This window comes from Podarcis raffonei, chromosome 1 (genome assembly GCF_027172205.1).
Source record: "Podarcis raffonei isolate rPodRaf1 chromosome 1, rPodRaf1.pri, whole genome shotgun sequence".
In the NCBI taxonomy this organism is placed as follows: domain Eukaryota; kingdom Metazoa; phylum Chordata; class Lepidosauria; order Squamata; family Lacertidae; genus Podarcis; species Podarcis raffonei.
Genome location: NC_070602.1, coordinates 23,009,829 through 23,230,458, shown reverse-complemented (window position 1 = coordinate 23,230,458; position 220,630 = coordinate 23,009,829). Strand labels below are relative to the sequence as shown.

Sequence of the window (220,630 nt, the reverse complement as noted above, 5' to 3'; positions counted from 1 at the left end):
CCACATGGTCACTGGAGGTGGCCCCATCATGCAAACATGACTATCCACACAGGGACCATCTATTTTTGTTTTTTTCTGATACTGGATTTTAAGTTACAGATACATCTTTTAAAACAGCTGTCAGTATATCACACTGTATTCCACTTGCCTTCCAAAGGAACATGTGGCTCTCCCCACATAGCGGGTTAGGTTGAGACTGCTGATCCAAAGTGATCAGTAATTTTTACGGTAATTACAATCCTGCTTTCCCTTGTACCAGCTTACCTTGACTTTGGTAAGGCCTTTGAAAAGGTCCCCCATGATATTATTGCAAAACAACTAGTAAAATGTGGGCCAGACAAAGCTACTGTTAGGTGGATTTGTAATTGGTTGACGGGCTGAACCCAAAGATTGCTCATCAGTGGCTCACCTTCATCCTGGAAAAAAATGACTATTGGGGTTCCACAAGGTTCTGTCCTGGGCCTGGTGCTATTCAATATTTTTATAAATGATTTGGATGATGGAATAGAGGGCGTGCTAATCAAATTTGCAAATGACTGCAAACTGGGAGGAGTTGCTAATACACAAGAGGACAGGGTCAGAATTCAAAATGACCTGAATAGCCTAGAGAGCTGGGCCAAAACCAACAATATGGAGTTCAATAGGGAGAAATGTAAGGTACTACACCTGGATAGAAAAAATGAAATGCACAGGTGGGGGACACTTGGCTTGACAACAGTACCAGTGAAAGGGATCTGGGAGTCTTAGTCGACCACAAGCTGAATATGAGTCAACAGTGTGATGTGGCAGCTAAGAACGCCAATGCAATTCCGGGCTGCATCAATAGGAGTATAGTGTCTAGATCAAGTGAAGGAATGCTACCACACTATTCTGGTTGGTCAGACCACACCTGAAATACTGTGTCCAGTTGAAGAAGGATATTGTCAAGCTGGAACATGTCCAGAGGAGGGTGACCAAAATGTAAAAGGTCTGGAATCCAAGCCCTATGAGGAGAGAATTAGGGAGCTGGATTTGTTTAATCTAGAGAAGAGAAGATTAAGGAGTGACATGATAGCCATGTTTAAATATTTGAAGGGATGTCATGTTGAAGAGGGAGCAAGATTGTTTTCTGCTGTTCTAGAGACTAGGATGCAGAATAATGGATTCAAACTATGGGAAAAGAGATTCCACCTGGGCGCGGTAATCCAGTCAGGGAAAAAGGGAGGCATACTATGTTTAGGGCACTGTTTCCAGCCCCTTCCCCTTTTCGGGGTGAGCATAGTGGATCCTAAAAGGGGCTGCTCAGTCATGGATACAGCTGCTGAGCTGCTCAACTGCCTCATTCCTTGAGTCAGAACACCTGACCGCCCATGTGCCGGTTCATGACTAGGGGCTTCACATTCCTGCCCCCGTAGCCATTTAGTGATCGCCATGGGGGGAGGGTTTGGGGGGGTTGGGTTGGGTTTTTGGAAGATGCCTGTGCGTGAATTTGTTTTATGTGTGTAGATCAGTGTACACTGACCAACGCACAGTCTTCGCAGTAGGGCTCTGTTCTGATGGCATGAGTAGTCACGACGAACTGGTGGATCCTATCTGCTGCAGCCTTCATCTGCCTTCACAGCCGTTGTAACACACTGCTTGTTATCACCCGTCTGTTCTGCCGTTGAGGACTTCTTGGATCATTCTTTGTGTAGCTCCTTCCCTGTTATGTACTAAGCTTGGATCCTAGAACAATAGGCAAGTAGGATCCTAGAATGCAAGAACTGATTGGCTTGCAGGAAAAGACCAATCAGGCTCCAGGAGGGAAGCAGAATCAGCCAGTCAGACGGGACTCATTGTGTAAATAATGTATATAAAAGCCTGAGGTTTTGGGGAAAATTCAGTCACTTTTTTACAAGCTGCAATAAAGAGCATGAAATCACTACAGGACTCTGAGCGTATTTAATTTTCTTTGACCTTACCACCTTGGGTGACCCTGCTGGGAGTACGAGATTCCCAACGGCTTCGCTCACAAGGGTCATAGGAATGTGCAAGCCCACTCACCATGACAAGTGAGAGAACTGAGATAGATTGCACTGAGCCCTGGTCTCATTAGACAAAGTGTTCCACCAAAAAGGCTCTGGCTCTGGTTGAGGACAGCTGGATATGTTTTGGGCCAGGGACCACCAGTAGGTTGTTGTTAGATGAGCGTCACACTCATGGGGGTGTATTGGAAGATAATTCCCACAGATAAGAAAGGTCACAGACTGTTTAGGGCTTTAAAGATTAGCACCAAAACATTGAACCTGATTTGATACTCCAGCTGGAGCCAATCCAGCTGATGAACAACCAACTGAATGTGGGCTCTCCACAAAGTCCAAGTAAGAACTCATGCATCTGCATTTTAGACCATTTGGAGTTTCTGGAGCAGTCTCAAGGGTAGCCCTGCATATCTCTCTCTCTCTCTCTCTCTCTCTCTCTCTCTCTCTCTCACACACACACACACACACACACACACATTTATACCCTGCACTCCCCGGCTCAAGTGTACAGCAAGTTAAAGTAGTCTAGTAGAGTGGTGCCTCGCAAGATGAAATTAATTTGTTCCGCGAGTTTTGTCGTCTTGCGATTTTTTTCGTCTTGCGAAGCACGGTGTCGGAAAAGTTTTGGAAAAGCTTCAAAAATCACCAAAGTCTTCAAAAACCTCAAAAAAGGCTACCACACCGCGTGCTACGAGTTGCTCCTTGAAGTCAAGTCGCAACTGTATTAACGGTGTTAAGAAAAAGGAAACAAACTTGCAAGACGTTTCCGTCTTGCGAAGCAAGCCCATAGGGAAAATTGTCTTGCGAAGCAGCTCAAAAAACCAAAAACCCTTTCGTCTTCCGAGTTTTCCGTCTTGCGAGGCATTCGTCTTGCGAGGTACCACTGTATGCAGGTGACTACTGCATGGATCACCATGGCTAGGTTGGAAAGGGACAGGTACGGTACCGATTGCCTAACCTGACATAGATTCAAAAATTCCAGTTTGGCTACATTTGTGACCAATGCCTCCATAGAGACAGAAGCATCCAGGATCACACCGGGACTCCTGATGGCAGCTACAGGTGACTATTGCGCCCCATGAAGAGCTGGGAGCTGGCAAACCAAACTGAAATTATTCTGGCCCAGCCATTGGACGCCCATCTTTAAAGGATAGAGATTCAGCCGACTACGTTTCCTCCATCCCAGCACACCCACCTAAAAATTGGCCAATATATCCAGGGTAGCATCTGGCCAGGGCCATGAAGCAGTAGATCCATGATGTTTGTGGTCAGATCTGTGGTTATGTACAAGATATGTGCATAAACGGTGAATTTGGGGTTCCCCAATGCAAAAAGTGTGATGATCCATGAGGATCCGTGCTTCAAAACCATGTTTTTGAGCCATGGAGTGGCCAGGAAGCCATGGATCCGTGATTTTTGTGGTGCAGGCTGTGCCCCTGGCCATGATGTGTGATTTGATGGTGAGTTTGGGCTGATCTAATGCAAAAAGCGTGAGGATCCATGAGGATCCGTGCTTCAAAACCACCTTTTTTGGTCCACGATATGGCCAGGAAGCCGTGGATCTGAGTTTTTTGTTGTGCAGGCTGTGCCCCTGGACATGATGTGTGATTTGACAGTGAGTTTGGGGTGGCCCAAAGCAAAAAGCATGAGGATCCAAGAGCATCCGTGCTTCAAAACCACGTTTTTGGGCCACGGTGTGGCCAGGAAGCCGTGGATCCGTGATTTTTGTGGTGGATGTTGTGCCCCTGGCCATGATGTTTGATCTGATGGTGACTTTGGGCTGATCTAGTGCAAAAATCATGAGGATCCATGAGGATCCGTGCTTCGAAACCATGTTTTTGGTCCATGGCGTTGCCAGATAACCGTGGATCCGAGTTTTTTGTTGTGTAGGCTGTGCCCCTGGATATGATGTGTGATTTGCCGTTGAGTTTTGGTTGGCCCAATGAAAAAAGCGTTAGGATCCGTGAGGATCCGACCTTCAAAAACACGTTTTTTGGCCATGGCGTTGCCAGATAACTGTGGATCCTAGTCTTTTGTGGTGCAGACTGTACCCCTGGACATGATGTGTGATTTGATGGTGAGTTTGGGGTGGCCCAATCCAAAAAGCGTTAGGATCCATGAGGATCCGTCCTTCAAAACCATGTTTTTGGGCCCTGGTGTTGCCAGGAAGCCGTGGATCTGAGTTTTTTTGTTGTGCAGGCTGTGCCCCTGGCCATGATGTGTGATCTGACGGTGAGTTTGGGTTGGCCCAATGTGAAAAGCATAAGGATCCATGAGGATCCGTCCTTCAAAACCACGTTTTTCGGCTATGGTGTTGCCAGGAAGCCGTGGATCCGAGTTTTTGTGGTGCAGGCTGTGCCCCTGGCCATGATGTGTGATTTGACAGTGAGTTTGGGGTGGCCCAATGTGAAAAGCATAAGGATCCATGAGGATCCGTGCTTCAAAACCACGTTTTTGGGCCACAATATGGCCAGGAAGCCGTGGATCCGAGTTTTTCATGGTGCAGGTTGTGCCACTGGGAATGATGTGTGATTTGACAGTGAGTTTGGGTTGTCCCAATGCAAAAAGTGTGAGGATCCGTGAGGATCCGTGCTTCGAAACCACGTTTTTGGGCCATGGTGTGGCCAGGAAGCCGTGGATCTCAGTTTTTTGTAGTGCAGGCTGTGCCCCTGGCCATGATGTGTGATTTGACAGTGAATTTGGGCTGATCTAGTGCAAAAAGCGTGAGGATCCGTGAGGATCCGTGCTTCAAAACCACGTTTTTGGTGCATGGTGTTGCCAGGAAACCGTGGATCTGAGTTTTCTGTGGTGCAGGCTGTGCCCCTGGACATGTTGTGTGATTTGACAGTGAGTTTCGGTTGGCCCAATACGAAAAGTGTGAGGATCCATGAGGATCCATGCTTCAAAACCACGTTTTTGGGCCGTGGTATGACCAGGAAGCCGTGGATCCGTGTTTTTTGTGGTGGATGTTGTGCCCCTGGCCATGATGTTTGATCTGATGGTGACTTTGGGCTGATCTAGTGCAAAAATAATGAGGATCCATGAGGATCCATGCTTCAAAACCACGCTTTTGGGCCATGCCGTTGCCAGATGACCGTGGATCTGAGTTTTCTGTGGTGCAGGCTGTGCCCCTGGACATGATGTGTGACATGACAGTGAGTTTTGGGTAGCTCAATGCAAAAAGCGTGAGGATCCATGAGGATCCGTGCTTCAAAACCACGTTTTCGGGCCATGGATTTACCAGGAAGTCGTGGGTCCATGATTTTTGTGGTGCAGTCTGTGCTCCTGGCTATGATGTGTGATTTGACAGTGTGTTTGGGGTGGCCCAATGCAAAAAGCATGAAGATCCATGAGGATCCGTGGTCCGGAACCACGTTTTTGGGCCACGGTATGGCCAGGAAGCCGTGGATCCGTGATTTTTGTGGTGGATGCTGTGCCCCTGGCCATGATATTTGATCTGATGGTGACTTTGGGCTGGTCTTGTGCAAAAATCATGAGGATCCATGAGGATCCATGCTTCAAAACCACGTTTTTGGGCCACGGTATGACCAGGAAACCATGGATCCATGATTTTTGTGGTGTAGGCTGTGCCCCTGACTATGATATGTGATTTGACAGTGGGTTTGGGTTGGCCCAATGCAAAAATCATGAGGATCCATGAGGATCCGTGCTTCAAAACCACGTTTTTGGGCCACGGTATGGCCAGGAAGCCGTGGATCCGTTATTTTTGTGGTGGATGCTGTGCCCATGGCCATGATGTTTGATCTGATGATGACTTTGGGCTGATCTTGTGCAAAACTCATGAGGATCCATGAGGATCCGTGCTTCAAAACCACATTTTTGGGCCACGGTATGGCCAGGCAGGCGTGGATCCGAGTTTTTTGTGGTGTAGGCTGTGCCCCTGGCTATGATATGTGATTTGACAGTGGGTTTGGGTTGGCCCAATGGAAAAAGCGTGAGGATCCATGAGGATCCGTGCTTCAAAACCACGTTTTTGGGCCACGGTATGGCCAGGAAGCCATGGATCCGTGATTTTTGTGGTGGATGCTGTGCCCCTGGCCATGATGATTGATCTGATGGTGAGTTTGGGCTGATCTAGTGGAAAAATCATGAGGATCCATGCTTCGGTACCACGTTTTTGAGCCACGGTATGGCCCGGCAGGCGTGGATCCGAGTTTTTTGTGGTGTAGGCTGTGCGTCCGGACATCTTGTGTGATTTGACGGTGAGTTTGGGTTGGCCCAATGCAAAAAGTGTGAGGATCCATGAGGATCCGTGCTTCGAAACCACGTTTTTGGGCCACGGTATGGCCAGGAAGCCGTGATTTTTGTGGTGGATGCTGTGCCCATGGCCATAATGTTTGATCTGATGATGACTTTGGGCTGATCTTGTGCAAAAATCATGAGGATCCATGCTTCGGTACCACGTTTTTGAGCCACGGTATGGCCCGGCAGGCGTGGATCCGAGTTTTTTGTGGTGTAGGCTGTGCGTCCGGACATCTTGTGTGATTTGACGGTGAGTTTGGGTTGGCCCAATGCAAAAAGTGTGAGGATCCATGAGGATCCGTGCTTCAAAACCACGTTTTTGAGCCATGGAGTGGCCAGGAAGCCGAGGATCCGTAATTTTTGTGGTGCAGGTTGTGCCCCTGGGAATGATGTGTGATTTGACGGTGAGTTTGGGTTGGCCCGATGCAAAAAGCGTGTGGATCCATGAAGATCCGTGCTTCAAAACCACGTTTTTGGGCCACGGTTTCGCCAGGAAGCCGTGGATCCGTGATTTTTGTGGTGGATGCTGTGCCCATGGCCATGATCTTTGATCTGATGGTGAGTTTGGGCTGATCTAGTGGAAAAATCATGAGGATCCATGAGGATCCGTGTTTTTTAACCATGTTTTTGCGCCCCTGCGCCCCCCCGAAACCGTGGATGCGTGATTTTTTTGATGCTTTCTACAGAGTAAGACATGGTCTACAGTATCATGGTGGTTTTATTTAATTTGAATGAAAAAATCATATGAATTCATGAGGATCCGTGTAGATCCGCCTTTTACGTTTTTCCCATATCCTCCAGCATTTCTCAGATGAATGAATGGTTTATTATTACTGCTAAACAGCCAGCATAGCATTTCTCAGATGTAAATAGGAACATCTTATTCTATTATTATTGTGAGTGCTTCTTTTCTTAAAAAAATGATTAGGGGTACTCTCATTTTCCTACTCATATTGAAATACTGCCCTTGAATGAGGCCAAACTTAGATTCACAAAATGTGAATCGTAGCAAAGAAAAAGCACTGATTAATAATAATACCCCACCCATCTGACTGGGTTGCCCCAGCCCCTCTGAGTGCCTTCCAACATATGTAAAAACAATTAAACATTAAACAACTTCCCTACGCAGGGGTGTCTTCTAAAGGTTATAGAGCTGCTTATCTCCTTGGTTCAGGGGGTTGCCTAACTCCATACCCTCCCAACATTTCTCCGATGAAAATAGGGACATCCTAAGGAAAAGCGGGACATTCCGGGATGAAATCAGAAACCGGAACGGCTTCTGTAAATCCGGGAACTGTCCCTGGAAAATAGGGGCACCTGGAGGGTTTGTAATGATCACCAGTCTTCCCTTCCTTCCCACGTTACTCTCATTTTTTCCCCAGAGGGGTAGCTGGGGGGAGTTGAGTCAGCTGGTTGCAGCATCAGAACAAGAGGTTCTCTGGCCAGCTTAAAAGGCTGAAGGTACAAGCCTCAAAGCACCCACCAGAACTGCCCTCGCCCGCCTGATGCCTTCCAGATGCTTGTGGCCACAACCCTCACCCTTATTGGCTGTTGCTGATGCGAGTTGTCGTGCTTTGAAAGGTGGCTTGCTGGTGAAGGCTGCAGTGCAGTAGCCACTGACCTGAGGTCACAGGGACTTACTTAGAAATCATAGAATTATAAAGTTGGAAGGGACCCCAAGGGTCATCTAGTCCAACCCCCTGCAATGCAGAAATATCAGCTAAAGTATCCATGGCAGGTGGTCATCCAGCCTCTGCTTAAAAACCTCAAAAGGAGGAGAGTCCACAACCTCCTGAGGGAGACTGTGTCCCTGTTGAACAGCTCTTACTGTCAGAAAGTTCTTCCTGGTCTCCTTTCTTGCAACTTTAATCCATTGATTTGGGTCCTACTCTCCAGAGCAGGAGAAAAGAAGCTTGCTCCATCTTCCATGTGGACGCCCTTGAGATATTGGAAGATGGTTATCATATCTCCTCTCAGTTTCCTCTTTTTCAGGCTAAACATACCCAGCTTCCTCAACCGTTCCTCATAAGGCTTGATTCCAGACCCTTGATCATCTTGGTTGCCCTCCTCGGTACACGTTTTAACTTGTCAACATCCTCCTTAAATTGTGGTGCCCAGAATTGGACACAGTATACCATATAGGGTAGATACACATGCTGCCTACAGTGGTGTTGCATTAAGGAGAATTCTGGCCTTTACAAACCCAATTTTGAATTGGACTGGTATTACACATCCAATAAAAACAAAAACTTGAATGACAAACACTCTGAACTGGTGCTAGCCACAAAACCCCATGCAATGGAAAGGGACAGTTATCGTGTCAGGTCATAGTCATGCTGTGGCAGAAACAGAGTCCATAAGGTAAAGATTGTACTTCTGGCATAAAACTAATTTTGTTTGCTTGTTTATATATAAACACAATATCCAGGCAATGCCTTCATGGTGGTATAAAATAGTAACAAAACATCCAAAATCTGCTGCCTGAGGCCTGCATGAGAGTGCCTGGCCACCAAGCTAGATGACCTTAAGAGAACAAATGCATGGAGGAGAGAGCTATCAGAGGCTATTAACCATCATGTCTATGCTCTGTCTCCACAGCTGGAGGCAGCAATGCTTCTGAATAGGAGTTGCTGGAAACCCCAGGAGAGGGGAGTGCTCTGGTGCTTGAATCCTGCTTTTGGGTTTCCCACAGCCATCTGGTTGGCCACCAAAGGATATTGGACTAGATAGGCTATTGGCCTGATTTAGGAGGCTCTGCTTATGTTCTATTTTGTTTTTAACCACAAGGGCATGTTCCCAAGCCCTGGGCAATGTGAGCATGCAGGGGCAGGAGGTTACCCTGTCCCTTTAATGGTTATGTATATAAGGATTTCCAACAAATGTAGGGTATTTTTTAATACAAAGAAAGCCCCTTTGTATTCCATATTGAGCTACTTTGCCAGAAGGAAGTGGTTGAGAAATATATACCTAATAAGTTCTTAGTAAGGACGTGGGTGGCGCTGTGGGTTAAACCACAGAGCCTAGGACTTACTGATCAGAAGGTTGGCGGTTCGAATCCCCGTGACGGGGTGAGCTCCCGTTGCTCGGTCCCAGCCCCCTGCCAACCTAGCAGTTCGAAAGCACATCAAAAGTGCAAGTAGGTAAATAGGTACCGCTTTGGCGGGAAGGTAAACGGCATTTCCGTGCGCTGCTCTGGTTTGCCAGAAGCGGCTTAGTCATGCTGGCCACATGACACGGAAGCTGTATGCCAGCTCCCTTGGCCAATAAAGCGAGATGAGCGCCGCAACCCCAGAGTCAGTCACGACTGGACCTGATGGTCAGGGGTCCCTTTACCTTACCTAAGTTCTTAGTAAGTCTAGCACAGGCATAGGCAAACTTGGCCCTCCAGATGTTTTGGGACTACAACTCCAATCATTCCTAACTAACAGGACCAGTGGTCAGTGATGATGGAAATTGTAGTCTCAAAACATCTGAAGGGCCGAGTTTGCCTATGCCTGGTCTAGCAGAAGTCTAGTTCAAAAGCAACGATCAGTAATAGGGTGGAGGGTTCTACCCATTCTCCGAAGAAACGAAGCATTTAAGAGAGGCATCACTTTTCTGCAACACTACCCTACTCTACTTCCAGTTCACACTGAAATTGGGATCCAAAGCTGCAAAATCGTGTGTACACATATCTCTCAAAGACTGCCCTGTGCATGCACAATTGCCTTGATGTTGTGTTCTGTCTGCTGTCTTCTGAGTAAGAACTTTGTTTTTCAGTTTTACTGCAGTTTGTTCCTCTAGTCCCTGCAAAAGGAAAATGAAAGAGCCACTCGTGATAAACAGAGAATATTACTGCAATGATCCCTCTGCTTGTCATATGGATTTAGTTGTGTACAGACATCCAGAGTGGACAACCCGTGGCCCTTCAGATGGTTGTCTCCAGCAGCGTAGTTAATGGTGAGGGGTGAGGGGAGCTGAAGTCTAGTAATATATGGAGAGCCACAAGCTCCCCAGCCCTGGGGTATGTAGTACAGATGTGTAAAGCTGCTCAGATTGCATGTGTGCTGCACCAAAATCCCACTTCTGCGTAGAATGCAAATGAATAAAAGTTCAAATCAGAAGTGTATCCATTCAAAACCAGAAGCCACTGAAAATAAGGAAGCCAGTGGCGTAGCGTGGGTTGTCAGCACCCAGGGCAAGGCAAGTAATTTGCGCCCCCTAACCCGGGAGGGGCAGAGAGCTGCGAGTGCACCCCCCCAGATGTTGCGCCCGGCCCCCCCTGCACCCCCCACACTACGCCACTGAAGGAAGCATAGCTATATTAGCAGTAAGCACCCCATGTGCAACGGGTCGTGCTCTCTTGTGTTTAGGATTGCAGTCTTACCAACTAATGTTCCTTGCATTTTCTTGGGCTGCAGAAAATATTTGTCCTGTGGTGTGTGTGTGTGTGTTGCTACAGGATTTGTGGGGGGTGTCATCTGGATGATATCTATGCTCAAACCAGTTCCCCTGTTAATGACTTTATGGTTAACTCTTTAAGATACTGATGAGGTCAGCTAAAGAGATGGGTTGCGATGTGATGGTGCTTTCTAGGAGCTGGTAGGCATTTCCCAACCCACCTCATCTGACTATATGCCACTGTCAACCTAGGAAATAGAAGCTGGGGGGAAGGGCAAAACCTCTCTAGTGTGTGGGATCCAAAGCTATGTTTGTGGGCCTTCCCTGGAAACCTATTCAGGAGACAAGATCTGTTGGGATGCTGTGAGTCCTCTCATTCTATGCTCAGTTAGTATATATGTGTAAATAAAAGCATTTATCTTAAAGAAACCATAGTCTCCATTGACCTGCCATCCTAGGAAACCAAACCCTAGGTTAGAGCTGGAACCACTGGAGACTGGGTTACTAAATTTACACAGATGATGAGGTAGGCTTAAGCCCATTAAGAGGGTAGTTTATGAACTTATGAAATTGGTGATCCTCTATACATAGTGAGACAACAATCCTTCCGACTCTTGGGAGCGAGCGTACATTTGTAGTATTAACATTTCCACGATTCTTTCCAGGGCGGGCCCACCAAAGAGTCAAGGTGAGGCGATTGCCTCAGGTGGCAGGATGCATAGGGGCAGCAGATCCCAATGTATGTATTCCCTCTCTGTTCCTGATTATTCACTTACCTCTTCTTCCCTGGTGGGGAAAGAAGGTACCATTTTGCGGTTCACCTCAGGTGCCATAAGGTCTTGGGCTGGCACTGACGTTTCCCTATTTATATATTCCTCAGGTCACAGAAGACATTGTGCATGTACGAGGGTGTGTGTGTATGGCTCAAACACTCTGTGTAGAGGATCTTCCTTGTTATGCCTGTGAACTTGGCCCCAAAGTATCTTGCTGAATATTTACAGAAGTATGTACAGCCCCAAGATAACCTGTAAAAATTGGATATTACCTGTGCTACGACTGAAGATAATATTTTTTAGCCAGTACATTAAATAAAGCAAGCACTCTGAAACACTTTTACTGTCGTTCTCTTCGCAGAAGATGTACAGCAAGCTGCTATCTAAAGCAAACATTTGTAACTGGCTGCTTACCAAGGTGGAGTTATAGCCTTTCTGAGCACTAGGTCAGTTCAAAACAAAACACATTCCAGATTGTTAGTGGGAAAGAAATTCAATCTTTAAAGAAGAGGTAATACGTATAATATTGGGGGGGGGGGACACACACAAAAAGATGCTTCAGGTCCAAAAGCTTTCCCCAAAAGAAAGATTTTGAGACTTAAGAAAACAGAATACAACGCAGTACATGGATAAGAAATGAGAAGCACCATTATGCTGCTGTATGAGGAGCATAATTCTGATTTCAACAAAACTGTAATAAAAATACAAGAGATTGAGCTTGGGGGGAGGGGGAAGTGCAGGTGAGAAGTAACCTTTACTTGGTTAAGACTGGACTTAAACAACAACAAAAATCACCCATAAGAGATTTAAAGGAATTTTTAAACAAAATTACTAATTGCATGGTGTAGAGCAGTATTCTTCACTTTTCAGACCCAGGACGCACTTTTCACCTCTAAATTTGGGGACCCATTCCACAGGGTTCTGTCTTGGGCCCGGTCTTATTCAACATCTTTATCAACGACTTGGATGATGGACTCAAGGGCATCCTGATCAAATTTGCAGATGACACCAAACTGGGAGGGGTGGCTAACACCCCAGAGGACAGGATCACACTTCAAAACGACCTTGACAGATTGGAGAACTGGGCCAAAACAAGATGAATTTTAACAGGGAGAAATGTAAAGTATTGCACTTGGGCAAAAAAAATGAGAGGCACAAATACAAGATGGGTGACACCTGGCTTGAGAGCAGTACATGTGAAAAGGATCTAGGAGTCTTGGTTGACCACAAACTTGACATGAGCCAACAGTGACGCGGCAGCTAAAAAAGCCAATGCAATTCTGGGCTGCATCAATAGGAGTATAGCATCTAGATCAAGGGAAGTAATAGTGCCACTGTACTCTGCTCTGGTCAGACCTCACCTGGAGTACTGTGTCCAGTTCTGGGCACCACAGTTCAAGAAGGACACTGAGAAACTGGAACGTGTCCAGAGGAGGGCAACCAAAATGGTCAAAGGCCTGGAAACGATGCCTTATGAGGAACGGCTAAGGGAGCTGGGCATGTTTAGCCTGGAGAAGAGGAGGTTAAGGGGTGATATGATAGCCATGTTCAAATATATAAAAGGATGTCACATAGAGGAGGGAGAAAGGTTGTTTTCTGCTGCTCCAGAGAAGCGGACACAGAGCAATGGATCCAAACTACAAGAAAGAAGATTCCACCTAAACATTAGGAAGAACTTCCTGACAGTAAGAGCTGTTCGACAGTGGAATTTGCTGCCAAGGAGTGTGGTGGAGTCTCCTTCTTTGGAGGTCTTTAAGCAGAGGCTTGACAACCATATGTCAGGAGTGCTCTGATGGTGTTTCCTGCTTGGCAGGGGGTTGGACTCGATGGCCCTTGTGGTCTCTTCCAACTCTATGATTCTATGATTAATCCTTTTCCATATGTGTACATGGTGGTAGTGCTCCTGTTGATACCCACCTTGGATCAGCCTGTGACTCACTAGTGCATGGGTAGGCAAACTAAGGCCCGGGGGCCGGATCCGGCCCAATCATCTTCTAAATCCGGTCTGGGAATCAGAGTGTTTTTACATGAGCAGAATGTGTGCTTTTATTTAAAATGCATCTCTGGGTTATTTGTGGGGCCTGCCTGGTGTTTTTACATGAGTAGAGTGTGTGCTTTTATTTAAAATGCATTTGTGGGGCATAGGAATTCATTCAACCACCCCCCCCAAAATATAGTCCAGCCCCCCACAAGGTCTGAGGGATAGTGGACCGGCCCCCTGCTGAAGAAGTTTGCTGACCCCTGTACTAGTGGGTCCTAACCCAAAAGCCGAAAGCCAATGGTATGGAGCTTGTTTTCATCTTCTTCAGCTGCAGTCATAAATAAGAAGCAAAAAAAGTCTCCTGGCACCTAAAGACCAACAGAAGTTACCCCTAATGAAATAGATCCTCAAACGCCTTTGAATGCCAGCCCCTTTGCCAATGTATAGCAAACACACATCAAAAACTGCAGCACAGGGAAAAGAAGCTGTGGCAGGGAGTGGAAGAGTTAAAAACTCCTTTCTTGCATGACATCACCCTTCTTGTTATACTCTAGTTCTTCAGCCAAGACACAAATTTCTAGACTTAAGTCTCCACCCACTATCAATGTATCGCCAAGGAACGGTAGGAGGGGCAGACCACAATGTTGGTTTCACTCAGTGGTATATCACTGATGAAACCGCTTTGCTCCTGAGTCCCTCTGCTAGCAGCACAACTTCATCCAGAGGGACTCAGAAATGCAGCACCAGCGATATACCGTTGAGTGAAACAGACATGGCGGTCTGCCCTCCTATGGCGCAGAGGGAGAATCAAGCTCCAATAGTAGAGGAGTGGATACACCTTTTTCTTCCCTCTGCATCTTTAAATTGCACAGTTGAGGACCACCCAGTTGCCGCTCCCTTCAGCCAAGCATTTAGCCCAGTCTGGCACTGGCTTGCCCAAGCCGGCAGTGGGGTGGGGACTCCGCAAAACTGCCCCCACCATGTGAGTGACCACGGTGCCTCAGGAGCATTGGATCAGCTGGGGTGGGGGGAGGCTTCTTCTACGGCACAGCTGAGCAAAACCTGATGCTGCAGAGGTCTTGGGGCTAGCCCAGCTGGGGTTGGGGGAGCCCTCCTGCCCTCCAGCTGAGCAGCAGCCTGGGCCAGCTGCCTTGGCCCTAGCCTGCAAGGCACTGGGGTGAAAGGGCCCTAGCTCCAGCAGTGATGAAAATCTAACATTTTCCACCCCCAACATCTGGTTCTTAGTTTTAGAAGTGTAACAAACACTAGTATTTCAGCAAAGTGTACACTACAAAGAATACATTGTTGATAAATAAACAAATAAACTGATGACACATGTAGTACTTTGTACACAGACAAGTTTATTTTTTGAGGGTAGAACAAATATATTTGAACATATACACAGTTATGAAATTGTAATAAGCCCTTACTGCTTTTAAAATTTAAATCCACACATAAAACATTTCAGCAAACTTCAAGACTTTTTTTTTGACAAATGCAAGTTTCAACTTTGTTGCTTTTTGAAGTTGATACAACTCATTCAAGACTTGCCAAATAAAGGGAGACCAAATTAAAGACATGTAAAAAGCATGCATCTTTGTTAACATTTACACAAATACTTGTCAACACTGACAATTAAAAGTAAATAGTATAAAATCCTTTAATTTGTGTACAGTATTTAGAAACTGTTGAATGGCAGTATCGACTGTAACAGTAATAAAGAATCCAAGAAAGATTAACACAGCTTAATGTGTGATATATATGTAACCCTGGGGATTGGGATGCTGGAGGAGGAAAAACACATAAATTCTTCTTTCATCAAAATAATTCTAAAGGAGCCTATGTTCCACTGTACACAGTAAGTTAGCAAGTTCTAGCCCAGCTAGAATGAAACAATCCCAACATTTTAAAACTACTGTTAATTGTTTGCATATAAACCATATAAATATTACACTTTGGGAAGATGTCTGAATAAAAGCCTTTATTGTATATATTATATTTGCATGAAAAAAGAAAAAACCTATTATATATCTAATAAGAACCTGTAAATTAATAATTAAAATTAAAATTCTATCATGGTACAAAGTTTGCATATTTAAAAAAAGATATTCTATGGATAGATATGTTTCTATCATAGTTCCCAAAATGTTATATATTAACAACTTCACAAATAGAGATAACGTACGAAGGAAATATACATTTAAAATATCAGTAGAGTGTTAAAGTTTACAAAACAAGCAGGTTCTTTGTGAAAACCACAAAGATCTTGCTTATTTGATCTACAGTTAAATGTTTAAAAATAGTTATCTCCTTAAGCAAAGCAAAAGCTTGTGCTTCACAATGCAATCCTCGTGTCAACAGCTTCCAGCTTACTCAGTACTTCAGATGCACCTTGTTCTATTTTCTTCCCTTTTCCTGATGTGTTTTCCAATATATAGTCACATCCATCAGTTGTACCCACAGTAGCCTCAGCATATGAGAAATTAGTCTCAAGTTTAACACACACCATTAAACACACTTACAGTGCAACCCTAGCCATGCCTACTCAGAAGTAAATCCTACTGAACTCAATGGGGCTTTCTAATAGGTAATTTAGATTAGGATTGCAGACTTCTATAATAGTACTTATATACTGCTTTTCAGGGCAAAGCCCTCCCAAGGCAGCTTACAAAATATAGTTAAGACTGTAAAACAAATGTCCAAGATACAAATAAAGCAATCCAATTACAAAAGCTAAAAACAGCAGTGGTTTAAAGCAGTCAGATGCCCTACTCAGACTGACATAGAAGACTAGTGGAATGCACTTGCTGAATTACCAGAACTCCCATACGCCCCTTTCCTGATGCGACAGAGCATTCATAAAGTTACATGAGCACATCTGATCATTTTGAAAGGCCAACAGCAAAGGGAAAAATTATTCTTATACCCTGATCCTAGAAACTATCCAACCATGATGATCAAATAGGTCTTCATGCCAAAGCTGCTTTTGTACTCAAAATGGGCAGAGCTGGTTATGGGGAGGAAGCAGCCTGACAATCCCTTTTCCATGTTTCCACAGCATTTTATCGAATTAGGATACCGTATATTGATTTCTTCCTAAATTTAAGGCAGGCATAGTCTATGCATGCTAATCATCTGCCAAGCAGGTGAATCATGGGTCTACCAACTCAGTCCAGGTTCCCATTTCCTCCAGGTTATTGGTGCTAGAGGTGTCCATGTTTTTTTTAGTTGCTTCACCTTGGCTTCAGACCTTTACAGTCAAGGATTAATTCAGGTGCCTCTTATCAAGCTAATCTGCTACATAAGGACTACAATCCTGTCACTGGATCAGGGTGTGGGAAGGACCCACACTGATTTCCATGTGACACATATACTTTGACTCTACATATGTTTTAATAGGAGATAAGAAGATCGTTCATTTACAGGAAAAACCCCACTATTTATCCTACACTGCTTCATTACATTTACCACAATACACTTGGAAATGTGTTGTGGGTTTCAACTGTACATTATACTTAAATACAGATACAATAAATAATACACTATCTCCTAGAACAACACAAATAGCATTTGTTAATAAAGGATATTTGGAGAACTCTGACTAATGTTGTGGTAACTATTAGGGAGTTATATCCAAGTGCTTTCAGAAATAAAGGAGTAACAATGCAAAGGAAAGGAAATAAAATTGTTAAGAAACCCATTCATTTTAGAATAAAGAGGGGGGGAATTATATTCAAGAGTACATACCAAAATTGTGCCTCATGTTACAAATGTAAAAAGAAGTTATTTAGAAGTGTCATTATTCTTGGGTGTAACCTTTAAAAATGAAATGTCATAATTTAAGAGACAAGCTCTCTCTCTTATAGTATTAGTTTTCCTTTCAATTCTTATTTTTCTGATTTACCAAATCTATAAAATCTATAAAACCATTATGGAACACTATTTACCCTGATCTGCTACACAAGCCAAGTAGGTTAACTGTAGCACATACTCTGAAGAAAGTACCAGTACAAAACTCAGGAGTTGCTAGGAGCATAAGACAAGCCAATGGTCCAAAGACGTGCCTTTCGGATCAGGCCAATGGCCCATCTAGTCTAAAGTCCTGTTCCTAGTGGCCAACCAAATGCCTCTGGGAAGCCTGCAAGCTGGACACAAGAACAACAGCACTCTGCCCACCTTCAGTTCCCAGCAACTGGCATTCATATTGCCTCTGACAGTGGAGGCAGCATGGTTAGTAGCCACTGATACAGCATTGTATTCCATGGATTTGTCTAACCTGCTCTTAAAGCCATCCAAATTAATTACAGTCAAAATGATGTTTGTGATAGTATCTCAGGAACATACTTATCTCTTATGCTGGTCGTTGGTTAGGGGATATCACTCCCCCCCCCCAGCAGTTAGCATTTCCGTTGTCACTGCAAGTGTTTTGAGGAAGGGGATTGTACAAGCATCATAAGCATCTAAAGGTGTGCTTATAACATCACTGGAAATGTGAAAAATCAATCTCCCAATTATTTTGGGAGAACTTGTACTGATTTTTTTTTTTAATGTGCTGGATATATCCCCTTCCATTGTGCAAAGCAAACTTTCTTCCACCACAAAAATAAATATGCTGCAAGCAGTTGCAGCTCTCTCGAGACATGGCTTTTTCATCCTTCCCATTCATTCTACCACTTTAAAATGGCTGAGGCTTCCTCAAGAGATTTCTAAGTGCTCCACCCTGTTTACGCCACCACCCTCACTGTTCCGAAGAGTCTCCCAATCCAATGGAGAAGGTTTGGCCAAACATGCAGTGTCACCCATAGAGGGATGCAGGACAGATGACACGGAATGTGCTATTGGGCTAGTCTGAAGAGGAGTGGCAGTTGTAAGAAGAATTTATATAAATATAAAATATAAAACTGGAGAGACCAATCAATCAAAAAGATTTCTTGGCTTTAAAAACAAAAGCACTTTTAAAGCACTAATTATTCCTAAACTTCTAGAAATATCCCAATGAACATTTAACGTACTTTTTATCCATCTATACATCTTTCAGTTCATGCCTTTTGCATAAGCCTAAAACAGCATATAAGATCTGGCTATGCTGTTTCTAAATATTTGTCATAATTAAGAACTTTATTTAGAAATGTTAGGGACTAATTAGTGCATATCTTTAACATCTAGCAAACAATATGCTTACATTTATTATATTTTTAACAATAGAAAAGGACAGAAAATTCTCAGCAAGTTGAACAAACATGCTTAAAATGGAGCTAACTGGATTACAAATAAGGGTGTCGGAATTGTATTATGTCACCTAACACATCAACCTTTTGTGGCAAACTCTTCTATATTAGTGCCACAATTGACTAGAAAGGGGGTGTTTCCAACTCAGTTTAAATAATCTCTAGTAGCAAGACTGGAAAAGAGCCTTGCCTTAGATCCTGGAGATCTACTACTGCCATTCAGACTGTACTGGGCTGGATGGACTAAGTCAATAAAAAAGGAGATGGAAGTAAATAAAGCCTATTGTTTTGATTTTAGTTCAACTGAATTAAACATTCAATTGACTATGCAGGATTATGGATAACACAATCCTATGTATATTTACTCAGCAATGAATCCCACAGAGTTCAAGGGAGCTTACTCCCAGTTAACCATGTAAAGGATTTTAGCATAAAAACATTAACTAGTGAAGGACACAAAACCAATTAAGGGGAACAAGCTTTGCACACAGATAACTATCATAACAATTCTGTTTCATGCCACAAATCAACATTATCTTCTCTTTTGTAGCAATATAAGCCTTAAGATAAACACAACAGAAAATTATATATTTAGCCATACCAGTATCTGTGTGTTTACATTGCTTACTCTAGTAGAAAAGAAACCCTGATTAGTTATATAAAATTTGGGGTTTACATTTTATCCTTGTTTGGTTTATCAGGTAGGATCCAGATTTGCCCAGAACAGAATTCTCCCAAAGGCAGATGGAAAATTTCATTTATTTCCCCTTTTCCTTGCAACGCCCCCGCCCTGCCTGGTTCCTCAAAATCACATCTTCCCTGCTTCCTCCATGTAATAGTGTATATGGATTGTTTTTATGTATACCTGATACAAATATTTTCTCTGTAAATATATTATAACATTTTTTTCTTGAAATGAAAACAAAGAAAAACAAAGTTTTCTAGCTTCACTGGAGGAGTTTACTAAAATAATATTGCACCAACCTTACTGGTGTCCTGGAGAATCAATTAAGAAATTAGTCAGAGAAGGAAGTCATCCACAGCCCTGCCCCCAGTTCTGTTGCACTGCGGACAGGAAACAATATCCATTTGCCTGAAAGACTGAACACTAAACAGGATCAAGCCATAAGAAATTATTTGCTTCACGCTTTTAGTATTTTTTTTCTATCAACTTAAAGTAATAACATTTTATTAAACTAATTAATTGTCCGATGCAAGTAACAATACCATAAAAGCATTTATGGCAACACAACTGCATCTGTACCACTTAATCTCTAACCACTATTATCATACTACTTTCTCTACTTAGCATATTATACCTATTTCAAAATGTAACCAATAAAATTATATAGTGTACACATTCAAAATTTTGAAAACATATCTGTTTGAACAAAAACATAATGAAAGTTGTGCTCTGCACCCACTTATGCTTTTATCAGATAAAATCCGCTCCCAAGAGTACAAAAATGTTCACGATCTTTCTTGATAGCTGCCTGTGCAAGAGAACAATGGAAATACAAACTCCCCTTTTTCCTGAGAAATTAAATCATTATTTTACTTTGCACATTTTATGAAGTCCTACCAAATATCAATGAAACTATTCTAATATAAAACACCATTTATTTGGATTTCTCCAAAAGGGACTAGATTTTTTAAAAATAATTATTTTAAACTATATATAAATTTAAACTAGGGCTCATCGCATTGCAATTTAATCTGCTGAGCCACTAGGACTTCATTTTAAAAGTACACATTTTAATCAATCTTAAAAGTGAAATGGAAAATCAAAAGAAGTATAGCAAAACATTTCTGTTTAATTTACTGAACCTTAAAACAGATTTCATCTATTAATTGGTGCTTTTTGCAAAATCATGACGCCTTGATTTATTACGGAGAAAATGTTCCATTGTATAGGTCAATACAATGGGGGGCTTGGGGAGGGAAGGTCATATTCTCAAAGATTCACAAGTGAATCCAAACTAAATGCTGGCATAGTACTGAACAGCTTAACTTAAACTACTACTTTAAGTTATTTGTGCTATCATCGCATAAAACTTTAAAATATAAAGATCCGGATAATGTAAACAATAGTTTTCATATTTTCCATCAGCGTAGAAACTCTGTGGCAATTTATCTCAAAGGATTCAATTAAGAGCACAATCCTATGCATATTTACTCAGAATTAGGCCCCAATGAATTCAATGGGGCTTACTTCCAAGTAAGTATGCAAAAGACTACAGCCTAAGTAATTCATATAAATAAACTGTGAGAACTTATCAGACTCAAAGATGTGCCACTTCTTTAGCACCAGGGCCACACTGGAAACTTCTAAGTGTTCCAGCTTATCTACCTTAAAAATGAAAAAAGAAAGAAAGAAAAGCAGTACAAGCTTCTGTCCCGTCCATGTTTGAATATATAGACTGCAGGCATAATTTAAGTTCCTAAACACAGTGTGGAAGCCAAGGCACATCTGGTGAACAAGCTGTGTTAATTCTGTGCTGTATGGATCTTGGAATTAACAACTCCAAATGTGAACAAACTCAGATTAGGATGTCAAATGATTAAGTCACTTAAGCCACCTCAAGGGACAAAATAATTATGGTTGCAATTATATGATCTTTGCTAGTCAGTTAAGCTTCATTGAACTCAGCAGCTTGTGCTTTTAAGTAAGCATGCATTAACAAACATGCAAAAGATCACACTGCTCATCTGTTGCTAAATTACAAGCCTTCTAGTTTCTATCACTAGATCTGCAAGGCTACTTTTACAACAAGAGCCAGAATCTTAACTTTTTCGTAAATGACAACTTGATTGCAAGAATGCTAACAAGAATCTAGAAAGCCACACAAAAAATACCTCTTGGACCATTTATCTCATTCCTGATGCAAGTGCTACCAATTACACTACAGCAACACAGAAAAATATAGTCTTTTCAAGACAGTTTTCCACCAATTTCCATAGGTAAGCCTGCATTAGGTTTCTCAAAACACTGATAATAGATGCAACTTTGTAAACAAGCCATATATATATATATATATATATATATATATATATATATATATATATAAATTTTTGCATAGGATTTGGATCTAGTTTATTTTACAATGCAGCAAGGTGTTTTTACAAACGACCAGATGTTCTCTGATCATGCAAATAAACTGCCCCAAAGAATTCACAATGGGACTACTCAATAACTTTTTGCAAGACTGGAGCACAGGTGCTGTAGAAGTGCTCTGCATATGTTGAGAAATTATGCTTCACAATTAAAAATGTTAACATTTTAAATGCATCAGTAAGTCACATTTATGATTCCAAATATATTACAGCCACGGTAGGAAATCTTACCGTATTACAAACACAGTGTACAAATGCGAAGCACAGTGTTTGATAGAATATCCCTTTAGTTTTCCCAGTGCATATATGGTTTAAAGTCAAAACATGCCCCAACATGAGAGGAGGCAAAATCTGAAGAGTATTGCGTATAGGTATGGAAATCATGGCAAGAAAACAAAAGCTTAATATTGCAAAGCAGAATGATGTAATAAGTTCATAATTCTCACTGAAGTTACTAGAGCATCTCTAAGTTACACAGCATCTCCAAAAGGCATTTTTCACTTTGTTCAGCTACTCACCAAATGCAATTATAGGTGTACCAAATCATGCGTAAGCATTACGTATCATTAAAACCTCTAATATTATGCTACAACTAGATAGCACACTGTCAGATATATCACAGCATGCTTAATTGTTGGACCCACACATGATAGCAGGAATATAGAATCTGCAATTAAGAGAAAATCATTTTTATATTTAGCAACGAGGCATAAATATATAAGATAAACCTATTTGTTCAGAAAATCTTGTCATATTTTTAGCACTGAATGCTAAGAAAACAGTAAGTTCCTCTTATAAGTACTGTATTAGAAGCTATTAAAAAAACCCAAAAGTCGTTCAAAATAGAAAATAGGAAATGGCCAAAATCTACAGAAGAAGTAATCACAAAGTTCTGCATACTAGTTGCCAAGCCCTGAACAGCAAAAATGTTGCCTGTGTATTGTGCAAGGATTTGTGCATCCATTTCACATGCTGAAAATTATCTTTGGATGTGACTTGATTTTCCTTATGCAGGAAACCTGCATAAGGACAAAAGCTGCTGCATATGGGGAAGCCACTATTTTTGATCCTGGCCATTATGTTTCAAGACTCTTAAAATCATACTGTCATCTTTCTAATATACAGAAATTTCCAAAGAAAACCAACCTTAATTAAGATGTCTGCATGAATCCTGGAGAGTCACTGCTAGTAAATGGAGTTCTGAGAGCTTATGAAACTATATTTCCTTAACTAGCAATGAGAAAGCCCATTTTGCATGTCCAGTTACCTCAAAGGACTACAAGGGCTGGATTCAACTAACCCAGTGTGCTTGTGGAAGCCAGTTCTGGGACTCCCAGTAGCACAATTGGGCTTCCCCCTTCTCCTCCCCCCATGTGCCCTGCCCGCTCCTCCCATAAATGTGGAGAGTTGGGAGAACCCCCAGAACAGCACATGGGGGGTGGTGGGAGAGAGGGGAGATGGTTCTGTCTGGCAAGCAAAAATTATTGTGCTGGTGGAAAATGTTTTATTAGTATGATGTTGAACTCCACCCCAAGTTTTGTTCATTAATAGCTTCAACAACTTCAATGCTGGTTATAACCACAGCAGTATTTTAAAATGTCCTATTTCAGACTAGGACTGAAACAAAAGATTAGAAAATAGAATGTGTGCCTTTAAGTTATGGGCAGAATCCAACAAGTGATCTTGTGCTTACGGAAGGATTTTTGATCCCGCAGAGGCATTTGCTAACAGAAGAGATGAGATTCAATTCTTACTGAGTTCCCCATCTCAGTCTCCAGTGCCCACCCCAAGAATCTGCACCAGAGAGTTGGAGGACACTCCAGAATAGAGTTAATGAATGTCTCCCCTATTTTAGTGGACACCTCCACTGGATCAGAAGTCCTTCCATCAGTAAAAGGGTATCAGTTGGATTTTCCATACACATATAAACATTCTTTTTAAAGGAATGCATATGCCAGCAAATTCTTCATCAGAGCAAATCTCTGTTTTTCAGTCAGAGAATTGGAAGATGCTCTCTGGATTATTGCTGTCTGCAGGAATTGCTGGCTGCAGGGTCTTTGTAGGAGTAGTTTTACCATGCGAATGAGAAGAAGAAGAATGAGAACTTTCACTGGAACTGCTTCGAGTCTCGGTACTTGTACTTGTTTTTTTCATCTTCCTTCTTTTTGCAAGAGGTGCCTTGTCAACATTCTGTAGGCAAAATCCTTCCCTCTTATATTTGTTAAAGGCCTATTTTAAAAGATAAATGCATTTGTGTATATTCAAACTGAAACCAGTTTTTATAGTTGCTTAAATATGAAAGTATTAAGAATATTTCCCCTAAAGAATTGCATTACGGACTTCAAAACATTTTTAGCAAAAAGACTTGATTAAATATCCAACAATTAATATACCATTTAATATTGTTGTAGGCTACAATCCTAGCTTCTAATGTAAATTTACCTATTGTTCCTGGCAGTTTCACAAATGGTAGGTATCCTAAAAGCAGAAAGAGAGGTAGGCTTCCATACTACAAGCAACAAGCCTAATTCATTCCACCATTTCTTCCGGAAATACTTATTAGTGTCAGGGGCTGTGTCAAGAGGTCCTAGGCAAACTACATTCTGATGGACTCACACCTTTACGTGTCAGACCTAGACCCAGTGCAAATGCAGCTTTAAAGGTTGGGGCAGAGTAAGCATCAGTGATGCTGGAACCTCAGCAGCAATCAAACACAATGTGGTGACACTAAGGCCTTCTGACACCCATTTGAGGGGCTTAGTCCATATCTTGGCTAAATATGAGGCCTGGAGTCAGTTGTAGATTTGGTGACAGAAATGGCTGCTGGGGCATAAGAGTTGACAACTTATTAGCTTTGTGGGAGTTGCACAGGGTTTGGGGGAAGGGTACCATTTTTCTCAAATAATAGTAAGGAATGGAAGAGAATTTGGTTTAGGTTTTAAAAAATAGTTTAAGAAGTACTTTTGAGGAAAAGAAGTATAGAAGGTTGGATTTAGAAAGTGCCCTTTTCAGCGTACCTTTATCCTTCGTTAATGCAGATTTTGAATCTCAAAAGATGGGTGTCATAATGTTTGTATTATTATTATAATCTTTATAAAAGTAAAGGTAAAGGTACCCCTGCCCGTACGGGCCAGTCTTGCCAGACTCTAGGGTTGTGCGCTCATCTCACTCTATAGGCCGGGAGCCAGCGCTGTCCGCAGACACTTCCGGGTCACGTGGCCAGCGTGACAAGCTGCATCTGGCTAGCCAGCGCAGCACACGGAACGCCGTTTACCTTCCCGCTGGTAAGCGGTCCCTATTTATCTACTTGCACCCGGGGGTGCTTTCGAACTGCTAGGTTGGCAGGCACTGGGACTGAGCAGCGGGAGCGCACCCCGCCGCGGGGATTCGAACCGCCGACCTTTCGATCGGCAAGCCAAAATGTGGCAGCTAGACTGGTGACTGAGAGTGGCTGCCGAGACCATATAACACCAGTCCTAAAGGATTTTCACAGGCTGCCAGTATGTTTCCAAGCACAATTCAAAGTGTTGGTACTGACTTTTAAAGCCCTAAATGGCATTGGCCCAGTATAGCTGAAGGAGTGTCTCCACCTCCATCATTCAGAATGGACACTAAGGTCCTCTTCTGAGAGTCTTCTGGTGATTCCCTCACTGTAAGAAGTAAAGTTACAGGGAACCAGGCAGAGGGCCTTCTCAGCAGTGGCGCCCTCCCTATGGAACACCCTTCCATCAAATGTCAGGGAGATAAAGAATTACACAACTTTTAGAAAACATCTTAAGGCAGCCTTGTTCAGTGAAGTTTTTATGTCTGACATTTTATTATTTTTTATATTTTTGCTAGAAGCTACCTAGAGTGGCTGGGGAAACACAGCCAGATGGGTGGGGTATAAACAACAAAATTTATTTATTTATTATTTACATTTAGTTTGATATATAAATGCAGCCCTGGCTTCAGCCAGAAGAACAAGTGAGCAGGAAGGATTTTGTAAGGGAGATCATTACCTTCGGGGCAGACAACTATTGGCAGAACCAGAAACAGGACCTGATGTCTCAAAGGTTTTTTCAACAGTAGTTTGAGTGTTAACTCTTCCAATTTACCCCTCCCCCCACACTATTCTCCCAGTTTTACATCATGATCCACATGTTCAAGAACCCCACTGGAACTAACAGAGAAAGCAGGGGTCAAGGTGAAGAATCCTCAGTTTGAGATAAAGCTGTAGACATTTCTGAATGTATATGGAACTAAAGTGCATCCCACTTTAAATGATAGGCTGACAAAAGAAGCACATGGTTTAATGTTTAGAAAGTAAGACTATATGAGCTTACATTAAAGGTTGCTTTGACATAAGAGTGTCCAGCAGCTCCTGAAGATCCTAAATTGTCTGGAGTCATTAACGGGTTGGATGACAGTTGGCTACCATCTTGAAGCCATTCATTGTATCTCAAACTGGTCATTTTAATTCTCTTATTTGGATCCACTGTAAGAAGTCCTAATAGGAATTTATTAGACATTCTTAAATCAATGAACCACAGTTTATAAATGAATATTAAATAAGGAATACCAAACCCATAAACAAAAATGAACTGCTTCAACAATCCAGCTTATAACTTTAAATTTAGATTTTAGAATCATACAAATCAATCTTGAATATACTCTGAGCATCATTATTAAATAAATAGTTTATAACAGTATTTATTGAGTATTTGTAGAAGTTGCATGGAATCATTTCATAACATCTAGGAAATACGATTAAATTATCACGACAGCAGCTATCCTGAAGTGTATGAACTCCAAACTTTATTTAACAGGGTGTATAAAAGTAAATGATTAAAACGTATCAGATTTTTAGTTTAAAAAAACTGCAAATACCATGTTTCTCTTACATATAACTTGTTAATATTAAAAAAGGATATAAGCATGTTAGCTTGAGTCAATATCTAACCTAAATCAATCCCCCTCCCAGAAACAATGAATTCAAAAAACCTATGTAACAAATAACAAATTTGATCGTTTCTCAGATATGAATGTTTATACTCTAGCTACTAGCTCTAGGCATTTTATTTTCACCTGATGAAAATAAACTGCTCTAGTCTTCCCAGTAACTATCAAACCTTGCTTCAATCAGTCAGCTACATCTGCTGAAATTCCTTCACTCACAGCATGTATCCTTAACCTTTTCAGATATGGGACCCACTTATAACCCATTTGGGTACCCATTTATTATTATTTTACCATACATTTGCGTGGTGGTAATGCTCCTGTTACAACTTACAGTGGATCAGGCTGCAAACAACTATTGCAGCCTTTCTCAACCTGTGGGTCCCCAGATGTTGTTGAACTACAACTCCCATCACCCCTAGCTAGGAAGGCCAGAGCTCAGGGATGATGGGAGTTGTAGTCAAACAACATCTGGGGACCCACAGGTTGAGAACCACTGCACTATTGGATCCTGACCCACCAGCTGAGGACCAGTGTTCTACAGAACTATTAAACTACACAATTGTCCTCTTTTTCACCTGGCCGATCTACCTATTAATCATAAACATTTCAATTTTACTTGCTACTTGGCTTTCTGAAGGTGGGGCTGGGTCAAAGAAGCAAGAAGTAGAAATGAGCAATATGGGGAAGACGACTTTTTTTTACTGCTTATCTAAATCAATGATTCATATTAATTTAAATCCTTATACTCGGTTTTCTAACTATTTTGTCTTCAAAAGTTCCCCCTAATCAAACTATCCAAATATTTTGTTTCATCTTTCACACTTAAAATTTTGGGGTATAAGAGATTAACAGAAGCTTGTTAGCAAAAGATTGGTGCAGACACATTAGATTAGGGCCAAATGAGTCAATTAAATCACAGGGAATTGTATGTATTGTACTATCTTCCTTAGACATCTTCATTTTAATTAATTTCAAGAATTATACTACAATATTATAGAATTATTCTATATTATAGAATTATACTACTAACAGTTACAGAAATTACTAGAAACATAGTAAAGAAATTATGGGTCAATATATATACCTTGTATCAAATCTTTGGCTTCCTGAGAGACATTCTTCCAAGCATCTCCTTCAAAAGAGAACTCTCCTCTCTTAATTTTCTTCATAATTTCCAATGCACTTGTGCATGTTACATTTTTATCTTGAGACTGGAAGGGTACTTGTCCTGAGAGCATTGTATACTTTTCAAAAATGAAAAATTCTGAATCACTACTACATATAGGGGTGTGTGTATGTCTGTGTGTGAGTGAGAGAGAAATGTATACACAAACACACACACAAATTAAACGTGCCATAACCAATCTACAGTTAGCTAAGCAATTTACATTACATTAGGGGGGAAACAGGACAATTTTTACATGTCCACACAATTTAAGATAATATTTTCAGAAGTTACAGAACAGTTGAGGTTCAGTAAACTCTCCTGAAACCAAGTGATAAAATCTCCAGCATCAAATATACTATCCTTTTGTTGTTGTTTCTATAACAGTGGGCTATGCAGAAAAACGTACTTTCTCTCTTAGTCATTATTAAGAGCTCAGTAGCTAGATGAGGTATCACACGTTCCCCTCCTGCATTGCACACCCTGCACTAGGCATAGTTAAGGGATATGTCACAACAGGTATTAACTGTGCTTAAGACTAATGAGATTTCTTGATTACCTATGATTTGAACTTGATTATCAAATCGTGCTTAAGCAAAGCTGCTATGGAAAAGTGTGTGGTTCTATAGTCCACTCCTTAACTCGGATCCAAGCTTTCCTCCTGTCAGCAGGAGCATCACTTGCATGGAGTTCCACTGAGAGGGCATTCCCACAAGTGGAAGGGATTTTTGCCACTACCCCCTCTCCCTGCAACCCCTTGCACCCGCTTAATGACTCACTTGGCCAATTCTGGACCCTCTGGAAAGGTATGTGGTGACTGCAAGGGGGCAGCGTAATCAGTAGAAAAGGACCACTGGTCTTATATGAAAAGTATTATTCTTTGAGTGATAAGATGCTCTCAAATGAGAGCTCCCCTTAGCACTTGAAGGCAGAAGTACAACTACTGTAATTTAAAGGGCCTTGCTCACATCCAGCCAGCTCCTACCAGCATACAACCATCTAAGCTGTGAAATCCCACACGTACACAAATATGAAACAAACCACAGGGACACACAAAGGAAATAGGCTCAGGTCATGTCTGGATGCACATGGCCAAACTCCCTCTGGTGGCCCACCTTTTTATCCACTGCCTTCTTACTGCTTTTTTTACTGACAGGCAAAGTAGTCTTGTCAGTTATCATTATCAGGGGCACAATGGAAGGAATGACAGAGAGGGAAATTGTTCCTCAGTTAAAGGCACAGCTCCCTGACCACTTGACAGTGATGCCAGTTGAGGAACTGATGTCATTAACAGGCTGAAAGAATGCAGTGCTTATGGGCTACCTTTAATTTTAAGCGGTTGTCTCTTGACTCTGGCCAAAGTATTTTCTAAAACTGCTGTAGCACTGCCTGGGAGCTAAAGAGACAATAAACACCACACAGACACAACTGAGAACTCACAAAAAGGGCAGAAATGCCTGAACAAAGCAGAAAGACAAGTTTGGAACGCAACCTCTCGGCATGAAAGCAGGAGTAAAACTGGCGGTAGGTAGCTGGATGTGTGCAAAGTCTTCTAAATTAGCAATCTTGCCTTCAAGCATTAGAGGGACTTCATATCCCACCTGAGTACATTTTCACTCCACTCAAATGAAAATTGCCTCCTCTCCCACTTTTGCCAGTGTTGTAACTCCCTACTTCTGTCAGTGGGAATGGATCAAAAGCCTTTGATTTGCAAAAAGCTAAGGCTGAATTCAATCCCTCCCCTCTTAACTATGATTAAGATATTATATCTGCACAAGACCAGTAAATATACATTCCACTGACTAATGGTCAGCACTCATACTTTAATCTGGGGCCATTATAAGCAACCCTTTTCCACTAGCAATCTGACCAAATGCTTGTCAGTTATTTAAAAATGCAGAATAAAATGAGCAATTAGCTTACCAAAATGACTCCCAAACTCCATAGATCACATGATTCATCATAACCATTATGATTTAAGAGCTCTGGTGCAGCATAATGAAGGGTAAAACACGGTGTTTTAAGAGGCTGATTGTCAGGTGGCTTTAAGCGGGCAAATCCAAAATCAATTATTTTTATTTCTGAACTATCATTTTCATCTGTAAATAATAAATTCTGAGAGAGAGAAAATTAAATTTGAGATTTGCAAGATATGCTGTCAATATAAACCTAAATACATTCTTTATTTTTATATACTTGAGATAACTGCAGTTATGCCTTCTGTTAGGGATATGGAACCTGTAGCCCTGCAGATATTAGACTACAACTCACATCATAAAAACCTAGGAAAAGCCTGGCTGGATCAGGCCGAAGACACACCTAGTCCAGTGGGCAGTCAGTTGCCTATGGAGTGCTTGCAAGCAGCCAATGAGCACAGCAGTGCTCTCCCCACTTGCGATTCGCGGCAACTGGTGTTCAGAGGCACACTACCTCTGACAGTGAGGTGTACGTTTACACCTCAGGTAGCTGTTATGTCTAGTTTTCATTGAAAGTGCTATCCCCCATTAATTTTTCTAATCCGCTACTAAATCCATCCAAATTAGTGGCTATCACTACATCCTACTGGAGGGAATTCCATAGTTTAAGCACACGTTGTTAGAAGAAGAATTCTCTGATATTCCAGTTCTAGTATTACTGGAGGGACGGGACATCTCCCTATCTACTCCCATGACCATTGGCCATGCTGGCTGGGGCTAATGGAAACTGGAATCCATCTGAGAAACACTTTAAACTACATATAAGCCTGACAGCAGAATTAAGTCATCACCAAGAACAGAACACACAATTAAGTGAAGAGAGCATAAAAAGAAAAAGAAATAGACTTGTTTCTGTTATAATGTATATGCATTCATCACCTCATAATACAGATTTTCTAGACAACATAGATAATAATAATAATAATAATAATAATAATAATAATAAATAATAATTGTATTTAATTATATCCCACCTTTTTCCCTGATAGGGACCCAAAGCGGCTTACAGCTAAAATAGAAAAAGTATAAAATAAAATACACATGCTCAATGGGCAGTCCCGTTGACAGGAGGTGCAGGTAAAACGTACAAGGAGCAGAGATAATTCATTTCATACTTAATGAACAAATCACAACATATAAACTCCATCCTAATGAGAAAAGTGAACTGTCTCAATCATTACTAGAAAACTTATTACAAGAAGCTGAAAATGTCATACCTCAGGTTTTAAGTCTCTGTGGACTACTCCTACATCGTGCATGTGGCTCACTGCTGAAACAAGTCTGCGCATTATATAACTAGCTTCAGTTTCACTGAAGTGCTTCTTTTTCTGGATACGTTCAAGTAATTCTCCTCCTTTCAAAAGTTCCATTACTAGAAAAGTGTGGAGCTGTAAACAATATATTTGCATGCAAATTCTTTTTTAGAACATTTATTTCAAAATGCAAGGGACAATAATCAGCTAGATGTATTTAATATTCAAGTATATATACTGTTTACTTTTAAATTCCTCCAGGTTCAAAAAGCTACTGTATGTATATAGTACCCCCCCGGCTTATTCTGCTCGCCAACCCTGCGTATCCACCAACCCCCCCTTCTTTAAACATCACCCACCCCTTTGCCTATCCCCTCACAGCTCTCCCTCTCCCTCTCCCCAGCTTGCCCAAACCCCCAATCCTTTTTAAAGAAAGGCAGAAGGCACTTCAGAGAGCAGCTTGGTCAGCTCCTCTGAAACATCTCTCCCTGCTCCATTAAACAGCTCCCCTGGGCTGCCTGCCACCAGCACTGTTTCCTTGCTCTCCTGCCTGCGGTCCCTCACACTGAAGATGGAGTGGTCATCTGTAGACAGCTATGTGAACTGCAGACCATGACGACAGCCTTAGATTTTTTATTATACAGGAAGACATACATTATGTGTATATAGTATACAGTACTGGTCTTCAGCTGGTGGATCAGAACCCACTAGCAGGTCACAGCCTTCTCCAAGTTGGATCACAACAGTAACACTACCACCATGGAATTGTATGGTAAAAGTAAAGAAGCAAATATTGTGATTTGAAACTAACTCTAGCTACATAATATTCCCTTCCTGGGCAAGATGATTAGTTAGGGTACCTGACCAGGTGTGGGCAAGCCTGAAGAAAGCAAATTATCTATGCCCACTCCTGTATGGTTTCAGCCCTAGTTTTAGCATCAAAACAACCTCGCATCCTACCTAGCAATCAAAATTTGGCTTCCAGGATCTCATGCCTATACTGTGCAAAGTCAGCTTAGTTTGCAAAATGTTTAGTTCAAATGTAAGCAAATTATTCTACAATATTTACTGTTTTAAATACCTGATCATGGTAAACTTCATGCAGCTTCACGACATGGGGGTGTCCTTCACAAAGTTTTAAAGCTGTTATTTCTCTTTGAGTGTTGGCTTCTAGCCTGAAATATTAAGAATTCAGTTTGTAACAATTTAACAATCCAAGCATTTCCTTGGATCTAAACAATTATGAGTCTGTACTATACAAACTCTAAAAATATCTTATAGGGGCACATTTGGTTGTATTGTGAACAGGGCAGCAATTTGGTAGTAAATCTTCAGATTAAAGAATCAAGTATGTTTGCCTTTTTAAAAACTTGTTTGTGCTTTAGCGGAGTAATCTTCTGAGATCCTTCTTTGGCTACACCCTCGGAAGCAAGGACAGCAACTGGGCAAGGGACCTACTCAATGGTGGCACCTCACTCATGAAATATTTTGACTATATAGTTTGTGGTTTTATATTCTGGTTTTGTTCTGTGAACCTCCCTGAGACCTCTGGGTATAGGGCAGTATATGAATGAATGAATGAATGAATGAATCAATCAATCATTTAAAATTTTCCCTAGGGAAGCTCATCTGGCTGATGGTTTGCTTGTCTTTTTAGTGTCAGTCAAAAGCTTCTTTCTTTCCCCGCATTTTTATTTGTTAAACCATTATTCTTTAACCACTGCCATTATTTTATGCTTTTTAATTATGTTGTTGAGTAAGCGGCCCTGATAATATCTATATTGAAGGGCAGCAGAGGCATTTCTTAAGGTAAAACAACAACAAAAAAGCTATTTTCATTATTCAAATTTATAAGAAACGAGAAGAAGAAAACATATAACCTTTTACTAATGATTTTTACTGCATATTCTTGGCTAGTTTTTTTGTGTAAGCATTTTCGACAGATGGAAAAACTTCCTTCTCCCAGTGGTCTTTCTTTCAGGTCCAGTTCATAGTGAAGATAAAAGGAAGAGTCCTGCGAGAGACAGCAGAAGAGAGGGAAACTGGCTGTATTTAGTAATCTTTACTGAATAAAAGAAAAAGAAAAAGAACAAAGTTACTTGAGAATTTTTAATTACAGCAAAACATATTTTGTGCTGTATTAGAATACCACAGGCGGCAACCAATTTGTGCAGGGGTTCCGTTCCTGGCCTTCGCGAGTGTTGGTGGAGCACCCATAAGCCCATTCCACCCCCATCCCTCCCTCTTCCAGGTCGAAAACAACCAGCGCATCAGTGGTCACACGTCAGTTGGATGTGCCTAAAAAGATCACCACCTGTACTAATTGCAAGTTTACAGTATGTCCTTTTTCCTGCCTTGGGAAATAGCAAAGTAATGTAATATTTATTTGTTTGTTTGTTTAGACTTCTGTACTGCTCTTCATCCATAGATCACATGGCTGCATATGGCATAATAAAAACTTAAAATACACAACATAATAACAACAAGAAAAACAACAATCCCCACACAGACACATTTAAAAGGCCACTAAGAATTCTATCATTAAATATTTTCTTTTAAAATATCTTAAACTGAAAATATCAGGGGGGGAAACAATGCAAGTTATAAATACGTTATAAAACAGAGTTACATCTTTTAATTAGGACATTAAACTGCTATATTAAGTTTTAACACTACCTTCATCATAGCACTCCTGGCAATACTTGTAATTCCAGGTCGGTCCACTGCTGTCAGGAAGTGAACAGGATCCATAGTGGCTGCATTACGTTTGAATAAGATAGAAGGAGCAACAAAGGAGTATCCCTAAAGAACAAAAAGAAAAGATATCCATCACACCCAGAGTTTCCAGCTATCAAATTTTAATTGTAATTTCAATAATTTAGGGTAAGCGTAATTCAGACAGAAATAATCAGCATCCAAGATAAGCCAGAATCATTATATTCAAGGAAATTATGCACCTTCTTATCACCGTATGAGGAAGCCTGCCTGAAAGAATTTAAACCATCTTCTGATCCATTAAAAAAAATAATCAATTAAAAGCTCAGTTTGTAAAAAATAAAAAAGAATGCTAAAAAACTGACTCACAGCTTTTTCACTGGTGACAAAGGGTGATACGTCAAACTGGCTAGCTTCTCAAGAAACCTACAGTTAAGGTATCAAACAAGCTTACATTATGACTGGGCAAATGGATTTTTATCTGGTAAACACAAATGTTACCGTATTTTTTGCTCTATAACACGCACCTGACCATAACACGCACATCGTTTTTTGAGGAGGAAAACAAGGGAAAAAACATTCTGAATGAAACAGTGGATGTATCATTTTTGTGCTTCATGCTGTGGCCACAGACATGTGATCTGATGGTGAATTTGGGGTGACCCAATGCAAAAATCCTGAGAATTCCTGTGGATCCATGCTTTGTAACCACGTTTTTGCACCATTGCAGCCCCAGGCAACAGTGGGTGCGTGATTTTTTTGGTGCAGGCTGTAGCCATGGACATGCTATGTGATCTGATGGTGAATTTGGGGTGACCCAATGCAAAAATCCTGAGAATTCCTGTGGATCCATGCTTTGTAACCACGTTTTTGCACCATTGCAGCCCCAGGCAACAGTGGGTGCGTATTTTTTTTGGTGCAGGCTGTAGCCATGGACATGCTATGTGATCTGATGGTGAATTTGGGGTGACCCAATGCAAAGATCCTGAGGATCCATGTGGATCCATGCATTTTAACCATGTTTTTGCACCATTGCAGCCCCAGGCAACAGTGGGTGTGTGATTTGGGGGGGGGGGCAGGCTGTAGCCATGGACATGCTATGTGATCTGATGGTGAATTTGGGGTGACCCAATGCAAAGATCCTGAGGATCCATGTAGATCTATGCTTTGTAACCACATTTTAAGTGGGGAGGGAAGGAAAAACAAAGAAGGGAAAAGGAGCATGAGAGGGGTGTGCAGAGAAGCAGCTGGCTAAGAATGCAGGAGAGGGATTTAACAGGAGAAGAAGAAGAAGAAGAGTTTGGATTTGATATCCCGCCTTTCACTCCCTTTAAGGAGTCTCAAAGCGGCTAACATTCTCCTTTCCCTTCCTCCCCCACAACAAACACTCTGTGAGGTGAGTGGGGCTGAGAGACTTCAAAGAAGTGTGACTGGCCCAAGGTTACCCAGCAGCTGCATGTGGAGGAGCGGAGACGTGAACCCGGTTCCCCAGATTACGAGACTACCGCTCTTAACCACTACACCACGCTGGGGGAGGGAGGAAAGAAAGGCAAAAGTTTCCCCCCACCCAAGCACCCAAACCAGCCAGCTCTCTCTCTCTCTCTCTCCCTCCCTCTCTCTCTCTCTCCCTCTCCCCCCCACCTGCATGTTTTCAGCAGCACCGGAGCACAGAGAGGAATTAGAAGGAACGACACTCTGCTTTCCCCTCTGCTTGCCTGGAGGGGAGGGGCTTTCCCTGCTCTTTGTTCCGTTTGAGCAAACACAGCAACGAAACAGAGGAGGGTGGGCAGTAAGACCCTGAGGCAGAATGCAGGAAAGCAGCCACTTCCTCTTTTCAGGTTTCCCTTCTCCGTGACTCGCGATTTGATTTTTGCCTGATTTTTTGGCTCCAGGGACCACACATTCGCTCAATAACACGCACAGACATTTCCCCTTCCTTTTTAGGAGAAAAAATCTGCGTGTTATAGAGGGAAAAATACGGTATATTCTAAAATCTCAGTGGAATTACCATGATTTATTCCTTAGTTCCAATTTTCTTTTATGTTCTATTTCTGCTTTTTTTTAACTGTAAAGTTAATTGCTCCTCAAATTTAATCATGGTTTTATATGTGTGTGTGTGTGTGTTTGTGTGTGTGTGTTTAAATAGTTTAATGTCTTACATGTGTTCCATATATTCAACCTGCTTATACTGGGAGTGACATTAATTTTGAAAATATTCTCGTAAAGAGTTCCAACATGTTCCACAAAAACAAAACTGAAGCAAAATTCTGTTATACCTCCACCATTTAGAAGTAAGATTTCAAGAAAAACTCAATGTAAATGAGACTGGGGCACAAAAATTCATTGGATGAATTTCACAATTTTTGACGTTTTTGGAACTAAGCTGGAAGAAACCAATATATCACTGAGTAAGACATCAATTGTTATTTTCTTTTCAATTCCCTTGGAATTGTTAGGGGGAAATTCAGCTATCTTTGATGTGGAGCCTATCCATACTCTTACCATGAACACTATTAAAGTATCTCTCTAAAATAATGCACCAAATAGTGTTCATCAAGGTTTTTTTTAAAGAAAACATAAAAGAGTAGTTAACACTTTTGATACATCTGACTCTGCTAATTTAATAAGAATAATATATCTACCTGTTATCTCGTATTTCCTCTTGGACTACCAAGGACCTGTTCTGTAAGATAATAGCAACACCTCTTTTTTTTTTTCATCAGAAGAGCAAGTAGCATACAAATCTTCCAATTTTAAAAGAAGGATCTGCTCCTTTCTTTTTATTTTTATTATTTTCCATTACAGTTTACATTTAGACTCATTTCATACATTTGAAAATGTCCAACATAAGGAGTCCCATTGCCAGACATATTTAAGGGAAATAAAATATGAGCCAGAACATCTACATGGACATCTGACAGGGAACCAACTGAAGCTCTTCTCCTCCTATATAGGGAGAGTTTGTGACAATTCTTCGATTTCATTCATTCGAACTTCCCCTATGTAGATAAGGTGATGAGGACACTTTGCATGAAGGATTTTTAAACACACAAACCAGGGCAAAGGATTATCAATCACAGACGGACTTGAATCAAATACCTTACATGAGGCCTGGCTAGAATGGGTCCATTTAGTTTTAGTGGTAAGCTTGTTTTGCCTCTCTACTCTTCTGCTACCTTCTCCTCTAAAACTTCAGTCACTATTCAATTCTGCTACTTTCCCCCAATTTTGTCTGTGTACCAAAGTCTGCCTCATGCACAGCCCCCAGACAACAGTCTCAGGCTGTTTCTATTTCACTTTCTTATCCTGAAAGCCTTTCTGTGGTTCCCCAGCGTCCCCAGTCTGCTGCCTGCTCTGCTTTCCACACCAGCTGAAATTGCTTTCTGTGATACATATCTCATCCTACTTCTCTTACTTTGCTGTACCCCTCACTTAGATGCCACAGTCCATCCAGCTCATTGAAAAAGGTCCGATCTTGAAGAAACAAACATAAATCTTCTCTTTCCTGAGAGGCTCTGACTCTATAGTGCGCAAGCCTAACAAATATATTTCCTTGCTCTCTTCTATTATTGTCAATTATAGAGTAGAAGAAAGGATGCACATATACTGCTTACATTTCTTTTTTTGCCCATTTTTAAGTTCACAGAGCTCTAGATTAGCCCTTGTACACTAGCAGAGTTAAGCAACATGGCCCAGATTCAACTAACCGGGCATGCTAGTGAAAGCCAGTGCAAAGGCTCCCACTGTGCAACAGAGCTTTCCCTTACCTCCTCCCCCACACACCCTCCACTCCTTCCCCAAATCCACTCTGGAGAGTTGGGAGAACCCCCAGAATGGTGCATGGGGGGGAGGGGGGATCATTCCATCTAGCAAGCAGAAATGCTTACACTGTCAAAACTATAAGAGAGCAATGTCAAATTCCTCACTGTGTCTCAGGGGGTTGGCAGGAGGGAATCAAAATTAGTCTTAATCATCATCTTTGACTATCTAATCAAGATTTAATACCTTTGCCTTCAAAATCAGTAACAATTTTGATCTTAAGACTCTCAGATTTATAAATGATGCTTTACAGCCAACCTACAGCATTACTTGCCATTTTTACTTTTCTTTGCATACTGTCAGTCACCAACTTAACTCAATGCATCTCAAATAGTGCTACACAGCCATATCTTTCAGTGTGGGATATATAACTGATGGTCATATTTTTTATTTTATAATTTTACTTGTCAACTAAGTCTGCACTTTTTCTAATGATCCTAGGATGGGTTACATAGTCATGCAAGCATGACTATTCCTTCCCACGCTAGTGAAGGCATAATGATGAGACTTTATTCAGTCCATTTGTTTATGTTAGTATCAAAACATCTCTAGCAAACTTCATTCACTTTAATCACCTTCAGAAAATCACTACATTTTATTTAATTCTGAAATTATCTCTGCACGAGTTCCTAATAATAATAATAATAATAATAATATACGCAATTACCTGGAAAAGCTTATCTGCAGCTTGTGGTGTGCTTGCTGGAGAATATGTTGGGTCCATTTCTGTAAACTCCTCTGCAAAGTTACTAACATCCAATTCATCACGAATTACTGGTTTAAATGGAGCTGGCACTATTTTGGCAGCCAAGTCATTCCAATTCAGTTTCTAAACAGAAAGTAATTTTAGAAGGTAATGAAAGCAGAGCAAAAGATGAACATTTCAACTGACAAAGAGAATTGCTCAGGGAAGTTTAATAATGACTTACAGTGCAATCCAATGTACATCCACTCAGGAATTAAGTCTCATTATATTCAGTGAGACTTAATGTGTATAGGTAAATGTGTATAGGACTGTAGCCTAAGACTTCAGGTATGTTCTTTGGGCAAATGTGGTTGAGCAGAAATACAAAAGATGCAACCAAAGCTTTGCTCTCCACTTTGTTCACAAACTTCAGAACTAACATATTGTGCTTGCAATCTTTGCTTATTTTACTTCAGCCTTCTTAACTATGACTTACACTGTAATCCTATTAATGTCTATTCCCAAGTAAGGCCTGCTGTTTTTAATGGGACTTACTCCCAGCTACATGTGTATAGGAGTGAATTTTTTAATTATCTTTTAAAGGCAACTCCCAATTTACGTGGGGGTTATGTTACAAGGGACCGCACATTTAAGTGAAATTGTGTATATTTGAAACACCCCATTCTGCCCCCACCTCACTCCTTTTAGTGACGTTTTCGGGTCACTTCTGGGTTCAGCGCAATATGCGTGTGCACAGTGTCAGGGAAGTTAGAAGTTTCCAGTTTCTCAGAGGGAGAAAGCATTCCCCAAGGGGGGAAGGAGAGCAGTGAATCTAATAGAAGAGAGCAAGAGGAACAACAGGGAGGGACCGGCTGTTCACAGGAAAGGCAAGGGTTAAGTTCTAGCTCAGATTGGGAGGAGGGGAGATACAGGCCAGCTCTAGCCAGGAGGTTAGAAAAAAGAGCGGGAAAGAGAAGGGAAAGGCGCCTTCGCCATTTTGAGGGTGGCTGGTCACGGAGAAGCAGAGCTCAGAAGGTATCTGAAAGAAGTGACTCTGAGGAATAATAGTTAAGAACTGTTTATAAGATTATTTTGTTAATACACAATAAAAAGTTATAAAAGAACAAGAAGCGTTTGTGTGGTGATCTGAAGAGGACAACGACCAGTCCTGACACACAGTCACGCACATAAATCAAGGCTTGCTTGTACTTTAGAATCTTTCAGTTGTGTCAATATTTATTTATTTTTAACACAGGAAGAGGAGTTTCATGGCTTTCCCTGGAGATCACATTCCATCATTTTTGTACCACCACAAAAAAACCTTATATGTAAATAATATTGTATAAATAATAAAGTAATTATGGGGAAATAATATGTAACACTATGTATCGTGTTAAATTTGTAGGTAAGTACATTAAGTGAACTATAGTAAAAATAAGGTCAGGGGTTTGTGTGCTCAGAATGAGTAATGGTTGGATATGAGTTTTGAAAGGGCATTTGAATACTGGTGGGAGACAGCTGCAGTTGGCTTGGGAGAGTGTTTGGAAGCCTGCGGCAAGGTTAGTAAGATACAGTAGGATCAGCATTGTTGTTGGTCATTGTTTGAGGATAAATGCTGAGATTTACCTTAGGCCCATTTAGAAGGGTAGATTGGGTTGGAGTGTTTGTATGGACCCAAGTATGTAAGAATGCACATAATTGAAACCATATGCTTCTGTGCAATGAATAATTGTAAACCTTTTTATTACTTCTGTTATTAATATAATTGCTGCATCATACAAACAGGCAACTCGACCAGCTATGCTAGAGATGGCAATTATTTAAGTACTTGGTATCTGTAGTGGCAGAGAAAAGAACGAGGATTTAAAACACCTGGCAGCAACCCAGCTCAGGACTATACCCCCAAAAGACAGAGAAGCACATAGAGGTGGATCTGAGGGTGATGTCAGAGAACCACGTAGCTAAGGGGAAGTAGTATAGCAGTCCTTTCTCTAATGCCTGCCAGACATATTTCTAAACAAAAGGTAACATGTTTCCAAAGCAAAAATGAAAAACAGACAATATCTAGTTTTGTTTCACCTGGAAGAAGAGATGCTGTTTTATTTCATCAGCACCATTTGAACCACAGCCCAGTCTTTTCTTGGGATCTTTCATCAGAAGACCTTGAATTATATCTTTGGCTAGAGCAGTCATTTCTTGGGGATAAGGAGGTTCACTTTTCAATATTCTCCTGAAGAACAGGGAGAAAATCACAACAAGGTAGTGAAATGTTCACCACATGGTGATAGTATATGTAGAATTGTGGTCATAAAGTGGTACAAACTGTCATATGCTTGTCAAGACAGCTGGGTCCACCTAGTGACTAGTCCAAAACTTTATGGAGAGTCACTAGCAGTCAGAGTAAAGACTCTTGCTATCTAGATTTTAGTACCAGTCCTGCTACCTAAGACCCTTTGAAATGGTGGTGCCAATAAACCTTATCTAGGAAGCGTCAATAGGACCCATCAATGCAGTGTTTCTCAAGAATTGGACCTGGGGTCACTTTCAGTGGGCCTCAGTGTCACAGCCTGCTCAGCGTCTCTACATTTGCTTGCCCTGACCTCCATCTGCTTGGATCAATACCAGCACTAGCAACTCACTGCATGCTGATGTTCCAGGGATAAGGGATGAAAGAAATTGGCAGTTGGAAGGGTGGGGAATTAGGAAGAAGTTGAGTACCAAAAGAGAATAGGAGGGGAAATTACAGAAGATGAGTAAAAATAATTAGAGAAACGCATCTCCACTTACAGCATTTGGATCAGGAAATTCTTTCTAAAACGGAATGGCTGAGTAATAATACCTCCAGAGCAAATGTTTGTACTTAGCTTGCGGAAAGCTGAGCTACAGGATTCTTTGCCAGAAGGAAAACAATGTGGCAAAGAATTCAACCATTTCCAAAGGTGTATTATAAAATCAGTAATTATTTCTGTGACTGATGGGCCTCTGTAATTTTCAGCAGTCTCACATGGGCTCTAAGAATAGAAAGTTTGAAAACTCCTGCATTAATTGATATATCCTAGCTGCTTATACAGGAAGGTTTCTAAGATGCAGTTGCTTTTTCCAATTGCATTTATTAACAACATTGGCAGACTGTACTTCTCTTTGAATTTATGCCTAAATCAAAATAAGTATTCAACTTTTTACTACCTTTCAGAAAAATATTAAATATGATTTTTTAAAATCATTTCTGGATAAGTAGCAAGGATATATCTACCCAGTGCTTACTTAATAGATTATATTTTATCCTGCAACCAAGAGGGGGGTTATCAATTAGAACATTCACAGGATCATCAGCAATATAATACAGAAGCTCCTACGGGCATTCAGGAATCCATTGGTGACATAAGAATTCGTGGGTGGATCATCTTAATAAGCATATTATACCTGTGAAGTGGAGCCGCTGCTGCAAGTCTAAAGCTCAACATAAAGTACTCTGACAACATCCAGTCAAGCTCTGTAGTATTTGTACACTACATCTTTTATTGTACTCTGGTTTCCACAAATTGTTAAACAAATGTAGACTATATAAAATAATATTTTCTTTAAAAGTGGAGTTTAAAAATCTAATAATTTGCAGCCAATTTTATAACTTACCTAGATATCTCAGTTTGTGAGTTTCTCTCCCCATCAACAGTAAAAGGTGATGCTCCAGTTAATAATTCATACATAAGAACACCTAGACTCCACCAATCAACAGCCTATAAAATAATCATACAAATTATAAAAGCAGAAAAATACACTAAGCCAATACAATTATTCTAAGAAATAACAATTATCCAGACAGCTATCTTCACAGCTAGAGGTAAATCAAGATAGATGAATTTATAAAATAGAAATAAATTATAAGTGAAAGTAAAATTATTATAACTAATGTGAAGGATCTGGGCTTTACTGTCCTGGACTGACTGGATGCACCTTGTTTTATGGATTGTTGCATATTATATGGGACTACGTATCGCCCATCATTCTTGTCTGTTCATTTGTGGATTATAGGGTTAACTTGTGTAACTTGATTCATCCTGGGGTAGTCTTATAGAAATAATTTCCCCCTTTATCTGGTAGCAGTGAGTTCATAAGTAGGGAAGTGTGGCCACAAGCAGAGGGGTACATTTCCCTTCCCTCAGCAACATCTAAATGTTTTACAAACTTCACCATATGCTTTATTAAGGAAAAGCATACCTTATCATGACCTGTCTCCCCACCTTTGACAATATCTGGAGCCATATATTCTATAGTTCCACAGAAGGAATATGCTCTTTCATTCTGAAAAAAAGAAGGCACACAACACACTAACTGATATGAGAATCACAAGACAAAATGAGGATAAGAGAAAAGACTAACAGTTCCTAGCACCTCTATTATCGGTCCAAACTGACAACTCTGAGAATAGATGCTACTTCATATATTATAAATATAAGTTGATCACGCAGGCTGAGGCTGATGAGTGATTAATAATAATAATAATAATAATAATAATAATTATTTATTATTTGTACCCCGCCCATCTGGCTGGGTTTCCCCAGCCACTCTGGGCGGCTTCCAACAAAGATGAAAGATACACTAAAATGTCACATATTAAAAACTTCCCTGAACAGGGCTGCCTTCAGATGTCTTCTGAATGTCCAACAACATCTGGAAGGCCACAGGTTTTCATATAAGAATCAAGATTTTTATTTTTTATAAACCTACATTCTCTGATCTACCAAAGTAGCGCCTGCTGTCATTTATCATCACAAAAAGAAAACACCAGGTGCCTAAGTGGAGCCAAACCATCAACAATTACTCTGTTTTTTAAAAAATGATAAAGTAGGTATTTACTAGTAAAATGACAATTCCTGGTTTGCACATAACACTAAGCCATAATTTAGCCAAAGTGGAGCTTGTCTAAGTATTTGAACCCAGCAGACCAATCTTGGTTTCTCTTGCAGAAACAAATGTTAAACCATGGTTTGTTGCAGGCTTATGAACTATGTTGTAGACATATGATCCATTGGAGAATAGTCTTATGAAGCAAATTCTATGCTCAAATGCATATGTGACAATTTCAATGAGAGCTAATATTTCAACTTGTTTATGTTCTGCCTTCATTTATACAATCACTTGTTCAAACACTTCATATGCAGATACTCACTTCATCACTAACAAATTCCTTACTCAAGCCAAAGTCAGTCAGTACCACATGGCCATCAGAATCAAGCAGAATATTCTCAAGTTTTATATCACGATATATAATTCCCAACTGAAAAAAGAAATTAAATTCATTATATACTAGTAAGCATATTAAAGCATGATCATAATTATTAGAATGCTAAATACACTGAGGTGTGGTTATTAGCATTAAAAAACCTATCTGTGCTCTATATTTACACAGGGTGGCCTGATTTAAATCAAGTTTCCTATGAATAAATCTTCATATATGTATATTTAAAAATGGTGCAGATCTGACTTTAATTTACAACTAAATTATTAACATATAAACAGAACACCAAATGGAGAAATGTATTTTGTATACTTGTAAGATAACCTGCTTTTTATTAATTTTAGAGCTATATTATGCTGCTTACCTCTAGAAATAATTCTGAATATTAAATAAAATACTTTAAATACTCCTATTACAACTAGCAGGCATGACAGTTTATTGAATAAAGGAAATGACACACTGGACGATATTGTCTTCTTTGTAGTGATGGCCATTTTTTATTCACTCTGCTTTGGCCCAGCAACACCCAATCAAAGTAGCAAACTAAATTAAATGTGCATGATTGGTAAGTCAAAACAGGAACTGAAGTTTCTGGGCAGACTAGAGAAGACTTTTTCTATGTGTAGTAAGCATAGCATAAATATTTGAGAAATGATGACATTTCTTCATTTAGAAAGAAAAACTTTTTCAATTACCGTATTTTTCGCCCTATAGGACGCACTTTTTCCCCTCCAAAAATGAAGGGGAAATCTGTGTGCGTCCTATGGGGCGAATACAGGCTTTCGCTGAAGCTTGGAGAGCGAGAGGGGTCGGTGTGCACCGACCCCTCTCGCTCTCCAGGCTTCAGGAAGCTATCCGCAAGCCTGGGGAGCCCGCGGGAGTTCCCGCAGGGCTCTCTAGGCTGCAGATAGCAGCCTGCCGCCCAGCGTGCGGGGCACCCTGAAGCAGAGCGCCCCTCGCGCCGGGCAGACATCCGCAGCGTGGGGAACCCTGCGGGAACTCCAGCAGGGCTCCCTATGCTGCGGATAGCAGCCTGCCGCCCGGCGCGCAAGGCACCCTGAAGCTGAGCACCCAGCGCGCCGGGAAGACATCGGCCAGCCCCACAAGCTCGGGGGACAGCTGGGAGGCGCAGCGCCACCATCCCACTGTTCCTCGACCTGCTTTGGAGGCTGGCGCTGGGGAGAAGCGCGCTTCTCCCCAGCGCCAGCCCCACAAGCTCGGGGGACAGCGGGGAGGCGGAGTGCTGCCATACCGCTGTTCCCCGACCTGGTTTTGGGGGGGAAATAAAGGGAAAAAAATTTTCCTTTATTTCCCCCCCAAAAAACTAGGTGCATCCTATGGGACGGAGCGTCCTATGGGATGAAAAATACGGTAACCACTGTTTGTTGCTATCTCTGAATCTAGAACTGCAGTTACAAAGCAGGGTCATTAACCAGTTTGAAGTTGGCTTCTTTTGATAATCTATAGTTAAAACTAATCACAATTTCTCCCAGATTATACACAATGACACAAAACACAAATAGTTGAACATGGAAGCAAATGCTTCTGACATCCTCTGACATGCCAGTGGTGGGGTGCACAAATCTGAGGCTTATGCATTTATCTCTAAACCATTGGATGCTCAGGTCCTGCTTACCAAAGACATCTGGTTGGCCACTGTGAGAACAGGATGCAAGACTAGATGGGCCACTGGTCTCATCCAGCAGGCTCCTCTTACGTTATGTTATTGACTCAAATCTTGATTATTAAGGTCAACGACCCACATAACAGAATTATGACACAATCTATGGGGAAATACGGTGAGCCTCGTTTCATGCACACACTGCCTGGGTTCACACTTCACACTAAAACATGGTTTAGTGCAATATGCACAAACTGCAGTGATCCTCAGGCTTGTATACTTCTCCCAACCCTTTCCTCTTCCTGCATGGTCAAAGAGGAGGAATCTGGGTTCTACCTTTAGTTAATCACACTGGCCATGTCATCCTGATCTCAAGCTTATGGCTAGTTTCAACCTGCCAGTCTAAGAACCTTAAGATGACTTGTCTGAAGTTAACAATAATTAACCACAGACAAATAGCATTTACCAGTGGCCCATTGTCATGTAATTTAGCTACTGCATTTAACACGCTACTTGCTGTGTGGTGGGAGGTGAAGGAGGTATTTTGTACATAGGAAGAACCTTAATATTGGCTCACATTTAAGAATAATCCATAACTACATGCACAACCTGGAACAAGCTAGAGAGAAATTCTTTCATGCCTCCTTCTCCTGTGTATCCAGGAGGATTTCACTAGCATTTAATGGCAATTTCCCCTGATCCTGCCTTGTGGTGCTGCTGGCTTGTTTTGAAATGGACCAGTTTGTTTTAACCCACAATCTCTGGTGTGCATGGCACAGCAACCCATCTTAGAGGAAACTAAATGTTATCTTTTTGTAAATCATTTTGAGGGGTTTTTTTAAATAATCAAGCAATGTATAAATTCTATTAACAAAAAAAAGGACAACTGGCCATAGGCATGTTTATTATAGGCCTTCTTCACCCATGCTGTTGCAAACAGCGTGTTAAATTTTGTCATGTCTAATGTTTATACAGTTTAAAGCACAAGTCTTCTTTCCCCCTTTTTCACACTTCAAAAAACACATAGAATTTCTCAGGAAAGTTCAAATCATAGTTTTACCTTGTGCAGGTGTTCAAGTGCTAACACAATCTCTCCAATGTATATTCGTACCTCATCTTCAGTAAATCTCTCTCTCTGTGAAAGATGGGTAAAAAGTTCTCCTCCATTTATGTAATCTAAGATACAGGAAGTTGATTATTTAATGTAGCTTTATTTTTTTAAAAAAAACACACAACAGAAAGCAGTATCATCTATTCTAAATTGCTCAATTTTGCTCAGTAAGAATAACAGACCTTTAAGAACCCAACTACACATTACATGAAAACTCTGACAGACCCCAAGGAAAAGCTGCTCTGAGACAACCATTTGTAATAGAAAAGAAATGACTCCACCAGGGTGCTTGACCCAGAGTTCCATTTCGCCCCTCAAAGGATTCTTCCAGGCATTTAACATGGGATGACAATGCCTCACTCGCTCACATTTTAGAGGGTTGGGGATTATGCCATCCTTGCCTAATCAGTCTATTTTCTCAGCAACCATATGAAGTTTTCCCCTATCACAGATCAGACCAAAAAGAAACCCAGTAGCAGTTCCTTATCACTGTTTTTTCCTTCTTTTTAAAAGCTCCTCCTGCTGGCTTGTGCCATTAATCACTTCCTCTTTCCACCAGTGCTAATCTAAATAGTCCTCTAATTAGCTTGTCCTCCAGAGTACATGTTTGTGTGTGTGTTTAATTACCCTTGATGCAAAGACAGAAGGAACTGAAGTTTTAGAATTTGAACCTCTCTTTTTCCTTAGAACAGAGAATGCACAACCAGTGTGAAAGTCTCTGCATTAACTTCTATCTCATTGCTGGGAGGAGGTAAGAACTTCTAGAAATGAATAAACCATGAGTAGTTGGGTGAGAAGAGAAGAGGCTCAGCAGAATGTGCAGCAAAATCCCAATAATGTAGGTGCTCTGTTGCAATTCTGGATGCAACATAAAACAGAAAAGAAACAATTAGAGAATTTGATTTGAAGGGCCCTCTCCTTCAGGAAGCACCAAAAATCTAATTGGCCCATTGAGTTTCAACTACAGGTTCATTTAGAGTAGGGCTGAGCACGAACCACAAGATTGTAAAATAGCTTGATTCAGTTTGGACCAATTCAGAGGCTGCCCAAGTTGACACAGAGGTCCAAGCCTCATGGGCCAAATCTGACTTCCTGATGGACCAAGACTGACCCATGGGCTGCTGGTTGCCCAATCCCTGGATTATATACTTGGCCTGTCAGTCACAACAGACTTCTCACCTTGACATCTTCTTTAGATACATAAATTCCACTTTTGCAAAATTCTCTCCCTCAAAGCACTAGCGTTTGAGAGCACTGGTAAACACAGTCTCTCTAATTACAAACTAGACCAGTCAATCACAATGGAATTCTCCTTCTACATAGTCTCCTCACTCTGGCATTTGCTCTATCTTCTTCCTGGATCCCAACTGCTGAAAGTGAAAATAGCCACTTGTCTGCAGCATTTTTTTTAAATGTCTAGATCACCGAGGTGCCATGAAGCGCTTCAGGGGTACCCATTTTGATTAAAACCACCTTGTAGAGATCCCTCTTTGCCTCTGACAAGCCCAAAATCTCTCTGAGGCATAAGAGAAGCTTGAACAAGGGTTATGCAACTGAACTATCTGTAGCCGTGAACTGGAAACCAAAACTGACAAGCTGTGTTATTAAAGGAAAATATTCAAAAGCAGGGTGGGAGGCGGGGGGCAGGATTATAGTCTTGTCTAGATGTGTTAACATTCATGAACCTGAAGTGGGGCATGTCAGCACTGAAGGGAGAAAACTTATCTAAGCTGCCACACAGTTGGTAGCCTGCATAAATACAATTTCAACACATATCTGCTTCTGATTTGTCAGAAGGTACTTATAAATGGCTTAAAGCTAACAACCAGGAGCTCGTTGGTTTATCTCAGGTGCTCCAGTGTAACTGTGTTCCATTCCAGCATAGAACCACAAGCCAAACCCTTACTCTTCCACCCTCTGTCTTCTTCTCAGTACAACGCTGGTTGCTTCCTCTGTAACATTATCAGGAGATCTAACACACATAACGCATGAATGTTTGTATTTTCTAATGTGACTTGCTTTCAGATCACTGAAAAAGTTGTCTATTGATTTCAGTTGGTCTGCTTTGAGCATGAACAACCTTATAGATCCATGATAAGAATAAATAATTTTAAAAGCATATTCTTCAGTTTGTAAACTCTTTGGATATTTATTATATTCTACCATTGACTGGCCTGGCACTCTTAACATGGAATCACTGAACTTTAATGTTAGCCAAACTTACCCAAAATGAGATGAAGCTTTGCATCTGTCTGAAACGCATAATGCAAAGTCACCAAAAATGGTGACTGTCGGATGTGTTCTAGTACCTGCCGTTCAGTCTTCGTATGTTCAGTTGTTTTGGCTTTTTGAATTATTGTTGCTTTTTTCAAAACCTTCATGGCATATAATTTGCCAGCATCATGGCCACTTATTTTCCTGACTAGAAACACCTTCCCATAAGCTAAAAACAAACATATGGCACAGTATAAAATACTCAAAAAACAACAGATATTTGTATGAGTAATTGGATACCATAGTATTCAATTCCTATCACTTTCCCATCTTCACAACTGAGCAAAGTACCTAAATCAAGGTAATTCCAACCCTATACGCATAGAAAGATAATTATTGGAATCTCTGAACTCAATGGCATTTCTATATCTTGTTGACTGAAATAATACTGAATTCGAATGAAAAGTGATAATAGAAATGGAAAATACATGGGGGATACCCAAGGTTTGCAGAAGCAGATTTTTTTAAAAAACAAAACAACCCAATAAGTATTCAGCATTCTCAGCAGCCATATAATACTGAGTGTAAGTCTAGAAGAAGAAAAAAAGGGGAACGGGTGGTATAACTTGGAGGAGAGCTTGTCTGGAAGCACTTCTGGTAGAAGGGTAAAGAAGCAGTCCTACTTGTTACTGCTGTTGAGAAAAACAACAACAGGGTATGGGGAAGTGAATAGAATAGGGTATCCTGAAAAGGATAATGGTCCCTCGCAGGAACCCTAACAAGAGCACTTTACATTTAACATATTGTGTATGCAGTCATTAAACTTAAGATCTTTTTAATTTAAAAAAACCCTCCTTAACAATTGTTTTATTATTTTCACATTTAATTAGCAAAGAGAACCTATTCTTACCTCCTGTCCCAAGAACTTTCAGCAGTTCAAAGTTCTCAATGCCCACCTTCTCTACATGACCAGTCAAGTTTGCTAAGAAAACACAAAAACATTTCAGTGTAAAATTACTAGCTTTGTCTAACACACACACAAACAAACAAACACAAAACAAGGAACAAACAGGTCAAGGCTGCTGTCAGCTGCTATCAACAATAGCTACTAGATGTCTAGACTCCAAACCACATTGTATTAAAACTGTTTAGAAGCCATTTTGTATTATAAATGAATAAATAAGATTAGAACTTGGCTTATGTTGAGACATCACAACATTCACAAGTTCTGCTGCTGTCAACAGCTGCTGATGTAGAATGAGGTGGGAAAACAAAAGTTCCCAGCCCTTCTTGTTTGCTGCCTCTCCTCCCAACTCTTTTATAGATGCAGAACTAATAATGGAACATTACTTGAGCTGGAGAAAAACACTGATTCCTGACATTCTCAAAACCTACACACACATTCTGCATCCCATCTTTTATCTCCTTTCCTCAAGAGAAAAGGGTCAAGTTCAGAGGCATTGAATTTTGCCTGTGAAATAAACTTAGTCCCTCCTATCCACTTCCCCCTTTTCTCAAGGGCATGGCAACTTGGTGAAGCAGCACTAGCAGCTGGGATATTGGCTGTGAAATGCATCCTATAAATTCTAATCAACTTAAGGGTTTGAGCAAGCCATTCCCTGCAACACTGAAGTGAAACCCCCAACACACCATAGGCCCTGGAAGCTCACAACCCTTTTTGTTCTTTTAACATTGTTATCATAATTTACAAGTTAATGCACCCCCCCCACTACTTGGGAGTATACAATAGTATTTGGGTGGCCACATGTCACTACTAAACTGACAGGCACTCACTATCCAAGTTTGCTATTTGAGTGACTGTTTTTATTTATGAAGGAAATGAAACATGGGTCATTTTAACATGTTGTAGAAATTATGGGTTGCATCCAGACCTATTTGGTTAGATTTAATTTCAGTTTAAATCAGTGCAACTAACTAGGTCCAGAGAGAAAAACCGGCATGATTTCAGGGGCTCTTTATTACAGATCATAACAGAGCTAATTCACATTTATTTCTGAAGTGGTCAGGTTCTAACACTGTGGTTTTATCACATTTTTACATAGGAAATGGTTGGTGTGAAATTTACCACATGAAAAACTGAAGAGTTACCACATCTGAGGAAACACTACAAAAGAAAGACTGTGCAGTTTATTTGCCTTTCAAAATGAGACTTCAATGTTTTTCTAACCAATGTAACAACAACTGGATGCCCATGCTGAATTGAAAAAGATATGTTTTTCTTAGATGTGATTCTTTCTTGCAATATCTACATATATTCATATATGTAAAATAAAACATAAAGAACAATTTATTTGAATAACAAATTATTGTGATTTTGAGGCAATACCTGAAGTAGCTGGGATGAATATGAACAAAGCATTGTTAACCCTACTTGCTAAACCTATCCATTTTATTCATTTGCATGAATAAACTAAAAGTAATGAGTATGAGCTGTATGCCATTACAGAAGTACATCATGTCCATTAGCAGCAGCCTAGCATCTATGAAAAACCAGAAGGCTTTATTCTATGTTTAATTCAAGGTGTGCCACAGTGCTATACAAGATGCCTACACTCTTGCTGGGACTAATGCGTCAAGAATTTAATCAGTGACATACTGTAAAATGTGATTTTATGCAAGATTTTAGGCAGCAATCAAGCACAGGATAAAGGAGGGAGAAGCAGTAAAAAGAAAATGAAGCACTATAAACAAATCCCTCCCTAGCAGCCGTTTTGAGGGAAGCATTAATAATCATTTCAAAAAAGAGAGAAACATTCAGGGAGTTTTTGCAATGGTTTCCTTCCAATTTCTGCTTGATTTAGCTGGCTTATCTGTCAGGATGAATAACAGTCACAAAGTAAGGAGATAAAGTAGAAATTAAAAAATGAAAAGCAGGTGTCAACTTGTCTTAAGTAGATAGTATATTTTGATACTTTATGTTCTCTGTGGCAACATACAGCAGAATACAACAATAAAAGTAAACATTGTTTAAGACGGTGGCACTTATTTTAAAACTGAAGATCTCATACTATATTGTTAGTGTTCACACACACAAAGGAGGACGTACCGTATTTTTCGCACCATAGGACGCACTTTTCCCCCTTCAAAAATGAAGGGGGAATGTGTGTGCGTCCTATGGAGCGAAGACAGCATAGCCCCGCGACCCTCTGCCGGCTGGAGAGGTGACGCGCAGCTATGGCAGGAGCCTCTTTAGCCATGCGCCATCTCTCCAGCCGGGAGAGCACGCGCGGGGCTAAAGAAGCCCCGCTTACCCTCTCCCAGCTGCAGAGGTGACATGCAGCTATTGCAGCAGCCTCTTTAGCCATGCGCCATCTCTCCAGCCGGGAGAGCACGCGCGGGGCGAAAGAAGCCCCCCGCGACTCTCTCCCGGCTGGAGAGGTGACACACAGCTATGGCAGGAGCCTCTTTAGCCGCGCGCCATCTCTCCAGCCGGGAGAGCGCGCAGGGGGCTAAAGAAGCCCCGCTTACCCTCTCCCAGCTGGAGAGGTGACACGTAGCTGCAGAGGTGACCTGCTCTTTCGGGCTGGGGGTGGGCTTCCTCCCGCCAGCCCCAAAGAGCAGGTCGAAAGGAACCTGAAGCCTGGAGGGTGAGAGGGGTCTGTGCGCACCGACCCCTCTCGCTCTCCAGGCTTTCAAGGTAGCCGCCTGAAGGCGTCTGAATGCACCTTAAACGGCACCTTGTTTTAGAGGGGGAAAACAAGAGGGGGGAAATTGTCCCCCTCTCTGCCCAGCGCCTCCTGCCGCTTTGCTGAAGGGGCGCTGGGCAGAGAGGGAGAGAATTTTTTTTTCTTGTTCTCCCCCCTCTAAAACAAGGTGCGTCCTATTGTCCGGTGCGTCCTATGGTGCGAAAAATACGGTAATAGAAATACTGAGCCAACTATTATTTAAAAATGCTCTGAAAAAGATCAAAACTGGGTAGAACTGCTTGTCTGATCACTTTATTTCCCACCTCCCTAAACCCTTTACTGTAGATATTTAAAGTGCTAATAACTAGTTAACATGGCATATACCATTTAAAGAGACAATACTGTATTAAGCTTGTGTACTGTGTAATCTCCTAATAAATAAACACTAATATATTGGTTAAATATAGTAACTCTATCCAACTAACTTTGTACCATGCTTATTTCCCTCAACTACCAGTTACTGGTAAGTTAAGAATGTAATGGGTATAAGTAATATTAAATGGTAGCAGAAAACCATTGGCATGGAAGTCAGGTTTTGTAAGGAAACACCTATTTACTTTTCCTCCACACATTCCCATCACACCGTCCTTTGGCTCTAGTCAACCAGAGCAGCTTCTACCTATTCCACCCTTGAAACCCTCCTCATTAGCTGTGATAACTAAATGAAATCTCTAAGTCAGCGGTGGGAAACCCATGTGGCCTAAGAGGCTGTTTCAGCCGAGCAAAGCTCACCTGCTCAACACCTGGTGTCATATATGAACTCAGGTGTGGGGCAAGCAAAGGAAGGCTTGGGCAAAATGGGCTTTGCAGACACTGTTGTTCAGCTGATCAGCAGGGTCTGCAAGCCTCTTGTGTAGTACTTCCCATGCGCCATCAATTGTGAGCACTTGGGAAGAACTACAGACAAGGCTTCCCCAGCCCTGACAACCAGCTGATTGTCAATGTTTGGGTAGTGCAGTGCATAGTGCTTCCCCAGCACTCACAATCACCTTTTTGTTGATGACTGAGAAGTGCCACACAACTTTTTTGCCCCTATGTTTTCATTTCAAACAGCATCGCAATGGGGTCAGAAAAGGTCCCCTGACTTCATTGTTACATCAGGTGTTTGACAGCTGGGTGGTCCTGCCCACCTGTCAAATGTGGCCTGCAGAGGTATGCATGGAGGTAAGTTCCCCATCACTGCTCTAAATTCAGAAACAGTATCATTTCAGTTACCAGCCACTGGATATATACAACAGAAGACCCCTGTTTTCTCATGCTCTACTTGGGAGCTGCTCAGAACATTTGGCTCATCACTGTCTGAAACAAGATTATCTAGATAAAAACAAGTTACTTGCCTAAGGAAGTTAAATGAGTACAAAGTAGAGATGAGATCTGAAACCAATGCCTAAATCATTTCCTTTTCAGTTAATTCTTGCCAAGCATTTGTTTTCCTCTGGTTTACCCCCCTCTCCCACACCAAAGTATTCCCTCATATTCCTCTACAATTCCATTTCTGATCACAGAACGTGCCATTTTTCTAACTTGACATTCTGTTCCAAAAACATGGCACTCTTGCACTCTATCACCTCTTCAATATCTATCTACCTATAAACCTGATCTTATCCATTACTGCTCTGCCTCCAACATAAAGGGCAGCCAGTATTCCCAGGAAAAATATTAAGCTTGTAATTTCCAGGACCCTTTTTAAAAACTGGTGTCACACTGCCTTACTTTCCAATCCAAAGGTTCAGAGGCTGATTTGAGGGACACATTACATTATGTTATCAGAAGATCCTCAATTTCACATTTGATTTTTTGATAACTCTCAGATGCATGTCATCCGGACCTGATAATTTGTCAGTTTTAATTTCATTAGGCTTAGATGACACAGGACATTAAGATGCAACATCCACATTACAGTTTTGAGACAGAGTTTCCCCATCCCTCAACATCTTCTCTATCTTTTGCAGTTTTATCTGCTAGTGATTTCTTTAGAAAGTTCATGTACAATTTGTAGTATTCAGCTATCAAGTCACCTATGTCAGGGGCTTTATCGGGCTTTAATGATTTCATTGCATTAACTGCCTCATCTTCCATAATATGTGCAATTCATAGTAACTGAGGAGGTACCCATTCAGTACTGTGAGGTTCAGCAGTTACTCCACTAATGGCTTACGTTCGCTGGGACTTACTTCTATGTAATTATGCATAGCAGGCATGGGGAATGTGTGGACTTGGAAATGTCTTTGGGATCTATTTCACACCAACCCCAACCAGCATCACCAACAATCCAAGTATAACAGGAGCTCAGTGGAAAACATCTGGAGGACCACACATCCCCCTCCTGCATAGGATTGCATCCTATATTACCAAGAAACCTATTTAAAACCAGGGGTGCCAACTTGAATAAAATATTGGGCAGGTAAGCCCCCACACTGCAGAACCGATCACATGACACACACACACACACACACACACACTATTTGAATGGAAATGTTCATCAACTTTGGAGAGGCCTGGACCCCCTCAACTATTTTATTGGGGGAGCCCAAGGGACCTCTGCCCCTAGAAGTTGGCTCCTAGGTTTAAAACAGCAACAACTGCCATCGTAACAATATTAATGCATGGTGAGGAATGAGTGAGAGAAACAACAAGGTTTCTTTACCAGAAATATCGTGCGCATAACAATAAAGTGCAGCGTTTTTGAGCAAGAGAAGAATCAGGGCAATCTAGGGGGGAAACTGCAAATGCCCTGGGCGATTTCCTACGAAGACCGCTGCCAAAATTCGCAGCAAGGCGATGGGTAAGGAGGAGGCATCTTTCCCAGACCTCCGTTCACCAAAGTACGTACCCGCCTCGGCAGGTCTCTCTTCTCCTGACATCGCTCGCCGCTTTCCCGCAGCTGCCACTCGCCCGCCGCCGAACATTTCCCCCGAGTCCTTCTCCCCGTCCCGTTTCCCCAACCTCCCACCCCAAGCCCTCTCCCCGCGCTCCCCGGTTCTCCCCCGAGCCCTTCTTCTGCGGGCCTTAGTCGCCGCCCTTTCCTTAGCCCCACCGAGCAGCGTCCTCCTCCAGAGCTGCCCCGAGGCGCCTCGGCGACCCACTTCCCCCGTTTCTCCCCCCCTTACCAGCTCACGCGCAGCTCACTTTGGCACACGGAAACAAACACTCCCTGATACCCCCCTAACCTCCCCCAGAGTTTCACGGGGATCTTCGCGCGCTTGCCTTCCTCCCCAGCCCCACATTTCGCGCCTCTTCCCCCCCCCCGCAACCAGACCTTCCTTTCAAGAGGCTGACCTACTACTCACCGTTCTTCAGCTCGTGTTTGACGGTGAAGAGAGACGGGTCCGCTTCTTCCACGGAGCGCCCGGGGGCTCCTTCCATTTCCTCCGGGGGTTCCTCCATTTCCTCACAGTGCCCCCCCGCCGCCCCCCACTTTTCACCCTCTCCGCGCCTGCCCCCCACCCCACGGAGTGCCGAGGGTGAGGCAGGGAGGCTCAGCCAGCGCCAGCGCCGCCCGAAGACGAAAGGGAGACTTTATCCCTCAGCGAAGGTGCCCCATGTTCCGAGGGCTGCTGTTGTTGTTGTTCTGAGGGGAAGAAAAAAACAACCAACGAGAGCTTTAGGAGACAATAACGAAACGAGGCGCCTACATTGACAAGCGCCCGTTTAACCATCGGCGCCTTTGGAAGCGCTTCAGAGCTCCTCTCACTCACCCACCGACCCCCATTCCTAGCTGGGGGGCGGGCGGGAGTAGAGAGACCGCCAAGAGGGTGGGGGGAGGGGCGGCAGGGTGAAGAAGCTCCGTTATCGACGAGATTCTATCGACTCCCCTCCCCTCTCCGCCGCCGCCACACTGAAGCAATCGGGGAAGGAGGTGGGAGGGGCGAGCCGGACGCCCATTGGCCCGCCAGGCTACACACGGCGCCGACGATTGGCCGGCGCCCGTTGCATGTTACCACCCTCCCTCCGCCAAAAAGCCGCGGCCCGCCATTGGTTCAGCGCTTGGGCCAATCGCTCGCGCCATTTCTCGCTCTCTCGCCTGTCCCCTCCCTCCGCTTCCTGTCTCTGAGGGGGATTCTGCTGCTGCTGCTGCTCCTCCTCCTCCTCCTCCCCCCCCCTCGGCTCTCCGCCGCCCGGTTCACCTCCCCGCTTTCGAGTAAATATTATGCTCCCGCCTCTCGAGCGGGCCGAGTCTCGAAGAGGCTAGATCGGTTGCCTAGACACGGAGGATGGCCGGTGAGTGGACCCTTGGCGGCGCTGTCACCAGCTGGGCTTGGAGGGTCTCGCGGGAGATGCTGCCTCCCTTCTTGCAGCCGTTATTAGCCTTCCAACAAGAGCAAAAAATGCAAAAGCAAAAAACAAAGAAAAAGGAGGACACGGTGGCTCCGCGTTTAAGAGGCGCAGAAGCAGCTTCCCGATCTCATTTCTAGTGACGAGAAAGTACAACTGATGTAGTCAAGCTGCAAGTGATTTCGGGGTGGGTGGGGAGCATAACTGTCAACGTTTCCCCTTTTTAAAGGGAAATTCTCTTATTCCGAATAGGATTCCTCGAGAGAAAAGGGAAAAGTTGACAGCTATGGTGGGGAGTCGTTTCTGCAGCCAGTAGACGTAGCTAGGAATAGTCCTCGCTTTGAAGTGGCCAGAAATGGCAAACGACTTTCAAATGTCAAAGCACAGAGTATATTTCTGCGGCAATTAGGCCCGTGATTTATTTCCTTGTACAGTAGGGGTGCAAATGATATCCCCACCCCCCACACATACATTGATCATCAACCAATGTGTTTTTTGCTTCTTTAATGCAAGGCAAGTGTTTTTTTTTTCCTTTTAAGGGATACTGGTAGCAAAGTACTGCAGCTCTTCAAGAGGTTAACTCTGAGGTTTTCAGAGCAATCCCGCACTTGCGTATCCTGAGATACACTGTGACTGCACCAGTGGAACAGCCAGCCTGTTCCAGGCATCTCATATAGAAGTTAAGACTGTCAGCCAGGAGAGCCATGTTCTGTCCCCAATGTCAGAAGACGTATGCCTTTGAATGCCACCTGCTGGGAACTGCAGGTGGGCAAAGTGCAGCTGCCCTCACGCCCTGCTTGCAGGTGTACCACAGAAACTTGGATGGCCATTGTGAGAGCAGGCTGCTGGACTAGATAAGTCATTGGCCTGATCCAGCCAAGCTCTTCTTATGCTCTTTCATTCTTATGCCCAGAAGGGGTGTAGGAAAACACACAAGTAGAAAATACAACATATATGCATATATGGCAGACCTGCCCACAGACACTGGAAACTCTGCACTCCCTGATTCATTAATGGAGGAATAGCCATGGACTGAACAGGTATAGCATATGGCTCTCCATAGTATTGGTCCCATCCCATCCACAACTCCACTGGATTTTTGTGTATTTGACATATTCTACCACTGTGTCTGTCTTGGCAGCAGTGCATCTGGCGTTCATGCAGCATAGCAAGGCTTCCATCAAATGCTACTGTAGCCTCTCAGACAGCATGTATTTAGTATAGGATTGTGCCTTCAGGCTGCAATACTGTACTCACTTACATGGGGGTAAGGCCCATTTATCTAAATGGGACTTATTTCTGACTAGGTGTGCATTAGGAAGAAAGCCCCATAACTTGGTAGGGTTCTCTTCTGATACACATTCATAAGATGAAGGTGCACATCTATGCTTGAGCTTAGGTTTAACAATGAGAAGACTGTATCCATATGCACACACAAAGCTTAGGAACACCTAATTTTCAGTGGAATTTAGCTATTACTTTCCTAGCACTGGAAAATAACGAGGACTGCTGGAGAGTTACAGAATTATGGAGTGCTAAGAAGTCCTTCAAATACATTGCTGTGAAGTGTTTCTTGGCTTGTTTGTACAGCCTGTTAATTTGATCTAGACTTGCGATCATTTGCACAATTAAAGCAAATCCAAGGTGGAGTGTGTGTGTACGGAATTACCGTAATAGCTAGCAAACACATTGGTGTTGAGATGTGGATGATTCCTGATGGCAATCCCAAATCAGCATCTTCTGTACTTCTCCATGTAAAGAACTGATCTATCTTGCATGTACACAGGCACTAGAATTTAATAGTTGAAATACTAAAACTATTTGTATTTACTGAATTACCGTACGTAATGCTGAAGTATACCTTCATCACTTTCATACGATATTGATGAATTATTCTATACAGCATAATGAATATATGTTTGTGTGTGTGATATAAATATATATATGTAAAAAGTGATGTATAGATATAGAGGTAGATAGATATTGCATTGATAAAAAGGTAAAGGGACCCCTGACCATTAGGTCCAGTCGTGACCGACTCTGGGGTTGCGACGCTCATCTCGCTTTATTGGCTGAGGGAGCTGGCGTACAGCTTCCGGGTCATGTGGCCAGCATGACTAAGCCACTTCTGGTGAACCAGAGCAGTGCATGGAAATGCCGTTTACCTTCCCGCTGGAGCGGTACCTATTTATCTACTTGCACTTTGACGTGCTTTTGAACTGCTAGGTTGGCAGGAGCAGGGACCGAGCAACGGGAGCTCACCCCATTGCGGGGATTCAAACCGCTGATCTTCTGATCGGCAAGTCCTAGGCTCTGTGGTTTTACCCACAGCGCCACCCGCATCCCTATTGCATTGATAGTTGAGGAATATTTTCTCAATATCCACATTCAGTGGCTTGCTGCTTACTAACTTACTTAAGAACCTTTTGCTGACTGTGTGTGTAATTTGTATGTCTAGTAGAACACTAATGAGCACATGTCCCAAAATCTTCACAGAAACCAGCTAGTGAGGGAGCCTGCTCCACAAACTGGAGAGAACCCTGGCTGAGGAAGCATCAAAGCGAGTTAAGCAAATGTGTGAATTCGGCAGCAAGGCAAGAAGGCCAGTGCACCCCACTCTGCCCAACAAAATTATCATGAGATAAGCTTATTTTCTTTAAAATTATCCTAAAATCATATATTCACTACTATCTGCTAAACCTTATCAGGTAAGGCTCATCCTGAAATCCCAAAAACATTTTACAAGGAATCTTTCAGATACACTTAGGTATTTCCAGTGGCGTAGCGTGGGGGGTGCCAGGGGTGCCGGCCGCACCGGGCGCAAAATCTGGGGGGGCGCGACTCGGGGAGCATCCCCAACAAGTGCGATTCCCAGCAGCTGGCACGACGCCATTTGGATTTTAAACGCGCGAGCCTCCCAGAGTGGAGGCAGCAGAACAAACACGTCTTCCAAGAAACCTCTCGCCGTTTCCCCTTTTTTAAAGGAGGAGCGGCGAGCCTGGTCCTTCTCACGTGGAAGGGCAGTGAGGCGCCCTTGGCGTGCCTCTCGGGCAAAACGCCCAGGCGGTTGTTGAGGGAAACCGCGGGTGCGGGGGCCGCCTCCTCCTCCTCGCCCATGCCGCGCGGGAGTCCCCTCGGCTGAGGACCGTGGCGCCTGGGAGCGCCGAGTCTCTCTGCCCAGGCGCTTTGCCTGCCGGCCCCCATTGGGTGGGTTCTTTTTGTGTCGCAGGGTTGTCCCCTGTGCAAACAACAGGTTGAATATTGTAGGTGCGGGTTATTAAAATGTCGCGGGGACAATGGCAGTCTGTGTCCCATTCGCCACGCTCGGCTTCCTCTTTGGAAAAGGGCGCGCAACATGGGACGCGGGCTTGGCTTCCAGCGTGAGGGAGTCTGCATAGCAGCAGCGCCTGCCCTGTCGCCCTGGAAATCTCGCCGCGCGGATGGAGACGCAGGGCGATGCGGTCGAGGCGGAGGGGTATAGGATGGATATTAATAATAATATAGACGCCTGAAAGGTTGGAGACGCCAAGGGCTTGCGAGCCGCATGGAGACAGTGGCGACGAGCCCTGATAATAAGAGCTGTGTAGGCTTGCCACGTCGCCACCCATTCATAATTTTTTTTATGGATGGTTTACCTTTGGGAAATCTTTTCCCATAGTAAAAGGAGAACACATATCCCGGACCTGGAGTTTGCCAATCCCCTCCCTTAAGAATGTACGTCTGACAAATATATGTCAGACAATTTTTCCATCTGTGCAAAGATAGGACTGGGTCCAACTCTGCACTTTCCTCTGGAAGTACGACCCCCATGGAGCACAGTGGGGCTAAGCAGGCATGTTTTAGGTTAGGATAAAGCTGTGAGGTAAAAGTGCTGCAACAGCAGCAAACATACTTTAACTTAAAAAAATAAAGGTTAATGAGAATTTGTTTTGTAGGAATATAATGCCTAGTAAATGTGAACACCACTTTTGATTCTTTTTAAAAAGACATTTAAACCCATCTTTCTGCTTTAAAAAAAAGCCCTCCAGAGAGTAAAGGATTGCAACAGCAGGGCACTGGTAAGCTTTCAACATGTCCTATTTATGAATGAGAATAATAATAACAACAACAACAACACTTGATTTATAACAGCTTCAACAAATCCCTTGAGGTTCTGCTTTGCTTCCTCCCCCAGTGGCGTAGCGTGGGGGGTGCAGGAGGGGCCGGCCGCACCGGGTGCAACATCTGGGGGTTAGGGTTAGGGGGCGCAAATCCATGGGTTAGGGGGCGCAAATTACTTGCCTTGCCCCGGGTGCTGACAACCCACGCTACGCCACTGGGTATTTCTGCTTAGATCTGTGCTATCTAGTTGATGGGAAAGCCAGATTTTTCTCCAGCAACTGCAGGGGCATAGTCACAAACTTTGGTGGCAAATGCTTTCCTGTACTCTGCAAGGTAGGTGGTGCTGAGTCACTCCACCCCACTTGCTTCTAACCATAAGTCAAAATCCCCTTTTCTTGTTGTTATCACAATTACTCGAAGATAAAACAAATCCCACTTGGAATGGTCTTGAAATAATGTGTGTCTTACCAGTTTTACAGCAAAGGAAGGATCTCTGTGCACCAGTTCTGACTGGGACCCAGGTGTTCAGTCCTATACTGTATTGCCTCCATGCAGCTGAGCTCAGGATTGGGCTTTTATTAAAGTTTTTGGGGGTGAGAAGTTAAACAAGAAGTGCATAACGACAGCCTTCACCCTTAACTGTAACAAGCTGGACTTGAGGTGGAAATAGAAATAGAGGGCTTGGAGAGGAAGCCCGGGGCTATTTGTAGCCTTCAAACTCTTCAAAAGCTGTTACATAAGCAAAGTAAGCTATCTGAACTCTTGATCACATTAGCAATGCAATGGTCCATTCCACAGAGCTCATGAGTAATAAAAACTTGGTAATAAAAATTACATGAGTTCAGTAATAATAAGCTCTATGGTGGGGAAAGATAATGAAATTGTATAGTCCAGGTTGTTAAGCCCTGCAAGTTGTTCTTGTTATGCAGCAGGAGCTACTCTCAAAATTTTTGCAGATTTGTATGAGAACCTTTACAGTACTGATCCAACCTATTTACAGGACACTTGTATTCAAGCAAGACCAAATTGATATTTTGATCAGGTATCTTAGGACTGAAGATAAGGTAGCAAAAAAAAAATGACCCATGGGCTAGATAGCTTTTTTAGGGGGGGGGGTTCTATAAAGCTTTGAAAGACTCTCTTGCTCCTATAGTAGCCTCCTGCATAATACCATCACATGGATGCTAATACTGTACCACCCTTGTGGAATATGTCAAGAGTTATTGTCTTGAGCAAACTGGTTTGGGACCCTAATCAGGACAGGGAAATCTGAGATGTAGTATTGGCTAATAGACTGGGTAGGTTGAAAGGTGTCAAGACATCAGCAGGGTTTAGTCCCTCACAGCCAAATTGTTGACTCAGTCCAGAGGATCCTGAATATTATGCACCATTGTAAAACTAAGCAGGAGCCAGTGGCATTGGTCTCTCTAGATGCATATAAGGCCTTCAGCCACATCAAATGGCCTTCAGGTTCTAACCCATTTGAACATGGGCAATAAATTCATGGGTGTGACCCACAGCATTTACACAGAACCTGCAGCCAACGGTACAGCTTTGCTACTATTGGGGAATAGCATGAAGTATTTGGAGATGGTTCCCCCAAAAGGCCTTATCCGGCTCAAAAGGCAAAGCTATGGCCCATTGAGCAAAGAGGTGAAAAGGGAGTTGCAAGCATGGAATAACAATCTCACCTGGCTGGTATAGAAATGGCTATCTCCCTCAACTTCTGTACTTGTTTCAAACACTCCTTGTTCTGCTGCAGGCAGAAATAAATACTTGGCAGCAACCAGTAAACCAGTTTATCAGGAGTAATGGAAAAACCCAAGGTGAATAAAAATATGCTGTACGACTGCCAACAGATAGGGGTTTGGGAATTCCAAGTCTGCAAGTGTATTATGAAGCCTACAATTTAATGCAACTGATTCAATTGGTCAAGGGCAATTATGATTTCAATTGGGTAGGCATGGAGAGCACAAGTGTTGGACAGGGCCCTTCAATTTCTTAAGCTGACTGCAACCAGGTTACAAAACACAAAGAACCCATACAATCAGACTATCCTCTCAATATAACAAAGGTGGTTCATAGTACCAGCTCCTTCTGAATCACCTCTTACTCCCATTTTGAAATACCCACATTTCGCAGACGTGTCTAAATATAACCAATTTGAAGTGTGGGAGGGGAAGGGTCTGTATAGGGTGGTGGACTTGTTCTTCAATGGGGTGCCTCCTATCTACAGAACAATTGCAAGCTAGACCAAAGGGGGAGGCGGGGGGCAACTGCCCCCCTAAATTAAGTTAAGCAAAAAATAATAATACTTAACTAACTGAGATTCTCCCCACCCAACATGAAGCCTGCCCCCCTACCATGAAGGCTGCCCTCCCCGACATAAATTCTGGCTACTCCCATGAGCTAGACTGGGAGGTGAGGCCCCCTTGGCTATAGCTATTGCCGATTCCATTGTTAAGCAGATACAATTTTCACACACAAGAGCCTCTGAGAATATTAACATTTTATAAATACAACGCAGGCTTGTCTCAGCACATTGTGGGTCGACCATAGGACTAAAATCAGTTTAGGAGAACAATCTAGATAAGATGAATATTTTTATATTGTATTTGTTATAGGTGTTATTTGTAGCTGCTTTTTTATTTTGGCAAAACAGATAAAGATATAATTACATAAGGAAAGAGGTAAGAGACATCTAGAACTGATCAAAGTCAATAAACTAGTACTCATGAAGCTTTGATTTTACTGCAGAGTGGCTGCAAACGCACACCTTACATTTACAGCAGATTTAAAGCACATGGCTTCGCCCAAATAATCGTAGGAAATGTAGTTTACCCCTCACAGAGCTACAATTCCCAGCACCCTTACAGTCTTTGGGGAAAGCCATGTGCTTTATATATATGGTGTATAGAGAATGTCCTTCTTGTGCCCTTGTTCAAAAACAGTCATAAAGCTAAATATCCTGTGTGGTGATTTTAGACTCTTCCCCAAAAAATGCTTTCCAATATTTAGATAGCAGTCCAAACTTGCTGATGTTGATGTGGTGGTAGTGGTGGTGCTGGTGTGTGTGTGTGTTGGGATTCAGGTACTCAGTCACCTCCACCAGCAGAGAGGAGAGCCACTGATGCAAGCCCTGAGCCCTTTGCACTGCAGGTGGTAAACTAGAACTCGTGGACCTCTTGCTAGCAGTAACCAGCAGAAGGTCCCCAAACCACCTTGCCAGGCACTGGAGGCTTTGGATCTGCTGGCTAGAAATCCCTGCAGATTCCCACCACCATGGGCTAATCCTTGGGCCCCTCAGCTGCACCAGCCTGGTCATAGCAGAAAAGAGGAATGCACAGCCTCTACCACTTTATTCCCTGGTCAATAAGAACTGACAGGGCTGTGGTTCTGGTGGTGACAGCTCTGCCCATCATCACCATTCAAATCTAACACATGTGGACATGCAGAACATTCCATGGCCTTTGCTTTCCTGCCAGCACTTAGGAAATTTCTCTTTACATTTGATCTTGTTGACATTGGCTATCATGTCTGCTTTATTTTTAGAGAAGATTAGGATTGGGTTTTTATTACTTTTAATTATTATTTTTGGCATCCTACAGTAAGTTGAACTTACTCTTAAACTTGCTAGGACTGTTCAACCTTAGTCATACAGTTGCACTGGGCTAGTTGCTGCATATGGTCACTGATTATTTTAGCTACCTCGCTGTTTGTATGCACATCATGTGTTATCTCCTTGAAAGGTTAGCTGTTGGGTATGAATATTAGCGTTCACTCAGCTATTAAAATGACAGCTCTGTTAATATTTTTAGAAAGCTTGTCTTTATTGACATTGCTTAAGGACAGACCTATTACTTTGCTTACTGAGCAGTGAACATTCAGTGCTCCTGGGATTGCTATAATTATTATTATCTCTATTATCTGCAGCTCATTATGGCACGAAGGCTGTGGACCTATGCACATTTATTTGGAAGTGAGTGCTGTTTATGATACTTCTGTTAAACAATCATACAGGTGAAAGTCGGAAAATTAGAATATTGTGGAAAAGTTCATTTATTTCAGTAATTCAACTTAAAAGGTGAAACTAATATATGAGATAGACTCATGACATACAAAGCAAGATATGTCAAGCCTTTATTTGTTACAATTGTGATGATCATGGCGTACAGCTGATGAAAACCCTAGATTAACAATCTCAGAAAATTAGAATATTAAATGAAATCAGCAAAACAAGGACTACAAATAGAGCCATATTGGACCTCTGAGAAGCAGAAGCATGCATATGTACTCAGTACTTGGTTTGGGCCCCTTTTGCATCAATTACTGCCTCAATGCGGCGTGGCATGCATGCTATCAGCCTGTGGCACTGCTGAGGTGTTATGGAAGACCAGGATGCTTCAATAGTAGCCTTCAGCTCTTCTGCATTGCTCGGTCTCATGTCTCTCATCTTTCTCTTGGCAATGCCCCATAGATTCTCTATGGGGTTCAGGTCAGGCAAGTTTGCTGGCCAATCAAGCACAGTAATCCCATGGGCATTGATCCAGGTTTTGGTACTTTTGGCAGTGTGGGCAGGTGCCAAAGTCCTGCTGGAAAATGAAGTCAGCATCCCCATAAAGCTTGTCTGTGGAAGGAAGCATGAAGTGTTCCAAAATCACCTGGTAGATGGCTGTGTTGACCCTGGACTTAATGAAGCACAGTGGACCAACACCAGCTGATGACATGGCTCCCCAAATCAACATATACTATGGAAATTTCAAGCATCTGGCATTGTGTGACTCCCCATTCTTCCTCCAGACTCTGGGTCCTTGGTTTCCAAATGAAATGCAAAAGCTGCTCTCATCAGAAAATTATAACAAATAAAGGCTTGACATATCTCGCTTTGCATGTCACGAGTCTATCTCATATATTAGTTTCACCTTTTAAGTTGAATTACTGAAATAAATGAACTTTTCTACGATACTCTAATTTTCCAAGTTTCACCTGTATAAGATTGAGCTGTGTTCCAGGAATATGAGCAAAATAGATTTTTGTTGACTTAATTACTGTATATACTTCTTATGCTTTCATTGTCCTCTCTAGCTGAAATCACTGGTATAAAATTGTCACCAAACTACTGTTTAGAACCAGAAGATAAACACTGAAGTGATTTTTAAAGAAAAAAATTATAGAGGCCTGTTGTAGGTAAATAAGTACTCAATTACCGTATTTTTCCCTCTATTACACGCAGATTTTTTCTCCTAAAAAGTAAGGGAAAATGTCTGTGCGTGTTATTGAGCGAATGTGTGGTCCCTGGAGCTGACAAGCGCGAGTGAAGGCATAAATCAGGCAAATATCAAATCGTCCGGAGAAGGGAGGAAAGGAGGAAGTTGCTGCTTTCCTGCATTCTGCCTCAGGGTCTTACTGCCCACCCGCTTCTGTTTCCTTACTGTGTTTGCTCAAACGGAACAAAGAGCAGAGAAAACCCCTCCCCTCCAGGCAATTCCTTTCCGTGCGTCTGGGACTCGAAGGCAACATGCAGGTTGGGGGGGGGGAGAGAGAGAGCTGGCTGGCTTGTGGGGGGGGGGGACTTTTGCCTTCCTTTCCTCCCTCCGGTAAAACCCCTCTCCTGCATTCTTAGCCAGCTGCTTCTCTGCACACCCCTCTCCTTGTCGCTTCTATGTTTTTCCTTCCCTCCCTACTTAAAACGTGGTTCCAATCACGGATCCACATGGATCCTCAGGATCTTTGCATTGAGTCACCCCAAATTCACCATCAGATCACATAGCAATGATCTGATGCAAAAACAGGGCTGCAATGGTGCAAAAACATGGTTACAAAGCACGGATCCACATGGATCCTCAGGATCTTTGCATTGGGTCACCCCAAATTCACCATCAGATCACATAGCATGTCCATGGCTACAGCCTGCACCAAAAAAATCACGCACCCACTGTTGCCTGGGGCTGCAATGGTACAAAAACGTGGTTACAAAGCATGGATCCACATGGATCCTCAGGATCTTTGCATTGGGTCACCCCAAATTCACCATCAGATCACATAGCATGTCCATGGCTACAGCCTGCACCAAAAAAATCACGCACCCACTGTTGCCTGGGGCTGCAATGGTACAAAAACGTGGTTACAAAGCATGGATCCACATGGATCCTCAGGATCTTTGCATTGGGTCACCCCAAATTCACCATCAGATCACATAGCATGTCCATGGCTACAGCCTGCACCAAAAAAATCACGCACCCACTGTTGCCTGGGGCTGCAATGGTGCAAAAACGTGGTTACAAAGCATGGATCCACATGGATCCTCAGGATCTTTGCATTGGGCTACCCCAAACTCACCGTCAAATCACATGTCTGTGGCCGCAGCATGAAGCACAAAAATGATACATCCACTGTTTCATTCAGAATTTTTTTTTCTTGTTTTCCTCCTCTAAAAACTATGTGCGTGTTATGGTCAGGTGTGTGTTATCGAGCGAAAAATACGGTAAGTTCACATGAATATGAGCAGCTGAACCCACTATCCTAGCCTGTTTCTTGCTGTTTTAGGTTTGGCAGCACTGTACTGTAGTAACAAAGGAGCCCTACCAGGCAGAAATCTACCTTCTAGGTGATTCCTAAAGTTGCAGAAATATCAACCCTAGCTGTCTAGCTCAATCCCCACTTACTTGCACTCTTGCCAATACATGCACTCCTGCCAATAGCACAATAAACTCATATCACGAGTGCTTTACATTCACTTTTTTGTTTTTCCTGAAATCCACTAAGAACAGAAGCTGGGGGGAAGGTTATATATATACCAACTTGTGTTGGTTAGTCCACAGGGAGGAGACTGCAATGGTGATAGCTGATGAGACAGTGGAATATTGTGGTGGAGGAAGAAATGACAATGGGGCCCCCTCTGGCTTGAGAGAATGACAGTGAATATCTCACTTGGTATTGTGCTTGGGAGAGCACCTCCAAAGCACAGCACAGCAAAGATGATTACCTGCCCATCTTCTAAATTTGGAGCTGGGGAAGGGAATGAGATTGTAGCCATCCTACATTGTGAGGCATCTTTCAACCCAGTTTTTCAACCTCCCTTCCTTTCCACGGATTTTCTCCTGTTCCTCAACCTCATCCGAGGGTTTTCTCCAGCCAACCTCACCTTTCAGTTGATATATAAATAGATCCAGTGGTAGTGTTCTGTGGAGGTTTTTCCTGACATAGTGAGGGGAAAGGGAACTGTCAAAAAAGGGAACTGAAATAAAGTGGTGTGCTTTTGCTAATGTAAGGAGTTGGGCAATCTCTTGTACAACTTCTCAAGTGCCTTTTGTGCAAAGGCTTCCGATATCTTTTCTGCAACAGTTCACAGTACAGAGCTGCCACCAGAATTCTTTCCACTGTAGTAGGTGTTCTAAGAATTATAGACAGTGTTTTTCTGAAGAAAAGCAAACAAGCTGGCATTTTTTTATTGAAAGAATTTTGTGAATTTGTGCAAGCTGTTATTCTTCTTGGAACTCTGTATCAGGCAGCGATCCAAACTCACACATGTAGATGTGTTTGGCACCATTACGTTTAGCAATCTGTTCACTAATCTCTTCACAGTATTGTGCTGTGTATTTAAGGCTCTCTCTGGTTTCATGCAGTCTTTCAAATAACCAAGTTCTAATAAGGAACATTACAGACTGGCTAAGAAGAAGAAAAACCACACTATTTTCTATTGTGTGTCTCAGTTTGCGGTTTCTGTCTTCAGTTTCCTCTTATATGGATGTTTTCTCCAGTATTGAAATTAATGGGGCAGCCTTGTGCACAGTTATATGTGGGACAGAAGACTTAATGAGTGCTTCTTAAGACCATCTTGGTGCTGCAATCCTAAACAATTTACTAGGGAAGAAGCTTACTGGGCACAGTGGGACTCCTGGTTTCAGCTGTACAGCATATTTTTTTAAAATGTTATGGACATCGCTTTTTCAGGCCCTTTATCAAGCTACCCCATATTTGTCTTATTTTGGGATAGGTCACTCCATGGGGCAAGAACCAAGGCAGTGTGATTCTGTGTGGTAGTCATTGACTGATAAGGCTTTTGAGACCACATCTGTCACAGGAACACGAAACTGGAGGCCTGAGATCATGGAAATAGAATTGTTTAGACTTCCAGGATTTATCATTTCAAGTTACAAGAGTAAGTCCATTTGAATCATGGATAGGCAACCTAAGCCCGGGGGCTGGATCTGGCCCAATCGCCTTCTAAATCCGGCCCGCGGATGGTCCAGGAATCAGCGTGTTTTTACATGAGTAGAATGTGCCCTTTTATTTAAAATGCATCTCTGGGTTATTTGTGGGGCATAGGAATTCATTCATTATTATTTTTCAAAATATAGTCCAGTCCCCCACAAGTTCTGAGGGACAGTGGACTGGCCCCCTGCTGAAAAAGTTTGCTGACCCCTGGATACCACAACTGTCACAGGAACAGGAAACTGAACATCTGAGATAATGGAAATAGATTTGTTAAACTTCCAGGATTTATTGTTTAAAGTCACAAGAGTAAATCCATTTAAATCAACCAACTTTAGTAATTAAATCTTAGTTTCAATGGGCCCACTAGGAATAACACTGGGTATTAGTAAAGGTAAAGGGACCCCTGACCATTAGGTCCAGTCGTGACCGACTCTGGGGTTGCGGTGCTCATCTCGCTTTATTGGCCGAGGGAGCCGGCATACAGCTTCTGGGTCATGTGGCCAGCATGACTAAGCCGCTTCTGGTGAACCAGAGCAGCACACGGAAACGCCGTTTACCTTCCTGCAGGAGCGGTACCTATTTATCTACTTGCACTTTGTTGTGCTTTTGAACTGCTAGGTTGGCAGGAGCAGGGACCGAGCAACGGGAGCTCACCCCGTCGCAGGGATTCGAACTGCCGTCCTTCTGATCGGCAAGTCCTAGGCTCTGTGGTTTAACCCACAGCGCCACCCGCATCCCTATAACACTGGGTATTACCCATTCACAAATGCAGTAAACAAATGTGAGGTGAAAATTGCATTATTTGTATTATACCTTGTAGAATAATCTATGTTCTCTGACTTTTTGTTAACATTATACATTTTCTCCCTAACATATGTAATATGTTTAGAAGGGTAGGAAATTCAGTAAGTTCAGTTGAGAATAATGCAGTATAGATAAGTAAATACAGTTTTGGGGGGCAAGATGAAAGTTGAATATAACACATAATATTATTTGCAACAAGAAATATAATGGAACAGCAATGAAAAACTGGCATGTGAATAATGATAGAGGAAATAAAAATAAATATTTGTGATTAGACAGTTTTCATACACCACCTACAGTCAGGTTACAATAGTGCAACTTGGAAAAGTGTTAAGATTAGCACAAACAGGGACAGCTATTTTTATTTATATACATATATATGAGCATAAGCCTTATTTATAAACAATGCTCTGAATTAAACCGTGGAAAGAAAACACCTCAATCCTGTTCGTAGGTTAGGTTGCTCAAATCTCACTGACAATGTGGATTTGAAAAAGTCAACTTGCAGCAATAATGCTCAAAAGTCAGAATGTGCCCCCCACAGATAACCAGTCAGATTAGCAAACTACAATATGTTAAAAAACAAAGTAAAATAAAAACAACAATCTAATATTCTAATTGAAAGATGATTTGCGTGTTCACCTTTAGATTGCAGCCTAATAAAAGTAAACCCCAACCTCTGGAACTTAATTTAAACAAATAGTCTTGTAAGTGAATATTATAGTTTCTGCAGCACTCCATGAGAAAAAGGGAGCACAACATTGGTCTGCACCATACATTTAGAGCAGTGTCACACCACTTTACACAGTCCTAGTCTTCCCCCAAAGAATTCTAGGAACCTATAAGTGCACAAGGGCCAGTAGGTGGCCCTTGACAGGGAGGTCAGAAGTGGCAAGCAGGAAAATAAAGTTAATTTTGTTTTACTTCTCCCAACATGGTGTCCTGCTGTTAATCGTGCACAATGTCAGACGGGAGTCCACATGTGTCCCCTGTCATGAGCTTGTCCTACTCTCAAGTAGAACCCTGGCAGAGGCACATGCCCGACTGGCATGTTCTCTCCCTCCTGGTCTTTCATTTGGGAGCTTCAAAAGCTTTTTTCAGCCCAAACATCACAGCTACCGATGCCAATAGACACCAGCACACTTAGGGATCCGCAGAGTGTTCGCAGTTTGCGTAACAGACCTCAGCAACTCAGCATTTTGGCTAATCTACGTTTATTTATATATAAACACACACGGAGCACTGCAACATGGCTCCCTCTCTCTAGCATCAGACAGCAAAGAGAAAAAGAACAAAGGACAATAGTCCCACTTCACAGAACACAGTAACACAAACATCCTGTCTCCGTCACTTCCTACACTGTGGAGTGAAAACATACACTGTCATGTGATAGATAACAATCCCATGACTGCTATCATGGAGCAGGAATTCTAACAGCCAGAGGGGAGTCCACCTGTGTCCCCTACAGTGCTCTGATGGCATCACCAAACAGAAAGGGGGTCACAGGTTAACACTCAATAAATCCTAGAAGTTCTAAAATCTTAAAAGCAGCTCCCCCCAATTAGGTAAATCAATAAAAATACTTAACTAACCGAGGTTCTGCCCCCCCCAACATAAAGCCTTTCCCCTCCCAACATAAATCCTAGCTATGCCCATGGATAAGGTGTTTCTTAATTTCAGGCTCTTTAGCATCTAATAGAACAGTATGATCATAGAGTTGGAAGAAACCCCATGAGTCATCTAGGTGAGCCCCCTGCAATGCCAAATCTCTAAAGCATCCATGATAGATGCCCAGCCAACAATTTGTATCATGTAGCCATTAAACAAGTTCAGTCCACATTGGGGTCCTTTTTGATGAGCAGGTTTCCTCCCATATGTTTGTACTTTCTAAGTTTTTGCGTTCCTCATGTTGTATAAGAACTGTTTTAAAATAATAAATATTGAATTGTTTTATCCCTATGTTAAGGTTGACTAATGAATTGTGTTGTGCAATTTTCTGTTCTTACAGTTTTTTTAAAAAACACTCTAAGCTGCCAAAAAAAGAGATAAGTTTCCTGTAGAACAGTGGTTCCCAAACCTCTTTTCCTATGGACAACTTGAAAATTACTGAGGGACTTGGCAGAGCATTTGATTATTTTCCTGCCCGTTGTCCTAGATGCTGCATGATTTTTAATGTATTTTATTATATCTTTCATTTATTATATGTTATACTTGATTCCACGCCATTGTAATTGTAACACAATAAAGTGCAATGTAAGACACAAAAGAGGCAATAGAAATACAATTAAAAATCAACATGAATATTTAATGCATCTTCAACCACAAATCCGTAGATACCTGGGGACCACCGGAAAGAAGCTCATGGACCACTGGTGGTCCTTGGACCACAAGTGGAATGCTCTGCTGTAGAGTGAGGCCAAATTTAAATGCTCTTTAAATGTTATTCTGGAGAAAGTAACTTCAAATGTCACATTTTAAAGAGGGTTTTTGCTATGGAAGGCACTTTTGAGATTTAAATTCCTTTTTAGTTAAAATTTTAATTCCATGAGAGGGTCTAATGGCTAACTAAAGTCCACTGGAGCTTACACCAGATGATGAGGTGGACTCTACTACCAGAGATTTATACCACAATAAATCTGTAACTGACACTGCAAGACTCTTGTGTATGTGTTTTTGTTTGCTGTAAAAAGAAGATTAACACAGCTACCCCTCTAGAATATCCTACAAAAAGATTGCTAAAGATACAGATTATCATAGGCATAAATATATAACTGTTTATCTGGAGTCTTGCACTGACAAGATAATGAAAAATACCAGGTGTTGTTAAGAAGGATTAGCATTTGCTAGAAATGTATAACTATGTGTTGAATATTTACCTCATTACTTTTAAAAGAACACCAGTGAATCTTTCATGCTTTAAACCTCTGTTTCTCCCTCGGAAATTATCTTTCTTCCTAGCAATGTCTTCAGAAGAATTAAAATTAACCTTAGAGGTGAGGTAATTAGCATTTTGTTTTGACTGAAACTGAAGTTTGCAAAATGCTTGAAATGGTAACATTAGTATATAATTTGTTGTTATGTCTGAAGTAGCGAAGCCATAATGTAGCAAGGTAAATTTAAGTAAATAGATTTAGCCTAAGTTTGTTAGAAACAAAAAATAAAATGTAATTTCAGTAATATTTTAAAGCAATATTTTAAAACAAGTATCAATCGAACAGTTTTACTAAAGAAAGTAATAGGGACTCACTTGCCCAGGCGTATAACCAATACCTTGCAATTTAATCAGCTAAATTAAAAAGGTCCAAATAAAATATTTCTAAGGTGACAATTTAAGGTGAATAAATGATAAAACTGATATTTCTCAACCTAGTGATGAAATCACTGCTTTAAATATTACTGGGTGTTCTCTTTGTTTCTTTAAGTACTTTTAAATATATTGCCATTTCCCAAAGACAAAAAATACAAAATCCATATGCATTCCCTGGTGTAATTTGCAACAAAGTTGTATGTAAGAGTAAAAATACAGTGGTACCTTGGTTTACGAACTTAATTCCATTCTTAAACCAAAGCGTTCTTAAACCAAGGTGTGCTTTCCCATAGCAGCGGGGGACTCAATTTACAAATGGAACACACTCGACAGGAAGCGGAACATGTTCTGCTTCCAAGGCAAAGTTCACAAACCAAAACACCTACTTCCAGGTTTGCAGCGTTCTTAATCCAAGTTGTTCATAAACTGTTCTTAAACCAAGGTGCCACTGTATATAATTAGAACAGATGACATCCAATTGTGTCACCCCTCTTCTGCAATTGGAAATCTGCTGCAGCAGGGAGGAGAGGAAGGGGAAGTCCCATCTCCTTCATTTATTTGACATTGGTTACCCCCCCCCCAAATGTAATCACATTTTTCTGTTATTTCAGGATGAAAATATGGTTTTCATAGGCGGCTTGAAAACCCTTCTGCCACATGCTGTCAGGAGTCTAATTCGAACAAATAAACTCAGCATTAGCAATACTTCTGGAATGGCAGAAGGTAAAAAAAAACCATTCCTCATGTTGAATATAAGTGGAGATGTTAGTGATATTCTTTTATGATAGGCATTAGCTAATCTGTTTTTCAGCTGAGGGTCACATTCATCCTTGCTCACTTACTGCTCATAAAATGATCAAGCTGATGACTGAGGAGGGACCGATTTGTACCTCTCTGGGGGCAGGGGGGAGTTTGCTTGAGGGGCTGGACCATGGCCCTAACATGGGGATTAGCCACCCTATTTTAGGAGGAAATCAACAGGTATTAAAAAATGGCTTATAATGAAGAGGTTTTTACCTCCCAACATAACTCGGATTAAAACCCTTACGCAACAATTTGGTTCACTCAGTTTTATCACAAGAACATTGCTTTTTGTTCTCTCTTAGATCAAATTATTTCTTTATAATAATATTTCAGAATTAGCAATATTTCTTTTCTATATCTAAAGCATCATAAGTATTTTTGATAAATGGGTATGCACAGTTCCTACATACACTGTAAAGTCGTTTCATGAATACAAATATCAATTTAGTGCAATATTGTGAAGGTACATCTCAGGTAAGTTTCACTGTAATCAACAATAACATATTGGAATATACATTTGATTTATAATAATAAAAAAGAGTATACATTTAATATTTGTCTTTTCCCTGTTTTTTATTTTCATTTCATTTTTATTAAGTGAATCATGACAAGTGTAACGTTCAGTCAAAAGATGGTTTATATACACTGCATAATACTTAAAACCAGTTTGCTAAGGGTGCAGCTTTAGAATTTAGAGTACTACCTAACCACAATTACTTCTCAGTGTAGCCTTATTCTTTTTATTATTTATGCCACAATACTAACTTTTCACTTGCAAGCTTCACTGTTTGTGGCCTGAGGCTGTTTACAAAGTGTATAAAATAAAACTTGACTCATTGGCTTAATATAGCAAACCTACTAGTTGATGCTATTTAAAGTTGTTTGCTTTTTCAGGTTGTTTTGCCTTTTTGTCCTCAGTTTGAAAATTCATGAATAGGCTGGAGAATTTGTTGCAGGCCAAAAACATAGAACAACATATAGAAAAAGAATGTGACAAAATGTTGTATATTAAAACCAGTGAAGAAACTACATCTGAATCCATTTATTTCCCTGCCATAAAATAGCAGAAAACTGGTATTACAGCACAAATGTCAGTCCCTAGCCTCAAGTCTGGAGTCTTGATTCAGCTTAGCATATGTTTTGAATATACTATTCACAAGTTAGGTAAAGGTAAAGGTACCCCTGCCCGTACGGGCCAGTCGTGTCTGACTCTGGGGTTGCGCGCCCATCTCGCTTAAGAGGCCGGGGGCCAGCGCTTTCCGAAGACACTCCTGGGTCACGTGGCCAGCGTGACAAGCTGCATCTGGCGAGCCAGCACAGCACACAGAAACGCCGTTTACCTTCCCGCTAGTAAGCGGTCCCTATTTATCTACTTGCACCCGGGGGTGCTTTCGAACTGCTAGGTTGGCAGGCGCTGGGACCAAGCAACGGGAGCGCACCCCGCCGCGGGGATTTGAACCGCCGACCTGACGATCGGCAAGTCCTAGGCGCTGAGGTTTTACCCACAGCGCCACCCGCGTCCCATTCACAAGTTAAACATGGGTAATGTTGAAAACATCAACTGAAAATGGAATGCCTGAGAAATACTTTCAGAACACATTCTGATTGCGTATGTATAAGTTTAAATGTGAGCTTTGTATTGTTCGCAGGATTTAAACAGGCAAACGTTGTGATTCTTCACAAATCTCTTGCGGATGACTTTGAAAAATTTTGCCAAGCAAATGATGGGCCACTTCCACTGCTGTATAGAAGTAAACCAGGGGAATGGAAATGCCCGTCTCTGAGCAGTGATGCTGATATTAGGTATGCATAGATAAAAGTTCTGCCAGGTGGCATAAGATGATTGTGGTTTTTCTTTTCCTTGCATAATCAGGATTTTAATGCTGTCTCTTAATTTTTTCTGCTGTTTCTAATGTCCAAATCATTCTGTACCATGCTGGTAAATTTAGGTTGTCCACTGTCTTATCATAATTAGCGAATGCAAAATTAAGTCATGGAAAACAAAGATAATTCTCGAGTAAATTCAGTATTGTTGTTCCTTATGTGGAGCTGACCAAAGCCTTCGTATCAGAGTGCATTCCCTCCAAAGTTTGAAATATGTGCCTTGCATCCTGTATCCCCACCAGCACGCAGACCTGGGCATGGAGGACATGCAAGCCAGTTGCTGTGGCATCCTATAGCACCAATGCACTTTTTATCGCAGCCTCTTTAATATTATCAGAAACTGTTTTCACAGGGTTGCTAAGGCCACAATTTGTCCTCATATTTGTTTTCAATTACATATGCCAGATCTTTTTTTCAATTTACGTATGCCAGAACTTTATTACATTTGCATCTAGGAAAGACTCACAAAAACACCCACACACAAAACCAGTCTTATAATTACTCCAGAAAGACTGCTCTGGGGTGTGTTTGTGTGCGTGTGTGCATGAGATATAGAAGGCTATCACGCTATAATGCTATGGTTAAAACCTCATAAAATATGAATGCCATGGTGTTACAGTGCTACGGCTCTATTTCATTTTTAAAAAACAACAAAGAAAAGTGTAGTGATAATTGAGACCTTTATTTTTTAAAAAATAAATAGGAGTAATGAAATGGTACCCACCACAAGCGTTATAGTGAACATGTGCCTCCACCCACAGCAGCTGTCTAATGCCCATTGGTGTGGACAAAACATAGTGGAATGTACACACAGAAGAAGGGCACATTGAGTTCAGTGGGCCGTGCTCCAAGTAAGTAAAAGAGTGCAGCCTGAATCCAGTTACCCAGTTCAAATAATCACTTTCAGAAGGCTCTTGGGCAGGGGTCAGCAAACTTTTTCAGCAGGGGGCCAGTCCACTGTCCCACAGACCTTGTGGGGGGGCAGACTATATTTTGGGCGGGGAAATGAACGAATTCCTACCCCCCACAAATAACCCAGAGATGCATTTTAAATAAAAGCACACATTCTACTCATGTAAAAACACCAGGCAGGCCCCACAAATAACCCAGAGATGCATTTTAAATAAAAGGATACATTCTACTCGTATAAAAACACGCTGGTTCCCAGACCGTCCGCTGGCCAGATTTAGAAGGCAATTGGGCCAGATCTGGCCCCTGGGCCTTAGTTTGCCTACCCATGCTATTGGGGACAATATTTGTTTATTTTTGCAGAACTGACTGTCTGCAGTACAAGAAATATGAGAATGGGGCATGTACAGGCACTCTGACAAGTCTGAAGGAATTTTCTGAGCAGCTTAAAGACATGGTGACCTTCTACCTGGGCTGTAGCTTCACATTTGAAAAGGCACTCCAGGAAGTTGGCATTCCTGTAAGAAATGTCGAACAGAAATGTAATGTTAGCATGTACAAGGTAAGCAGAGATTATTTGGTGGCTTCTTATTTAGTGGTTTACATCAGCAAAACAAAACCTGCTGCAACAGCATCCCCCCCCCCAAAATATGAACCCACTCTACTATCCAGACAAAGAAGGGAGTCATTTCAGTATTTCTTTTTTATCTCTATGTTCTCAGCATTAGGACACCCTACAAATTCTGCAAGCTTATAAGGACATACTGGACTGTGAGGGTGGCTGGTTAAAAAGATTTTGCAAACATATAGACATGCATATCCAGGGAATCCCCCATATATGGGGGGGGGGGCATTAAGAAGCTCATTTTTGGGTGGTCCTGTTTTGCTTCCAACGTAGCTTTTCATGGAAATATCCTCAAATAGTTCTTGAAATGTATATTTTTAAAACTTTCCCAGACTGCTGTGCCTTGCTGGGATACAGAACATTTTCACTGTGACCTAGTAGCAACCATGAGACCTATTCCTAAAGACAAATTGGAAGCAGTTGTGCGAACAACCTATCTGATGAAAAGGGCGCATGGAGCACCAATTCACATTGGTAACTCTGGTCAGTGCATAAGGGAAAAAAATGTAATTAAAATATCTGTATTTGTGTGTGAAAGAGAGACAGAGACATATCATAGGCTGCAAATTTGTTTCTCTAGGGAAACGTACTTCCCATCCAGGCTTGGTTTTGGGATGACTTTATACACAAATACAGGAATAGCCTAAGCGAACTTCACATTGACACCTAATGTAAGACTTGGGCCCAATTTACACAATATATTTAAAGCTGTATAATCCACTTTAAACAGCCAAGGCTTCCCCCAAAGAATCACAGGAAGTGTGATTTGTTAAGGGTTCTGAGAGTTGTTAGGAGACCCCATTTTCCTCTCAGAGCTACAGTTTCCAGAGTTGTTTAACAGAATTCCCTGGGAATTCTGGGAATTGTAGCTCTGTAAGGGGAATGGGATCTTCCAACAACATTCAGCCAACCACACCTGTAACTCAGTGGGACCTACTTCTGAGTAGACATGTATAGGATTGCTTTGTTAATTGTTTTATAATAGTAGCACAATGTATTTGGGTTTTCCTTTAGCTTAAAACCATTCCTCCTCCAGCAATATTCATATGATTTTATCGTGTTTGGGATTACAGGTTTGTTAGGAATCCAAGACCTTTCCAATCCAGACTATGGCGATGCAGTACAGGCTCAGCCTGGGGATATTCCAGTCTTTTGGGCCTGTGGGGTTACAGGTGCAGAAGCTGTCAGCAATTGCAGTATGTATAAATAATGAATATTTTTAAGAATTTCTCCTATAGTATAGAAAATTACTACCTTTTCTACCAAATTTAAATAAATCTCAGCCAGAAAAACCTGACAGATTTGTTTCCAGTGTGGGTCCATATACTGTTCTACTAAACTTGGAAACTGCCTTTCAAAAAAAAAAAAGCTATCACCCTCTACCACAACTCCAACCTTGTCAGGATGCTGCCACAGACATAAAAAGAAAAGGCTATTGGCTACTGTCAAATTTTCTGCCAAATATTATGTTATTCATCTCACTGCCTTCTATTTAACATAAGTTGCATAACTTAGATTCATTTCATTGTAAACATCAAAACAATGCTTAAATGTCATTTACTAAGTACCGTATTTTTCGCTCTATAGGACGCACTTTTTCCCCTCCAAAAATGAAGGGGAAATGTGTGTGCGTCCTATGGAGCGAATGCAGGCTCCCTGGCTTCAGCGATAGCAAGGCAAAGCCTCCGAAGCCTGCGCTCCGGAGGCTTTGCGTTGCTTCCGCTGAAGCCAGGAGAGTCTTCTCTTTGAGGCTGGCGGTGGGGAAAGCAGCGCTTCCCCCATCGCCAGCCCCAGAGGATGGGGGGCAGCAGGAAGGCGCGCAACGCCTTCCCGCTACTCTCCAACCCGGCTTCGAGGCTGGCGGTGGGGAAAGCAGCGCTTCCCCCATCGCCAGCCCCAGAGGATGGGGGGCAGCAGGAAGGCGTGCGACGCCTTCCCGCTACTCTCCAACCCGGGTTTGAGGCTGGCGGTGGGGAAAGCAGCGCTTCCCCCATCGCCAGCCCCAGAGATTGGGGGGCAGCGGGAAGGCAGCGACGCCTTCCCGCTACTCTCCAACCCGGGTTTGAGGCTGGCGGTGGGGAAAGCAGCGCTTCCCCCATCGCCAGCCCCAGAGATTGGGGGGCAGCGGGAAGGCAGCGATGCCTTCCCGCTACTCTCCAACCCGGGTTGGAGGCTGGCGGTGGGGAAAGCAGCGCTTCCCCCATCGCCAGCCCCAGAGATTGGGGGGCAGCGGGAAGGCAGCGATGCCTTCCCGCTACTCTCCAACCCGGGTTGGAGGCTGGCGGTGGGGAAAGCAGCGCTTCCCCCATCGCCAGCCCCAGAGATTGGGGGGCAGCGGGAAGGCAGCGATGCCTTCCCGCTACTCTCCAACCCGGGTTTGAGGCTGGCGGTGGGGAAAGCAGCGCTTCCCCCATCGCCAGCCCCAGAGATTAGGGGGCAGCGGGAAGGCAGCGATGCCTTCCCGCTACTCTCCAACCCGGGTTTGAGGCTGGCGGTGGGGAAAGCAGGGCTTCCCCCATCGCCAGCCCCAGAGGATGGGGGGCAGCAGGAAGGCGCGCAACGCCTTCCCGCTACTCTCCAACCCGGCTTCGAGGCTGGCGGTGGGGAAAAAAGCGCTTCCCCCATCGCCAGCCCCAGAGATTGGGGGGCAGCGGGAAGGCGTGCGACGCCTTCCCGCTACTCTCCAACCCTCCTGTGGGCTTTTGGGGGAGATGGGGGAATTCCCCCACCTCCCGCAAAAGCAGGCAAAAGCCAGGCGCTCTTTAAAGGGGCTCCGTGGCTTCTGCTGGCTTTTCTAGGAGGTGGGGGAATTCCCCCACCTCCTAGAAAAGCCCGCAGGAGCCGCGCACCCTTTAAAGAGCGAGCGGCTCTTGGGGGCTTTTCCCCAAGGAGGGAGAAGGGACTGACTGGCCGAGTCAGTCCCTTCTCCCTCCTGCGGGCTTTTGCGGGAGATGGGGGAATTCCCCCACCTCCCGCAAAAGCAGGCAAAAGCCGTGCGCTCTTTAAAGGGGCTGCACGGCTTTGCTGGCTTTTCTAGGAATTCCCCCACCTCCTAGAAAAGCCCGCAGGAGCCGCACAGCCTTTAAAGAGCGAGCGGTTCTTGGGGGCTTTTCCCCAAGGAGGGAGAAGGGACTGACGGGCCGTTTCAGTCCCTTCTCCCTCCTGGTCGAAAAGCCCGCAGGAGTCACGCGGGGCTCCTGTGGGCTTTTGCGGGAGGTGGGGGAATTCTGCCACCTCCCGCAAAAGCAGGGAGAAGGTCTTGGAGTAGCGCACAGGCTGCGTGCAGCCTGTCCACTGCTCCCAGAGCTGGGGGGGGGGGGAATCATATTTTTTCCTTGATTTCCCCCCCTGAAAACTACGTGCGTCCTATGGTCCGGTGCGTCCAATCGTGCGAAAAATACGGTAATGCATTTTTTCATGAATATTCATTCATAATATTCACTTGAATTTTTTCCTTTCCTGACTGCAGACAAACAAGCAAAGTGCTGCAAATTCCGCTTCAATTTCAATTTCCAATGAACATCCGTACTTTCCAAAGACTTCCAAAATTGTTTCTCAGCTCCTGTACAGGGACCATACTTAAATGTGGGGTCTGTCTCCAGACTGGAGGTACAGCCAGACAACTCTGCCTTTCAGGTTAAAATAGGGTACCCCCCAGAGTTGAGCAGTTCAAGCCTCTGCTTGCAATGCTACTGCTGCTCTTGTTTATTTTTATAGGGTTGCCATGTTCGGAAGGGCACGAACCCAGACACCCCTCCCATCAGGACACCCACCACCCCCCTCATCTCTGTCATTTGCCCCCACCTGCCGCTAACCCCTTCCTCCCCCACCTGCTCTCCCCCTCCTTTCCTCCCCTCTCTTAGGGTTGCTTCACACGGAGGCTCCCACTTGCTGGTGCCGGGGGTGACTCTGGGCCGCTGAGCGGATTCTGCTATGGGCTCCGCCTCTCCCTTTCAGGCCTTTGGCGTCCAAGTGGCCACCGGCAAGGTCTTATCCATGATCAGGCCTGGGCAGGGAGGCTCGTCGCTCTGGGCCTCTCTGGTCCTGCCTGGGCCTTCCCCTTTGACATGGTTAAACAGTGGTACCCAACATATTTTTATTGCTGCATGGGTGAGTACAAAGAAGAGAGTTTTAGTGCTTAAAAGAGATCTGTCCTCCCACAAGATTGCCTATTTGTCTTTTTCAGAGTCTCCGCTTGCTTTTACCCATGCTCCTGGTTGCATGTTTATTACTGACCTGAAAGTTGAGGATGCCGCAGCGGGTGATGGTAAAGATGTCCCTGAAGTCTATCGTATTTGTCAGAATCCTTTGCATTACAGCATCACGTCAGCAGCAGCTGTGCGAAAAATCAGGTGTCTGGAAGACATGGTAGGAGTAGACCCAGGTAGACGCATTCTTATTGAAAAACTTTATTGTAAAGATTTGCCTGCAGCACATTTGCCTGCATCAACTCTTGTCAAAGGGAAGATCGAGATTGAGACACTAAAGGGGCGCTCTGTTCCTGATAATATGCATATGCCCATTTCTGTGTCATGAGCCCCATAGAGATATCATGGAGGGTAATGGAAGGGGTGTGAGGAGGAAGCAGGGCTGGGAAGGACAGGGAGTTAGAACCAGAGGGCCCAAGAGAGGGCTTGATTGAGATGAGAGAGATGAAATCAATAAACGTCTAAGCTGGAAGAGGGGGCCAGTGATCAAGAGAGTCAGGAGCTGGATCCTGGGGAAGCTTCAAGCGGGTTCCACTCCATGCCTCATAAAGGGCCACCTCCACTGCCAACCCATATTGCCACTCCTGTCAGTAAGGAGTCTCCTCCAGGAAAGCTACTGGAGAGTAAGTTGGAGCCAGCACCTCCAGCATCAAGGATACAGAGACACCAGGCCCCACCCACTTGCAAAAGTGCCTGTTAGGTTGCCCAGAGCAAAGACGCCTGACATTATCCATGCTAAAGCTTGTGCTTGCCCCTCTCTTCAAAAGGAAGAGAAATGGGGCTGGATTGTTGGTTGGGTCATGAACACTTAGCCATGCAATTCACCTGCTGCCTCTTTAACCCTTGCCTTGCCTATGTGTCACTCATTTTCCATGCGTTGAAAAATTTAACAGAAGCAGAAGGAAGCCAGTGCTAATAACTCCTGCAAAAACTGAAGCATTCAATATATACCTATTCTTATTCTTGTTCTTATCAGTAATTCATATGCTGCCCATCAGAGTGGGTTGCCCCAGCCACTTTGGGCAGCTTCCAACAAATTAAACACATTAAGCACAGGGAAACATCAAACATTGAAAACTTCCTTATACAGAGCTGCCTTCAAACGTCTTCTAAAAGTCAGATAGTTGTTTATTTCCTTCTGACATCTGATGGGAAGGCATTCCACAGGGCACGGTTAACCTCTGTATTGCATCATGGGCAAGGACAAAGAGCTGCAAAGCAGCACTGGGTTTCTAATTCTGGTGCCTTGGTTCTGTGAGATTGTTGTTGTTTAGTCGTTTAGTCATGTCCGACTCTTCGTGACCCCATGGACCAGTGCACGCCAGGCACTCCTGTCTTCCACTGCCCCCCGCAGTTTGGTCAAACTCATGTTTGTAGCTTCGAGAACACTGTCCAACCATCTCGTCCTCTGTCGTTCCCTTCTCCTTGTGCCCTCCATCTTTCCCAACATCAGGGTCTTTTCCAGAGAGTCTTCTCTTCTCGTGAGGTGGCCAAAGTATTGGAGCCTCAGCTTCAGGATCTGTCCTTCCAGTGAGCACTCAGGGCTGATTTCCTTAGGAATGGATAGGTTTGATCTTCTTGCAGTCCACGGGACTCTCAAGAGTCTCCTCCAGCACCATAATTGAAAAGCATCGATTCTTCAGCGATCAGCTTTCTTTATGGTCCAGCTCTCACCTCCATACATCACTACTGGGAAAACCATGGCTCTAACTGTACAGACCTTTGTTGGCAAGGTGATGTCTCTGCTTTTTAAGATGCTGTCTAGGTTTGTCATTGCTTTTCTCCCAAGAAGCAGATGTCTTTTAATTTTGTGACTGCTGTCACCATCTGCAGTGATCATGGAGCCCAAGAAAGTAAAAACTCTCACTGCCTCCATTTCTTCCCCTTCTATTCTGTGAGATATTGCAGTGGATATTGTGAAAACCTGTTGTGGATCAGCATTGCGCTCAGATTAGTCCTTGCTTGAAATGTGCGGGTGAATTCTGCGATAGTTATCTAAATGTTAATATGTTACTAGCAAGGCTCAGGGATGATTTCACTCGAAAAGTTGTTTCATCTGCCTTTAGGGGACAGAGGTGTGACTCATCTGCTTACTCAAGATGAACTCCTGAAGGCATGTCTGTCCATTTCCCATGCCCAGTCTGTGCTGATTACTACTGGATTCCCTACCCACTTCAAGTATGAGCCACCTGAAGAGAACGATGGGCCTCCAGGGGCTATTGCAATGGCAGCTATGTTGAAGGCCTTGGGGAAGAATGTAGCTATTGTAACTGATCAAAGAGCTCTGAATCTGAATGAAAAGATCATCAAGGAAGCCGTTGAACAAGGTACGGCATGGCCATTGTAAACATAACTTGATTATGTGTTGCTTGCTTTAAAAACAAGAGTTTTCAGTGGAGCTAAGAGGAAGATAAGTAAATATCTTGACTTTTTTTAAAAAAATGACCACATTCTCAACTTCCAGGAAGATATAGGGAAGACCCAGCCTGGACCCAGGTCATATACAGTCATGGGGAAAAGAAAGTGCACCATGTATCGCCATGGCCAGATCAGACATAAGTATTATGTTTATCGTGGGGATGGTACCAGAACTGACATCCCCATGATTCTCCCTCCTCTGAAAAGTTAGGGCAGCCCTTGGTCCATGTCTTCATAGCACATTCCCCACATGTGGATAAGATGGTGTATATAGTGTTAATTAAATCCCTGACCATTGGCCTAGTTGACTGGATCTGGTGGGAATTGGACAGCAGAAACGCCTGGATTCTTCAACCCTGAGTTGAATGGGTTTTTTGCAATACCAAAATACAGTGGTACCTCGAGTTAAGAACTTTATTTGTTCCGGAGGTCCCTTCTTAACCTGAAACTGTTCTTTACCTGAAGCACCACTTTAGCTAATGGGGCCTCCCGCTGCCACCGTGCCGCCAGAGCACGATTTCTGTTCTCATCCTGAAGCAAAGTTCTTAACCCGAGGTAATATTTCTGGGTTTAGTGGAGTCTGTAACCTGAAGCGTATGTAACCCGAGGTACCACTGTAAATCTATGGCTGGGTCTACATTCTATGTCTCTGGTTTTGCCTTCTTGCAGTAACACTCCACCTCCTCTTCCCAAGACCATTTATCTTTGTAAAAGTGATGGAAGGCCATATGAGTAAGGCATGAATGAGCTAGGTCCACGCTTCTCAAACCACTGAGCAGCTGATAAAATGTTATAATTGCAAGGAAATAATGCAATTATTGCATGAGCCTTGCTGTCTTTTTATCCTCCACTGAATATATTATGTTTCTGTTATATTCTAGGGATATTGGAGACACCGGTCCCTATAATTAGCTATCATAGTGATTCTGTGGATTCAGCTTTGCTGTTTTTGTGTGAAGATGGAAATCCAGAAAAGCCTAGGTATGTTCCTTAAAAAAGCAAAGGAGTAAGCAAACTGAGGAAGACACAACTGTTTATCTCATGGCAGTCTTTAAGCCCTTACTAGTAAAGAGTGAAGGGTGAGAATAAAGACCTGATGGGGGAAAGTGGAAGAAGCAGGTTGCCAGTGGAATTATAATAGCCAGTTTCGAATAGTACAGGGAGATATATGTGAATGGAGGGATTGCAGGAAGGTAGGGGCAAGAGATAGTGGCATTCGCCTGACATGGGGGCTGTACAAGAACGAAGAAAAGGAGCAGAAGTAAATTTGTTAGATCTGAATCGTGGAACTGCTCCTCATAATATAATTTCTCCCCCATTAACTAGATTTAATCACCTGATAGCAATTGAACGTACTGGGATGGCTGCTGATGGCAATTATTATAATGCAAGAAAAATTAATATTAAGCATTTAGTGGATCCAATTGATGAACTCTTTCTAGCTGCACAAAATATCCCAGGAATTACTACAACAGGTAAGTGTGGTGCCATTTTTGTTCAATAACCTAAAGGATGTACTATTATTATTACATGCTAGTGAAAACCATAAAGGTTGATGTCTGTTATTCCAGTTTGTTTGCTGTGTGAAACTTTGCAGAAGTAGAATGACCGATGGCGGTTAAAGACTGAATTTCAAGATGGATAAAGAGTTGGTCAGGAAATAGCTACTTTGGTCAGGAAATAGCTACTTTGAATTCAAGACCCAATGAGCTTCCTGTTGGACTTTACGGACCTCTGTCTATGATCACTGGGAAATCCTGGGGGAGGGGTGAAGTGATACAAGGCTGGAGATGGGCAAATATCCTAATCTTCAAAAGGAGTGAAAATGATGATCTGGGGGGTTGCAGATCTCTAGCACAGGTTAGAAAGGCAGTAATGTTGTTCTGTAAGATGAAAAGTCCTTTGATGATATTGAATGGTCATTTTATATCAAAAGCTTTTAATAATGGGATAACCTTTGGGAAATGGGTCCAAGCTGCATACTCAAAATGGGTTTAGTAAGCTTGCTCAAATCCTAAAGTGAAATAAAATGATTAATGGGCTTACATTACCTACTTTTAATTTGACAAAGTTGCATTGATTTGTTTTATACTCAAATATATTGATCTGGATTTTTATTTTTCCCCCAAAATGTACCTGATGTACTCTTGGTTGACCATTGCAGCCCCCAATAAATCATGGTCCATTTTGGAATCCATGTTGATTAAGACAGATGTTGACTTTCACTTTGATCAAATGAAATGTAGGTCTATATTGATTAACTGTTGAATCCTTAATTGGCTATTACTATATTGCCTCCTATTGCTAGAGAAGAAACATTACTTTAACATGACCATTTTAGAAAAAAAGAAGAAATGACATTTTAAATACTCTGTTAACAATTCTAAACGAAGAACTGTTCAGCAGATGAAGTGCATTGAGAAGCGTTGAGATGTCCTTTAGCAGGAAAATGATTAGAGCTGTTAACAAGAAAATGATAAAATTCAATGCCTGCATCCCTCCTCTCTGTGTAACGAACTTGACCACAATTCTAAACAATTAGTTTAGCAGCAAAAGTAGAATCTAGACTATATGCCAGGATGAGATGAACTTTATTACGGTCATAGATCAGGATTAAGAAAAGCATATAGATAAAATAGCAGTTGGGATTTTTGACCGATATTTGTTAGGGCAAATGAGGACAAGAAAACAGGCATAAAACATCTGAATAAAATACAAGATTAAATACAGATAATGGGTGGATAAAAAACTAATAATTAAAACAAATAAGAGCTAAAAACCAACAAAGACACGCAGTTAAAACAACTGTAAGAGCATAAGAACTAAAAGACTCGCAGATAAAACAACTATAAGAGGCTGCAGAGTAGAAGCCTCTTAAATAGAGGACACTCACAGCGTTAAAAACTGCTGTGCAAATATGGTTAAAACAGACAATTAAAACACTAAATTTAGAAACAATGTACAGCAATAAACTGTCTCAGGGAGTTGACTCAGAATCACCCATGGAACCGTGTTTGGGGCTTTTCATGCCGGACTATTTTGAGTTGGGCAATGGTCTGCACCTACAGATCTGTAGACAGAATCTGGCGACCATCCAGGTCATCTTCTGATCTTTGCCCAACAGCAAAAGGTCAAATTTTTGCTTTTGCGGGAGGTCGGCAAGCCTCACCAGTAGGGGATCCATGATCTTACTATGTGCCTCTTTATAAAAGGGACATCTAAAGAACAAGTGTTCTGGGCTTCCTATCTCTCCCAATGGACAGGTGCAAAGTCTCTGAGCATATGGGACCCTTCTAAAGGCTCCATCCAGGACCGGCGAGGGAAGACCGGCGAGTTTCTGGCGAGTGTAAAGGCCCTTCGTGCATCCCTAGATACGAGAAAGAAGAGATATGCTGCTGGTGCAGCTATATAACTCTCGATTTCTCCAATTCTATAGTTGGGCACCTTGCACAGTCCTGCTGTCTCTCGGTGTCTAATATTCTTTGCCTGACCGTAGCTTTTGCCTGGTCCAAACCCAGACTTAGAAGGGCTTGAGGGGCAAAACCCAATTTCCGGAGGGTGTTCAGGACTGCAGTCTGCCAGCCCGACTGGAATTGGTCACAGAGGATCAATGGGGCTATCCCTCGGGGGAGCAGGTTCAATGTCAGCCATTTGTAAATTGATGTTAGGCAGATGCTAGCCTCCACTCTCATCATCCCCGTTTCCAATTTAACCCATGTGTTTGATACACATCTGCGGACTTGGAGGAGAGCTCTAAGAAGTCTGGATTGAACTCTCTCAAGTGGGGAGAAAGCAGAGGAAGGCGGACCCAAAAAGGAACCATAGAGGAGTTGTGCCAAAGTTTTGGCCTTGTATAATTTTAGATCTTGGTCTTTTGAAGGTTGATTTTGAGACATTCAGAGTCGCAGTATGCTGTGAGCTTTCTTAGTGCTCTTTTGAGTCCAATGGGGGTTCTAGATAGAATTACCGCATCATCGGCATATAGCAGGACCGAAATATGCCGATTTACAAGCTTCGACAGGTGGAGTTCTGAGTCACTGAGTGCAGATACTAAGTTATTTAGATAGAAATTAAATAGTAGAGGGGCCAAAAGGCACCCTTGCCTGACTCCTTTGAAGGTTTTTATTGGGTCCGTTAGGTGTCCTAGGCGGCTGCACCTGACTCTAAGAGCCGTGTTTGCGTGCAGTGCCTGAATTAGGAGCAGGAGCCTTCTATCTATATTGGTACCCTGTAGTCTGTCCCAGAGTCTGGTTCTGGAGACTGTATCAAAGGCTGCTTTTAGGTCAACGAAGGCAACGTATAGTGAGGCCTGCCCTCCTGATTTGTATTTGTCGATGAGATGTTGTAGCGTTAGGCAGTGATCTATCGTGGACCTTCCGGGTCTGAAGCCTGCTTGTTCTATTGCCAGGATATCTTCATTCTCTAGCCATTCTGTAAACTTATTAAGGAGGTGCTTTGAGTAGAGTTTACTAATCACACTTAATAAGCTAATCGGCCTATAATTCGCTGGGTCCCCTCTGTTGCCCTTTTTATAGATTGGGACTATTATGGCTGTTCCCCATTCCCTTGGGATGCGGCCAGTGTCATCTATGTAAGTGAAGAGGTTGGCTAAGAAAGGTGCCCAACAATCCGCCTGTGCTTTTATCATTTCTGGTGTAATGCCGTCTGAGCCTGGGGCTTTGGCCGTTTTCAGTTGGTTTATATATGATTTCACTTCAGTTATTGAAACTGGAGGCCATTTAGCCAGTTGTTCTATATTATAATTCCGTAGCGGAGGTTCAGCATCCTCGTACAAAGATTGGAAGAATGAGACCCAAAGGCTAGGGAGAATTTGTGAGGTTAAGGGGGGAAATAGCTTTATGGGTGCCAGAAGCTACCAGTTTCCAGAATAGTGTCTGATCTTTTGCTTTTGCCGCACTAATTAATTCTAGCCAGCATTTTCTGATATAGGCATTCTTTTGGTGGAGTATTAGGTCTTTATACTCTTTTTTTAGGGCACAGACAGCAAGATAGGCTTGGTGTCTGACAGAATTTTTGGCTGTCAGGGCAGCTTTGTAAGCATTTTGCAGGGCTTTCTTTGCCTCAAAGCAGGTATAATCAAACCAGGGTTTATTTGATGTTATTGGTTTAGTTGGCCTTTTTTCTGTGGTATTAAAAAGATAGGGTTTCAATTGTTGGAGCAGGCTCTCATACTTGGAAACTGGATCCTCAGGCCTAGGATTATCCCCAAAGTCAGTTAAAATTGTACGGAGTTTTTCAGAGGTTAGAATTTTCTTCAGTTTGGAGTCAAGTGCAGGGGTCCATTTGACTTGGCAGCCAGGTTGCTCTAATGCGGTGATCTCTGCAGGGTATACTGTTCTCAGGAAGGGTGACTCGTTTAACGGAGACACCTGGAGGTGCAAAGGGAAATGGTCCCCCTCTATGAATGGGAGCACTTTTAAATTCACTATTTTTGTTAGCAATTCGCTGTCCGCCAACATATAATCAATTGTGCTGGATCTTACCCCAGACATGAATGTATATTCCCCGGGGATGTCGCCCCTGGTGCAACCATTTAGGATATGAAGACTTAGCTGCCTAGAGAATTTGAGGAGGCAGGCTCCAGCAAAATTTGAATGTTGATCCTTTGACTGCCGTGGTAGTTGTAAAACCTCCGGGCCCAAATCGTCAGGGTACCCTATTTTTTGCCTGTATTTGGTTTGTAAACTGGGGTCATCAGGACCTAACCTTGCGTTTAGGTCGCCCACCAGCAGGACCTTTGCTCCCGGATAATATATGCCAGGATTAACAATTTACCAATAATTTAAATTTTCCTTGATAATTTGATGTTAAATTAGTTTAAGCATTGCTGTGTTTTTAACTTTGTATTCATGGATTTCATGTAGTTGTTGTTCAATGCTTTTAGTTTTATAATAAAAGTTGTATGTTAAATAAGAACTGAACCACCTAGCTATTAAAAAACAACAACACACCCAACCCTCCACTAAAGTAACATTGTATGCTTCATTAACGGTTTATACTGTATTTATAAATAAGTATGATATTTCACCATACCTTGTCAATTTTAATTTAGGCATTGGAGATGGAGGAAATGAACTGGGAATGGGAAAAGTGAAAGAAGCTGTAAAGAAGTACATTAAAAATGGAGATGTTATAGCTTGTAATGTGGACGCTGATTTTACAGTTGTTGCAGGTAAGTGAAGGACAGGCCAAATGTATATATGAAATTGGAACACTTACATGGAACAGAGGACATTATTAAACAAATGCATCCGATCGGTGCAAGTCACTTGCACAGTGTGACTTACCTGCCTCACTCACCCTGCATGTGCCCGACAACACCCCCCACCCCACAATTTTCTGGCTGCTTCACTACTGGCATTTATTATTATTATTATTATTATTATTATTATTATTATTATTATTCCCATTGAGATGCCAAGATGAAATTTTGCAGGTAGCTTATTATTATTATTATCATCATCATCATCATCATCATCATCATCATCTCTTGATTCTTCCATAGAAGAGAGTTAGGCACCAAGACAATAATAATAATAATAATAATAATAACAACAACAACAACAACAACAACAACAACAACAACAACAACAACAAATAATTTTATTTATACCCCGCCCTCCCCAGCCAAGACCGGGCTCAGGGTGGCTTACACCAGGTATAAAAACAATTGATTAAAATACAACTTAAAAACAAGATTAAAATACAACATTAAAATGCAGCCTCATTTCAGTAGAAACTCAAATCAAAAACTTTTTTGGGGATGAAAAGGTCAAATCTTTACCAAGGCCAACTACCCAGACTGGTCCTACGTGGGCCAGAAAAAAGCTAGGGAAGTCCCCAAATAAGAGTTCCATCACAGAAGGAGAAAGGAAAAGGAAAGAGGGGGAGGGGATCAAGTTGATTCCAAGCCAAAGGCCAGGCGGAACAACCCTGTCTTACAGGCCCTGCGGAAAGAAATCAGATCCTGCAGATCTGATCAGGTATCATAAGGGGGAGTGTGAGACGTGGAGTGCTTAACTTATGCAAGAGTGATTTTTGCATTTTTGTACGTTTGCTTTGCTGTTGTTGCTGTTCAGTTTTAAATCAATTATTTGCATCCTATACATTGTGACCATTTGTGATGCTTATAGCTTTTAGCAGTAAAGATTCATTCATTCAGAATCTTCCATAGGCTTAGCAAACTTAGTAGACAGAGAAATATGCCATCCTCTCTTTGTGTCTTTGTTCCATCCTGTCTTCCTCAGCTCACATGGTGTTCTGCCCCCTTCCTCCCCCCCCCGATTTTCAAAGCTCTTGCAAAACACCATAATTTTCCTTCAGCCTGTATCACCCACACTGAAACCCCAAACCTTTTCTTTCCCTGCCCACTAGCGTACACAGGTGAAGGAGGAGCCCCTCCCTGCATGTCTGGCAGCCTTTGCCCTCCGATGATTTCCTTGATAGCCCCCTGCTAATGGCCTAATTTAGCGGCTATGCCAAGTTGGCCTGCTGTTAGCATAAGCTTAGCCCAGGGGTTTCAGCATTTGTCACAGTTTTAACCAAACCTTGATTAATTCTATCATCTACTAAATCCAGACATTATGGGGATCCACATGCCGCCCCCCCCGTACTCATAACAATATGTTAGTTCCATATCTAACCCAACCATGATTCACTGGCATGACCCAGTGGAATCCCACCATAGAGGAAGCCCACCAAAGGATTGTACACTGCCGTCTGCTTCTCCCTTTTAAATTTCCTTCTATCATGTAGGTGTCAATGGCATTCAATTCAGCTGGACACTGAGATCCAGCGCTGAAGGCCTTCTGGTGGTTCCCTCATTGCGAGAAGTGAGGTTACAGGGAACCAGACAGAGGGCCCTCTTGGTAGTGGCGCCTGCCCTGTGGAACTCCTTCCCATCAGATGTCAAGGAAATAAGCAGCTATCCTATTTTTAAAAGACATCTGAAGGGTGCCGAGGATGCTGTAAAAAAAGGGCTTTTAGAGAGGCAGCAGATTGTCCAGGTCATGGTCTGCTTTTTAAAACCAAATATGAGAAGTCCCTTTCATGGAAGAATGGCCAGTCCAGTCTGGAGAATATTGAAGTGACAGCACAGAAAGGAGAGGTGGAGGAGACTTTATTGCTCAAAGAAGCTATTGATGGTGTAGTGTGAGGCTTGGAAACTCTTCCTGGTTGTGCTTCCCAGCCTCTGTCTCCCCGGGCCAAAGAAATGATCTGCTTCCAAAACACAGCAGTTGACTCCACAGACCTGTTCTTAAACAACAGACAAGTCTTACTTAAGGAAAAATGTCTTTCTCAGGGAAATATCCTGTAATGGAAATAAAAGGATGCAACGAAAGCTTTTCATCTTGTGTTCGAAAGACTTCAAAGTCTGAGCCAGGAGTGCTGGCCTTAAACAGCTGCGTTGGAGACACCGCTTCAGATTTGACCTGCCTGTTTTTAAACTGTGTGTGGTTTTAAAATTGGCAAATAAAACTTTTATATCAGAAAAAAAGACATCTGAAGGCAGCCCTGTTTAGGGAAGTTTTTAATATTTAATGCTGTATTGTTTTTAACACTTGATTGGGAGCTGCCCAGAGTGGGTGGGGTATGAATATATTATTATTATTATTATTAAAAGGGATGACAATCCATAGCTTCATAGGTTGTCCGGTTGATACCTTGTTTGAACACCATACAGACATTCAAAACTTGTGCGTTCTATTTAATTTTTTTTTCCTTTTTAAGGGGTTTCCAACTGGGGAGGCTATGCTGTCGCTTGCGCCCTGTATATCCTCAACACCTGTGAAATACATGACCGCTATCTGAGGAAAGCTGTGGGATTTCCTAGGTCATCTGCCAAAATGAAATGGTCATCAGCACTTCCATCTGTGGCCAAGGTATTCTCTTTGAAGAAGATAGTCCAAAAAGATTGTATTAGGATATTGACCCTTTCACATCTAGGCCTCATTTTCTGATATGTAGAAGTCATCACTGTTGTAGCTATGGGAAAAGAGCTGTGCCCATTAAGTGCTTAAGGGACAAAGACATATTATAAGTCCCCCTCTTCCAGTGTGGCTAAATACCGTGCTGTTGTATGCAAAATTCTCCAGAAACTAATTTCAGAAACTTAGAATGTTGTTTTCTATTGCTAGTGTTCTGTATATACAATTACTAGTAATTTTATTATTATAGTATTTTGTTTTGTTTGGTGTTGTTTTATATATTTGTACAAAATTTCTTCTTTAAACACTAGTCATTGGCCAAAGAGATTGCTTTATTCTCTCTAAATAGCCTGATAGTAATATGAGACTAGAAACATTTTCATTTTTTGCTCCCAACAATGACTGCCTGGATTTAATAGCAATAAATAACATTGGTTGGTTCATTTTTAAAGGGTCTCTCAGCAGATAAGGTTGTAGGAAACCAAAGGCCATCTAATGTTCTTTGTCCTAAAGACAAACAGAACAACCTATTCATCATCCTTCAATCTACCTGTACAAGCTACAACCCTGTGTTCTCTTATAAGAGAGAAAGTACCTGAAGACCATATAGCAATACATGACTCAAGTGAAGCTGTACAGTAGAATAATAAGCAAAAGTAGAAGTCCACTAGTCCATTTGACCCAGGTGAAATATCCTTCTGTACTCCCAAATAAGGCAACTCCACAAACTCCAAGCTTAAGTGAAACCAACCCCAGGAAATGTAATGCAGAGTGACTTCATACATAGAACAATTCAACGTTTCTGAGGGACAACACTTTCCAACCTCAGAATTTAAATCTAACTATATCCTTCAAAGATTTGTCTACCTAAGCTGAGCCTCTCATGAACTTTTGCCCCTCAGTTTTCTGCTTCTAATAATTAAGAATCATACTCTGATTTCCAGCTGTTAATCCGAATTGCTCATTCACTCTGGAGAACATGCCAGCTCCTGAAATTCTATTACTATATAATTTTAAAAGCATAGTTTAGGTGTCATTTCTTTTGCACTGAGACCCAAGCCCCTGTCTGGGCAAATGGACAGAAGCAACTCCTTCACAGATCCCTTTAATGGGATACCCTAGAATCATAGAGTTGGAAGAGACCACAAGGGCCATCGAGTCCAACCCCCTGCCAAGCAGGAAACACCATCAGAGCACTCCTGACATATGGTTGTCAAGCCTTTGCTTAAAGACCTCCAAAGAAGGAGACTCCACCACACTCCTTGGCAGCAAATTCCACTGTCGAACAGCTCTTACTGTCAGAGAGCTGGAGGGGAAAGCAAGGAGAAGAGCTGGGTGTCAGGGGCTGGCGTGGGCTGTTTAAATCCCCTGGGAGTGGACCTGAGGGAAGCCTGATGGTTCCCTCAGGCATGCCCCCCGAGGAGTCCCGCCCTCTGTGCCAGCCTGCCATTGGCCAATTCGGCAGGCTGGTGTGGAGCTGGATTTCAAGCCGGGAGTGCATGCCGAAGCTCATGCTTCAGCAAGACTAGCCCTGGCGTCCCAGCCCTGCATCATTGGTGGGAAGGAGGCGCTGGCCCTCAGAAGCCAGCGTGGTATAGTGGTTAAGAGTGGTGGACTTGTAATCTGGTGAACCGGGTTCGCTTCCCCGCTCCTCCACATGCAGCTGCTGGGTGACCTTGGGCTAGTCACACTTCTCTGAAGTCTCTCAGCCTCACTCACCTCACAGAGTGTTTGTTGTGGGGGAGGAAGGGAAAGGAGATTGTTAGCTGCTTTGAGACTCCTTAAGGGGAGTGAAAGGCAGGATATCAAGCCCAAGAAGGTAAGCAATCTTCTCAAAGGAGTTTTTGAGAGGCTGGCTTACCATATTGACCTTTCCTTCTTTCCTTTCCTTTCCTTTCCTTTCCTTTCCTAACCTATCCTACATGTACTGAACTCTACATGTGATGATGTTCAGCATGACTGAATTCTCAAAGGTGTCAGTAGAAACTGATAGTCTTGCATAATCTCAAAAGACAGCAAACAGATCACTCCAGAGTTTTATCTCACAAGGTACGTTTCTTATCTATTGGCTGTGTGAGAAGTAGTTTTCAAAAAAGCAATGAGCGGAATATCTTGAATGGTTTAGCATGGTCTTGTTGAACAGTTTCTGAATAACAGCTGTACTGACAATATCTTTTTTGTGCAGGAAGAAAAGTTGCTGAACATATTACAGCGACTCGAAGTACGCAGTGGGAAAACTGCTAGTCTGGAAATGGAAGTAGATGGGCTGCCATTCTATGACATTCATTCAGCTATGCTTGAGAAGCTGCTGGAGGAAACTCTGAAGTAACTCAACCCAACAAAATGCTGATTTTTATTTTAGTTCTAATAGTGATATATAAATATTTTAATAAATAAAATAAATAAATAAAGATATATAGACTTTGCAAAAAGAAGAAGACGACTGATAAAACAGATGACCTTCTCGGGGTCCCTTCCAACTCTGTAATTCTGTGATTCTGTTCAGCTATCTATTTTTCTCTGCATTTCAGAGTGATAAAGCAAACACACTCGCCTCATTCAGACATAATGCTGAACACAGTTTAGCATTATGTCCAAACCCAAAAAAAACTGTGTTAAGTCAGAACTATGAAACTAGCCAACTTCAAATCTTAGTTTATTAAGCTGGTTTGTTTCAATAACACCTAGTTAAGGTTGACCATAGCTTAGGGTTCCAACATGATGCCAAAATGGAGGCGGAAGCTTCTGATCTCCTCTTCCTTGTAGCTGTGCTGGAGGCAAGGAATGGGGAAAACACAGGCTCAGTAGGGATGGAGGAGAAATTCAATTCAGTTCACAGTAAAACTCACTGAATTCACACTGTCCACAGCAGTACACAAATCAAAACACAGCCATCCTTCAAAATTTGCACTTCTCTGAATTTTGCAGTGCAGTTTCCCAGCCAAGTAATGTGTACAAAAATACATGTAATAGGGTGAAGTGTGGATAAAAATGCTTTCTGTATATTGGTGATAATAGCACAGAAAAATGGATTTTCATACGGAAAAGTGCATTTTATGATAAATTTGCACTAAAATGCTGGTGAATTTTCATGAGGACACTTAGAAAAAAAATCTCAAGCTGATACAGAAATGTGGAGAGCTGAGTTTAAGATTGGGAAAATGAGACAGCGTTTAAACATCAGAATTTGTGGAAATGTTTCTTAATGGTCTGTATCTATGGATATTGGGCAGTCTAGGTTTCCATGTCAGCAGCTGACAGTAAGCATGAGTTTTATATGCCCCTGCTCAGCTCTGTTGCATTCAGAACCAGTTCCTGGTTTGTTTATCCTTGTGGAATGTTTAGTCTAGTAGAAATATTACTGCCATCTTCAACAGATGTTTGCCCTGACCCATAATTTTTTCTGAGTGACGATACGGTCATTACATTAAAAGTTACTTCATTTGCCTTAATGGTTGCTACAAGTCAGACATTTATTTTTTAAAAGATGAATGTGATCTCTTACCATGAATTTACAATAAATTAATCTTACAATGAATTATTGCCACAGTGTTTGTTTTTTCCAACACAATCTTGTTTATGTTGTTACAATCTTTTCCTTAATATAAATGCGAACAGGCCGTTCACAATGACAGTGAATTTCTATGCAGATGGGGAAATATTTTTACCAAGACACCCCCAAGGCTGCTATTGTTTCTCATTGTGTCTATACTTTGAAGTGTCACACCCTTGGCCCATTAGAGAAGCAGCCAATGTGTCCCTATGTCTATTTGAGGTGTTCCTGATATTTCCTTAAAGATAATTATTATTATTGTAATAATATTGGGAAGAGGAAAGGGTATTCCTGAGCATTAGGAATGCACTTCGGTACTGAACCTTTTTCTGGATAACTACATTTTGCTGTGTCCTCTTGCTTTAAGATAACACAGTCATAAAGTAGCAATCCCAACAAATGGGTTCAGTCACTTTTATTCAAGTCATGCTTATGTCTTATACTGTCTTGCTCATTTCCATGTCAACAGCTGACAGTAAGCATGAGTTGTATATGGCCCTGCTCAGCAATATTGCATTCAAAAAATGTTAGCCCACACAGCAAAGGAAACCAAACCAAACACAACAAAATAGTGAGCATGAGATAACTGTGCAGTTTAGATTCTTGGCTCAAAGTAAAAATTCACTACACAGAACTATAAAATACACTGAGTGTTAAGCTAAACAAAATTAATCCTCTTCTGGGCTAGAATACATTTTGTTTTGGAAATCGGTTCTAGCAGATTTCATCAAGATTTTGTCTTGCCAAATATTAATTCCAGCACCTGGACCCTATGGTTTTTGTTTGCAACAATATACAACTTTACTTTCTTCATTGGGTTTCTCGCTGCTTTTTGTTAATTGCCACTTAAAAATCTCATACAATATGCACTATTCTTACTGCTTTAGTTATGGAAATCCCAATAATCCTCATCTAAGCATGCTTTAAGAGCTGGAATCCACAGCTGTAGCATTTCAGTTGTGACTCAGAATTTACAAACAGTTCTTCAGCTTGTTTGGGAGTCCTTAAAATATGTTTAATTGTCCACAATCAGTTGTGAAACTCAGTGGGTACGGGTAACCTTTATGGAACCAGATTTCTGTATGAATTCTTTCAGGTATGCTTTTATGAATAATGAATTATACTAATTCAGATCAACATACTAACTTTTTCCATGGTTTGCAAAAAAAAAAAAAAAAGGATTAAGGGCCTTTCTCTTGCTGCATTAATGCAATGATTTAGCTGCTCATTTCCCCCATTGAAGAGTAGTGATATGAACCATTTCAGAACTTTTTTAATGCACAGATTGATAGACAAGACATCCCATATATAGGTTGCACTTTTAAATGTGATTATATTCCACCTCTTAAACTAAATGATCATTTGAATATCATGCTTTGGTCATCTGTCAAATAATGCTTCACTCCATTCAGATTTCTTAAAACAATACCGGAACACTAATACATTTATTTCCACAAGTCCTGTCTTCAGATAGAATATTTTACAGGACTGAGTCAGCAATATGCATAGGATGTATGATTAGTCACTTTGTATAATTAGCCTGCTCTAGAGTAAAGCTCTAAATGACTTTAAAGGAACTAAGGAATTCCCCAAGTAGAATGAAGAATATCAGCGTAGGGAAACCAAAATGGTTGTTTAGAACTTAGGGACCCACTGACACAGAACAGACTATAGACAAAAGCACCATACACATTGGCACTATATACAAAAGCATTGGCAACGACCAGAATTGGCACATTGGCAACGATAAGAAAAAGAGCCCTTGAAATTGTGTGCATCTAGTACTTAACACCTAGACACCTAGCCTATATAAAACCAAACAGTTCTCCCATGTGTTGGGGAGGATGCCCCACTATGGGGACATACCACATGTGGTGGGAGTGTCCAAAAATAGAAAGGTTCTGGGGAAATGTATTTACAGAAATATCTTTGATTACAAGTCAGACAGTCCTCATGACCCCAGAACTGGATCCTCTTAACTTGTATAGTCATTATATGTTGCGAATTAGAAACAAAGAAAACATAATTTAACCACTGCCTGAACAACCGTTGCCAGGAAATGGAAATTATTACAGCTATTAACTATGGAAAAGCTGACACAAAAATTAAAAGTAGCAAGGGTTCAAATTGAAATACAACAATTTTTAAGCAGTCTGGTATGATTTTATTGGCTACACAAATAATGAAGCATGTGGTACCCATAGTTTACAGCACAGTCTGGTGTACATTAAGTACTCCTCCCCCCCACACACACACCTTCCCTCCTCCCTGCCCTATCCTATAAATTTTAATTGTTATTGATACAAAATACCTTTAACTTGTGGTCATCAATCTAAGCAATACATGATACTATAAATCATATCATATCTGTAATAATTGTAATAATTTTGGTATATACCCTTAGACACAACTTTGTTAATATATTCAGAAATGCTTATCTGAGTGTTTATTGTTTTAATTTTATGAAATTGTTGCATATCATATGCTCTGATGTTAACAAAGGTATATCTCAATGCAACCAAAACATATTAAAGCTGAAAATGAATGAAAACTATGTTACAAAAAAAAAGAATATCAGCATAGTGCAGTTGATTGCCTTTTTGAACTATTGTCCCTCTTTGCAAGATATAATAATTCCTATACATCTATACTCCAAAAAGGGAAGTGAGCAAATGTACAGAGACGTTAGATCACTCCTTCCTTTGGTAAAGTGCTGATAGATGTTTCTTCCACTTCACGAGCATGTAACTTAGTTAACAACTCTGGGTCCAGCTCAGCCTGCTCCCGGATTTTTTTTACAGTTTCTGGAATACTCATTGCGTAGGATTCCTTGCTTTCTGTCTGTATACATCGTAGGCACTTTAAACAAGTGTCTCCTAATTTTGCAAAATACTGATAGGTACTCTCACTTGAAAAGCAGTACAATATTGGGTCTGCAACACAATTAAAAGTAGTCAACAAAAGTGTAATGTGGTACAAGTTAAAGATGCTGGCAGCAAATTCACAGCTGTTTTCAAAGATGCTGCGTATCAGCAATAGAACATGATATGGTCCGAAGCACACCAAGAAAATGATAATTGTGCTCGACACCAGACGTATAATTTGAATCTTCTTCTTCTTCTGAGTGCCATGGCTCTTGCGGACAACTCGCAGAATGCCATAGTAAGAGAAAATGAGCAGACAAAAGGGAAATAGGAAACCAGCCGTGAAACGGTAATAATTGATGTTGTGTTCCCACGTTTTGATGGGATAATGCTCAAAGCACACCACATGGCTCTCCGAGTCTTTAGTCACTTCACCGTGCGTAAAAAGAAGGCAGGAGGTCAGAATTTCCTTGGTCCAGATGGCAATGCTCACCACCACGGCAGCCTTCATTGTCCGAAACTGATGGAAGCGAAAAGGATGCACCACAGCCAGGTAACGGTCAATTGAGATGCAGCAGAGGAAGGCAACGCTGATGTAAATATTTTCATACAAGACAATGCCACAAATTTTGCATAAGAGTTCATCGTAGGTCCAGTTGTCATGCTGCAAAACATACTGGAGCCAAAAGGGCAGGGAGAAGATGTAAAGCAGATCCGCTATGGTCAAATTGCAAAGGTAGATCCCCAACTCATTCTTGACCTTCACCTGCAAGTAGGCATAGTACAACGAGAGACAGTTGGCTGGGAGTCCTACCACAAAGACAAGGACATATATCACAGGTGATAATGTCTGGTGTATGGTGTGATCAATGGTGCAATTCAGAGTATTATTGTTGTCTGCGATGTCCTCGGAAAAGTTATCCATCTTCTGCAAAGAGTGACCACGGAAGCCCCAGCAAGGCAGGCATAATTTTAATCGTCTGTCATTTCATTCTTTCTACATTTTCTTCATACCAGTGTCAGTACTTGTGAACACCTGCATGGGGGGAAACAAAGCACAATAACATTCTTTGAATGAAATGCACCAACAATAATACCTAGAATATTGTTCATAAACATTTGTAATTCTACCACATTAAATAATCTTGTTTAGCTTTCTCTTGATTTAAAGCATGGAAAAGTAAAGGATAAATAAGGAATACATAATTGTTACAGATCTGGGAGTCACTAAATCCACCACAAACTATAGTTTATCCAACTAGTATTGGCAGTTACCAGTTATGCATATACTGGTAATTCAGAGCAGCAGCACTTTGTGATTACCTACAGGTAGTAAGTATTTTCTGATTGAAGAGCTATGCCTAGAGTACTGAGGCCCCTTTAAGATTGTTAAAAGTCTGTTAGAATCTTCCCAGATCAAAATACAGATTCATTTATTATTATTATTATTATTATTATTATTATTATTATTATTATTATTGTCAGAGGCTCAGGAGCAGAAGAGCAGGGGAGAGAGCAAATAGAGAGCGGAGGAGAGGAATCAGAGGGGAGCGTAGGGGAATATGACAGTGGCCCGAGAGATTCCATGAGCTTCTCCAGCGAATCAGAAGATTCCCAGGAGGGGGCGCCTATGGTAAGGGCGAGGCGAGTCCCAGGGGGGACGATCCATAAACAAGGAACCAGAGGGGAGTCCCAAAGGAGTAGCGGAGGATTAGGACCAGTTCCCCCACCAGAGCACAGTGGGGGGGAAGAGTCACATGAGTCAGGACCAGCTTCTCCTCCATCGGGGAGTGGGGAAACGGAGGGAAGGCCAGGTCCAGCTAGCCTCCCCGAAAGAGGGAGCAGTGACACAAGTGTAACGGTCAGAAGGAAAGTGGGAGGCTGCGCGCGCGCGCCAAGTTCAAATGTGGAGGAGCGCGGGACAGCAGAAAACCCGGATTGGGAGCCAGGTCCTAAGGCCCGAAGGAGGGGGGGAGGAGAGTCGGCGGACTCAGCGTCAGAAGAATCGAGGAGGGCTGAGACTCCGACTAGCAGGAGGACCCAGAGAAAGAAGGAACAGAGGAAGAGGTGGAGTAAGGCTAGAATCTTAAGCTGGTGTCAGGGGGGAGGAGATTCAGATGGGACTTCTACGGTCTGATGCATAGACGTGGCGTTGCGCGCTGCGCGTCTGGAAATGAAACTGAACTTCAATAAAGACTTTTTTACTTGAGGAAGAAGCAGCGTTGGTCTTGTGTGAGCTGGGACCTTGGGCAGCGCTGACAATTATTATTATTATTATTATCATCATCATTAATCAATCTCAGGGCAATTGAGAGGATAAAAATACAAAATAAAACCACAACATATATAAAAACAAAAACAAAACAATAACCCCCAACACCCCTCATGAATAATAAAGATTGAAAATGAGTAACTAATCAAGAAACCAAAGAAAGCTATTCTTTCTTTCAACATGCTCGACTAAAATAGTATTAAACAGCAGGAAAGTACATCTTCTATTAATTGCAGACGTGCCACAACAGATTTAGTTCAGTGCTAAATACATTTGGAGGCCCCTGTTTAGTTTGATTATACATCTGAATCCAGTAATATGTCTTTTGATAGCAATAACTCTTATGAGAAGCAATTTACTGAAACATGAAGTACATATCTTCAGAATGCATATGTTATAAATGCATCTATAACATTAAAGTTGATGTCAGAGAAAAAAACAGAACTGATTTTATTATACAACAAAATTCCCTTCTATGAAAACCTAAGACAATTTCTGCATTTGGCAGGGCCCCTGGAGTCTGTGGATCCCTGTGTGCTTTGCATCCTGGCCACCACTGATGTAGAAGTCCCCTGAAGTTAGGAATAAATTCCTCTCTTTACCTTCCTAGCAAACGATTGCAGTACTGATATATTCAACTGCTGTCTTTGAACATTCAGCCAGTAAAAGGCAGCTTGTAGCATCCTTAGATCTGCCTTTGTAGAAACAAACTTGGGTGCAAATGTGTTGGTTCAAAGGGATGCAAAAATACTGAACAATGTCATTTCTCTGTAGGAGGCTGCATCCATTGTTTAACACACTGGCAAGCAGGAAGATAAGCTCAGTCTTTTCAGAGTTCCAGTGTCAGGAAATGGCCATTAAGAGTAAGGGAGGGTTACACAGCATCCTCAGCGGAATAATATTCAAGCACAATCTAAGACTAGGATACCTTCAAATCAGACTGACTACTATAATATTCTGCTAGCTTCATGTCACAATAATAATTCTCACTTCTGTACCATGTTGTGACTAGTGCATTTATAAACACCAGCACATTTACCCAGGAGTAAAGGTCAACTGAGCACAGTGGGGCTTGCTTTTCAGTAAACATGCATAGGATTGCTCTGTAAGCCCCATAACCATTCTGTAACATAACCATCACCCCTATTAAAGCACTGAAAAATAAGCTACAATAACCATGTCAAGGAGGGAAGTGGGATCATGCTTGCTTAATATTATCTGCCATCACACTGCATGTAGCTCCTCTGTAACTGTCCACAGGTTGAGGGCATTCATTCTGCTAAACACATGTATGCTGTCCCTATGAATGTAAACCCTGACAAGCGTTGCTAGAGCATCAGTGCACAGCGGTGAGGGAAATGTACGCAGCTCTGTTCTTCTGCTGCATGTGACTATCATTGTGTATTTTGGAAACCCGATTAGGGCAAATATTACTAGCAACTCTCAGTCATATACAGTGGTACCTCTGGTTACGTACTTAATTTGTTCCGGAGGTCCGTTCTTAACCTGAAACTGTTCTTAACCTGAAGCACCACTTTAGCTAATGGGGCCTCCTCCTGCTGCTGCACCGCTGCTGCACAATTTCTGTTCTCAACCTGAAGCAAAGTTCTTAACCCGAGGTAATATTTCTGGGTTAGCGGAGTCTGTAACCTGAAGCGTATGTAACCTGAAGCGTATGTAACCCGAGGTACCACTGTACTACTTTTTGCTTGTGCTTTTCAGCTTCTTAATGTTCCTACCTGATCTGAAACTGAGTCAAGTCACCATTTCCCCCATTTCTTCAGGTGGGGAACCAAAATGGGAGAACGCTGACTTCCTAAGGTCACAACCAATCCATGGCATAAATTGTACAATTTCAAAAAATAATCGAGACCCAAATCCAACTTTTTGAACAATTTCCCAAAGTGACTCTGAGAGTAAAAAGGTAAAGGTAAAGGGACCCCTGACCATTAGGTCCAGTTGCGGACGACTCTGATAGTCAATAGCTATAATTTAGGGACGTGGGTGGCGCTGTGGGTTAAACCACAGAGCCTAGGGCTTGCCGATCAAAAGGTCGGCGGTTCGAATCCCCACGACGGGGTGAGCTCCCGTTGCTCGGTCCCAGCTCCTGCCAACCTAGCAGTTTGAAAGCACGTCAAAGTGCAAGTAGATAATTAGGTACCGCTCCAGCGGGAAGGTAAACGGCGTTTCCGTGCACTGCTCTAGTTCGCCAGAAGTGGCTTAGTCATGCTGGCCACATGACCCAGAAGCTGTATGCCGGCTCCCTTGGCCAATAAAGCGAGATGAGCGCCTCAACCCCAGAGTCGGCCACAACTGGACCTAATGGTCAGGGGTCCCTTTACCTTTACCTTTAGCTATAATTTAGGTTATTCTGAGTGAGTCTTTTTAAAGCAGTTGGACTTAGGTTAGTAGCAAATAACCTAAGTTCCATTGCTTTCAATGGGACAGCTTTGACAAATGTTTTCTTGATTGGGATCAAAGTGTCCAGTATTGCCAGCAATGGCTTGTTCCTGGCAAGAAAAGGACCAGAGCATGTGAAGGAAAGGAGGAGCCCTCCTCTGCTTTCCCTGTTCCAGGTTCCAGTTTCCTAAAGAGAGAAAAATTTCTAAGCTTCATGGTGGCTTCCATGAATAGGAACTACATCCTTTGGCGTTGAAATTGACCCCAACATATTTCAAAATAATTACATAACTGTGTGTGTTTCATTAAACTAATCTGAAAATGATGACTTTAAACACTACTGCAATGATTAAATGAAACATAAACAAGAGGCTAATTAGTCATCCCCCCAAAATGTTATATTACTCATTACATCTACTAAGAGACTGAACTGTTGGCACTTGGAATTTCCCTTGTCTGTTCAGCTTCCTTTTCCAGGTATCATACTATTTATATGACAATTCTGACTGTGAATGGTAAGGACAGTATTTTTGCATGCAACTTCTCAGAATGTATAAAGCAGACTTGGGGTATAGCCCTACAATACCACACTGCAACTCCAATCATATTTCCTGTTTCCAATCTTTCCCTGCTGTTATGAACTGTGTTGAATGAGTACAGCTAAAACAAAATAATGAGGATCACCAAAGCCAACGGAATTACACGGCAAATGAGGCAAACAGCAGTGAGGACAAAGAAGAAGAAAGTGACACAGAGAATGCAGCATATTGTATGAGTGCCCCCCCTCCCCATAACTTACTTGCTTGCATTAAAATTGCTACTTTACAAACAAATATTGAACTTGGATAATATTTAGTGCAACTGTAGTAAAAGCTTGCTCTCCTATTGGATAGGCAGTATGTGTTCTGGTTGGTGTTGGACTTTGAAGAGTCCTCATTTTGCCATGAAGGTTGCTGCATAGCCTTCAACCTGTGACTGTCAGATAAGATATACAAGGAGTCAGGACCAAAAATATGACATTATAGATACTATTGACTATAGTATAACGTTATTTCAATAAATCTTCCTATTTTTGGGGGTGTTTATTTCCACCACCAGCACCCCATGAGCATCAACAAATCTTTAAAATCCAAAGAAAATTAAGTTTTCTTTTAGAAAACAATAAACCCTGAACCTGAACGTTACTAGGCACAGCTTCAAAGGCTGGATGTTGTGCTCCTAACATGCAATTAAATAACCAATGCTAAACAGGAAACCAACTAAAAAGAGTACTGGGTGCATGCCAACAAGCACTGAACCACCTCAGCAAAGAGATAATCGTCAACAAGTTACCTCCCATCAAATTCATTTAAGGATAAGCAGCTTGAATAATGCACAACCAAAGGGTTGCAAAACTTCACAAATTGTGTAAGTTTAGGAAGGTCTTTTTTTGTATATTGAGACAGAAAGGTAAGAGTAAGCAGCAACTAAATCCATTGCTGCAGGGTTTTAAAAAATGCATTTATCTTACATCATGTGTAGATCTTCGACAGAATCAAAAGTTTTAATGCAAAAATCACACAAACATGTTATTCCTTCATTTCCACCTTACAACTTCTATTTATATATTTGAGTTTTTTAAAAATAAAATAAGATAGCAGCATTGCATCCTGGTCCACACCAGGGTGACAAAAACACAGTAGGAGTAAGAATGTTAGAACTGCTTCTTCTTTGGCGATCACTCGTAGCCGAGTAAGATTGTCTTCCATAAACACGGTTTAACAATGAGTCCGTAAGTGACTGTGGAGGCCAATTTTGGATCCACACATCCTTCCACAGTGGGGACATTGGTTTCTGGGCGGGAGTTGATCACGGTGTGGTTTTGCCAAGCGTGCCTTCCTCCTAGCACGTTTCTCCCTTGCGTCCTGAGTTTGAGTGTCTTCAAAGCCCATGACACCTTTGGTAAAGGCAGTTCTCCAACTGGAGCGCTCACAGGCCAGTGTTTCCCACTTGCGTGTCAAGGTCCCCAGGGCCACCCCAATAACTCACATATCACACAGAATTTTTTGTTTAAGATTTTTGGCGTAATTTTGGCCACAACTTTATTAAAATACAAAAATGTGAGTGGTTGCTTAGGCATTGGTTGCGACTATCTGCCCCCACCATGGGGGGCAGACTGACATTCCGCACGCTGCGAAAGTCAGAAAAGGGAAATACACTTGGGGGGTAGCGACGGAGCAGGGAACCTGCCCTCAGCCCTCCCCAAATGCAACCAGGAGCTCATTGCTATGGCCCGAGCCCCCTTGACAGAGTGGACAAGCAATAGTTAGCCCCCGATTCATTTAACGGAATCCCTTGCAGCAGCAGCATTAGAGGGGCAGGCACGGCCAATCCATGCCCCTCAACCAACCAAACCATAAACCAATGCCTAACCGCAACCTTACAAGTTGTGACGATTTGCTACGCAGTAGGCAAAAACCAAATGGCCCCAGCCAATCAGCCAGATGGACAAAATTCCTACCGGGCCCCTGTCCCAAGAGCAGACGACCCCATGACAGGCATAGCAAGGTCAAAGCGAACAACCCTAATTCTAGGGAGGGGTGGACGGGCAATCCGATGCACAGGCGAAAAGAGGAAGCCCTAGCCTCGTGCAATGAGTTTTAGCATTTCTGGCTGTCAATCAACAAATGGCAACATTAACTTCTTCCCAACAACAAGGGAAGCCCCAATCGCATCAGTGGCCAACGATCAATTAGCCCGCCCCCAACTTTGGAGTGTCCTGGCTGCCCCCACCGCAATACGTGCTCTCCATGAAGGAGAACACGCTTTGCCAGCGTTTATACTACATTTTTTTAGATTTGCCTTGAGACAGTCTTAGAACTGTGGACCACCATCAACAACTAAAAGCATATTGAAATGTTTTTGGGTGTGCAGTTTTGTTTATGGATGTTGACAATGCAGAGCCCAGACTCTCAATCATGTTAGATCCGTTTGGTGGTGCCACTTGTGTGACCCAGCACTTCCAAGGTACCTAAATGTGAAGGGCCCCTATTTTGTTATGGTGCCATCTTGAGAAGAGCTCCTGAGGTATTCTGGAAGGATCCACTACTGTTCTGAAGAAGCTACAACACACTGGCTAATATGGGAGGTAGCTCAAGATAACCACGAGACAGCAAAAACTGCAGAAAAAAAATAGCAGGGGCAATTAGAATAAGATCCATTATTTGATTATTGATGTAAACCTCCAGGATATTTTTACCTCTATCTTCAGTACATTGTATTTTATTTTATTGCTATGGCTAGCGGCTGATGCAAATAAATATTCTTCTGATCTGATCTGATCTGGGAGGTAGCCAAAGGAAAATTACCTGCAGAAAAGAAGACTGGTCATTAGGCAACCTGCCTACAGTCAAATGGAAATAATTTGAGTCCATTTGTATCGTGTCCTGTGAAAACGAAGTATTTAATGGGAGTTCCCTTTAGTCTGTTTCCTCCAGATCCAGATGCTATTGTGTTTAACCAAATCATTTCCTCTCAGCTCAATTCTGCACCAACAGATGTAATACTGCTGGCAATTTGTAATGTGAACCATGGATTAAGTCCAAATATAGCTAGCAAACAAAACCAGAAAAAGCTCTTTAAGTGAATGCTGCCCGCCAATTCTGCCTAAACAAACAAGACCAAGATTGCAGCTGCGTAAGAGGTATGTATTTTAGCTCTCAGTGTTTGACACAATTGTGACTGTGTTTGCTCACACAACAACTTCGGAAGAGCATGTTGCTATTTTCCCCATTTTACAGAGGAGGAACTGAAACTGTTCCAAGTGGCTTCCCCAAGGCCACACACTTCGCTTATTGGGGGAAATGGCATTTTTACCTTTGATGCTAGGTAGTCAGCTGTTGGTGGTATGAAACTGGTGTTGGGTCTCAGGCAAAGAAAGACAATAAACCCTCTTAGTTCAGATGGGGCTTTATGCAATAGGAAGTGAGAGATATTAAAACAGTAATTGGGTGGCAGAAAACAGCAGTCCAGAAACTTGTTTGCAAAGTAGCTATATTAGCAGAAAGTTGAACTAAAAGGTTGTTTTTGTTATTTTCTAGAAGCTACTTTCTACGTCTTCCATTTGTGCTCTTCCGTCTTTTCTTTCTTTTTTTTAAAAAACCCATTCTTAATAAATATCATAACATTTGACTGTTGGTGTCTTGGGCACAGCTGTCAACTTTTCCCTTTTCTTGCGAGGAATCCTATTCGGAATAAGGGAATTTCCCTTAAAAAAAGGGGGACGTTGACAGCTATGGTCTTGGGTGTATTTGTGTGAAAATTCTCAGGGTTATCCCAACCTCTCACATGCCTAGTTACTTGGTTCATGTGTGTGTGACTGGGATTTGAGAGGGAAAAGCAAGTAATTTGGACTCTGGGGAGGGACAGGTAAGCTGGAGGCCATCTCTGCTTCCCCTTGTAAATATTTGCCTCTTGTTGCAGGTTAGGGGAGGGAGCGTGCTTCGTCTACTTGGCAGCCTACTTAATCTTTGCCACAACTGACCCCCCTAGATTGGCAGTCATGGAAGAAATGGACCAAAAGGTTCTCTCCTCCCACCCCGCTGCTTCTATTACTGCCAGGCAGGAAAGAGGGGCGTAGTCTACCACATTGATCATCAAAGACCTCCAGCACTTGGCATCTCGTTAGGTACCAGGGGCCTTCAGCACTGACACCTGCCAGCTGGCTGGGTCTGTGAGTCATCCTTTAAACATCTCAGAGCTTGAGCTGGGAGTGGCAATTATATCTCTATAGAAAGTCTGCATAATTTGGAAATATCTCTGGTTTGCTCCCCTGGGGTGTGTGTGTGTGTGTTCATTCCGTGGTATAAATGAAATAAGCAACAAAAGGTCTTTCAAATGCCCAGCAGTTGGAAGCAACCCTGCAACCTCCCTGCCCACATTGTTTGCCCGCATAAGCTCCTCCATTCTTGTTCCCATTGCTGCTTTTAGTCTCTTTTCTCTGAGGCCATCGAAAGCATACGCATACTATGCCACACAACCCGGTAACTTTGCTAGAGCAGTATTTTAGAATCAAGAATGCACAAACACAAGCAATCTCCTCTGGGCTTAAGATTTAATGTCTCAAAGAGGTACACTGCCTCCCCCAAATCAGATAAGAACGTAAGATTAACGTCATTAAAGAGCTTAAGAAATTCAAAAAATCTGCTTGATTTTTCATCTGGTAGGATGTGGTTCTCCCTCCTTCCCAATTATCAGCAGCTCAGTCAACCTGCACAAGCGCTACGGTAAATCATCTGAGAAAAGAGATTATGTTCATAAACAAACATCCAATGATGAAGATCATTTTTCCCTCCTGATAAAAGCCTCACATACAGAAGCCTTTCACCAAAAGGAAATTGCTCCTCAGGGTGTAACTTAGGAACATTGATGCTGTATTAAAGGTCAGTTAGACTGAAAAGGTGCTGCTGAATCCAGACGTTTTGAACACTATCACCTAAGATGAACTTTACCATCCAAATATATGTTGGGAATTAATAATCCTTTGGCTTACCTTCCCCAGCTCTAAGGTAACTGTTCTGATACAGGTCAATCAGAATTAGATATGGTGCCCTAAATATGGACATGTCCAGACCCTCCAAGTGTCCCTATTTTCCAGAGATAGTCCCAGAATTACAGAAGTCCTGGTTTCTGATTTGATCCTGGAATGTTCCGCTTTTCCTTAGAACGTCCCCTTATTTTCATCAGAGAAATGTTGGAAGGGACGTCTCTATTTTCATTGGAGAATGTTGGAGGGTATGGTGTTATGCGACCCCCAAGCCAAGGAGATAAATAACTATACAACCTTTGCAAGACATCTGAAGGCAGTCCTGTATAGGGAAGTTTTTTAATATTTAATGTTTTATTATGTTTTTGTATGTTGGAAGCCACCCAGAGTGGCTGGGGCAACCCAGTCAGATGGGTGTGGTATTATTATTATTATTACTACTGCTGCTGCTGCTGCTGCTGCTACTACTACTACTATTACTACTCCTATTTTCATTGGAGAAGTGTTGGAGGGTATGCGCACCATAACTTTCTATAACAGGATTGTGGCATTTGCTGCTTAGTGTCCAATGCCTAACATGAAATGTGCATAATGTCCAGATGTTTTCCCTTTTTAAGTGTTCCACTTAGGAACTATTTCTGAACTAGGCTGGTGCAGTCAATTTAGACTACTTCTCCTCTCTGCATAAACGTATTTGGGTAGGAGGTTCTCCTAGCATCCATTGCTTTACACTTATTTAGGCTTCATCTTTCCTGGCTTTCTGTTGGCAGATACCATTTTAAACATCACAAAAAAGCAGCCATGGGGTCGGGAAGGCCTGGTTCAATTACCCATCCAGTTTCTTTGACAGATAGTCATTGGGAAACTGACATGGAGGGGAAAGGATTAGCCCCCTCTCCACAAGCTCTACAGTCCCAATGTCCTCTCAGCTGATTTTTGCAAAAATATTAAGACATATACAGAGCTCAGCCGTCTCATTTAGTATTGCCCTGCCAACTGGTTTGGAGTAGTTGAACAATATACACAGGGCCACACTTTTGGGTGACAGTGATTGGAAGCAGTTCTCCAAGGGCTCAGGGAGGAAAATTTTCTCTACCTGGAGATGCCAGGGATTAAACCTGGCAATGTTCTTCCCTTTTAAGGGTGAATTGAATTCACACAACACTCGGTGCCTATGTATTGCAGCATTTCAATTCCATTCCCCAACCTCAGTAACGGACTTATATGGGAGCCAGTAAACCGAATCTCAATCCAGATAAGACTGAGGCACTGTCAGTGGGTGGTTCCTCAGACCAGAAGAATGAAGGGCCGATCATACCAAAGACTCCTCTGGTCCAGCATTTTGTACTCACAACCAGATGCCTATGGGTAGCCCAGAAGGAGGGCATGAGCACAACTTTCTCCTTACTTGTGGTCCCCAGCAACTGATATCCAAAGGCATACCAATAGTGGCACAAGTATAGAGCCCTGTGTCTATCCTAACCGTTGATGACCTTAATTTTTAATTTTTCTAAACCCATTGTAAAGCCATCCAAGCTGGTGGCCCTCACTACATAAACAAACAAACAAACAAACAAACAAACAAACAAACAAACAAACAACAACTATCTGGCCTTTAAAAGAGACCTGAAGGCAGCCCTGTTTAGGGAAGTTTTTAATGTCTGATGTTTTAGGCTGGCGAAACTCAGCCAGATGGGTGGGGTATAAATATATCATCATCATCATCATCATCACATCTTGCAGACATAAATTCCACACATTAATTCCATACTTTAGGCACTATGTGAAGTAGCATTTCTTGTTGTCTGTCCTGCATCTCCAACCATTCAGCTTCATTGGACAAACCCCAGGTTCTAGTATTGTGAGAGGAGTAAAACATCTCTCAATCCACTTTCTCTACACCATGCTTAATTTTGTACATCTCTATGTTACACTAGGGACGGGTGGCGCTGTGGGTTAAACCACAGAGCCTAGGACTTGCTGATCGGAAGGTTGGCGGTTCAAATCCCCACGACGGGGTGAGCTCCCGTTGCTTGGTCCCTGCTCCTGCCAACCTAGCAGTTTGAAAGCACGTCAAAGTGCAAGTAGATAAATAGGTACTGCTCTGGCGGGAAGGTAAACGGCGTTTCCGTGCGCTGCTCTGGTTCGCCAGAAGCGGCTTAGTCATGCTGGCCTCATGACCCGGAAGCTGTACTTCGGCTCCCTTGGCCAGTAAAACGAGATGAGCGCCACAACCCCAGAGTCGGCCACGACTGGACCTAATGGTCAGGGGTCCCTTTACCTTTACCTATGTTACACTCCTACTCATCTTCCCCCTCCCTTCTTTCTAAAAGGCATTTGTGCTTTGATTATCTGGCCTCTCATAAGAAGCAGGACATGTTCTCCAACAGCACAGCCTGTACACCTTGCAGCAATCTCTTTTAATACAGCTAACCACTTTCCAGAGCCACATTGGGGACAGAGGACTTTGGAAGACTGCCATTGTGTTGTCCTGGATGGGACAAGGCACATACAGCAGCCACGCTTTGAGTTGCTGGACAGCAGCAAAATGTCCCAGAGTTCTATTACATTTTCAGTGAGATATTTAGGTATACTTCTGACACAAGCATGCTTGTGCTGGCCTTGTGTCACCCGACGTTTGTTCCTTAAGAGAACAAACGTAGATGACTAATTATTTTCCTGACTGGTCCTAGCCTGTCTGATTCAGCTTTAAGGATCTGTTGCAAAATGGCAGTTAGCAAAGCTCAGACGAAGGGCAGCAGGAAACCTAAAAGTACATCACAGCACCCACAACAGACATACAGAACTATTGGAGACAGCATTTCCAGAGAAGAGCAAATTCAGATATAAAAGGCTACTGAAACAGTTGACTGGGCTTCCGTTCATAACAACTGCTAAATAGCCGAAGAGTGACATGAAAGTACACAGAATGGTGGGCATGGCTTGTTTTGAATAGAATAAGGGGGTAAAAATTAAAATACTGTGAGGAAGGGAAATCATAGGGTGACCAACTTTCATCTCACATCAACAGGTAATTTATCCTCATTCTGTGCTCCTCAATTTGAGTTGAGTTGGATCATGCATCATGTCTGTATTATCAGGATGTGACCCTTTAATCTTCAGTCTCAACTTGAAAGCTGTCACAACCCTGACTACTTCTAGAAGTTGCTGGGCTACAACTCCCTTAATCCCTGAAGGGCACAGGTTTCTCATTACCGGTCTATCAGATCACTCCTCTCTCCACATGGTTATTGACACATTCCAAGAACTCTAAATGGCTGGCAAGACAGAACCTACCTTCGCGGAAGCCATGTTGATTCTTCTTCAGTAAGACTTGCACATTTAATAATTTACTATAAATTCTGGAAAGCTGCTTGTCTCTTTTTTATGCATTCAGACACCTCTTAAGAGATCGTAACCAAATTTTGCATGATAGTTCCTGAGATTAAGCATTGATTTTAACTGCTGGTTTCAAACTGCACTGATGTTTTGGTTTCTTCGAATTTCTGAGCAATACTAGGTATGAGGGTGCTAGGTTTATATGTAATAATGTTGTCCACCATTTTTTCTATAATTAAGGCAACTGGCCTATAATTCCCTGCATTGGCCCCCTAGACCCATGTTAGAAATTGGCAAAAAAATTGTGTTTCTTAATAGTTCTGAAGAAAATATCTTAATAGGTCCTGCTTTGACCCTTCATGCCAAGTTCCACTGACTAAAATTTATTTTTCTTTGCCACTATTACAGATAAAGGAACCCTCTCTTCCACCACGTATAGTAACCTAAAGTAAAAATAATAATCAGAGAGATGGTATTTTTTGTTTTGTTTAATGGTTCCAGTGTTGCAGTAATAAGGATAGGTTTTGGATTGGAAAAGGTTGGTTTCTGCTGCTCATGGAAACGTTCACATTTGTATTCTAACGTTGCAACATATTTTTAGTCACTAATTGGAGATGTGCCTGGGCAATTGAAAGGATGTGTCTGGGATTGTGTTGAGAAAGCTAAGCTGCGGCATTACATAGCCAATAATGGAAGTCTAGGCCTGCATTGTAACTCCCATTCTTGGCTGTATACGTTCTCACAAGAGATAACTGACTCCTTCATCTATGTACAGACCCAGAGCTCTTGCCATCTTGAGGACTGGACACTTTTTTCTGAACTTGCCACTCTTCCTAGCTGGGCTGGATTTAGGTGTAGGCAACCTAGTGCTGCCTTGGGGTTCCTATCACAGATTATCTACTCAACAGTCCATTCAGCAGCTGAAACCTGTAATGCAAATAGTTCATCTTGACTTGTATGTGGCCAGCACTGCATTATTTTTGAAACTGTTCTGATTCTGATTTAATGGGGAATAGTGCAACATTGATTGCAATCATATTCATAGGTGTTTAAATTTATTGTCTTAGATGAAAGCGAAAAACCATGCCCACAAATTGTGGAAAGATAATGAAACGGGCTCAGGATGCAATTTTTTAAAAATCAAGTTATTCAAAAAGTGATCAGACTGAGGAGGACCAAAGACATGCCCTGCTTGGTGTACCATTTGATCCAAGGGTGGTCTAACACCACGGCAGTAGTATGACTCCTCCAGGCATTTTTAGGTAGGACTCTGCACCAGATATCTGGCTCAAACTCTCTGTGGTTGGAGGGGAAAGAGAGTACTTGGCTGGTCAGTTTGGCCCATCAAAACTAGTTTCTTTAAATTTATTTTAATTTAATGTATTTTATTAATGCTTAAACTGTTCCAGTATTCATAAGAAGAACAGAATTCCTCAGTACAGCCCATGGGAACTTCCCTATCTATTGCCTCTTAATTCAGCAGACAATATAAAATTTCAGATTTTATACATAAAAGCACTTTTGTGTAGCAGAATCATAGAATCTTAGAGTTGGAAGGGACCCAAAGGGTCCGACTCCTGCAATGCAGGAATCTCAGCTAATAAATCCATGACAGATGGACATCCAACCTCTGGCTAAAAACCTTCAAGGAAGGAGAGTCCACCACCTCTCGTGGAAGTCTGTTCCACTGCTGAACAGCTCTTACAGTCAGAAAGTTTTTGCGAATGTTTAGTCAGAATCTCCTTTCTTGCAACTTGAAGCCATTGGTTTGAGTCCTAACCTCCAGAGCAGAAGAAAATTCTCCTCCATGTGACAGCCCTTCAGATATTTGAAGATGGCCATCAAGAAGGCATGTAAAACACCTGTAGATAGTCTCTTTTTTTTAAGGATACGAATACCACACCTTTCCACAAGGTGACTTAATACCAAAACAATACAGTTTTAAAAATGCAGCACATCCAACAATAATGCAAAACCCATTAGCAGTAGTCACTACAGTAAGAATCAGCTAGGGAATATGTACAGCTGATTGTCTTTTATTCCAAAATCCCTCTGCAGCAGCAGAGTTTTAACCTGATGTCTCGCCCACACTAATGAAGGAGCTAATAGCCCTTACGGCTTCTGTACAACAGCCAGAAGGGTCCTTAGGCTCTTAGTAAATACAGACACTGCTACTTAAGGATGGAACTCAACTGTTTATTTTAATAAAAAAACACAACTGAGGCCTAGAGACTCTAACACGAGTCAGCTACCTTATCAAATACATTAATATCCAAACTGCCACCAGGAGTTCTTCCCATGCTGCTCCTAGAAAGCAAATATTGCCTCCTGAGGTGACAAAACTCTTCACTTAACTCCTGTATGAAATGATTGCGCATTGGGGCGATGTAGTGGCAAGAACAGTGGACATTGTGATGCTGGACTTGTCCTCCATTTATTGAAACAGGAGCAGGAGCTTCTGCTTGTAAAGTTGTATGCAGAGAGGACTCCCTACAAACGATTGAGACCCCAGCAAATAAAGGGTTCCCAATTACACACAACACCCTGGGTTCTCAAATGTTTTTAGACTCCAGTTTCCTTCGTCTCTGACTGTTGCCCTTGCAGGCTGAGGAAGATGGAGGTTTGCAATCCAAGACTATCTGGAGACTGAAGGTTGAGGAAAGCTGGCGCAGAGCTGGGGAACCTGTGACTCTCTATTGTTGGATTGTGGGGCCCATCATCCCTGACCATCATCCGTGCCGATGGGAACTGGAGTCACAGAAAACCCTCTGTACATACAGCTGTGCACCCGGGGCTCCCCTACACGCATGTATGTAAGTCATGGAAGGAGTCTGTCACCGATGCTGCTTGTTCCCCTGCCCCCCACCCCAAAGTGAGCTCATTTAACCTGACATACGTGCATCTCACATACATCCTGCTGCAAACACATTGACTTGAGAGGCCACAGTTTCCTGTTGCCTGGTCCCCACAGTATACCTAAGTGTGGCAAAAATAGAAGGGCAAAAAATCTTCTCACCAATTAGGCCCACGGGCTGTTTGCACAATATTTCTGACACGCAATTATTTTTTCCTTGAGGAAATGTGTCACATCTGGAACAGCCCTTGGACGGGAGCTAAAGGAGAGGGAAACAATAGTAATTTTGAACCGGGGAGACAACAGGCAAAGCTTATAGTATTGAGCTGGCCAAGGTCTATTCCCGGCTTGATGGAACAAAGGGCAAATAAATAAACGCCTCCAAGTCTCTCCTTGAGGGTGTTGTGGTGGAAATTGGACTGAAAGAGGAGTCTGACTGGAAAGGCGAAAGAGGTTTGGTAAGCTGTGTGGGGAAGGGTGTTTCCCGTGCAGTGAAATCCCACAAATATGGCTCAGAGACCTGAGCACATATTGGGCCAGCCATGGCAATGCTGAAGGTGACAAAGCACAAGTTTAAAATAAGCAGCAAATAAAAATTGTGCTGCTGCTCGAAATAGAGAAACCAACACTCAGTCTCAAGGTTTCTCGGGATTAACTTGTGGCCAAAAAATTAAAAATGGCTTCTTTGGTGATGAGTCTATGTGTTTTGAGATATGGCACCAGCCCCATAGACCAATAATACTATGCTGGGTGGAAGGAATGACTGAAGTCAGGGCTATAATTGCTGCCTTAGGCAAAAATTAATTTTGCTGCTCCTGGTCTTGTTTATTTGAGGGGAGCGGTTTCTTCAAGGTTTCCCCAGTTACAGCTCTCTTTCCACACTCCTTAAGTGACCGACAACGGGAAGAATGGTGGTGGAATTGGGAACTGACACCTTGGGGAGTAAGGAACACCAGTTCACAGGCCCAGACAGCTATCCCAAAAGTCAGGGATGGGGTGTTGTGCATATTTCTCAGTTCCTGATTTTTCAAAGCAGTTTGGCACCCCTGTCTGCCGTAAAGTTAAGGAATCTGTCTGGTCTGTGTTTTATGTGTTCCAGTTCACTAGAATTCTAGTCCTGGTTTTACAGAAAGCTGGGGAGCTCTAGAGACAAGACCTGGGAGCAGATAAAAAACTATATTTCTGTAAGGGTTTTCACATGCCTAATGTTTTAGAGTCTATTTCCAATAAAGCAGTTTAGTCACTATCCTGGAGTTAGTTAGCAAACTTGTCTTTTCCTCAGGATATAAAACAGCAGGTAACATTGATAGCAAGTGCTCTTTTGAAGTTCGTACATACATTCATCTTCTAAATGAGTTTTTTACAATACAATCCTATGTATATCTACTTGTAAATAAGTCCCACTGGGCCATATTCCAGGTAAATTAACATGCTACAACCAGATCAGGATAAGAAAACCAGTTACATCTTTTCTTACAACCTATTTAAGTACTTTATTCATCCTCACCGAATGTCACAAACCAGCTTAGTTATTTCAGAGAACTCTTAATCACAGCCACTTCTCTTTCCTTTAAAACGTCAGGAACAGCTATTTAGATGTTCCGCTTCCCCAACCCTTAAAAAAAGTTTTCAGATATAAGAGCATTAAAGCACAATCCTACACATATCTATCCAGAAGGATGTTCCAATAGTTTCCAGCATGGCTTACTCCCAGGTAAGTGTGTGCAGGCTTAATAAATTGACGAGAACAAGATATACTGCCTAGCTTTCCTGCTGACCCATTTTCATAGCTACTTATTAACATAAAGAGAGGCAAGGCTCACCTGTAGGAAAGGACCCTCTAGTCAGGGACAGTTGTGAAAGTTCACTGCCTGAGCAGCAGCACGGAGCTTCTGCCTCTCTTGCTTGGACTGCAGCTCTTGTCTGACTCACCTCTTCCCAGCTCAGAGCTAAGCTGTCAGTGAGACTGAAACGGAGGAGGAGGAGCAGCTTAGCTGCTGCTCTTGTCATTGAGATTTTTTGTGTCTTCTTTTGGTGTAGTTTTTTTTAAATATAAATTCATTTTATAATGTACCATATATAAAGCAGAGGCAACAATTATCCATTCTTGTCACTATGGAGAGCACAAGAGGAGCTCTCACGGGATCAGACTGAAGGCCCATTGAGTTCGTCTTCCTGTTTCTCACAGGGGCCAACGTGCCCCTGGGAAGCCTGCAGGCGAGACGTGAGGCCTTTCTCGCTGTTCCTCTCTGGCATCTGGTTGACAGTGGCAGGCTGCCTCTGAAGCTGATGCTCTAACCAAGGACACAACCGACATGTGTGGGGAGACCATATCCCCCATTAACATGCCTAATTTTTTTACACATCTTCCATAAATTGTGTGTTATGTGAGGAAATGCTTCCGATTTAATGGCACAGAGTTCCAATTTTATCGGAGGGGGGCAGAAGTTATCTACATTCACTTTTCTCTACACTATGGGGTGCAAATTTATAGGCCGTTCACTGGGTATTAGTGTTCTTTTTTCTTAATCATAGTTATTAAAAGCCGAAATCCTACCCCCTTTGCATTTCTACCCTTCCTTTCTTCTGTCACAACCTGAGGGATAGCTTAGTGGGTAGGGCGTCAGACTCTTCACCTCAGGGTTGTGGGTTCAAGCCCAACATTGGGTGAAATATTCCTGCATTGCAGGGGGCTGGACTAGATTATTTTTGTGGTCCCGTCCAACTCTACAAATCATTCTATGACACCTAACATGTGGTTCCCACAGAGTCATTCCCCTATCCAGACACAGACCTGCTTAGCTTCAGAAAGCTATACCTCCAGCTCATACCCCAGGATCAAATGTGTTAAGTCTTTCCCCAGCAGGGACTTCTACCCCCTTCAGAATTTTAGTTATGCATTTGTACACTTTTTGTAATTCTGCAATATATCTTTTGCATTCCAGTCATTTATTTAAAATATTTATATCATCACCTTTAAATAACATGGGAATATTGTTTTGCCTTTTTTCATTCACAGACAGTACACACAGACCTTAATTTAATAAAACCAGAAAGCTTGCCAACTGCTGTTTCTATTGATAAGGTTGTTAATACAATCAAGGGGGGAAACAGTTGTACGACGGTAGAAAAAAAAATGGCAGGGAGAGAAAAGGGAAAAGCTTCAGCTAAAACATGCTACAATTTACAGGGAGAAAAATGTGGCTATTAAAATACTGACTTCTTATCAATATTTGCTTCAGACCACGAAATTGGCCCCCATTTAGCAATGTATTTTAAATTCACAGATTACGATTTTCTTCCCCTGAAACCCATCTTACTTGTAAGGCCAAGAGGAGGGATGGATTGCTCCTGGCTCCTCCCACTTTGCTGGACAGTTGAAGAGACTTGTAGTGGGTGGGGAGGGAGTGGGGAGGGAGCTTATAATAACCCCAGACCTATGCAATGTGTCAGAGGAGTAGAAAGAGGTCCTAATGTTATGACTAATAGCTTATAGTTTGTGTATTATTATGTGTAAACTGCTGGGTTCCCTCCACAAACGTTGCAGTTCTCCTGATGCAACACGCTTCCCCATCTTTCCTTCCACATGCAGCTCCTGAAAATCTGCACCCGGGGGTTGGGAAAACCTCCAGAGCAGATACCCACTTGCCCAACTTTGGAGAAGGACCATGATAATTTAAGACATTCCCCCATTAAATTGCTGTCTCCTCTCCTCGTCTGTGCTGAAATAGTATTTGGGAACATGAAATATGGATTATTTGCTTGCAGTTATACAAAGAACTGCAATTCCAATGTATTGAGCAACTTTATGACTGTTGTTGTTGTCTTTGTCCATGGAGTTTTCTTGGCAGGGATACTGGAGTGGCTTGCCGGTTCCTGCTCCAGGTGGATCACGTTTGGTCAACTCTCCACTATGACCTGTCCATCTTGGATGGCCCTGCACGGCACCCAATTTTTATGACTAATAAAAAATATATTTATGACCAATAGCTTATAATTTGTGAATCATAAATATTGTGAGCCCAATATTTATGACTAATAGCTTATAATTTGTGAGTTTTTAATCTACTTCAGTCCCCTACCACATCCGCTCCTCCCTGTCTGTCCACTTTGGCTGACCCTCCTTCTTCTACTCAGAAGTTGCCATGAGAGTAGCGCTGTCTTTATGGGAGGGACGTTTGTGTGCGCAGAGGAGAGGAGTTGGATTGGGCTCCTATTAACGGCTAATAGTTGATTAGTTCAACAATAAGACAATGCAACCAGCAAAAGAAATAAAACCATAGGAAGGCTTAGAGATGATACAGCCGTGAAACTCACTGGGTAGCCTTGGTTAAGTTACTAGGCGATATCCACCATTAGTAATACTCAGAGTAGAGCCATTGAAATGAACTGAAGTCCACAATGATTTCAATGGGTTTGAGTATTTCGAACAGCTTTACAAGTGCCTGACTCTTAGCAGCTGCGTGGGGCATTTTATATCAAAGTCAGGCACAGTTAATTAACTGTGCACATCCCCATTAATAAGTACAACTCCGTTTCTTCCATTCCATTCCTTCCCTTCTCTTTGATATAAGAGGAAGCCCTGCAGCAGACCTGTGGACAAAGCCCACCCAGAGAATTGTATAGAACCCTGCAGATAGACTAGTTAAGTTACTAACAGCTGTGGAAAGGCTGAATTATGTAAACAAGCTTCAAGAGACAAAAAATAAAGCCAAAAGATTAAGAGATCATTCACAAAAGTTTAGTACCTGTCAAAGAACAGGTCTAATGCATGTATGGGAACCCTTTATTAAAAGTACTATGAATTTATTATTAAAACTGTATTTGAGTATTATATCCTAGAGAAGAAGTTGGAGGACCCTATCTGGAGGCAAATGTGGGAAGCCTTTCTATAAATATTAATATGAGGGAATGAAAATTACAACTTGTCAACCATCACCTTTCCCCCCCTTTTTTTCTTCTTGGAATGGCTGTTAATGCAATCCTCCGGAGAGACATGGACAGAAATGTGTATTTAAAAAAAGCTTTATTATAAACAATCTCACTCTTCTTACAATATGATCCGCTACACACTAATCACCAGTTATGTGCAATTGTTACAGATTTGTGTGTTCTCTCACTATAGTAAATCACAAATCAGGAGAACTTTTACAATTCTGTTGTAAGGTAATCTGTCACACACAGAGGGGGAGGGGAAGCATCTTTACAAGAAAAACAGCAGAAACACACAAAACACTCAAGATATACATAAGCACTCAATGAAGCTCCCGAAATGTAAAAGTCTTTCAGCTGGGCATAAATATGATTTAATAAAAAAAGCATTTATTTCATGTGCATAGAAATGTGTTTTGGTTTCTACACAGTTCCAGTTAACAGTGTTAGAATCTGGGCCTGAAAAATATCAACTACTTAAAATGACTGGCTCCGGTGGAAAAAAATAGATTGCAGCAGTCATAAAGTCATTGAAAAAATCTGCTACGTATCATTTACGATACAAGCAACTGTACACATTAGGAGGAAAGCAGAATTGCAGTATCTGTTCATTTCCCAGTGGCTCCCAGCAGATCCACACAGAAATATAACATTTGCAGTAGTGAACACATCAGTCTAGTGCATGGAGTCACTGTTTAAAGGAGGCATTACCCCACAAGAACAGTGCATCCGTTCCAGTGTTTTTCAGAAAACGTTAGCCATATATAAAAAAAGGCAGCACCTCCGCTGCACCACAAAGCAGGTACAGTAAAAACAACAACACACAACCCCAGGACATTGAACAGGCCTCCCAATGTACTGTGACAGCCATCAGAGGGAAGGGTTGAGACAGAGACCTCTACGTTTTAGTCACCTCGTTTTTAAAACAGCACCTGCTCCAACCCAGACCCAATAAGAGACTTACAGCTTAGTAAAAATTGCCTGCCATTTTAAAATAGGAGGGAGGTGCCTGTTTTATCGGGTGACGTTTTATTAAGGCTTGAACTCAGTAGGCAAAGACACACACATATGCAGTTTTCCAATTAATGAAGAGCAACAAGGCCAGCAGGAGAGTTAAAGGGAAGCAAAACTGCAAGCACTCTGTGCTTCCAGGAGTTCAGCTTAATTTCTGGGTTTGAGGGAGAGCAGGAAGAAATGGAGACACTTGATCTGTCCACATCTAGGCACAAGAGCAGCAGCTGCATTTGGCAATTCAATCTTTCACCTCGAGGGTACACCAATGCATTTCGTTCCATTACACTCGCTTTCCCCAACCCAGTGTCCTCCAGATTATTTTGGATTACAAATCCCATCATCCCTGGCCACTGAGGCTGGCAAGGAATGATGGGAGCCGGTAGTCCAAAACACCTGGAAGGCGTCAGGCCAAGCAAGGCTGTACGTTAGCATCTAAAAGAGAGTTAAGACATCTGGCAGGTAGCTCTGAATTTAGAGACACCATCACTCCTGACGCCACCAAATTTTCAGTAGTGAAGCACATATTGTACATCTCTTTTTGGGGGTGAGGGGAGGAAGGTAAGGGCATCACACACAGCCATATTCATACCAAACAGTCTGCTGATCAGCATGAGAATCTGGTGACGATGGAGGGTTCTTGGAGCTGCCCCCTCTGTTTGCTTCTTCAGTGCCTCCTGCTGGAATTTTATTTTCTGGGTATCGACCTTTGGTAAGAGAGGCCTCACTCGGGCTTGGCCCCTGGGGGCTGCTCCCTTCCGTGCTGCCGGAGACAATTCTGACAGGAGTCACTGTGGCCACTTCCCCAGACCGCAGCACCGGCTTGGATTTGATCTTAGAAGCAGCATATTGTGGAGGGGAGCAGTGCTGCTCCAAACCTGGCTTGGCTTGCTCCTGTGGCTGAGAGTTCAGGTCATCCTTGGAAGTGGTTGGGGAGGAAGAAAACGGGGGGAACAAGAGTGACTTCTCATCTTTTGGAGGCGCAAGAGAGAGCCGCCTGACGTCAAGCTGCCGACAGCGAGAATTAACGCTCTGCAGAGAACCCGCCACCTTTGCAGACTGCGGCCTCTCTCTCAGCAAGACCTGGGAGCCTCCCGCTAAAGGAAGTGGAGAGGTCTGGATATCTGAGTCCTTGCCCAGCTGGAGATCGGCAGTCCCAGGCTTCGGAAGGCTGTCGTAGCGTCTGTATGCCTCTGGACCAGTGGCTCTGAGGAGGTCTGCGGAAGCCAAGCTAAACGCACGGTTCAACGATGCGCTCTGCTTGCTCATGTTACTGCCCTGCTGAGAAGACTGTGCCACCTGCCTCGATCCCCTTTGAGATGCAGGAGGGAGCTTGCAGGAATTGTTGGAGTTTGCTGCAAACTCAGATTCTGTTGGACGAAGGTTTGGTTTGACATAGTGGCCTGGCTTGGCCAGCCTTCCGTCTTCATTAGCACCAGACATCTTTACGGTTGGTGTGACGTAGATGGTGGGCATCTTGGCTGCCTCCTTCCTATTTGCCTGAGAAAGTTGACTTCCAATAGATGGAGGCTCATTTGCTTTTCTGAAATAGTCACTCAGGAAGTCATCTCTGCTGGATGCGTCCTGAGAAAACAAAGAAACTGAATGAACATGGAGCTAATAAAATCATTATCTGAATATGGATACACAAAGATGCCACCCGATTTCTATGCTTTGATTAATGGATGGATAAACTTAATCCTTCTGAGGATCACCAGGGAGCCTTCCGGAAAGGTGTGCTGGCCTTCCGGAAAGGTCTCTGCCAGGGCTGCAGCAGGGCGAAGCGTCTTGACCCCAGCACGCCCTTTCATGATTGCCAGGGCGCCTTTTGAAAAGTAAGGCGGTGGGTGGATGGTGGCGGGTTGTTGGCCTGGCCGGGTGAGGGGGCACATGACAGGCCCCCCCCAATGTTAGGTGCAACTCGGTGCATTTGCTGCTGCAGAAGATCAGGCTTCTAATACAGTTCCAGATATGGATATATGCATACGGCTTGTAGGCTTTACAGATACAGATATATACAAGTAGAAAGCAATCTTGTTGCTCCAGCAATTCAAGACGTAACACAGACTCGAACTCGGTGGCAGAATCACTGACTGACGAATGTGCTGACATGCCTTAATCACTTACAAAGATGCCACTGGGCCGTTGCCATAGCAACTGGCTTGGCTGACCTTGCACCTGTTGGCTCATCTCATACTTGAGGTGAAAGAAATTCACCCCTTCCTCAGTTCCTCCAACACTAGCTTACTGTGTACACGTCAATGTATTCATTTCATTGAATAAATCACAACCAGTCAACCACTGAATAAATCATTTCAAATCATAAATGGAGTTCTGGGTGCTTACATTAAGTGGTGTTGATCTGTGGCTTTCTTTCAGGAATTCTTCCAAAGTCACCAACTCGCTGCCTGGAGAAGCAGGTCGATGCCTAGCAGACTGTGCATGGGCTGGGTTACTTTTCTGAGATATATCATATGAAAACGCAGAGTTCCTGGTAAGGGAGGCATTGTGCTTAGTGTTTGAGCCCCCAGGAGCAGAAGAGGTAGGACAAAAAAGGCCGTCTCTAGGTGAGCCAGGTGTGTCTTTAGTCAGCACCGTGTCTTCACTACTGAGACTCTCTGATCTGCCATGAATACGGTCAAAAGAACCTGTGCCAGGAGATGAAGACATATCAAAGTTACCATCTTGTTTCCCTTTCACTCTGTGAAGAAACTTTCTTTGAGCACCACCCAAAGATGAAGGACCCCTGGGCAGTTAAGTCCAGTCAAAGGCGACTATGGGATTGCGGCGCTCATCTCGCTTTCAGGCTGAGGAAGCCAATGTTTGTCCGCAGAGAGCTTTCCAGGTCATGGGGCCAGCATGACTAAGCCGATTCTGCAACAACGGGACACCTTGATGGAAGCCAGGGCACACGGAAACGCCATTTACCTTCCCACCACAGGGTTACCTATTTATCTACTTGCACTGGTGTGCTTTTGAACTCCTAGGTTGGCAGAAGCTGGGATAGAGCAACGGGAGCTCACCTTGTCATGCGGATTCAAACTGCCGACCTTCCAACCAGCAAGCCCAAGAGGCTCAGTGGTTTAGACCACAACGCCACCTGTGTCCCCTCCTCTACCCAAAGCGTCCATACCAAAGAATAAGAGACACACTTGGCCATATGTTCCCAAAACCAGGTTAGTTTATTTGTATTGTTTCATATAACATTGTGTGTATTTATTCTTTTGAACTTAAATATGGATATCATTATTTACAATTGCTTCTAATATATGTATTTTTAATTGTAAAACAACATTTGGACTTGGGTTAGTTTTCTGAAAAAGGTGTCCTACAAATCAACAGATGATGTTGAAGCACTGGTTTAAAATCAACCATGTTAAACACAGCTGTATTTTATGTAAGCCACTTAGATTTGTTCTTATTATTAAGCCATCTATAAATCTGATAAACACACCAACCAACAGCACAATTAGTAATGTGATCATAAGAAAAGGCCTGCTTATATCAGGCCAAACACCGAACTGTTCCAGCATTCTGCTCCCACTGTGGCCAAACAGGACATGAGTACAACAGAACTCTTCCCCCTCATAATTCCCAGTCACTAGTATTCATATGGACATGGCCTTGGATAATGGAGGTAATATATTCATCATAAATATTAGCCTTTGTCCTCTATCAATCCATCCCATTTTAATAAGAGGGCATTACCCTATGAAATTAAAACTTTATGCATTGGAATTCCAGTGCAGCTTTTAGGTGAATATGCCAGGACTCAAACCACCATATATTTGGGAATATATATTACCTTTGAAGTTCAGAGGGGAGCTGCTGGAGGATGCATTTTCACTGTTCTCTAAGCTATTCGGCCTTGATACTGGAAGGAAGAAGAGGCACATGAGAGCCTAAGGTGAGTCCCACCTCCCGAGTAGCATCAAATTAGGAAGAAAAGAAGTCAACATTTCCACTCACTGGAGACCAGAAAAGTCTCTCACGGTGCTCCGAGAAATCATGCGGCAGCAGCGACAACAACAAATTCTTTCCAGTGATAATGCCTTGCATCCTAAGAACTGTGAATGGAACTTTGCTCATGGAATCGGGTTTTCCCCACCTCCCATTTCAGCCTCCTTACCCCAAAAAGGCACGTATAGAGGTCTGGGGACACCCTTCCTCCCTGAACAGGGTTTAGTGTTGAGGATCAATGACAAAGGGGGAACGACTAATCACTTACTGTGCTGCCTGCTTGAAAGCTCTACCTCAAGGAAGTTTTCATACAGGTCACCCTCTGAATTATGGCCTGGATAGAAGAATGCAAGATATCAGAACGTAATGTTCAACAGAAATGAAAAAAACCAGCAGACATGTCCAGCCATGTTATTTAACTTTCGAAATGGTATAGGTCAATACAGGGAGATGTGAAGGTGCGTTGCATAAACAGGCGTCTAATGCAACCTGTCAAGTCTGAACTAGGTGCAAATGCTAGGTCTGGTCATGGGAGTGAAGACCACACTAGGGAGGGCTAGGCTGGAAGCATGGAGAAAAGGGGCTGCCTGGAACTCTCCAGACTTAGCAAGGGATGCTTCCCAATATACGGTCTCCAAAAATCTATTCTCTGCTGTGCAGCACCAATAATGTGCAAGGGCCAGTGTTTCAGCTGCAAAGTGCCCCAAAGGTAGCAAATCACTGAAGATACACATTGGAGGAGCAGAGGAACTAAGTCCCATATTCCATGGCACAAACCTGTTTTCAATTTTAACGCCAACTGTAGAACACGTGACATAGAACATGTGATTTTAAAGCCAACGGTAGAACATGTGACATACTTACAAACAGCACGCCTGTAAAATGTACTGTCCAACCACCACATGTCTACACCCTTAAAGGTTTCTGCCACATTAAAGGCCAAATTGGTTTTTTGGGTTGGTTTTTTTACTTGTTTCCTCTATCTTCTTCTCCCCCCACACAAATGAGGTACACAATTCGCTAGCGTTAACACATGAGGACATATGCAGCAAAGCCAGTTCTATGAAAGGGGAGATGGTTGAGGCTTGAGGCTTTTTATTCGTTAGCCAAGGCCCCCATTGCTAACCTGAAGTCAAGTCAGCCATGGCACATACCTCTGGGTCTGTTTTGTTGTCTGGAGGTGGAGGTAGAACCAGGAGCAGCCAGGTAGGCGGCCGAGGCAGAGTAAGTCCTGGAACTCGGCTCCACGTAGCACTGCTTAAGAGCAGAGTCCGTTGCACTTTCAATGTGGTCACTGCTGCCTCCATAATGAGAATTTCTCTTCGGTTTTGAATCCACTAATATTGAGTAGGAAAGGCAGAAGAACGAAAGAAAGAAAGAGAGAGAGAGAGAGAGAGAGAGAGAGAGAGAGAGAGAGAGAATAAAGCACACCAAACTATGCACAAATTTACCCACCCACCGCCCTGTAAATGCAGCAAGCAGGCACAAAAACAGTGGCACAAAAGATGTGCTGATTATGCAAGCTGTATCACTGAAGTTTATTATCAGTTTATATTTGCATTCAGTTTTGCAACCCGATGCTAGCTCAGGGAGAACCTAATGAGCGTCCTGAGTAGCAGGGAGAATGTTTTATAGATATTATGAAGAAGGAAGGGCCACAAACAAACACTGGATGGGGTGAGAGCACTGAAAATCCTCTAAGGCTGGAAAGCTATTAACCCTTACTTGGGAGTAAGCCCCAATGAACCTAGAGGGATCTATTTCAAGAATAGGATCAGGTCTCACAAATGCTTTTTCCCTTTAGCATTACAATAAAAAAGGTAATTAATGTTTGATGCCCTATGCAACATATTGTTCCTAGTGTTCCTTCAGGGAATAATTCATTTTTCAACACCATAGTTTTGAATATGGTCTTAGTTAGGCTGGGATACTCGGTTATAAATTTAAACTGCCCATTGGAGTACTAAACGCCAAAATTATTCACTTGTAAAAGTGAGTTAGCATTCATTAAATAATAAGGGTCTTGTATACTTTCAAATGCCCAAGAAATGCATGTTACAATTGTTTTCCAGAGTAATTCTCTGCAAACGATATCACTGAATTCCTGAAAAATGAATAGGATAAGGCGCAAGTAACAAATGGCTGGCATAGACAACAAAAAACAGCAACAATTTAAATTAGCACAAAAGACACAGGTGAGTTAAAAATTGCAAAGTAAGCCTGAGAAAATGCCTGGAAGCTGTGCGTAAGGTGCAATGGAAATATGAAAACGCCATCATAATACTGGCAGCAAACACTCAAATCTGATGTGTCCCACATTCTAGAAGCTCATGGAACTTGGGAAGTAAGAGGAAAAGCAACTTTAGGGCTGATTTATAATGTTGCCTCCTAGTCATCTACATGTAAAAAAAGGACAGGCATTTGTTGCAATACAAAAGTGACTTATGCTGCACATTCTGGTGTGACGCACATCCTATTTAGGGTCAGCTCTCTCAGAACAGTTGCTCTTACTTAACAAACATTTTTAAATCACCCACCTCTTGCTTTGGACAATTTTTTTTTTTTAATGTAAAAAGGAGACAAAATGCAATGGCATTTCTTCACTACAAAATCGGACGTTTTGAGGATAGTAGTATTTTGCACTTTCTAAAAATGAGAGGAATAGGTTACGGCAGGAGTAGCTGACATGGTGCTCGCCCCAAGTTGCTGGGCTACAGTTTCTATCCTTCTTCCTGAGCACTGGTGCAGAGTGACTGGAGCTCAGCAAAGATCTGTAGGTTTTTCCACACTGGCAATGCTTGGGCTCAAGCATTCCACTACCTTTGCCAATGGTAAGTCTCTATTTCGATGTCTACATTGCAATATTATCAGAGAACAGACAAACAGCGTATCGGGAAGGGGAGAGTGCTGCAAAGGGTCTGTTAGATAAAAGGAATCTTTAACACAGAATATGCAGAGGCAGTTAAAGAGGATGCGTCATTGGCAACACAGCGACAGCAGTTCATCTCCGCATTTGGACAGGACATGAGGCACACCAGTGAAGCACATAGCAAACCCACTTACTTAAGATGTGCACCATCACCTGTAAAGAAATGGGCACTGTGTGTCCCTTCAGAGTGTGCTGTAGTGAAGAAACGATCCAGATTTTGCAATAAAAGATTCTTCATCTTACTGAGGGGGAAATGTAGTCCATGTTGACTTGATCTGAGCTTGGATTTAGTTTGTGTCAATGATATGCTGAACATCTATAATTTGTGTATGTAGAGAAGTTATGAGTCTGGTATATATATCTATTCAGAAATGCGTTGAAAATAAATGATAAGAGAAGGTGTTAGAGATCTCCCGTTTCCGAGAAAGAAAGTGGCTCATTAGGAGAGGATGGGATGTCAGAAGACGGCCAGAACCGGAAGCGGTTAGAGAGAGACGGATGATTCGATGGAGACTTGGGAGACTTTTCTTTGGGCTTGCTTGTGCTTCTCAAAAAGGGAATCTTTTTGCGTTGAGCAGCTAAGTGTTATCACCCAGAGATCCCAAAAGGAAGAAGAAAGGAAGGAAAAAAAGTAACAGAAATAACTAAAATGTACTTCAAACAACCAAGAGACCAGCTAAACATGAAAATGGACCAATTATTTATTCTACAGCAACTACTAAATCAGGTGAGGGATTAGATGAGAAAATGGTGCAGCCACAGCCAATAGTATCTACAATTATACACAGTAAAATCATACATGCAATAGACACATCTGCTGTTTTTCTCTGTACAGTGGTACCTTGGTTCTCAAATGCCTCGGTTCTCAAACGCCAAAAACCCAGAAGTGTTCCAATTTTTGAACGTTTTTCGGAAACTGATGTGGCTGTCGGCTATTGTTTCCAGGGCACCTGCACCAATCAGAAGCTGCGCCTTGGTTTTCGAACATTTCAGAAGTCAAACAGACTTCTGAAATGGCTTAAGTTTGGTGCTTTTGTTTTTGTTACTTATTTTGTGTTTTTAATGCTTTTCCAGTAAATTTGTTTTTGTGACTGTGTGGAACCCAGTTCAGCTACTGATTGATTGATTGATTGATTGATTGTGTGACTGTGGAAATGGGTAAAAGCCCCCCCCCCCCCCGCAATCCAAACAATGACTATCATCAGTGCAGGTAAGGAAAAAAAAAATAATTTTAATTTTTATCATCTACAATACTATCTTATTTATTTTATAGTACAGTACATTGATTATTGCTTTCATTTTGTGGATCAGTGGTCTCGTTAGATAGTAAAATTCATGTTAAATTACTGTTTTAGAGGTTGTTTTTAAAAGTCTGGAACGGATTAATCCATTTTGCATTACTTTCTATGGGAAAGCGCGCCTTGGTTTTGGAACGCTTTGGTTTTGGAACAGACTTCCGGAACGGATTCGGTTTGAGAACCAAGGTACCACTGTACTGCAGTTTAGAAATATCACTGTGTAATTGCAGGCCAAGTCTGCATTTCTTAATCATTTGGGGACATATGCTTTTACTTTGTGTAGCATCTCTTACAGAATTTGTTATTGAGAAACGACACAGAGCATTCCCCATTTCATGAGCTGCATCTAAGTGGTTCTTGATTCAGGAGAGATGCCTATTAATGGCTTGTGGTTCAGCTCTGGCTGCAACTTGTGATTAGTGAGCCCACAAGCCCAGGCACAGACAACACACTAAGCCAAATCATGGCTTAGTTCAGCATGGTACAAGAGTGAGAGAAACCGGGGAGAAATAAAGTAGTTATGAGCTCCTTGCTGGGAGCCTGTACATTATTTTTGTGTTCCTTGTAAGCCATAACTTGGCTTACTGGGTTGTGTAAACCAGCATGTGTACTATGGTCACACATTTACCATTATAATTAAGGTCTACATTAAGATTTCACATCCTTCCCCCCCCCCCACACTTGTATACTTTGCAAAGTGCAACTAAGTAAGGCACATTTGAACATAATGGGACTTTAGCACAAGGTTAAGCACTTAAATTCCACAAATTACAAATACAATTGAGGCCTAACTTCCTCTGGATTAAGTCTCTGCTAGTTAATATTATGCACCTTCCATCTCTCCCAATGTGTCACATGGGTGACACACACAATTCCTTTAGAAAATATTTGTACAGCATAAAGAAAAGTTGTGAAAAGTTTTCATAAGAATTTCACTGAATGCTCATGTTTTCTTCCTGCTCTTTAATAAACGCCAGCCTTTTCCAATAATCCTGAAAATTGCTTTTACCTCTAAGTCAATGATTATTAGTTGCATTTTAGTGTAACATACTCTGCTTTCTTACTGACAAACAGGTGGTTATAAAATGAAAAGCACCAACCAACATCCTGTGTCTCCTGAAATCACTACCAACCCTTCCCAGTTTTCTTACTCTGTTTCTGTGCGACCATTTCTTTCCTAATTACTCCCTCTACTGTTAAGAGATGGGCCACACCTCCAGAGTGTATCAAATGTCACAGTAAATTACACTATATGGCGGAACCTTTATATATTCGTTATATATTTTGGACAGCACAAAGTGAAAAAATCCCCATCCATTAATTTTGAAACAGTACTTAATAGATCTCACGCAATCAACTCAGCAAACATGTTGAGTTGAGATGCCGTTAAAAAAACCAGACATTTGGAAGAATCTGATAAATTCAGAAAACTACTATGTCTAATAGGACATGTGACAGTAATAGTATTCAGTAATCCAAAATAAATTTATTTACTATAAACCATCTTTCAGTTATAATGCCTCCCAAAGTAGTTTAAAATAAGAACAAAATTGAAGATTAAATAAATAATAATAATAATAATAATAATCTAAAAACCACTAGACAAGAAGTCTAGTTTAGCAGCAGCAATGGCAGGACAACCAAACCACAGCATCAGAATAAACAAAACCTTCAAACAGAAGCAGCAGCAAAAGAAAAACTTTGCTCCATCTACGTGCTGATAGCTCAGTAAAAAAGTTTTATGTTTCACACTGCTCTCCCCTGAAAACAGACTGCGCCTGATGAACCTCCAAATAGTAGGGAGTTTCAGAAAAAGAAAATAAATTAATAATAATAATAATAATAATAATAATAATAATAATAATAATAATTTATTATTTATATCCCCGCCCATCTGCATCTGGCTGGGTTTCCCCAGCCACTCTGGGCGGCTTCCAACAGAACACAAAAATACAATAACGTATTAAACACTAAAAGCTTCCCTAAACAGGGCTGCCTTCAGATGTCTTCTAAAAGGTTTAGGTGAAATCCTGCCCCCCCCAATCCCTCTAGGTTCTTTCATCAGCCATTAACCCCAATCTCCTCTTCCCTTCATGTGACTCTCGGCTGCCCACCTTCTTTTCAGTAAGCATAGGCTCAAGATTATGCTTGCTAGCTCTGCTTTGCCAGTATGCTCAGCAAAAAGTGAGAGGGAGCTAGATGTTCTGTGGATTCTTGCCTCCAACTGGGAACCCTGTACCAATGAACTTCCTAATCACACATACAGGCTTTATGCACATACAGAGATTCAGGTATACTCACACTTTTTGCAACCTTCCACTGAATGTACAGAGATAGTGGTCAGTAGGTGCGACCCCACTGAGGAATCCCATGTTTACTGAATGTGTGAATGGAAAGCGACAACATAATCAAACCTGCCTTCTCAGCACAACACCCACTCCCCTATCATGTTGTCTATGAAACAGGTGAGACATCATCACCTCTGTGGAACCAGAAAGTACCACTATTCTCTCGATTTCTACCATCTCCACAAGGTGGTCTCCTTGTCTACCCTTCCTCATGAAAGTGCATTTAAAATAGCCCACTAAAAACAGATGTGCTTCACTCTTAATTTCCCACTTGATTTCAGTGGCATTCAGAAATGCTCAGCCATGGCTGAATTGCACCCTTTATTTATTTGTTCTTAGCTAGCTAACCTTGCCAGCACCAACAGACCAGCAGTTGATTAACTATCCATTAAGTACAACACCACCTACCTTTCCCCACAGGTCCATTATTCTGCTCTCTGCCTTCCACTGAGCCAGACTCTGGGGAGGTGCTCTCCAGATTCTCCTGCTGCTTGGGCAGCTGTGAAGGCGATGGTGACCCGGCTGTGTCTGTGCTTTCTGAGTGCCATGGAGGGCTCTCGACTGAGGATTTCAACCGTTCTCTTGTAGCTTCTTTCTTTGGCTTCATGAGTTTAACCAAGGCTCTAGCTCCTATCCAGTGGTTTTTCCTATTATTGAGGGAAGGAGCAGCAATCATTTTGTTTTGTGTTTTTAGCACAGTGTGATGCTTATCTTTTCTCTCCACCATAAAAGAGGACTGCGAAACTGCCTTGGCATCAGGAAGATGACATTCCCCGACTCAATAAAAGTTGGGCCGCGTTTTGCCAGAGGATTTAAAAACCAAACACTGGGCAAAGACCCTGCATGGAGTTTTCACATAAACAAACATCCCATACTTTTTTTATTTGTTGTCTTTTATGAGGACCTTTTCAGATTCCATTCATTAAAAACCCTTCTGGGAGAAAGATGGGGACTTAACACTGTAATTGCTCACTGCTGAGATACATACAGACACCAGTGCCCTTATCCATGAGCCTTATATAGCAGGGGTGGCGAACCTTCATCCCACAGGCTGAATGTGGCCCTCTAGGCCTCTCTATCTGGCCCTTGGGACTCACTCCAGGTCACTACCCATCACTGGCACCTCCTCAAGTGCTTTTGCCTGGATGTTGCATGTCCTTGAACTGCGTATCTTGCTGGCCTGAATGGAGGGTGGAGAAAAGTGGTCTGTGTGGTGTCTAGAGATCTTTGGCTTTTGTGTGGCAAATGTAGCTTACTGTACAAAGTAAGAGTTGCATCTGTAGCTTCACTCACTTTTGCTTCTGACCCTACTCATCGGTGGCATGCAGCCTCGGGCTGAAAAATGCCCCCACCCTTGCCTTATCAACAGTGACTATCTGTGCATCCACACACGATGAAACCTGCAAGGTGTGACCAACCCCCCAACCCCAATATCTTCCCTAAGAGGAAATGCTCGTGCCTCAATAAACAGAATTTCTAGACTGCAAGAACTGTCAGTAAGTGGCCGCCTTTCCAAACATAAAGGCTTCATATACAAGTTGCCCTCGCACACTTAAGAGGCATCTTTCTGCCTAGGACAGGACTGCCCGTGTGCCATTTAAGCTTGAGAAAACTTACTTTTTTGGAGCCGGATCATAAAACTTATACTGATCCATTATTTTCTCCTCCAGTTTTTCTTTGTGTCGCCTTAATGCATTCAGTTTGTCACTGTTGAAAAACCAAAGTGGCAGGGGAAAAACAACACATGAACACTTAGAGGGTTCTACTTGCTAGGAATTGAGTATAATTAATAATTCAACTCTCACAAAGCCCGTGTCCCCGAGGGCAGGATTTTGAGCGATGAAAAGCCCTTCTGAGAAAGTACCTATCACACAGAAGTAATTAGCTTCATGATTAAGCACGTCAGCCGTCTAGTTGGTAGGGCAACCACCACCAAAAAGCTGAGGCACAAGAAAACAACAAGGAGGATTTTAAAATGCTTGCAGTCCTTGAGGGGAGAAAAGTACTGGTTTTGTTTTGTTTTTGGAACGTGCGAGCTAAACTACCTAGGTAGATTAAGTCAAAATCAGTTCAATACAATCGTGACAAGTTCATGGCAGGATTTAATGACCACAGAATATGTCTGGGCCTCTGGACAATGTAGTTGGATGCCTGGATAGTAGAGGGCTGTTACGATGGCTGCTAAAAGTTTAGGGATCAGCCAGTACCACATGAAATAGAACCTCACACCTTCATACCTGCAGCTTGTCCCAACAAATTTTACATAACTTACCAGGTGCATCATTCAATCTGCCATACACCAGGTAAACACATTTGGCACTTAAAAGAAACCCAAAAACTACCTTTATGTATGCATGTTGTCATCAACCTGTTATATACAGTACGAGTGCATGAAACAAGACTGCTGCTCCAGCTGTTGCCTGCCATGACTCATTCAAGAGTACTTGCGGACACCCTCCCGAAGTTTGTTTCAGGTGCACTTAAAGGCTTGCGTGCACCAGGCAAGTCTCAGGACTTGATTTCCCTCCATGTCTTGTTGCAAATTGCTTTTGCAACTTTCCAAAGTTTCAGGCACAGGTTGAGACAAAGCCTGGGAGGCTGCTCTTCATGGTCCAGAGGAAATCTGAACTATACACAGAGGCTAATACAAGACAGCGAATCATGAGGATTATCTGTGATAATTGGCGACATCACTAGTTAAATATTTATATCTTGCACTTCTTAAACCAATTACTTGGCATCAGTGTGTCCTGCAAAGTTGCACTATATATTGGGAAATAATAATGATAAATCACACCATTCCTCCCAAAGAAACCCAGGAAGGCAAAAAGATCCCTTTTAAAAAAAACAATTAAAAACAAGCCTTGTAGAAATAATTAAGTTGACAGAAACAACGGGTTGCATCCAGCACAAGTTTCAGCACCATAACAAACTTCTGCATGTGCAGTGAACATTCTCCTTCCTCTATTGCTGCCTGCAGTCCCCAGCACAATCACAAAAACTGCTCCAGAGAGTTTGGGGGGCCCGTTAGAGAAATTTTGGGGGTGCACAAGAGGAGGAGAGGAAGGGGAAGTCCCACTGAGTGGAAATCCATTTGTACAGAGTTGGATACAAGTCAATATCTTTCAGCCATTGAATGCCTAGGTGAACAGGATTATTATTATTTTTAAAAATGCCTAAATGTTAATAATTAGGGGGAGAGGTGCACCTCATCAGGGAGGGCATTCCATGAGCAAGAGGCCACTACTGAGAAGGCCCTGACACAAGTTCACACCAGACAGGCAGCACCCAGTGGTGATGGCACCAGTGGGGCATTGCCTGCCAATCATTGAGGTCTGCGATGGTTTATCTTCTAGCTACTTGGCATCCCAGGCCATTAGGGCTTTGCACACTGATACCAACACCTTGAACTAGGTGTGGTAACTCCCAGTGCAGTCAGTACAGTGCTTTCAGGAAATAACTCTCTGCAGTTTGCATCTACTTTCACACCCTAGCATCAGGTTGTTCAAGTGCAGGAGCAGGGATCTATGCAATACTCTGTAAGCTGCATAAAGCTGAGTAAAGGGATCACCCAGTTGCTCAGAAGCTTTTTAAATTGACTTTTGGCTGTGCTAATGTGGCCCAAGGGACCCAGATATCCCCCTGGATGTCTCCATGCACCCTCATCACCACGCTTCGATAACAGTCTCACTGACAACATGATAAATAAGGGGGAGGAGATAAAGACTTACATATATTGCTTCTGTTCCTCATGATACTGTTCCTTGTTCTCCATGTTCTGCTCCAACAACATTTGGTTCTGTTGACTCAGCATTTGGATCTGACTCAGGAGATGATGATTCTCTTCTTCCAAGTTTCCTTTTAGGCGAGCCAGAAGCTATTCAACAGACACATCACAGGTGAAGTTCCTCTACCTGCGCTTGTCTATTCACCATTAATAAAACAGCACCGAGCCAAAGGTCCTTTGTACCCTAAAGCTTGCCAACTACTTTGGCCGTCAGATAGCCGAGTGCCAACCACTGCCACCAGTGCTTAAGATGCACACGCATAAGTATGTCTCACTCAAATAAATTACTGGCTGTTTGCTGCATTTATAGTGTGGTAGCCTATCACTTTCATTGCCGTTCATTCATTGATTTTAACTGGGAGTGAAACTAGGCATGACAGGCTGCATAATCCAGCTTGGATGATGCTGAAACCCTAACAAAGCAAGGCAGGGGAAGCTTTCAAGTGCATTGTGGAGCTGAGTCCCTTCTGGAATAAAGAAGCTAAAAAAACAAGTAACAGTTATGAGACAGGAAAAGATGAAAGCATGGAAGAGGTTAGCTCCCCAACCCCATTCTGTTCTCAAGTCCACCCATCTCACTTTTTAAGGATTTGGCAGCAACCCAAGCCTAACACCAGGGTTTCTCCTTCAAATTACTAGCATTTAAGTGCAAGTATTTATCCTTCAAATTACTAGCATTTAAGTGCCACTACATTTTTCTCCCTTCGGCTGCATTCTCACATGACAGTAAACCATGGTAAATGATTTACCACAAACACACAGATAACTCTCACTTCATTTCTCCTTGCTAGCAACAATCCATCTTCCTGGGCTTCGCAGTATGGCTGAACCAGGGATTGTTGTTTGCTTCACTCCAAACAAAGGACAATCCAAAGCCAAGGTTTGTTTTTGGCTTACCACTTGCTTGGAGTGAAAGAAGCCATAACTCCCAGATTGGACATTAATGTTACGCCAAGGATTGTGGTTTGTTGCTCCCGTTTGCACCACAGAGAAGCAGTGAAGCAGGAGTGATCTGCCATGGCTTACGGTCCTCTGTGAATGAGGCAGCATCTATTTATGGACTGGCAAAGTCTTCCTGAGCCCACAATAACCACCTGTATTTCATCGGTCCATAGATCTCACCTCACAGTGGTTGTCCAATTTAGTCAAGGAAATGTCCATGGTCTGGTACTGCTCCTTCAGCTCATCATAGCGAGCTTGACAGTGGTTCAGCTGTAGCTGGGAGCTATTCAAGGAGGTTTTCAGTTCCTTGGTGTGGACATGAAGGCCCTCGTATTCTGCTTTGAGCTTGCTGTGCAAGAAATTAACCCTAAATGGGAAAAGCCAAACATCTCACTGCTTCCCTGTCCAGATCTCCAACAGCAATTTAGACCAGAAATGAACAGTTAAAACCTTGGTCCTGCTGAAGGGTAAGAATACAGTGTTTCTGAAAGCTAAACAAAGAGGCAGGTCTATTTCTATTAGCAAATAATTAGTCAAGGATTACATCTGCTAATAGTAAAATCTGAGAGGGATTACAAGTTTCAATGGTACCTCTGTTTTCCAAAAGCAAGGTTTTAACTTAATGCTACTCCATTTAAACACAATTATGCCCTGCCCAAAATAATTACCAGAGCAGCATTTGAGGGTGTGTGTTTTTAATACTGGCATTTTCTAGGCTCATACTCCCACAAATTTCAGTTGTTCATTCAGTCCTGTGATATATAATATCCTGCATTATGTCCCCCAACTTTTGCCTATGACTAGGGAAGGAGGACATTACTGGGTGACAAAAATATACAACATAGACACAGAAAGTATCATCATCCATGTTAAAATGACAATGGTATAATGGAAGGCCTATCAAAACATTCCATACCTAAACTACATGAAGTGTATTTGCAAACACTATGTTTTTTACATAGGTAAAAGGTAAAAAGGTAAAGGACCCCTGGACGGTTAAGTCCAGTCAAAAGCGACTATGGGGTGCAGCGCTCATCTCGCTTCAGGCCGAGGGAGCCAGCATTTGTCCACATGGGTCATGTGGCCAGCATGACTAAACCGCTTCTGGCGCAATGGAACACTGTGATGGAAACCAGAGCGCGTGGAAACGCCGTTTACCTTCCCGCCTCAGCGGTACCTATTTATCTACTTGCACTGGTGTGCTTTCAAACTGCTAGGTTGGCAGAAGCTAGGACAGAGCAACAGGAGCTCACCACCGTTGTGCGGATTCAAACTGCTGACCTTCCGATCGGCGAGCCCAAGAGGCACAGTGGTTTAGACCACAGCGCCACCCGCATTCCTTCACCTTTTATATCGAACTGAGATGAGAGAGACTTTCTGCAGGCAATGGCTTTTCCACCTGCCTTGCCCCACCCTCCAGCCCCGGAAGCCTTTCCCAGACCATGACTTTGAGAACAGCAGAGGCAGCTGGGAAGAGAGTAGCTCAGGGATAGTTTTTAAAGATAGTTTTATGGGTTGAGTGTCCTTGTTTTTCAATTTGACCCTTTTGCAAGGTCTTTGTATGTTTTGTGGTATTTTATGCATTGTCATTTGCTGTTATTTTTCTTGATTATAGATTGGTAATTCTTTATTGTAGCTGATGGGTGTGGACTGTTCAATTTTTATTTGCTGATGTTTGATTTTGCTGTTTACTGTTGGATTCTAGTGGATTGTTGAATATTGCTTTATTTGATGTAGGTTGTTTATTTTGAAATTATTGTGACTTTTTATATAGGATCTGATTGTTACTATTAATGTTTGACATTCTATTGTTATTTTTATGGGTGTTGGAAGCCGCCCAGAGTAGCTGGGGCAACTCAGCCAGATGGGCGGAGTATAAATAAAATTATTACCGTTGTTGTTGTTGTTGTTTTCAATGAGGTGGGCTCAATCACTTGGGCAGAAGTTTGTATACAACCCAGCAATGATACGGGATAAACCATGCCATCCCAAAGCAGGGGAAGCTAAGGTGCTGTCCTCCAATGTTAATGAATTCCAACCTGTGGGAGGCCAATATAGCAGGGGTGGTGAACCTTCATCCCATGGGCTGAATGTAGCCCTCTAGGCATCTCTATCTGGCCAATATTATCTGGAATGTACCACGTTGCCCAGTAACATGTAAAAGGGGCTGGCATAATTTCTGAGGATGTGTACCTTTCCAGCTCTTCTCTCAGTTTCTGGTTCTCCGCGGTCACTAGTGCACTTGCTCTCTTTTCCTGCTGCAGAACATCTTTTTCTGTTTTCAAAACCATTTCCAGCTCCTCCAGTTTGGATTTGTGTTGTATCAAGCCGTTATATCTGCAGGAAAGAAATAAAAGAATGGCTGCTATTCTGCCTTAATGCTTCTCACGATTAAAACATGATTCAGAGATTTATTTTCTCTGTGTCAACAGATTCTGGTGGTCTATTGTAAATTTATGTATTTGCATAAGCCACAATGCAACCAAAGTTAGGAACTTCTCTTGCATGCCTAATTCTCTGTGATTCAGATTGATAGGACCTGAAAGTTCTTATCTATGGCTGGATAACATCAATTTTTTTTTTTTGTTTATTCCATGTACTTAAACCATATACATTGAAATTTATATATACACACACATTTTCAAACATCTGATACCGGAGAAACTACTAGCACATACAATACTTACAACACAAGGAACTTGAGATGGTTGCCAACTCATCAGGGGGGCAACGTGCAGAACAGCCTGTTGTTGTGCTTTTAAACAGATGCTTGATCTGCTGAAATCTGCAAGTGATGCCTTTCATTACATGGAAACATCATCTGCTAATGTCTGCAGAGCAAACTGCTAAGTAAAGGCTGAGACCAGTTTTTGTGAGGGTTTTTTTTTTTTTTAAGTTGGCAACCCTTTTTACAACCCCATCCTGTGGTAAATCCCCCGGGGGGCTTCAGATGTGAATAACCCATTTATTCCAAGAGGCTATGCAAGACCCGCTAACCTTTCTCCCAGATCTTTGTGCTCCAGATCCAAGTTTTTGTGGAGCGCTTTGAGGCAGCTGTGCTGTTTTATCAGCATTTCATATTCTGTCGACTGCCGCTCATGCAGCGAGGCCAGGTGCTCGTGGTCTTGCAGGAGGGACTCGTATTCTGCCTTGAGCTGATCTTTCTGCTTCAACAGATTGTCACATTCGTTCTCCTTGGTCAGCTGCTGGTTTTGGAGTAGAGTGTTTTGGGCCATCAAGGAGGCACTCTGGGAATTTAGGGCTGAGTTCTCCACCTAAAAGTTTCTCAGAGAAACAAGAAACGTTTCATCAGCACACAGGGGTAAATTATATAAAAGGTGCTTGCGTTGCTACACCACTTTGGAACTGAAGGCCTGGTAGAAAACCTTTCTCTCATACCTACCTGCTCATATGCGAAGATCTAGTGTGAACGTCCTCTTGACAGGGGAATCAATATGGAGCAACTGAAGAAAGGCATAAATGACCCAGGCACCCCCCGACTGAGGAATTTCCTTCCTTTTCAGGTGTGATTTGTGTTGATCTTTCTGAGTTTTCAGTGCCAATTGAAGACCTACTTATTCACCCAAGCCTTTGGTTGACTTTGTCTTGCTGCACTTTGCAATGAGTCATTTGATTATGTATGTGTTCTTGCTTGCTTTATTGATTACTGCATACTGATTGCATGGTTTTTATTGCATTTTATCAGTACTGTACCCTGATTTGGCAATCGTCGTTAAATATTTTATACTTCCGAGCTGGGCTGGGGAAGAAATTAAAGGAGTGAGGCTTGGGGGGGGGCAGGATTCTATCCCCCATGGAACAAATACTAGGGAGGGATTTGTCTCTCTGGATTGTGTCAAGTCTTGCATGTGTGTGTTCACAAGTCCATTCCGTCCTTCATTTTCATTTTTTAAAAAATCAATATGAAAACTCAAATTTAAATATGTATTTTAACCATAAAATGGATATTTAAAATAAATTTTAATCCCAATTCAAGCCTTTCTAAAGGCATCTTGTCCTAATATATACATTTTTAAAATAAATATTGTTGTTAGACGTGCATGCTATATTGCAACATGCAATATAACATCCATTAACAACAAACTCAGGTCTCTGATGTTTACCTTTGGTGGGAATGGGAAGGAATGGATTGACTCAACAGCCAACAAGCCCACTTTTAAGCACATTTTGGTTTGTTTGTTTTTTGAGCCGAGAACTATATCACACAAAATGACGGGAGATGGAGTCCAACAATATTTGGAGTGCATCAGGTTTTCCACCTGTGCATTAAGTTTTCCAAATTACGTAACAGCACTAAATCAAGAACAAAAGAAAGGGTGAAATCCAATGTTGTGCTTTTCCACTCGTTCCATTAGCACAAACATTTCAGCTTGCTAGAGGGAATGATCCTCCCTCTCTTCCCCCAGTTCTGGGGGTTCTCCTGACCACCGTGGTGCCAATTTCGGGGGGGGGGGGAGGAAAGGGGAGAAAGCCCCGTTGCATAAGCAGAAGTCATTAGCTGAATCATGCCCATAAAATCAAAACACACCTCAATTTCCCTGAAAATACACCAATGTATTAATCTCACAACCTTGTAGGAAAGGGTAATCTTTCTTTTCCACCAGACTGACACTCAAAATGATAAGACTGATGCTAGAAATTAGCTACTTCCATTCCATTTTAAACTGAGCCACCTAAAATGTTTCTGGCAGATGTGCACAGTAGGGATTTTCCTGACCTGGAGCTTGGCTGTTTGTGTTTGCATGGAAGTGTTGTGCTCTTGAAGGAAGGCATTTTGCTTCTGTAGTGTCAGGATCTGATTGTTGAAGGAGGTGTTCTGGGTTTCCAAATGTCTTAGCTGCTCCTTCAGAAGCTGCTTCTCTGCATGTAAGGCTGCATTCTGATAGGAGAAACAGAAATGAAAAGGCAGGAGGAAAAAGATTCAGCAGCTACAGATTCTTCAGAGCATCTCTGACGCAAGGGGAGCCTACACTGTCTTCCATGTTTCACAAGCAAACAGCTCATGAGTACCCTTAAAAGTTATAGATCCTAAAGTGGGGCCAATACTGCCTATGTTAAAGAAAGAAGCAGGAAATAATGGTTGCAAGTACCCCGCATTCCAGACTTTCATACAGGTAATGAAGCAGCAATGGTAGTGGACTTTCATCCTTCTTCCCCTAAATCAGTGGTTTCAAGCCGTGTTCAAGAGAGAACTGGGACCCTTAGGAAGCTGATCAGGGTTGTCTTCATGACAAGGTCTATAATGTCAGGACAGTTCCTTGAATTACAGCTTGCCCACCAATGCCGATCATCTCCAATATGCAAACAAAGGTGTGTTGAGTATGTTTTCGCACATTTTTATTCTTCCGATACAGTGTCAACAGTGTGCACAAACACCATCAAATGTGCACTAGCAATTTCTGCAGAATGCATGAATGCCTTGGCAGACCACTGAATATGGAAAGGGTTGCCTGTAGGTGGAAGAAGCCTGGAAACCACCAGCCTTAATAACGAGCGTCTGCAAAAGAAAGGAGGGCTTTCTTCCTCTTTCTTATTCAGGCACACTCATTGAGCCCTGTATGGGAGAAGGTGTAATCCTGTAGAAGACTGACATAAAGTATGAAGGGAAAGCATTCTGAAAATGCATACCAGAGGAAGGACCTTCTCAGGGGTAGCCCCTCAGTTATGGCTCCTCACAGAGATATGGCTGGCACCAAATCTCATGAGTTTTGGGCACCCGCTGAAGACCTACCTTTTTGCTCAGGCATTTGCTGAACATTACTGCCTTTTTGCTATTAATTTTTGGTTACTGAGAGTAATGTGGGATATTTATTTATGATGTTACATTGTACATGTTGTATTTTGATTATTATTTTTTTATGTAACCTGTTCTAGGATTGCTATCATAATGAGGAGTGATACATGTTTTAAACAGATTAATAAAATAAGGGATGCTCCACACATTATGATTTTCCTACAGAGAGAAGTTCCATATAGGAAAATATGTCAGAGCTTTCAGAGCCACAGGCTTGTGTAATTGGCACGTGGTTCCCTCTCACCATACATACACAGAAATCAACCATCAATGGGCTGTACCCAACATTATCTGTCTGCTAGTGCCAGGACTCTTACGCTAACGTGGACAGGTGAGTTTTAAAGCTGCTCAACAGAAGAACCCAATGCAACAGCTGCACTCGAAGAAACTTGTTGCACAACAGATTGAGCGATGCATCAAGAAACAAAGCTATCAGCAACCTGCTTATGCATGTCTCTTGTGCAACAAGGTTCCACCGTCAGCAAAGTGTTTTGCTGGAACAAGTATACCACTAAGTGAATTCACCTTAGTGCAACACTGGCTACATTGCATCGCATAGGATGAACATAATAAGCTAACCCAGTAAAGGACAAAACTTACATTTCTCTCCAATTCTATAGCTCTGTCTTTTACTTTCAGAAGCTCCATTGTTGCTTCTTTGTGTCCCTTTTCCCACTTTTCCTTTGTCTGATGACAGGAAACCAAATTTTCATTGGGCTGCTTCAGTGAATTCTGCAGAAGGATTCCATCCTCTTGCTTCTGCTTGACCCCTTCAAATTCCCTCCTCATCTGTAATACACGTTGTTTGTAAAATATGCCAATAAATAGAACTGTGAAGTCTACAGGAGAAACTTAGCCTAACCCTAAACCCATTATCGAAAAACAGATGATCACAACCATATATATCAGTTGAAAACATTCAGCATTCACCACTTTAACTACTACTTTTTATTGCTTTTTTCTATTAATATTTGTGAGGTTTTTAACCCAAACATTGCAATGTATATGGAAACCTGTTTTCAAGTGTTTCTACACTGATGGTACTTTGGGTATAACAACCTGTCATTGCTTTCTGGGTCTTGCATTTCTGCAATCTACCTCTTGAATGCTTTGTGTTTTTAAAGACTTTATTAGGGCAGTATTTCCCAAACTTCTTATAGGAGAGGCAACATTTATTATAAATTAAAACAAGAGAGACGCTTTGCTCTTACATCCCAAAAGCTTTACTTTTAGGTATGAAGATGAAAACAAGACTTCTTCAGTGATGGAACCCAAAATTATTTGCCTTCAGAAATGCCTGACCCACTTTCCTTTTTGAGCCACTGCTCTGAGTATACCTCTTGATGGAACAGAAACAAGCCAGGGACTTGACTCATTCAGCAAATCAATGGGCACCCTCCCCTGAGGACATGTAATTTGGTCTCCCTGTATTGGAGTGATCAGATGATCCAACCACATCTCATTCACAAATGGAGTAGAGTTAGTTACCCTCAGCAGAGGTCACTCCTTTGTGAGCACATGCTTTGATCTTACAGGAGCCTTTAATCCATTTCAAAACACACTAATGCACCCCGGCACATAGTTTGGTGATTATTACGATCCAAACCCAAAATCTGTTGGGATGGAAGAGTTTGGATTCAACAGTTCTTTAGCTTTCCTGGCTAAGCTGAAGATACACCAATGTAAATCCCTGAGACTGCATAAATTAAGTCAATGTATAAAAAAAGGTGGGTTACAGGGGCGTGATGTAGGCAGAAAAGGACAAAGAGAGACTTACACCCCTTCCAAACCTCTTTCAGCTCAGTCACATGACCTAGCATCTCAGCATAATTTAGCCGGCAAAAAAGGGTAGTGCAAATGAAATTCCTCCTGAATGGAGTTTGGAAATGGGTAAATCAAGCCAGTGTAACTTACGTTGGCATAAATTAGGCCATCTTTCTTGAGTTGAGATTGAAGAAACTATGCAAATAATGCAAGCCAATGAAACATCTAAACTTTGTGCCAACCTTCTTGTTGATACGCACTTTTATTTTGAGGACTCATCTATGGTGTGTTCCAGTCAGGGCCCCACATGGGTTTTCTATGGAACTATGGAACACACACAGCTGCTATTTGCCCCTGCATACAGCCAGGGGTGGGGGCATGATAGGCAGTTAACTGGTGTGCAATGGGTACAATTTCATGACCTGGATGGAGTACAAATTCCATAGGAGGACTCCACAGTTCGCTTTTCTCCAGAATAAAAAGAGGCCCACATGCTTTTCAAATAATCAATTTTTCATAACATGCAGTTTCACCCTTTATATTATGAAGCAAAGGTTTCCCTCTTACGGTGTTTAGTTCATTCTGTAACTGCTGATTCAAGGTGAGAAACTCTTGCAGCTGGGCCTCCAATACAGCAATTTTCTCTTCTTTATCACATAGTGTTGTCTTTAGGTCACATTCAGTTTTGCTTTCCAGTATCTTATACTTCCTGTGAGACAATGACCATATCAGTAATGAGAAAGGAACTAATTCTGCCTTATTGAGGCATTTCAACCATTCTTCCTGAATATTAGAAAAGAGCCCACAGAACCACTGACTTTCCATCAGTATCCTACTTTCTCATTTGCAGAGATGCACTTATGGGGTTAGAGACGCGGGTGGCGTGGTGGGCTAAACCACAGAGCCTAGGACTTGCCGATCAGAAGGTCAGCGGTTCGAATCCGCCCAACGGGGTGAGCTCCCGTTGTTCGGTCCCTGCTCCTGCCCACCTAGCAGTTCGAAAGCACATCAAAGTGCAAGTAGATAAATAGGTACCACTCTGACGGGAAGGTAAATGGCATTTCCGTGTGCTGCTCTGGTTCGCCAGAAGCGGCTTAGTCATGCTGGCCATATACCCGGAAGCTGTACGCCGGCTCCCTCAGCCAGTAAAGCGAGATGAGCGCTGCAACCCCAGAGTCGGTCACGACTGGACCTAATGGTCAGGGGTCCCTTTACCTTTACTTATGGGGTTAGAAATTAGAATAAAAACATCTAGACATGCGTAAATAAATGCTGTATGGAGACTGGCCTGGGGTGGGGGCTTGTATACTGGCATCCATGGATGCATGCTGCTAGACCAGGTATAGAGAACTGGGTATGGGGAGTGGGCCAGATCCTTATCTCCTGCATTACAACCCCCAGGGCCAAGTTTGACAGTTGGGTGAAGCTATGCTCCTTTCAATCTCCAGACATCACAATGATGTCAAGCTTGAAATCAAACTGTGTAGGCAAAGCCGTAGCCCTTTGCAAGTCCTGGTGATCAGCTGCTCACTGGGGCTTACAACCCCCTGTGCATCTCTGTTTGCAAGCTCTTCTCAAGTTTTGTACAAGCTGATAGTTGGGGCTTGTGAAGCCCTTGTATAGAGCACTCTGTAAGCCCTGGCAATCAGCAAAGCACAGAGAAAACCCCTTTTGGGCCAGTCACAATGGTACTTGATGTGATACGCGATGCTACACATGTAGGGCAGGTGTGCATGCCTTGGCCCAAATGGTCTGTTGGGCCACACAAGGCGACCTGGAGGACTTACTTGGGCCCCACACTGGGTTAAACATACAGTAGTACTGCCACCTATGGTGAACAGTGCAGTTGGAAGAGACTCTTCCACAGGGAGAGCAAAATAAAGGGAAATCCTTGTGCTCATGCCATTCTACTACATTACAGATATTTTTGCAGATGCCATGAATCCACATCTTCCTGAGAATAATTCAAATAGCAAGTGGTATGGAAAGCAGAACCATTACTTGGCAAAATTGCAATATTTACGGTAAGTAAATCCCCAGTCTCACTGAAACTCAGTGAAGCTAAAACTTCATATTTAATTCACTATGGCTTGCAAGATGTCCCTACATCTGTGCAGCTGGCATCTCTGTTGACAGCCTTGTTTGAAGAGAAAGTCAACCTCACAGCAACTCTAGGACTGATAGGGGACTTTCATCTACCTATAGAAGCTTCTTTTAGAAACAAGTAATGTGGTAATTTAGTTCCTTTAGAAGAAAGAAATAGGAACACCAGAGAAATCCCACAAACTTTTGACAAGGGTACAAAGAACCTGGGAAATGTAATGAGGGGAAATTAAGGCAAAATGTGCCACAAATCCTTCCAAAACAAAAAGGCGATCTTCTCACTTGTCATTGTTGCCATTATCAGTCTCTAGGAGCAGCTCCTTATTTAATCCAATCTTCTCCAGTTCCTGGTCCAACTTGTCCATCTCACTAGACAATCTCTGGCTCTTCAACTTCTCAAGAACCAAATCCTGCAAATAAGGACCAACTTAATTAGTAGCCTAACAGTGAAAGCAACAACATGATTGCTTTTCTTTACAACAATATTAGATTTTGGAAGCCCTCTGGGCCACTTCACAGAAGACTTTTCTTGCACTGTTGTCACTATTGGGAAGAAAAACTATGACATCTACTGTACAATACTTCTCAAGATAAAAAAATTGCACTGGATGAAGAATTGCATTTGGAACACATAGGGCATCTTTGTGATAAACCACAGTTAAACCAAATAGTCCTTAATTAACCATAGTTTCCCATTTAGTCTGAACCGGCAAACTATGGATACCAGCTTCAGAAAAAGTTGCTATAATAAGAACTCTGAAGTATGGTTTGGTATCTTGGCTTGTTCTAAAATTTGTCAGTTTGGATGAAACAAACAGATATGGATAACTGGGAACTTCCCAGTTCAATTGTGGGCCACAGTACAAGAGGAATCAAAGAGGCTCTGTGTACAAGCCAAAGGCTCATGTTTAACTTGGCTTAATATCGTGCTTGCTTCGGCAGCACATATACTAAAATTGGAACAATACGGAGAAGATTAGCATGGCCCCTGTGCAAGGATAACTTGGCTTAATATCCTAGCAGGTGATTGAGCAAAGTCACTCTGGAACCAGCCTATTTTAACTATGTGAACCAGGCCTTAATTTGTGAAGAAATCTTCCCTGAGGATTTACGACTTCAATGTTCTGTGTTCTTGAAATCACAACCTGCCTGCGAAATATGACTCTCTTCTGTGATTCAGAAATCAGGTCAGCACTAGGCAGTGATTTACTAGTAACTCTACAAAATCTAGATTGTGGATCACAGAGGAGAGTGCACATCACCAATAGCGGAGGTGAGGAGAAGGTAGATTTGGATCTGAACTTCCATTAGTTCAAAAATGAACAACAGCAAATGAACTTTGTTCATTTACATTAGGCTGCTGCAATGAAGAAAGCTAACCAGAGTAGACACTGGGGGGAAAGGACTATAAGCTCAGTTCAGTTGCAGATAACAAGTTTCTAGGGTGTTCTTCAATTATTCTACAGTGTTCTTCAATTATTTTGTGTTGTCTAATGCCTTTTCTACCTGGCTCTGGTTGGCAGACCTTGGGGTTCTAGTAAAAAAATTTAAAAAGTGGCTCCAACAAGCCTGAGGTCAACAGAAATGGTAATGAGAATTCAGCCCCCTCTCTGGGCCGTGACAAGATGTTATGCTCCAAATGGCCACATAGTGTCCCCCTAATTCCCTCAGTTGCATTGGCTATATGTTATATATAGGGTGAGTCTTTTAAAAGAGGTCCCATGGAATATGTGTACAGTGGTACCTCAGGTTAAGTACTTAATTCGTTCCGGAGGTCCGTTCTTAACCTGAAACTGTTCTTAACCTGAAGCACCACTTTAGCTAATGGGGCCTCCAGCTGCGGCCGCGCCGCCGGAGCAAGATTTCTGTTCTCATCCTGAAGAAAAGTTCTTAACCCGAGGTGCTATTTCTGGGTTAGCAGAGTCTGTAACCTGAAGCGTATGTAACCCGAGGTACCACTGTACTCTGTATCCATGGGGCCTCTTTTAAAGGACTCACCCTGTATAAAACGTTCTATAATATGCTACATGCTAAAATGCACACTTCGGACAAAGACACTAATGTTACATGTACTCACCTCTCTCAATGTAGCTAGTGTTCTCTTGTCAATGGCAAGTTGCTTTAGGAGATCTTTATTGTCCTTTTCAAATTCTTTCATCTTATGAGACAAGTCTCTGGACCTAGCTAGTTCTCTTTCTAGTGTTCTCTTTTCCTTCTCCATTGCTGCCAATTCTGCAGTGTTCTCGTCCAAATTAGCATCTTTCAGCTCCACCTGCTGCCAAAGTCTTTTTGTCTCCTTCTCCAGTATCTTCTTGTCTTTATCCAGCTGGGACACTTCTTGCTCCAACAGTTTCTTCTCCTTCTCCAGCCACTCCAACCGCTTATTTGAGATCTTCAGCTCCTCTAAATTTTTCTGGAGGGTTTGGTTCTCACTTCCAGTGCCTTCCAGTTCCTTCTCCAATTGCTGGATTTTCTTGCTGCTGTTCTCTATAATCTGCTGGAGTCTTTGGTTCTCAGCATTCACACTCTGGTAACTCAGCTCCAGCCGTTCTGATTTCTTGATCAGAATCTTTAACATCTCTACGTTTTTCCTAAGCTCTTCTTTTTCTCTTTCTAGCTCTTTATTTTCTGCTTCTATCTGGGCCATTTTTGAGCTGGCAAACTTCATTGTCTCCACCATTCTCCTGAGTTCCAGGTTCTCTTCATCTAGCTCCTTGTTGTCCTTTTCTAGGCTTTCTAGCCGGACAGAAACATTGTGCAAGGTGTCCAGGGATTTTTTCAGCTTCCTGTTCTCCACTTCCAAGTTCCCATTTTGTTCCTCAAGAACCTCTACTTTCTCCGTAGTGATCTTCATGGCAGCAACTTTCTTTGTGAGCTGCTCGTTCTCCCTCTCTAGTCGATGAAGCTCCTTGTCCATTTCCTCTACTCTTTCCACCTTTTCTTTAACCTGCTCAAAGTCCTTCTGCAGTTGCTTCTTCTCAAACTCCAGCTTGCTGAGCTTGCTGCTGGTCTCTGTAACCGTTTCATGGAGTACTTTGTTTTCCACTTCAATGTCTTTCACCCTGGCCTCACTACTGACCTGAGACCTCTGCCTCAGGGACAAAACCACTTGGTTGAGATGGTCTGTTTCCTTTTCTAGGTCTTTTATCTACATTCAGAAACAAAACAAGATGGTGTATTAGGCAAACACAAAAAGCCCTGCTGCATCCAACCCAAAGCTCAACTAGTCTGGCATTCTGCTCCTCCAGTGGCTAATGAGATGTCTAAGGGAAGTACAGGAGAAGGACATGAACGTAATGGTACCTTCCCATGCATTCAGTACCAGAAAGCTGCAAACAAGCCCTTGGGAATTCACCTTTCAAGAAACACAACCTAGACCAAACAGGTGAGATACATGATGAAGTTGCATTATTTCAAGAAGTCAAAGGTAAAGGTAAAGGGACCCCTGACCGTTAAGTCCAGTCACAGATGACTGGGGTTGCGGCCCTCAACTTGCTTTACTGGCCAAGGGAGCCGGCGTTTATCTGCAGACAGCATCCGGGTCATGTAGCCAGCATGACTAAGCTACCTCTGGTGAACCAGAGCAGTGCGCGGAAACGCCGTTTACCTTCCTGCCGGAGTGGTACCTATTTATCTACTTACACTTTGAGGTGCTTTCGAACTGCTAGGTGGGCAGGAGCTGGGACCGAAAAAGAGGAGCTCACCCCGTCGCAGGGATTCAAACCGCCGAGCTTCCAATCGGCAAGCCCTAGGTTCTGTGGTTTAGACCACCGCGCCACCCATACCTGAGTATAAATACTGTACACCTGGTTCAATAATCTTTTTGCTCTGTTTTGTGTCATCTCAATTGCCCTGAGACCTCCAGATATAGGGTGGCTTATAAATTCAATAAATAGATAAGTAAATAAAAATAAATCTCATAGCACTATGGACACGCTGTCCTGCTAGCAAGCAGTTAGCACCTCTGTGATGAGTACTGTAGGCCAAACATTTTAGGTTTGGCTGGAGGTGCTATGAGGTCCCTGGGTGCCAGAGCATGACAGTGTCAGTGTCAAGACATTCCCAATGCAGGATTAAAGTTGTGGAGGAGATGGCCTGAGATATCTGTTTGTGGTATCCCAATCAACCTTGGGGAAGCAGAGTGTTTTGGTTTTCTGTGGAAATTTCCACACCACCTTGAACTGAGTTGTGTTTACTCCTTATTCTGCCCAAATATTTACGCTACTCAAACAGACGATGTGACTAAGCAAGCACAATGGGAGTTGTTTACTTAGGTATACCTAGGATTTTGGTTTTGTCACTTTGCAAGAGCGTTCCTGTGGACTGTTATGGGAATCAGGGTAGGCAAAACTGAGTTAGATGGATCAATATAAGGTATAAGGCAGTTTTCGTTGTTTCAATGAATTCTTGAAGCTGTTCAGAACAGCAGCAAAGGTGATGCAATTCTTTCAGCATTTTTATAAATTTGATCCATACACAACTGCTTATGCAACTCAGTTTTGCTTCTGGCAGTATGAAAATTGAGTTACTTCCTCTTGACACTCACTCTAAACTGGCAAGTCAAGGTGACCTGAAGGTGTGGAGACACCCATGTGGACTGTGATGGATAAGTTGAAATGCTTCATGTTTTGATCCTGCGGAGCCCTAATTTCCTGGCAGGAGAAAGTTTTGGTGCCTTTTTATATTTGTGGGCCAAGAAGTCTTTCTAAATAACCAACCAGCCAACCAACCAAGCAAACATGCCTCTGGGTTACATCTGCAAGCACCTGTCTCTCTTTGTCAGCTTTCAAGGTCTCCATCTTGCCCTGAAGCTGTCCCTTCTCCTTTAGCAGCTCCTCGCTTAAAGCTTCCAAGTCTTGATTACTTTGCTTCTCCCGTTCAATCTGGTTCTGCAGCTTTTCAATCTACATGGGAGAAAATTACCACAATATATCATATGCAAGCCTGAACAAACATTGTTCACATGCAAAGACATTATGAGAATGTAAATACTTGCACATTTGTCCATTCAACGGTACTTTTTTCAAAGCAACAAGTTTCAACAAACTGGTCTCTATTTCTGTATATATAAACAACACAACCTTTTACTTTTGCAAGGTTGCCGAATGTCTCACTTCAGTTTGCAGTAGAACTTCAGTGCTGGAAACTGAAATTGTTTTAACCTTTAAGTGTCTGTCATGCCCCAAACTAGATGTTTTCATCCCTATCAGCCAAGTTACATGTTATATACAGAAACCAGGATTATCCAATGGACAATGGGCAAAAATACCCATTTTGTGTGCACCAGGATTCTCGGGTCTGCCCTTATTGAAAAATTGCAGCTCTTTGAACTGTATCACAAGTTCTCAGGAACAGAAGGGGTAGGCCTCAAATGCGTCACTGCCTTAGCAGAGTTCCCCATTCAGTGCTCTAGTGTGGAGATGTGGAGACCCAGAAAAAACAGTTTTTCCCCAAAGCCTTTCCCCTCCCCCTTGATTTTTTTTGCATTATGGAATATTTTCTTTCAGAATGGTGAATGAAATGTTCAAAACAAGATGAAAGACCTACATTGGCTCCCAGTATGTTTCTGAGCACAATTAAAAGTGTTGGTGATGACCTTTAAAGTCCTAAATAGCCTTGGCCCAGTATACCTGAAGGAGCATCTCCACCCCCATCGTTCAGCCCAGATACTGAGGTCCAGCACCGAGGGCCTTCTGGCAGTTCCCTCACTTTGAGAAGTGAGGGAACCATGCAGAGGGCCTTCTCGGTAGTGGCGCAAGCCCTGTGGAATGCCCTCCCATCAGATGTCAAGCAAATAAACAACTATCTGACTTTTAGAAGACATCTGAAGGCAGCCCTGTTTAGGGAAGCTTTTAATGTCTGATGTTTTATCATTTATTATTATTATCATTAATTCTGTTGGGAGCCGCCCAGAGTGGCTGGGGAAACCCAGCCAGATGGGTGGGGTATAAATAATAATAATTAATAATAATAATGATCCCTCAAAATGTTACCTAAAAACTATGTAACAGGAAGACTGTTATGTAAGACTATATACAGTGTCAGATGATTACAAGTCCTTTACAGTTACACTGAGGACAGGCAAGTCCTCACCCAAAAAACTGAGATGGAAACTCTCAAACACAAACAAGATGCATTTTTGCCATTCTCATGAGAGAAGGAAGAAGTGGTTCCTTTGCTTGTGAAAGGGTAGAGAAGCTTGTTTCAATCAGGGCAAACCTTCAGTTTTTATAATTCCACGACAGCAACAGCTCAAAAGATTAGTCTGATTTAAAAGCAAAACAAAACATGTTTACGCTCCCATGGTTTCAAAATTTCCAGAAATTCTATACCTCTACTCTGGACACAATCTAGATGGCACAACTGCAGCCCCCCTTTTGTCATATTAAGGCAGCCATGTGGGAACTCGGATGGTCCAGCTCATCCCCACACTGCTAAAGTAGCAGAAGAAGTCCAGGCAATGTTGCAATGGTATTGGCATAAGGAAAGAAGGGTTTCTGTGACAGAATGTTCTATCTAACTGTGAGGTAAGGGGTTCCCTAAACTCCCCCACTCCCTGCCACAGGCACTTGCTGAAGATCTTGGTGGACCACACAATGATGTCTTGCCTGTTGTGGCAACTGTAATTCCATAGAAAGCAAATTGTAAAACAATAAAATAGAATAAAAGAAGCAGTAAAAACAATTAAAAATCAATACAAATATTTAATGAGATAGGTGTGCCCCTGCCTATCTTCAGTCACAATTTCACAGGCATGCTGGGGACCATCTGAATGAAGCTCACAGACCACTGGCGGTTCACAGACCACAAGACCACAGATTCGAAACCCCTGCTCAAAGGGCTTTAAAAGAGTAAGCTCTCGTTCATTTTATACAATTCTGCTGTTAATGTTTTAATTAAAATGCCTCTTTTCTAATGCTCCCCATCCTCCCCAATTAATTAATGCAAAATTAAAATAAACTGGGATGGGGAGAGATAGATAGGAAACCCCCCCCCCCATTTTTCTGATTCTAATCCAGTCAATTGCCAATCCAGCATTACCAGCTTACTCCAGCATCAACATACCAAACACCACCTGCTTGGTTTGGCAAAATAACTACTCAGCCTTACAAATTGACTATTTTTATATTAAAATATAACCTGACCAGGTTCTGGAATATCTCAACACATTGGACCCACAGCCTTTAGGATAATTAAAATAAATTGATTTTGTCCTGTAGAATATCCAGCAAAATTCTTTAAGGAAGAGGTCTGTGGATGCAAAATGTTAAGCACTGAAAACAGCTGCTGCCATCTGGTATGGTTGGCCAAGCTTCTGGCTAATTTAGATAATCGCTACACAACGAAAGCATTTCCCCCTTTTCCCTGCTACTGGCTACGTTTGGACTTAATGTGGTTACATGAAGAAGCTGTTGGCTCACGTTCTCTCACCTCCCCTGGCTCAGCAGAAGTGTTTTGCTTTTGTATCAATTATTTACAGTTTAGCATTATGCCTAAACCACTGCTGGTCATAATTAGAAGTTACCGAAACAAGCAAATTTCATAAACCATGGTTTGAAATAGGCTTGTTTTAGTAAACCATCCTTATGATTAACCACAGCTTTTCTAGGTTTGGACATTGTTGTTATATTTATTTATATCCTGTCTTTCCCCCAGACAGGGACTGAAGGCAGCTTACAGATAGCATAGATGCTAATGCTAAACTGCAGTTAAAAATGGAAGAGGAAGCTTCTGGTCTTCTCATGGCCCCGCAGAGTATATGAGCGCAAGCCTTGTTCATATCAAACTACTAAACCACAGTTCAGTGTGAAGTTTGAATGTAGCTGGTGAGTCAACCTCAGATGATTTTGTTTTATATAAAATCTCTATACTCCGTCTGAACAGCGCTCTGGGTGTCTCCAATAGACTTGCACTAACATAAGAACAGCCAGATAGATGGATCAGGCCAGTGGTTCATCCAGCATCTTGTTTGCACAGCAGCCAGACAGATGCCTAGGGGAAGCCCTCAGTTATAGAAAAGAAACTGGCAAAGGGTTGGCAGATTACAAATGTGTATCAGCCACTATTACAGGAAATGTCTAGATAAAGCAGCCCTGCCTAGTATGTAGAGAAGATCATTTAACATCTAGAAGTGGCTCCCTGGGGGATGTTTTGTCAAAGGCTGGAATATAAATCCACTGCTGTGCACAAGATTCTTGCACCAGAGGGGACCAGAAATTAAATGGAAATGTCTGTTTAATCTGTTTGCTTCTTCTCGAAGACATAGGGGTTGAAAAATTAAAGCAATTTGGCTCGATACCCATGGTTTTTTTGTAACTCTGACATATAGTGAAGGCTTAAGTGAATTAATGAAAGTTAAATTGTCAAGAGCTACCAGCCAGAGTTCCTGCCAACCTAGCAGTTTGGAAGCACATCAAAGTGCAAGTAGATAAATAGGTACCGCTCCGGCGGGAAGGTAAACGGTGTTTCCGTGCGCTGCTCTGGTTCGCCAGAAGCGGCTGAGTCATGCTGGTCACATACCCGGAAGCTGTACGCCGGCTCCCTCGGCCAATAAAACGAGATGAGCGCCGCAACCCCAGAGTTGGCCACGACTGGACCTAATGGTCAGGGGTCCCTTTACCCCTTTACCTTACCAGCCAGAGACTATCAAGGATTCATCATCAGCCCCATAATGTCTTAAATACTGTACATCTATCTAGCAGAGAGTTTTGTGCTACTTGAACAAACATGAATGAAACTCCCTTAAACCAAGTCAAGACTACTAATCCACCTTGTCTGATAATGTCTTCTCTGATTGGCAGCTGCTCTTCAAGGTCCCAGACAAGAATCTTTCCTTGTTCACACTAGCACTGTACTGGGTTTCCTAGCAGGGAAAATGAATAATCTTGCTATGAGAGAATGGATCAATACCAATCCCTTTAAGAACAAAAAAGGAGAAGGTGGCAAACAGCCCCTGGTACGCTCAGTTAATGTTTTGTTAATTACCTTTTGGCCAAGCTGCTGATTCTCATTTTGTAGCTCCACAAATTTAAGGCTACTCTCTTCAGAGGTTACCGATGCATCCCTGAGCTCTTGGATAATATTTTGCAGACTCTGGTTATCCTTTTCGAGCTTCAAGATGCGACTTGATGCACATTCGTTCAGTTCAAAGACAAAAGACTTCCTTGCTGTTGAAATACAACATTCAGAATACAAGACTGTAGCACATTTGAACGCCTGCTTCTATATCCAGGATTAACCCCATGTGTTATCACCTGACTTGTATCAATACTCAACTCTTTAAAAACAAGAGGGGGGAGGAGAAGCACCTTCTCCTCAAATGATGAGCTCTATCCCTTCTGAGAATTATGTGCCCTTTCATTCTAAAACACCATGCAAAAGTCCTTCTTCTTTTCATTCATAAAAACAGTTTTTTAATTGATTACTATAACCAACTGATCAGCTGAGTACAGAAGATGTAATTTAAATGGAATTGATTTAAAGGAAGATACAAATTCCTTTCATATATTTTTAAGTCAAACACATTGTCATCAATATCCTTAAAAACAAATAAATCCTAGCAAGATACATATTACTATTTACTATGATTTGTTATTAAGGATACTGGTGATCATGTATATCTTTATGCGGAATTATTGACTCACTATTTATAATCATTATTTGCCTTTAAAATTCCATTTATGAATCAGAATCCAATAAAGTATCTCAAAGGAATTTCACAGTAATAACATCCACAATCATTTTGTCTCAAACGTTGGGGAATTTCACGGCAGAAGAATCGTCTCAGGTGGGGGCACACCCTCCCAATGGCTCATGAACTCGTTAGATAATTGTTATTTAACAAAAATTATGCACAGTGGTTTCAAGGGAATCAGTATTACATATGTATCAGCCCACTGGATCACTAGCAGCAGAGAAAGCTAGTGAGAAACTATGGGTATAAAAGAACAGATTCCCCCATTTAATATTATATTAACAGCACCTGAAATTAACTGCTTTATAAATCACGCACAGATGTTTGCATCTGGCTACCTACAGAACCAGAGGCATTTCTATTAAGCCATCATCCAAGAAGATCCATCATTCAGAAAGTTATTAATTAAATAGTCAGTGCTTCTGCCAGCAGCAAGAAGCGATACTGTAAAGTGCTGAAAAACTGGCAAGACACTGTAAGGTGTGCTTCTGGTCGCCCTTTCAAGCAGGCATGGCCTGATATGTTTTGGTGCTCAACGCAGAAGATTCAAATAGTGCCTCACCCAAGCTGGTAAAAGATAATGAGCATCATAATTGCCAATTTGCTAGTCTTTACAGAAGCCCAGAATTTGCCACCTGGGGGAAGCTGCTTCACCTTGCCCGATGCCAGAGATGGCTTGGTTTTTTTTAAAAAAAAATATTGAAAAGGAAAAGATGTATGAGAGAGGACCTAGATACAAACAGAGACTGGGGAAGCCTCCTTCATTATGTGTATCTAAACCAGAATAAAAACAAAAAATGGACAGGCAGCAATGTGCCAAACCACCCCATGTCACTTACTATCAGAGAGATCTGTGCTCTTTGACAGCTGCTCCAGTTCCCTGCCCAGGTGGGCAGACTCGTTCATGCTTTGCTTCTGTGCAATTTCCAGCACCATATTCTCTTCCAGCAGCTCCTCAATTCTCTTCTTGTCCGTATCCCTGTCCTAGTGGAGAAGGGGCAACACAGAAAGACATAACAATAATCCAGCTTGGAGACTTAGCATTTATACCTAACAAAGGCTGCTATGTACTAAAGACAACGATGGACAATTTTTTAATCCTGCTGTATGTGGGGAGCTATAGTCTCTCCAGCCAAACTGCTCACAGGGAGAATCCCCAGCATGACCATGATATCATTGGTGGGAGAATATTTGGCCCTCAGGCTGAAGAACTGGGCATTTCATTCTGGAGGAAAGACGTGTATTGTCGTAGCTCTCACTCAATAATAATAATAATAATTAGTTTTTAAAGGAAAATTCCCATTGATAACCATACCAGCTCTATGTCATGAAGCTTGGATTTCAGCTGCAAGTTTTCCTTTTCAGCTTCATGCAATTTATCACCACGAGCTCTTGCTATCATCAGCTGCTCTTCCAGCATTGTCTTTGTTTCCATTAATATGATGTTGTCTTCTCTAAGCTCCTGAAAATGGCAAATTCACAAAGTAAAGGATAGGGTTTCATTGAGGTTTCAAATGGCAGGTAATTTTAATACAGTGGTACCTCAGGTTACATACGCTTCAGGTTACATACGCTTCAGGTTACAGACTGCGCTAACCCAGAAATATTACCTCAGGTTAAGAACTTTGCTCCAGGATGAGAACAGAAATCGTGCAGCGGCGCAGCGGCAGCAGGAGGCCCCATTAGCTAAAGTGGTGCTTCAGGTTAAGAACAGTTTCAGGTTAAGAACAGACCTCCGGAACGAATTATGTACTTAACCCGAGCTACCACTGTATACTGAAATTTAATCTTCGTGTGATGCAACATCATTCTTGAATTAAAAGACTTTTGTTTTCCTAGCAGAAGTTTGACTTCCGAGAATCACAAGTCAAGGCCACTTTTGATATGGAAATTGTAGAAAGACAGAAATAACTTGCAGAGCAGGAAAATCCATATGTTAAAGCCATTAACTAGATAACAAATGAAATGCTAAAGTTAACTGGCATCCTTCAAAAGAATGAACCAATATTAAAATCCTTCCATCTCATTTTCATGAGAAAGATGAAGACAAAACAACTACCATGACTTAGCACCAAAAGATATGTTATACAACAGCCACATGCAATAGCTTGATACCCTTAGGAGGAGAAGCTTTGCTGTGGGGAAGGGACAGAGGCCCTGCTTCCCCTGCTCAAATGTATTACAGAAACGCTCTGCTTCCTCTCAGAGTCGTCTTTGCAAGGCCAACATGTGTTTAGAACCTTTTTTAAGGGAACTTTGCAACAAGGAGGCAGGTCAGCCTAAGCTTACATGAGGCTGTAGTGCAATATTTAGCTCTGTATTTGCAGCGTACTCCTAAACACACGTACTTGGAAGAAAGTTCAATGGGCCTTACTCCCAAGTAAGTGTGCACAGAGCTGCAGTCTGATACTTGTTTTACATAGTATTAAACAGGTTAAAGCACTTGAAAGAACAGCACACATCTAATCCTTAATTAGTTCTGAAAAGAATCAGTGAATGTGTTGAAGGTTTAACGGTTGGTCAAATCAATAGGTCAGCCTGGACATCATGGTAATAAATAATGGTTTACTGTGTCAAGAAAGAGTCACAGCAAGTCTCGGGCTCATGCCCTCCCCCTCCCTTTCCAGTTTGGTAAAAAAGGAAGGTGAAGGCATGAGCCTGAGGTTTGGTGTGCCTTATTCTTGACATGATGGTTTATCATGGTTTATCATGTCAGAAGTTAATATAAACCCTAAACTGTGCTTAATCCTAACTACAGTTGATTGCAACAAGACAGCTTAATAAAGCATGGTTTAAAGCTGACTCGGCCACAGTTTGTTGGAATCAGATGAAATTCTGCTTTAGGTGGCCTGTATCATTCGCACAGTGAAACCATTGTTCAAACTATGCCTACAAGCAACATTTTAATTGAAATAATTATTCCACAAAACTATAAAGCTGCAAGTCAGAGCCTGGAAAATGTACCCTGTGGCATTGACCTCAAAGGGCACTTAGCTGCAAATCATATTTGTGTTAGGTAAGCAATAAAAGACAAACAATGCCTGCCTAAAGATTTATTCTCTACTTTTAATTAACAAAAAAGCCATTAATCACAATTTCTTTGGTAACTAACTAAAACAACTGCACAGATGACTTCATAGCTTGGGCGGTGGGGGGTGTGTGTGTGTGAATAGTACAGTTTAGTATTAAAACACCACTCTCTGTGTGCATTTTTAAAAACTGCATACTGGTATTCATTTTTATTCCACTCACTTCTCATTTTCTTCTGGGGAATCTTGAGTGGTGTTTGCAGCAGGGGACTCAAGCAGAGATTCCCTAGCTTCTGAAAGAATCCAGTCTCCAGGAGCAGCATGGTACTCAATGCAGAGGAATGCCATGGCATATTTATGACGGGCTGGAATCTCCTCCTCAGAGGAAATGCACTAACACTGCTCTTCTGTGCATTATTAGCACACACTACATTGGGATTACACAGCAGGACGGCCTACAGACCACATGCACCTTGCTGCTTCCTGGAAGGCTTGTCAAATTGAAACAGAACTCGGTTACTTTCTCAAAATGAAGCAACCATGGATGGCAAAAGCAGCGCTCATGGGTATAGCACTGTTTTGAGAGAAACACGCTCCTTTAGCATTCAATTTTATGAAGAGGAGTGAGGGCCACAGACTTTTCTACAGGTGAGAGAAGCGCCCTCGAATTCTGACAGGCTCAACACTAATGCCTCACAATTCCAACTATTACCAGTGAAAACACAAACGTAAATGTCCTCTGCTGTCAGGCTGGTATAGGCAGTCATATGGAGACAAGGGAGATTTAAGATTTCCGCAGCTTTAAGGGGAGGCAACCCTGGGCTGAAGCGATGGCTAGAGCGATGACTCCGCCATCTTGTCCCCTCAGTTCTTCCTGCTTGTCAGAACTTGCTGTGGAGCAGAAGAGGCAGCAACTGGGGATGTAGTTTGAGCCGCAGGCTGGAACAGGACTCACTCCTCCCTAATCCTATTTGCCACCATGTTTTCCTAGGGACCATTTCAAGGGTGAGGTACATACTAGGGTTGAAGGAGAGGCATACCAGTTGTTGGGGATGGTGAGCAGGAGCAGACATTGCACGTTGGACCTGCATGTGGGCTTCCTGTAGGCATCTGGCTGACCATCGTGGGAAACAGAATGCACCTTTATTACATATTTTTGAGATCGTTTATTATATTAAGCGGTACCTCAGGTTACATACGCTTCAGGTTACAGACTCCGCTAACCCAGAAATAGTGCCTCAGGTTAAGAACTTTGCTTCAGGATGAGAACAGAAATTGTGCTCCGGCGGCGCAGCGGCAGTGGGAGGCTCCATTAGCTAAAGTGGTGCTTCAGGTTAAGAACAGTTTCAGGTTAAGAACGGACCTCCGGAACAAAGTAAGTTCTTAACCCGAGGTAAAGGTTAAAGGGACCCCTGACTATTAGGTCCAGTCGTGGCCGACTCTGGGGTTGCGGCGCTCATCTCGCTTTATTGGCCGAGGGAGCCAGCGTACAGTTTCCAGGTCATGTGGCCAGCATGACTAAGCCGCTTCTGGCGAACCAGAGCAGTGCACGGAAACACCGTTTACCTTCCCGCTGGAGCAGTACCTATTTATCTACTTGCACTTTGACATGCTTTCGAACTGCTAGGTTGGCAGGAGCAGGGACCGAGCAACAGGAGCTCACCCCGTCACGGGGATTCGAACCGCCGACCTTCTGATTGGCAAGTCCTAGGCTCTGTGGTTTAACCCACAGCGCCACCCGTGTCCCTTTAACCCGAGGTACCACTGTACATTTTTAAAATATATCTAAATACATAAACTCCTGGTTAAAAATCTGACTTGCCTCCATCCGTGCTTTGTAGAAATCCACATCGTGCAGTTTCTCTTTACACCGGACCAGCTCCATTTCAAGCCTCTCCACTCTGTTTGCTTTTTCTCTTAAGGAATCCAGTTCATCTCTATAGGCCCGAGCAGAGCGGGCATCTGCCATGAGGTTAATGTTCTGAGTTAAAACAAAAACCAAAAAAAGGGAAAAAAACTAGCACAGCAAATTTTTAAAACACTTTAATGTTGGACACTCATTTTATCTGTTTATGTAGAAACATGTCCCGTCCCCGTCCCCGTATCCACCTCCCCTAAAAAATGGCTTGCAACACTAAAATATACATATAATGAAAAGAACTCCATGAAATGCACTAAACCACCATAAGAAAATGCCAAAGCCATAAAAAAGGGGGAGGGCATTGCGATGGACGGGTGCCACCCCTGGAAAAAAAACATACTTCCTGTTTATTTCATTATTTATTTTAAAGCATTTCTAGGCTGCTTGATATTTAAAAAACATATACCATAAGTGATATCCAAAAATACAGCATAAAAATAATAGATCAGTATCACAAAGTCTATAGTCCTCTGCCACCACCGCTCCACAGCAACGGGAAACCTTGAGCATACGGTTCTGAACATGGAGTTTCTATGTAGCTAACATGACTAAGAGTCACTAACAGACTTCTCCTCCATGAATCTGGTTCATTCCTTTTTAGTCATTTAAGCAACTGCTTTGTCCACCACATCCTCTGACAGTTAACTTTTGGCATTCTGTGCTTCAGGTAAAACTATCTGCTTAAGTTCTGAGTAACATGAATGCTTGCATACTTAATAGAAATAGGCCAAAAGAATTTAAGAGCGGCATTTCGGTAACAGTTGTTCAACAGCGGTACAGATTCCCTTGGAAGGCCATGGATTCTCCTTCATTTGAGGTTTTTAAGCAGGGGTGGAATGGTCATCAGTCATGGATGCTTTAGGTGAGATTCTTGCATCACAGGGGGTTGGACTAGGTAAGGTAAAGGGTTAAGGACCCCTGGACAGTTAAGTCCCGTCAAAGGCGACTATGGGGTGCGGTGCTCATCTTGCTCTTCAGGCTGAGGGAGCAGGTGTTTGTCCACAGACAGCTTTCCGGGTCATGTGGCCAGCATGACTAAACTGCTTCTGGCGCAACGGAACACCATGACAGGAACCAGAGCGCACGGAAACACCGTTTACCTTCCCGCCGGGCAGTACCTATTTATCTATTCACACTGGTATGCTTTTGAACTGCTAGGTTGGCAGGAGCTGGGACAGAGCAACAGGAGCTCACCCTGTCGTGGGGATTTAATCTTGTATGGCTGGAATGTAGCCACATTCCATTGCTCCACCCACTTTTGCTCTGGCCCCACCCACCACCGGCAAGAGGTTCTCACAAAGGAATGCTGCTCTTTGGCTGAAAAATGGTTCCCCATCTCTGAACTGAATAGCTGTAGATTTCCTTACCTCTTGCTTTATTTTCTGCAGTTCCATGACCAGCTGATCTACTTCATGTCTAGTGTCAACAAGTTGCTCTGATTTTTCTTCCCTGAAGAGTTCATAAAAGTTGGTTAACATCTTGCCACATTAGTCCCAAGAACCATTAATCCACTGTGAATATCCCAGCAAGACACATATCTAGGCCTAGATGAGAAATGTGGTACAATTCAAGTTCTCTTGTTGCTAATTTACCAAATTTAGCAAGCACCACATACCACTAAAAAGCAGTTTCAAACTGCAGTATTTTTAAAAAGTCATCTAATTTTCCAGTTTATCCATTACCAACCAAGAACAAAAAAAATGTATACATCAAAAAATAAAGAGAATCAACAGTAACAACGACGCATGGGAAGGGGTAAGTAAAAACAGAAAAAGAAAAGAAAAAGAGGCAAGGCAAAATAAGGCTATCTGGTGTTATATCTTCATGGTGCTTTTTTTAAAGAACTCAGTGCCATCTCTACCATTAGGCAGAGTGGGACAGCTGGCTCAGGCTGCAGGTGCCGAGGAGAGGAAAGAGCTGTGTGCTGCACATAGCCTGGTATGCATGCCCCTCCACCCCAAGCTAACCAGCTGCCTTCAAGTGCAGTTGAGGCTGCTGTCCCACTGCTAGTGTCAAAAAAAGGCTCAGCTCCCAGTGTTGCCAGATTCCATACATGAACTGAAGTGGGTGTGGGGTGCCAAATCGCCCTTTGCCCCGGCCAGCAAAATGTATTGGGCTGGTCCTGCTAAAACTGCACACAGGGAAACAGCAGGACCATGAATAAAGACGTGCATCTTTGTTAGCACATGAGTAGTTAGGACTCAGCGTCATGGGCTGTTGCTGGTGAGGGTTGGGAGATGCAGGTGTGGCAAGATAATGCAGCTTCTGGCAGCAGCCATGTCAAGTGAGATGTGGCCTTCTGCCCTGAAGCATATAGAGGCAGGAAAAGCCGCCTTGCCATCTATCTGTGTCACGTGATCATTCAAATATTAACAGCGACAACTTCCACCACTTTCCGTCTTCTTTTCTCTATATACTAGGGTTTCCCAAACTTGGGTCTCCAGCAGTTTTTGTACTACAATTCCCATCATCCCTGAGGAGGGGTCCTGCTAGTTAGGGAAGATGGCAGTTGTAGTCCAAAAAACAGCTGGAAATCCAAGTTTGGGAAACCCTGGTATATACATTTTTAAGAATGCAGACTGTGTGAAGGTAAGAAAATGTAGTGGGTTGATGAGCAAGTGTGCAAAAGCAGACGTGTGTTGTGGAAAACAAATGAACCCCGAAGTGCTTTCTTCAGGAAGGCAGCAGGGGAGACTGAGCGCCCTGTTCTGTAAGTGCAGCTAAATGTAGGACTTACCAGTACTGATCAATACAGTGGTACCTCGGGTTAAGAACTTAATTCGTTCTGGAGGTCCGTTCTTAACCTGAAACTGTTCTTAACCTGAAGCACCACTTTAGCTAATGGGGCCTCCCACTGCCGCCGCATGATTTCTGTTCTCATCCTGAAGCAAAGTTCTTAACCCGAGGTACTATTTCAGGGTTAGCGGAGTCTGTAACCTGAAGCGTCTGTAATCTGAAGCGTCTGTAACCCAAGGTACCACTGTACACTGAAGCTAAATGCTACAGACTGTGCATGCAGTTCTGTGTTATCGAAGGCCACCAAAAGGCCAATAGTTCTCCAGCAGCTCCAGGGGCTTAGTGTCAGTACTTACAGCTCCTGCCTGATCCTCCTTAGTTTAGCCTTTGTGTCTGCCAGCTCCACAGACAGATGCTGTTTGTCCTCATTGGAGAGGCGGCTGGCTGGGTTTGGCGAAGAGGCTGGGCTGGAAGTTTTTAAAGGGCTGGGCGGCTGTTGGGATTGCAGGTAATCTCTCTCCTGAGTGAGATCCACAATGAGCTGGGAACAAACAAACAAAAAAAACAACCCATGTGAAGAATACAGCTTGCACATAGCTCCATTCCTAAAAGGATCTCAGACCACTTTATGAAAGTCAATGACTTTATAGAAAGATTTGGACACAGAAAGCTTTAATTGCACAAGCACAGAAAACAAGTATGTAATGGGGCCAAAGGTTCCCCACATTCATGGCAAGCCATAATTCGGCTTGTTGCGATGTGCAAAGCAGACCACTACGTCCCCATGCAACTGTCACACCTCTTTTTCTGTGCACACATATGGTAGAAAGCTGTACATTGTCTAAAGTGAGTGCACAGCCAGTGAAATAGACAAATGCACAATGATCAGAAGTCACGGTCCACCAAGGACCATGTAGTAGTAGTAGTTGTTGTTATTATTAGTAGTTAATAGTAGCATTTTAACTTATGAACCACCCTTCACCCTAAGGTCTCAGGGCAGCTTACAGCAATTTAAAATACATTAAAAGGAGTCTGAAAACTTAACGATTAAAAAATGCAACCACAAAACAAGGGTGGGTCTGAAAATACACATCTCAGCAGTTGACGGCTGGAGCTAAGAGTGCAGGGTACTTGCCAATTCCTACATGGAATTATTTTTCGTTCAGAGTTCTGTAAACTTTTGAAGTGGTTGTTGAGATGGCTTATTATACAATTTGAGAACTATAACAACGTCATACGTCCTTAGGCTTCTTGGCCTTTTTCCTAGGCTAACGAATCCCAATCTCTTTTTGAGATCTGGGGAAATCTGCCCCTTCTCTTCTTTCCAGTTACTACAATATAAGATGCTTCCTTATAAAGACCTTTATGTTAATGTAAACTGCTTCGTATTTGATGTACAGCTTCTAACAAACACAGTATGGAAAATAATATTGAGATACATTTACAACAGCATGGGGGCAGCGGCCTTTACACTGTTTCCTAAAAATTCCATATTTGAACATAAAAAGACCAAGCTGGGCATGAGAAAGGGTCTTGTCATCCCTTACCCAAACCTACAGTGATATGCAGCAGATGCAGATTTACCACATGAAATGAAGATCTGCCTCAAATATGTACATTGGGGTTGTTAAGTTGTGGGTGAACATATCAGACAACACAGTGATTCTTCAAACAGCTATTGTTTATTCACAGGCCAGAACAGAACAGAACTGAAGGCTTCAGTCGGCCTGCTTATATAGAGCTCCAGTACAACGTAACTGTAACAATTTTCTAAAACTATCCAATCACTGAATGTCACTTTCGATCCCTTATTTGCATAACTATCTACAGTATCCCCCTGCTGGCCCAGGGTGAGAACTTCAGTACATAACGGGGGGGGGGGGGGAGAGAACTGACTGGCACCTTGCAGCTTATCTCCTGCCTGCACTCTTTTCTCTCTACTGAGTTCCGATACCAGGACTGCACCCAACTGAAAAGTGTCAGGGGGAGGGGAAGAGCTAGGCTGGATCTAGACACATCAAAAAAAGTTTTGCGAAAAAGTGTTGTAAACCTCATAATGGGAAATCACATTGTCAAAAAAATGGGATTCCACAGCGCCATCTGGTGTCACGGTATTACAACCGGTATTACAATAGCTTAAAACTATTTTTCTTTACTAATGTAGCTGAGTCCCTAGACTGTGGAGAGGCAAGATGAGAGAGAGAGAGCACTCACCCACATGTCCTTCTGCTCTTAAAACCAGCCCTCTCATGATCCCTGATGTGATCAGGACAGATCCACATTTACAAGTTGGGCCCTACTGCTATCACATCTAGCCTGGCCCAAGTGTATTTGGCAAGAATCAGGAGGAAGGCTTTTTAGGGAGTCAGAACACAGAGCAAGGTGGTTAAATTGTGTTCTGTGCCACTTCAGACTGCAGATGGAGGCTGTTTTGTTTTGTTTTGTTATTTTATGCATAGTCCTGCACACAAAAAGCTCTCTGCCTGCAGTAATGCATGTAAAAGAGAGAACTCCCTTCTCCCAGACGCGCTACTTTATCTCACATGCCCAACAGCAATAAGCAATAATCATGATACAGCAAAGAAAGCAGACACTTGCTGGTACTGCACAGATAAACTCCAGGCCTTTCTTGAGCTGTTTATTGGACTCACTGGATAATTTTACCTGGGGAAGCATTCGAAAGTAATGATCCTGCCCACACCTGCAGTCTGAAATGGCACAGCCCAAAACTTTATCGCCTCATTCTGCATATTATGTAGAACACCTCAGACACAAGGTGAGCCAAGCAGAAACATCAAAGATTTCAGTACATCTGGCACAGTTTTTAACTAGGAAGCTGCGCTCTTCATGTTATGGAAACATGCAGGTGGAAAACTTGCATTGTTTATTAAGACCATGGCCGAGAGAAACAGAGGCTTTATTTATTAATTTAAAAAGACAGGCCCCAAACGGCCAGTACTTGAAAGAAGAGATCAATATAAGAGCAAAAGGTTAACAGAAAAAGGAAAGTCTAGCACAATACTTCAAACAAACTGCATTGTCTTTAACATAAATAAAAAGCAATTCAAGATACATTATCCATACCTCTGTGCACTCATCTCTCTCATCGATCAGCCTCTTGAGATGGAAAACCATATTTCTGGAAAGAGACTCGAGTTCTTCTGGAGCCATATCTGGGAGCTCTAGCCACTGCAAGTCAAATACATTCTCCTGGTTATGGGTTACCTGAAATGAAGAAAGAAAAAAGCAGGAGATTTGTCTCTTTTTTGGAAGCTGAGCATGAGTTTTGCCTGAAGAGCAGCCTCACTCAAACAACCGTCACCTCCGACCTTTGGCCCATGCTGGCTGGTTTTGATGACAGCTGCAGTCCAAGACATTTGGAGAGCAGCAAGGCTGGGGAAGGCTGCTGCACACTAAGATCTGCAATTCTATTAGGCTGATTCTGCAAACATTGAGTCCCATTGAGTCCAACAGGACTGTTTCCTGTAAATAATGCCTAGGATTGCAAGTTAATATTCACATTCCAACAGACTCCCATAGTAATTGCTGCATTAGCTAATACCATATTTGCCTATATCATATGAGACCTTTTATATCATGGGTAAGCAAACTAAGGCCCGGGGGCCGGATCCAGCCCAACCGCCTTCTAAATCCGGCCCACGGATGGTCCGGGAATCAGCGTGTTTTTGCATGAGTAGAATGTGTGCTTTTATTTAAAATTCATCTCTGGGTTATTTGTGGGCCTGCCTGGTGTTTTTACATGAGTAGAATGTGTGCTTTTATTTAAAATGCATCTCTGGGTTATTTGTGGGGCACAGGAATTCATTCATTATTTTTTTTCAATATATAGTTTGGCCCCCCACAAGGTCTGAGGGACCAACCCCCTGCCAAAAAAGTTTGCTGACCCCTGATTTATATTGCTTTGGCAAATGACTCTTCTTGAAATTGAAACTGTTGGCTTCCGCACAAATGTAAATTCCAATGAATGCAGAAAATGCTTCAAATCGTAGCTATCTAGAGGCAGGACAATAGCCTCACAAAGATTGCATCCTACCATTTTGGAAAAACAGTTTGGTGACAATCAGAAACTTAACCATCCTCCTCCTCCTATTTGCCAGGGATTAAAGTGAATAATTCCAGTTTAGAGAACCATTAGTATCATTAAAAGCTTCTTGAGACACTAGCCTGGTTTGCACATCATGGCAAGTCAAACTATGGGTTATCCGGACTGTGTTTATGTGCTGGCTTCCCAGACAGGAGCTCACACCCACTTTGCTCATTCCCTGTCCTTTTAGTACAGCATAGCATGGAAGCTAAGCCAAAGTTTGATTCACTATGTCTTTCAAATTCAGAATCATGGTTAAGAGTTCTCCTTAACCGTGATCTAAATCATAGGATAAAGTTTGGCTACACATCATGGTTAAAGAGGCGAGGTCTTAACCGGGATCCTGGGTTTGGACAACATGCGAAGCGAAGTCTCTGCCTTCCCTTTTAAGCCAAATCTTACTCACATCTCAAAAGAAGGAGAGGAAGACTCACAAAGGATGGCAAAAACCTTTGGAAGTCTCTCCATTTCCCTTTTAAATCTCCTATCTCCTGCCTTAAACTGATTATTAAATCAGTCGGGCTGGCTTGGGCTGATGGAAACTGTAGAGAGACAACGTTTGGAAGGTACCAGTTTGCGGAATGATGATCTACACATATTTTCTTCCTCTAACATTAACACATAATAGTGATATTATAGACCAAATGCTGCATTATTATTTAAGAGTTGCTCCAGTTATTGTTTTTATGCCCATTTGAGTATCTTTCTTTTGCATTTCCCATTTATGGCCCTAATACAGACAGGAAAAGCAAAACATTCATGAGCCAGAAAGCCATGATACGAATGCCACCTGTACTCACAAACTCAATGAGAAGTTAGAGGAAAGTCCACTGGAACACAAGAGAACAGGAACAAAGGAGTTGAGAATCTTACCTCTTGAATATGAGAAACTATTGCAGCCTGAGTTTCAATATCTAGTTGCTTTATCCTTTCAATGAATTCTTCTTTTCTTTCACACTATCAAGAGGAACAAAAAAGGCACATCACATAATTGTTTACTGTGCACTGAAAATGCACTTTTTTATATATCCTGAACATTAGAGAGGGAATGATAAAACAAATGTTGCTGGGATATTTAATAGCTTGCATTGGTAATTAGCTTATTAGGTTTACTAATTATAACTATAGTACTAAATCAGGAGTAAGCTTACCTGCACAGCACAACCCAAAACTAGCAGAAGTAGCTTTTTAATTTCATCCATACTTTTCCCTAGGAGATGAAAAATGACTATTAAATATTAGAAAATCACTATGAAGATTATTAAAATGAAAAAGGTCAATGATTTTCTAACAACGTATCCTCAGCAACATAGCATTAAAAAGGCGGCATATCTCTACATTTCAATTGTGGTCACAGAACAAATTTTCTTTGCTTTTTAAAAGGAATGTTTCAGCTTTGAGATGATGTGTTTACAGTTCATAGCTCTTGTAGCTGTTAAGGAAAAAAAACCCAAACCTCATCACTGTGAATTCTTTTTAAAACTCAAAGTACAAGCTGGCACAATTAGCAGTATATATAAATATAAAACCAATGAAAGGCAATGGATTGTATTTCTGTGCTTGATGCAAATCAGTGCAAATTTATTTATTTTTGTAGCAACGCATAGATGATGTGAAACAAGTTTCTTTTCCCCAAGGTACCGCCGGCATGTGTGTTCCTATCTATTTGCTAAAAAAAAGAGAGAGAAAAGAAGCAGTTTTCTGTTTCAGCTGAGAATAAAGCGCCTTGACTCTTCACACAGCTTCTTTTAGATGTGATTAAAATGACTGCTGTTTCCCTGCAGTTTGTCCGCATGACGATAAAGGCGCCATGAAATATCACTGCCTTGATCTATACCAAATAATCAGACTCATTTCAAGAGATGTGAACACATAAAAGCTGCCTTACAGGAGATGTGTCACCTGCCCATCTATTATACTGCCATATAGTCCAACCAGCATCAGCTCTAAAAGATCTGCGGCATAAGTAGTTCCCTACCCTTGCCCTGGAAGGTTCTTTTAACTAGATATGAAGAAGAAGAGTTTGGATTTGATATGCCGCCTTTCACTCCCTTTAAGGAGTCTCAAAGCGGCTAACATTCTCCTTTCCCTTCCTCCCCCACAACAAACACTCTGTGAGGTGAGTGGGGCTGAGAGACTTCAGAGAAGTGTGACTAGCCCAAAGTCACCCAGCAGCTGAATGTGGAGGAGTGGAGACGCGAACCCGGTTCATCAGATTACGAGACTACCGCTCTTAACCACTACACCACTCTGGCTCTGCCAGGGGTTAAACCTGTAATGTCCTGAATGCAAAGTGGTACTTTCTATTCTAAATCCTCAGAACAAAATCAGTCTGTGGAGAATGGTTCAAGATCACCCATGAGCATCCTTGACCTAGTGGGTATCTGAACTCAAGTGTCTGGGTCAGAAAGGCGGGCGCTTGGAAGAGACTGTTCCTTCAGCAGTGAAGCAGCTTAGACTGAGAACTTAGAAAGAAAATGGAGGCCAGAGCCAGCTCAGCCATTAGGCAGACTGAGGTGGCTGCCTCAGGCGGCAGAAGCCCCTAAGGCAGCAGCCCTGTGGGCACTCCACCTGCCTCTGCCACCACTGAAGAAGCTGGCTGGAGATGATGGGAGATGATACACTACAACAACAGCTGGCCACCTAAGGTTGAAGAGCACTGTAAGTTTAGTGACAACTCTGAAGCTTGGCATGCTGTCTTCTGTGCTCCTGTGGCCCTGGGTGACATTGAGGCGGGCAGAATTTGAGAGTTGGCCAGGAACCCAGAAAGGTGGTCCTGGGACCTTCACTCCCAGGACCTCCTGCAAGTGTGAAAATCTGCTCAGGGGGCTCCTCCTCTAAGGAGACCTCAGGATTGAAGTCTGGGCAGGGCTGAACCCTGACACCAGGTCTTCAGTTCCAGCCCAACAAGCCAACTACTTCTTAGGCTTTCAAAAAAGCTACATACCTGGCCTATCAGTGCTACAACGGTGGTAGCCAAGGAGACTGGAGAGAGGCAGGCAAAAAGGAGAAACAGAAAGGGCTTCCCAGGCAAGCAGCTGCATCAGTTTCTTCCTCTGGACGTGTGCTTATCACTTACACTGCCACTCTGGACTTGAGTTCTGCCACCGGCAATGTCATTACATGAATGCCATTCACGTAAGTGAGATTCATTCAACATTTAAAGGTTGTTCCCCGCCCCCAATCTAAAGAAAGGCACCAAAATGTAAAGGGCTCCACAGACTTGTATATGCAAATGATTTCCACTCCCACCAAATAATTTGGGCCTCCCAGTGAGTTTAAGTGCACAAAAGCTGTTGTGTAGCTGCAGGTGAGATAGCTGATCTGCTTAAGTGCTTTCCTGGATCGGGGCCAAAGTGTGGAGCGACCATCACAATATCAAGTCTTTATTTTACAGAAAATGCTCCCCTGACCGTATTCTTGTACTACACTTCAATTATTCTTTTAAGACATGGATACAAAGACCCACGGGGCCCAGACCTGGAAAAAACAGTTTGCTGCAATAATAACATTTCTACATTTGCTATGGCTTTTTGTCTGTAGACGGTTATTGATTTATAAGCTTGCATGGATTGCACCCAGGTGGCAATGAAGACCTGGATACAGTGAAGCTTACATGGGTCTCTCATGTACTAGCTTGGGAACCAGTGGTCTACATTGACTAGCAGTGTCTCTCCAGGGTTTTCAGATTGGGGACAATTCCAGCCTAATCTGGAGATAACATGGATTGAACCTGGAACAATGTGCCTCCAAAGAAAATACTCTACCACTGAGCTACAGCCCTTTCCATGAGTAAGCCTTTGTCCAAAATAGTTGTCCCCTTGACTGTGCTAGTATATGATCCTATCTACAGGAAACTGGAATGGAGTCAATCAATTATGCTAATGTAGATTTAACAAAAGGACACAGTAACTGAACTACTACTAAACTCTGAGTGGAAATTCAGTATGGAAGGCGGGGACGACAACGACAAACTTTCACCATTAAAAAAGAAAATACTGGCAAGAGAAAAGGACTGTTTGTATTTCTTGCTTACCCTGGAGTATATTTTAAGAATTCATCCAATGTACATAAAATAGTTAAGTCCTTTGAACCGATTTCCAAGCCAAACTTTTTTTACAACATGCTTTAACACAATGTTGGCATGCTAAAGGGTCTTCCATATTACATTTCTATGGTTTGTTGCAATGTATAGCAGCATTGTATCTATCCAACTGTAATTCACTGGTTACAGTTCATTCTCCCACCCCAATTTCCCTCCAATACAAAGCTATTTAATACTGTTTCCCGCAATGCCCTCCTCAAAAGGTGGACTTTTCCACGCATGCAGACTGACCTTCACTAGCAGCTACTTTTAACACACAAAGATAAACTGTAGTTTAAGTAAAACGGGTGTGGGGAGAGCTATATACTAAAAGCACTTCAAAATTTACTGTATATTTTAAACACACGCAGCACACAGTGATTTCAAGCACAGCACTTATCACCAAAGAACCAAGAAAGCTTTGACTGATGTTGTATGATTATAAGGCTAAGTTAAGCAGAACTCCTCTGCTCTTCGCAGCTTCTCTTTGAATGACTGATGCTCAAGTGACAGATGGTACAAAAGAATTCTTATTAGACATTAATGGGAAACAATTGCAGGCAAGTAAAAAATGCAGCAGACATGCAGTGAAGTTGATGGCAGCTCTTTAAAAGATATCACCTGCTCCTGCCAAATGCTGATGAAGCTGATTGCATATCAAATGCTGCCTTGTATTACTTTGTTCCTATGCATTTTGCTGAGCACCATCGTATTTCATTATTTTAAGACCTGCTTAGTGCCTTCTTGTGCTGCATACCTGATAGGACCATGGCGTTTGGATAACGTACGCTTATCCTTCCAAGTACATTGCAGAACCGAACCAGGAAACATGGGCCACACAGTGGGTTAAACAAATATGCATAAACTGTTTGGTTCTGTCTAGACTGAGATTTCAAAGGGTTTTAGGAATCAAGCCACTGGTTCTGCATTAGACGGTGTAATCAAACTCCTATAATAAAATACACACTAGCATACCCATGTTAACTACTCTGCTTGATTAAGGTCTTATAAGCCTTTGTGCATGCTTAAAAAAGGAGAAAGCTGGGGTGCTTGATTCATTACATTGAGTAGTAAATATGCAGATTAAACGGATTATAAATGCATTCTTTCCATCACAATAAATTAAATTCAGGTTTACCATGTTATAAATTCTCTTCAGTTGTTTGCCATATGTATTCTGAATATTTGACTATATACTCCTTGTGTACCTGTGCTCGTAACTGCATAAAGTGCTTGTATTTTGCCAGGAGGGGAAGTCATGGCTACAAGTCATGGTGTTTATTTATTTATTTAGGGCATTTGTGGATTGCCATTTCTCCAAAGGAGCTCAGGGCACTATATACAACCAAACGTAAGAGCAAAATACATCAAACATCAATCAAAACATATACAGACCTAACTTTTTAACAACAAATCATTAAAACACGGACCCGCATACCAGTGGAAAGGATTGTAATCTCCAGTATCAAACATACCATGCCTCTGAAATATCAGTTGAAGGAGAAAACAATGGGCTGAAGCTCTTTGGGTGGTTACACTAGTGACGCCCTTCCCATTAGTGGCACCCTAATTATAGGATGCTCTCCCCACCAAAATATGACTGCCACAGTCATTCTTTGCATTTTGGCACTAGGTTAATAACCCATCTGCCTGGGCTTTTTAGCTATGTAATTCTTCAATTTACACTCAACAGGAAGCAGAACCAAGACACCTACTTCCGGGTTTGCAGCGTTCTTAATCCAAGTTGTTCATAAACTAAGCTGTTCTTAAACCAAGGTACCACTGTACTGTAGAGTTGGAAAAGACCACGAGGGTCCTCTGGTCCAACCCCCTGCAATGCAGGAGTCTTTTGCCCAACATGGAGCTTGGACCCACGACCCTGAGATTAAGAGTCTCATGGTCTTAAAAGAGTCTTAGCTGAGCTATATACATTTCTGAATGCCTGGGCCACTTGCACTCCCAATGTGATTGGCTGTCTGAACTTCTAAGCTGCAAATCACAACTCAGAGTTTAAGGGCCAATGGCAGAAGCCCAAATCCTGAAATGTTCTGTGATTGGCTATCATGTATCGAATCAGAACACAGGGGCTCAGAATCCTTAGTCCAGACTCAAGCTCAGGCAAACACAGACCACTGAATACATAACAATGCTACTGTAACCTGCCCTGGAATGATCTGGTGCAGGGAGGGTTTTAAAATGTTCTAAATAAATAAATATGGTGCTCATGTTCTGTTTCTGGGCTTCTCACTGGCCACTGGCCAGGGAGGCTAGACTAGATAGGTCTGCTCTTGTGTTCTTATTAAATTGATTTAAAACATTCTGCATGTATCATGCCATGGCTATGACCTTGCCCATGTAATTAAAAAAATTAAAATCCAGATTGGGGGGGGGGCGGAATGCAAGCACCTAAAATTTTTAATAAAAAAATAGCATCAATGTAATCTCAAATAGCCAAAGGAAGACTTTGCCCCACCCCCAAATTTACTACCTAATGAAAATGTAAATTGACTCATTTTCCTTCTTAACCTATTTATCTCTGGTGGCACTTAATGTTCAGTGCAAATTGATGTATCCCGCAATGGCTTTTCAGTACTTACAACTCCTTCCTGACTTTATTCATGCCTACTAATTTCATTTCAAGACAGTCGTGGAGGTGGGGGGGAAAGACCTTTTCTCCAAGTCATACAATCAGAAAAAAGTAAAGAATAAAAAAGCAGCATTATTGTTCTGAAGCTATATAGAAAAGGCCACTTTTAAAAGGAAGGAAAAATACAAAGGGAATGTACAGGAAGGACCTTCTGGAATGCCCTCCCTTGAATAAATTGGAAAGCCCTTCAAATGCCTCTTTGAAACTTGTCTGTTTAAACAAACTTCTCTGGACCCTGACTTTTAACTTCTTTTTTGTTTTGTTTCACACAGTACTGAGTTACATTTGTGATGGACAGTTCAGCTTTGTTTTTATCTTGTTTTCAGGAATTGTTATTGACCGCTGTATTTTTGTTGTTTTCCTGTAAACTTCTAAGGAGATCTTTATTATATTAAAATATTAATAAATAATAAGGAACTCCGATGGAATGGAATAATGGATCCAGAAGAGTTGCTGGAGGCCACATATACATTATTCCTTCAAGGTGCCCATCTGTGGTCTAGTCCCATATACATTATTTCTTTAAGTCACCCTTGGATTAACGCTCACGGGGGTGAAGTTAACAGGTTCACCATCCCCTATTTGCATGAAGAGAAACGAGCAAAGAGGAACGCTAATTAGATTCAGTGACAGAGCTGGCTAGTGCTAACACCCTCCTGGTCTGTACCATATGCCAAGCATAAAATAGCAGATTGACACATCTGAGAATGGCCCAGCCACAGCAGCCCTTCCGCATTGTCCTTTTAATGTCTAGATTTGCATTACCAAGATGCTGGCTCCGCAGCCCAGCTGAGACTGGTGAAACCATACCGATAATTAAATGGTAGTTGTGTGTGTGTTAAGTGCTGTCAGAAGGCATCAGCCAAGAGCCTTGGGAGACTTAAGTTCTCAGCCTAAATATTTAAACAGAAATTAAAGGGAGAGCTTGCATGGAAAGCTGTAGATCAGGAATCAGTTAACAATATCTGACAGGGCTGAATCGAGGAATCTGACGGCCAGCTGCTCTCCATTTGGTGTAAATGGCAATTCTTCAGCACCCACGTTTTACAGTTTCGGAAAAGGCAGACTACTTTTAAATTAGGTTTTGTATTATTAATATTGCAGTTACATTTATATCCTGCCTTTCCTCCAAGCAGCTCAAAGTAGCACATGTGGTTCTGTAAGGTAAGTTAGGCTGAGAGAGAGAGTGACTGGTCCAAGATTACCCCGTGAGTGCCACTGTGAAGTAAGGGATTCAAACCTGGGTTAACTTTAAGATCTTCCCTTTTCTTCATAGTACGTCAAGCAATGCATCTGTATCTATATCTAGCTCCTTCTCTGTCAATGTCTTTGTAGGGTTCATCTTGCCTACAGAAACTAAATCCCACAATAAACCAAGACTTTAAAGCATCACAGAACTTTTGGTATTTTAGGTGTGCACAAACAGCCAAGGCTCTTCAAAAAAATCGAACACAATGGCATTTCCCTTATTTTCTAAAAAATTCCACGGCAGCCCCTGTCACACTAGGTCACTGAGCCATTAAACCAAGGGATTTGCAGGAAGGCCATCTGCTCCCCACAGTGGGCCAAGTCCAGAGGGAATAAAACCTGTACTCTGGAAGCTGTGTTACATACAGTACAGGACCTGGACCCCTCACATTCACACAGGAAAGGGATGGCGAAAAACAGATGGTAGGATTGTTGTAGGAGGCCGAGAAAAAGAGATTAGCACACCAACAACAAAAGGATAGAAAGGTGAAGAAACAAAATGAGGGAGGGGAAAAGCCACAGGCTGGAAAAATGGGAGAAGACAGCAAGAGAACTTTGGTTTAAAACAAAGACATTTGATTTATCTGGTTTGCCCCCTTAATAGATTTTTTCCCCTAAAGGACATTTGAGATTGCACAATAGGTGGCCCACAAATCTGCAGACACATTTCTTTGTAATGCCTTCTGTGTATGTTGTTGTTTAGTCGTTTAGTTGTGTCCGACTCTTCGTGACCCCATGGACCAGAGCATGCCAGGCACTTCTGTCTTCCACCGCCTCCTGCAGTTTGGTCAAACTCATGCTGGTAGCTTCGAGAACACTGTACAACCATCTTGTCCTCTATCGTCCCCTTCTCCTTGTGCCCTCCATCTTTCCCAACATCAGGGTCTTTTCCAGGGAGTCTTCTCTTCTCATGAGGTGGCCACAGTATTGGAGCCTCAGCTTCAGGATCTGTCCTTCCAGTGAGCACTCAGGGCTGATTTCCTTCAGAATGGATGGGTTTGATCTTCTTGCAGTCCATGGGACTCTCAAGAGTCTCCTCCAGCACCATAATTCAAAAGCATCAATTCTTCGGCGATCAGCCTTCTTTATGGTCCAGCTTTCACTTCCATACATCACTGCCGGGAAAACCATAGCTTTTACTATACGGACCTTCGTTGGCAAGGTGATGTCTCTACTTTTTAGGATGCTGTCTAGGTTTGTCATTGCTTCTGTGTATAGTCACCCTTACACATTTTCCGACTCAGTTTCTGGGCTGCCGTTGTGCCAGTGCTGTCCTCAGTGCCAGCCCATGCCATTTGGCTGTCAGGATTGGAGCTCAAATGAACCCACACACGGAAGCTGGTTACCATATATGTTTCTGTCTATACACATGTGTTCACAGAACTATCACATAGTGAAACTTATAATGGAAGCGACCACACACCACAGAGGCTATTGCAACGGACGTGATGACTATGGAAATAATGTTAAGGATAGGGCTGGATAGGAAGGGCATGTTAATTCATGTACTGGGTCATTAGATCGGTACCAGTTTCTTGTCATATGGTGGGCCTCTGGTTAATCTCATGTTTCTGAGATGTTCTTTGTGTGGAAAATCGGAAAAGTTCCCCTGGAAATGTAAAGATAGGCAATCCAATTACTATGGGATGGTGCTTGCCGATAGATGCTGGCCACATGACCCGGAAGCTGTACGCCAGCTCCCTCGACCAATAAAGCGAGATGAGCACCGCAACCCCAGAGTCGGCCACGACTGGACCTAATGGTCAGGGGTCCCTTTACCTTTACCTAAAATGCTCACAGAGATACTGTAACACTTTAAGTCGCTGAGCCAATGGCTATTCAGGTCTCACCAAAAACTGAGCATGGTCCCAATTTTTTTTATTGCCACATGGTATCTAAAAGGATGCAGGGGGGAAAAATCACTCGTCTAAATTTCCAACAGTAGCATCTGCTGACTTGCGCCACCCAACTTTTCACTTCAGAGTTATGCAGACACATTTTATCCTGTAATACATTTTGCCTCCTTGGAGAATTGTGGAACAAAATGAGGAAGGAAACTGGGTGTGAAAAGTAAATATGGAAGTGGGATCTTAAACCTTTAATGATTAAAAGGACCAAAAATACAGACATTCATTGAGGGAGGTTCCTGGCTTTCCTCTCTACAAGGACTTTATTTTGGCACATTCATTCAAGGGGAGGGAATTTGCTTCTGTTTCATTTGGGGGGGATGATTTGAAAAATCTCCCAAGACCACCAGACTAATATGTGCACATTGTGTTCTCATTGAATCCCTAAATATGTCCTCTGATTGAACTCCTAAAGCAGGCCCAGGAAGCCACAAGACCCAGGAAGCAGAATGCAGCTCACTGGCCATGCCCTACTAGGGCCTCCCAAAGCCTTCGTTTTTGCTGCCTGCCCGAGACTGGGGCTCCTCACTCCCTCTGGCAAATGCTGCCCGTTTCAGAATGCTTCCCTGTTACGGGAAAACCAACACAACTGCCTACACTTCTGCAAAGAAAAGGCAAAAAAATACCTGTAGTTGGCACAAAATTAAAGATGCACATTACAAACAAATGCCGATTCTTTGGAGATGTGAATGCTGGGAGAGATCAGTTTCATTGAGATGGCCAAAGCCCAACAATGATCTTGGGTCTCAGGCATTAGTTCAATGAACACCTTACAATGGGGCTGCTACCATAATGGATGGGCAGAGACAGCTCAGGATTACAGTCTCTCTCTGAATAAGAGATCGGTGCACGAGTACAAATTTATTGCTAACCTTTTCCCTCTTCCTGACTTCTGTCCTCTCTTTTTCTTCCCTATATACATTTTTTGGTTCCTTTGTTTTCCTCTCTTTCATGGGCTTAATAGACTGCAGTGAATGTGGATGCCAGAGAGGTGCTGGTCACTGATGGAGCAGCAACAGCTTAGCCAGGAGAACAAAAGGTGCCTCTGTATTGGATTACATCATATTATACTCCTGGAACTCAAGCTACTCTGGAAGTCACACATTCCAGATTGAATGTAGCTTCTCAGTGGTGAGATAAAGGCACTCTGTGCATGCTTAAGCACTCTTTTCCGTATTATCTATATCCTAGGAATGTTCTACATGCTAGGCATGCCCTCTACCGCTGAGCTATGGCATTTCCAGTTTCTGAATTGGTCAATTTCTGCACAGATACAATATTAATGCAATACTATGCTATGAACTTACAGTTTTGAGGTGGGTGGGGGGAGGTGGATCTGGGCTGAAAGACTTAATGATATATGTCTAATTGCAAGCCAAAAACACCTGAATCACATCTTGTTCTCCCCTCTTCCACAAGTTCCTCTGAATGCGGGGTAAAAACAGTTTGTTCTCAATATGAAACGTTTAAGTTCAGTGAAATAATTGAATGAAAGGTGCAAGAATGTTTGATTGGGGCAACCCTAAAAAGTTCAAAGGGAGGGAGAAAATAAAGAATTGCTTTGACATTTAAGAGCTAAAAACAGAAGTCTGCAGCAAGCTTCTCAGGCACAGAACCCTCAAAGCAATTGTTGGGACTCCACATAGTTCAGTATCAGATTTACAGATTCGCAGTGTGACTGTCTGGGAAGAGTAGGAAGTGTAGTTGTCAAGACACAGTAAGAAGAAGAAAAAGAGGGAGAAGGAGAAGAGGAATCAGCTGATAGTGCTAGATAGGAGGAGGAGGAGCTCTGGAGGGGGAAAGGGTACTTCAAGCCACATCATTTAAACACACACACACACACACACACACAGAGAGAGAGAGAGAGAGAGAGAGAGAGAGAGAGAGAGAGAGAGAGACCCCAGTTCATCACTAAGATCTGACAGCTCCTTTAAGTTACCAGATGACTGTGAGGATTCCATTCCAGAGGATTTGGAGGGCAAGGTTTCATTTATTTATTTTGCAAGGCAGTTTTACAAACCCCACACTGGATATGCTTTCAGAAGAGACACCGGAGGATCAAACTATTGTAGCAAGCGGCTTACTGATCAGAAATGGTACTGCAATGCCATGTCCATATCAATGGGTGTGCTCCATCCAGAAGTGCAGTGTATAAACATTTGTAGAAATAAATATGTCTTTAAAAAATCCCAAATCTGATGCCCTTGTGCGCTCAATTCTGTTCCTTGATACACCATGCTGAACAAAGGTTGGAGCCTTCGTCCTAGTCAGCTCTAAATCAAAATTTCAACCTGTTTTCTGCCAGGGGCTTGTGCAATAATGAACCAAGTTGAGCACATCCACACAAAGGCCCCGTCAATTTTATTTATGAGTCCTGTGGGACACATATATGGGCCTGCTAGTTCTGAAGTGACCCACCTTCTGTTGTTGGAAGCTTACACCACAGAGGGAACCAACCCACTATTGGCACCTGCTGTGTAGCCTTGAACAACTGGCTTCCTGTTTTCGAAGCAGAGGAACCTGTACCTGGCTTCCATTACGCTCTGGATCAAGTTCTGTTTAGCAGTTCAGAAAACATAAAGGTGGTTCAAAATGCGGCCACAGGACCTTGCCCCTAGTTGGCAATATGGCCAAGAATTTTTTATTTTTTTTACAGTCTGCTCCTGCACAAAGTTTGGCAACAAGCTGCGGAGGGAAAAGGTGCTGCAGCTGAAATCACAACTCTTGCTCTCACCTTTCGGATGACTGCAATTCCACAGCGCTGACTCAATGTAAAATGCATTTGCCCCACGTGACTCAGGAGCAAAGGGCTCCAGTGCTGATTTCCAATGGAAGCAGAACACATATACTGTAAATGGCTACCCCCTGCTTATACCCACCTCTCTTTTATTCTCCTCATTTTCTTCCGCACCAAACTAATTTCAGCTGAGAAAGTTGCAAATACTGTTCCATACAGTCAATATTTTTGAAATTTAAGAGGGCAGAGCGTCGCAAGGCTACTCACCAGACAGAGGATCTTTGCCAACTATCAAGACGTTTGGCAAATTCATAATGATCAGTTGCTGGAGGACCTCCTAAAATATGAAAAAAGAGGAGATAGAATAATGAAAACTAATGGCAGTTGTTTTTCGAGACAGTTGTTTTTAAAGCAGTTTTGAGAGCTACTAGTTATTTAATATGACTTGCCTAGACAAACAGACTACTGCCTTGAAGAAATAAATTTGTTCATGGAGGCAGCATCAAAACTCATAAGTGAGACTTGGGCTTTTAGAGCACAGCTGCACATTTGCTAATTTGGTGAACGAGATCCTCCATAACATGTATGTGTATATGTGTGCTTGCTTAGTTTTTTTGTGGGTGGGGGGACAAGAGAAAGCAGCAGGGGTGATTCTGAGAGTGCTTTACAGTGGTACCTCTGGTTACATACTTAATTCGTTCCGGAGGTCCGTTCTTAACCTGAAACTGTTCTTAACCTGAAGCACCACTTTAGCTAATGGGGTCTCCCACTGCTGCCACACGATTTCTGTTCTCATCCTGAAGCAAAGTTCTTAACCCGAGGTAATATTTCTGGGTTAGCGGAGTCTGTAACCTGAAGCGTATGTAACCTGAAGCGTTTGTAACCTGAGGTACCACTGTACTGTGCTAAGGCTGGAGCAGAGGTAGGGAGGTTGCAACAGATTATCTTCCATTTCCTTGTAAGATCATTTCAACCACTACTTTTGCTTTCAAAGCTCTTTATTTTTCCAGCCTCTTGTTCTCTCTCTCTCTCTCTCTTAACCTATTTTGTCTTCAGTGTGCCAATATCCTCCTCTTGGGTTATTTGCTCTCATTTTATGCCCCCCTCGTTTTTCACTTGCGCCCCCTTAACATTCCAGCATCCGGACATGTACATCTCTCCTTCCTTGCAAATGTTTAAACGAGCGGTGGGGAACCTCAGACATAAGGGCCAAATGTGGCCCTCTGGGACCCTCTATATGGCCCTCACAGCCCTCCCCATGCCAGCCCCCCTCTTAGCAGAGCATCCCCCCCACTGCTTTGCACCCTAAGTCTTTTTTCCTGCCTGGCATGTTTCCTTGAACTCTTATAATGCCTCTTGACTGCCGGAATAGAATACAGAGAGGGCTGAGGGACAGTGTGCATAGAAACCAGTCTACTGTACAATTTAAAAACTTTACATTTTTTGCCCTGCCTACTTTTGCTTCTGGCCCCTCCCACCCCTGACATGTGGTTCTCAGAATGCTGCCCAGAAGGGAATGTGTCCCCTTGGCTTAAAAAGGGGTCCCCTGCCCCTTGTATGAAGCTTTTCACTGGCAAATGACCTCTAATCTCTGCCTCTCCCCCAAGTTCCCTCATTTTTTTAGACCAGCAACATTTGCTCTTTTTAATATATATATATAGTGGACAATGCCAAGCGGTTTTATCATCATTACTGAATGCAAAGGTGTTATAATGCCTTTAAATGAATGTGAAGTGAAACAAGTGGGCATAGAACCATAAATTCCACTTCCCGTCTAGGGGCAGCTTTGCATACTCTAAAATGCTCCCCACCGAGAGGCCCTGTGGCTGCAGACTCAGGCAGGAAGTAATGTATGAGCTGGTGGAACCATGCCGGCAGGTGCTGCTTCCTGGAAGCAATTCTGGTAAGCATAGTGGCATATTTTTCAGCGGCTCTGCCGATAAGAATCTGTAGACTCTAGACCTTTTGAATGAAGCTGCACGCCCAAAAGAAAGCACTGAACATCTGGAGATTTTGGGTTTTTAAAAATAATTCATTCTGCAGTATATTGATCAGACAAAACTAACAGCAAAATCCATTCTAGTATACAGCATATGATAAAATCAAATGGGGTGGACGTGTAGGAGCAGGGGCCGGCAACCTAAGGTCCATGGGCAACAAATGGCCCATGGGGGTCATTTAACTGACCTATGGAGCACCGCTGCTTGCTCAGGGACCCCCCGCTGCCCGCTCGGTCAGCTCCCCTGCACTAAACCGGAGTGGAGCAGAGCGACACTAGCCAACTTCCCATTGGCTGCAGGAAGCTCCTGCAGCAAACTGAAAGCTGTGCACGCCTCCTCCGTGCCGGAAATAGCATTTGCGCATGTGTGCGCGCACGAACTCTGGCCCACCGCGGCGTCTGCGGGACCGTGAACCAGCCCAAACCACAAAAACTTTGCCGACCCCTGTATAGGAGCAAACTCCTAGGGGCCAAGGTCCATTCAGCCCCACCCAGTAAAAAATTTGAGGGGGCCCCCAAGTTGATGGGCATTAGTATTTTACTACCTCTTACTTTTTTGCTCCTTGGGCAGGTGCCACTTGCCACTGGTCAGGCAAGTGAAGAGCCAGGTGCTTCCACACCCTCTCCTGCACCACCGTCTCCCAGAACCAGGAGGGGATTGAAAAGAGGTAAGCAGAGGAACCATCCATGCAGTTGTAGCCTCCATGCGCACAGCTCATCGGGAGAAGGTACATAACATGGTGGAGGGGGAAGGGGTCCCCTGTTGCTTCAACTGCTCCATGGAGTGCAGACCTGGGAATAGCTGCCTAAACGCTAGACTGGTGTGTATAGGTCTCCTGAGCTGTAGAAGAGACTGTCAACAGAAATACCAAGATCAACGTACCCCAAGTCTTTGACAACAGAGAGTTAACCATCTGCCGTGTGCATTCCTTGACAGGTGTTGCTCAACTACAGCTCCCATCATCCCTGACCACTGGGGCCACGCGGATTGGGGATGATGGGAGTTGGGAGTCTAACAACACCTGAAGATGCCACAGGTGGCCCATCAGGAGATTGTACAGGTTCTTTATTGCCCCAAAGACCTGATTACCATCAAGGCCAAACTTTCTGCTGCACTTAAGAGAATTTTTAATTCATTAACAAATTTGGCTTCATTCTTGGAGCCTGAAACAAGGATGACTAGGCGTTTCCTCATGTCACAAAAGTACGCAGCCACCATGTGGTTGCGCATTGCAGTACATTCATGCCTGTAGCTTCTTAATACACACATTTTTAAATTTAGAAACACACACACCATCTGCTGGGACCACCACATGCCCATCATCAAAAGATCACCCCTCGTTTTTGTCCTTACTTCTGCATGCCAATATAGACTCCACTGTCATATTTGCTTGCAAATCAGAAATAGTACGCCTGTCATTTGCTGGGGCTGCTTATAGCATTCTAGTAGTCAATCTACAAACACCCAACCAAACCTCAAGCATGTTTTATATGAACACCTGTTGCAGATAAAATGTCCTACTTGTTTTCAAGCTTCTTTGGGGATTCAGAATCAACTGAGCCTGCTTGAAAAGCAACGCTGACCTAAACCCACAAACATGCACTTCTATTTTGGCTTCAGACTATCACCACAGAGTCATCAAGATCCAAGCATCCCCACCTTGCTTAGATAGGCAATCTCATCCTGCCTTAGATCAGACGCCAAGGTCTTTACGTTAACTTTCAGGATTCATCTTTTCATCCAAAGAATGAACAGAGCTAATATGAAATCACATTTCAATCTTGTACCAACTTAAAAAGGGGACCAAATAAATAATTCACAGGGTACCATCCGCTGACTCTTGTAATCTAATGCCTGAGCCAAGTAAATTCCATTTGTTGATTACCCACAGGACAATGCTGAGCAGTCTTTTGCTATTCACATGTAATTAATAGGCAAACACATCTATATGTTCACAACTCTCCTTATTGTCCTTATCAACCTGCAGTCGATGGATAAATTGCCCAATTTTCCCCTTATAAATAAAAATAAAATAAAATGACAATTCAACTTTCAATCCTTATCCATAAGCTAATATAGATTTATTCGTAATAATATGGTCAGTATGTTGTTCTTGATAATACTGTATATTTATTTATTTAGAAAATGGATAAACTCCTCAAAATGTTCTCCAAGGGGTATGTAAATCACAATCACCAGATATTATTTCTTTATTTATTTCTGATCTTATGATTTATGTGGAAGTGGTTCAACTTGATTATGCAGTTTTTGATTTTGTTTTGTTTTGTTTATTGCTTATGACTACTTTTGTTATGTTTGCACCTGTGTAATTTTTTATATGTTGTAAACCGCCTGGAGCATGGTTTTAACTTTGTAAAGGCGGCATAGAAATAAAAGGACTGAATGCTTGATATTAAATGTGAAAGGTTTCAAATATTTTAAATGAACTGTTTTTTAAAAGATTTGGGCCCCATACAACTGAAAGAGGACCTCTTTCCCTATAGGTTTATTAAAATCAGTGGGAAGCCCTTCCTGCCACTCTGAGAGATTTGGTTCATGAGGGGGGGCCTTCGTAGAGATGGCCCCCAGGCATGTGGAATGCCCTCCTCCCAGAGACATACCTAGTACCACCTCTGGCCTTTTAAAACTGAAGAATTGGTTTTGGTATCTTCCCTGTATGGTATCGTTTGGGGGTTACCATATTTGCAGGGAGTAGTCTTTTGTGTTGTGTTTTTATATACTGTAAACCTTTCTGCGACATTCCTGTTAATGGCGGGTTATAAACAAACATATCAATAAATCTGTATTATAGTTATTAACACAGGGCACATATGGTGGCAGCAGGAGGCCCCATTAGCTAAAGTGGTGCTTCAGGTTAAGAACAGTTTCAGGTTAACAATGGACCTCCAGAACGAATTAAGTTCTTAACCCGAGGTACCACTGTACCTTAGGATTGCACTCTGCAAGGGAGAACGCTCTTAAGTTGCCGCAACCAGATATGTACACTATGATACAGTCCGATGTTAAGTAGTCAATGCCATACGTTTTCATAATTAAAATCAGAAGGTACTCCAAGGAACTCAACTCTGAAATTTCTACTCTGGCATTCTTCTAAAAATCCATAACTTCATTTACCGTATTTTTCCATCTATAAGATGCCCCTATGTATAAGATGCCCCCTATTTTTGGAGACTCCAATTTAAGAAAATGGGGAAACATCTATCCGTGTATAAGACACCCCCCAATTTTGGACATTATTTTTTAGGGGGAAACCTAGTCTTATACACGAAAAAATACGGTACCTTTTTTATTTTATTTTCCCAAGTCCCATTACTAAAGCTCATTTAATCAAATATCTGCTATTCTCCAAAGAGAAATCCAATTGTGAAAGCACAGGCTTGCAAGCTTTTACTGCCAGCAGCATATTTTACTAATTTAATCACTGACTCGAAATAAAAAAAAAGAAAAGAAAGAATCCTATTGATTTATCCTCAACTTTTCACTCTAAAGCGTGTGCAAGTATCTCTTCGTGTTTATATTGCTCTCCAGTTAAATTAGCCTGGATTTTTATTTGATTCCACTCCCGAATGGCACAGTGGCGGTTTCTCGGTAGTAACTGGTGATAATAAAGTGTGGTTGTGTTAAGAGCTTGTCACTTAAAATTACAGACAGCTAAAAAAATTAAATCCAGCTGCTCGGCACATGTTGCCAGAGTCTCAAAGGCCCACATGTATCCTTGAGGGAAAACTAGAGGCCCAGCTGCGCTATACATTTTCAGCAATACTGTGTAGGTTTGCAAAAACAAACTATTCCAACATAAATTGTAAGCTTTTTGGGGCAGGGCTCCATGATATACCCACAGAAAAGAGAAGTGGGGGTTCAGATTTGAGAGGGCTTTTGGACAAAAACTCCAGAGTGCTGTTGTTACTGCTAGAGAAAGGTAAAGGGACCCCTGACCATTAGGTCCAGTCGTGACCGACTCTGGGGTTGCGGCACTCATCTCGCTTTATTGGCCAAAGGAGCTGGTGTTTGTCTGCAGACAGCTTCCAGGTCATGTGGCCAGCATGACCAAGCTGCTTCTGGCGAACCAGAGCAGCGCACGGAAATGCCATTTACCTTCCCGCCGGAGTGGTACTTATTTATCTACTTGCACTTTGATGTGCTTTCGAACTGCTATGTTGGCAGGAGCAGGGACCAAGCAACGGGAGCTCATCCCGTTGCAGGGATTCGAACCGCCAACCTTCTGATCGGCAAGTCCTAGGCTCTGTGGTTTAACCCACAGCGCCACCTGCGTCCCACCGGTGTTACTCCTACTCATTCACTAAACTTCTTCCTCTGGCTACTGTGTGCATAACCAGCTAGCAAGAAAGTTGAATGAAGGATAATGCACTTCCTCCTTGCTTCTCTCACAACTAACTCATTCAGAGAGAGCAGCTGACCAGGTGGCGGCAGAGCCAGGGGGCTCCAGAAGCTGGCAGTGGGGTCCTTGCTGAGGCACTGGCCTTGACAGCTTACCAGCTATGCTGACCACAGGCACCAGCTCTGGAAGATGTTTCAGATGCCATCACTAGTCGTCATCAGCGCTCAAGAATCTGAGACAAGGCTACATCACCAATTATCTCCATTTAAAGTAATCTGTTGTGCACCTTGTGTAGAACTAATACTGTTAACGCTAATTCATTTGCTGAGCTTTAGTTTCTCCTCCTCTGGGGTTTTCCTCCTACTGATATGAAGCATCTCTCACAATCAGCCAAACATTTCTGACTAGGGTGGCTTTTTAAAAATACATTTTGGTTGTCAAGGAAAAGTTCACCAATCTTTCTTCATTAATACATTTTAGAAATCATGAGATATTTAATACTTCTCCTGGGAGTGCCCAGGAAAGTAGCCAGAATTTTTTTTTATAAAAAAATTAACAGGTGCAACACAGACCTGCTAAGATCTCTTTATCCTGCTGTCTGTCACAAACACAGAAGAGGCACCATATAATCATTAACATTTACAAAAGATTAACCCACACAATACTCCCGTCCCGGTTAGGCCAGTTTTTGAGGTTCCTTGTAGCATTGCCAACTTTCTTAATTTGGCTGATTTGGTTTTTTAAAAATATATGTTTTGAGGGTTGTTTGTTTGTTTGTGTTTTAAGAGTTATGGTCTTTTGAATAATGCCACTGAAGTCTTTTTTCTTGTGGAAATTTAGAATGGTACAGAATTGTCTGAGAGAAAAAACACATACAAAATGTAGATTTTAATGTGTTTTGGAGGGAGTTTGTGTTAGGCTCCCATCCGAAAGAAGGGTAGGCACCAAATGCAGGAAACGAAAGGAGGGGGGAAACGTCAGAGGGTCATAGAATCGTAGAACTGTAGAGTTGTAAGGGACCCCAAGGGTCATCTAGTCCAACCCTGCTGCAATGCAGGAATCTCAACTATAAAGCATCTATGGCAGGTGGCCATCCAAACTCTGCTCAATAACCTCCAATGAAGGAGAGTCCATGGAAGACAATACATATAGTTATAACTCTTATTTGGAAGCAGTTCCGATGCTATTCTTTGGAACAGAAACCAAAACCATCTTCCACACCAGGAAGTATAGAAAGGATGCATAGTTTAAGCATGTCAAAGGGCAGGAAACCTAAAATTCATGTAGTCTGCTACCACACTCCTCACGAAATACGCAAAAGTATCAAGCAATGTTATAAAAGTAAGGGAGGCCTGGTTGAAAGAAGAATAGCTTTGTTAAAAACCCTTCTTACTACTACAATAAACTCTGCTTACGTCATTGTGAAAGGATATCCATGCCAAGGTGTTAATTTACCTGGTCAAACCAGTTCCCCCCCCCCCCACAAAGAATGCCATGAACTAGTTGATTCTAAGACATGGCTGGTGGGAAAGGAGAGAGCTACAGATATTAGCTCATTCCTCTGCAAAAGCTAATCCTGCAGGAGCCTGTCAAAAGTTTTTAATGAGCAACATCCAATTTGAATAGATAGGATCAGTGTTAGAAACTCAGATATACAGTGGTATCTCGGGTTACAGATGCTTCAGGTTACAGACTCCGCTAACCCAGAAATAGTACCTCGGGTTAAGAACTTTTCTTCAGGATGAGAACAGAAATCGTTCTCCGGCGGCGTGGTAGCAGCGGGAGGCCCCATTAGCTAAAATGGTACCTCAGGTTAAGAACAGTTTCAGGTTAAGTATGGACCTCCAGAACGAATTAAGTTCTTAACCCGAGGTACCACTGTATAAGATAATCACCAAATGGCACCTTAAACTTAGGTCACAGTCACCACAACAGAGTGTCTAGGCACCATTCCTCCCACCCACCCCCGATCAGATTTATTATTGCTACTATTATTTTATTAATTTCATTTCTATACCTCTTGGCCCCTGCTGATGCTCAGCCCGCTTAGGAAATATGACAATCGTGCTACCACTGCAATGCATTCAACAAACGGACTACTTTGCCTCAGCAAAAATGTCCATCAAGAGCTGAAGGAGTTATTTCAAGGGCCACTAAGTTCTGAATTAAACGGCATGAAGGGCAATGACAGGGCACATGAAAGAGATGCGCACAGCAGAGGGGATGATTCTCTCATTAACGGCAAGGAAGATGTTTCACTGCACATATGCAACACAGAGACAGAGGAAGCTCTCCTTAATGAGGCTAATGCAGGTTGCCTAGTCAAAGTAGGTCCACGCTACCACCCATACATCTAACCACTTGCCTCCAGGGCATATGCCACACATTTTGTTGATGGCAACTTTAAATAAGCCTTTTCAAAAGGATTTGTTTTTGAAAGATGAAACACAGGTGAGAAGCTGCTGTTAAGGTTTCGTCCCAGTTTCTGGGGCCTGTAATAAAGTGGCAGATAACAATTTTCGGCTTAATGAGCTCTTATGAAGACACAAACAAGATTGGCTTCTCTACCATTCCTGAATATTTTATACCTAGCAGCACAGCTGCTCTTTTGAATCTGATCGTTTACCCTAATATGTAAAGTGGTGGAAATGGCAGCCATGCAATACATGGCATTCACATATTGAAATGTACGGCATGTGGTAAGGTAAAGGGTAAAGGGGACCCCTGACTATTAGGTCCAGTCGTGGCCGACTCTAGGGTTGCGGCGCTCATCTCGCTTTATTGGCCGAGGGAGCCGGCATACAGCTTCCGGGTCATGTGGCCAGCATGACTAAGCCACTTCTGGCGAACCAGAGCAGCCCATGGAAACGCCGTTTACCTTCCCGCCAGAGCGGTACCTATTTATCTACTTGCACTTTGACATGCTTTCGAACTGCTAGGTTGGCAGGAGCAGGGACCGAGCAACGGGAGCTCACCCCGTCACGGGGATTCGAACTGCCGACCCTCTGATCAGCAAGTCCTTGGCTCTGTGGCTTAACTCACAGTGCCACCCGTGTCCCAGACGGCATGTGGTACATCACATTAATTTATTTTATTGCCATTGGTACAGCATTGCACCTCTTACTTAGTTAGCTTATAGGAAATTCTTACCTGCCCTTTAGCATAAGGTCCCAGGGCAGGTTCCTAGGTTTGTTATAAAAACAAATGAAACCATTGCAATGATAAAAATGACAAATGGAACAGAATAGTATAAAATCAGCAAAGGATAGGGGTTCTAGAAAATAAAATACCATACTTTTCTGTGTATAACACGCCCCCGTGTATAGTATGTCCCCTATTTGGGGGGACTAAAAATTAAGAAATTACAGGGAGATTGCCCAAAGTTGTTGAGCTGGCCTGCCTGGCCAACACTAACACTCACGCACATCACAACGTCTGTCCCCTCACCGGCAGAAGCAGCCTATTGCCCACCCAATTGCCTCAGAAACACCCAATCAACACCACCCCTTGCCGCAGACACCAATAACCCCACGTCCCCCCTAGGCACTACCCATGTATAAGACGACCCCTGATTTTAAACATGATTTTTCAGTAAAAAAACACACCAAGTCTTACACACGAAAAAGTACGGTACCTTAAATGCCAAAGAGGTGTGTCTTCAGCATACAGCGAAAGCTGAAAACAATGAATATGCTTAGATGCATCACTGTGGGGAGGGAGTTCCACAGATTAGGGGCTACCACAGAGAATGTCCTCTCCAAGGACACCTGAGAAGGTTGGTAGGTATGGAGGTGGTCCTTCAGATATACAAACCCGAAATTGTTATGAGCTGAAGCAGTGAGAACTGAAGCACAGCTGTACTTTGAAACTCAGAGTTATCCAAATTTTCCAAACAATCAACTTTCCTTCAAATTTACATGAAGCTGGGTGGTCACCACTCTCACAGGTACCTTGCCCAAAATGGGTATCTTCACCACTGGGCAATAGTTATTTAACACTTCTAGGTCCAAAGAGGTCCTCTTAAAGGGAGGATGCACAACCACCTCCTTTAAAGTGGATTATCAATTGTCATTTGAAGATTCTGGTCTACATGTTCATTAACCTGAAGAAAGTCGTTGAGCATTTTGGGCAAAATTGCAAAAAGAAATGACATTTCTGAGCTTTTTTTTAAAGGGAAATTGCCAAAAATGACACTGCCGACATGGGTCACCATATGTCCGGACATTTTTTAGCTTTCCCCCCGGACACTGCTTCTGACTGCAATACTCCAGGTATGTCCAGGAAATTCCAAACGTACGGCAAACTTTTTCCAGGGAGCACTGGAAGGTGTGTGAAGAAATCATTGTACAGTGGTACCTCTGGATATGAATGGGATCCGTTCTGGATCCCCGTTTGCATCCTGAAGCGAACGCAACCCGTGCCTGCAGGTCGCGATTCGCCACTTCTGCGCATGTGTGTGACGTCATTTTGACCGTTTGCGCATGCGCGAGCGGCGAAACCTGGAAGTAACGAGTTCCATTACTTCCGGGTCACTGTGGAGTGCAACCCGAAAGCGCTCAACCTAAAGCATATTTAACCAGAGGTATAAATGTATCTTGTTCAGTGTGGAAATCTGCAGCTTCCAGCTGCAAAACCTTGGCACCAGTTTTGAGGGGATCCCAGATTTGCGGGTTCGTAGTTAATGAAGATGAAATATGTATGCCCCAGCTGCAAACCAGTCTTGAAATCTGACTAGGAAGAAATCAGCAACGTTTCTTAACATTTGCAGGCAACAGTAACTAAAACCAATTATGTAGTGCAAATACTTTTTCATCGGCAACAGGGTGACTCACCAACACTAAACAAAAAAGGAATGCATTTAACCAATCTGAGTGGAATAAGCCGGAGAGGATGGTTTTAAATTGGCTACTAAAAACAAATGTTCCAGTCATCTGTGACGGCTATACTGTTGCTTTTGAAATCTTCAACAGGTTGTCAAGCAAAAGAGCCAAAGCAAATGGCAATGGTGAAAAAACAAGAATTACTCAGTACAAGAGCTCAGTACATAAATGATCAATTATGCAAAGGATTCAGCAACAAGGCTTAGCACTCGAGTTGCTTTGTTGTCAAGGCAGCTTAAGATACTGAGGAACAGCTCACATGACCAGGCTTCCAGATAACAGGAATGAACCCAGAAAAGACAAAACGCTGGGTGCTCTGTGTGTAGGTCAGGATGCACTGCTAACTTTGCAACATAACACAAGTGAAGTACACATTGAATTTTGCCATGCCTATGGGAAACGGAGCGAATTCTGGGAGCGTATTTGCAAATTAGAATGGGCTACGGAATTTATCAGGAGCCTCAAATCCTCCAAATCAGAAATGGGGAACACATGGCTTTCCAAAAACTATTGGACTCTGCCCTGCTTACTGAGCCTTGCTTTTTTGAGCCCTCTCACTTGCTTACTGGGCTCTGGAGAAGGATGTGTGAGGGCCCTGGGAGCACGGCCCTCCCAGAGCCTGGTAAGCATAACGGAGGGCTCAAAAAGTATTTATCTGGCAAATACTTTTACCTCTGCCGCTCTTCATTTATTTGTTTTCTTTTCGGCCACACACCTAAAGGTGCAATTATGTAAGTGGCAAGTCCACTGCATATACCAAGAGAGACACTGACTGTTAAGAGAGCAGTTTGCTTGCATTTCCAATAATGTTACAGAGAAAGCGCAGCCCAAGATGCATGCTTACACTGCAGGTATAAAGAGCATCTCTAGAATATAGTGTGTTGTTTTTCTATATGGTAATCAATGCATGTCAAATATTATTTCATTATCAAAAAGAATATGGGAACTCTCTGGTCAACAATAATTTTCTTCCAGTTCAGGAGGAGGTGGCAGCATTGGAAGTGGAAGCAGAGAAGCAGGAAACAGGCCTCATCTGCACTATACATTTAAACCAGTATCGTACCACGATATCGTGGCTTCCCCACAAGAACCCCACGAAGTGTAGTTTGTTAAAGGTGCTGAGAGTTCTTAGGAGACCCCTCTTTCCCTCACAGAGCTCCAGTTCTCAAGTGGCTTAGCAGCCAATCTCTCTTCCCAGGGAACTCTGGGATTTGTAGCTCTGCGAGAGGAGAACACCCAACACTCAGTACAAAGAGGAACAACCTTCTGCTGGGTCAAACAATTGTAAACATTTATGGTCCTTTTACGAGGTGTTGAATCCGAAATACACTGAGTATGTTGGGCTTCCATAAGCCAACAGATTCCTAAAGGAGATCCACCTGCTTCCATTTTCTAGCTATGGATTCTTCCAAGTTCCCAGGGGAACACAGCCTTTTAAGCCTTAGCACAACACAGCTGTTCCAAATAAGCCAAGCATTAACCCCAGAGTGACCTTTTCCCCAATGAATGTCAAAATGGTCTCGACGCTGCATGGTTAACTGCAGACGTTACCCAGCCCCAGATGCCACCATGCCAATCTCTTATGCATTAGCACACATTAGCTTCAACCATGGCTGGATGAGGATTGTTTGTTTTTGCCTCGTTCCTATGCTTTGCTGCAATTATATCTCGTGTTCAGTGATTCTGACAGCGACAGCTCCACAGAAGGTATATCAGTCTGTTGAATAAATTCATATTAGCCAGATTAAAGTGTGATAGAAGTGAAATGGCTTAAAACCCGAAAGTCAGTATCTGTGCTGGGTTGAAAACCCCCACACCAAACATGCCAATAAAAGCATGTATTACTGCAAGCGTCTACACCGAGGCTGTACCAACTCCAAAACTTTGGCACCATCTCCCCAGAGAGGTGTATCCTGCTTCAACGTTATACTCTGGTACCATCCAGACACCTCAGTCAGATCTAGGGCAACACCTGGTTAAATTTAAAGTTCAATCCTAGGCCTGTCAACCAAAAATGGTTGGCTCAATGGGACTTATTCCTAGGTAGGTGAGCATAGGACTATAGCAGGCATAGGCAAACTCAGCCCTCCAGATGTTTTGGGACTACAACTCCCTAGCTAACAGGACCAGTGGTCAGGGATGATGGGAATTGTAGTCTCAAAAGATCTGGAAGGCCGAGTTTGCCTATGCCTGGACTATAGCCTTAAATGTCACTATGAGAAGATATTACTTCCTTGTCTCCCTTATCCTTCTGAGTACAGGCAAATTGAAGCTGAATCTGGAAAAGACAGAGGTGTTTGGTGTCCTCACATCCAAGAGGTGTGGTTGCACCTGGAAGGGCAGGTTCGCTCCTTGTAGTGTAGTCTTAAATTCCACACTGTCACTTCATGCTCAGGTGACCTCAGTGGCTAGGGGTGCATTGGTTTGCCTGGTTTGCCACCTGCGGCTCCTTTTGGACAGAAATGACTCGGCCACTGTACTCCATACTCTGGAAACTTCCGGACTGCGTTATTGCAACACCCTCTATGTGAGGCTGTTGAAGAAGACTCTGAAACTTCAGCTGGCTCAAAAACTCAGCAGCCAGATTTACTAACTGAGGTTCCATTTAGACCTCATACAACCTCCCTTTTAAAACAAGGGTTTGCCAGTCAATTTCTAAGCCCAGTTCAAGGTGCTCACATTAGTGTTTATAGTCCTAAATGACTTAGGCCCCAAATGCCTGGAAGGCTGCCCCCTTCCCTACAGACCCTCTTAGGTGTTAATCAGAAGAGGTGACCCTCTTGGTACTCCCACCCCCCTCACAAGCTTGAGGTGGAGGTGGCCCAGGAGACAACATTTTGTGTGGCAGCTGCTAAGCTGTGGAACTCCCTCCCCAAAGGAGTGCAACTGGCACCCTCGTGAATCAGTAGTTTTCCTTGTACGCTGAAGACACATTTCTTTATGCCTTTGGCACACGAGAGGTACATTTTTAGGGCACATCCTATTTTTGAGGTTGTTAGTTTGCTTTAAACTGTTAATGATGCTGTATTTTAAATTGTTGTAACTCAAGTATTTTATTATTATACACTAGTGATCAAATCTATATTCCTGGACTACCAACCTATTTTACTACCTGGGCAATATTTTTTTCTGTATAAAGAGAAAAATGCATATGCTACTTTACCACACAAGGGCCTCAAAATTGGTTCACGAGTAACTGCCAAACATGCCAAGAGTTAAGTAAGTTTCTGTTGCTTTTTTTTTACCCTGCTCTGAGCAGAGACTCTGAACTCAGGAAATCTAGGAAACCTCTTTCGGCAATCTTTGTACACACAAGTGTTAACAGCAATTTTTAAATGAGATAAGAGTTGCTAGGGAACCACAATGCTTAAGCCACTCATTTCATACACTGTGTGTCTGATTCCTGCTTGAGACCATCATAAAATTATCTGTATTTCACATTTAGTTTTATCCCTTATAAATTCAATGCCAGAGGGTTCCAAAAGGGGGGAAAAAAGATTTTCCCTTCAAGATCCAATGGAGAATAACGTATAGCGAAAGTAAGGCTTTCAGGCTGCACAACACCAACTTTAGCCCTCAAACACAACTGCATAAAAAGCTGTGGCAGCCATACTCCGGCCCTTGCACAAAATACACTGTGGCCCCCCTCACCCAATTTAGTTTGAATATATTCCAGTATCTTAAGTACATACTTTCTGATCAGAGGTGAACCATTGTTATGAGAAGAGGGAATATATTTGTTACATTTCTATGCCACCCTTCTTCCCAAAATTTCCCAGGTTAGCACCCTAAACATGAACACTCCACACTACAACATTTTGTTGGAAGGCCACACTTGTCTTACCTAACACTCAACATGGCTTGCAATACTACAATTGCCTGTGTTTCACTTGACAATTAAGGCGTGGGTTGGGATTTTTTTTTCTGTGGGACCATCCTCTTTTGCTGAATTTATGCTGTTCTCTTCCATCTGGAATGGGTTTGTTTGTTTCATAATTGCAAATTATGTTTTATTTGCTTTTATCATCATACATTATTTTTCTTTCTAACCTGCCCCAAGCCCTTATAGTGAAGGGTGGGCAAGAGACCTTGCAAATAAACAAACAGAAGTACTGTTGTGAGTGCTGCAGTTCTTGTAGAAATAATAAATGCTACCACCCAAAGTGTGACAAAAATTTCATCAGGGTTCCCTACATGGATTTTCAGATCAGAATTTTGCTACAGCCATAAATTCTTCAGAGGCCAGGGACAGAGCCAAACATGCTTTAATTGGCAGTGTGGCTTCAAGGCTGTGCTCTCTTTCAGAACCAAAAAAGCAAAACACAGTAAATGTCAAAACACATACATTATGGAATGTATTCATATCTGATTTTCAGGCAGATGGGGGTGGATCAAAGGTTTACTGGTCCTGCTCTCTTAAGAAGCCCAAGCTGAAGGATTATAATATAACGGGGGATTTAAAAAAAGTGACTACTATGCAATTTCACCTGCCAAAGAATAACAAAGTTAAACATGCCACATTTGTTTATCCCAAGACACAATCCTACAAAGATATAGCTGTTCAGCAAAGAACTGGACAAAGGAAAACCATAATTAAAAATGTGGCATTCTGAAGTTCACACTTCCCTTGCGGAAGCAGCAAATCTCACTTCTATTGTTTCTCAGGAACCTTCCCCCTCCCCGCCCCTTTTCCCGGCTGCAATTTAAATCAATCACATTTTCCCTTGCTAACCCAGCTTACCTCCTGCTATTAGGAGATACTGCTTAAAATGTAGCGCACCCAAAGCTTTTATTTAAAAATGAAAAGGGCAGAGAGGGGGTTACTCTGATAAATTACTCTGATAACTATCAGACCGCACAACTGGTTTTACATACGGCACAAAATTAGGTAACCTGCTGGAAATTGGTTACGACATGCGAAGTCTTTTCTGGGTCTTCCTAAACCCACATGGGAGTTTTTCAAAAGCTGCTCTACTTTAAAAAACGAAAACAAAAACAACACACTTGTTCTAATAGTGCCCTTTTTGCACTCTGAAACAGAACACAACCTATTCCAGAGACAAAAGCAGCAGCAAGACAAAGAAGCCACGTAATTAGACATTTGGAGACACAGGATAAAAAGAAACAAAAACACACTCTGTCTTGCTACCAGCCTTCCTACGTTATGAAATGCAGATTTTTACTATTCACATTACAATAATAGCAACTAGATTTATGAGGGTATAAAAATACATTCAGCAGCCTGGAACTGCTGGTAAGATGCTGGAACAGGTTAGCTGCCTGATTTTGAGTTATTTCTCTCTCCTCCACCAACTTCCAAGCCCTCTGACTCTGTGTGTTTTAGAGAACCATCTGTCTGAAAAGCAGGAATGTAATAGCAGGATGGCCAATGATTAACTGGCAAAATCTTAGGGCACCTCTATATGTTGTTATTATTTCTTTTAATACTTCTCAGGCATGATTTCTACATGCCAGGTTCTATAATGACCTTGGAGTGAAAGTCAGAGCTTCTGCACTGGACAGAAATATCGACATGTATAAAGTACATTACTTTCACTGTAATCTGCATTGCAAAAATAGCCATCCTGATGGAACCACATGCTCTTCTGTAGTGAAGTCGTTCATCTACTGTATGATGAAATTGGACATCAGCACACACACACACACACACACACACACACACACACACACACAAAAGCCCCACAGGTAAACTCTGTTTTTCTACATATCTTGAGGACTACAAAGCATGCATGATCCAGGAATGCATGCAACCCACGCATCTGCTTGTGTGTTTTCCTAATTCATTAGAAACAATGAAACATGCCTGACCTTTCTAGCAGTACGCAACTGAGTAGTCAGAATTAATTTATACACAACAGGGAATCTCCAAGAGAAGCATGGACTGATCAACCTCTGCTGTTCTATGGGAACATTTGCAACATATGCAAACTGAGGGTGAACAATGAAAGCTAGTTCCCAGACACTACACAATGGGAGCACTTCACAAGGGAAGCTGCTCTAATTATTGCATTGATGGCACATTCAAGCATTATAGCTGAGGAGACTCAGAAGTTAACCCTTCCAACTATCACAGATACCACAGATTTTGTTTTTGAAAATCCCACGGTTTGCAGGTTTGATTGTCTTCCTGACTTTTAAAAAATAATTTATTCAATCGTTTTTCTGTGCGGCATTAACTACTGAATTCTTCCACCTACATCTTTAACCTATTAATTTAGCTTTTTTCTTTTTTTGGTAGACACTTTGAAATTTATTTGCATTGGTTTTAATTGTATTTCATGTCTTTTCATTGTACACTGGCCTGACTATGATGTGGTGGTACAGAATAATAATCACCATGAGACACTTAATATTTGGTGGTCACATTCATCTAGAGAAAAATACTACTGTATATTCTATTTTAGACTTGATATTTGGTTTCCATAAAATTTTTGGATGATATTCATCAGAGGTGTCAGGTTGCCCCCAAGACTGAAAGGGCCCAGCGCGTGTCGTGCTTGTGTGACGAACTGTGCACGACAGAGGAGGCCGAGAGCTCTGGAGGAGCTGGCCATTAAACCTGTGACACGCTCAGGGATGCCTTAATTTGAGGGGGCCTGGCTCCCTTAAAACAAATATTCAGGGAGCCGAGGTTGATGTGTCTGATATCCATTGTGTCAAAGTATTATTGCAGAACAGAAATTGGAAGTCCTCTTAAAATGTGAGCTATGGGGTGACATTCTTTTTAAACGTATTACTCAAGCAGACCAATAGTCCAAGTACACAAACCAAAATCCCTCATACGGCCACACATGGTTCCTATTAATGGATTTTTTTTGTCCTGACCATGTATACATTTTGCACGCATTTCAAACTGGATGCAAGTCACAGAAGAGTAAATTAATGAAGAAGAATGTCAGAGGAAATTACTACTTATTGATCAATGATGGATGTTGAACTATGGAATTCTTTGGCAAGCCTACTAAGGTCAAGGGTTTCTGGGAAATTGGCAATGCACACTTAAAAACACAGTTTGAAGGTAGCTTGTTTCAACAAATTCGCAGCCAGGTCTACTGTCCAACATTTTACACAAACCACCCAGTACCATTCCAGGAGGTGGAAAAGGGAATGTGTGGTCATGTAGAGCTAAAATACTCTTCCCATTTAAATGCATCCACACCTGATTTGCTGCAAGGATCAGAGCATTAACTGAAAACATTTCATCACAGACCACTTCCTCTTTTATTTCCTGTGGCAAGTGTCTCTTCAGCATACCAGGCACAAAAAGCACATAAGATATACCTGATAATAGGTCTTGATGTTTCTGACTAAGATGGTGAGGTTTTGAATCCGTAGGTTGACATCGTTGTTGACATGTTTGTTGACACGCTGGTTTGTGGGTCGCGGATCTCTGAAAGAGGAAGGCTGGGATTTTAGGAAATCCAAAGGAATTCAGTAATTACTTTGTTGTTTAAACAGTATCTTTGCTATGTCCCTCAATTGCCCTTTATTTGCTCCTTTGCTACTTCCCGAAATATCCAAACCCATTGTAAATTCCATAACCTCTTTGACCTTCGTAATCACAAGGTCATTCCACAAGTTAGATAGAATGAGGTGCTAGGATTCAGAAGTGGTCTATTTCAGGCTGAAGGTGCAAGGTTGAGATTTCAAAATAGATGGCTGGAGAGCTAAGCTTGCAGGCTAAAAGTGTTAACCTAGCCTTTACACACACACACACACACACACACAGAGAGAGAGAGAGAGAGAGAGAGAGAGAGAGAGAGAGAGAGAGAGAGATTGAGAATTGTCCTAGTTTCACTACATATAGGGAGTCCTATAGACAATATTCCAAAATTAAAACTACTACTTGCAGAATTAAATTTTGTGGTCCAAAATACGAACATCTCATTCTACTTAACATTTATAATGACTTTGATACCATGCTTCCCAAGGTAATGGGGTAATAGAGTAGACTATACAGTGCTGTACAGTGGTACCTCGGGTTAAGTACTTAATTCGTTCCAGAGGTCCGTTCTTAAGATGAGACTGTTCTTAACCTTAAGCACCACTTTAGCTAATGGGGCCTCCTGCTGCTGCCGCGCTGCCGGAGCACGATTTCTGTTCTCATCCTGAAGTTCTTAACCCGAGGTACTATTTCTGGGTTAGCGGAGTCTGTAACCTGAAGCGTATGTAACCTGAAGCGTATGTAACCCGAGGTACCACTGTACTGTTGTACTGTAAACAGTATCACTTCAGAATGCAAATAGAAAGGCTGTTTTTCTATGTTCTACCAAGTAAAGAACTGCAGTTTTTTTAAAAAAAATTAAACCAAAAAAAGAAAGAAAGAAAGAGCCAGCTATGACATATCACCATTGTACTTGTTTCCCCACTTAACAGGCAGAATAAAAAAGTGACTCGCTCATCTACAGACTGAAGTGATAATGGTGATGATGATAATGAGGTTATTATTTATACCCCAGTCACTCTGGGCGGCTTCCAGATACAAGTCAACCCCCTCAATATTCTTTCTACTGTATGCATAGACTAGTCAGAAACTGTCTTATTTGAAAAGCACCTAGCTTGCTATATGTATTATGTGCAAAAATTAAACGGCAGTAGCAGTTATATAATAAAGAAACAGACAAATGAAGTCTTTCACAAAGGCAAGCACATTGGCAGCCTAACCTTGAGTATTTCTCAGTTAAGGAAGTCTTTTTTACCTTAAAGGAAAACAGATTGTTTCACGGTATTTAAACCTCAGTTGTGTAAGAGCTGTTGTAACAATGTGATCATTTTACACTTGGTTAGTTTTTTACCCCAAGCTACTCACCAAGTCTTATCAAATCAGGTGCACAAGGCTGAAATTTTAAATTCAGAGCTGGTTTTTAAACAAATTCACCGTGCTCACACAGTCCCAGCCTTCCTCAGAGGCGATTTCCACGACTGAGAGGAAACTGCTGGTGCAGCCACCAGGACTGATCTACCAACTGGTGGAATCTGTCCCTTGCCCAGCATGAAAACAGGGCACAAGAGGCCCAGCTGTGCTGCTCACAAACAAAACACGAAAGCTCTCCTTACAAGGAGCTCAATCCAATTCATCCACATGCCAGAGATCTAATGAATAATAATATTTAAAATAAAACAGGCAATGGCAACAAGCAAAAGCTTGAGGCTTTCAAAGATGTCTGGGAAAGATTAGAACCCAAAGGCTTTTGGTTCTAGGTTGTCAAGACTGGTGGCTGTTAAACTGGCTCCATCACAAAAGGCAAAGTTTGGCCTTGGAGCAGCAGCACTCCGCAGCGCAGCATTTCATCAGACCACTTCCCCTTTAACTCAGGTTTGTCTATATAGTACTTTGGGCTTTACAGTTGTACCTCGGGTTATGAACGCTTCGGGTTGCGCGTTTTCGGGTTGTGGGCCGTGTTGAACCCAGAAGTACTGGAACGGGTTACTTCCAGGTTTTGGTGCTTGCACATGCACAGAAACACAAAATGGCGTCACATGCATGTGCAGAAGTGCCAAATCGCACCATGCGCATGCGGGTTGCAAACATGCCTCCCGCACGGATCACCTTCGCAACCCAAGGTATGACTGTATTAACTTGTAGCAAGATGAACCATCAAGGTTGAATGGGGAAGGGGAGGAAAAGGAGGGGAAAGCAGTTGCCATGGATGGCACAAGGGGCACAAGGTCTCCTTTCCAAACCCAAGGCGCTCATCTTCCCCCAAACCAAGCATGGACCTGCATCGCCTGAGAGAGGATAAATGTTTTCCTCACTACCAATAGCCCACCAAGCTGGGAAAACATAGGAAAACCCAACACACCCCTCCTACACTGGAAATGTTTGAAAGGGGGAAAGGAATTTACTCCCAAATCTACTGTGTCAGGAGTGGGTTGGCTTCCCCATTTCCAGGGGTGATGGGCAAGATTTGCTTCCACTCACAGTGGAGGTTTTACTCCCCTGCCAGCTATTCACTGGCAGGGGAGTAAAGGGCTACTTTGAGGGGGGGGCTAAATCTCTTCCCCTGCCCATTAAGTTGATGGATTATGCCGAAATGGCAAAAATGACCAGAAGTATCAGAAATCAGGAAGACCAAAATTTTAATAAGGAATGGGGGGAATTTATAAATTATCTTAAAAACCATTGTGAACAGCTAAAATCGTTAGTAGGATTGGAATACTTGTAGTTTAATGGTGAATTTTGGACATAACGGAGGTGTAAAAGACTTGGATTATTATAAAAGATACGGGAGGAAATGACTAACAATAGGACCCACGAAAGGGGAGGAGGGAAGTCCAGGAGATTCTTTGGAATCTTGTTTTTATGTTGTATGTTGTATATGTGATTATAAAATTTTAAGCTGAAAAACCAAATAAATAAATTTATTAATAAATAAATAAAATCTCTTCCCTGCCCGTGATGATACCAGACACGAGTAATGTCCAAACTACATGACAGCAGCAGACCATTATCTTCAAGTGTGGGTTCCTCCCAATCATGTCTAAAGCCAGGGTTGAAGTGCAAAGACATTACAATTGCTCCAACAGGTGGAAAACCCATTAGGTGGTCTGCAGGGAAGAAAGTTTGGAAACTGATATACGGGAGATGAGTAAGTTTTAAAAACAAAAGGAAAGCAAATTGCACCAGGAGGCATAGCGTGTGAATACCACACTCTGGCAAATTCACATCACAGCCATGTGCCCTGTGGGCCCAAAATTCTTTTGTTCGCCTTTCCTTTAATTTTAGAATATATGAACTCAATCATTTAACTCTCAGAGAGCCTGCCAACTGAGCTCTCAGCATCAAACATGACCTAATCCAGAAGCCTGTCTGGGTTAGAAGCCTGTCTGGGTCCAGGTGCACTTTTGGAATTCTGGGAGTTGAAAGGGACTGTGGGTTGTTCTTGTCTTTGTTTATATAATAAATTTGGGGCATGGGAGCTTCTCTGGTTGGGGAGCTTTGGCTAAAGAGCAGGTTGCAAATGCCTATAATAAATATATCAAAGTTGGGGGTGGGGAACTGAACAAGCAGAGGTTTCACAGATTTGTTCACATTTCCACATTGTTTTATATGCATATCAACAGGCTCTTCTGGCTATTCAACAGAGCCAGTACCTGTTAGCTCACTGTCCTGAGTCAACAGAAAGTAAAAGAAAACACACTGATTTAGGATATTTGGCACCTGCCACTGCTTGTACTACAGCCATGAAAGATAAACGACTTCCGAAGGCCAGTTTTCTATTGCTTGCAATTATAATCACAGTGTAGTGTAGTGTACTGGAAAGAACATGATGGAAAAACAAGCTCATGTCTAACCTTTATGCTAAAAATGCCAAGATTAACTGAAATGCCAAATAGGTGCGGAAATTGTTTTTGTTCAAAGAGCTTCTACAGAGGCTTGGGTAAACTTTCAAAAGCCGGAAAATGCTATTCTCTATTTCAGGGAACCTTTTCCTCATTGACTCACCTGCTAAGAAACTCTGATACATTAAGAGAGAGAATTTCAGGGAGCATTTTACTCGCCTCAAGAACCGTTGTGTTTGAGATGCAGGATATTATATTATATAAAAAATATAAATAGGAGACACGCTGAGTAGAGGGAGGCAGTAGAAAAACCAGTTCGCTCCCGTCAATGCCTCGTAGATGAGCTGAGAGCTGGTTCTAAAACAAAACAAACACTCTGCGGTAGCTGCACAAGCCAGGGGGGAAATAGCAGGTGTGGTGGGCAGAGCTGTCCACTCTTTCTTATCTTTATGGTGAGGAACCCTGCTGAGAAGCTTCCAATGAACCTCCAGGTTCCCCGGGGAACAGTTCAAAAGATGTATGTCTGGGATTCCAACCAACCATTTGTGAACAAAATGGCTCCTTCCATTTTCAGAAGGAAGTGGGATCCAGTGGAAGTTCCCCCACTGGAACAGCCTTTGGTAGCATTTATTTGTTGATCCTACCTTTCCCTACAGTACCTCGAACCACCTTTCACGCTGTGCTGAACAGTCCTCCGATGCTCTGGAACAGATTTTCAAGGGACTAAGGGGGAAGGTGGTATCAGTGAAAGCCAGCTCCCCACTTCTGCTGACAGGAGCATCTCATGAGCACAATTCTATCCTATTGCATCAGAAATTCCAAAGCATTTTACACAGATGCCTGTTTCAATATTTTCAAGCTCTTATTAGCTTATTATTGCAGCCATTTTTATTTAGTTATTTATTATTCTGGGAGCAGGTGAGTTTATTAAGCATTTTATTGCACATTTATGGGGACTTAACAACAGCTAAGCCATATTGTGCAAAGCACAAGAGTGAATCCTTTGAGCCATTGGGCAAAGTGGGGCAATCTGATTTTGGCCATCAATAAAAAATACTGCTATAAACCAGCATCAGGCCATGTTTATGGAAGACAATCTTACTCAGCTACGAGTGATCACCAAAGAAAAAGAAGATATAAATATTTATAAATAAAGGGCAGGAAATGGATTTCAATTTATTAATGCCTCCCCGCCGCCAGATAGAAAATCCCACTCTGGGAAATCTGTCTCTGTTCCCAAAATAATTTGGCCAGTATTATGCACTCAGTTTGTGAGAGTGTCCCAGCTGCTGCCCTAACTTGGACAATAGTTTCCTGACCTGCTCCTGTGTTCGAGATCTGGCGTGCAACATTGCACTCATGATGAGCAGCTGAAAGCATGCACCTATCTTCTGGTGATGGGCAGTTGCTGATCTCACCACATCCTGGTTTCAGCACTATTTACAGCCTATACAGTTTAGTCATTTCTCTACAGCTGTCCTTATTATGTGGGGCGTATATGGTTATTGCTTTCTCTAGCTAGGAATAAAAGAACTCAGCACACAACAGTTGTTATGTGAAACTCCTTGAAAGTGTTTCCATGGCCACTCTGCCATATGAAACGTACACAGGGAGTGGTGAGGAGGGAATGAAAGAATGGCTGTCTGTGTTTTAAGAGTCTTCTGGTAATTTTCAGTAGTGTTCACTAAGAACTGACCATCTAATCATTAGTTTTGGGTTCACAAATATTTTACTGGCCGCCCAGTGAGATCAGTAAGGAAGCTATGATACAGGGGACAATGAAAGACAAGCAATATAACTTGTTGAACTCTCCTTGTATAACAAGCCCCTGCCCCTGGAACAATGGCTAAGGTATGGCTCTCCAGCTTACCACCTGGGAAGCGGTTAATAAAATATTAAGTGCAGATACTGGCAAAACAGACATGCCTATGAAACACAGGAGGGATAGAAGTAGATTGTCTTACAGGCATCAATTTGCCGGCTGTCCTTCACCTTGGTCTCAGTTGGATGACTATGCACGGCGAGACCATAATATGAAAATGGATGAACTGCTTTGCCAGACCAAAGGTCTACGACACTCTCTCCGAACGCCATCCAGACAAGTACCTCTGGGAAGCGCACAAAGCAGACAATGGTGGAGAGACAGCCACACCGTGTTTGCTCCCATCAAGATGTCCAGAATACAGTGGTACCTCGGGTTACAGACGCTTCAGGTTACAGACGCTTCAGGTTACAGACTCTGCCAACCCAGAAATAGTACCTCAGGTTAAGAACTTTGTTTCAAGATGAGAACAGAAATCGCGTGGCGGCAGCGGGAGGCCCCATTAGCTAAAGTGGTATCTCAGGTTAAGATCAGTTTCAGGTTAAGAACAGACCTCCAGAAGGAATTAAGTTCTTAACCCAAGGTACCACTGTACTTTAAATCAACTGTGGCCCTCCAGAGGCTGTTGGGACTCCAGCTCCCATAATCCCTTGCCAGCATAGTCAACAGTCAGGTGTGTTGGGAATTGCGGAGTCCGACAACATTGTTCTAACCCAGTGTTTCCCAAACTTGGGTCTCCAGCTGTTTTTGAACAACAACTCCCACCATCCCTAGCTAGCAAGAGCAGTAGTCAAGGATGATGGGAACTGCAGTTCGAAAGCAGCTGGAGACCCAAGTTATCTAGCCCTCCATTTAAAAGCAGAGGAGACTGTATCAGGTATTCGCAGTGGTTGTTGCACTCCCCTTCCCCCAGCATGTACACATGTCAAATTCCATTCACTGGGTGGAGTGACCATGCAAATGTTTTCTCAAAAGTTGACAAAGCCATTTGGGAATTTTGCTTTATATCTGTTATCCAGCATGAGCAAAACATGTTTCTGATTAGGACAGTAATAGCCATGCAGGCCCCATAGAACAGGGATAAGTGGTGACAACAGTACACCCTCTAGCAATGCCAAGGCTAGGGTGCCAGGAGGCCACCCTTGTCTCTTTGTCCAGAGGAAGTACTTTCTGTGCTTATGAACAGCAGTCACCGGCTATACCAACCTCCCATTACTTTATCTGAACCCTTTCAAAGCCATCCAAGTGGCTGGCCCAGCAGCACACCTTGTGACAATCCATTGTGTGAAGAGTAACTTGCTTTTCGTTGTTCCAAATTTGCTGATAAATTTCTCTCCTATGCTAACTCAGTTGGACAGCCCACTAAACCCCCTGCTCTAAAGACAAGTACGTGGAGAGGTTTTATTGAGAACTCAATTGACCCACCTTTTCCTCTCCTAGGCAACAATTGAATGCCGCACTTTATTTTCAGTAGTTTCTAGGGTTGTTGTTTTTTTAAACCCTCCTCTGTATCTGTGTTTTGTTTGTCTTCTCTCACGCAGGTGGCGCTGTGGAAGGACGTGGGTGGCGCTGTGGTCTAAACCACAGAACCTAGGGCTTGCCGATCAGAAGGTTGGCGGTTCGAATCCCCGAGACGGGGTGAGTTTCCGTTGCTCGGTCCCAGCTCCTGCCAACCTAGCAGTTCGAAAGCACGTCAAAGTGCAAGTAGATAAATAGGTACCGCTCTGGCGGGAAGGTAAACGGCGTTTCCATGCGCTGCTCTGATTTGCCAGAAGCGGCTTAGTCATGCTGGCCACATGACCTGGAAGCTGTACGCCGGCTCCCTCGGCTATTAAAGTGAGATGAGTGCTGCAACCCAAGAGTCGTCTGGGACTGGGGTCCCTTTACCTTTACCTTTTGGATGCAATATGGTACTATTATGCATTTAAAAGAAGCTCAGTAGGTAGGTAAGTCCGCTAAATTTCGTTCTTGGAGAGTGTGTGTGTATATCAGAACTGCAACTTGGTGGTTAGACAGCTGGGCAACCTCCCTGAAGATGCTGTGTGTCTGACTGATGGACCTCTTTCCATGTAGAACACACAGCTTTAAAAGATTAACTAATCCATTGGGATAGAGAATGCAAGGATGGCTAGTCAAATGAGTTTCTTGTGTATGCTCCAGGGACTGATTAAACTTCAGTAGCTCTCATGACCTTAAAAGGCTTCGGATAGCCCCTCTCTCTCTCTCTCTCTCTCTCTCTCTCTCTCTCTCCATAATGCCATAGCCAATTTAAATTACTGCTATGAAGTGTGCACACACACTCTACCCACGCCTTGCAAGTTGAGACATAATTGAATATCTTTATCTCATACAGCATTTTTAGGGAACTATCTTTAGATCTTATAGAGCGAATGGGAGATGTAGATTTCTGGGTGATTTTCGGTAGATTGCAGGGCCGTCCCTGGAGGGGGGCAGCTGCCCCCCCAGTCAAGTCAATAAATAAAAATACTTAACTAACTGACTAATTGCATCACAGATAACTCGGTTCTGTGCCCCAACCCCTCACATAATGCCTGCTCCTATTATGTGCAGAGCTCAGGACAATTCATATTGTATGGGGCTCTCCTTTGCTTTCCTCTCCCCTCTGCCTCTGCTGTGCTCCACCTCTTTATGTTGGTGATGGTGGCAGACTCTAGGGGAAATAGTGGCAGCTACTCTCTCTAAGACCACTTATAAAATCTGAAGGTAGAGTCGAGTCCCAGGAGCTACTATGACTGGGTAAGGGAGGCTGGAAGGAGACAGGTGTTAAGATATGGGGAAGTTATTCTTCTCCCTGAAACACCAGGATTCATATGAAAGCAATTGAATCACCAGCAAATTCATTTATTTTAATTAAAAGTTTATTGACACAAACAGATACAGATTGAACGCAATAAAAATAATGGTAAAGGGTAAAGGGACCCCTGACCGTTAGGTCCAGTCGCGGATAACTCTGGGGTTGCGGCGCTCATCTCGCTTTATTGGCCGAGGGAGCTGGCGTTTTGCTGACTGTTTCTGCCTTAAAACTGCACTGGCAAGCAAGGTTTTGCTGACTGTTTCTGCCTTAAAACTGCACTGGCTCCAAAGGCCAACCTCAAAAAACTTCTCTTGCCCTGGATGAAAGGTCCAGAGGGGAGGAGGGACACCAGAAAGAGTCACTAGCATGTACTGTATAAGTGAAGGATGCGCCACCAGCATCCCTACATTGCATCCTACATGAAACAAAATGCAGCACAATCTTATACATGTGTACTCAGAAATGAGCCCCACTGAATTCAACAAGGCCTCCTTTCAGGAAAGTGAGGATAAGATTATTGCACTTAAAAGAAGAAAATGACACACACACTCTCTCCAAACTTGGATCTTTGATAATAATATTTTTTTAAATCATTTTTTTTAGATTGGCATTGGATCAGTTAAAAGTATATGTGCAAATGCAGAACTCAGTAAATGGTGCAAAAAAAGGTCATTTTTAGTTCTATTCCACCCACAATGGTAAAATGAGAATCAATTTCCACCACTTAGCCTTGAATGAATGAACAAGATAATATTCATGTCACTGCCTTTTTACAGATAGGGAAGCAGTGATTAAAATAAAAATAAAAATGCACGAGGCAGTATTTGCATCCATTTCCAACCAAGACCCATTCACTCCAGCTCTTAGGTAAATCAGCAATAGCAGAAATAATAATACTGCCTTCTCTGTTTCCAGTTTCTGCAAACACAGTCTGGCTGCAACCTGAACTGAGCTGCAATCAGAGAAATACAGAGTCGAAGCCCACCTTCCAAGATGGCACCTAGGTAATACATTTCACCAGTGAAATGCAGTGTCCAATTGCAGATGTAATTTCACATAAAATTGGCAAGAAAAACCCAGAAGCATTCAGACTATTTAACAGAAGGGGATTGGCACCTTACTGCACTGATGCTCAAAGCAGGAAGCAAAGGGAGTGCTCACATGCCAAAATAACCTACATTATCTCAGTCAGTCAAAAAATATGCTGTCAAATCTGAAATCAGTAAGCACTAAAAGGTATTGAGCCAAACACTTTAAAAGACAGTTTTACACCAGGCCTGAAAAACTGATGAGTCTGCACTAGAAACTCAGATTCATTCCTTTCTCTGAAGCAATAAAAAACAATTTAGGAGTTGGTGGGAAGCAGAGGAGAAAAGGCCTCCTCTGATTTACAAGCAAAGCAGTAACTGCTGTGCAGAATCTAAATGTCTTGACATGAAAGGCAAAAGTCATAGGCAATAGCTGTGACCACCTTGCAGCAAGGTTAGGCTGGATGTACACAAAAGCCACAGTTCTGGTTTCTTGTTAAACAGATGCAACCCTTCGGGAGTAAGGTTTTAATTTCATTGATCCTGAGGCACAACTGGGCACACTGCCAACACTGGCCCCGGAAAACTCCACTACAAGGAAAAGCAAAACCAGCTCTGCTGAGGTGCTCTGACAGTCACCACTCTAAAAACATGTTTCACATCTGACTAACTTTGTATTTCTGGAGACCTGCTAACCTGTGAACGTTTACACTGACATGACGCTTGGTGATAACTGAATTAAGAGAGTGAAGACAACATTACACCTTTCTTTAAGGCAAGAAGATCACAAGTCCACATATTCTGCTGAGATTAAACTCTTCTGAAACGTGGCTGTGTTTCAAGCCAAGCACAAAGCTCACATGAAACAGGTTGTTTCATCATGTTACAGAATCCGTAACAGGAAGGGATGTGGTCAAAATTAGGCTTAACTGAGCTCAGAGACAGACAGAAAGAAAAGACACTTATGCACAAATTAATATTTCCCCAGGCACCACTGTTTCCTCCCTCTCTCCGTTACCATTTTAGGTTAACGTCTAAAGGATTTTATGATTGCAAAAGCTTTATGAACAATAGGCTACTAAAATTGTCTGATATATCACACCCTGCTTCTGGCAGGACAGCACATTCAGAACATTCAAACTTCATGTTTAAAAAAGAAAAGGTTCTCTCTGTCTAAATTGAATTATTGAATAAATTGAATAAAAAGGCGTGACCTTTTTTCCCTTTTTTAAAAGCCAACCTCTCCCCATTCCCGGCATCTAAGCATCTCTTGGGCATTATGAAGCTGTCTTGTACTTTCGCATCTAGCATCTAGTGCATCAACTGGCAGTTGTTCTCTAAGGTCTCAGGTAGCTTTCCCATACCTGGTCCCAAGAGCCTTTAACTCAACAGTGGGGAACATGCAGCCTGCCAGATACTGCTGCACACCAACTCCCATCAGCCCCAGCCAGTATGACCAACAGTCAGCAATGGTGGGAACTTCAGTTCAAAGCCAACTGGGCAACCGCAGGCCCTTCACCTCTGCTCTAACTGGAGATGCCAGGATTTGAACTTGGAACCATGTGCTTCCCAAGAGTGTGTGCACTTTGCTATTGAGTGATGGAACCTCAGGCTTTGAAAAGCCCTCAGCGACAGCACAGAAGAGCAAGTCAATCAAAAGCCAAAAGTGAACCATGATTAATTTTCCCAGGAGGAAAGAGGCAGCAACAGCCACCCACGAAACTAGGGTGCTGAATCGATAGCATTGACTTTCATTACAAATGTTTTCATTCCACCAGTTCTGAAAGCATAGTTTCCCCACTCATTCCTTTAGTTGTAACTCACACTTGCAGCATTATTTTGTTCAGGAAGACTCCATCTGCAAGGTCCATATACATGGCGAGCTTGTCTTCATTATCGTTCCCTAATGGTCCAAACGTTTTCACCTGCCAGAAAAAAAAGCTTTATTAGGAAATGATCTCAAAAAAAGGGGGGGGGGACAACACTTTGCAACTTTGCCCCCGTCACCTTCAGTCATGTTAGCAAAGATGCCTGAGAAAAGTATCCACTAACTTTAAGGAAACACCCACCATTATTTCTGCTACAAATCCATCTCAATAGCAGTTGCCATTGTCTCGATTCCTTCCAAGATCTTACTTAAACCAATTTCCATTCCGCAATTAATCTTCTTGACACATATACGTTAAAAAAAGAGAACAACATGACCTGAAAAGTTTGCCTTCTTCTACAGGCCTGGTACGCGTTGCTTGCTGCTATTAATTTATTATGGCACACCAGATGGCATGAGGTGTTGCGGCCGGTCTAGAAATCAGATGGTAGACTGCTGATGTGGTAGAACGGACTGCACCCCGTCTGACAGCAGGTAGGAGAGAGCTTTTGTGAACCCTCCTCTATGTAACAACTCCACGCAAGTAGGTAACAACTTGGGGAGAAAGGTTGAAGCCTAAGCCTCCTTGGGGGCATTTTGCTCACCTAACATTCAGAGGAACAAAGAGACCTTACTCAGAGTGAGCCAGCCCTGAAGATTATCTCCACCAATGTCCTGTTTGCAGCACCAAATGCTACTGCCTACTACTGTCAGAGCTGCCTCATCCACAGTGGCTCTCCCTTAAGAAAGGACCCATGATCAGATGAAGTGGTGACCAGGAGAACCCTTCGGAGCACGGCCACTACACTGCTGTTGTCCAGGCCACAGGAGCAAGGTCAGTAGCCACTCAGCAAAATGGAGATGGGCAGCTCTGCAGGCAGGCAGGTGAGCCAGGTGAGGAATTGATCCACTGCTTCTCCAAACCTGCCACCTGAGACACCTTGGCTAACATGTGGCTTGGCCCTGTACAGGGAGTATATGCAGGGGAGTATTGAAAAATGCTGGTCCCTACCCTACTGCCTGAAGTAGTGCAGTCAGTTCTACCACTGCATGTGTAAATTCAGCATAGGCCAATCAAGACTGGGGAAATCCTCACGCTTAGGGCAAAGGGATGTGCATTTGATCATTGATCATCCTTCATTTCCTTCCACACCTCACAGCCACAATCCAGTTTCAGGTGAGGCGCTTTTTGGTCCAGTTGATTTCAACTGGAGAGTTAAACACATGGACCATATTAGGCTTCAAGTGGGGCGAAAGAGCACATGCTACCTTTCCTTTTCAATTATTTCTCCTTCAACTAGCTCTCCTTCTGTTCCAAGCAAGGTTTTGCTGACTGTTTCTGCCTTAAAACTGCACTGGCTCCAAAGGCCAACCTCAAAAAACTTCTCTTGCCCTGGATGAAAGGTCCAGAGGGGAGGAGGGACACCAGAAAGAGTCACTAGCATGTACTGTCTAAGTGAAATCCTATGTCCCCTTCCTTTGTAAACTCCCGCTCCAAGGAAGGAAGGATTATGTGTTGGAAAGGAGACAATGCCATGAATTCCCAAAGACAGTAGCAGTGGTTGCTGGTGCTCATTGGAACTTGTGGGGTGGAAGCTTAGGGAGACCAACAGAAGCTGGAGCCAGAACCAATGACAGGCAAGGCCAACTCATTCCTAATTTTGCCCCCAATCCTCTTCCTTGCAGAGTTCTGCAAGGGCAGCACTGAGATCAAGGAGGAGGAAGCTGGCAAGCAGTGCCACTCCTTAGACTGGCAGTAAGTAAGAAGGCCGGTGGGTGGGGCTGGTTATGGGTAGAATTATGGGTAGAATGAGGTCTGCAGGGCAGTGCCCCATCTGCCTTCATGGTTCAACCTCCAGTGCTAAGCAGGATTTCTGCACAGGAAGCAGCACACAAACCACAGGAAGACCACGGCCCTTGGTGACAATCATGCACACGTCTTCTTCGGCATGTGGGCACAACAGAAGTGTGTGAGGGAGAGGAAGCTATGGCCAATTATGGCTTTCAAAAGGGAATCTCCTGGTGATCTTGGTGGGGTTTGAATGCCGCTACTCTTCTTGTAGAGAAGCTTTATCTGGGCAGCATCAAGGCCAAAGCAGCCTCAACAGTCACAATGCACAAGTGCTTCTAGTTTAAAAGATTAAGGGGTCCACTCCCTCTTTCCTTTTAGGGTTTCCGGGAAAGCAAGGTGCCACATAGCATAAAAGAGAAAGGAATCTTTTATCCCAGAACATGAATGAGCCTGATCACAGATAGCTCTCTTTTTTTAAAGAACACAATGAATGGACCATTTCCAAACACAGTTCCATGGCTTGAAAGAAAATAAAAGAACTTTTAATTTGGAAAACCCACTTTTGCGACAAGTTAGGTAATAAGGGAATCTAACACTCTTTCTCCTCTCTCTCTCTTTTAAAGTAATCCTGCAGGGATTACTTGGGAGCACAAGGCACCCACTTCAAACTCCATCAACTTCTTTCCTTCCGGAAACCGAGAGGAAAGCAGCGCCAACAAAAGCAAGGCAACAAGCACACTTTCCGTGTTGGTGTTTTCCAAAGGGGCCCCAACAAGTCGCTCCTCTCTCCCTCCCCACCCAAATCGACCCCCTTTCCTGGGTGGCCTCTCCTAGGAGCCCCACGAGGAAAGGCGATTTCCTCCGCCAGAGAGGCGCTCAGCCCGCCCCCCGCCCCGGCAACAACTGCTAACAACAACAGCAACGCGGCGACGGCGGCGTCTTTGCAAAAACTCACCCAGGTCACCAAGGGGCTCTGCAGAAAGAGCTCCATGAGTTCGGAAATGGTCACGTCCATGTTGCTCCCCGAAGAGGAGGAGGAGGAGGCGGGCTCCTCCGTTTGCCTTTGGCTGGAGCTGGTTGCGCTCACGCGGGGAACAAAGGCGAGGAGCCCATAGCCCGGGCGGACTGGCTTACGAGGGAAACAATACGAGGCTCATCTCCTTTCTCCCCTCCCCCTGGGCTGCGGCGGGGAGGGACGCGCACACGCGGGTCGCGATCAGTCGCCCTCCTGCGGCGCTCCTGCTTGCAAAAGCGGCGGCGGCGGCGGCGGCGGCAGCCTCCTTCTCGTCCTCGAGGCAGCCCAGCCCTCGCCAACAACCTGCTGATGGGCAGGACCGGGCGCAAAGGAGCGGGGACGGCGGCGGGAGCTCAGCCACCGGCGGCGCACTCTTGCCGAAGCCTCCGGGCGTAGCAAGTGGCTCCTCTTTCGTGGCGGCTGCTGGTGCGCAAGACGGGCCGGGCGTGGGGAAAGGAACAAACGGAAAAGGGATCTCTTTTTGAGAAAAGCTTCCGAAAGTTTTCTTTCTCCTGGAAGCCAAGCAGGACGCGCGTCCCAGGCGCTCTGCCTGTGCGCTCTAGCGCGCTTCGCCCTTTTCCTCTTTCCAGGCAAGAGACAAAGTCCTCCTGCGCCGCGCAGTTATTACCTGCAGCGGGAACTCTTTTACAACTGAAGATGAAAGGGGAGCGGGGGAGGGCAAACACACACAAACCACCCACTTTGATGGACGTCGCTGGTTGCAAATGAGAGCCTGGGGTAAAGGGTTGGAGCTGGCCAATGGAAGGTGCCTCTGGGCTAATTGGGCTGGGAAGGTGCGAGCAACTGCGCCGCGAGAACAAAGTGCGCGCGAGGGGGATCCGGGCCCCCTTGAGCTGCGCGGGGTCCGCGGTGCGCGCCGTCGCTTCTGTGGATGTGAGCCGCGTTGGAAGCGAGTTAGTCTTTACTTCTTCCGAGCGGATGAGACGCCGGGTGCCCCTTGGGGTTTCTCGAAAAGGAAAGGCAAAGTGTGGCCTCACGCGCCTCTGGTTTCAGTCCCAGGCGCCTGGGTTGGTCTCCTGCACTTTGGAGGCGTCCCCAACAATCTGCTGGGAGGAGGAGGAGGAGGCGGGCAGGCTGATTAAACTGGAGAGGAATTGCAGGCTCTGGTTTTCAGCGCAGAAACAATACCGTCCCACGAAAGCCCCCAGAATGGGGGCTCGATTCCCCTCTTCGGAGCGGCAGGATGTTTTTCTTCTGGGCTCGTGGTCTCTGCAAACATGACGGCAGCGTTAGGCTGGCCTATTGTGTTTAAACATGAACTCATGCCAAAAGCTTCCAAAGGACAAAGGGAATTGGTCGAGCGAGCCTGTAGGTATATAGGGGATTTAACCCCAGAGTCCTGGGAATCATTTAGGAAAGGGAGACAAGGGGGGATGGAGCAAGTGTGGGGAAGACCCTCCAAGTGCCCCAGTTTTCCAGGGACAGTCCTGGATTTATAGAAGCTGTCTCGGTTTCTAATTTGATCCCAGAGCGTCCCGCTTTTCCTTCAGATGTCCCTAATTTCATTTAAGAAATGTTGGAGGGTATGGTGGTGTAGTGGTTAGAGCTTTGGATCAGGCCCTGGGAGAGGCCAGGGTTCAAATCCCCTCCGTGCCAGGAAGCTGATGGGGTGACCTTGGGCCACTTACAGACTCTCAGCCTGACCTCCCTCACAGGGTCCATGTGGGGAGAAAGAGAGCTCATTAGTGGGGTAGAAATGGGATAAAGCAATAATTTGAACCTTGTTACAGCTCCTGCAGAAAGTACAGTTTGGGGAAACAAGGTAAGGAAGTCCCACGGTCTTATTATGGATCAATCTGGCATTCAGAAACACCCTCGCCAAACCAGAGGATCTAAGTGGATAAGCTACCAGGAGGACCACCTTAAGGAGTGGGAGAGCTGAAACAAGGAACAGAGACCAAACATCTAGGCCTCTGCCCCAAACGGTGGTGAGCCCCTCCAGTCTGACCACTGAAATTGGGGCATCATCTCTGCAACTCGCTTATACCCGCTCACCCAGACACTCAAAAGCAACTTCCACTGAAAGCATTGGGACTTATGCATTAATTATTTTATTTTATTATGCGTGACCTTCCTTCCCATAAACTATTGTCAATCCTGTTTTTTTCTCGCTTGCCTCCATGGATTTGCTTAGGCCCATTTTTCTCTCTGTTTTACAGATACCTCATTATAATTGGTCTGAAATATTTGCTTTAGTTGTTAGAACTCTCAACATCCACTAACATTTTATCCTAAAAGTATCAAATTTTCGGGCAACCCCACCACATATGGTGGTAGTACTCAAAGCAGTAGAGTTCCTTTCCAGCATTCAAGGCTTAACAGAGCCATAGATATAAATTAACCCTGGAGGTGGAAGATATCATCTGTATAAAACCTTCAGGTGTATTTTTCTTGATCTTTGTCATGACTGATTCTAGTGGCCATTTATGCCTTAGGGAATTCTGGTGGGCCATATCTTCCTAAGACAATAGCAGACTTTTAATTTCTCAGTCTCTTAAAGACTATATAAACTAAGTGGGAAATTGCTTCCTGTTTGTATATTCCTGGCTCTCTACACACTTTACTAAGTAAGCACTACTGGAGATATGAATCTCTGCTGTACATTATTTAACAATTTGTTACAACAGACTCTTGGCATTTCGGACACACCTCTGTACTTTTGCAGTGGAGGAGGGCTAATAATTGGGAATTACTGTACAGATGCACATAACATTTGATAGTGATGATGCAGCCAAGTGTTTCTTAACCACAGACTTCTTGGCACACTTTTCTTTCTTTTTTTGAAAGTTGATTGCCTGCCTCATTTTCAAGACTCTGAACAGGTTAAATAATAATAAATAGGTGATCTTTCTCCTTTTTCCTCTATGCTGGGAGCAAATCTGGGAGGAGCAGTAAAGAGGTGAATTATTTTTGAACAAACTAAGTCTGTACACCTATATACATTTACATGGAAGTATGCTCCACTTAACACACTGGGGTTTTTTTTATTTAGTTAATCCAAAACATGTAATTCAATAGCATATAAGAAATAAGGAAATCAATGGTTTCTATCCATGTTAAGTTCCAATTAATAGTAATAATAACAATAATAATAATAATTTATATATACCCTGCCTGGCTGGGTTTCCCTAGCCACTCTGGGCGGCTCCCAACAGAATATTAAAAACACGATAAAACATCAAACAATAAAAAACTTCCCTTAACAGGGCTGCCTTCAGATGTCTTCTAAAAGTCAGATAGTTGTTTATTTCCTTGACATCTGATAGGAGGGTGTTCCACAGGGCCTCTGCTTGGTTTCTTGTATCCTTATTTCTTGCAATGAGGGAACTGCCAGAAGGCCCTCGGAGCTGGACCTGAGTGTCCAGGCTGAATTATGGGGGTGGAGACACTCCCAGGCATACTGGATTTCACTGTTGGAGGCATTGTGCCTCTAAATACCAGTTGCTTGGAATCAAAAGTGGGCCAAGTCCTCTTGCGCTCATGCCTTGCTTCCATGCTTCTCAGAAACACCTGGTCAGCCACTCAGAACAGGATACTGGATTGAATGGGCCATTGTCCTGGTCCAGCAGGCTCATCTTATGCTCATGTTCCTATGAAAATAAAGGGGGAGGAAATGCAATTGAATGAAAATTAAATCGTACACACAAATATAAATTTGGATCGTTGCATTCACAAACCCTGCTAATAATAACAAGAATAACTGATATTAGAAGGCAATAGCATGTCCTTTAAAAATATTTGTTTTATATGTAAGTATCATCATGTCCTTGGCATTGTATGGTATTCTCAGTTGAAGCTAGGGAACTATTAAGAATTCCAAAGAGTGATGCCCTTTGATTTGCCTTGTACATACAGATAGAATTGCTGGTTTTGAACTGCAGCTTACCACAGCTCATTCTTCTGCATCTGTGGTTAGCAGGCACTGCAGTTGATTTTGGCTTGGGAGTTATTGGTTAACTCTTAAGGCAAAAATGCATGCCAGTTCTTTCCTTTTAAACTCCTTGCTGCCCTTTGTCTGACTCATCTGGTTTCATGGAGAAGTGCAGTTAAATAAACTGCATGGAGAAATGTCAGAAAAAAATATGTATGACCACTGCAAGTTAATAACACTACTTTGAAATTATGCCAGCAGACCTGGCATGGATTTACTTTTGTGTTCTAACAAAGTGTAGAAGGCTGATCGCCGAAGAATTGATGCTTTTGAATTATGGTGCTGGAGGAGACTCTTGAGAGTCCCATGGACTGCAAGAAGATCAAACGTATCCATTCTGAAGGAAATCAGCCTTGAGTGCTCACTGGAAGGATAGATCCTGAAGCTGAGGCTCCAGTACTTTGGCCACCTCGTGAGAGGAAAAGATTCCCTGGAAAAGACCCTGATGTTGGGAAAGATTGAGGGCACAAGGAGAAGGGGACGACAGAGGACGAGATGGTTGGACAGTGTTCTCGAAGCTACAAACATGAGTTTGACCAAACTGCGGGAGGCAGTGGAAGACAGAAGTGTCTGGCGTGCTCTGGTTCATTGGGTCATGAAGAGTCGGACACGACTAAACAACAACAACAAAGTGTCAGGAGATCTGAGGTGGTGCAGTGGGTCAGGCTCTGAACCAGAAGGTTGGTGGTTCGAACCCACCAAGGGATGGCTCATTGACTCTTGGGGCCCCTTCCAACTCTCCTGTGATTCTATGAAACGCTCTAGAGGACAGAAAGAAGAGCAAGAAAATACTTGGCAAAAACATATGCGCTCTTCAACTGAACTGTACGAAGGAACATTCAAGTGGCAGCTGAATGCTGAACAGTATGTGGCTAAATAAACTTCAAACAGCTATTGCCCCATCTCTTTGCTTTTCAAAATGCAACTAGCATCTTCTTTAAGCATTCTGTCACTACTTACTTTGTTGTTGATCATGTTCTACTTTTCAGTGCCCGTGTTGGATAGATAAAGTGAGCTATGGGACACCCTTGTGAGTAGAATCATAGAATCATAGAGTTGGAAGAGACCACAAGGGCCATCGAGTCCAACCCCCTGCCAAGCAGGAAACACCATCAGAGCACTCCTGACATATGGTTGTCAAGCCTCTGCTTAAAGACCTCCAAAGAAGGAGACTCCACCACACTCCTTGGCAGCAAATTCCACTGTCGAACAGCTCTTACTGTCAGGAAGTTCTTCCTAACGTTTAGGTGGAATCTTCTTTCTTGTAGTTTGGATCCATTGCTCCGTGTCCGCTTCTCTGGAGTACAGTTCTAACATCTGCATAACTTGTATAGTCCTGACACTCAAGATTTGAAACGTAGTTTCTGTATTACAAAGAAGAAGAAAAACAGGCATTGTTTGCAATGTGTCACTCCCCATGACCAGGCAATGCAAAGAATGTTTCCACCACCTAGTGGCTGAAAAACACCATTCATTGAGCACATTAAAGCCAAAGAAAAAAAGCAACTCTGGTGACCATGGCAAACTTTGTTTTAAAACGGACATTCAAGTAGTCAGTCACAAGTGCTGCAGAAATCATGGCAATGGCACCATTTGGGATAACTATGGAAGCCAGCTGGATGGGCCAAGGTTTGTTTTGTTTGGCAGGGCTCTGGCTGGATTCCTTGTCCTCTTACACTACTACGCATTGCTTGTTTTTGGCTGAATGTTCCTTTTTCTTTCTGCTTTTTTATTTTGGTTTCTCTTAGTTGTTACTGTATTTTGTAGTCTTAATGGTGTTGGCCACAGTGGGCATTGCAATTAGGAAGCTGTAGTCCTCCAGATGTTTTTAGACCCCCAACTCACATTACCCCAGGCCAGCATGGCCAATGTTCAGGGGTGTGGGAGCAGTATTAACATCTGGAAGGCCACAGGTTGCCTGTCCCTGATCTATGGAAACATGGGGTGCAAATTGTAATTAAAGAGCTAAGATCTTATTCCTGCTCAGCTGCAGGCAAACAGTAAACCGCCATGCAGAACTCACCAAGAACCAAGAAATGGACCATGTGAACCACTGACTGTGGACCTCTGCATGTGGCTGGGGGAGGTCTCACAGACCAAGGGACCAAACACCCTGCTATTCCTGGGACATCTTGCCAGTGACAGCGGGCCCAGGAGATTTTGTCAGGCTACATGTTTGTGTGTCATGTTATTCACTAGGATTTACTTCCCAGGAAGTTTATTACATACAATTGCAGACTTAGGATGCAATTCTATACAAACTTGTCTGGTGTGAACTCAATGGTTTCTCCCTCTCTCTCAATATAGAGAAGAGGATTCTATAAGATTTATAGGTCTCCCTAGATAGGTGAAAGCTGTAAATCAAGAACACAACTGAGTACACCCTTACATTTTTGGAGTTAAATGAACCGGATACGATTCCCATGATTTTTTTTTAAATAGAAAAAAAGGTCGTGCAGAACTCAGAAGAGCTGTTTGAAATTTAAAACAACACTTGAAAAGAAAAAAAACGTTAATGCTGTTATTTTCTCAAGCACCTTGTTGCCATCTCACAGCAGCTGACACAAACTGGGGATTTCCAAAGTGAAGGCATTTTGGCATATACTTTGCACTAACTGTAAACAGAGTTATTCGCCTCTCTCCAAATGTCTCCTAGCAACAGTCCCAAGCATTAACAAAGCCTCACCATTCATGTGTCCTCTAAAAAGAATCTCGGTTCTTGGAAAGTAGTAGTGGATGGGCTTGGCAAAGCAGTGGGACAGAAAAAAGGTGCCCCTTCCCAACACCATTTTTTCAATCATCAGAAGCAGGAGAACAGGGAAATCACAACCAAGGAGAAGCTATTGGTAGCAGCTCTATTTATTAAATGTATTTAAAGCTAGAGGAGCTCTTTGAAATAAATCCCATCCTTAGTGGCAAAGGCTGGGTTGCAATTTTACTGACATTTAAATGAAGCTTGAAGGTTTTTAGAGTCCATGTATGTGGACAAGCACAAGTCAGCAAAATGTTTCCAACTGAGCACCCAAAACGTGATGAGGACAATGGTGACAATGGTTACTAGAATGTTTAGATTCTGTAAGCAGCAGATGGTGGGTCCATACAGGTGTCCACATCCTAACTTCCTATGATGGTTATAACTCTGCAAGCTGCATTGCCTTGCCTAATTAGGAAGCTTTTATCACATGGCTGCTTGATCTATCAGGCCACAGTTTTACTACGTGCTGGCATTAGTCTCTCATTTTTGTTGTGTTTTTGTAATCTGGAAGGCGCACTTTTGGGAAGCCAAAAAGCAGGGCAGATTTCCCCC

The 220,630-nt window shown here is 42.7% G+C and overlaps 4 protein-coding genes, 1 long non-coding RNA gene and 1 other non-coding gene across 11 annotated transcripts; 3 read left to right on the top strand and 3 right to left on the bottom strand.

The window, feature by feature from the left end:
- Positions 1-14,738: 14,738 nt before the first annotated feature.
- Positions 14,739-56,024, bottom strand: RPS6KA5 (ribosomal protein S6 kinase A5). Its single transcript, XM_053377011.1, has 17 exons — positions 55,476-56,024; positions 49,389-49,460; positions 48,489-48,707; positions 46,214-46,329; positions 43,464-43,571; positions 42,512-42,595; positions 41,927-42,030; positions 40,373-40,523; positions 38,276-38,437; positions 33,751-33,876; positions 32,955-33,088; positions 32,156-32,249; positions 31,039-31,209; positions 29,769-29,960; positions 27,765-27,924; positions 26,065-26,228; positions 14,739-23,968 (listed from the first exon to the last, which is right to left on the bottom strand). Exons 1-17 carry the CDS (start codon positions 55,570-55,572, stop codon positions 23,729-23,731), a joined length of 2,394 nt encoding a protein of 797 aa, XP_053232986.1. The 5' UTR covers positions 55,573-56,024; the 3' UTR covers positions 14,739-23,728.
- A 238-nt stretch (positions 56,025-56,262) lies between these two features.
- On the top strand, positions 56,263-96,223 carry DGLUCY (D-glutamate cyclase). 4 transcript variants are annotated; one of them, XR_008328943.1, is made up of 14 exons: positions 72,519-72,575; positions 73,501-73,612; positions 75,343-75,496; positions 76,850-77,048; positions 77,444-77,594; positions 78,185-78,307; positions 81,298-81,495; positions 83,386-83,646; positions 84,619-84,718; positions 85,064-85,212; positions 89,811-89,930; positions 92,489-92,640; positions 94,640-94,734; positions 94,871-94,970. XR_008328943.1 is itself a non-coding variant. In XM_053377030.1 (13 exons), the coding sequence occupies exons 2-13, from the start codon at positions 73,510-73,512 to the stop codon at positions 95,012-95,014; spliced, it is 1,854 nt and encodes a 617-aa protein (XP_053233005.1). In that variant the 5' UTR covers positions 56,263-56,406; positions 73,501-73,509; the 3' UTR covers positions 95,015-96,223. The 4 variants fall into 4 exon arrangements, 3 of the variants coding, with proteins under 3 accessions (XP_053233005.1, XP_053232997.1, XP_053233013.1); XM_053377030.1 differs by lacking the exons at positions 72,519-72,575; positions 94,640-94,734 and adding an exon at positions 56,263-56,406 and having other exon boundaries at positions 94,871-96,223; XM_053377022.1 differs by lacking the exon at positions 94,640-94,734 and having other exon boundaries at positions 94,871-96,223.
- A 2,289-nt stretch (positions 96,224-98,512) lies between these two features.
- On the bottom strand, positions 98,513-117,661 carry GPR68 (G protein-coupled receptor 68). Its single transcript, XM_053377055.1, has 2 exons — positions 117,315-117,661; positions 98,513-100,138 (listed from the first exon to the last, which is right to left on the bottom strand). The coding sequence occupies exon 2, from the start codon at positions 100,025-100,027 to the stop codon at positions 98,924-98,926; it is 1,104 nt and encodes a 367-aa protein (XP_053233030.1). The 5' UTR covers positions 100,028-100,138; positions 117,315-117,661; the 3' UTR covers positions 98,513-98,923.
- Positions 117,662-120,500: 2,839 nt separating this feature from the next.
- CCDC88C (coiled-coil domain containing 88C) lies at positions 120,501-213,693 on the bottom strand. Of its 3 annotated transcripts, XM_053376944.1 has the most exons (30): positions 213,312-213,693; positions 210,522-210,622; positions 199,031-199,139; positions 180,756-180,825; positions 169,017-169,075; positions 168,739-168,822; positions 166,845-166,985; positions 164,117-164,301; positions 162,392-162,473; positions 160,926-161,084; positions 157,390-157,536; positions 156,914-157,058; positions 155,366-155,547; positions 151,147-151,284; positions 148,458-149,528; positions 146,663-146,790; positions 144,845-144,986; positions 143,114-143,302; positions 141,437-141,598; positions 139,696-139,973; positions 138,892-139,035; positions 136,879-137,065; positions 135,701-135,846; positions 133,587-133,676; positions 132,378-132,616; positions 126,549-126,731; positions 125,663-125,728; positions 125,240-125,308; positions 123,781-124,082; positions 120,501-123,018 (listed from the first exon to the last, which is right to left on the bottom strand). In XM_053376944.1, the coding sequence occupies exons 1-30, from the start codon at positions 213,369-213,371 to the stop codon at positions 122,005-122,007; spliced, it is 6,072 nt and encodes a 2,023-aa protein (XP_053232919.1). In that variant the 5' UTR covers positions 213,372-213,693; the 3' UTR covers positions 120,501-122,004. The 3 variants fall into 3 exon arrangements, with proteins under 3 accessions (XP_053232919.1, XP_053232909.1, XP_053232900.1); XM_053376934.1 differs by lacking the exons at positions 125,240-125,308; positions 160,926-161,084; positions 162,392-162,473; ... (6 more) ...; positions 210,522-210,622; positions 213,312-213,693 and having other exon boundaries at positions 157,390-157,491; XM_053376925.1 differs by lacking the exons at positions 125,663-125,728; positions 160,926-161,084; positions 162,392-162,473; ... (6 more) ...; positions 210,522-210,622; positions 213,312-213,693 and having other exon boundaries at positions 157,390-157,491.
- LOC128403215 (U6 spliceosomal RNA) lies at positions 147,307-147,409 on the top strand. Its single transcript, XR_008327896.1, has one exon. It is a non-coding gene; the product is annotated as a U6 spliceosomal RNA (small nuclear RNA).
- Positions 213,694-213,697: 4 nt separating the features above from the next.
- Positions 213,698-215,492, top strand: LOC128407926 (uncharacterized). The gene is made up of 2 exons (XR_008328933.1): positions 213,698-214,700; positions 215,123-215,492. It is a non-coding gene; the product is annotated as an uncharacterized LOC128407926 (long non-coding RNA).
- The last annotated feature ends 5,138 nt before the right edge of the window (positions 215,493-220,630 follow it).

Bases quoted from the DNA above. Each gene is read 5' to 3' on its own strand.
- GPR68 (XM_053377055.1), bottom strand. From the start codon at position 100,027: ATGGATAACTTTTCCGAGGACATCGCAGACAACAATAATACTCTGAAT.
- CCDC88C (XM_053376944.1), bottom strand. From the start codon at position 213,371: ATGGACGTGACCATTTCCGAACTCATGGAGCTCTTTCTGCAGAGCCCC. The intron at 139,036-139,695 runs GTTAGCGGGTCT...TCTTTCCTGCAG, and splicing joins CACAAAGATCTGGGAGAAAG to ATATAACGGCTTGATACAAC. The intron at 126,732-132,377 runs GTAGGTGGTGTT...ACTCAATATTAG, and splicing joins TAATGGACCTGTGGGGAAAG to TGGATTCAAAACCGAAGAGA.
- DGLUCY (XM_053377022.1), top strand. From the start codon at position 72,543: ATGTCTTCAGAAGAATTAAAATTAACCTTAGAG. The intron at 85,213-89,810 runs GTAAGTGTGGTG...ATTTTAATTTAG, and splicing joins CCCAGGAATTACTACAACAG to GCATTGGAGATGGAGGAAAT. The intron at 92,641-94,870 runs GTATTCTCTTTG...TTTTTTGTGCAG, and splicing joins CACTTCCATCTGTGGCCAAG to GAAGAAAAGTTGCTGAACAT.
- RPS6KA5 (XM_053377011.1), bottom strand. From the start codon at position 55,572: ATGGAGGAACCCCCGGAGGAAATGGAAGGAGCCCCCGGGCGCTCCGTG. The intron at 43,572-46,213 runs GTAAAACTATGA...TTCTTTTTTCAG, and splicing joins CACTTGAACACCTGCACAAG to TTGGGAATTATATATCGTGA. The intron at 29,961-31,038 runs GTATGACATTTT...TCTCTCTCTCAG, and splicing joins ACAGAGACTTAAAACCTGAG to AATTTATTATTTACAGATGA.